This window comes from Nomascus leucogenys, chromosome 3 (genome assembly GCF_006542625.1).
Source record: "Nomascus leucogenys isolate Asia chromosome 3, Asia_NLE_v1, whole genome shotgun sequence".
NCBI classification, from domain to species: domain Eukaryota; kingdom Metazoa; phylum Chordata; class Mammalia; order Primates; family Hylobatidae; genus Nomascus; species Nomascus leucogenys.
The window spans coordinates 104,776,345-105,064,702 of NC_044383.1; the positions used below are offsets into that span (position 1 = coordinate 104,776,345).

The 288,358-nt window shown below is 38.7% G+C and overlaps 2 protein-coding genes, 1 long non-coding RNA gene and 2 pseudogenes across 4 annotated transcripts; 3 read left to right on the forward strand and 2 right to left on the reverse strand.

The window, feature by feature from the left end:
• Positions 1–12,034: 12,034 nt before the first annotated feature.
• On the reverse strand, positions 12,035–205,108 carry CEP85L (centrosomal protein 85 like). Of its 2 annotated transcripts, none has more exons than XM_030809616.1 (13): positions 203,923–205,108; positions 183,399–183,557; positions 116,087–116,874; positions 74,916–75,034; positions 62,392–62,509; positions 43,214–43,393; positions 34,982–35,134; positions 33,062–33,216; positions 31,693–31,810; positions 31,163–31,213; positions 21,815–21,922; positions 20,344–20,575; positions 12,035–16,860 (listed from the first exon to the last, which is right to left on the reverse strand). In XM_030809616.1, the coding sequence occupies exons 1-13, from the start codon at positions 204,002–204,004 to the stop codon at positions 16,697–16,699; spliced, it is 2,427 nt and encodes an 808-aa protein (XP_030665476.1). In that variant the 5' UTR covers positions 204,005–205,108; the 3' UTR covers positions 12,035–16,696. The 2 variants fall into 2 exon arrangements, with proteins under 2 accessions (XP_030665476.1, XP_003255672.2); XM_003255624.4 differs by having other exon boundaries at positions 202,445–205,108.
• On the forward strand, positions 52,386–54,091 carry LOC105739545 (annotated as a pseudogene).
• PLN (phospholamban) lies at positions 97,875–111,933 on the forward strand. Its single transcript, XM_003255627.3, has 2 exons — positions 97,875–98,706; positions 109,377–111,933. The coding sequence occupies exon 2, from the start codon at positions 109,474–109,476 to the stop codon at positions 109,630–109,632; it is 159 nt and encodes a 52-aa protein (XP_003255675.1). The 5' UTR covers positions 97,875–98,706; positions 109,377–109,473; the 3' UTR covers positions 109,633–111,933.
• Positions 139,581–140,151, forward strand: LOC100604493 (annotated as a pseudogene).
• On the reverse strand, positions 157,936–165,456 carry LOC115834453. The gene is made up of 3 exons (XR_004029342.1): positions 165,409–165,456; positions 161,465–161,469; positions 157,936–158,345 (listed from the first exon to the last, which is right to left on the reverse strand). It is a non-coding gene; the product is annotated as an uncharacterized LOC115834453 (long non-coding RNA).
• Positions 205,109–288,358: the final 83,250 nt, after the last annotated feature.

Genomic DNA, 288,358 nt, shown 5'->3' on the forward strand with positions numbered 1-288,358 from the left:
CAAATCAAAACCACAATGAGATACCATCTCACACCAGTTAGAATGGCCATCATTAAAAAGTCAGGAAACAACAGGTGCTGGAGAGGATGTGGAGAAATAGGAACACTTTTACACTGTTGGTGGGACTGTAAACTAGTTCAACCATTGTGGAAGTCAGTGTGGCGATTCCTCAGGGACCTAGAACTAGAACTACCATTTGACCCAGCCATCCCATTACTGGGTATATACCCAAAGGACTATAAATCATGCTGCTATAAAGACACATGCACATGTATGTTTATTGCGGCACTATTCACAATAGCAAAGACTTGGAACCAACCCAAACGTCCAACAACGATAGACTGGATTAAGAAAATGTGGCACATATACACCATGGAATACTATGCAGCCATAAAAAATGATGAGTTCATGTCCTTTGTAGGGACATGGATGAAACTGGAAATCATCATTCTCAGTAAACTATCGCAAGGACAAAAAACCAAACACCGCATGTTCTCACTCATAGGTGGGAATTGAACAATGAGAACACATGGACACAGGAAGGGGAACATCACACACCAGGGACTGTTGTGGGGTGGGAGGAGGGGGGAGGGATAGCATTAGGAGATATACCTAATGCTAAATGACGAGTTAAGGGGTGCAGCACTCCAACATGGCACATGGATACATATGTAACAAACCTGCACATTGTGCACATGTACCCTAAAACTTAAAGTATAATAATAATAAAATAAAATAAAATAAAAAAACATAGACTTCATTAAAATTAGAAACTTCTAAGAAAGACACTGTTAAGATAATGAAAACATAGGCCATAAACTTGGAGAAAATATTTGGAAAGTGTGTATCTGATAAAGTACTTTTATTTGGAATATATAAAGAACTCTAAAAACTCAACAATATGAAAATAAACAATCCAACTAAAAAATGCAGAAAAGATCCAAACAGATATCTCACCAAAGATATATAGAAGGCAAATATGCATACAAAAAGAAGTTCTACATCATATCTATAGAGAATTACAAATTCAAACAACAATAAAATATCACTACACACCTGTTAAAATGGGTAAAATCAACACCAAATGCTGACAAGCATGTGGAATGATAGTAGGCCTCACTCACTGCTTGTGGTGTAAAATGGTTCTGCAATTTGGAAGACAGGTTCACAGTTATCCAGAACCTCAAATTATGTCTATAAATATTTCATATGTAATATTCAACTCTCGATAAAAAATTTCCAGGTATATGAAGAAACAAAAGGTTATAAACAAAAGTTTATTAAAATGAAGAGAAACAACAGGCAGTAGAAAGAGACAAGTTGGGAGTACAGATGATGGGTTTTTAAATATTCATGCTTAATATGCTCAAGAAATAAATGAAAAAATTGCAAATGTTAGTAGAAAACTGAAAATTTTAAGGAAGAAACAAATGGAAATTCTAGAACTGAAAAATACAATTGATATTAAGAAGTCAGTGGATATGTTTTACAGATATACTTAAATAAAGAAATAGTGAACTGTAAGATACATCAGAAGAGAATATTCAGAATGAAGAAGAGCAATAAATAGCAAAAAACATAAGAGACATAGAGATAAAAATAGAAGGTAAAAGTAATTGGAGTCTGATGTGCTTGGCTCTGTGTCCCCACCCAAATCCCATGTCGAATTGTAATTCCCATGTGATGGAAGAGCCTAGTGGGAGGTAACTGAATCATGGGGGCAGACTTCCTCCTTGCTGTTCTCATGATGCAGCTTTCATGAGATCTGGTTGTTTAAAAGTGCACATCACTTCCCCCTTTACTCTCTCTCTCCTGCTCTACCATGTGAAGAAGGTGCTTGCTTACCCTTTGCCCTTCTGCCATGATTGTATGCTTCCTGAGGCCTCTCCAACCATACTTCCTCTACAGTCTGCAAAACTTTGAGTCAATTACATGTCTTTTCTTCATAAATTGCCCCGTCTCAGGTAGTTCTTTACATCAGTGTGAGAATGGACTAATACAGAGTCATAGAAGAAGAGGAGAGGGAGAAAAAAACAAGAAGAGGAGAGTGAGAAAAAACCAATAAAGAAATAATTTCTTGAACCTGGGAGGCAGAGGTTGGAGTGAGCCGAGATCAGGCCACTGCACTCCAGCCTGGGCGAAAAAGCGAGACTCCGTCTCCAAAATAAAAAATAAAATAAAAAACGATGGCTGGGAATTTTCCAAAATAGTGAAAGACATTAACCCACAGAATCAAAGGGCTGTATTCAATCTAAGAAGGAATAAAATACAAACAATAACACTTCTAAGTGCATTTTTTTTTTGCTAAAAAAATAAAAAAACAAAAAACAGAAAATATTTTTTTAAAAAAAGTCGGAAGGGACCTCAACAAAATACTAGCAAACCAACATCAGCAGCTAATGAAAACGATTATACACTATGACTAAGTGGGATTTGTTCCTGGATGGTGTTCAAAATACAAAAGTCAAACAATGTAATATACCGTATTAATAGAATGAAGATAAAAATCTCACATGTTCATCTTAACTGATGGAAATTAAGCACTCAACAAAATTAAATACCCCTTACTGATGTAAATTACTTGACATAATAAAGGCTACACAGTAGATATTACTTATATTGGTTCATGTTTTATACAGTCAGTGTTTATTTGTATACCAATTTCATTTTTCACTGTTCCTCTTGCTTCTCAAACTTCCTTTCTGGATTTAATTTTTTCTTCCTGAAATTCATCCTTGAGAATTCCTTTAGTAAGGCCTATTGATGTTAAACTCTTTCCAAGTTTTGTTTTTATGAAAAATATATTTTGCTCTCATTTGTGAATAACTTACATGATTCTATGTTAAATTATTTTTTCTCAGCATTTAGAAGATATCATTCTACTGTCTTCCATCTTTCGTTATTGCTATTGAGAATTCTGCTGGTCTAATTGCTTCTTTGAAGTTACTCTCTTTGACTGTCTACCTCCTTTAAGTACCTTTTAAACTTTCAGATTCTGAATTTTACTAAATGTATCCAGATGGCATTTAAAAATTTTTTTCTGCCTTGGGTTTCATTGCATTTCATGAGTCTCCAAATTCATGACCTTCTCTCTCCTGAAAAATTTACCAATCCTGAACTATTGCTCAAATAAATATAATCTCTAAATATTTCCTATTTCCCATTTTAACAATTTTCTCCTTTTGAAAACTCAAATTAATTTTTTTATTAAACCTTCTCATTACATCTGCCATGTTTCTAAAACTCCTTTCCTAGAGAATTTCTTCTTGACTATATTCTAGTTCACTACTTCTGTCTTCGTTTGTACCTAATATGCTATTTAACTCTTACATTGATTTTTTTTCTGACCATCATTTTTAATTTAGGAAGTCAGGTTGAACATAAAGGAAGCCTATACACTGGAATAAATATGAAGCTGCTGCATATAATCCCTATTCCAAAATAAGGCCTAATCAGCATTAGGCTGAGGTCTTCATTGGTGGCATAAGAAGTTCAACCACTTGAGTGGACATAAATCTCCAAGGCGGAATGGACCTGGTAATGGACGATGACATGCTGGACTTTAGGAATATCCACAAATCTGCATGAGGTCTCTCCTGCTACAGGCTGTTGGTGTGGAAGAGAAGATTTTTCTAATTGAGGTTGATTATGGAATGAAATTAAAGGGTGGGAAGAAAAGGTTTTCACATAAGATCAGAGAACAGAGATATCACTGTGTGGTCACCAACAAACTTTGTCCCCTCCTTCCTCTCCCTCTCCTACTTTTTTCTCTTCTTCCTCCTCGTTTGGAGAAGCAGTTCAAAGCAGATTCACCACTTCTTGGGGCAGACACGAGCATAGGCATCTTACCAAATTGAGTTGGATACTTGCAGTTCAGGTCATATTTAAATAATGGTTGGGAAAACAAATAGTGTGGCTCCTTCTAGTAGGAACTTCACCTGCTTTTGTCTTCGACACTCTTTTTCTTGATCAGGTTTTCCTCCTTTATATATCTCTTTTTACAATTTGTTCAATCTCTGTTCAATTTCCATAGACACCACACCCTCAATCCAAGAACTGTGCAGACATGCCTGGAAGTTCGAATACTCAGCTTTCTTTGTAAAGCAAAATGGATTTGCTCCTTGACCACATTCATGCACTTTATTTCTAGAGGGCTTTGTAAATCTTATTAAAGTTGATCTTGTCCTCAAGCCTAATTAGCATTAGGCTGAGGTCTTCATTGGTGGCATAAGCAGTTCAATCACTTGAAAGGACATAAATCTCCAAGGTGCAATGGACCTGGTAATGGATGGCATGCTGCACTTTAGAAGTATCCAGATCCTAAGCTGCCACATCTGTTCCCAGGAGAACAGTCTTCCATACAGGCAAACCACTCCGGGTATCTGACCCTCTGCTTGTGGTGCATGCCAGTATGTAGGGTCAGCAGCATTTAGGACTTTGAGGAGGCTAGAAAGGTGTGTGATGTAAGAGATGTTGTTGGCAAACACTAAGGTGAGGCCTGGATACTGCATCAGGAAGTAGTACAGGTAGAAGTCTTTCTCATCACTCTCATAATGGATCTTGGTATCTGTCAGCAACTCCATTGTGACTTCATTGCTTGTGGGGGTCAATGACCTTGGACCTGCCCCTCATGCCAATCTTCTGCAATAGAAGGTCGAGTTTGGCAGTTTTGTCGATTTTCTTGGTGTGCTTCTTATAAAGGATTCATGCAGCAGCTTGATGTACCAGCATCACTGTGGCACAAAAATCCAAGTGTCTGTCTCTTTGGGTTGTGTTGGGAGTCATGAACATCTCTGGCAACTGTGAGAGTTCAGCAAAGTAGCCTTTCTCAATCATCCAGTCAGCCCCATCTACCACCAGGCACCTGAACTGCTGAAGGTTGCTCAAATGAAGGAGATTTTCTTTAACCAGCTCCCACAGCCAGCTTGAACTGCTGATCACAATATCAGGCTGACACCTGAGCATCCTCTGCTATTTGTGCATGAATATTCGACCAAACAAAATAGCAGTTTTAATTCCCATAAACTTGGCTGCAGCATCAAAAGGTTATTAGACCTGGATGGCCAGCTCTTAAGTGGGAATCAGAACCAGTCCAAGCAGGTGATGTTTTAGATGTCCTTTACAGGTAGCAACTTTGCCATTCAACTCTTGTTTTGACATTCCAGTTTGCTCTTTATCAAGCCTTTCCTCTTTGTCCTCATGCCTTGATAAGGGAAGAAAGTTCTTTACCAGCATCATCATCATAGAAGAACAGCACCTGGTTTGAGGGGGAAGCTCTGGTCTTTGCTCTGGCCTTGGGTGGTACTCTAGCCTTAGCTCAGCTTCACAGGGGAGTATTTCACTCTCGATTCAGTCTCATCAGGCAACATTCCAGACTCAGTTCCAGCCTTGCTTAGTGATTCCAGTCTCAGCTCTGGACTCAGTTCTGGGCTCTCCAGGTGGTATTTAGTGTTACTTGGAGTTAGGGCAAGCTTACTCCTCCAGCACTGCCGATACTGCCTGAATCACTGGAATGACAAAGACAAGAGTTTTCCCACATCCTGTCTCAGCATCCCCAAGGATGTCTAGTTTGTCACAAATGACAGGTGTCAAAGTCAGGGCTTCTTAGACTGGTGTAGGTGCAGAGAAACCTAGAAAACCTGCTGCTTAAAGAATGGCTTGGACATAAAAGGTCCTTCAAGCTGATACATTCATCTTCTAGTCAGGCATCAATGTCTTTGCTTTTTGGGGCATCTTTGGGACAGTACCATGGGGAGGCTTAATTTTTTCCCTTTTTCTTCTCTTTTGGAACAATCTGGGCCAGGCTTTCTGATGCCATCTCCTCTCTTCTGCGTCAGGACAAATCGTACCATCTCCAATTTGGCTCTGGTTCAGCATCTTTGACTTCAAACTCTTTCTGCACACTAATTCCTTCAGTTTCCACATCTTTACTTTTCTTCAACTTGATCATTTTCTTTGAAGAGCTACACTTTACTTCCTCCTCTTCTCAAACAGCTGGTGCCTTTTTCTTCTTGGATGCCTCCTTTGAGAAGAGACTGGAGGGATTCTTGGCAGAGGAGACCAACCAGTAATCTCAGTTCCTCAAAGCATACCACATCAGCCATCTGTCCACTTACAAACATATTTGTGTCTACCTTCACTTGCTTCCATTTCCCCACAACCTTGATTCCCTTCATCTGAAACTTCCAATAGTTTGATGGTTTTGACCTTGATTTTGTCTCCTTCAACTTCATGGTTGCATTTGGAGATGGTTATCACAGCTCTTTGAGATGCTGGCTGCCTCCTCCACTGAGTTTTAATTACCATATTTTTCACTTCTAAAAATTTCGATTCCTTTTCAAATTTATTTTTAGTGCAAACTTTTCATTAAATTATGATACATAGATAGGCCACGCACGGTGGCCCATCCATATAATCCTAGCACTTTGGGAGGCTGAAATGGGTGGATTGTCTGAGCTCAGGGGTGTGAGACCAGCCCAGGCAACATGGCGAAACCCCATCTCTACTAAAAATACAAAAAATTAGCCAGTCGTGGTGGCACAGGCATGTAGTCTCAGCTATTCTGGAGGCTGAGGTATGAGAATCACTTGAACCCCAGAGGCAGAGGTTGCAGTGAGCCGAGATCACATCACTGTACTCCAGCCTGGGGAACAGAGCAAAACTCTGACTCAAAAAAAAAAATTATGACATATAGAGAAGTACACACACTATGAATATAGCTTGATGAATTTTCACAAAGTGAACACATCTATGTAAACCTCACACAGATCAAGAAATGGAACATTCTCAGAAATCCAGAAGTTGCCTTGTGCTCTTTCTACTCTTCTATCTCATCGTAAGTTTTACATGGTTCAGAACTTTATATACATCTAATCATACAGTAATTCCTATTTTATAATCTACATCTGATAATTCCATTATTTGAAATACTTAGCATCTAACTTAAGTCATTTGTTCATTCTATTGACTTTTTTAAAAATTTTGGATTTTGAGCTCATGTATAGAGGGAGTTCTGTGAGGAATCATTCCAGGGAAGATCAGTCTTGTTTCATCCAAGATTCCCAGGAAGTTACCAACTCAGAATTCTTTAAGTCAACTTCTGGCCTCAGGATTTCTAGGGCCCAAACACAACAAGTTCAAACTCCACTCTACATGAATGTAAGATTATGGTTGCAAATTCTCAAGGGGACATTTTTCATGTTGAGCTGAGTCCTTGAAAACCAAATAACCTTTTAATTTCCTTTGACTAAGAGGTAGATTTTCTATCTCTTCCTTTCATTGAAAATGTGATCATTTGAGAATCTTGGTTTTATGTAAATGTCTTAGTTCCAACTCCCTACCCTACATGAACCAAAGCCTTGTCACTTGTCCTCTATTTAACTTAAAATTAAAGGTGTTTCCGCTTAACCACAAGATACAATTTAGCAGCACCAGTGATAATATAAACTGTTATCATGAGCTTCCTAATATGATGAATGAGAAATATACATTACTAATGTAGCATTGTTGCTACAAATGTTTAACCTGATTCTAATAATGAGAAAACAGACAAATCCAGATTACGGCACATCCTCTAAGACATTGACAAATGGCAATGTTAAAAAAGTTCAGAAATCTTCGCAAAGACTTAATGTTGTTTTTCTTCTTAAAGTTCAGATTTGAGAAATAATTTGTTTAGGATGTGGTGTGGAAGGATAGAACAATGGCCTCCCCAAAGATGTTCACATCCTAATCCCTGAAACCTGTGAGTACATTAAATTACATGGCAAGGAGGCATTGAGATTGCAGATGGAATTAAAGTTATTAATTAGCTGACCTTGAAATATGGAGATTATCCTGGATTATCTGAGTGGGCCCAAGGTCATCACAAGGGTTCCTAAAAGGGAAAGAGAAGCAGAAGAGACCCAAAGAAATGATATTGTGAGGGGAACCCAGCCTGATATTGCTGGTTTAGAAGACCAAAGAATGGAGTCATGAACCAAGCAATGTGATCGCCTCAAAAGCTGGGAAAAAAACAAAAAACAGATTCTCTCCTAAAGACTCCTGGCCAACACCTTGATTTTAGCTCAGTGTGACTTATTTTGGACTTCTGACCTCCAGACCTGTAAGATAATATATTGTTTTAAGCTAATACATTTTTGATAATTTGTTACAGAAGCAATACTAAAATTACTAAAAATTAGATGTGAGGGAGAAGAAATCACCAAAAGGATTCTTGGAATGGAGGTGCAACTCACAGAAATGGTGAAGCCCTGTGATGAAGTCTTCCCAATGAGGTTTGGGAAGGAGGAAATGAATTTAATTTTGAGCACAAACCTGGGACAAGAGGCAGTCTCATGAGGGGCACAAAGCAGCCTCTTTCTTATTACAGCTCTGCCTCTTTCAAGCTGTTCCAACTTGGACAAGATATATAAACCCCCTCTGTCTCAATCTCTTTGCCTGAAGTGGGGATAATAATAGCACCTTGATAATAATAATGCCCTACTTCATAGGGTATTATATAGAGGATAAATGGGATAATTTATGCAAGGTCTTTTTACTTGGCATGTGCTCAAATGTTGGTTAATAATGATGATGATGATGATATAGAAAACACACTTCCTGTGCAGTGTTTTAGTCACCATAGGCCACTAAACAACCATTTGTTTCATGACTATATGGTCAGTATAGGAATGAAGAATGTAAATTACCTTGCTTCCTTGTTTATGAGGGTTGTCAACTGTACTATTTAAAATATTCTAGACTTGTGGGTATATATGCAGATGCAACTGCATTCATTTTGAAAAGCAATTCTGCCTTTATTTTGATTAGTTTCTTTGGGTGTAACTTGTTACTTGCTTTCTGTGCCCCACCCCCCACCCACCTTTTGTTTTTGTTTTTTGAGATGGGGTCTTGTGATGTTGCCAGGCTAATCTTGAACTCCCTGGCCCAAGTGACCCTTCCACCTTCCACCTCAGCCTCCCAAGTAGCTGAGATTACAGGTATGTGCCACCATGCCCAGCTGCATTCATTTTAATTTTAATTTAATTTAATTTAATTTATTTATTTAGAGACAGCGTCTCACTCTGTCACCCAGGCTGGAGTGCAGTGGCGTGATCTCGGCTCATTGCAACCTCCACCTCCTGGCTCAAGTGATTCTCCTGCCTCAGCCTCCCAAGTAGCTGAGATTACAGGCATGTGCCACCATGCCCAGCTGCATTCATTTTTATTTTATTTATTTAGAGATGGTGTGTCACTCTGTCACCCAGGCTGGAGTGCAGTGGCGCAATCTTGGCTCACTGCAACCTCCACCTCCTGGTTCAAGCAATTCTCCTGCCTCAGCCTCCCAAGTAGCTGGGATTACAGGCACCAGCCACCATGCCTGGCTAATTTTTTCTATTTTTGGTAGAGACAGGGTTTCACCATGTTGGCCAGGCTGGTCTCAAACTCTTGACCTCAGGTGATCCACCCGCCTTGCCCTCCCAAAGTGCTGGGATTACAGGCGTGAGCCACCATGCCCAGCCATGCATTGATTTTTAGAATTGATATTTTGTCCGTCTTTTAAGCCAGACTTTGGATTTGCTTTTACAAAATCTATGCAGCTGGCCTAAAGCCCAGTGAGAATGTTATCCTCTGGGAGCACTGGAGCTGGGAAATAACTGTGTCCAATCCTGTGGCCTGGACCTACAGAAGGGTAGAAAGTGTACAGCTGCAGGAGATACTAAAATGCAACTTGCTTAAGTAGGACTTATTATCACTATCCCCTCTTTCCATTAAAAGCTCCATGTCCTTCTAGGGCTGTGCTTAAAAGACTACGTTTTCTCCTTGAAAATAGAGCTCCTCTATCCTGGGGTAAAGGGCAGATATGTACACATTTCTGGAAGTGAGTTTATCCTAGTTGCTAATTAAACACAAAGTTTGGCAAGGTGCTTGTCCTAAAAGAGCTCAAAGTCTGGTGGAAGACTGGCACTCAAACAATTAACAAACAATGATATAAAAGTTTGTTTCAAGAAGAATGAGACCAAGTGCTTCACTTTAACTGGGGAGACCCATGGAACAAGGGTGGCAGCATGACAAAGGGCAATCCTCCAGAGGGAAGTGTAAACCAAAGTCCTCTGGTAAATGGGAGGTCTGTTTTCCAATTCCTATCCACTACTTAGTTATGTATTAAACTTACTCCATTTTCCAAAAAGTATATAGAATAAAGTGACTCTCAATCAGTTAGAACCCAAGGTTGTAAAAGAATGCTATTTTTCAACTCTGGGTGGAAAGATTTTACTGACGAACCTCTGGGCTGTTTCCAGTTTGGGGTTATTTTGAATAACCTGCCATGAACATTCATCTACAAGTGCCTTTGTGAACATGTTTTTATTCATCTCAAATAAACATTTAAGAGTAGAATTTCCTGGTCAAGGGCACGTGTACGTTTAGTTTAAAACTTTTATTAGGAGGTACTCAATAGAGATGGAGACTGTTTAAAAACATGTTGGCTAAAATGAAGATTTTTTTTCTTTTTGTGATCACATCAGGTACCTGCCAAAGATAGCAATTTTACTTAAATTTTTAAAAAAAAACTTTTACCATAATTTCCAAAACTGGGATCTCCTCTAAATCAAGGAGAATGTCTTAACTGACATGTGAGAGCGTATTCATTTGTAAACTGTTGCTCTACTGGATCCACTCTGCCATGTTGTGCCATTACTAACATCCTATTTCATACCTCTTTTTAACTGAGTCCTCTGCTCTTCGACATAGAATGATTCTGTTTGGTTGGGGAAGCTTGTCATAAAAGAACTTCAAATTATTGGCAAAATCCTGGGATGTATCCTATCAAAAGCTTTTTGTTGACCACCTCCCTCCCCCATCAAAAACTTTTTTCCGGATCAAAAATAATCCTTTCATTCTGAAGGAGAAACTTCTTTACCGGTCACCTTAGTAATATTCTAGGATTTTAACCGTCCTGCTCTTATTTCTAAGATATTTGCTTGCAACCTAAGTAGCCTGTGATGCAGGATCTCCAAAGTGTTTCTTTCCCTGTTAACTTTAATGAGTTAACTCATTAAAGACTCTGACAGAACAATGCCAAATTATCTAAACTGGTAACAGATACCGCTAATCCAAACATTAACCAACTACCTGTAGAAATTGAGGCTATAGACTGGGCGTGGTGGCACATGACTGTAATCCCAGCACTTTGGGAGGCTGAGGCAGGTGGATCACGAGGTCCACGAGTTTGAGACCAGCCTGGCCAACATAGTGAAACCCCATCTCTACTAAAAATACAAAAATTAGCCAGGCATGGTGGCATACACCTGTGGTCCCAGCTACTCAGGGGGCTGAGGCAGGGGAATCACTTGAACCTGGGAGGCAGAGGTTGTGGTGAGCTGATATCGCGCCACTGCACTCCAGCCTGGGCGACAGAGCAAGACTTTGTCACAAAAAAAAAAAAAGAATAAAAAAAAAATTGAGGTTATAACCCCTATATGTTAGAACAAGGACTTAGGATGCCATCCGCAGGGCACTTCTGAGACTAGACTGGCAAACCACCAAAGCTGAGATGTCAAGGCCCCTCTAGGCTTTATTTGCACGTCTTAGTACGTTTTTAACCTTTGATTAGAGGGTGGAAAATAAAAGATTTAACTTGCCAACCCAAACTTTCAGCAATGTAGAATACTGAAGTCAGATTCTGTCTGTTGGAAAACTAGAAAGAAGACTCCTGGTTTAAATAGGGATTTTCGAAAGTCAGAAAGGAGACACTGTGCTATTAACTGAAATGGACACAGGCATGATTTCCTGTGTTACGGTACCTGCCATCAGAAAATCTCAGTACCCTTTATGAGAAGGCCCTGAGAAAAAGCTTTTTTGTAACTGGAAAGAAATTATAAGATAGAAGGCAGAAGTCTCTATGTTTTAGTCAAAGATTCTCCTGTGCATTTATACAAAGCTTTCACCTAAAAGTCAAGACAGCATATTCTTGTCATTGAGAATTCAGAATAGAGAGTCTGAAAGTACAAATACATTCTTATATTAACATTAGGCTCTAAGAAGACATAAATCTTTTTATAAAAAATTTATTTCTGTGTAAATACAAATTCCAACATCAACAAACAATAGTCCAGTGGAAAAATACGAGCCATTAACATTGAAAACTTTTTCTTAATAAATAGAACTTTGGCATTCAAAATTCTAGCTGTAAACCCTATTAAAAAACAGAACAACAACAACAACAACAACAAAACCCCTTTACAAAAAAAGAGGCAAGAATGATAGATCAGAAGGCATAAGCCAACCAGTGGCTTCACATTCTTTTTTTTTTTTTTTTTAACAATAACTGTATTTCAATTAAGTCATGAACACTGTATTTACACATGAGGTATTCTGGGTGGCTCAAAAACTGAACCCAGTTTACAAAACCACCAGTCATAGTGACTGATTATACACTGTGCTGTGCTTTTTAATGTAACCACCTAGCACCTTACTACTTCTTGTCATCACAACAATGCGATGTTAAGTTTTATGTTTACGTATTTAACTATTTATACATATATGTACATATACATATACACCAATGAATACAATCTAAAGGAGTTTCCAGCTCACTACAGAGGGAAGGCTGGGCTCCAAAGACATCTATCTGATAATTCCTCTCATGTTTACTAAGGTATCTACCTAGTAATAAAAAACAGCTCCTTGCTTTAAAAAAAAAAAATCCTTAATCAAGTTTATATACAGAAGAACAAGGTGCAATAATCATCAACATTCTTAGAACTCATGTAAAATAGAAATAAATGCTTACTGCAGGCAAAAAGGCACAAAAGGTTCTCTCTGTGTACAGCTGCAATAGTGTTATTAGACTTGTTGATTTAAAACTATATTCTTATATATTTTAAATAAGAAAAAAAATCCAAAATCTTTCCCCTACATGATTAAATGTATGATATAATCATATGGCAATATGCCACCCATGGCATTTTGGGGCAAAGTTGTAAATTTTGCTCTTTATACCAAATAGGAAATTGTTTCTGTTGTTTTGTCAACAGTGAATTGTCAAAAATGGAAACAAAATGAATTAACTTTGGCTTGGAGAATTACAGCCACTGGCAGTTTCAAATGATATAGTCTGAGTGAGCATGGTTATGAAAATTGCTTATTACCATAATTACATATCTACAATGATATAATTCCTACGTAAGAGAATGCCAATAATCCAAACTAAAGGTGTGCCTAAGCTGAACTATGCTGTAAAAATATAGTCCATGTTCTCAGCTACTATGTTACTTAATGAACTAGTACTGATATTTAAAGAACATTTTCCCAATTAAGTAGCTCCTTTAAAAATATCCTCTAAGAAATTAATAATTCTTGCACTATGAAAGAATTACTTTATAAGCTCCTTAGTATATCAGAAATGTATGATATTCATTTTAGCAACGCTTTCCAGCCCTTGAGATTGTCTCTACCACAAGCTATTGAAAGAACTCTAATTAGGTTTAATAAACTGTCACCACCAAAATAAATTTCACTAAAATATAATACTGTTAGCATTAAATATTGAATCCTAGGTACCACACTTCTTTTAAAATAACCTCAGGAATATCTTACCTAGCCAATATTTGTGGTTTTTTGTTTTTGTTTAATTAGAGGCCACTGAAAATTAAGAGTTCAAATTAAGTCATCTTACTTTTCTGAGCTCAAGTGAAAAGATAGCTATTGTGCCTTTGATTCAGTGAATTTTATCTGTACAGGCAATTTGGGTCTTTCACTGAGTCAACTGTTACTTTATCCTTGCTGTAACGTGACTGAGGCCGAATAAGCTCAACTTTAAAACCCAAAAGAACAAAATATTAATACTGGATAAGATACTTTCTAAAGAAACAAGTGATGGATTCACAAAAAGCACAATTAAAAGGAAGTTTCATTAAGGAAATTTTCAAATAGATTCACTTTAAAATGTAGGTTAATTTTCATTTCGGGAATATATTGGTGTCATAACTTCCATGAACATCCTAGTTCAAACTGGGTGAGATGCTCTAGTGTTGCTATTTGCCCATCTTATTTGGTCTAACAGTAAAATCTGTTTTTAATGTGATACAGAAGAGGATATTCTAATACAAGAGGGTGTCCCGGGAAAGGAAAATTTTCTGAAAAATAAAAATCAAAAAGTAAATACTGACAAACTAGATAGAATACTATTAGTTTCAATTCCCCCACAAAATCCCTCCAAGTCTATCTACTGTTTATGTAGGCCCCTTTACAAATTCCAGATTTTAAGAGGATCAATCTGTAATTCAGCTAACTACTTAAACTAGCACATCTTTAACTCCCTTTTTTATGGGGGGGTACAGATTTTGGAAACTGAAACGCATCAGCAGTAGTTTGTAAACTTCCTACTAAGTCAGAAATTTTATAACTTTAGAATTTTATTTTTAAGATATGTGAATTAAATTACTTTCTGTAAGTTTTAGAAAGCTAACTTACAAAAACAAATAAATTATTTTATCCCCAACTAAGCCAAAAAACAAAAATGTATCTATAGTAGATTAAAACAAACTGTAACGTCTGCTTAAAAAAAATAAATAAATAAAAACATAAAATCCCAAAACATACACTAAAAATCAAGGACAGATATTTAAGTAAGAACCTACTGATCCAATTAGTGACTGTTTGCCAATTTGTTCTATTATTTTAGGAAGCCTTTATTTCCAAAATCATGGGGGAGGGTGGTTGGGATTCTATTCAAAGAGAATGTAAAAATGTTTGCTGCACTTGGGGCTGATCTATTTTAGACGTTATTATCTGCTTTACCATAAAGGACCAAGGCAGAATTCTTTGCATCACATTTTTGGTGGAAATTTACTATACCCTGATTATCTTCAAGCTACTAAAGTTAAAAAACCAAGTGAATATAACTAGAAAGCCAAGTTCTTACCAGTTACTAAGACCCTCCTTAGGTTAAGGACTCTGGGATGCAGAAGCACTACAATGTACTTACTGATTTCTTAGTGCCCAGATTCTCAGAAGTAAGAAGAGCAGAAAGGACTCAGACACCGAACAGAAGGAAAATCTGATTTCTTTACAGTGTATTATAACTGATTATTCAAGTATAACCATAAAATAATCTATTGAGAGCTACATAGCCAACATTTTAAACTGTGTATCTTCCTGGGTAGTCTCCTTGAAGGCCTTGTCTCACATTTTCACTGTTAGACATTTAAGAAAAATCTTTCCTAGGACAGCCTTTATTCTAGTATATAAGAAAACAGGCATGTGCTACGCCCTTTATCTGGCAAGAAAACAGGCATGTGATATGCTCTTTATCAAATCAATATTATCCTGCTTGAGTCACACCCTCTACCCCTCCATCTCTTATTTAGTCTTGACCTAAATGAGACTTGGTTGCAATCACAAGATCAAATCAACTTACAAAGGACAAGGCTTTCGCCAAAACTAAGTATATTCAAAAGAACATAATCAATGCTGAGGGCAATAAAATGTATAATCCTTCCAAAACACCAACAGAAACATGGACAACACTCATTTGGAAGTTTAAATGACTGTATGTCTACTGCAAAGTCAACTGCATTTCATAGTAATAACCTGTAATTCAGATTAAGAGCTAACCTCGCCAAGTTCATATCCTGTGAAAAACTGTTGTTAATGTACTTTATCTAATAAAAGGAATTAAAATACCATCTCAATTAAAAAATGTTTATGCTACTGTTGATTCAGATATAAATAGTATTGGCTTTCTCTTACAGTAGTTTCAACTTTGAAACATACAAAACTGTTAAAATGTAAATATTGAGATTTGGATAAGTAAGCTATTGTTCCAGGGTAACTTTGTTAATCTTTCTTTTATAATAATGATCCAATGCCTTTATTAATTATATATGGCTTTGTTTACATTTATATATGTATATATATAAAATATATAAATAAAAAATTGTAAATAGTAAGGACCATGTTAAAATTAGTTCAAATTATGTTAACCTTTCTTGTAACACATACATTACAATACTAAGGAAAAAGAGCATCACGTCAAAATTTCACACCTCTTGGGAAATCCACAATCACTCTGGAAAAACAGCTGACCTATCTACAGTAACATCAGCTCAACCACAAAACATTCTATGAGTGCAGTAAGTGTTCAAAATATAAATGGTTTTGCCTGCTGTACTACCATTACAACACTTGCCTGCTGTTGAACTCTTGTTCAGCCAGCCACTGAAAATCCCAAAGTACAACACAAGCTTCTATAGGAAAGAAATATAAGAATAAACAACGTGTGCCTTTCTCAGAAGCTCTGCTCTGACCCTAGAAACCCTTAAATTTGTGAATAAAGCGCGTGCACACACACACAACACACATACATGCACACACAAACACACAAAGCTATAGGATTAAAAGGAATCCTACTCCTTCATGTGAAGGGTATTCTTCACAGCTTGGTCCTACAATCAGTAGTTTGAGAATATAGACATTTTTTTTCTTGTAGATTTTATCATATTTTCCAAAGGTAATTTGATTTTTTTTCTTTTTGCCTGATTAGATAAGCCCCTTCAAAATCTCTTCACTTCCCTTCTCCCCTTCAACAAAACAAATTCAGAGAAAAAAAATCCCTATGTGCAAGTCATGTCACTTGCAACCTTCCATTATGGCTCCATAACACAGCAGCATTTAAACAACGGGTCATTATTGCTGTGGGACTACCACTTGATCACTGAGTAATGCAGTTGTCTCCCATGTCCTGAGCATAGCGGTCTGATATTATAGTCCTTAATTCATCAATGTCTCTTCGTAACTGGCACACATCTGACAGCTTTTTAGTGAGTGTTTCTGTGCTGTGGTCATTCTCAGTCTCTTCAGCTGAACAGTTCATTGCTGTAAATAAAACATAGAGAGAATATCTCACATTTTTTTGAACAAAGACATTTTAGAATTTTTCACCTTAATCATCATGGAAATATAATGCTACACACTGAATACCAGTGAGGCTCAGGGTCAAGTTATGTTTAAATCATGCATCATTCAATATTAAACAGATCTTATCCACTTGGTCCTTTATAAATTTCACAAATTAAAATGAATTAAATGCACACAGTGATACACACAAATTCAGCATATTCAATGGGTAACAATATTCCAAAAGTGAAAAAGAGCATACTCTAATGTCTCTCTTCAAGCTCAACTAGAGCACTCAGTTTTTCCCATTTGGCAAAATCTGAAGACCATTTGTGTAGTAAGAGGTGGTATCTTACATATTTATGGCTGCAAAGTGGGTTTACTGCCATGAAAATATTAATTTTCAAATACATAGTAAGTGTCACACACACACACACACACACACACACACAGAGGGAGAGCAGGGAGGGAAAATGAGAGAGACAGAGAGGGAGAGGGAGAGGAAGAGTGAAAGCTGGGACCCTATGATCCCAAACAATTGAATCAGGCTGATAGCCGGTTGCCTAATGGCTGAATAACAGAGGGCCTTGAGTCAGCCAGCTTTTATTTACTTCAGTTCTTCTCTTTGTAAGCATATCTCAACATAAAATCAGGCAGAGCCAGTGATTACAAAAGAAACCTCTCCTTATACCTTCATAGTAGTTTATTGTAAGCATAAGAGTCAGTGAGTGACTGTTATTTTAACAAACGTTAACTGAACATCTGCCATGATATAGGAACTATGTTAGATGTTGAAGTCAGAAAAGGAACAGACACAGTGGCTTGTTCTCGATGCTTTACATACAATTTCATAAACAAATGAACACAGTGAGGTACTGTAGGTAACCTACCACTATATACAAGTTGCAGTGGCATAAAAAAACAAACAACTAGTCCTAACTGGAGAGGCAACAGTTGCTTGTTCACTGGGTGGGCCAAACTGCAAAATGAACAAAAGTGGAGTCAGAAAGCAAAACAGTACAGCAGAATTTGAGAAACCTCAAAAAATCAGTATCTAGCTCTAAAATGGTAGAGTAAAAACTGTGACAAAGGAGAGTACCAAGAAATAAGGCTATAGAGGTAGCTTGTAGCTACCTATCTTGACCACAGAGCAGTGTAAGCATTAGGAAACCAGGTTCATAGTTTAGACAGATGTGTCTGGCAACAATGTAAAATGGATTAGGGGGAGGGGGTGAGAAAGATGGTTGTCAGAGAGACCAGTATAGGTGACGGGTTATGAAAACTTAAATTAAGGCAATAGTGCAATGGAGATAGAAGGGCAGGAACGTTAGATGTAGTAAGCAGATGACAGAACTGATAGCACTCAATCATCATCAACTTGAGTGATGGGCAAGGATTGGGCACAGGTGCCAGATGAAGGAAAAAGCAAAGTGGAGAATAAAATCTGGGTTCAAGTGACAGGTGAATGGTGGTGTTACTCACTGAGAAGAGGAACAGGTTCAGGGAGGGAAGGAAAGTGTGTTCTGGTTTTGAATGTGTACAGTCTGTGATGCATTCAAAACAGCCAATTCTAATATACATGGGAATATAATCTGGAGCCCAGAGGAGATAAATGTCTAGGTGAAAGGTATGGCAGTAACAGAAAAAACAGGGGTGGATAAGAACACTCAGATGAAGTACTGAATAAGAAGAAACAAACACAAAACCAGTAACGTAAGGCTTCTGGGGATACTAATAATTAAGTGGCAGAGAAGTCCACAGAAGACAGAGACTGAGCAGTCATAAAGGCAGAAGCAGAACCTAGAGAATGATGTCATGGAAACCAAGGTAGCGCACAGTTTCCAGAAGGACAGGGTGAGTAAATGGAGCCATGAAGCGACTGGTTTTTCACAAATCAACTGGCTGGTAAAACTTTCACAATGCCAAATATAAGGTAAGGATTCTGGGGTCAAACTTCAAAGACTAGAAGGAGTATTGGGAGGTGGGGGTGGTAAGATTCACATTAGGATAGCTCTACTACTCTATTACTGAAAAACTTAACAAATGCTACCTTATGACAGTGAAAATGTAGGCGACTCTAAAGTAATTAAAAGGGTGACCAACTCTAAAATCGTGGAGAAAGTGAGTTCCCTTTGTGTGTGAGCTTTGCTTCTTGCTCCCAAGAGATATTAAAGCACTCCATGTGCACCTGGCAAACTTCTCCTCTTCCTCCTCTAAGAGCGACACTGAACACCAACTACTCTGTGGAGTTTCCGCAGCCCTTCCCACGTAGATTTAGTTGTTTCTTTCCTCTTGTGCTCCCGCTGTCCTTTGTCCACATCTCAACCATAGCACCTATCAGAATGCTCTAATAATTTGGTTAATGTGTGGACAAGGACTGTGTTCAGGTTATCTGTATTACCAGCACCTACTTAGTGTCTGGACCACAGAAGGCATCTGATAAATGTTTACTCCATGAGTGAATATACTTAAACATTATGTGTTTTTTCCATATCCACATTTGTGTATGTGTACAAATATCTATGAAATGAAAGGGACATAGTTGAGCACAGATAATGTTTCATTTAACAAGTGATATACTTTGGTCAAGAGCATTATTTGATTTGCCAGAATAACTATTATGATGCAAAATGCTGGAATCTTTTTGATGAAACTAGAAACAAAACCAGTCTGAAACAAAACCAGTATTATTAACCATAATATTAGGCAGCTACTAAATATACATGTTGGCTCATAAACCTTATTATATGGTCTTACTCCATTCCTATTTCCTTCCAAGTTCATTTCTTCTCTATTAAAAAGAGACTAACATCCTGATTTGGAACCACGTACAGAGATGAGCGTTTCTGCAAAAGTAGCACAGAAAGGAAGGGACACTAGGATTATTACTGTGGCAGCTCTCACAATTATGTGTGGAGGAAGATAGAATTGAGGCCAAGAGTGGATGGGTGTCACATTAAGCCAGCAAAGTACGCATGACAAAGGCAACAGATCTGTAGGCTGTGAAAACTGGCTCATGTGAAATCATTGGCACTCACGTGAAGCAGCTGCCATAGAACATACACTGCACTGGAAAGCAAAATATTTCTCAAATATTTTACCAGTGGACAATATGGCTGGGTCACTTAATCTATGCAACTAACACATGAAAGCAAATAGAAGGAATCATTATTTTTGGAAGAGTAAATGGGAAGTCACACCTAACTATCACTCTGTTCACATATTTACAGATTCAACATAGGAAACATCACCAGGCATTCTACCAAGTGGCAGTTAATGTCAGCTATTACCCCACTCACTTCTTGCAATGAAGTAATAACAGGTATACATAAACCCACAGACTGATTCTAAGCAGGAAAAGAGATTACAAAAATAAACAGAGAAAAGGCAGTCAGAAGTTCCTCACTCGTGAAGACAGGTTTCTAATTGCCACAAAATAAGGACAAGTCATCAGACACTTACATCTTATTCCCAGTAATAATGAAAGATTAGGCTCCTTGCCCTGAGCACGCTGATTAAGAATACTACACAATGCTTTCAAGTCAAACAAACAACAGGACATTTCCTTGAACAGCTGATCAATCACAGTCAAATCAAATAGTGGCCGTTTGGAAAGAACTGTCTGCTGCCTAGATTGGTCAGCTTCCTGGCCCTGATCCAATAAAGAGCATGTCTCATCTGTTTGTCTTTGGTTCTGCAAGGATAAAGAAAACAAACATCAGATTGTTAGAACAGAGGAAAGGTACTCAAAGCCATACAGGTTAACATTTTCCCCCAAGTCTATAAACAAAATGATAGAGTCATATTATATGCACATTAACCAAATTCAACTACATATATGCAGTGGAAAAAAAAACACATAGAAAAATAACAATTTAAATAGTGGAAATTGTTTCTCTGTGCCATCTGATGCTTTAGCGTATATCCAAGGGAAGAAACATAAATCCAGTCTCAGTTTCTAGGAGTCTCTCACGTAATAAGCCTGTTGGTTGTGTATGTATTTTTCTTTTTTGGGCCTCAATCTGTCACCCAGGCTGGAGTACAGCGGCACAGTCATGACTCACTACTGTAGCCTTGACCTCCTCGGGCTCTGGTGATCCTCCCACCTCAGCCTCCTGAATATCTGGGACCACAGGTAAACACCATCATGCCTGGCTAATTTTTGCATTTTTTCTAGAAAGAGCGTTTTGTCACGTTGCCTAAGCTGGTCTCAAACTCCTGGGGTGAAGTGATCTCCCCACCTCAGGTTCCCAAAACAAAGTATTAGGATTACAGGTGTGAGCCACCACACCCAGCCTGTATTTTTCTATAATGAGATTTATTCCAAGGATAAAAAGAACTAAAAAGTAACTTTGAACCTCACTCTGTGGTTTTTATTGTTAGTAGCAATAGTGGTTTAATTACTTTGAAACTACTTTTTGCATATTGGTGGGGGGAAAGCATCTATGTTAATGTTGATAGGAACCACAAACTTCAGTGTGAGAGACAAAGAAATACAAGCATAAAATCAAAGAAGAAAAAAAGAAAAAACCAACAACTCTGAATTGCTGATCCCCAAAACTGCTACCTTCTTATCCTGAAAACTGCTAATTAAAGGTAACTTTAATTAGCTTTCCAATTGGAACTGTATTTCAGAATAACTCAATAGCCTGGGGTGATGGGAAAAAAACTTTTTTATAGATGAATGCCAGCTGATAAATATAATAAATATATACTGTACTATAATTATGTGAAATTGTATTCTAAAACACAAGATTAAATAAAGGTTTGTCTTTTTATAATAATTTTGGTAAAAAACAATGGAATTAATTAACAGGCATATCAAAATTATGTCTTTAATCTGAAAATGCTCTATTAATATCTATAAAATAAGCATTTGCTTAAACAGGTAGTGAATCATCCTTTCAAAGCAAATTGAATTTCTTCTACTCACTTCAAGCAATGCTTTTGTTAATCTCTGTACATTTCTTTCTTTCTTTTCCAGCTCTTCCATCATCTTTTCAGTGGTCAGTTTCTCTTTAGAAAGCTTTCCTTGCATAGACTAGAATTTTTAAAAAATTTGGAAAGCAAAACAGGTTAACATGTAAAGAAAAATCTCAAACAGAAAGAAGTAGGAATGTTGGCTCTGAATACTTTAAATCTTCTTTCCTCCCCATCCCCTTGGAAGATGAAGCCTTCACTTTTAAACTAATCCCTATCAGTTAGAGAGTGGCTGAATCCAAATAAAAAAGAAAAAGAAATGCTGGTTTCCCAGAGTACATTTGGATTTTTTAAAATTATAGTTTTTACCAAGGAAGTTTTTAATTTGTATAAAACATGTCAAATCTGAAGTTCCTACTTAATGTGGTATTACAAACAGTTCTTATTTCATTATTTTTATATGTAGAGAGTGTGTTAGCAACAAATCTATATTTTTGTTTTACATTTTGCTTACGGTTAATGAGATGCAAGATAATAAGATCATGATATCATCCCGATTTTCTATCATTTGAAACATAGCTCCCGTCTTTCAGTATATAGTAATCCAAGCAGTGAATATACTGTGAACTCTGGTCAAAGGTCTATTATGGGAATTTGATAAGCTAATCTCCTTCTTACTCCTTATAAAATTGCAAATTATCTAGACATGACACTATTGTGAGTACGCCAAGGCAGCATAAAGGACATCTGGAGTCTTTGGTTAGTCTTATTTTTCACCAATATAATAAAAGAAAAAATTGCCATACACCCTGTGGTTATTAGTGAATTCTAAGTGTTTCTATCAACTATTTTCTTTTTATTAGACCATAAAATCAATAAACATATGACCAGAAGAGAGGTATCATTTTATTTCAGGTCTGTATTTAGTCTCAATTCTGACAATACTTCAGTTTGCTGACCACCTAAACAGCACACAATCTACTGTAAAGATATTTTCCTCACATTATCTTTGGATGGATTAAAAAAAGATAGCTATCACCATGGGTTGAAATAAGACTCCATAAATATAAAGCAGTTTTATCAGTAACAGATATTCAAAACTTGTTGCTTTTAAATTTCATTTGTCTGCTAAACTCTGAAAAAAATACTACATTTAGTAACTAAGAAGTTGGACAGAAATGAATCAAACTCTGTAACAAGTGTTTCTCCTTCTAGGGAAAAGTTGTTTTATATTCCACAAAAATGAAAAAAAAAAGAGCACCAAGTCAATATGGGGCTCCCCGAATATGTGTATTATTGAAAACTGGAATTTCCTTTGTGACTTCATTAGATTGAATCAAATCTTATTTGATTAAATGAACATGGAGATTTATTTACCCAGCTGAAGATCTAAGCTTTCTGGCCTAACAAGATTATCTGGCTGGAACCCAGAATTCAACCTAAATTTTCTCAAGATTTGTGACTGTTTATTAGAATTACAGAAGAAAGGCATCATAGACACACTACTGAAACTCACATTCTAACAAAAAAAAAAAAAACTAAACCCAAGAGGGGTGTTTTCACGACATAATTATTATATATAACAGAATAATTATAATAATGATACATTATAACCGAATATAGTTCTTTAAAAGATAAGAGTTTTGTATTTTTACCAATTCAGAGTCATGTCGAATGTGGCTAATAATTAGCCAATAAATCCAACTAATATGTCCCTATGTAAGACTGATTTTAATCAGTGCAGAAACAGGCAATCTTCTCCATCAGAAAAACTGAAAATGTCTGGCAGTAGTGCCATTTATCACAAAAAGGAAAATCAGATTTCTCATATGTTGCTTGAGTTCAAGGGTAGTTATCAAGAAGCACTTTAACAGGTAAAAGAAATGGCAGATAGGCTTATCCTGAAAGGATCAAGTGCTGTACAATGTCTAGGATAATACTAGGTATGAGTGCTATAGTTGTCTGACAGTAACATTTCACCTAAAACATTAATTGCTTCTCTATCCTAAATTGTATTAAGATATGTTTAAAAGATAAGAAAACAAGAAAAATTCTATCAAGAATAGTGTGCGTTATTTTACAAATACTTTTTGCAGAGCATTTTTTTGAAATCTCTTAAGCTCTTAAAATATACTTGCTCAAACTGGTAGTACTTTACAATGCATAAATGAAATATCTCATATTTTCTGAAATGAGTGTTTAGCCTTGTGAATTTCACAATAACTATTTATTATTCACTAGACATGTAGGGGATTAATAAAATTAAAAATTAATTTGCAAACACCTACAACAGCTCTCAAATTCTCAGTTTAATCATGACATTTTAAAATTCTGCCAAGGTACTAACCTACAAGGTCTTTATAATGATCATGTTTGAAATTGAACAGTGGTATTAAGCACATTTGTTGTTTTGACTTAAGTATCCAGAAATGCCCCATTTACAAATAGCTTGAATGAGGGAAAACCAGGTGTGCCTTAGTTAAGATTCTATATAATCCCCAAACCCAATTTAAAAGGAACTATTTTGAAAGAGAATTTATGTTAACATTTTTACTGCATATATACACATAAACATGCATACCATACAAGAAATTCACAGGGACATTCCTTCATGCAAAAATCATTGCCAAACACTGTTCTGTTCATTGAGTTATACATCAGTGAACAAAACAGTCAAAACTCTTGGCCCTTGTGGAACTTTACTAGGAGAAAAAAGACCAAAAGAAATAAATATGCAAGTTACACAGTATCATATATTAGAATTTGACTAGTGCTGTGGAGAACAAACAGAGCACAGTAAGGGTCAGGAGGTTGAAATCTCAGGTAAGCAAGGGCTTGAAGGAAGTGAGAGATTGTGTCCCAGAGATATCCAGAGTTTATGTCAGTACAAAGGTTCTGGGACAGATGGTGTCTTCTGTGTTTGAGAAAAAGCAAGAGAGCCAGGATGGCTGAGAATAGTAGGAGAAAGAGTCAGAGAAGGAAGACAGCATGCAGAACAGATTGTATAGGGCCTCAGAAATCAGTATAAGAACTTTGATTTTTATTCTGGAAAAAAAAAAAGGATCCACTGAAGAGTTCTGAGCAGAGACATGATGTAATCTGATTTTTATTCAAAAGGATCACTTAACCTAATGAGAGTATACTGTGCACAGGCAAGGGTAGAAGCATCAAGAAATAACCCAGATGAGAAAGGAAGACAGCTTGGAACAGGGTGGCAATGGAGGAGGCAAGGAGAAGAGGTCAGATTCTAGACATACTTTCAAGGTAGTAGAATTTGCTGACAAATATAAGTGAGGAGAGTCAAGGATAAGTCTAGGATACCTGGAATGAACAAAATGGAAGGGCAGAGATGCCATTAATAGGAAGTCTGAAATGTATAGCAGGGTGTTTATTTTGGTGGTGGGGAGATAAGAAATAGAAAAAAGAGCCTTTTTTTAATGTTTCTAAGAACCTAAGACAATGTACACCTCAAATTCCTTTCTTAAGTTAGTTATCATCTTGTAACTTGATAAAACTTTAAAAACAATCTGCCTGGAGTTTTGCTTCTAGCATGACAGTGTGAGGAGCTCCACAGACCCACCACTCAATGAAATTGGTGAATATTATAATTTAAAATTTCTGGAAATGGTCCTAAGAGCATATAGCAAATGAAGAAACATTACTCAAGGATATCTACTAAAACTCAGTAAGAAGAGTAAGAGACTGGTATTTGAAATAAAACTCTGCTTCACGAAAGGATTCTAGGAGGAAAAAAATGAAACAAAACTCCGTCTCTGACTTCTCACATCTCATTGGGATGGAAATTCTACTCCAGACTGACAGAGCCAATAACACAGGGCTCCCTCTCCTCCCAGACCCTCGTTAGAGAGTTCTCTTTCCAGAAAAGATAGGGCATCAACATTTGTCATCCTAGCAAAGGCTGTTTTAGGCAAGTGCAACCAAGAGGTGGGGGGCTCCCTTCTTCTACCTCGATCCCCTTATGGGATGGAAGCTTACATTATTGAGTGCAGAAACCTTGACCCTTGCCCCAGCTTGTGGGGCACTGGTTCTATGATGGGAGAGGCAAGTCAAAAAGATGTAGGGCTGCTGCCAGAACTCCCTCCAGTGAGCGTTCAGCTACTAGAGTGGGCGTACCATTCAGAAGTTTGTCATTGTCCCCACACCAATTAACCTGGCTTAAGAGATTTTGCCTGAGGAAAAGTAGGCCATAGAACTAGAAGCTCCAAATGTCTCTCTATAGGAATTCACTTCATTTGCAACAGTGTGACGACCAAGTGTTAGAGCACTCAAAAACATTGGAGATTGTGGTGAAAGGTAGTTGGCAGGATACTATTAGACCCATTGGCCCTATAGGCTAAATCCATAGACTACTTTCCCAGGGAAAAACAGTGAGATAGCTGGGAAGAATACTCCTGAGGTCAGAACAAATATCAAACACTTAAGCTAATGAACTGTCCCTTCAAAAGAGCTAGAATGGATCAGTTTGTGAAGCAATTTATGCCACAGGGCATTGTTGAAAACAACAGAATGATTGGCCACAATTAGTGGAGCCTAACAGCTGGATATGGTCAAGAGTCACAAAAGACCATATATACATTTGTATGAAATGTTTAAAATAGGTATATTTATAGAGATAGGACGTAAATCAGTGGTTGCTTATGGCTGTGGAAGTGGATGAGGGCTTAGGGAAGTGACAAAAATGAGGCTTCTATTCAAGATGATAAAGATGTTCTAAAATTGACTATGGTCTTGGTTCCACTTATCTGTGAATATATAAAAAAGTATTGAATTGCACACTTCAAAAAAGGTGGGTGAATTGTAGGTGACGTATCTTTTTATCTTTGTCTTTTTTTTTTTTTTTTTTTTTTTTTGAGACGAATCTTGCTCTGTCCCCCAGGCTGGAGGGCAGTGGTGCGATCTCAGCTCACTGCAAGCTCCACCTCCAGGGTTCACACCATTCTCCTGCCTCAGCCTCCCGAGTAGCTGGGACTATAGGCGCCCGCCACCATGCCTGGCTAATTTTTTGTATTTTTAGTAGAGATGGGGTTTCACCGTGTTAGCCAGGATGGTCTCGATCTCCTGACCTCATGATCTGCCTGCCTCGGCCTCCCAAAGTGCTGGGATAACAGGTGTGAGCCACCACGCCCGGTGACTTATATCTTAATAAAACTGTTAATGCTTGAGTTCTTTGTCTTCTAACTTCTGGAAAAAAACGTATTTTCTGGTTTATAAGTGTATCTACCAAAATATGTTAAATGTGTTTGATGACACCTAAGTATCTTAGAAACTAAACTTGTTTTTTAAATTTAAACCTCAGTCTTTCTCTCCAGTTCCCACTCTTTGGTCCACTGAGCATGCTGAGGATTGTAATGCTTCCTAAATGCTCTAGTTCTACTGCCAGACTATATGGCAGAGTTAGGGACTGCCTGAGGAACTTAATAATACATAATTTGAACTTCATCCCAGAGACATTGATTCATTAGGTTCACAATAGGGCCCAGAAATATATATCTTAAAAAGTATTACAAATAATGTGAATATCCATATAGATTTGGTGACTACTCACAGCGCAAACAGGCCCAAGAACATTCTTTCATGATTCAAGTGAGCTGTCTTCACTCGTAACACTCCCCCCGCAACATAACTGATTTTTCAACAGTTAAATCCACCTTTTACACATTTTTTGACATATCTTAATTATGCAACTATAACATGCATACAACAGATCTACATGAACAGTAAAGACTGTTCTCTTTACAAGTACCAAGACCACAGTGAGTGCTTTTTTTTTTTTAAAGCTACTTTTCATAGAAGGCATTATTTGGCTGGTACATTTTTCAAAATTTAGTATTAACTTCTGATAAGAATACTTTTAGTTTTTCACTCATCATAGGCAATTTTACAGAAGTAAATGTTTTCAAAATTAAACTTGAGAAAAATAACTTTAAGACATAACACAATTCAGATAACAAAAAAATAGGAGATAAACATCACACAATAATAATGGGAAAACATTGAGGCAATTGATATTTAAAAGAGTTATGTTCTATCTATAAGATATTCCATTGACTTATGATCCATTTTCCCACTATTTCTACTGAGAAAAACTGCTAGATGAAGGATTTCTGAGATTTGCTAAAAATTGGAATAGAATTTTCTTAGGCTGTGGGAACATCTCGATGTGTTATAAATAGAACAGACTGTGTCACAGTTTTGAGATTGGTGGTTCCAACCATGGCCGAGTAAACAGTCTTAATGTCCTCTAACGTATTACTCTGTCTTTTGTGATATTATGATTATCTATTGATAGCTGTCAATTCAGAAAGGCCATTTAAATGCCTAAGTTCTTGCAATTAGTAAACATTTTAATGTCAGAGAAAACAAGCAAACATTACAAAACTCTACGTCCTCTGCCAAAAGATTACAATGATAACAGCTCACTGAAAAAGGCTTATGGATTTGAAATGCGCTTTTGAGAAATAAGTAAGAAGGAAAGTAATGCCCAATGAAGAACTCAATCACATTCTGACTGCAGCCATATGTTCATGGAATTGACACAGAACATTCTACTGCAAAATGTCTTTATATACTGTATACTGACAGAAGAAAAAACCTATAGGAGAAGCAGCCAGGCTAGCTATACTAGTTTTATGGGTATAAATAAGGGAAACATTTCTAAAAGGTCAATGAGTAAACAAGGTATTCATGCCAATTAACAATATGACCTTGACAGTTGAACAAAACAGTAGATAAATCTGTATTTTTACAGCACTCAATTTCCAAATTAGCATATACTTTTACATGAAGTATTACTTTTTCTATATTCAACAATAGTATAACTAGTAGAGGACTGATTTCTCTCCAACTTCGAAAGCTGTGAATAAATAAACGTGCCAGTGACCTATAACAGATTATTTATTTGACTTTTGTGGCAAAAAAATAAACTATAGCTGTATTTTAAACACAGCATCTAAGTATGAAACAATGCCCTATTTTTATCTCCTATAAATTGGACATAAAATGTACATAGCCTGGGATTTTATTTTTCCCTTTTGGGAGTAAATTTAAACTGTATGAATAACTTGCTTGTTCCCAAGGAAATGCAGTGCACCAAATCAAGACAAGTGAACTTCAAACAAATTTGGTGTTCTCAACAGTTTGCAAGGACATAAAGAGGCAGTAACACATGAAATTCTAATAGTACCAAGTTATCTCTGTCTACTGAATACTCTAGAATGGAAAAACATCCAAGCACTGTGGAGGAAGAAAGAATATCCCAACTACAGCGACAGTGAGATTTTACATAAAATTAATACTATAGTGATAGTCAAAATGCATAATTCATATTAAAAATAATTGGGAGGCTCTCTGCTATCCTTAATTATATAGTATTTTGTGTTACTTTGGATAGGCAAAGATATTTGAAGAATTCAAAAACAGAGATATAGCAAATGGAAAGGACATCATAATCTACATAGGTACAAGCTGACCATTCTTTATGTAAGCTGATGAGGAAAAATCAGGCAGCTTTAAGGAAGTAGAAAGTGAAGGGAATTGCTCTATTAGGTATATCAGCTTGATAATAACACCCATTAATTATGTCCATTAACCACAATAGAAAGCAACAAGAATATTTTTTCAACCCAAAGTGTTCTTTTCAGTGTATCCAATGCTAGGGAAATAATTAGTGCTCCTCTTTTAAGAACAAGCAATATTTTCAGATTTTTATAGAGATATGCCTTTTAGAAAAAGGTCACCAAAAATGACCAAATACAAACAAAATTTGTCTTTTTAAATGACGAGGGGCCAAAAAATAACATGAGTTTAAAACTAGTAAATAATTTTCTCATTATGTGAGTCATATTCATCTCCAGCTTTGCTATTCAAATACCATCTTCACAAATATAGCTATTTTGACCAGCTATCAACATTTATTGTCTGTCTCTGTGACCTATATCTATAGATCTCTGTGTCTCTAGATCTGAAAACCTCGATGGTCAGAATGGGCAAATGAGATGCTAAGAACAAAAAAGAAAACCAAAAAAGATAGCCATTGTTTCAAAAGATAAGACAACAGAATTAATAATTATAGTGTCTAGGCCCAAATATTTGGAAATAAATGCATCTCATTAATTTTATTTCAATTCTCTACATAGTTTAAAGAAATAAAAGATTTGTGTTTGCTGAAACAATTTAGTAACAAAGAACAGTATGGCCCATAATTGCATATTCTTCTACATATTCATTTATGTATGGTCATGACATATTTACATGTGACTACAGACTTGGTTAACATGTAAGAGTAAATTGCAGTAAGATGCCTCCACAAATGGGGGAAAATGCACATTTCAATGAATGATAATATACACTGAACACCTATAATGTGACAGTATGTGACAAATGAAATCTTACAAGTCATTAAAGTTTCAATGCCAAAGTTCATGTGTTGATTATTCTTAATTTAGATTGAGATAACTTGTATTAGATTTACTTCTTGGAAAACGTGCCCAAGTGAAATGGAAATTCCTTGAATTATGGTCCAGAATAAGTCACATAACAATAGCCGAGGAAATCTAACAATCTAGAGGTTCTAATGGCTTATGGAACAACTGAAGTTATGTCTGTAGGAATACAAAATAAAGTTTGTAACCTCTGTCAATCAATCCATCAGGCTCATACATTTATTGATAAATAATACAACCAAAAGACAAAGAAGACTGTATATGGCAAATCATTTACCACTTTTACTTTGATTTTAAGAAGTAACAGTAAAATTAGGGGTATAAAGCTAAACATTTTTCAGCAAAAGATGACCAATGGCTTCCCATCACACTACCTCACATTTCCTGCACTCCAGGCTAACAGACTTTGTGCTGTTCTTAGAGCATACCAGGTACATAAAGGGCACTTGTTGTTCCCTTTGCTTGGAATGCTCTTCCCCTGGATGTCTTCATTCAGATCCCTGTTCAAATATCACCTCTTCAGGAAAAACATCATGACCACTCTATTAAATGTAGCACTTTCTAGCCTACTTAATTTTTTAAAATAACATTTTTAACAGCAATTTTTTTTCATAGCACCTGATATTCATTATACTGGTTTTGTATTCTCTCCAACTCACACCACTAGAGTGGCCAGGGATGTGACTTGTTCACTGATGAATCTTTACAATTTTTTAGGATTAATTTATCAAACAGCAAAAACTGGAAGATTAATATTAAAGGATTTGCAACTTTACCTCAGTGCTATAAATATTATCTTTCCATATGATATATGCATGCTTTAATATTTTCAGGTTAAATAAGCATTAAGAGTATATCAGAATATAGCTAAATTAAAATAAGCACAAAATATTCCTTACCTGAATTTCTAAAATCATTCTGTCAATCTCATCTTGTTGGCTGTCTATTATCTAAAACAAAGAAAATAAATACATCTGATTCAAATAATTTTTACATCGCTTCTTAAAAGTACCAACAGTTCAAGAAAACATAGCACAGAAATTTATAAATTCATTTTTAAAAAGGGTCTTTTTAAAAAATGGAAAGTATCCGTATGATTTGGATCACACATGTATAAAACTACAAAAGTCTTCCTCTAGTTCTTGATAAAAGTTTTCTCAAATTTATAAAATTTTTAAGAATAACTTTGAGACAGACTGAATAATTAAGGAACGAAAAAGATATCCTTTTATTTTGGCTTTTATTTCAATTATTTAATTTTGTTTCAATTGCTATGGTCCTTTCAAATAAAAACATTCAAACTAGAAATTAGATAAGTGATTAAATATTAAAAAAAATAAATCACATAAAATAGCTATAAATTATGTATCTATACACACATATTCACATAGTATAGGTTTCACGTTTATGATCAAAGGTATCTACTGACCTTACTAGCAGTCTCGTTTTGTTGTCTGAGATTATCATTTTCATTCTGAAGCTGTTTTGCATCTAACATGGGAAGGCGGATTCCATCTTCAAGGCATCTTTCTACCTTTTGTTGCAAACTATTTCAAAAGACAATTATATGAAGAAAATAAGCTCTATTTGCTGATTTTGGTAATGATTTCAACATAAATGATGTCCTTTTTAGGGTCTATATTTTTTAATAAAGCAACAATCAAGACCCACAGACAGTATATGAAAAACTGTTATCTATATTTCATACAAGTAAGACGGGTCCATAGTTAGCTAGAGGCTGATCATCTTTTCAGAAATGGCAAATTTGAGACCAGAGTCCAGAGTTGCTCAGTATGTGACATCCTTAGGCCCGATGACGTCCTTCATTACCCAAATCTGAGCTCTGAAGCCTAACTCATGTTCTTTCCTTTTCCTCTAAAAGCAGGGTTCCTTGATTAAGATGATCGTTGTAGGGAATCTAAGAATATGGATCCACATCTTTTGTCCTTTATTCTAAGCTCAGCAAAAGTTTGCTTGTAAGAATAGCTGTTGCCTAAATCAGCAGAATTGCATTTCTCTTTCATTTCTTTTCTTTTTTTTTTCACTTTTATTTTAGATTTGGGGGTACATGTACTTACAACTGTATTAATTGAGTCCCATGAGGCAAGATATGTAAGTAAATCTGGAAGATATATGGCAAAACTGCTGCATCTTTTACTTGCAGTAAAGTGAAATAGGAGCCAATCACTTCAATTTGATATATTCCATTAAGGAGTGCAGTTTGAGTATTTTGCTGGCCCCTTTTTTGTTATTTAGAATTTTTACTTTTTTTTTTATAAAGCCATTAGGTAAAGGGTTTGTATTAATATTTTCAGTCTTCATTTGTATGAGTTTTTATTTTTACTATTTTCAACAGAAACTTTTGGCAAGATATCAATATATTGCTTCAAAATGTTAAATCATAACTGAGATAACCTGTTTCAATGAAATTATGCTTCTAGTTCTTAATACAGGTTGAACATCCCTAATCCAAAAACCTGAAATCTGAAATGTGTCAAAATCCAAAACTTTTTGAGCATGGACATGATGCTCAAAGGAGATGCTCACTGGAGCATTTCAGATTTTGGATTGTCAGAATTAAGAGATGCTCAGTGGGTAAATACTTGGCAAATATTCCAAAATCCGAAGAAAATCTTAAATCTAAAACCTCCTGGGTCACAGGCAGTTTGGATAAGGGATGAGCACCCTGTAGTACATCTTTAAATTAAGGAAAATAAAATAAAAATTATAAATTAAGTAAAATATTTTATGAAAAATATGAATAAAATAACGTAAAAGGATTCAGAAAATTTTCTTACCTCTGAAAAGTAGTCACTAACTCCTTTTCTTTCTTTTTCTGGCATATTAACTGTGTCTCTTTATCTTGACACTGCTTTTTGATCTCTTCAAGTTTTTTTTCTGTATCTATCAAAGCCTCTTGTAAATTCTTATTTTTTTCTTCCAGAATCTGCAGCTAAGGAGAAATGTTTTACAGTTCATTACACATGAAATATTAAATACACTTCTATTAGATACTGTTACTGTGTTGGCAAGGATTAACAGACTTGTAGGTAAAAAAAAAAAAAAAATCACACTGTATTTTATCTAGAGTATTTAATTCTCCATCTCCTCCTCTGTGTGAAAGGCACCTAGAAGAATGGAATTACAAGGAAGAGAATGGGGTTAGAAATTTGTAGAAGACCAGGAAAGGTTAATATTCTCATTTTAAGTTTATTTTACTTTTAATTGTAATAAATATATAACTCTATACTGTCTTAACAATTTTCAAGTGTATGACAGGTTGAGGTTAAGTACATTCACATTGTTGTGCAACTAATCTCCAGAACTCTTCATCTTGCATAATTGAAACTCTATTATCAATTAAACAACTCCCCATCTATCCCTCCCCACATTCCCTGGTAACCAACTTTCCACTTTCTATCTCTGTGATTGAATTCTTAAGGTATCTCATTAAGTGGAATCATACAGTATTTTTTTGTGACCAGCTTATTTCACTTCACAAAATGTCCTCCAGGTTAATCCATATGATAGCATGTGTCAGAATTTCTCTCCTTGTTACGGTGAACAGGATTCCACTGTATGTATATACCACCTTTAGTTTATCCATTTATCTGGTCATGGACACCTGGGCTACTTCCACCTTTTGGCTGTTGTGAATAATCATGTTATAAACATGGGTGTACAAACATCTGTTCAAGACCTTTAATTGCCACCCCAATGGATGTTAGGTATTTTCTTACATATTTTCTAATACCCATTGCCCTCTGTTCCTGCTCATGCAACCTCCTGCAGTCCTTAATTTCCTTCCTGACTTTAATCTTAGTTTTTACAACTTATAAATTAATGTAAAATAAACAGAGAATGCAACATAGGTCTTAAAGTATGCAGAGTGACACTTCATAGATTAGACTAATGATTCTTGAGAGGGGGTAATTTTACCCCCAGAGGACATCTGGAAATATCTGTTTACATTTTGGGTTTGGGATAAATGAGAAGGAACACTGCTATTGGCACTTAGTGGGTAGAGGGCAGATATGTGGATGCAGAAGTACACCCTTCAATGATCAAGGCAGACGCCTGTAACAAAAAATTATCTGCCTCCAAATGTCAATAGTGCCGAGGTTGAGAATCACTGGCTTAGAACAACTTTGGGAAGAGACTGAAGAGTAGATCTAGTGGATTTATAAATAAGGTTTCAAGAGAGTGGCCCTCACCTGAGTCAGGAGAAAGACTCTGAGGTATTGTTAAGGAAAAAAAAAAAAAGGAAAAGTCAGAGGAATGAATCGAGGTCATAGGTCAAGGTATAAGAAAAATATATATATATAAAGGTTAAGAAGAATGAAGAAAATATCTAGAAAGGTAGTCAACGAAAGGTCTTGTCGAGCCTTGGTGAATCCTAGAGACTGTGTTGGAAAGCGCCAGAACTGGGGGTGTGTGCATGCATGTGTATGGGGTAGGGGTTGGCAGACTGGTTTAGAAACTAACTTCTACAATAGTTAAGAGAGTTACAATACAGGATCATTGGGAAGGTAATCACTTATTAACTGACAAGAAAGATCTACTTATGCATGCTTAGATAAACAAAGTTTCTTATTAGAATTAAGTCCCCAAAACAGCAATTAAACACATAGATTTAACTTATAGTAAGCCAAATTTCTAAAGAGTCAAGTTAACATGTTTTCATGTCATTTAAAGATAAGCATTTTATTTCATGCTACCTGTAGACTCTGACTCTGTACATCATCTAGAGTTGGAAGATCAGCCAGATACTTTTCCAAGGTCTCAATTCTTCTCTGCTTTTCTTTGTTTTGTTCGGATTCCTTCTGGCATTTCTTTTTCAGACTACTGATGTATCGATCTCTAGTTTTAAGCTAAAGAAAACAATTATGAATCTTCAGTAGTTTTCAGTCATTAAAAGATATAACACTTTAATAACTCTTTAATATTAGACTTTAATATTAGACACCGTTGAATTCACCAACAGTTTCAGGTTATAGTGAAGGCCACTAGCAACTCAATTAAGATTTACCTTATTTCATTCTAAGATTTACACTCGCCGGGTGTGGTGGCTCACACCTGTAATCCCAGCACTTTGGGAGACTGAGGTGGGCTGATCATCTGAGGTCAGGAGCTTGAGACCAGCCTGGCCAACATGGCAAAACCCTGTCTCTACTAAAAAAATACCAAAAAAATTAGCTGGGCGTGGTGGCACGTGCCTGTAGTTCCAGCTACTTGAAAGGCTGAGGTATAAGAATCGCTTGAACTGGGGTGGCTGAGGTTGCAGTGAGCCGAGATTGTGCCACTGCACTCCCGCCTGGGTGACAGAGCGAGACTTTGTCTCAATTTAAACAAACAAACAAAATAAGATTTACACTTAAAAAAATTTATGTCACTGAAATCAAGAGTTTAGGGAGTATTTGCTTTTACCATGGACGGCATCCTATAAATTGCCATCAACCAGGGGGCAGTAATAACATAGTTTTTATTGCCTGCACATGTGCAAATTTTGTCAAGGCTGTTCATATCTTTGTCATTTCAATATTGTTATATACATGTAGAAACTATGTGTTGAGTTTAAATGATGTCTAAAATGCCTAAACAATGTTACATTACAATTTAGTATGGAACAGTGTTATTGGGTGCCCAGACAGGCACAGAAAAAAAGCCTTTGAAATCAGTGAAGTATTCATCTCTGAAGGAATGACTCCGATTTCTTAGTTTTTCCATAGCTATACCCAAACGCTTTACGGGAACTAAGAGAGGAAGATGCTGCTACAAGTAACTGAAACTGTTTTGTTACTAACAGACTTGCAAAGAAATTGCTTATAGTGTACTAAACAATGCAACTAAAGCTAGAAGAATATACCAAATACTTAGGGGCAGATAATGGACTAGTGAAACCAATTCATACCTCAAGCAAACACTACTGTTTAAGGCACTGTGTCATAATTGAATTTGCAGCATATTTTCTTTCTAAAAACCATAAAATAAAAGTGTCTTACTATTGATGTCATTTTGGGATTGATAAAGTATGGTAACTGAACACATGTCACACATGATAACGATTCTAGTAAATCCCAATTTATATAGGCTGAAAGTCAGATTTTCATGTACCTTTTACCCCCACTACATGAAATATACCATCTTTAAATTTCATATCTCATAGTCAAAGCTCTTTCATATTTACTCCTATTTACCTTAAATTACCAATCTTCCAACCATTTAATCCTCTTTTCAAACTTACAGGGTTCTAAAATATTTTTACAATGTTTTCCCATATTCACTGGGAAAATAACTGGCAATAATTAGCAGTAAGATGGATTATTCTTTCAAATTTTATTAAAGCTAACACTTGTTCACAGTCTAGTTTCTTTCATGTATTTTCTAATTTCTTTCAGGTCTAATGTATAACAATTTTTAAAACTTCATGTGGAAAAATTATTCATTTCACCAGTGACATTAGGATCTACTTGTGACCTTTGGTAAGCAGCAACACTGGTAAGACCAACACATCCTATTATTTACTGGGGCTTTCTTAATCAAAGGTAAATGTGCTGGTGTGACAGTTTACCCTGCGATCTATCAGAATGGAAAACCTTACATACTGTTGGCACTGGTGGTGACCATATAATACAATTCCCTTTTTATAGATGAGGCCCAAAGATCTTTAGTGACTTAACAAGTCACAAAATCAGAAGTGGAATTTGAATCTAGATCATCTGACTGAAAATCAACTTTCTTTCAGTTCTTCCTTATGACTCATTATCAGGTTCTTATTTTAGTAACCAGCTGTGCTTGGATTCCCCATCAACCAAGCCTGCTCTTGCCTTAGCAAATGACCCTGTACATTGCAGAGGTAAACATGATAAACCAACCTACGTTTGCTTAATGCTCTCTAACTTGGACTCAACTGTCTAAATGTCTTAAATGTGACAAAATGATGCCTCAAAAAGCAATGACTGGAATAGGTCTGTCTGTGTGCAAAGATGTCCTATTTTTCTTCTTTTTCTTTTGGTTGGCCAACTCTCTTTGCTGTCATGTCAAGCTTGCTTCCCTTGATCACAAATTGCTGCCAACACTCTCCTACGGGACACTGTCTCTGTTATTTGTTGGTCACATGTTGATCATACATATTCATTGGGTCTTGGGTTTTTTTCAGCCTGCTCACAGATGACAAGCTCTTTGTTTTGTTTTTTGGTGTTTCATTTTTTCTAAACTGCCAAGTTTTGTGTTGTTCCATACAAATAGAGGTTACTGAAGTCTGAACTGCATTAATTACCTCCAGATAAATGAGGTGTCACTAATAAATCTTCTCTATTCTATTAATACAAGGCTAAGATTTTATTTTCAAAGAGGTATGACGCAATACTGATATCATTCCTAGAAGGTAATAGGAAGGACATGTTTTATAAGAGGTTCACAAACAGTTACTTTTCTTTATTGTCTGGCTCTTATAAGAAAGAACTCAAAAGGTAACATTATTATTACCACATTGTTTTTTCTGTCATAGAATCAGTTTTTGATAAGGATTACAGAGTAAATGCCAAAAGAAACAATATGATCCAATCTTGTGTGGACCCAAAGTGCTGTTTGTTTAGTTGATTTGTTATCAAGGAGCCTGCTCTTTCTAATCTATGCACTCCCTTCAAGAACTCAAGTCACCTGCATGTGCTCTGACACAAACTCTGCCCTCTACATTTATCCTCTCTCCTCAAATTTCTCTGGTGTATACATTTCCATTCTTAATTGCCTCACTCCCACAGAAGCTACTCCTCTTCTTTTCCAAGAGTAACTCTACCATATTTGCATCTCTTACCAACCCTTCCCTATGTCTCCTAGGAACTGGCTCCATTATGCACCCACTCTGACATCTTTGATCTCTCTCTCTCATTGTTTTTTCCCTAGTCTACCTTACTGTTTTCTCTCCCATCCTGGCAAAAATTACCTGAAAGAATTCATTCAATATGCCAGGCACCATGAATGGTGCTACATATGCCACAGAGACACATTCAAATACAACCCCCTGCCTTCAAGGAGCTTAGAGAGAAATATAAAAAATAATGATTATACAAATTGGGTTGAGCCCTGGAAAAAAAGAATAAAATGCTATAAGCATATGAAAGGAGGAGTAGAAGGGAAAAATATTAAGCTAGATTTGAACAAATAAATAGGTGACTTGAAAGTGGGAGAAAAAAATAGCCAAGTATTTACCATGCAAAAAGGCCGCTCTGTGTAAAGATCCTGATACCAGAAACAAAGCCTGAGCTGTCTGAGCAACTGTAACACCCAGTGTATCAATCCACAGTTTATCAGAGGAAGATTGGCAGAACCTACGGATATATAATTAGGCAATGTGTCTCAGGCCATGGGAAGAATTTGATTTATATTTTAAAGACCTGGGGAGTAGTGTCAGCAAGATGGCAGAAGAGCAAGTCTTGAACTCTCCTTCCCCAAACCAACATGTGGATTCAATTAAAAAAACAATAAAACCCCCAACATGGACAAATTCCCTTTTTAAGAAATCCAAAAATTAGTCAAGAAGCTATTGTACTCTGGGTGAATGCAAAATCAGCCACATGGAAGCAATCAAGGAAATGTAGGACACCTTCTGTAATCCTACCCCAATACAGCATATGATCAGAAGGAACCTGCTGGGAAAGAAAATAGTTGGATCACACATCCAACATCCCAACTTTTCTGGGTGCTGTTCAGGAGACTGGCTTCTGCCTTGCCTGTCTTGGAACACTAATAGGACCATGACACTCTTGCTGCCTGGGACCAGTGACATCAGACCAGTGAGATCAGAGATGATGGTTTAGGCTAGCAGTTTCCAGAGTCCACAGCCCCAGCTCATCACACAGCAATGAGTGAAGAAACTCCAGATTCAAGTTTCTCCCAGTACAGGGAAAGCAATGGACAGAACACCCAACAATCTGAGTTTTCAGAAGTCTGGCCAAGGGACTGGCTGAAATTCCACTTGTCTGAATACTGAAGGGACCTAGACTACTCCTGAAGCCTGAAGGATGCTAAGAACAAAAATAAAATGAGTTAAACTAGTACAAAGATATGAAAAGCCCCCCTCTCTGGCCAGACTAATTAGTGAGGGTCTTCTCCTGTATAAGGCTAGTCTGTGAGGAGTGGAAGTGATAGCTATTTTATATAATATACAAGTATCAACTTAAAGAGTGAGGAAAAATTAACACACAGGGAAGTATGTCCAAAACAAACAAAATAAATCTCCTGAAACCAAATCTAATAAAACCAAGATACATGATTTGCCTGAAAGAGAATTCAACATACCCAACATAAAGATGCTCAATGAGGTCAGGAAAACAATGCATGAACAAAGTAAAATTTCAACAGAGATAGGAAATACTTTACCAAACAAATCTTGGAACTAAAAAATATAATAACTGAAATAAAAATTCACTAGAGAGGGTCAAAAGCACTCTAGATCAAGCAGAAGAAATATGCAAACTCAAACACAGGTATTTGGAAATTATCAAGTCAGAGTAACAAAAGAACAAGGAATAAAAAAGTAAAGAAAGCTTGAGAAACTTAACACCATTAAGCAGACAAATATACACATTGTAGGAGTCCCAAAAAAGGAAGGGGGTGAAAGGGAAAGAAAGCTTATTCAAAGAAATAATGATTAAAAACTTCCCAAATATGTGTGTGTGGGAGGGAAAGGCAAGAGGCATGGGGAATGGACATCCAGATCCAGGGGACCCAATGGACCCCAAATAAGATGACCCCAAAGAAAATGTACAAAGACACATTTAAATCAAATTGTCAAAGGCAAAAAGAGAATTCTGGAAGCATCACAAGAAAAATGACCTGTCATATGCAAGAGAACTCCAATAAGACTGAGCAGATTTCTCAGAAGAAATTTTGCAGAGAAAGTGGGATGATAAACTCGCACTGCTTGGGCACTGGGGAATGGGGGTAATTTTCAACCCAGAATAATGTAAGAAGAAGTGTTCTTCAAAAATGAATGGGAGTGGCTGGGTGTAGTGGCTCACGCCTGTAATCCCAGCACTTTGGGGGGCCGAGGTGGGTGGATCACCTCAGGTCAGGAGTTTGAGACCAGCCTGGCCAACATGGTGAAATCTTGTCTCTACTAAAAATACAAAAATAGCTGGGCGTGGTGGCACGTGCCTGTAATCCCAGCTACTCGGGAGGCTGAGGCAAGAGAATCACCTGAACCCAGGAGGCAAAAGTTGCAGTGAGCCAAGATCACATCATTGCACTCCAGCCTGGGCAAAAAGTGCAAAACTCTGTCTCCAAAAAACAACAAAAAAAGGAGAGATAAAGATTTTCCCACACAAACAAAAGCTGTGATATTATAGTTGATTACCTACCCTTGTACTATGAAAAATGTCAAGAGGAATTCTTCAAGTTGAAATAAAGGGATGCTAAACAGTAATACAAAAGCATAAGAAAGTACAGTCGTCCCTTGGCATATGGAAGGGATTGGCTCCAGGACACTTCATGTATAACCAAATCCACACATGCTCAATTACTGCATAGAAGACATACAAATAGTGAACAGGTATATGAAAAGATGCTCAACATCACTAATCATCAGGAAAATGCAAATCAAAACCATCTCATGCCTGTTAGGCTGGCCGTCTTTTTTCTTGACAAAAGAAAGTAAATGATGGCAAGGATGTGGAGAAAGGGGAACCCTTGAACACTTGGTGGAAATGTAAAATGATACAGCTGCTATGGGAAACTGTATGGAGGTTCCTCAAATAATTAAAAATAAAACATGATCAAGCAATCCTACTTCTGGATATTTATCCAAAAGAATTGAAACCAGGATCTCTGAGCAACATTTGTACTCCCATGTTCCTAACAGTATTCATAATAACCCAAGATGTGGAAACAATCTAAATATCCAGCAATAGGTGAATGAGCGACATAAATGTTATATACACACACAGACACACACACACACACACACACACACACACGCACACACATACATACTTGTGTGTATATATACATACACACACACACACACACAAAATGGAATATTATTCAAACTTTGAAAAGAAAGAAATCCCACCATTTGTGACAAGATGGATGGCTCTGGGGGATATAATGCTAAATGAAACAAGCCAGTCACAAAAAGGCAAATACTATATAATTCCACTTATATGAGATAAGTGAAACAGAGAGTAGACTGGTAGTTGTCAGGGACTGGGGAGCAGGGAAGTGGGAGTTACTCTTCAATGCATATAAAGTTTCAATTACATAAATGAATAAGTGCTAGAGATCTGCTGTACAATATCATGCCTATAGTTCTGAATTAAACACTTAAAAATTTGTTAAAAGGGTACATCTTGTATTAAATGTTCTTTCTACAACGAAAAGAGAAAATACAATGGGATGGCATAAATTAGTTTTAACCAAAGAAGTAAAATGACTGGATCCTTTGTTGTTAAAAGTTAAGTCCTTTGAGCTATCAAGAATGGATTTGGGAGGATGTGGAGAAACTGGAATTCTCAACACTAGTAGTGGGGGTATTAAATGGTACAATCATTTGGGTAGTTTCTTGTAAGTTAAATATTGACTCTACAAACCCAATGAACCAGCAATTCAACTACCAGGTATTTATCCAAGATAAATGAAAACACACATACACAAAAAATCTTGTACAAGAACGTTCATAGCAGCCTTATTCATAATTTCTCCAAAATGCTAAAAATCCAAATATCAAGAGGAGAATAGATACACTGTGGTATATCTTTATAATGAAAAACACCACTCAGCAATAGATAGAAACTGATACATGTAGCTATAAAAATAAATCTCAAAGATACTGAATAAAAGAATATATACCATGTAATTTCATTAATATGAAGTCCATGAAAAGTCAAAATTATACTGATAATAATCAAAAAGCACACACACACAACACATTTTCTTTATCGATTCATTGGTCAATGGGCATTTAGGCTGGGTCCATATTTTTGCAATTGCAAATTGTGCTGCTATAAACATGCATGTGCAAGTGTTTTTGATGTAATGACATCCACTCCTCTGGACAGACACCTAGTAGTGGGATTGCTGGATCAAATGGTAGTTCTACTTTTAGTTGTTTAAGGAGTCTCCACACTGTTTTCCATAGTTGTTGTACTCATTTACATTCTCATCAGCAGTGTAACACACACACACGCGCACACACACACACACACATACACACATCTAGTGTTCCTGTCTGTGTATTTGGCTTTTAGCTTCTTATTCTGAATCAGGGGCTTCAGTTTAATAACTTAAGTTGCATCATTATTAAAGATAGGCCAGCTTCATTTACCAACACTTTATGCCACAAAAAAAATGAAATCATAGATTCAATAAGGAAAAGGAGAACAGTTATTTGGTGTAGGCAATTAATTTTTCAAAGATTTTACTTTTTGTTAGAAAGACATACAAGAGCATTTCTTTTTTTTTTTTTTTTTTTTTTTTTTTTGAGACAGAGTCTCGCTCTGTCGCCCAGGCTGGAGTGCAGTGGTGCAATCTCGGCTCACTGCAAGCTCTGCCTCCCGGGTTCACGCCATTCTCCTGCCTCAGCCTCTCCGAGTAGCTGGGACTACAGGCGCCCGCCACCACGCCCGGCTAATTTTTTATATTTTTAGTAGAGACGGGGTTTCACTGTGGTCTCGATCTCCTGACCTCGTGATTCGCCCGCCTTGGCCTCCCAAAGTGCTGGGATTACAAGCGTGAGCCACCGCGCCCGGCCACAAGAGCATTTCTATCCTCAAAGAAAATCCTTGGATTTCTGCAGATAGCAGAGGGCTTCTCAAAAGTTACTACAAAATTAATCACCTCCACATAAATGTATATATAACCTGGCATGACACCTGACAGGGTAAATGACAGACAAATAATTATATGCTGAGGAAATGTTGTTGACCTAATTCAACTTTATAACAAAAACCTACTTTTTCCTCTAGTTTCTTCTTCTCTTCAATAAATAGGCTTAGTCTTTGTTTGAGAAACTCATTAAGCTGTAAAACTTCTTTCTCAGTAGATGCAAGCTTTTGCTCAAATTCCCCTTGTTGGGAATGGGAAACTGATTCCTCTGAAAATGGTGTCTGGAGTGAAGTGTTCTCATATTGTGGCTGTTAGGAAAGAAAAAAAGGAGGTAAGACTTTAAAAGTTTGTCTTGAACAAATGTGAAGAAATTGGAAATGAAGTATAATATAACAGTACATATAGGCTACATGAACAGACACACCTTGATTTAAATTCCAGCTATCTTGCTTCCTAGTTATGTACCACAATGAAAGCAAATTACTTACCATCTCAAAACCCCGGTTTTCTCATCTCTAAAACAGAAACAATAAAATCTACTTTGCAGTGTTTTTTGAAGAAAGATAAAGTATGTAAAGTTTCCAGCATATAGGAGAAACTTCATGAAAGAGCTATTATTTGATTTTAAAAGTATACTTCAACATGTAAATAGTACAGTATATTCATTAATCATATAGAAGTGAAAGTTCTACGTAAATAAATAAAACTAAAGAAAAATTTCTTCACAGGTAATCATTTCCAGCTAATACTAAATTCAATATGTATTAATCGAATGCTTCTCTAACTAGAAAGTAAGATCTATGAATCAGGGATTCTTGTCCATCTCAAAGTGTCCATCTTATATTCCCTATTGCATAGAAAAAATGGCACAAAATAAGTACTCACAAAATAATTGTTGAATGAATAAATGTATTATTGCTTCTATGAGCAAGGCTTTGAAGGAAATTCTTTTCAAGGGGAAGATATTCCCTCTCCCCCATGTAGGATAAAAATCTGGAAGAGGAAGGCAGGAAATACAAATATTCCTTCAAACAAATCAGCATGTGGTTAAGTGCTGTAAAAAGATATCAACAAAGTACTGTAAAAGCAAAGAAAGAGGTTATTTTTCCATTTATTTAGAAGATATTTACAAAGCACATACGTTAGGCATTGTGCTAGGTGCTGGGGATTCTACAGTTAATAAAGTAAGATCCCACCAGTTTAATGTGTCATACACAAAAATACCAAAAAAAGACAATGAAACTAAGTGCTAAGATAGTTACACGTGCAGTAGCTAAGGGAGGGTGTTACAGAAGTAAATTTGAACTAGGCCTTGAAGAACTGATACTTTCCCAAAAGGTAAGCACGCAATTCAACCATTACATAAATAGCATTTATCATGTCCAGGCTATTTCAAAGATGGCAGACTCACCCTTTACAAACTCAAATTTTAATCAGAGGCATGAGAAGCCTTTAGATGATTGTAATATAGAACTGAATAAATATGGTAGCCAAATAAAGGCCATGTTAAGTACAAAGTATTGGGAGGAAGTAGGATACATGAAGACATTGAGCGAATGAGGAAAAAGGCTTTACTGGAGAGGTGGCTTTTGAGACAGATTTTGAAATACAGGGAGATTCTGGCAAGAATGGAAAAAGGAACAGGCATTCTAGAAAGAACATTTTTAAAAAGGTTAAAAAGTATATACAGAGAGTATCATGTCATGTTTATAGGTTACAAGTGGGCGGAATAAAAGGGAAAACTTACAAATCTAGGTTGCAACCTTCCTGTAGAATTCCAAGAATTGTGAACTTGGCTTTGTAAATCTCTATATTCCCCAGCATTGTCTAGTGTCTAGACTCTCAGCAAGTCTGATGAAAGGGAAGAGATGAGAGGAAAAAGACATGACAGTGCTAGAAGAAATAGGACAAAGCTAGATGCAGTGAACAAGATTCTCTGAGAATGAATATGGATGTTATCATTTAAAGAAATTATTCTAACTAATTTAGCTGAAAAGAAACAAGGAGCTGAAATAGAGCATGGAGAACAGAATGAAGAAACTGGAAGCAGGGTGAGAGGATTTAAAGAAAATGATTGTTTAAAGATGTAAATGGAAAATAAATGTTAAAGATAACCAAGGTTTAAGATTTTGTCTAAGTAACATGGAAGATTATCTTCTGGGCAAAAGTAAATATAAAGAAGAACAGTAGGTTATATAGAAAAATAGGTTATACTTAAGCAGATATACTTAATATAATTAGAGTCTATGATTATTATTTCATTTGAATATACAAGTAGAGATGGACATCAGGCAGAAAGGTAGATATGGAACTCAGGAAGATGGCTAGGCTATGAAACTACAAAAAGTTAATACAGACTTCCAGTTTCTAGCCCGGCATGTAAAGAGATCAGAAGTCACCACTCAGTCCTAAAAAAATAAAAATAAAAAGCTGAAAAAACTGAAATATCAACAAGTCTTCTAAAGTCTGTGAGAGAAATGAGGTCACAGGGCAAACTGCTGCCTCCAAAACTGGAAAAAAAGGATAGGTAGAAACGGAGGATCATAACCTAATAATGCAAAAACCCATTAGCAGAAGAGCCAGGGTGGGAAAATCTGTAACTAATGAATTGCTAGAGACTTGGAGTAGATAAATCTGAGAGTTAAAAATTCCATGGGGACCCAATCATACAGGAGGTTTCCATATGTCTGTGAGTTTTACCTCCAGTTCTACAAGATCATCAGTGAGTATCAGAGAAAAATCCCATCCTGTTTCTCGCAGGGGGAGGCGAAAAGGAACCATTTAAAATATGCCAGAGCATTCTGTTCTTAAAAATGCCTGCCGTCGGGGAAACTATTTTACCAGAGCCTAAACTGCTGGGGTTTTATCAGAGCTTAACCTAGTTGGGGTAAAGGAAATAACCCAACTCCAGCCAACTCCAGCCTTCCGCATAAAGGAGGGTTAATACACAAATCAAGCTCCTTTGGCCTTCCTTGTGGAAATACCAACTCCATCACCCTCCTGCCATCCTGTCCCGCCTAAGGGTGGGGAAAGAAAAAATCTTAGAATACTGAAGTTCACAATCCAGAGGAACAAATTCACCAAGACTGAGACCTAATCACAGGACTATAGAATACTTCCCCTTCCCTGCACACTTTACCACTGCATTACTAAAGCTCTATTTACCACACTTATTAAACCTTGGACATCATGTCTACTTTCAACAAAAATTACAAGACAGGCAAAAAGGCAAAAAACGCAGTTTGGAGAGACCAAAAAGCATCAGACACAGAGTCAGATATGGCAAGAATGTCAGAATTATCAGACCAGGGATTTTCGACAACTAGGATTAGTAAGATTATGATAGAAAATGTAGACAGTATATAAGAACATACAGATAATGTAAGTGTAGAGATAAAAATTCTAGAAAAGAATAAAAAAGAAATGCTAAAGATTGAGAACACTAAAAGAAATAAAGAATGTCCTTGAGGAACTCATTAGCAGAGTAGACCTGGCTGAGGAAACAATTCCTGAACTTGGGGATATGACGACAGAAACTTCCAATACTGAAAAAGAAAAAAAAAACCTTAAAAAACAATATGCCTTGTTTCACATGAGGCTTCTGACTTGGACTTTTGGGTTAATGCTGGAATGAGTTAAGGCTTTAGGAGACTGTTGGGAAGGCATGATTGTGTTTTAAAATGTGAGAACATGAGATTTGGGAGGTGCTGGGGCGGAATGACATGGTTTGGTTGTGTCTCCACCCAAATCTCAACTTGAATTGTAGTTCCAATAATCCCTATATGTTGAGGGACTCAGTGGGAGGTAATTGAATCATGGGGGCGATTACCCCCATGCTACCATTCTCGTGATAGTGGGTGAGTTCTCCTGAGATCTAATGGTCTTATAAAGGGCTTTTCCCTGTTTGCTCGGCACTTCTTCCTTCTATCATATGAAGAAGGATGTGTTTGCTTCCCCTTCCACCATGAATTTAAGTTTCCTGAGGCCTCCCCAGTCACACGGAACTGTAAGTCAATTAAACCTCTTTCCTTTATAAATATCCAGTCTCAGGCAGTTCTTTATAGTAGCATCAGAACAGACTAATACAAAGCCCTTTACTATTGGTGAAGAGGCGATCCTTCCTGCTGCCAAGCACATTTGTCATGAACTCTTAGGAGACGCTGCAGTTCAAAAGGTGACATGTGTTCATCTTTCAGCCATCATCACAACAAAACGAACTGATGAAACAGCAGAGGATATTGAGGCACAGTTGTTAAAGAGGATGAATGAGTCACTGTGGTATGCAATCCAGGTTGAAAAGTCTATCAATGTTGACAAGGCAACAAGGCTTGTTTTTGTGTGATATATTTTCAGGAGGATGTGTATGAGGATATGTCATATGCACTTTTATTGCCAACCAACACCACAGCTGCAGAATTATTCAAGTCTTTGAATGATTACATATCAGAAAAACGGAATTGGTCATTTTGTGTCAGTATATGCACAGAGAGGCTTCCATAACTGGGTGTCTTTCTGATTTCACAACTTGGGTCAGATGGTCGCTTCTGCATGTGACTCCACACATTGTATCACCCATAGAGAAATGCTGGCTAGCTGAAAAATGTCACCTGAACTTAGCAACACTTTGCAGGATATCCTTAAAACTATCAACCACATTAAGTACATGCCTTTAACCCACATCTGATGGTGCAGCTCTGTGAGGAGATCGACGCAGGGCACACACGTCATCTCTTATATATAGAAGTGATTGCTTTCTAAAGGTAGATTACTGGCCGGAGTTTCTGAGTTACAAGAGCCACTCCAGAGATTTCTTTTAGAAAAACAGTCACCACTGGCAACACATTTCAGTGACACAGAATGGCTCACAAAACTTGTTTACTTATGTGACACATTCAACCTGCTCAATGAACTCAATCTGTTGTCACTTCAAGGGAGAATGACAATGGTATTCAAGTCAACAGATAAAAGTGGCTGCATTCAAGGCCAAACTAGTATTATGGGGGCAATGCATAAACATTGGGATTTTTGACATGTTTCAAACATTAGCAGAGATCTTGAAAGAGACTGAGCCAGGGCCTTCTTTCTCCCAGCTGGTACATGGATCACCTATCTCAGCTTTCTAAAGAATCTGAGCATTAATTCCCAACCACAAAAAAACCCGAACTGGGAAGAAATGGATCGCGACCCACTTGTAAGTTGCCAGGTGCATCAACTCTGTCCACACTAGAAGAGAATCAACTGCTTGAGACTGCAAATGACAGTGGCCTTAAAAGTATGTTTGAGACAACTTCAAGTCTCCACACATTTTGGATTAAAGTCAAGGAAGAATATCCTGAGATTGCCACAAAAGCACTGAAAAGCCTGCTTCCATTTCCAACATGCTATCTTTGTGAAGCAGGGTTTTCTGCAATGATAGCAACCAAAATGAGATTACAGAGTAGACTGGACATAATCAACAGGCTTTGGGTGTCACTGACTCCCAACACTCCCAGAAGAGACGGTCTAGTTGTGGAAAACAAGCTCTGGCCTCCCACTGATTCTACATTATGGTGAGTTGTACAATTATTTCATTATATATTAAAATGTAATCATTATAGAAATGAGGTATACTATAAATGTTAGTGCTTGAATCATCCCAAAACCACACGCCCTCCCCAGGTCTGTGGAGAAATTGTCTTCCTCAAAACCAGACCCTGGTGCCAAAAAGGTTAGGGACTTCTGCTATACACTGTGAAGTTATCCTTCAAGAGCGAAAGAGAAAGACTTCCACAGATAAAAATTGAAGGATTTTCTGGCCAGTATATCTGCTTTGCAAGAAATGTTAAAAGCCTTCAGAGAGAAGGGAAATGACACAGGTCAGAAACTCACATCTAGACAAAGAAAGCAAGAGCATCAGAGAAGGAATAAGTGAAGGTAAAAATTTTTAAACCTTTATTATTCTTAATTGATCTAACAAGTGACATTTTAATTACAGCAAAAATGTAATCATTTATGTATGTTTCTGTGTATGTGTGCATGTATGTATACATACGCTTATGAATAAGTGAAATGACTGATAACAATGATACAAGGATGAGAAGGAAGATGGAGGAATTAGACGTATTTTGCTATTATATGGTACTTATTATAAGGTATGATTCATTACCTTCAGGTGGTGTAGGGTTACTTGACAGAAGACTTGGATTAGTTGTAAATGTAAATGAAAACTATAGGGCAACCACTAAAGAACGTAAAAAGAGAAGTGTAATAAAGTAGAAAGAGAAAAATTGATTAATATAAAATGCTCAATTAAAATGACTGGGAAATGGTTGGCTCATGCCTGTAATCCCAGTACTTTGAGAGGCTGAGGCAGGAGGGTCACTTAAGGTCAGGGGTTCGAGACCAGCCTAGGCAACATAGTGAGACCCCCATATCTACAAAAAATAAAAATAAATACAAATGATAAAAGACAGAAAGTGTGGAACACTACAAAAAAACCTACAGCTAAGCATCAAAATACATCAAACAAAAACTGATAGAACTGCAAGGAGAAACAGATTAACCTACTATCGCAGTTGGAGGTTTTAACAACTGTATCAGAAATGGACAAATCTAGCAGTTTAGGAGGCCAAGGCAGGTGGATGGCTTGAGCCCAGGAGTTTGAGACTACCCTAGGAAACACAGTGAGACCCAACCTGTAAAAAAAAAAAAAAAAAAAAAGAGAGAGAGAGAGAGAAAGGAGAGGAAAGAAAAAAGGCAGGAAAGGGAGGGAGGGAGGGAAGGAAGGAAGGAGGGAAAGAGAAAAGAAAAGAAACGGACAGTTCCAACAGGCAGAAAATCAGTAAGGGTGTAATTTATCTCAACAGCCCCATCAATCCATTAACTGTAACTGACATCTGTAGACTACTCATCCAGAAACAGCATTACACATTCACCTCAAGCTCACCTGGAACATTCACCAAAGCAGACAACATTTTGGGCCATAAGATACATCTTAAGAAATTAAAAAGATAAAAAATCATCCAATGTCTGCTGTCAGACCATAGTGGAATTAAACTAGAAATCAAAAACAGAAAGACAGCTGGGACATCCCAAAATACCTGGAGATTAAACAACACACTTCTACATAATATATAGGTTAAAAAGGAAATTTTAAAATGTCAACTAAATGAAAAGGAAAATACAACCTATCAAAATTTGTGGTATCCAGTGAAAGCAGTACTTAGAAATTTATAGCATTGAATGCATATATTAGATAAGAAAAAAAGGATCTAAAATAAATCATCTAAGCCTCCACCTAGGAAATCAGAAAAAGTAGAAAACATCAACTAGAAAAAGTAAATCTGAAATAAGCAAAATAAAAGAAACTAGAAGTTCAATATTTGAAAATCAATTAAGGTACTCTATCACCAACAGGCTAAAGAAGACAAAATATGATTATGTCAAATCCAGGAAATGCACTTGACAAAATCTAACACCCATTCACGATTCAAAACTCTTGGCCAGGCACGGTGGCTCATGCCTGTAATCCCAGCACTTTGGGAGGCTGAGGCGGGTGGATCACAAGGTCAGGAGTTTGAGACCAGCCTGGCCAACAGGGTGAAACCCCGTCTCTACTAAAAATACAAAAATTGGCCAGGCATGGTGGCAGGCGCCTGTAGTCCTAGCTACTCGGGAGGCTGAGGCAGGAGAATCACTTGAGCCCAGGAAACGGAGGTTTCAGTGAGCTGAGATCACACCACTGCACTCCAGCCCGGGGGACAGAGTGAGACTCTGTCTCAAAAAAAGCAAAAAACAAAACAAAACAACTCTCAGCAAACTAGTAATAGAGGGGAGCTTCTTCAATTTAATAAAGAACATATACAAAATACAAGTATAGCTAACGTTATACTTACAGTGGTGAGAAACTCGAAGCTTCCCCACCAAGATAAAAAAGCATGCAAGAATGTCCCCTCTCACTACTGCTTTTCAACATCATACTGGAAGTGCTAGCTAATGCAATAAGACAAAAAGAGTACATAAAAGGTATACTCATTGGAAAGGAAGGAAGAAATAAAACTGTTCACAGATAACATGATCATCTTTATAAAATGTCAAAAAGAATCCATACAAAAAAAGTCCTGGCTAGGTGCAGTGGCTCATGCCTGTTATCCCAGCACCTTGGGAGGCCAAGGTAGGAGGATCACTTGAGCCCAGGAGTTGAAGACCAGCCTGGGCAACATAGTGAGACCTTGCCTCTACTAAAATATTTTTTTTAAATTAGCCAGGCATGGTGGCACATACCTGTACTCCCAGCTACTCAGGAGGCTGAGGCAGAAGGACTGCTTGAGCCCAGGAGTTGGAGGCTGTAGTGAGCTACTGCTGGGAGCTGAAAATGCCAAAGGGATCGTGACCAACTCAGCATTCCACTGGTGGCTATACGATCAAACAGCAAACTATTTATCGTGAATGCAGGATATGGGCAAACTCACACTGCACCTGCTGCCAAAAGGTTTGCTGAGGACCACTCCCTGGCGCTGGGCTCCTTGAAGTTATCTACTGGGAAATCTAGCACCTATTGTTCGAAGGATGCAGTCTCGCAAGCCTGCTGTGAACCAAACAGGCCAACTGATAATTACCGGACAATCACCCCCGCTTTCTCGTTATCTCTTTTACCTAATAAATTCAGAAGGCTGAAAAAGCTTAGGGCACCTGTCCACTAGAGGCAAGGTGCCCCCCTGACCCCTTCTTCCACTCTTTTGTCTTTGTCTTTTATTCCTGCATTCGCCCCCTTTGTTCAGTCTCCCAAGGTCCATGCAGGCTACAAGTATTGCCCCAAACAGCAACAAAATCGGGTGCTCTACAAGCTACAATTGCACATATGATTGTGCAACTGCATGCCAGCCTAAGCAACAGAGCAATACCCTGTCTCAAACAAACAAACATCTTGAAGAGGCGTCTGTTCTACTTCTTGTTTGGATAAACAGCTTGTGAGAGGCTTCTCAGGAGGCAAGTCTAATCTCACAGGGGCATGACACTGGAAGTCTTTTTCTGCCTCATTCTCCACATGGCCTTGATCTTGCTTATTTTTATCCTCCTCAATTCTCTGTTTTCTCCCCCTTTTCTTCCCCTGGAACTGGCTTCTCTCCTTTTTTTCTCTTTTTCCACTTTCTGTCCTTGTGTTTGTCATGATTGTTTTTGTCTCTGAAGAGGCTGGAGCCGTGCCCCAAACTGCCCATGGAGAGCTCAGTAACTGCTTTCCCTCCTACTTTGAGGACCAGCTTCAAGGGCTTTTCCACATACTCTTTGTAGAGGTGCTTCTCTGACTTGTGCTCCTTGCCCATGTCTGACCAGGCCCTGGTGACCACCTCCCATGCCAGGCCCAGGCCTTGGAATGCCGCTTCTGGTCTAGGCCAGGCGAGCTGGAGGGTAGGAGCGGGGCCTACCAAACCCCGTGCGTCAATGCAGGGGGCTAGCATGTGCACCGGGTAGCACAAGGCCCCTCTTGAGAAGACAGCCCATGAGACCCAGCTGGAGCCTGAGAGCATGAATCAACTGATGAGACAACTGCAGAGAAAAGACCCAAGTGCTCTTTTCATTTTCTGTGATTTTATTGCTCCTGGCTACTCCATCATCATTAAACACCCAATGGATCTCAGCAACACCAAAGAAAAGATCAAGAACAATGAAGAACTAATGGATAACTTCAAACCAATATGGACTAATGCCATGATTTACAACAAACCAGAGACCACTTATTATAAAGCTGCAAAGAAGCTGTTACACTCAGAGATGAAAATTTTTAGCCAGGAAAAATTCAGAGCCTGAAGCAGAGCATAGACTTCATGGCTACCTTGCAAAAAACTTGAAAGCAGAAAAACAGAACAGACATCTCACAGAGTGGGGAGGATGGAGACTGCTGGCTGAGAGGGAGAGAGAGGACTCTGGAGATGCCGAAGCACAAGCCTTCAAGAGTCCCAGCAAAGAAAATAAAAAGAAAGACAAAGATATGCTTTTAAGTTTAAAAGCAGTAATTTGGAGAGACAGTAGGAGCAGCTTGACTGTATCGTGAATGAATCTGGAGGAAAGCTGACCACGTGGCTTGTTAACAGTCAGTGGGAATTTGAAAGAAGAAAACCAGACAGAACAAGAAGACTGGGACTTCTCCATCCTGTGGATCCCACTATAGGAGAGCCAGGATACTGCCCTGTGAGATTGGGAATGACAACTGGAAGACTTCAGTCTGTAGTGAATACTCTGCAGGGGTTCAAAGAGGATAAAAGGAACAAAGTAACTCCAGGGTTATATTTGAATTATGGACCCTAGAGTTCTTATGTACTGCATTATGACTCCACGTTTACAAATATCAGCAAGGATAATTCAGATTTAATCTATGCAACCTATGGGGGAAGACTGATCTTCCAAGCAATTTCAGCAACCATGAGTTTCTAGCCTTATGCCAAGATTATCCATATGTTATGACAGATAGTTTGCTGGATGTTTTAGCAAAAGGAGGGGATTCCAGGGCCCTATAAGAGTTGGAGATATTACCTGAAGATGAAGGCCATACTGGGACACTTCACACAGCAAAACAAATGGAGATTACAGAAGTAGAGCCAGCAGGACGTTTGGACTTTAATACTCAAGATAGGCTCGTGGCACTCAAAGCAGTAACAAACTTTGGTGCTCTGGTTGAAGTTTTTGACTCTTGAAGACGCTGAAGTATTCCAGAAGAAACTTGACGAGACCAACAAATTGCTCAGGGAGCTCCAGGAAGCCCACAATGAGCATTTGAACACCTGACCCCTTCCCAATATGATGTCTCTTGGATCCCTCATACAAAGAAATGCATCTTGCTGAACAGGTGACCAATAATCTTAAAAGAACTTGCACAACAAGTAACTCCAGGTGATATCGTAAGCACGTATGGAGTTCCAAAAGCAATGGGGATTTCCATTCCTTCCCCCGTCACGGAAAACAACTTTGTAGATTTAACATAAGATCTTGAAGAACCTAAAAAGACACTGGGTGGACCTAGTGGGAGTTGAGGCCACCTGGTATTTGATTATGTATTATGTACATACTTTTCCATTCTTAACTTAAAAATGCTTTCACAAGGTATCAAATATTTGTAAATTGTGTTTTTAATTAAACTTCGAAATAGTGAAAACAAACAAAAAACACCTTCCTGGAACTAATTATAGCAAGGTTACAGGATACAAGGTTAACACACAAAAGTCATCATTTTTCAGTATGTCAACAATGAACAAGTGGAATATAAAAATTAAAAATTCACTACCATCTATATTAGCAACCAAAAAATAAGATGGGTATAAATCTAACAGCATATGTTCAAGATCTATATGAAGACAACTATAAAATTCTTCTAAAAATGTTCTAAGAAGAACTAAATAAATGAATAGCTATTCCATGTTCATGGATAGAAAGACTCAATATTGTGAACATGTTGGTTCTTTCCAATTTGATCTACAGATTCAACACAACCCCAACCAAAATCCTAGCATATTACTTAGTAGATTCAATGAACTGATTCTAAGTTTATATGGAGAGGCAAAAGACCCAGAATATCCATCACAATATTAAAGGAAAAGAACAAAGTTGGAGTACTGACACTATCCAACTTCAAAACTTATAATAAGGCTACAGTAATCAAAACAATGTGGTATTAGTGATAAAATATAAAATTAATCAATGCAACAAAATAGAGAGTCCAGAAATAGGACATATAAATATAGTCAACTGATCTTTAACAAGGGAGCAGATGCAATACAGGGGAAAAAACAGCCCTTTGAACAAATGGTGCTGAACAACTGGACATCCACATGCAAAGAAAAAAAAAAGAATCTAGACACAGACCTTATATTTTTTACAAAAATTAATTCAAAATGGATCACAGACCTAAAACACAAAACTGTAAAACTCCCAAAAAAAAAAAAAAAAAAAGTAGAAAATCTAGATGAACTTGGCTATGGCAATGACTTTTTAGATATAACATCAATGCTGAATCCATGAAAGGATGAACTGATAAGCTGGACTTCATTAAAATTAAAAACTTTTTCCCTCCAAAAAACAATGGCAGGAGAATGAGAAAACAAGCCACAGACAAGGAGAAATATTTGTAAAAGACACATCTGATCTAAAAACAAACAAACAAACAAAAACCTGTTATCCAAAATGTACAAATAATAGGCTGGGCGCGGTAGCTCATGTTTCTAATCACAGCAGTTTGGGTGGCTGAGGCAGGCGGATCACTTGAGGCCAGTAGTTCGAGATCGGCCTGGCCAACCTAGTGAAACCCTGCCTCTCACTAAAAATGCAAAAATTAGCTGGGTGTGGTGGTTTATGCCTGTTGTCCCAGCTACTCAGGAGGCTGAGGCAGGAAAATCGCTTGAACCCAGGATGCAGAGGTTGCAGTGAGCCGAAACCGCATCACTGCACTCCAGCCTCGGCAACAGAGAGAGACTCTGTCTCAAAAAAAGAAAAAATAAATCATACCTACATAATGAAGCTTACATTTAAAAAAAATAATAATACTAGGTCTACAGAACTTCTATATAGCTGAATATGTGGAAATTCCCTCCTGAAGGGTGGCACCCCTGGAGATGGCATAGAATCTCTGCATTCCTTATCTCATACCTTCCCCTATGCATCTCTTCAATCTGGCTGTTCATCTGTATCTTTTCTAATACCCTTTATAATAAATGGGTTAAGTGTAAGTAAAATGCTTCTGAGTTCCAGCAAGTTAATCAAACCCAGGGAGGGGGTTATGTGAACTCTGATTTATAGCCAGTTGGTAAGAAGCATTTGGGACTTGAAATTGGCATCTGAAGTGGAGGGCAGTTTTGTGGTAGTGAGTCCTCAATCTTTGGGTTCTGACACTATCTCTACACATACAGTGTCAGGATTAAATTAGAAGACAGACACCCAGATGGTGTCTGCTGAAGAATATGCAGAACTGACTGCTTGGTGTGTAGGGAAACAAATTCCATACATGTGGTGTCAGAAGTACTGTGCTGAGTGGAGAGTAGAGTGGGAAAAATGCATCTTTGGTTTTTCCTATATCACTACAGCAGCTTTACTCTTAATTGCCAGAACTTGGAAATTATCAAGATGCCCTTCAGTAGGTGAAGGCTGTGCATGTGTGAAGATATGGAGAATATGGGAAATCTTGGTACTTCCCATTTAATTTTGTAGTGAGCCTAAAACTGCTCTAAAACATACAGTTCATAAATTTTTAAAAAGTTACCACAGGTGGGGCCAGGCGCGGTGGCTCACACCTGTAATCCCAGCACTTTGGCGGGACTAAGACAGGCGGATCATGAGGTCAGGAGTTTGAGACCAGCCTGGCCAACATGTTGAAACCCTATCTCTAATAAAAATACAAAAATTAGCTGTGTGTGGTGACACGCGCCTGTAATCCCAGCTACTCAGGAGGCTGAGGCAGGAGAATTGCTTGAACCCAGGAGGCAGAGGTTGCAGTGAGCCGAGATCACGTCACTGTACTCAAAAAAAAAAAAAAGTTAACACAGATGCTTCTACTATAATACAAATACATGCATTCCTGGAAAACCACTGGAAAATCATGCACTAAACTGTGATATATCCAGAAAGCGGAACATTATTCAGTAATAAAGAAAAATGAACTATCAAGCCATGAAAAGATAGAGGAAACTTAAATGCATACTACTAAGTGAAAGAAGCCAGTTTAAAAAGAAATGGTTTGAATAGTATGTACTATATGATTCCAATTACATAACATTCTGGGAAAGGCAAAACTATAGAGACCATAACAAGTTCAGTGGTTGCTAGGGGTCCAATGGGTTGAACAGGCAGAGCACAGAAAATTTCTAGGGCAGTGAAACTACTCTGCATGACACTCTAATGGTGTCATTACTAATTTGTCAAAACCCTTAGAATGCACAACACCACGAGTGATCCTAATATAAACTATGGGCTTTTGAGTGTTAATGGTGTGTCAATATAGGTTCACTAATTATAAATAATGTACCCTAAGGTACAAAACATTGATAGTGGGGGAGGTTGTGCACGTGTGAAGATATGGAGGATATGGGAAATCTTGGTACTTCCCATTCAATTTTGTAAATGTAAAACTGCTCTAAAAAGTAAAGTTAATAAATTTTTAAAAAGTTAACACAGGTGCTTCTACTATAATGCAATATAGACATTCCTGGAAAATCATGCACTAAAAATAATAGGGCATATGGAACGAATAGGATTAAAAACACTCAATTCAAACTGATGCAATTTTAACTAGTGCACTAACAAAAACAGTGACTCAGGAGATAACTTGGACAGTCTGAACAGGTGGTCACAGTGATATTGTAAAACCACATACACACACAGTCAAAATGCTGGCAGTACTTTAATTAGAGGTCTGGTGGGTGTTCAGATGATATAGGTAGACTCTGTGATATAGGGGTTGCTGTGCAGGTGGAGTAGGAGGGAACATAACCTGGCGTGAACTGAAAGTCTGTAAAGAAGGAAGTGCACCTCTCAAGGAAGAGCACCTGAAGGGCAGGTACTCTTTTACAATTTTCTTATTAGCAGAAGAAAAAGCTGCTAATGTAGTAGGTAACCCTAAGCCTTTTGCTTTCCTGGCCAAATATTTTAATTTTATTCACCATATTCTAACTCCCCTTGCCTGGGGAGTTGGTGGGGGAAAGCACTTATGAACCAATCTAGAAAACTAAGCAGACATCATTCTCCTATTTACCAATTGTGTATGAGCAAATTTGCACCACAGAAACATGTTTTGTGGCAAGACAAGCTGTAGTTGAAACTCTATGTGAACTTAATCATATAGAAAAAGAAAAATCTGAGGCCAGATGTTTTAATTTCTACATTTAGTAACATCTTTTCAGCCTTTATCTGCCTTCTCTGACTTTTATGCAACTGTTCCCTTTCTATGGAAAAACCCTTGCTTGCTTTCCTTTCTAGAACAACTCCCTCAGGCTCCTTCATAAGTTGTGCTCTTCTGCTACCTTCTAAAATGCTGCTGTTCCCTGTTTCTAGTTGTGGATCCCATTTTCCTCTCATTGCACAAACCCTCCCTTGGAATACCTGATCATGCCCAAGGCTTTAATAACCACCCACCTAGACTGACAACACCTAAATCTCTTATCTCTGGCTCAGACTTGCACCCACAAATAATTACCCTCATTCTTCACTCAACCCCAAATTTACAATGTGTAAGTTTAACTATTTTTCTCCTCTAAACAGATCCTTAACATAGTAATCTCTATAAACCAATCAATTGTTGCCATCTGAAACTAGGCAATCATTCTCTCACCACATTAAATATGTCATTAAATCTGGCCCATTTTACCATGGCTTGGTCATACAGATGTTTAATCAACAGTCTTCTCATTCTGACCACTACAGATAAAATTCTAATGTTCACATAACTTTTGGACTATTGAGACAGCTTCCTGACTGGTTTCCCTCCCTCCAATAACATCTACCTTAAATCCAATCTCTATTATGCCATCAGAGTAACCAAACTAGGATACTTTGGAGAGTGAAAGATGGCACTATTAATAAATTTATTAGCACAGCAGGCATAAACTGGGCCAGCCCTAAGCAAACCTTTACACCTCAGGTCATTGATATCACCTGGCCCTTGCTTACCTCTTCAGCCACATATCTACCACTACCTTTCTCTCATATTACATTTCATCCATACAGAATAATTTGTAGTTTTCCAAACGCATTATATTTCTCATCATTCCTTTAAGCTTCTCCACATGCCATACACTATGCCTCAAAACACTATTCCTTCACCCCCTTCACCTGGCTCAATTCATTTAGTTCATCAGGTTCTCAAACTAGATTATCACTTCCTACAGGAAGCCTGGCCAGGCCTTTGGAAGACTAGCTGCTATGTTCCTAGCTGGGGTTCCCACAGCACTTCATACATAACCCCTGTGCGAATCAACACACTGCAACTATCTGTTGACTGTGTTCTCCATTAGACTACACATTCATTGAGGGCAAAACCAGCTTCATTCACATTTCTATTGCTACAGCACAAATGGAACCTTATCCATAGTTAAGATAAACAATTTTTAAGGAAATGGATAAATATATTTTTTGATACACTCTCTCTGTAGGGTTTAAGTTCCATAAAGGCAGAAACCATTCTTTGCTTTTGTGTTCCCAGAATTTAACACATTATATGTTTAATGTTTTGTTGAAGAGGCTCACTTGTAAAGGTGGGACTCATTTTATTAAATGTTCATTAGCACAGACTTGGTGGTAGAAACAAACCAGTTGAAGAAAAAACAGAAAAAAAATGATATAAATGGAAAGAAAAAGAATAAAATGGAAAGAAAACAAATGATGCATCAATGAAACTTAATAATAGTAACTATTATTTGGTTGGTCTTTCCAAGGTACACATATATACAGAAAGAAGAGACCTCTTTCTTCTTCAATGTAAGTAAAGAAAAAGGGTTCTTTATATTTGGTTTATTCCACGAAGGCCTGTTAACCACAGATGGAAATTTAGGTATAAATGGAAATACAAACTACTCCTTGGTTCTACCAATCTACCATTAGAACTATCCAGAAAGTTTGGATTTTAGAATAAAGACATAGTTCTCATTCTCTACCTATGAGACTGAGTGATATCTACTTCTAAGGTCATCTTAATTGTAAGGTTAGTCAAATTTTTAATAAGCAAATAGAAGTTACTTATTAAGCATATGTTTTCCATCTATAAATTCATTTAAAAATGTTACTTTTATTTTACTGACTTATTAACTCTAGAATACACATTAATTTCAATAATTATTATTAAAAGCATAATTCTCTTTGTCTAGTGTCTACAGAATTAGGATGAATATGTTATGGATCAGAAAAATGTACCTATACAAAACGCTATGCATAAAAAATTAAATCATTCAAAGATCCAAGGTTAAAAAAACTCTTTGCTAAAGATATATTTTATTACTCTATCTGTTGTTTCTTCTAACCCTCACCATTTTACTGGCTCTCTGTATCTATCCACTGATAAAAGTTTATCTTATACATTTATCATACCCATTTAGTATTAAGATTTTCCTTGTATTCTCTTTTATGAATTGCTCTCATCTTTTAAAATCAGATTTCTCAATAGTATTTCAATTCTTCTCATATTTCAAAATCCTACTAATATTTTTAACAACCCCTTTTACATATCCTTCCAAATACTAATATTTTTGTTTGTCCTTGCACGCTGGCTTGGAGAGCCCTCTGCTGGCCTGATGCTGTGTCAAAAGAACATTTGCTTCATCCTTCAGATACCTATTTTTTACATGCTTTCGGTAATATGATAATTATATAATTAAAGCTTTTATTCCAAACGACAGAATGTTAAGGAGAAATTGAACGATTCTTCTAAAATGCTGTTACCAAAGCAAGATACACTACTTCCATAGTATAGAAATACCATTTTCAAATAACTGTACATTATTCTCAGTACTGCACTATAAAGCCTTGCTATCATGTGATAGAAGTCCAAGATGAGACCAAATTATAACATGATGTATTCATAACTAAAGTATAAAACGCAAGTTGGAGTCTCTATGTTAAATGCTTCTGGCCTCAAGAAAATCTGATAGTTATTTTCTCATCAATATTTCCTGATTTTAATATACCAATGTCTCTAGTATTTATAAACAACACATTTGAAGATATAATGAAGGAAACAATTCCACTTAACTTAAAATCTAGGAATAAAGGCCTTAATGAAGAGAACAACAACAACAGCCACAAATAGAAGTATATACCACCACAAAGTTATCAGGTCTCACTTTAGATCCCAATAAGTACACCAACAGTCTTGTTCTTTGGGAAATAAACCAATATAAAGTTTATATAAAAAAATGAAAACAAGTTTTAAAGAAAGCTCTTTTAAAAACTGAGTAATAATTAAGGAAAGTAGCCATTCCAGTCCTCATAGACTCTATATCTGTGTTCCAGTTAGACTATACTCTCCTTACGGGCAAAATGAACCTCATTTACATTTCTATTCATATGGCATAGACACTGTCTTAACTACAGTGAATGCAAATAAATTAAGAAGGAATAGACAAGCTTGTTTTCCTGTATGGTCTCTCCCTCTGTAAGTTTTGAGATCCATGAAAGCAGGAACTATTTTTCACTTTTGTGACATCAGAATTTAGCACAGTGGATTTTATGTCATTGTTTGGTTAAATAGGCTCATTTGTAAAGGTGAGATTCATTTATAAAATACTCATTAGAATCAGACTTCATGGTAGAAAAAAATACATAGAGGAAAAAGAAATAATAATAGAAAATATTATGACAAAATTGGAAAATTTATTTTTGAATTAAATTATAGACAAAAAGCTAATTTCCTTTATATATAAAGGGTTCCAAAAAACAATAAGCAAAAACCTAAAACCTAACATAAAAAATGATCAAAGGATATGAAAAGAAACGTGAATGGGTCCTTAAATTTATAAAAAGAAATATAACATCACTCTTAAGAGAAATACATATTAAAACCATATGACCATAAGGAGATAAAGCTCCCCTTTCTTTTATACAGACCTACTATAAGGGCAAAAATCCAAGTTTGATAACACACTCTGTTAGCATGGCTGGGAGTTGGGGAGTGGGACAGTGAGGGTTCTTATACACTGCTCTCCTAAAGAGCAATTTGACAGTATCAGTAAAAATCACAAACTCAACACCTAGAAATTTCACTTCTGGAAATGTAACTTACAAGAATATTTGCATATGAGCAAAACAGTATTTATAAAAAAAGGTTATTCTTTACAGCATCAGTTACAATAACTCTAAACTGAAAACAACTCAAATTTTGATGAGTAGGGGGCACGTAGAATAAATTATGCTATCTCCATAAAACGGAAAATCGTGTAACTGCAAAAGCAAGGGAAAGGGGTGTTATCTAGGTAATGATAGAGAAATAATCATTGTTTTATATAATTGTATATAACATTTTAAAAAAGCAAGGTGCCAGATAATGTACATATTCTTATATTTTTTTAAATGTAGAAGAAGGATAAAATACATTTGTATCTGCTTGTGATATGCATCAACTCTGGAAGGGATACACCAGAAACTGACAACAGTAGTTCCTGTATGTGTGTGGAGAGGCGTGTGCAATCTGGACAGATGGAAGGCTGTAGTTGGACACCTTTTACCACACATATAAATAAATATAAATCATGTGAATACATTATTAAGTTGATTTAAAATGTCCTTATATTACAAGGTAAGTATATTATTAACACAAGCTTTACTACTAAAACAACTACAAAATCCTTTGTAATCTTACCTGCAAACTAGCCACATAAGAATCCTCACAATTAACATAAGGTCCTAACATGGCATGTTGAGCCCGTAATTCATTATCCCTTATCCTCTCATGCAGGTGGGTAATTTGTTGCTTCTGCCTGCAAAACGTAAATTAAGGTCACATTATGAGTAATAATTTTCTAATAGTTAGAAGAACCTTAAGGAGCTTAATAATTTTACATAAGAATTTAAAAGTATTATCAATTTAAAAAATCATAATAGAAAATCTTTTTAAAACAAAATACCATGTGTGGAATTAGGTAAAAATTTATTTATACTGTAGAGTACTTCTACAATGTGGTCTTTTGTAGAATATTCCTCTTAGATTCTAACAGTCACACCTTGCTTTCTTCAACAACCCATAGCTTGCTTTAAGCAAGTTATTTAATTTCTGTAAACATATATGCTTAGAAATTTTAAAACTGTTTTGTGCCAGGCATGATGCTAAGAGCTTTGTATGCAGTATCTCTCATCTTCAAAAATTTAATAAGTCTCATAATGAAGTTTTGAAGGAGAGCTTTTAAAGAATAATAAAGATAGTATGAGTAAACAAATAGCTTGATGTTTTCCAAAATTACTTACAAGTAACTTTTGGAACAAGTAAGTTGCATGTTTCAGGTTGCATCAAAAGACCTTGTTGTACTCAGGATGATTTCTAAAATGTGCTAACCGTTAAGAAAATCCACATATAAAACATTAAATAGGAGATAAGTCAGGAGAGATTCGTCATATAATACTTTTCAAATAATTTAAAGCTTTACAAGAAAAAAAAAAACCTTCCTTTTCCAGCCAAGGTGGAGTAGCAGGCAGGGACTAGTTATGCCCTCATGCCTGAAACAATTTTTTAAAAAAGATAAAATATAGGAAGTGAAGACTCTCAAGGCATTGGGCCATCAGGCAATTAAGAACAGTAATCTCTTAGAGATAGGTAACTAATGAGGTGGACCCTATGACTGACCACACTTCCTGCTGAGAGAGTTTTCAAGCCCCAGCACAGGAATGGTGGTCTCCTTGAATTGAAGAGACAAAGCTGAGAATCTGGAGAAACCAAGGCAGCTGTAGTTAGTTCACGGTACTCAATGACCCTTGGGCACTCGGTTGAATACTAATTAATACAGGCATGAGGAAGCTACTGAAGGTGTGTGTAGAGTGGAAGGGCAACCAAAAATATATTACAGGGAACAGTGCTTCAGGGTGCCTTGGAATTACTGGCTATTCCCAACTACTAGAATAAAAAGCTTCATGATTCCCAGGGCATCAGCAATTCTCAACTGGGGACAGTTTTGAAACCAGTTAACATTTAGCAACATCCACATTTTCAATTTTCACAACTGGGGCAGAATGTTACTGGCATCTAGTGAGTAGAAGCCAGAGATGCTACTAAATGTCTACAATGAACAGGATAGCCGCCCTCAACAGTGAATTATCTGATCCAAAAAAAATCAACAGTGCTGAGGCTGAGAAACCCAGGGTTTGTAAGATGAGTCTTGTCTCAGTGGGGAAAAAATAACCCTCGATAAAACAGCTCTAATGCCACCTAACAAAACTTAAAAGCAAGTACAAAAACTGCTTCCCAGAATAAAGTTCAGGAATACAAAAATGTAACATCGAAAACAAGTTAAAATTCATAATGCCTGGCATCAAAAAATTATTGGGAGTACAAAAAAAGCAGTAAAAATGTAACTCATAATAATAAGAAAATCCAATCAACTGAAAGTGAGCTAGAACTGACAGAGATGTTAGAACAGACAAGGATAATAAATCAGTTATTATATTATTATAACTATTCATATGCTTAAGTTAGAAGAATGAACGAACATATTAAGTAGAGACATACAAGACAACACACTGAATGGTGATTAAAAGATGAGACATTACAGCACAAAAGTACAGTGAATTTAAAAACAGCAATAGAAACTAAAAAGAAACACATAGAGAAAAAAGGACAAAGAAATAAAACAAAAAAGCTCATAGTATCAGTGAGCTGCGAGATTATAAGAGGCCAAATATATGTACAACTGGAATCTCTAAAGAGCAGGTAAAGAAGGTGGCAGGGGGTGGGAGTAGGGGACAGAAAAAAATATTTGTGTAAAACAGGCCAAAATTTTACCAAATCTGATGAGAACTATACACCCACAGGTTCAGGAAGCCCAGTGAACCCCAAATAAAAGTAACATGAAGAAATCTAAGCCAAGGTACATCTAAATCAAATAGATTATGGTGATAAAATCTTAAAGGAGCCAGAGGGAAAAAAGATAAATCCATTCAAGGAGACAAAGATGAAGAGGATGGCAAATTTCTCAACTGAAATAATGCAATCAATACAATGAAGTACTTTAAGTACTAAAATTTAAAAGCTCTCAACCTAAAATTTTTGACTTAAGAAAAAATTTGAAAACACAAAAAGCATACAAAAAAAAACCTGTTAACCTATAATACTTCACCCACAGAAAATATTTTTTTAAAGGTTAAATAAAGATCTTTTTGGAAACTTAAAAGCTGAAAGAATTGATCACCCCAGACTTCAACTACAAAAAATGATAAAGGAACACCTTCAGGCAAAAGAACAATATACCAGATGAAAACCTGAATTTACACAAAAGAAAGAAGAATACCAGAAATGATAAACACATGGGCAAATAAGTACATAAGATATTTTTCTTATTATTTAAATCCATTAAAAGATCATAAATTGTTTAAGGCAAAAAAAATTTATATCCATGTTGTATAACCTTTGTAGATGTAGAATGTATGACAAAATAGCTCAAAGGCTAGAAGAGAAAAAAATGGAAGTACGCTTTATAAGATTCTTACATTATACATAAAATAGTATAGTATTACTTGAAGATAGACTGCTATACTTTAAAGTATATTATAAACTCTAAAGCAATCATTATAACAATAGAGATATAGCTAATATGCCAATAAAAGAGATAACAGGAATTGTAAAAAAATATTCAAATAATTCAAGAGAAGGCAAAGGGGAACAAAGATCAGATGGAACAATAAGAAAACAAATAGCAATGCCAGGCGCAGTGGCTCACATCTGTAATCCTAGCACTTTGGGAGGCTGAGGCAGGTGGATCGCTTGAGGTCTGGAGTTCGACACCAGCCTGGCCAGCATGGTGAAACCCCATCTCCACTAAAAATACAAAAATTAGCTGGTCATGGTGATGCATGCCTGTAGTCCCAGCTACCTGGGAGGCTGAGGCAGGAGAATGGCTTGAACCTGAGAGGCAGAGGCTGCAGTGAGCCGAGATCGTGCCATTGCACTTCAGCCTGGGAGACAGAGCAAGACACCGTCTCCAAAAAAAAAAAAAAAAAAAAAGAAAAAAGAAAAAGAAAACAAATACCAATATAGGAGATTTAAACTTGACCATATCAATAATCACAATATGTAAATAGTTTAGATGCTCCCAATCAAAAGGCAGACATTGGCAGAATGGATAAAAAGCAGGACCTAACTATATACTATCTACAAGAAAGAAAACCATTCTGAACATAAGGACACAAACAGGTTATAAAGTAAAAAGAGGAAAACCTGTGCTAAAAATAATCAAAAGAGAGCCAGAGTAACTATATTAATATTAGTAGAAGCAGATTTTTTTTTTTTCTATTTTAGAGACAGGGTGTCACCCTGTCACTCAGGATGGAAGGCAGTGGTGTGATTATAGCTCACTACAGCCTTGAACTCTTGGGCTCAAGCCATCTTCCTGTCTCAGCCTTCCAAATAGCTGGGACTATATATCGGATCCACTGTGCCCAGCTAAGTTTTTTTTTTGTTTTGTTTTGTTTTTTTTTTAATTTTGTAGAGGTGAAATCTCACTATGTTGCCCAGGCTGGTCTCAAACTCCTGGCTTCAAGTGATCTTCCCACCTCAACTTCTCAGTGTTGGAATTACAGATGTGCGCCAACTGGCCAGGCCAAAACAGATTGGTAGAGCAGAGAATATTGCCAGGGACAAAAATTATAACTTAATAATAATAAAAGGATCAATTCATTAAATCGTCATGACATTTGGGCCTAAGAGCACAGCGTCTAAATACATGAAGCAAAAAAACTGATAAAATAGAAGAGAAACAGATACATCCACAATTATAATTGGATATTTTAACACCTGGATCTCAATAATTGACATTAATAGCACAAGTAGACAGAAAATCAACAGAATATAAAAGACAAAAACACTATCAACTGATTTGTACTAGAAGGAATTTCTAGAATACTCCCCACAAAAGACAAAAGCAGCAGAATACACATCCTTTTCAAGAATACATGAAACACTTATTAAAATAGATGATCTTCTGAGCCATGAAACAAGCACCAACAAACTTAAAAGAATTCAATTCATATAGAATATATTCTCGGACCACAGTGAAATTAAATCAGAAAACAATTACAGACAGCATTCTAGAAAATCCTGAAATATTTGGAAACAATGTAACATAATTGTAAATAACTTTAGGGTCAAAGACGAAATCAGAAGATAACTAAGTATTTTGAGGTGAACAAAAATGAAAACCAAACAAATTAAAATTTGTAAGATATTGATAAAGAAGAACTTGGAAATTTATTTTTTATTTTATTATACTTTAAGCTCTGGGGTACATGTGCAGAACGTGCAGGCTTGTTACATAGGTATACACGTGTCATGGTGGTTTGCTGCACCCATCAACCCATCATCTACATTAGGTATTTCTCCGAATGCTATCCCTCCCTGAGACCCCCAACCCCCGACAGGCCCTGGTGTGTGATATTCCTCTCCCTGTGTCAATGTTTTCTCATTGTTCAACTCACACTTATGAGTGAGAACATGCGGTGTCTGGTTTTCTGTTCCTGTGTTAGTGTGCTGAGAATGATGGTTTCCAGCTTCATCCATGTCCCTGCAAATGACATGAACCCATCCGTTTTTATGGCTGGGCATAGTATTCCATGGTGTATATGTGCCACATTTTCTTCACCCAGTCGTATCACTGACGGGCATTTGGGTTGGTTCCAAGTCTTTGCTATTGTGAATAGTGCTGCGATAAACATACACGTGCATGTGTCTTTATAGTTGAATGATTTATAATCCTTTGGGTATATACCTAGTAATGGGATTGCTGGGTCAAATGGCATTTCTGGTTCTAGATTCTTGAGGAATCGCCACACTGTCTTCCACAATGGTTGAACTAATTTACACTCCCACCAACAGTGTAAAAGTGTTTCTATCTCTCCACATCCTCTCCAGCATCTGTTGTTTCCTGACTTTTTAATGATCACCATTCTAACTGGCATGAGATGGTATCTCACTGTGGTTTCGATCTGCATTTCTCTAATGACCAGTGAAGATAAGCTTTTTTTCATGTTTGTTGGCTGCATACATGTCTTCTTCTGAGAAGTGTCTGTTCATCTCCTTTGCCCACTTTTTGATGGGGTTGTTTTTTTCTTGTAAATTTAAGTTCTTGTAGATTCTTGATATTAGTGCTTTGCCAGATGGATAGATTGCAAAAATTTTCTCCCATTCTGTAGGCTGCCTGTTCACTCTGATGATAGTTTCTTTTGCTGTGCAGAAGCTCTTCAGTTTAATTAGATCCCATTTGTCAATTTTGGCTTCTGCTGCCACTGCTTTTGGTGTTTTAGACATGAAGTCTTTGCCCATGCCTATGTCCTGAATGGTACTGCCTAGGTTTTCTTCTAGGGTTTTTATGGTCTTAGGTCTTACGTTTAAGTTTTTAATCCATCTTAAGGTGTAAGGAAGGGGTTCAGTTTCAGTTTTCTGCATATGGCTAGCCAGTTTTCCCAACATCATTCATTAAATAGGGAATCCTTTCCCCCTTGCTTGTTTTCATCAGGTTTGTCAAAGGTCAGATGGTTGTAGGTGTATGACGTTATTTCTGAGGCCTCTGTTCTGTTCCATTCGTCTATCTGTTTTCATACAAGTAGCATGCTGTTTTGGTTACTGTAGCCTTTTAGCAGAGTTTGAAGTCAAGTAGTGTGATGCCTCCAGCTTTGTTCTTTTTGCTTAGGATTGTCTTGGCTATCTAGACTCTTTTTTGGTTCATAATTAGTAAATTATGAAATTTAAAGTAGTTTTTTCTAATTCTGTGAAGGAAGTCAATGGTAGCTTGATGGGGACAGTATTGAATCTATAAATTACTTTGGGAAGCATAACCATTTTCACAATATTGATTATCCCTATCCATGAGCATGGAATGTTTTTCCATTTATTTGTGTCCTCTCTTATTGCCTTGAGCAGTGGTTTGTAGTGCTCCTTGAAGGGGTCCTTCATATCCCTTTTAAGTTCTATTCCTACGTATTTTATTCTCTTTGTAGCAATTATGAATGAGAGTTCACTCATGATTTGCCTGTTTCTCTGTTATTGGTGTATAGGAATGTGATTTTTGCACATTGATTTTGTATCCTGAGACTTTGCTAAAGTTGCTTATCAGCTCAAGGAGATTTGGGGCTGAGACGATGCAGGTTTCTAAATATACAATCATGTCATCTGCAAACAGAGACAATTTGATTTCCTCTCTTCCTATCTGAATACTTTTATTTCTTTCTCTTGCCTGATTGCCCTGGCCAGAACTTCCAATGCTATGTTGAAGAGGAGTGTGAGAGAGGGCATCCTTTTCTTGTGCCAGTTTTCAAAGGGAAAGCCTCCAGATTTTGCCCATTCATTATGATATTGGCTGTGGGTTTGTCATAAATAGCTCTTATTATTTTGAGATACACTGCATCAATACCTAGTTTATTGAGAGTTTTTAGCATGAAGGGGTGTTGAATTTTATCGAAGGCCTTTTCTGCATCTATTAAGATAATCGTGTAGTTTTTGTCATTGGTTTTATGTGATGGATTATATTTATTGATTTGCGTATGTTGAACCAGCCTTGCATCCCAGGGATGATGCCGACTTGTTCGTGGTAGATAAGCTTTTTGATGTGCTACTGGATTTGGTTTTCCAGTATTTTATTGAGGATTTTTGCATCTATGTTCATCAGGGATATTGGCCTGAAATTTTCTTTTTTTGTTGTGTCTCTGCCAGGTTTTGTTTTCAGGATCATGCTGGCATCATAAAATGAGTTAGGGAGGATTCCCTCTTTTTCTACTGCTTGAAGTAGTTTCAGAAGGAATGATACCAGCTCCTCTTTGTACCTCTGGTAGAATTTGGCTGTGAATCTGTCTGGTCTTGGACTTTTTTTGGCTGGTGGGCTATTAATTACTGCCTCAAATTCAGAACTTGTTATTGGTCCATTCAGGGATTTGACTTCTTCCTGGTTTAGACCTGGGAGAGTGTACGTGTCCAGGAATTTATCCATTTCTTCTAGATTTTCTAGTTTATTTGCGTAGAGGTGTTTATAATATTTCCTGATAGTAGTTTGTATTTCTGTGGGATCAGTGGTGATATCCCCTTTATCATTTTTTATCACATCTATTTGATTCTTCTCTCTTTTATTCTTTATTAGTTTGGATAGCAGTCCATCTATTTTGTTGATCTTTTCAAAAAACCAGCTCCTGGTTTCATTAATATTTTGAAGAGTTTTTCATGTCTCTATCTCCTTCAGGTCTGCTCTGATCTTAGTTATTTCTTGTCTTCTGCTAGCTTTTGAATTTGTTTGCTCTTGCTTCTCTAGTTCTTTTAGTTGTGATGTTAGATTGTCAATTTTAGATCTTTCCTGCTTTCTCTTATGGGTATTTAGTGCCAGAAATTTCCCTCTAAACACTGCTTTAAATGTGTCTCAGAGATTCCAGTACATTGTGTCTTTGTTCTCATTGGTTTCAAAGAACATCTTTATTTCTGCCTTAATTTCATTATTTACCCAGTAGTCATTCAGGAGCAGGTTGCTCAGTTTCCATGCAGTCGTGCAGTTTTGAGTGAGTTTCTTAATCCTGAGTTCTAATTTGATTGCACTGTGGTCCGAGACACTAAATGCCTATACCAGAAAAGAAGAAACCTCTCAAATTATCTCAGCCTCCACTTTAAGAAGTTAGAAAAAAAAAGGGCCAGGTGTGGTGGCTCATGCCTGTAATCCCAGCACTTTGGGAGCCCGAGGCAGGCAGATCATGAGGTCAGAAGTTCGAGACCAGCCTGGTCAACATGGTGAAACCCCGTCTCTACTAAAACTACAGAAATTAGCTGGGTGTGGTCGCCGGCGCCTGTAATCCCAGCTACTCGGGAAGCTGAGGCAGGAGAACTGCTTGAACCCGGGAGGAAGAGATTGCAGTGAGCCGAGACGGCGCCACTGCACTCCAGTCTGGGTGACAGAGCAAGACTCCATCTGTGTGTGTGTGGCGGCGGGGAGTGCGGGGGACTGTGAAACTCTGTCTCAAAAAAAGAAGTTAGAAAAAGAAGAACAAATGAAACTCAAAGTAGAGTTTCCAAAGTATTTAAATAGCCCTACGTATATTACAGAAATTGGGTTTTTAGTTGACTTTTCAATAAAGAAAGGTCAGGAGGAATTCTGCTGAAAATTTAGGAAATAAAAAATACTAGTTGTACACAATGTATCCCAAAAACCAGTGAATAATTCCCAACTCTATGAGGCCAGCGTGACCAAAAACTAAACCAGATAAACACATTACAAGAAAAGAAAAATACAGACCAATATCTCTTCTAAATATAAATGTAAAAATTCTTAACAAATGGAATCCAAAGACAGATAAAAAGGAAAATACATCATAACCAAGGGGGTATATCCCAGGAATAACATGGTAGGTTTTACATCTGAAAATTCATCAGCTACTTGGAATAGAAGGAATTTCCACAAACTAAAAAAGGCAACTATGAAAAACAGCTAACATCACACTTAATGGTGAAAGGCTGAAGACTTTCACACCTAAAACAAATTAGGGACAAGACAAGGAAAAGGATGTTTACTCTCACTGCTTCTATTCATCACTGTATTGAAGGCTCTATTTACTTTTAGAAGGCAAGAAAAGGAAATAAAAAGACTCTATACTGAAAAAGTAAATCCACCTTTAATCACAGACAACATGATTGTTTATGTAAACAATCCTATTGAATCTATAAAAAAATACCTACTTGAACTAATTAGTGAGATTAGATTGCAGAATACAAAACCAATTTTATTTCTATATATTTAAAAATGTTTTGAAAATATGTATTTTTTAATCAACATAATTGTCATATTTGTGGGGTATAATGTGATATTTAGATACATGTATACAATGTATAGTGATTAAATTAGGGCAATTAGCATATCCATCATCTCAATCCTTTATCATTTCTTTGTGCTGTTCACATTGAAATTACTCTCTTCTAGCTATTTGAAAAAAATATAATTATTGTTTATTATAGTTACCCTACAGTGCAACAGAACACTAGAACTTCTATCTAGCTGCAACTTTCTATTCATTAACCAACCTCTCTGTATTCGCTACTTCCCCCAGCCTTCCCGCCTCCAGGAACCACTATTCCAATCTCTACTTTTACGAGATAAACTTTAAAAAAACTTCATTTTTGCTTAAGTGGTGAAACTCCTTCACCCAGTCAGTTAAAGAGATCCAAGTGCAAAAGGTCAAGCACTACTCAATCACCTAAATGGTTATAGTGGCAAATGTTTTTCTGAATTGTTCCTGAAGTTAATCTATACACTGTTTCTCAAGAGATGGGGAGCATTTAGGAATGGTTTCTATAGCAGTTATTTTTCCCATTTTCTCTGCTTTAACCTAATAATCCAGTCTCTTCCTATGAAAGTTATATGCAGTGTGAAAAAAAACACATTTTTTCTCATGTAATTTTGGATAATATATTTTCAGAAGTAATATACAACATATAATTTTTAGTTAAGTGATTTGAAAGGTATCGCTGACCACACCATACCCCAAAGTAAAAAGTTCGGCAGGTTTACTCTCAATTCCATCCAACTGGACACCAAATCCCATGAAGTCTGGCTCTGAAACAGCCTCTACATGTGACATCAACATTTTAAAGGCCATTACTCTAATCTGCTTCTTCAAAAACAGAAATGTTATATACTTGATTCCAATTTAAGTACTATATATGTTATAGAAATTTGTAGATACAAACATTTTTACTTTTAAATGATAGTTATGCTGCTTTAGAAACAAAAGCTGCTTAGTTTCTCTTCTGTTTTATACAATATCAAATGCACTGATTATCAAAAACTTTATAATAAACTCATATATAAACCAAAGACTATTTAAGATACTGGGTAGATTATTTACTAAAATGCTTCAATTATTACCCTCCCTATATTACTAATGCCTCCTGTCAACGTGATTTTGCTGTTTCCACTGTCTGGAAGTGAAGTCTACTACTGGTCTAGTGACTAACAGAATATAATGGAAGTGAAGTTGGGCCAGTCCTGAGTCTAAGCTTCAAGAGACTTCGTATGCTTCATTCTTTCTTAGAATCCCACCCAGCCACCACTCGAACAAACCCAGGCTAGCCTCCTGGAGGATGACAGAACACGTGGAGTAAGACAAGCCATCCTGCCGTTGCCCATCCTATGCCACTCAGCCCCCACCTGCTACCACAGATGCATAAATAAGCCTAGCTGAAGAATTAGCCAAATGAGCAACTTGAGTTATTTTGAATTATTCCTTAGTCTGCTTCTACAATATATAAAATTGAGAAATATATTTTTTATTATGTCAATAATTTTCTGCATTTTCTATTAACTTATATCCAATGGAATGGTATTCAAAAAAAAATAACGCCAACTGATTTCCATTGTTTGAGGGAGGGCAAATCCATATAAGTAAAACTGAATTTTAGTCCGTTTTTTAAAAGTATGAATTTCAGGCGGGGCACGGTGGCTCACACCTGTAATCCCAGCACTTGGGAAGGCCGAGATGGGCGGGTCACCTGAGGTCAGGAGTTCGAGACCAGCCTGACCAACGTAGAGAAACCCCGTCTCTACTGAAAATACAAAATTAGCCAGGTGTGATGGAGCATGGCTGTAATCCCAGCTACTCGGGAGGCTGAGGCAGGAGAATCGGTTGAACCCAGAAGGTGGAGGTTGTGGTGAGCTGAGATCATGCCATTGCACTCCAGCCTGGGCAATAAGAGCGAATATTAATTTCAAGTATATAAAATTGTACCTATATTAAATTATAGGTATTAAAAATACACATCCAACTGGGCCTGTACTTATTCGTATATAACATTCACTTGTACTGGAAACAACTAATATTTTTAAGTAGCTTTTTCCTAAAATCAATTAAAACTATCTTCCACAATCCTTCATTTATCAAGTATGGAAGTATCAAGTTTCAAGGCATATACTAATGCCAGGCTCTTTTCAAAATGTTGGGAATAGGCTGGGCATGGTGACTCATGTTTGTAATCCCAGCACTTTGAGAGACCGAGGCAGGTGGATCACTTGAGGCCAGGAGTTCAAGACAAGCCTGGCCAACATGGCAAAACCCTGTCCCTACTAAAAAATACAAAATTTAGCCAGGTATGGTGGTGCACAGCTGTAATCCCAGCTACTCAGGAGGCTAAGGCACAAGAATCGCTTGAGCCTGGGAGGTGAAGATTACAGTGAGCTGAGATGGCACCACCGCACTCCAGCCTGGGTGACAGACTGAGACTCTCAAAAAAAAAAAAAAGAAAGAAAGAAAAAATTGGGGGAATATAGTGGAGAACAAGAAAATGCAGATGTCTGTGGTCTAGTTTATATTCCAGTAGATCTTCGTTAACAATGCTAAATTTCTAAGCAAAATCTTGTGAAATTTCAACTATTAAATGCGTTTAAAGGTTAAAATTAGAATTTTAAGGCTAAAACACCTACTGCGTTATCCTATGCAAGCATATGAAAATAAGTAATTACGAGCACTGGTTAAGAAAAAAAGCCTCCTGGAATTACTTCCCAATTATCATGATATACAACATATTTAATTATCCCAAAAGCATACATAAATGATGTAGAATATACGTTAAAGAAAATACAATGATGTAACGTGAAGGTTTACTGCTCACAATACTCAGGAGACTGTCTATTAAGTATAAATAATTTTTTTTCAGAGCTTAGGTACTCAAACCCTTAAACATTTTAGAATGTCCCCCAAAACTGCCATAATTCTTAACTATAAGTCATTTCATTTTAAACATTCGTCATTTTTATAGTTTCTGTGACTTCAGACCTAGCATACATTAAAGGAAATGACTGCTTTAAATTAGCTTTCCAACTGGATAGTTCTCAATGGTAAAATGAAGACATTATCTTGTAGCTCTAATAGCTCATTAGCATTGCAGCTAACCTGCTACACATACAGAAAAGACAGAATGGAGCTTCCAAATAATGAAATAATTCACTAACATGAACGGGAGGGATGACAGAAATCAGACAGATAAACCATCAGTTCTAATAGTAGTTCTTTAAAGGATTGGGATTGAGGAGGGGCAGAGATGTGGCATCAATGAATCTGTAAGGTTCTAGATCTTAAATTCTATGTAGTGGACATAAAGCTAATTGTTTCATTAATCTAAATTTCTGTAGGCCTGAAATATTTAATAATTTAAAATAGACTCACCGATCGATTACAATTTCTTTCTGCCTTAGAAGTCCTTCTTTTATTTTCAACATTGATTCCCACTTACTGAAATCCTGATAGCCAGGTGAATAACTTTGACGACATGTTCCAGTCAAAACCTGCACAAACATGTTTACACAATTAGTATACTAAAAGTACTTAAAGAAAATATTTATATACTATCATATTTTCCCAAAGATTTACATTAAAAAAAAAGAACTCCCTCTTTGATTTTTTAATACTCTCAGAAATCACATCATGAATACAACATAACTTGGACAATGTCAAGGAAGTTCTAAAGGAAATGTATACGTCTAATGAAGAATTAATGACAACAGAACGTTTATCCTGACAAATTATAAAACTGTATAAGATCTTGGCCAGGCGCGGTGGCTCACGCCTGTAATCCCAGCACTTTGGGAGGGCGAGCTCAGGAGATCACGACCATCCTGGTTAATATGGTGAAACCCCGTCTCTACTAAAAATACAAAAAATTAGCCAGGCGTGGTGGCGGGCGCCTGTAGTCCCAGCTACTCAGGAGGCTGAGGCAGAAGAATGGCGTGAACCCAGGAGGTGGAGCTTGCAGTGAGCCAAGGTGGCACCAGTGCACTCTACCCTGGGTGACAGAGCAAGACTCCGTCTAAACAAACAAACAAACAAAACCATATAAGATCTTATTCCCATTACCTTGTAGAAGTGGAAGTGGAAGTTTTCTGGAAATGAGATTAATCATTAAGGGAGTAATACAATGTAGGAATGTGCCATGGCTTAACTAGACAGACATTAGCAGGAGATTTTCCACAAGAAAATAAAAGCAGTATCTGTAGTATTCAGACTTCAAGTTGACAAGCATCACATCATCATTTACTTACATTAAAATTTCAAAATCACAAATATTTTCACAAAGTAGTGAGACAACCAAATGCCTAGGCAGATAAAAAGGGGTCCTTGGAGAATCTCTGACCCACCCCACAAGTGTCCGAAAGCCAAAGACCAAAAGCTAGGAGAGAGGCATGGGACAAATTCTGCTTCACAGTCATCCAAAGGAATCAACTCTGCCAACACCCTGATTTCTAACTTTCAACTTCCAGAACTGTGAGACAATTTCTGGTGTTCAAGCTAGCTCATTTGTGATACTCTGTTATGTCATCTCTAGGAACCTAGTATAACTGGTAAATCAAATAGGAACACAGTTCTTTGGCAAGCCAAAAGATGTTGTATAAACACCACAAAGCAACTTCAAGAGAATTCAAATGTGTAGTGATATTTTTATCCTTTACTTTCCAAAAATGCTATTAATAAGACCTTCAAAATAAACCACTAATTGCATGACATCAACCAGTCACAGATTAACTCTTTGAGATGACTGTCAAGTAATTAGGATGGGATGTTTCATGCAGGAGACAGGTTAGGATGAACAGACTAAGGATAGAGATCAGTTGAAAAGAAGGCACATACTTTGTCAGATGGGAAGACATTTCCAAAGTGACACATAGTGTTACAGGGGCAGGTTAGACATCTGCCTCTGAATTTCATTCTCTCCCTTGCCTAATATACAATAAGGGCTGATATTCAGCCAGTATGCATCAGTACAGATAATGTTAGCTGTTAGAATACTGAAGTAGTTTCACTGTGGTTGGTAATTAACTGCTGTTTACACCACTGTGTGGACTGTCTCTTTCACTATCCAGGCCACTCTCCAGAATGCCCCATGATCCAACAAATAAAATAGTTACTTCCCAGCACAACAAGGGACCTTCAGAACCCTGCTCCATCCATAAATAGGCATCCTTTCTGACTAGCTAGTTCTTGTACAAGTCAGTCCCGCAAAATCTTCCCAATTAAACACTACCTACAATCTTATTTATACTTAGCTGGCAGAGCTAAGATTCAAACCCAGGTAGCCCAACAAAGGAGCACCTGATCTTAAGGACCACATTGTTCCACTGCTTCTACTATTGAGATAGATAGGTTTGCAGAAGAACTGGTTTCACAAGATACAGGTCACAAAGACCCAGCTTATAAAATAGGATGGGGTAAAAAAGCTGGCCAAAACTTGCCAAAACCAAGATGGCCATGAAAGCAACCTCTGGTCATCTTTACTTCTCATTACATGCTAATCATAATACATTAGAATACTAAACTCCCACCAGTGCCATAACATAGTTTACAAAGGCCATGGCAAAATCCTTAAGTCACCCTATATGGTCTGAAAGGTGAAGGAGAATTCTGGGAATTCCTTGCCACTTTCCTGGAAAATTCATGAATAATCCACATCTTGTTTAGCATATGATCAAGAAACAGCCATAAAAATAGCCAACCAGCAACCCTCGGGGCTGCTCTGCCTATGGCGCAGCCACTGTTTCATTACTTTCTTTTTTTTTTTAATTGAGATGCAGTCTCACTCTTGTTGCCCAGGCTGGAGTGCAATGGCGCGATAGCTCACCGCAACCTCTGCCTCCCGGGTTCAAGCGATTTTCCTGCCTCAGCCTCCTGAGTAGCTGGCTGTAGTATCATGCCCAGCTAATTTCGTATTTTTAGTAGAGACGGGGGTTTCTCCATGTTGGTCACGCTGGTCTTAAACTCCTGACTTCAGGTGATCTGCCCGATTCGGCCTCCCAAAGTGCTAGGATTACAGGCATGAGCCACCGCGCCCAGCTCTACTTTCTTAATAAACTTGCTTTCCCTGTACCGTCGGCTCGCTGTTGAATTCCTTCCTGCACAAAGCCAAGAACCCATGTGGCCTCCCAGGCTGAACCCCAGTTTTGGGGTTTTTCCTGTGGCACTATGGCCTAATTAGGTGTTCCAAATTTCATCGTAAGGACTAGAAAACTGTTTTGAAAGTAATTGTTCTCAGACTGTGAGAAAAAATTTAACACTATAAACAATATTATTAACAGAAACTCTCTACTTAATGAAACTCCGCATTACCTACTGATAATCAATTTAATGGGTAAGTCATTTGATAAAATCTCTTTTGTCAAACTGTGGCTCAAACAGGAAATTTATTAAAGCTAGTAAAAGCTAAACAAAACAGCATTATCACTAATTCCAAAACTCAGAGTAGGATTTGGAAATGCTTAAAATGATGTGGTGAATTATTAAATGTGCTATAATTTATAATACTAATATTTCATTTCCTTGGAGATTAAAAATAAATATCTATTTTTATTTACCTACTGAGTTATACATTATTTAAATCCTAATAACAGTTCACATGTACTTTAGGTATTGGTTTTTGTATATTATATTATTTTGTATATTATTAGCATGCCTAACAAAAATCTTCTAGGCTAGATTAAGGATTTATGGTCTCCTCTTTCAAAGATCTAAAATAGGTAGATTCTCTATTTCCGATGACCACACACCAGCAGTGATCTACACCATATTATCTGAAGCTATGTTTCACCTTATACATCTTGTGCCTATTTCAGTAAGACAAGTACCTAGGCAACAGATGATGATCTTCTCAAGAAGACATTAACAGTACTTTACTCTTCACAAGACATCTGCTAAAAAAAAATTTCCCATGGCTGACAATTACCTTAAGAAGGTGGCTTTTCTTTTCTTTTTCTTTTTTTTTTTTTAATGTTTCTTGGCATCAAGGAAAAGATTAAACAGAAAGAACAACTAGGCATAAAGAGAAACGGCAACTGACAACACTATTTGCTTTTATAGCACCTTGAACCATTGGCAGGATGGATTGCTAAAGTACTTGCCAAATACTTCCATAAATATACACAAAACAAAATATAAGAATGTATTATTCTGTGTTGTAACACCCTTGATCTAAACCCTTTAGAAATAAACAAAAATTGAGCTCTGAAACTGGGAAAACGGGAATAAAGAAAAAGGATTCCTGTCCCTGCAATTAAGATACAATATATTTAAAAATTGCCAAACCAGCAGCAGTCTTCCTTATGATAGTCTTCCTTACTAAACTTAAACGCTGATTCATAAAATAGTTAAAAGAGAGAACAAAACCTGACACCCTACCAAATGCTGTAGGTTGACTTAAAAGTAATTTTTTAAATCCATGTGTATCTACCTACCTCTAAACATGACAGTTACGGAGACATTTTACCTTCTAAGGGGAATGGCTTTTATAATGAAGCCAGCATCTATACTACATTAAATGAAATTATAGAATGGAATTTGAAGTACCTAGCAAAATTCAAGAACAAAAAAATCATATTGTGAAGTCTCAAACAGCAAAGCAACTATACCTTTATGATTTTACATTCTCTATAAACAACTGATACACTACTAAAGGCATACAGAAAAGGAACAATTAATGAAAATGTATTTTCATCATAATTGACAGTCTAGGTTCCAGCCTTGACAGAGCTAAAAGAAAATCTGATAGAAATAACACAATCATTTTGCACTAAATGTGGAAATAAATCAGGTATCTACCCTGGAACCATTTATCTTTTGAAAGTCCTAAACAAAGGTGGAATAGCGATAAGGGAATTAGATGTGTTCAAATTGGTTCTTCCTCACATTCCACATTACAATCTTACAGAGAAGTTATTCAAAAACTGTCAATTTAATGTGTCTGCACATGTTAAAGGTTTTCTGCCTTTATTTATAAGACAAAATTATCTTCTCTTACACATTTGATGAGCGTTTTTATATGTATCACATAGCCTAACAACTTATAAAATCTTACTAGTATCAGCCAGGTACAGTGGCTCACGCCTGTAATCCCAGCACTTTGGGAGGCCGAGGTGAGTGGATCACAAGGGTCAGGAGATCGAGACCATCCTGGCTAACACTGTGAAACCCCATCTCTACTAAAAATACAAAAAAATTAGCTGTGCATGGTGGTGGGCAACTGTAGTCCCAGCTACTCGGGAGGCTAAGGCAGGAGAATGGCATGAACCCGGGAGGCGGAGCTTGCAGTGAGCCGAGATCGCACCACTGCACTCCAGCCTGGGCGACAGAGCGAGACTCTGTCTCAAAAAAAAAAAAAAAAAAAAAAAAAATTCTTACTAGTATCAATTATCTATTAAGTTTCAAGTATTATGCCCAAAAGCAGTGAGGAGAAAAAGCCCTTTCCCTCTGACTATGATGCCATAATAACTTTGAGTATACATAAATATCTACTTTTAAAGTTCTAGATAGCACTGTCTTAGCTTTAGTACATTAATATAGGATTGTGGAAAAGGAGAAAAGCCAAGCGCAATTGCCTTAAAACCTTCAGACTAAAAGTTATTGAAAATGAAGCACAATATAAATGCTAATGTTTTCTTTTGTTTTATCATAGATCAGGAGCTACTGTGGCTTGCAAACTATGTTCTTGCACAATACTGGCTAACATGAAAAAATAGACGCAGAGTGACAGTATCACTCTTGGATGTAATAAAATCCAGGCCAAAAAAATCATTAAATAACAATAAAGTTTTATAAAACTTTATAAGGTAAGAGATAAAAGTCACCATGAAGATAAAATAATCACAATGTTTACACATTTAATAATATATCTCATATGAGAAAAAACTATTAAGAATAAATGGAGACATAAACAAACCTACAATCATATTGCCAACTTTAGTACACCTCTAAGAAAGAGACCATGTAGAGCAGGGATCCAGTTCACTCTGTTTTTTTCACAGCCTGCAAACTAAAACTGGAATTAGTATTTTCAAACGGTTGAAAAAAATCAAAATCAAAATATTTTGTGCAACAAACTAGGCATTGAAGGAACATACTTAAAAATAATAAGAGCCATGTATTAAAAAAAAAAAAAACACGGCCAAGATCATACTGAATGGGCAAAAGCTGGAAGCATTCCCCTTGAAATCCAGAGTAAGACAAGGATGCTCTCTCACACCACTCCTATTCAACATATTACTGGAAGTCCTAGCCAGAGTAATCAGGCAAGAGAAAGAAATATAAGGCATAAGAGAGAAGTCAAACTATTTCTATTTGCAGACTATATTATTCTATACCTAGAAAACCCCATAGTTTCTCTCCAAAAGTTCTTTGATAAACTTCAGCAAAGTCTCAGGATACAAAATCAATGAACAAAAATCAGTAGCATTCGTATATGCCAACAACATCCAATTCAAGAACACAACCCCATTGACAATAGCCACAAAAAAGAATAAAATATCTAAGAATACAACTAACTAGGGAGGTGAAAGATCTCTACAACAAGAATTACAAAACACTGCTGAAAGAAATGAGATGATTCCAAAAAAAAAAAAAAAAAAAAAAAGGAAAAACAACCCATGCTCTGGATAAGAAAAATCAATATTGTTAAAATGTTCATACTGCCAAAAGCAATTTACAGATTCAATGTTATTCCTATCAAACTACCAATGACATTCCTTACAGAATTAGAAAAAAACTTTTAAAATTCATATGGATCCAAAAAAACAGCCTGAATAGCCTAGGCAATTCTAAGCAAAAAGAACAAAGTTGGAGGTATAACGTTACCCAACTTCATACTATACAACAAAGCTACAATAACCAAAGCAGCATGGTACCGGTACAGAAACAGACACACAGACCAATGAAACAAAATAGAGAGCTCAGAAATAATACCATTCACCTACAACCATCTGATTTTCATTAACGTCAACAAAAACAAGCAAAAGAGAAAGGAAAGGACTCCCTGTTCAATAAACAATGCTGGAATAACTGGCTAGCCATACACAGAAGGCTGAAATTGCACCCCTTCCTTATACCATATACAAAAAATCAACTCGAGATGAATTAAAGACTTAAATATGAAACCTAAAACTATAAAAACCCTGGAGAATAACCTAGGAAATATCATTGTGGACACAGGCCTTGGCAAAGATTTCATGATGAAGACTCCAAAAGCAATCGCAACAAAACCAAAAGTTGACAAATGGGACCTAATTAAACAAAAGAGCTTCTGCACAGCAAAAGAAACTGTCAACAGAATAAACAAACACACTACAGAATGGGAGAAGATATTTGCAAATTATGCATCCAGTAAAGGTCTAATATCCACAATCTATAAGGAACTTGAACAAATTTACAAGCAAAAAACAACCCCATTAAAAAGAAGGAAAAAAGACATGAACAGACACATCTCAAAAGCAACATACATGCGGCCAGCAAGCATATGAAAAAACACTCAATATCACTAATCATTAGAGAAATGCAAATCAAAACCATGAGATACCATCTCATACCAGTCAGAATGGCTATTACTAAAAAGAAAAACAAATCAGATGTTGGCGAGGTTGCAGAGAAAAGGGAACACTTAGACAGTGTTGGCAGGATAAACTAGTTCAGCTACTGTGAAAAGCAGTTTGATGATTTCCCAAAAACTCAAAGCAGAATTACCATTTGACCTGGCAATCCCATTATTGGGTATATACCCAAAGGAATATAAATCATTCTACTGGAGACACATGCACAAAATGTTCATCGCAGCACTATTCACAATAGCAAAGACATGGAATCAACCTAAATGCCCATCAACAGTAGACTGGATAAAGAAAATGTGGTACATATATACTATGGAATACTACATAGCCATAAAAGAATAATATCATGTCCTTTGAAGCAACATGGATGGAGTAGGCCATTATCCTAAGAGAACTAACATAGGAACAGAAGACAAAACACCACGTTTTCACTTATAAGTGGGAGCTAAACATCGAATACACATGGATACAAAGAAAGGAACAACAGATACCAGGGCCTACTTGATGAGGGGGGCGGGTGGAAGGATGGCGAGGGTAAAAAAAAACTACCTATTAGGTGCTATGCTTGCTACCTGGATGACAAATCATTTGTACACTAAACCCCAGTGACATGCAATTTAACCATGTAACAAACCTGGTTATGCACCCCTGAAGCCCAAATAAAGGTTGGAATAAAAAAGTTTGAGAGCAAAAAGTAAATAAAACTGTAATGTGTTTTATACCATAACAATAAATCTAAAGATTTAGAAGAAATGGATCACTTTCTAAGAAAATATCAATTACCAAAATTAACTCTTGAGATAGAGTTATCTGAATCATCATAGGACGGATTGGGGAAAAAATAAGTCTACTCCTAAAATGAAGTACTGATTTTTTGGATAGTTTCTACCTAAATCTAAAGAAAATATAAAACAGTAGAAGAAGAAAAATTTTGAGAAAAGTAATAAGGCTAGGCTTGAAAAATAATGAAGCATGTTATAAATTGACAGTATTTAAAATAATAATACATCTTAAAGCAAATACAGAATTCAAATTAATACAATACTATCATTTTGGGGGATCACTGAGATTAAACAACACACTTCTAAATAATACACAGGTTTAACTGACTGAAAATGAAGGTATCAAAATTTTTAAGAAGCAGGTAAAGCAGTACTGAGAGGGAAATTTACAGCACTAAGTAGTTATATTAGAAAAAGGGAAAAAGCTCTCAATCTAAGCTTCCATCTTTAGAAACTAGAAAATAAGCCCAAAGCAAACAGATGGAAGACAAGAAGCCTGAGAACAAAAATCAAGAGTTTAAAACAGAAAAATACAGAAAAATCTATGTGAAAGATAAGCTAGTTCATTGAGACAATTAATAAAATTTATAAACCATTACCTAGACTGAGAAAGAAAAAAAGAAGAGGCAAGTTATTAGGGAGTGAAATAGAGATCACTACAGACCATCAGATATTAAAAAGATAAGGCAATTACTAGGAACAACTCTACACACACAAATTCAATAACTTGAATTAGACCAACTTCTTAAAAAACACAAACTTACCCAAACTCATTCAATATGAAATAATTTGAATGTCCTGTAAACTATTACAGTAATTGAATTTATATATTTTTTAAAACTCCCAAAAAAGAAATCTGTAGGTCCAAATTGTTACACTGTAGGATTCTACCAAATGTTTAAAGAATTAACACCAATCCTCCACAAACTCAGAGGGGAAAAACAAATGAATTATTTCCCAACTCATTTTATGAGGTCAACAATGCTCTGATAACAAAACCAGACAAGACAGTAGGAAAAAACAAAATGACCAACCAACATCCATCATGAACATAGATACAAAAAACTTTAACAAAATCAAACCAAATCCAATCCAGACATAGAGATATAGATAGATAATACGTTTGGCATAAGGTTTTCCCAGGAATGCAAGTTCAGTTTAGTATTTAAAAATCAATGCTAGCTGGGCGCAGTGGCTCACACCTGTAATCCCAGCACTTTCGGAGGCCAAGGCAGGCAGATCTCTTGAGGCCAAGAGTTCAAGACTAACCTGGCCAGCATGATGAAACCCCGTCTCTACTAAAAATTCAAAAATTAGCCAGGCGTAGTGGCTCCTGCCTATAATCCCAGCTACTTGAGAAGCTGAGGCAGGAGAATGGCTTGAACCCAGGAGGTGGAGGTTATGGTGAGCTGAGATCTGAGATCACGCCGTTGCACTCCCACCTGGACAACAGAGTGAGACTCTGTCTCAAAACAAACAAACAAAAAAAAAAATCAATGCAATTTACCACATTAATAGACCAATTAAAAACCTACTAGAACCAATAAGTGACTTTAACAAGATTATACAATTCAGGGTCAATTTTTTTTAAAAACCAATTATATTTCTGTATGTTAACAACAAAAGGGCAATTAAAAATGTAATATCATTTACATTAAAAACATTAAAAGCTTAGAAATAAAAATGTAATAATGTGTAAGATCTGTACACTGAAAACTATAAAATATCACTAAAAAATTGGCCAGGCATGGTGGCTCACACCTGTAATCCCAGCACTTTGGGAGGCCAAAGTGGGTGGATCACCTGAGGTCAGGAGTTCGAGACCAGCCTGTCAAATACGGTGAAACCCTGTCTCTACTAAAAATACAGAAATTAGCTGGGCGTGGTGGCACATGCCTGTAATCCCAGCTACTCAGGAGGCTGAGGCAGGAGAATCGCTTGAACCCAGGTGGCAGAGGTTGTATTATTGACATAAAGATAGACAAACCAATGAAACAGAATAAAGATCCACAAATCTAATGATGCATATAGTAAATTGATTTTCAATAAAGGGGAAAGGTAATTAAATGGGAAATTGAATTCAGTATTTATAAATACCAAATAAAGGCTGGTTGCAGTCAGTCATGCCTGTAATCCCAGCATTTTGAAAGGCCTAGGCAAGTGGATCACTTGAGGCCAGGAGTTTGAGACCAGCCTAGCCAACATGGTGAAACCCCACCTCTACTAAAAATATAAAAATTAGCCAGGTGTGGTGGTGCGCATCTGTAATCCCAGCTACTTGGGAGGCTGAGGCACAAGAATGGCTTGAACCTGGGAGGCAGAAGTTGCAGTGAGCAACTGCAGTTACAGTTGAGCCACTGCACTCCAGCCTGGGTGACAGTGCAAGACTCTTTTCTCTAAATAAATAAATAATAAAAATAAATACTCAAATAAAAATAAAAACATGTCCACATAGAACCATAGGCAAATGTTTACTCATAATCATCCAAAACTAAAAACAACCCATGGGTCTGTAAGATAAATGGATAAAAACTGTGCTACATCCATAAAACGCAGTACTATTCAGCACACACAGGCACACACACACATTTATAACATGTAACAACATGGATGAATCTCAACAGCAGCATGAAAAGTGAAAGAAGCCACACTCAAAGGCTATCAACTATCTGATTCTATACATAGGACTTCTGCAAAAGGCAAAACAATAAGAATCAGATCAGTGGTTGCCAAGCGGGGTAGAGGACTAACTACAGAGGGGCAAAAGGTAGCTTTTCTGGAGTGATAGAAATGTTGTACACTTCTCTTGTAGTAAAATGATCCCCATATAATTGCAGTTTCACTTTCTCTGGTTTCAGTTACCCACAGTCAACTGTTGCCTGAAAATATTAATAATGGAAAATTCTAGAAATAAAGAAAATTCACAAATTATAAATTGTACTCCATTCTAAGTAGTGTGATGAAATCCCATACCATTTTGTTTCCTCTCACCCAGGAGGTGAATTATCCATTTCTCCAGCTCATCCACACTGTATATGCTATCCACCCACTGGCATGTAGTGCCATCTTGGTTATCGGACCAACTCTCAGTATCGCAGTATTTGTGTTCCAGTAATCCTTATTTTACTTAATAATAGCCCCAAAGTGCAAGAGTAGTGATGCTCTCATATTGTTATAATTATTCTATTTTATTATTAGCTGTTGTTAATTTCTTACTATGCCTAAATTATAAATTAAATCTTATAGATTTAATTTATTAAAGGACTACTGTATACATTCTTCAAAACTCAAATTATAGCATTTTATGTAAATTTAATCTTTAAAAATCTTAGAAGTTGCATGTAAATTATACTTCAATTATCATATTAAAATTTGATTTTTCTAAAATTGTAGGTAAATGTTTGCATATATCCCACTCAACAACACTAGAAGCAAAAAGAACTTATTGTAATAAAATTGAAACAACCCAAATATCTGTTAACAAAGGAACAGATAATTAATGGTGGTAGAAGTATACACTAGAATTCTATATAGCAATAAAACAGAACTACTACTATACTAAACAACATAGATAAAATTCAGAGACATTATGCTAAACAAAAGAATGCTAGCACAGACCATACGTAATCAATGATGGTAAGTCAGAACAGTAGAGATGAGTAGGATATAAGGTGTCACCATACAGACTGAGAAGAGTCACAAGCTAAACCTACTGGGTATTAGAAATTTTGTATCTTGACCTGAGTAGTGATTATAAGGGGGGATGTATGTGGGTGTGTATTGGAATGGAGCTATTATTAAAGATTAATATTCCCATGTACTTTACTGTATGTTAGACATCAACAAAAAAATATAATAATCACAGGAAATACTTATACTGTATTTCACTCTCTACCTTAGAAGAAGTACTGAAGGGAAATAAAGGCCTCATCTGCTAGAAGAGAATCCTTAAGTCCCAAAGATGCACTATAGATGACAGAATGCACTGTCGTGGCTGTAAGTTCCTATCTCATCATCACTTTGGTGCAACTCCACATCTGCAACTAGCCATGAGACAAGAGAAAAGGCCAGATGACATATATACCCTACACCAAGAATGCACGAATGAAGAATGAAGTTGATAACAACCTACAAGCTGGTTCTTAGGCGCTGTCAGAACTCTAGGAGAACAAAGAAGCCTTCTATTAAGGCAGAGGACAATCCTGCTTCCTAACATAGAAAAGAGGAAAGGATTTTATATTCAAATAACTTCTCCCCTATATCCCTTTAGTAACACATTTTTTCCCAAGTAGTTAGAAAACAAGAATTTTTATTCAATAAAGTCATAACTGGCTTTGAGAAGCATACCATTGCATGGCAGTTATATATTACTAGTAAAATATACATCTTGACCATATCCCAGAAAACCGAGGTATTTGTTTTGATAGAAAAACATGTATCAAAATTCACATATTGATAAATCAGAAAATTACTGTTGTTATGCTGTTCTACTTAGAATTTCAAAGTAATCTATGTTTCTACATCACTGTAACCAATATAAGTAATCAAGAACATGTTAATTTAAGTATATAATTTATAACTTATTAATATTAATAACAAAACTTTGACATGAACATGCAATGTAAAAGGTAGTTATAAACCTTGTAACTATGTGAGTTAATTTGAAGAAACAAAAAGTATGCCATCAAAGTAACATTTCAAAATGTGTAAAGGTGAAACAGAGACACTTTTACAGGTAAACACTTTTTATATATATTTAGTAGCTGCCAAACTCAGGGAGCAATGGGAAGGCCTCATTTAGATGTTTTACCTAAAAATGCATATGACACACTGTTCTCTACCCTACTGTAGGCATGTGGACCCTAACCATATAGATTTATAGACCCAGAAAACATACATAGGTACCTCTTATTAGAAATGGCAGATTCCACTCTCAAAATTGAGTAAGGATAGCAGGCATCTACAACAATCCCAAACACATGCTACTCAGATGAGATCCAGATACTATGAAAAGTTGCCAAAATATGTCACTTAATGGCCAAACATGCTCCTAATAAAAGTTTACTGTAGTGCAGCTAAAAATAGTTCAAAATTCTTTGGCCTGGACAAATACTGTTAAATTTAGATAATCCAGTGCTACCACACTTGACTGGAATACAACCTCTGCAATTCTTCAAGTTTGTTATCTCTCCTTCACTTGCCTTTGTCTCTGAGCTTATTCATCACTCACAACATGTCACGTAACACAGCAAATCTTCCTCTGTTTCCTGGAATAGTCTATCTGAAGAGATACTCTACAAGTGCTTTCTGGTAAAAGAGTCATACCTTAGCTAAAAAGTAAATAAATTCACAAAGCTCAGTAATGAAGATGAAAATAATACAAATAACATAAAATTTAAAGAATCTTTATTCACCAAGAGAAGGAAAATATGAATTATGTTATTACTAAAAGAACTGTGTACTTAATATAAAATCTACATCTTAACTAAGCCCATGTAATTATTTATGGAGTGCATTATTACGTATTTCTCTAACAACAACAAAAAAACCATTCTATCAGTCACCCCTGCCTATTATACTGAAGTCTGCATCTTGATCCTCAAAGTTTATATTATAGAAGAAACTTTTTAATAATCTCATTATTTCTTCGATGTGTTTTTATTACTAACTCTGTAAGCTTTTTGACATCCTAATATGATTTACTGAAATAATAAAAATTGAGTTACTTGAAAGGTAAAAGACCCTGAAAAAATGACAAAAAACTGATAAGATATAAATATATATATAAAAAACATCTTAAAAATGCATACGCATGAAGATAAAGGGAACTCAAAGTGTTTCTGATTTCCAACATGCTAAACAACTAAATTACTATTATCTTTCTTCTTTTGGAGGGAGAAACATTTTTCCTCTTAAAAATCAATCCAGTTTATATCTTATCTGTTAGTATTATCATGTCTTTAAAAAATTTCAACAAAGAAATGAGCCATGCATGCAACATGATCTCATTACAATCATAGTACAAAAGTGAAGTCAGAAATGGTTCATCCAAGACAGACAGTAACTTACTTTCTTTAAGCAAATCAATTAGAAGACTAGGTAAAACAAATGAAGCTTAAGTATTCAAATTAAGGTTAATCATGGACTTTACTTATAAAACAAACAGAATATAGTGTTTTCCAAGCATTTTGTTGCTATAACTCACTTTTTAAAATTTTAGATGAAATATAAACAGAATTTAATGAATCAATCCCTTGTAATTAACAAACCAGACAACAAAAATGGAAAAAAAAATTAATGATATAATTGACAATTTATGAAACAGGTATCTATGAAACTGAAATAAAAGAAGTTTATCAAAATGAAGTACTTAATACAATGTGGCTCTATTTTGGATCTTGCCCAAGGTTATGAACAGCAAATGTACTACACCATATAACCAGCTTCTACTAAAACAAAGCTATAGCACAGGTGCTAACATTTTAATTTATTTCAAAAATCAGACTAACAACATATAATTAATCAAGTCTTCTATCATATTTTACTCTCAAGGGATAAAAACATTTGATAGTCATGCACTGCATAATAATGTTTCTGTAAATGCTGCACCCTTAAGATTATACCACATTCTTACTGTATCTTTTCTATACTTAGATATATTTGGTACACAGTAACACTGTGTTACAAATTGTTTACAGTATTTAGTACAATAACATTCTGTACAGGTTTGTAGCTTAGGGGCAAATACCATACAGCCTAGGTGTGTAGTCGTTAGTCGGCTATACCATCTAGGTTTGTGTAAGTACACTCTACGATGTTTACACAATAAAGAAATTGCCTAATTTCTCAGAATGTACTCCTGTCATTAAGTGACAAATATGTTAAGGGACCAAAGCACTGCCTACATTATCTTGAAATGTAGCAATGAATTTTTCTAAAAGCATATAAAAGAAACTATTTTTTACTTTTTGTTAAATTTTATTTTAAGTTCCGGGATACATGTGCAGGACATACAGGTTTGTTACATAGGTAAACCTGTGCCATGGTGGTTTGCTGCACCTATCAACCCATCACCTAGGTATTAAGCCCCGCATGCATTAGGTATTTATCATGATGCTCTCCCTCCCCCCACCAAAAAAGAAACTATTAAAGGGAGCTATCTCGAGGGGAGAGAGAGCATGCTTTTCCTTTCTATCAATTGGGATTTATCTGACTTTTCCTACCATTTACATATTATTTTTTTCTTTTCTATCTGTGTAGTTATGGGTCACTAATGTTTTCTTCTTTTATATGTTAAAAATACCATTTTTAAAATGGTCTCAGGAGTCAACAATAATCTCATGGTGAAACTGCTGAGTGGAGTTCAGACAGCTCCCTGTATATGTATAGGTCATAAAACAGGAACAAGTTGATTGCTGATGCCGATGTCTTTTTTTTTTTTTTTTTATCTCCAGAGTCTAGTTCATCACTGGCCTATAGTACACAATTAACAAAAAGAGGATGAGTAGCTAGAACACTCTAGGGATATTTATCAGCCTTTAAAAAAATCCAAAAGTATTTCCAACAGCAAAAACAGGCACTGTAATTAGCATACTGTAATAGTAATTATGGCAGTGGTTCCTTTCCTGTATCATGATAAGTTGGGTCTTATTCATTTGTGCCCTGATACTCAGCACAGCACCTGACAATGTTTATTAACCACTGACTGATAGGAAAATTAGGAGATTTCTACAGACGGTTACCATTTTGTTAGCAATGATATGTGTAATAGTAAGAAATAGCTACACTTAAAAGATTATAGCTCAAAGATCAGTATTTGATTAAAAATCATGCTGGCCGGGCACAGTGGCTCACACTGGCTGGGCACACTGGCCGGGCACAGTGGCTCACACCTGTAATCTCAGCACTCTGGGAGGCCGGGCACAGTGGCTCACACCTGTAATCCCAGCACTTTGGGAGGTCAAGAGATTGAGACCATCCTGGCCAACATGGTGAAACTCCGTCTCTATACTAAAAATACAAAAATTAGCTGGGCATGGTGGCGCTCGCCTGTAGTCCCAGCTATTAGGGAGGCTGAGGCAGGAGAATCGCTTGAACCCAGGAGGCAAAGCTTTCAGTGAACCAAGATCACGCCACTGCACTCCAGCCTGGCAACAGAGCGAGACTCCATCTTAAATAAATAAATAAATCATGCTTTCTGACCCTTGAGGTCTAGCCTCATTTCAGTCAGCCCTAGGGAAACTTCGACTAATCTGCACAACTAATTTTAGTTTGCTATAATATAGAGATAAATTTGAAAGACAGTCTTCAATGGCCATACTTTGTTCTATTTTGGAAGTGTGAAGTTTCAAGAGCATGTTTTCATTGTCTAACATTCATTATAGGGACTCACACTTATCCAAATATTGAATTTTGGGTCATTTTATTTTTTCAAGTTAGCTAAGGGAAAAAAAAAATCAATGTATTAATACTGGAGTCAACAATCAACTTTTCAGATATCCATAGTACCCTCAATTAAGCAATAAGCCCACTGAGAAAAGAATACATTAACAGGGCAGCCTTACAAATGACTTTGCCAAAGGCATCCTCTTGATCCTAATGGTGGTCCTGAAGCCCACTCATCACCTTTGACCAACTGAAGGGCAAATTAAATCAGCAGATGATGAGATGTTCATGCCCTTTTGCTATGCTATGCAAGCTTTTAATTTGGAGATGAGTTAAGGATGAAGTATGGCTTTCCTGAAATATAGCAAAACCATGTATAACTCTCAGTAGCGTAATTAAGTTGCTAGTAAAAAGTTACAATGCTTACATATTAGGAAGTTGGGTTTATTTCCACTGGAACATTTTTACATCTTTTGCTTTATAAAGTAAATATGAATTCCACATATCAAAATCTATTTTCATAACCTTCTCAAGAATGTATCTATGCTGAAAAATCAAGGGTCAGTTCTAATTTTACTCTACAAACTTAAAGAGAGCTAACTGTGTAACTGAAGCATAGAAGCCATTATGTTTTAGAGGTTCTCACCTGAAGCAATCAAGAACCTATCTTAAATGTTGATATTATCAAAGTCTTTAAATAAAAGCTCAGATCTACATTAAGGTAGGATTACCTCCCTCATCCTCAGAGCAGGAGCACTGTTCAAAAAGCCACTTGATCTTAACTAAAAGTGCAATTTCTTTAGTTGCTTAGTTGGTACAGTGATGTCACTCAGGATGTTTACTAATTCAGAGTTTAATTCTCACCCCAAAAATGTATAATTTTAGCTCATTTTCTCAAAGAAGTTTCTCTAATTATAAGGAAATGTAACTGACCAAATCTTGAAAATTATTACATTTCAAAAACAAATCAAATTCATTTATGAGCCTGATCACCCTTACATGAACTAATTTTTAGGAATAACAGGTTTATAGAACCAAGAGAAGAAGAAAGAGAATCTATCAGATTTATTTACATAGATGGTAATCCTAGTGTTGTTTTTTAAGGTTATAATGGCAAAAATTATATCCCCTGATATTCAATAAGATAATTCACAAATTATGGTGTATTTATATGCCAAACTCACATTTACATAGTAAAAATAAGTCATTAAAATTTGTAACATATATTTTTAATAAACAGCACACAAAAATGCCCAAACATATTTAAAATTATTCTTCAATGAACAGGTAATGTTTTAGGGTTTTTTATAGAGTTTTTAAAAGCTTAACATGCCTGAAGACAAGGACTTTTTTTTTTAAGTGCATTCCTTACCTAATAATAGAGTGCCTGACAACCAGTAAACCAGTAGTTTAAAGAAATGAATTAAAAATTGACTTTTTGTGAAATTTACATGTTTAATTATTTTAACAAAATTAGCTAAAATTAATAGCTACTTTAAAAATAACCACATTTTTCAAGATAGTTTAGTATGATCATAACATTTGGGCTTCAAAGAGACTTTAGAAATTAATTCGATCTGCCTTCCATTTATTTATGAGAAAACTACAGTACAGAAAGATTCATTTTCTGAAAATCATAGAGTAAGGTAGTGAGAGAGGACAAAAAAATGAGAATGACAGTTCCAATTCAACTCCTCATTAATATTCCTTGACCAACCTTCAACCACTCCAAAAATCTCTTAAATTATGGTTAAACAAAACTATGGAAAGCCATTGTTTTGGACTGAGCCTTAATAGCCCACGCCAAACCACAATGGAGTCACTCTGGTTTGTTTTGGACTGAGTCTTAACAGACCAGACCAAACGAGAAAGGAGCCACTCCTGCTAGGAGCCATATAACCAAACTGAACTTCAACATCACCAAGTTTTCGAAAAAAACAAAAAAAAAAACAAACACAAAAAACAACAACAGGATATTCACAGCAACCAGTCAGAAAGGGCCCAGTTTACCTGAATTAGCATGATAAAGAAGTCTGTTTTAACCTTATGAGGAAAGTAACTTATAATAACCAATTCACTTTTTGTTCCTTCTTTCTTTAGCCTCTTTCTGCCTAGAAAGCCCACCTCCTCCACTTAGCTCATCTGATGGCCTATTTTTATAGATACTGCCCAATTCATGAATCATTAATCAAAGCCAATTAATTAAACTCAATTTGTTGAAATTTTGTTTTTCTGATGTTACACACATGTCAAAGTGTGAACAAGTTAAAGAATTAAGTGCAAGACAAATCTCAACTTTTCAGAGGCAATCATTAGGGACAAAGAAAATTAGTTTATCTAAGTTTCTGAGGGCCTTTATTCTCTCTTCTTTCAACTTATCCTTTTTAAGAGTTCACTTGTAATGGAAAAGTAATATTCTAAATATCTGTTAAGTATAAAAATATCTTATTGAGCCTTCTAAGGGATAAACAGTGTGTAGAGCTTAGAAAAAATAAATCAGTCTCTATTCATGAAGTTTATGGCAAAGAAAATAAATATACCAATATAAAAAGTCCCCCACCAACTTCAGATTTATCTGACTTTTCTGAATTATAAGAGATATTCACTTATTACTTATATAATTAGAAATTAAGAACAAGCAAAACAGGGCTTCTCCCCACCTATTTCTGAATAATGAAGGAGTTCTCTAAGAACAAGACAGTAAGGAAAATAATTCGGATAGAAGAAATAACATATAACGGCAGAGTTGACAAATCGTTATGGTAGGCATACATGGCAATAGACACATCAGGAAAGATGGTTTATGTAATTCTGTGCAGAGTGGGTTTTTCATCTTGAAAGAGAAATCAATGAAAAGTTCTTAGGATGTGAATGACAATCAAATGTGCACTTGGATATCGGAGTAAAAACTGAGTAGGAAAGAGTCATGACGAAGGGTAGAAAAACTAGTTAATAAACGTCTATGGAAGTTTAGAGGAGAGTTGGTCAGGCTATGAGAAAAAAGACTTATATTTCACAATCTGCATTTGGTTTCTAAGTGAATGGGGAGTCTGGCAGACGACAGAAAAGGTATGAGCCTCCAATTTCAATCTTGTATCAAAATCAGTGATAGTGCCACCACACCACAAAGTTTGCGAATGCGAGGAGCTCAAAGGGCTGAGATATCAACCACAAAGATAAGAAATTTAATATGTCTGGAGAAATACTACAATCATTAAATTGAAATAGAACCTTCTTAACAATATAACAGCATCATGATCAGGACTCTATAGAATTTTGAAGCAAGTATTTGGAGACCTAAGGGTTGGTTTTTGTTGTTAAATTTGTTTTGTGATGTATGTGTTTCCCTTTGTTATTTTTGGCTTTGGTTCTGTCCGTTTCCTTTGTACAAAACATGCACTTCTCTTAGGAGTCATACTGCTTATTACACGTGCTCATTTGACTCTCAATTGGGAATTTATTTTTCTCCTGGTGTTATCTTGCACTAGTGGTTACCTTCTAAATGTTAAATTTTCATTTCCATATTACTTGTATACTGATAAACCACAATTTCCTTGAAGCCACGTAGCATGCTATAGCATTTCTATCACTTAGAATGTTTAATAACTTTCCAAAAATTAAGTAGACCTATATGAGTCCTTTTCTTAATCCATCTGGCCTCTCTTGACGTCAATGCTCTTCTCCACCCCTCATCAAGATGAGGAAAGAGAATTTGCCCAGAATTCAGATATTTATGAAAAAATAAAATGTTTGGGTCTCCAGATTATCTGGCAAATCAAGTGAAAAGTGAATCTATCTCCCCAAAATGACCCCTAAGCTTTATAGGTTACTTTATCACTGGGTTATATTAACAGACCCCCAACCCCAGTTGATGAGTAAATCTTATTTTCTCTTCCCTATTGCCCTAGGGAGAGAATTTCCATCCTCTCAATCTCAGACCACTATTCTCAATCGCAGTTTTGCTTAGATGTTTTTTGAACCAGTCCTTCCCTACGTAGCTTTAAATTTAAGGCAGTAATTATCAAACCCTCAAGTACCCTCAAGAGCTAGGTAAAATCTTCCTCCTGGGTGTCTAGGAGATCTAATCTAAAAAAAAGCTCCTTATTTTTGATGTATTGTGAACATTACAAAAATTAATTCAAAGCTTGCATTTTACTGTATATCTGCCTAAATATTAAAATGCTTTAATTTAGTCATCACTTAAATTAACTTCTGGTCAAAAATTTCCAAAAACCGATTCTATCTTGAAGCTTCTTTGCCCTCCGGATACACCACTACAGACTGGAGTTTAAATACTCAATGTAAAAGATTACTACATACATCACGGTGTCCTTCACACAAAGTTAGTAATACAGCTGGGTGCGGTAGCTCACACCTGTAATCCCAGCACTTTGGGAGGCCGAGGTGGGCAGATCATGAGGTCAGCAGTTTGAGACCAGCCTGGGCAACATGGTGAAACCCTGTCTCTACTAAAAATACAAAAATTAGCTGGGCGTGGTGGCACACGCCTGTAGTCTCAGCTACTTGGGAGGCTGAGGCAGGAGAATGGCTTGAACCCGAGAGGCAGAGGTTGCAGTAAGCTGAGATCACACCATTCACTCGGGGCTGAGTAACAGAGTGAGACTCCGCCCCCTGCCCCACAAAAAAAATTAGTAATACTTTTGAGGAATACATTTAAAATGCTACAAAACTATATAAAAACAAAAGTGAAGACATGAAACCATGATTCAGTTAAAACTGAAGAAATACTAAATTTCATTTAGAGCTTAGTAAAAATAAATTTGTAATTATTTTCCCATCCAAGTTCAAAGACACTTTACCCTTAAGAATCCACCTTCTAAAGGAAAAAAGAAAATAAGTACTAACACTAAATGAACACTGTTGCAGGATCTCTGATAATCACTATGTACACTTCGTGTCATTAAACCGTCACAAATACTATTCCACAGATTAGGGTGCTTAGGAAAATTATTTGTATAAAGTCATGTGACCAAAAATACATTCAAACTATAGTGTGACTCCAAATGAAGACTGTGACAAAGCACCTCAAAAAACTTTTCCAGCCTCTAGCTGAGGAATCATTGAGGAACACTACTGATAACACTATAACTCATTAATACTCCTATTAAACAACTTTGGGCAATTAAAAACAATGTTTAGTTAAAACTAAAATATAATACTTCCTAGAGTTCCACGTGGGATCATCACCATCATCGTCATCTTCACTAGCTAACCCAAAAGAACAAGGTAAACACAAAAACTCCCCATTCTTGTACCAATCTAAAAAGTAAATTTTTGAATCCATTTTCCAACTGTGTCACACACAGTTGTTAGTATCCTTCTAAGATGTGTATATGCCTATGTATACTTCTTAAGTTAACTTGTAAACATGTGGTAACTAGGGCATATTTTATTCAGTCTACTGCAGCTTCTTGGTTTATCCAACTAAGTATTACTAATTCTATTTTCTTAGAATGAGAAGTTCTCAGAACAATGATCTATCACCTAAATTTCAAATGAATGTGTAACTGGTAGACAAACTCAAAGCAGACTTTCTAAAACTATTAACAGTGCTCAAGAATGCATCTATTTACATCTTAAAAATCTCTTAGTTACTATATGCTACTCTAATGAAAGCTATATTCAAATTATAATTTTTTCCCACAACATGCCAATAGATTAGGAATTATAAACAGACAGATCTGGATTTGAATCCTGTCTGTTCTTCAGCAGCTGGTTATCTCTGACAAAATACTGTAAACCTCGTTAGGCTTCTAGGTTTTGTATTATCAATCATTATTGGTAACTGATAGTACTGAGAGATCCTCCTTCTGTAAGGATTGAAGGAAAAATGGTTGTAGCACTGAGAAAAGTATCAAACATTATTCTGCAATTTCCTTAACTTGGGTTTTACTTTTAAGTTGTAAATTTTCCCTGGGCAATGTGCACAGAATATCTTTGCTAAAATATTATTTTTCAGTTAGTTTTAAGCTGACTCTTTAAATATCAAATGATCTGCTCTAGAGATGGATTTTCTTTCTTTGGAAGAAGCCAAGATCATATCCATTTAAGGGCACATAAGCAGCTGCTGCTACACGTTTTAGTTACCCATAAGAAAGTGAAGTGGGCTAAGTTCACTCTGTCATAAGCATTTAAAAAATTAAAAAATTACAAGTACCTCCTCTAAAATTAAAGAGGAGATTTAAGAATTAATATTTTCAAGTGTGGTGACTTAAGTAAATCTAACATGTAAGACAACAAATTAGGTAAACAGAGAAGAGGAGAATGATGCCCGGCTTTACAAAAAAATTATTTCCCCACTACTGTAAGATAAACTGTTCTAGGAAGTTCAAAATATCATCTTACTTACTAGCATCTCATTTGTATAGTAATTTTCAGGAAAGCAACTGCTAGATTAAATGCGGCACATCCTTTTAAAAACATTACAACACTTAAATTTCAACACATCAAACCTATAAAGCCTCATTAACTGAGATGTAACTGATTTGGAATCAGTAATTATTTCTTTTTTGCTATAAAGTTGCCCTTAATACTGCATCAGTTTATAAAAAATTTGGTAAGACTGTGTAATAATTTAATCCAATTGTTTTAAAAAAAAATCTTAAATACTTAAAGTAGCATATTGCTATTTTGGGGGGGTTATATGTATCAGTTTAAATATAAGAATTACTATTCACAAATATATTGTTGAACTGCTAATTGAAGAAAACACAAATGAATTAAATACATTAATTAGTTCTTTAACTGTAAGATAAAAATAATTTTTTAAAACGAAAAGCAATTAGCCTGATTTTCTCATACTCCTTCTCCCATACACACAAGAACAAGAACAAAATAAGAAAACAGGTATAAAATTTGATTGTGTAAAAATATTTCACTTTTGCTAAAAGCTAACGTTATGAAGACACGTATTAAAGCAACAGCAGGAAGAATTCAATGAAAGTTGTTTTGCTTATACCTGTTTATTTTTCTCATAATTAAAATTCCTGCAGTAACTATTTTAGCTCTTCAACATCTTCACCATTAATATTCAATTATCTCTAAGCCTGAAGATGCATGAATCTTTAACAAAAGCTTTCCACCACCTCAAATTTACTTATTTTTTTCATTTATCTGCCATATACTGTTTTAAATTAAAAACAAAAGATGAAGCACAAAGTGTTAATGACTTTTCCATACCTAAAGTAAGAAGTTCTAAAGTTTGGTTGTGATAAGACTGAGACTGTGGCCAACCAATCGAAACTTCAGAATTCCTATGTGACATCATAAGACCTCCCTAGAACACTTTTTCTCCTCCACCTACTGCAACTGTTCCCATAAACCGGGTGACAGAGTCAGAAAACTCCCCAGCTAAACACCCATAAGACTTCATACAACACAATACTCTATATTGTGATGATCGCAGCAGCCAAGGTAAGAAACAGATTTCACTGACTTTGGTAATTCTTACTTTCTATAATTCTTAATTCCTATAATTTCTATAATCTGAACTTTTAAGATGAGTTAATTTTATGAATATTAGTTCAAACTTAGGCAATAAAATGACATGACAAAGTGCTTAAATTTATAAATGCTTATCCATTTAGTGACAGTAAAAATGAGACAACTTTGAAATGAAAAAGGTCATATTCATCTTTGATCCTGGTTACTGGTTTGTCATTTAAATTTAACTTTCACTTTTATTTTGCTTTTCAAATGTGCATTTCTGCCAATTAAAAAATCTTCCAATTATGTTACCATATTTGGTAGTAGTGGTTAATTTCTCCACGCAAAAACAATGACTTAATTTTGTTATTTATTGCTCTGCTGAGAAACAGTGCAGAACTGAGCTATTTACATCTGAACTAATATGAATAGTCATTTGACTACAACATGCACATTATCAGCATGCCCATTCCAATATTATCATAATTTCATACAGTGAATAATAATGAAATGGAGTTTAAGAATATGTAATACAAGCTACTTTTAAAGTGCCCTTGAGGATGTTTCCCCTCTGAAGTCCAGTCAACTTTTAACAAACATTTCCAAAAATTCCATGCTGTTAATAAATTGAGTTACTGATATTAAATTCAATATTGTGTCATAAAGAAGTTTAGAAATTTTAAAACAATTTTCACAAACACGTAAAAATCTAATGTTAGAGAATAATTTGACACTTTAAAAAGTTATTTTGACACACGAATATTCTTAAGTATCTTATTTTCACACAAATTTGAGTAAATGGATTTCTGCCTATTAATGCCTATAGTTTTGTCAAGTTGTTATCCTCCAGTGGTACTCCATTTCCTCTCTCGGATTTAGAAAGAAAGGAGAAAATAAAATAAATGCCAGGAATGGAGACAATCAATTTTATGACTTCTGTTTGAATTCTACCCTATTCTTTATGTTACAATCCTCAATTTAGTAAATGAAACATTTCCTCAGTCTTAGATCTCTGTCAGGGCATACAGAAAATTACACATATTTTATTTATTTTGATTTTCATATTTCATATATATGTTAAAATAAAATTTATCTCTAAAATTCTCAATTCCTATGACAAATGTTAATTCTATTGCTCACTACAAATAAGAACTTTGTAATTCCATAAGCAGCTTTCCTTAAGACATACAAAAACATAATTTTTGTCCACCACTGAGGTATCCTAATTGTGTCTCCATATCTCTATACTCATATTTTTCCTTTGATATTACATAAAAGTCATTCAGTGTAGGTGTCTTATATGCTTATTTGTGCACTTTTATTCAAATATCTATCAAATTACATTCTCACACTTCAAATTGGGTGTTCATGAGTTATTGTATCAGGATTTTGCTATATCACATATTGCTCTAAAAAGTACACATACTTCTGGATAGAGCAGAAATTATATCAAAGTTACCCTTAGCTCACTAGTATGTCTCAGTTAATAGAAATTACAGTTACAGAGACTGTTAAAATTTCAAATATAATGTGGTAGTACCATACATTATGTCCCAACTAGTTCATCTATACCTTAAGGTGCAAGTTAAGTATTGTCTTTGTTTATGAAGACATGTGGTTTAAAAGTAAGTGCTAAAAAGTGTTAGATGAAATCAAATGGAAAAAATATGAAAGACGTTTAAATTAAGAAGCATTAAGTTTTAAAAACACATGAAAGAGCCAGAGTACTTGCTTTACTAAAAGGCGTGACAGCACTATCATTTCCTAAAACTCAAATATCAAATCTATTTTATTTGTATTTTAGTAGGCATAAAGGAAAATAATCACGTTTGGGTATATAATCGTATTTTTAATTAGTGAGATTAAGAAACAATAAGAAAATATTGCATAAATACAATAGTTTCAGAAAATTTTAATGTATTTTAATGTTTTAATGTACTCATTACACGTGTAGCATTAAATTATGTAATATATTAAATTTTTAATTAAAAAAACTTAAATTTAAAGTCTAGTTACCTCTCTAAATTAGACAATATATTACCAATCCCAGAAATGAGGAGGGCCAATGAACACTTCTTTTTTATTCTTAAAGAACAATTTCCTAATATACTCGTGTACACAAATATTTCATTTGGTCCTCTTAATTATATATTTGATACTGCATCCCTATTCTACAATTTAGGAAAGATGCAAAAAGGTGAACTGCTCAAGATCACAGAACTAAGAAAACAGGGAAACCTTGGCAGAAGTTTAGGTTTTGTCACTAAGCCACACGCACATCCTCTATATACTGATCAGCATGGCTTAAAGTAAATCATGACACTGACAAACCAAATTTGAAAGCCCCCAAATACTGTAAATGATACTCTAAAAGGCAAAAGGCAAATTCAGAGAATATAAACTTCTCTTTTAATGTAAAACCATTCCATTTCATTTAAATTCAATTTATGCATAGGCATTACATTCTTAATAGTCTAAATTATATTCTACTGATCATTTTCAAAACCAGAAATATACGAAAATTACAGATGTCCTTAGTTATTAAGCAATACCTCCTGGAAGGCAAAATTCAAACTAACTGCACAGACTTTAAAAAAAAAAAAAATCACACACCCCAATCAAAGTTTCCTTTTATTTGTTTCATTGCTAAAATACTCATGCCTTCAATTCATCTGATACCTAAAATCCAAGTTAACATCTCCTCAAAACTTTCACAAAAATCACATTTCGATACTTTATTCTAGGTTCCCTATTAAATCCTCAGTCCTCAGCATTCCTCAATTTTATTTCTGAATCCCCCCCCCATACTACCATTTTAAATATCCAACATTATTTGTTTTGATGTGTTTGATCAGAGGAATCTTGCCTTATTTGCTACAAAAATCCCTAACTTTCATCAAAACTGTGAATTAACAAAGAAATGATCATACTAGCAAAGTAAACCTAAAGGCAGAAAATCAAGAAAATAATCCTTCTAAATTACAGTGGCATAAATTAGATAAGATGTAGTCTCTTTGTGTATTTTCAGAAATAGCACATCATAGTTCTTACCCAGAATAATTCTGAAACATGTGTTACCAAATAAACACATGAAAACGAAGCCTGGATGTACAGCACACTCACAGTCAACTGAGGACCTCTAGTGCCTTTGAAAAGGTACTCCATCTTTAGTTTTCACCCCTGTCCCCCGCCCAAAAAAAAAAGGTTGACCAATTCACTCACATTAATAGGGGGTATATTTATTAAGTGGCATTCATTTTTCCTTAAGACTTTCTCAATACTACCTCCCCATATTCTCTTCCCCCAGAAAATATTCTAAAGTTCCAACTCCTACAGGGTTAAGAAGAATATTTTACTTGTAAATAAACTTGTAAAGCATTGTTTCAATATTTAAAAAACAATAATGAAGGCAAATCTACAGAAATATAGCAACAGCAATAAGCTAAATTGTCAATTTCAGAGAGAAAAATCTATCAGTGCTGTTGTTTAATGAATTCTCAAGACACAGCTTTAATATGAGGAGCACTTCATTATGGGTCAATTTAGGAGTGAGAATATATTGATTTTTATGCATATACAATTCTATTCATAACCAGACAGAAGCAGCTTGAAGATTCTTTCAAACAGCCCGTCTGGACCAACAAAGCTCTGGAATGTTGTTACCACAAAGTAACTTCGAATAGAATGTCCAAGTTTAGTATTAGGCAATCTCAAAAGGAAAATGACTCCACTGGAGTGAACTTTTGTAAGCCAACAGATTCATCATAAATCTAATGATGAACTGTCCTAATTTATTACCACAAGTCCAAAAAAGGGTGTATACACATTCACTCATGGCTTATCTGTGGAAATGTCAGAAAGTAGTAGAAAAATAAAATAAAATTCCAAATAATCCAAATATAGACAAGTCCTGTTTATTCAAATTCAATCTATAGAAAATTCTAATCTTCTAAACCAACTAGATGGAAAAAACATCCTAGAGTATATCAGACTATAGCCTTAGATATTACTTGAATTCAATTTAATAAAGTATTGCTTCGTACTCCCATGTTTACTAAAAGAATAAACAAAAATAAAAGGAGAAAAGCAAAGTTCTAAATTCTACAAACATAAAGAATCCCAGGAATTTATTATTTCAGCAAAAGGAATACCACCCAAAATACTGAAGTTTAAGAAGTTCTGCAAGAGGTGAACATGCTTAAAGTATAGATGGAGATTAATGCTCAGCATATACAACATCATTAAAGTATCAATTGTCTAGCAAGTCATAAAGCAGGCCACCAAAAGTTTTCAGAAGACTATTGAGGTTCCTTCCGCACAAGAATGCATCTGATATTACATTGCTAAAACAGGACTCACTGCAGACAAAGTAAGGACTCCTGAAGGAGTTGATATCTAGTAGCTTCCACCAGACATGCTGCCTAACATGGTATATGACATTAGTCAAAAGATTAGAGTTGCCTAATGGCTTTTCTATTTCCTTCTTCCACCTCAAAAAAAAACCAGAATACTATCTTGAACTTGATTTTTTTTTTTTTAATTTCCAGTGTTACTTTTCTTGAGGAAAAGACGACAACCAAAGGATTTATAAATCCCACAAAGAATAGTAAAGAATTCTTTATTTTTATTCTTCTCATTCCCCTAAAAAGTAGAGTAATCATGGATCCACAGACACAAGATACTCTGTGGATACTTTTCTGCCTCTGACATGCAACTCAAGAAACAGGAGTCTGGCATTTCTACACCCAAACTCCTAACAAGCACCTTTCATGTTTTCAATACTCTTGATTCTAGGGCCTAGAAGATAATTTGATTTTAAAATTCATCTATAAATGAATACCACTCTTCTGTCAAAACAACCAATTTATATATATTGTCATTCTTTTAATAAGAGGGTGGTGAGTAACTTCAGTTTCCATGGTTGTTTAGGCCAGATAGAAGTTCAGAAAATCCCAAAACTATTTATGATTAGACTAACAGAATGCTCTAAAAAGATCAGATAACATGAAAATAAAACTAAACTATTTTTGTATGCTTTCCCTCGAAAAATTACTCTATTAAACAGCTTGGCTGTTAAGAAATTTTTTTTTTTTTTAAAGGAAACTCATACAGTGGTTGTCAGTGCAGAGAAGAGAATGATAAATATCTGACAACCATGCCATAAATTATAATGTAGTAAAGGTCACAGACAACTCCAAAAATAGGGTTCTGCTGTTCCCACACAAAGGTTTTCAATTCTCATCGTATGACAGGAAGCCCCATCTTCTATGGATAAAATCTGGCCTAATTATCATCATACAAATGCTGGTATTCAGTAGAACTAGGATTCCACACATTTCAGATTATAACTGTAAAAAATTGAGCCCAATAAATTAAATGTATATCATTAACATTTTAGCACGTAAAGCAGATTTGTTTTCAGTTTAGGCATAAAATTATAAAGTTAGTTACAAATAACTAGGATTACGGCATATTTCTAAATCTGACAAGAAACAGGATACTATTTTTGGTCATCTCCTTTATACCCAATTTGTTTCCAGAAACAAACTCTTCTTTTTCAATAACAGTTAGCTGTTGTAGGATTATAAGATCATCTTTAAAGTATGTTAATTATGATTTAAACAGTAAAGAGTTCATCTCTTTAGGGTATATCTCTGTATTTCACAAATACTAAAAACCCATTTATACAAAGTCTAGTTCAGGTTAATACTGTGTTAATCAGCTGACCATTAATTTAGGTGAATCCTCTAAGCCTCATTTTTCTCATCTGTGATAGAAATAGACTTGAGGAAAATATTAGAGCTTACCTGTTCAACCAACAAATTGTTATTAGAACTAGTTAATCTGTCAATCACAGCATTATTTTTAAAATTTTTTAACTTATTATTAAAAATGAGGGCCAGGCATGGTGATTCACACTTGTAATCCCAGGAATTACTTGAGCTCAGGAGTTTGAGACCAGCCTGTGCAGCACAGTGAAATCCTGTCCCTACCAAAAATACAAAAATTAGCCAGGCATGGTGGCGCATACCTGTGGTCCCAGCTACTCAGGAAGCTGAGGCAGGGAGATTGCTAGAGCCTGGAAAGTTGAGGTGCAGTGAGCCATGATTGCACAACTGCGCTCCAGCCTGGGTGACAGAGCAAGACCCTGTCAGTCATTCATTCATCCATTCATAAAAACAATTACTTAATTAAAAATGAGATGGGGTCTCATTACGTTGCCCAAGCTGGTCTCCAACTCCTGGGCTCAAACGTTCCTCCCACCTAGGCCTCCCAAAGTGTTGGAATTATAGATGTGAGCCACCATGCCCTGCCCACAGCATTATTTTTGATTAACAATTTTCTAATAGTTTTAGTCATTTTAACCTTAGTGATTTATTGAAGCATACCAATTATTCACTAAGTACTAGGATACTAAATGAACACATGGTTTCTTTACTTCAGAAACTATCAGTCTAGTTGGGGATACAAACATGTAAATTTAAATTGTGCTATAATCTGACAGATATCCTCATATAGATAACACTAAAGCCCTATTAAAAACCAGTAGAGGTGACAACTAATTCCGCCTTAATAACTAATGAAAGGTTTCACTAGGAAGTGATATTTAAACTGAACCTTATCAACTGAAGCTTGCATGGCAGACAATCAAAAGGTGGAGGACGCATTCCAGGCAGAGATAGAACAACATGTGCAAAGAACAAAATCACAAAAGGGAATGGAGTATTTATGGAAAGGTGACATGTTTCATGTGACTGAAGTACAACTTATCAGTGTCAACGTAGGGGATGACTCCTGTATATGCTTCATGATAAACTCCTGGCCAACTCCCTTCTTTCCCATGTTTTGTCTCAAAGTAATTTTTTAAATTTCTGACCTTTTAAGACCATTTAAGCCCAAAAACCTCACAAAACCATATGTTCAACTAGGAATTACCAAGTCTAATTATTATTCCTTTCTTAACTGTATTCTGCTACACATCTTCATAAAAGGTGACTACTCAGCCAGGCGCAGTGGCTCACGCCTGCAATCCCAGCACTTTGGGAGGCCGAGGTGGGTGGATCACGAGGTCAGGAGATCGAGACCATCCTGGCTAACACGGTGAAACCCCGTCTCTACTAAAAACACAAAAAAATCAGTCAGGCGTGGTGGCGGGCACCTGTAGTCCCAGCTACTCAGGAGGCTAAGGCGTGAACCCGGGAGTGGAGCTTGCAGTGAGCCAAGATCGCACCACTGCACTCTAGCCTGGGCAACACAGCAAGACTCTGTCTCAAAAAAAAAAAAGTGACTATTCAGATATAAATAAAATATTCCCATAATTTTCCAATCCACTAGATCTACAATAAGCAAATATCAACAGAAGCAACTTAAAGGATGAACCTCAATAAAGAACAAAAGAAAATCTCTCTATTTATATTTTACCTGAAGAATTCAAACAAAAGTCATTAAATATATGTCAAGTTTAAGCTGCTATGTTCCTTATTTTTAACTTTTAAGTTTGGGGGTACGTGTGAAGGTTTGTTACATAGGTAAACACGTGTCATGGGGAGCTTGTTGTATGTATTACTTCATCACCCCGATATTAAGCCCAGTACCCAACAGTTTTCTGCTCCTCTCCCTCCTCCCATTCTCCCCGTTCAAGTAGACCCCAGCATCTGTTGTTTCCTTCTTTGTGTTCGTAAGTTCTTATCATCTTGCTCCCACTTCTAAGTGAGAACATGTGGTATTTGGTTTTCTTTTCCTATGTTAGTTTGCAAGGGATAATGACCTCTAGCTCCATCCATGTTCCCGCAAAAGACATGATTTCATTCTTTTTTATGGCTGCATAGTATTGCATGGTGTATATGTACCATGGTTTCTTTATCCAGTCTGTCACTGATGGGCACTTAGGCCGGTTCATGTCTTTGCTATTGTGAATAGTGCTGCAATGAACATTCATGCCTGTATTTTTTTATGGCAGAAAGATTTATACTCCTCTGGATATATACCCAGTAATGGGACTGTTGGGTCGAATGGTAGTTCTGCTTTTATAAGCTGCTATTTTCTAAGTAGAAGTGTTATAGACAACCTAAATAACAGCCTTTAGCCACCTGTTTAGACAATGAAGAATATATGCTAGAAAAATACAGGTTGTTAATAACTCTTTAAGGAAAGAAAATTTGATAGAAGTTGGGTGTTTGGAACTCCTTGCTACAGACCAATATCATGAAGGGGGACAGAGTCTCAAGCCAAAAATGCCCAGTCTACTATATAATTCAGAATATAATAGACCCAAGTTGAACTACTGAACACTACAGAATCTAAACACCATAAACCATATGGTTTCTTTGTAAAAGTAAATGCCAGGTTCTAACTAGTCATGCCTGATACTTACCTTCCCCCTTTGCCATTCTTTCAGTACTTCATTCTGTTCCCTTCAGCACTTTCCTCTCTCAGGAATGGGCTAACAGGTTGAGATGGGCTTTTATGGGATGCATAAAAAGACTTACGAGAAAATAAAATCTGACACCTGGGGTAAGGTAGTAATACGTTGATTAACAATAATATATCAACAAATGTTAACAGTCACTATGTCTGGCAGTTAATTATTGACTTTTTTACCCTGTTTTTAATTTTTCTTATTTCAAAATTGACACAGAAGTATCCTGATTGAAAACAAAATGTCCCCAAGTGTTAATAACGATTATCTCTGGACAGTTAATACAGTTAATTTTCAGTCTATATATAATTTTTCTGTAATGACATATAAATTCTTATTTTATTAATCATCAAAGTATAGACCCCAGAGGCAGCACTAGCTTGTAGGATCTCTGAAAGAAGGCATGATGGAAACTACTACTATTAAGTAGAAGTCTGTAAATAGGATATGTCTGTGGTAGTGAGATAATAATAATTACTATGCGTTCCAAGCTTGATAGTCTTCAGTACTTAACATCAAATCTTATTAAAATGTTACTTAAGATAACATTCTATAAAATCATAAAAAGGAATGACAATTTGAATCTGTATTTTTGGTAAAACACTTCCCATTTAACACTATTTTATTTTAGATTAAAATTAAGATCCAGGGAACAATTTGTTGTACACATTTCCTTTTTATGAGATTGGCTCTGGAGCTATTAATACAGTGACTGATCAAACCAATTACATCTACAGAGTAACAGATTTAAAGAAACTATATGTTAGAACTTTTACCCAAAAGAATAACCCAAAACAAGCTGTACCTTAAACCAAATACAGCAGGTCCTCAAATAACATCATTTCTTTCTATGTCATTTTGTTACAACATTTAAGTATGTGTGGAGCTTGCATGTTCTCCCCACATCTGTGGGACTCTGGTTTCCTCCCACATCCCAAAACAGTGCACATTAGGTTCACTGGCATGTTTAAGTTGTCCTGGGTTGAGTGTGAGTGTGTACATGAGTGTATCCTGTGATGGAGTGGCCTCCTATCCAAGGTGGGTTCCTCCCTCCTTGAGCTGCTGGGATTGGCTCCAGCCACCAGCACCCCAAACCAGAATAAGAGCGTTGAAAAATCAATGAATGGATAAATACAAATTATTATCGAATAAAAATTGGTAAAGTCTAGGGTGATCATACAAATGCATGACAATAAATGCTACGGCACAAAAGCACTCAGAGATCCCACCGTATTTGAATTGTTTTTGATCTGCATAGAGTCGGATGTGCTCCTGACAATCTTCATTTCTCAAACATCGATTCCATGTTTTTAATTGACCACCACAACCACTGTTACTCACTGATTCACCAAATACTGGGTAATTATCTTTGTTGGCTTTTTTTTTTTTTCCCCTGAGACAGAGTTTTGCTCTGTCACCCAGGCTGGAGCACAGTGTCATGATCTGGGCTCACTGCAACCCCTGCCTCCTGGGCTCCAGTGATCCTCCCAAGTAGCTAGGATTACAGGCACATGCCACCAGCCTAGCTAATTTTTATATTTTTAGTAGAGACAGGGTTTCACCATGTTGGCCAGGCTGGTCTCAAACTCCTGACCTCAGGAGATCTGCCCGCCTTGGCCTCCCAAAGTGCTGGGATTACAGGCGTGAGCCATTGCACCTGTCCTATCTGATTTTTATTAATCTTTCTTAGATGTATACATAGGTCATATTTCTCTCATCGTTTAATATTAGAAGTGTTTGGGGTCTTTATTGAGAAGTTTGGTGATGTTTTTGTGACCAGAAATATGCTATAGGAACTCTTGTTTACATCAATCAGCCTAGGGTAAAAATGGTTTTGTTATTATGTTGTTTTGCATAAAGTCATGGTTTCCAGGAACTAATGGATGACACTGAGGATTACTGCAATACTTGTAGTAAATTTGGGAGAAAAAGGCAAAGACTAAAGTTACTACTCCTAATACAAATGAGACTGTCATGGTGTGCCCCATCAAAAAAGGAGAGAAAGAGAGACAGACACATAGAAACACATGCACATACACACACACACACAAACACACACACACACACACACACACACACACACACAGAGAGAGAGAGAGAGAGAGAGAGAGACTACAGAAACACGATGTTATAAATAACAATAGTGCTAAGGAAGATGAATTAATGCAAAATTGTATTTTTTGTTCTGAGAATAGGTTACATATATGATTCTAATCCATTTATTATTTTTACATTCCAGGCTACCTAAAAGAAGACAGTTATCTCATATTTGGCTGCCAGCTTTTTATCTTTCTCTTGACCACTTAAAACTTCAGACTTCCTCTCCTGCTGGTATCATGGAGAAAGTCCAACACCTCACTCGCTCAGCTATAAGAAGAGCCTCAACCATTGAAATGCCTCAACAAGCACGTCAAAATCTACAGAATCTATTTATCAATTTCTGTCTCATCTTAATATGTCTCTTGCTGATCTGTATCATCGTGATGCTTCTCTGAAGTTCTGCTACAACCTCTAGATCTGCAACTTGCCACATCAGCTGAAAATCCGTCATCCCATGCAGATGGGAAAACAATACTGTATAACAGACCACTTCCTGAGTAGAAGAGTTTCTTTGTGAAAAGGTCAAGATTAAGACTAAAACTTATTGTTAGCATATGCATTCATCTGCTGGATCTTGTAAACATGAAAAGGGCTTTATTTTCAAAAATCAACTTTAAAATAAGTGTATAAAATGCAACTGTTGATTTCCTCAACATGGCTCACAAATTTCTATCCCAAATCTTTCCTGAAGATGAAGAGTTTAGTTTTGAAACTGCACTGCCAACAAGTTCACTTCATATATAAAGCATTATTTTTACTCTTTTGAGGTGAATATAATTTATATTACACTGTAAAAGCTTCTTTAATACTAAGTATTTTTCAGGTCTTCACCAAGTATCAAAGTAATAACACAAGTGAAGTGTCATTATTCAAAATAGTCCACTGACTCCTCACATCTGTTATCTTATTATAAAGAACTATTTGTAGTAACTATCAGAATCTACATTCTAAAACAGAAATTGTATTTTTTCTATGCCACATTAACATCTTTTAAAGTTGATGAGAATCAAGTATCGAAAAGTAAGGCCATACTCTTACATAATAAAATTCCTCTTAAGTAATTTTTTCAAAGAATCACAGAATTCTAGTACATGTAGGTAAATCATAAATCTGTTCTAAGACATATGATCAACAGATGAGAATTGGTGGTTAATATGCGACAGTGAGATTAGTCATATCACTAATATACTAACAGAATAGAATCTACTCTTCATTTAAGGCACTGTAGTGAATTATCTGAGCTAGAGTTACCTAGCTTACCATACTATATCTTTGGAATCATGAAACCTTAAGACTTCAGAATGATTTTACAGGTTGTCTTCCATTCCAACCTAACATCCAATGCAGGCAAGGAAAACAAGATTTCCAGTGACAGAAAAATATATTATCTCAAGTATTTTTTAAAAATATATGAATTCTCTCTCCAGATATTAACTAATTCTTAGATTATATTTTGAAATGAACTTGTTGGCCCATCTATTACATCTACAGCTGACCCTTGAACATGGGGGTTAGGGGAGCTGACAATGCGTGTGTCTGCAAAATCTTAACTACCTAATAGCCTACCATAAACCTTAATGATAACATAAACAGTAAATTAACACATATTTTGCATGTTATATGTATTATACACTATATTCCTACAATAAAATAAGCTAGAGAAAAGAAAATGTTATTTAGAAAATCCTAAGAAAGAGAAAATATATTTACTATTCATTAAATGGAAGTGGGTCAACATAAAAGTCTTCATTCTCATTGTCTTCACATTGAGTAGGCAGAGGAGGAAGAGGAGGAGAAAGACAGGGAGGAAGAGAAGGGGTTGGTCTTGCAGTCTTGTCTTAGGGGTGTGGGGAGTGGGGGAAAAGAATATTCATGTATAAGTGGACCCTCGCAATTCAAGCCCTTGTTGCTCAAGGGTCAACTGTAATAGGATATAGCTATTTTTCTTCATCTATCAACCAAATGGTAAGCATCTATTTTGTAGTCCACTCTACTGAGCTAAATTATAGATCCAGCTATGCTATTTATAATTATTTTCTTGATGAATAAATTTTCAATTTCTCCTCTGATCATTTCAGAACATCTTCCAATAACTCATAAAACAACTGAAGTAAAATTTAGTGCTGGAAAATATATTCACCAAACTTTGGTAATTTAAGTTGACTAAAGTTTAAAATTAAGTCTAAAATAGTTTACACCTATACTGCATAATCCAACAATTTTAATTTCAGTTGAAGGCGTGTTACTAATATAACTATTATTAAAAGAGTAGAGGATGTGTAATTAACCATATCTTCTAAAACATGGTTACTAAAAGAATATGTAACATCAATATTGACCTTGGTTTCTTACACAAGTGTTGCTAACTCAATAGTGAAAGAGACATTATTAAATTTTCTGAACCCATGAGAGATACTAGAGACGGGGAGTGGAAAGTGTTTGGTTCAGGGATATCTGAAGAACAGAAGGGCAGAGATTTCTTAAGTGATGCCTCATCTACAAGCTGGAAATCCCTAAAAACAAGTAGAAAGCTTATAAACAACAGGTGATACACTCACCTCACTGGTTTTAGTAAATTACCAATACAAAAAGTATCCCTAGTCTTAAAAACAAGTGGAAAATTTGAACTGATTAGTCATATTCCTTTGATTACACTGTTTGTTACAATATTTTTCTCAGTAAACAGAAATAACTAATTTTTTTGTTCTTCATTCTTTGATAGAAATTAAAATCTTAGTCTGTGAGGATTACAGAATACTATACTATAACTCAAATTATAAAGTAGAATAAACTCTCTCTTTAAATAATTATTCTTCATCATAAAGTGTAAAGAATAAGATATAAGAAAACCATTTTTAAAATTTAATATACTAAATGCTCAAATATGTTCTACTATAGAATAAGTTCTTAATTTACAGGGTACTAAAAATTTTTTAATGCTTAATGTTGCCTTTTATATTTTAATTGGATAAGAATATGTATGTTTAATGCAAATCAGAACCACCATATTAAAATGAATGTTCTTGAAAACTCAGTGGAGCTGCTCTATAATACACTTACAATTGATACTAATGATAAAACATTCTAATTATAGTTTTGATTTTACAGGGGTTTTTTTGGTGACTTTCCCCAAATAAAACAAAATCAAGATGCACAAATACAGACACACAAGAGGGCAGACGTATATAAGATAACAAATTGCTACTACATAGAGATTATTTATCTTTTGATTATTTTTGAGTCTTCTGGCAAAGTAGGACTATAATAAATTTTCAGAAAAGATCTGCTCTTCTGCTAAGTAACAGCACACTTCAAAATGTCCAGAAATTTTATGCTAATATTACATAGAAAACTTGACAGATGAAAAAAGTCAAACACATTACTAATTTTATTCATTAAAACATGTATATAAAAGTCCTTTTTAACTACCTAATGAATGTGTCATATCCTAATATAGGGAGTGTCATAGTGTCCACATCTTTGAATATATAAATTATCTCAGTTAAAAAATTAAAGACAGAACAGGGTACAAAAATAAGAATAAAAATAAGAAAACTTTCTTTTCACAAGACGTTAACAGAATACATTAAACACTCAAGTTATAGATAAAACTTTTTCATTATTATTTCATGTTAGACAAAAAACAAGTCATTTTACTTTAACTCATTTTGTCAATTTTTTTTTTTTAAATCAAGAGACAGGGTGTGACTCTGTCATGCAAGCTGGAATGCAGTCACATGATCATTGCACACTGCAGCCTTGAACTCTTAGGGTGCAAAGGATTCTCCAACCTTGATTCCCAAGTAGCTGGCACTACAGGGGCACATCACCATATATGGCTAATTCTTTTTATTTTTTGTAGAGATGGGGTCTCATTGCCCAGGCTGGTCCCAAACTCCTATCCTCAAGCTATCCGCCCTCCATCAGCCTCCCAAAGTGCTGGGATTACAGGGGTGAGCTACCATGCTTGGTCCAAATTTTCTGTTTATACAAGGGAAAATCTCCAGTAAAATACGTATAGGTGCCAATACTATAACTGTTCAAACACCCTTATGACTAAATAGGCACAAAATTTCATCTTTTTAATGACTGCCACCTGAAGTTCAGAAACATCCTAGGGAAAAAAGAATAAACAACTTCATCAATAAAGAGGCTACTATCATTTCACTACTGTCTGGGAGACCCATCATGGGCTTACAGGAATCCAAATGGATACTGCCATTACATGTAGCAGTGTTTATCCTCCATCCCTTCCACCCTACCTTCCCCAAGAAAAGGAACTCAAGTGGGCCATGGAAAGGGAAGGATTCTTCCCAAAAAGAAGACCAGACTGTTTTCCTCCTCTGTCATAGTCCTTATAAACTCAGGCAGCTTAGGGGTTGCAGGGGGTGGGTAGCGTAAGTGTGATGTACTACAGAGGAAAGAGTCAAAGACTAGCAGTGGGCATTACACATGGAGCCTTCTATCATAAACCATCTGAGGGCATAACGGCTTCTTTTCATTCACAAAGGAAAATGCTTCAGAGTACTACACTCCTGCACTCTTGATGATTTAGCAGAAAACCATGGAAATCAAGGAACAACACACACAAAAGAATCTGTGGCTGGCTCAATAATTATTCTGGACTAAGTCCTAGGAAGAGCAAACCTTCAATGTTACAAATTAACCTGGGGAGTGGGGAGCTGTGAGGATGAAATGAGATAAAATACTGTGAAAGCTACAGAATTCTATAACATATAAATCTATGGTTTTATCAGATCATAACTTTCAGCCAAATTCCTTTTCTTAGTTGTAAAAATATTGTTTCTTCATGGTGAGTGTTTAGGAGTTGTGCTTGCAAATCACAATTTATCAGATGGCCTGGTCCTTATTAAGGTTCTTCTCTTTATGTAAAAATTAGACTAAAAAAAAAATCAGTGTTTCTATGATTTTTATCTTTTTTCCTTTTTAGAGACGGGGTCTGGCCATGTTGCCCAGGCTAGTCTCAAACTCCTGGACTCAGGCAATTCTCCTGCCTTGGCCTCCCAAATTGCTGGGATTACAGGCGTGAGCTACAGCGCCTGGCCAGAAGTCAATGTTTCAAAGAGGCTCTTAAGAAACAACTATGATGAAAGCTTTTAAAATAAAGAGAATACTACTTGGAGGCTCCAAGAAGGTATTAAACAACTTTTTTCTGTAGTTTTCTAAGAAGGAAATTAGAAGGGAAGCAGTCATTTAATGATTACAACTTAGTTTGTCTAGTTTTCTTTACCTGAATTCATCTTTCTACTCCAAAACTTAAAAGCACTATAAAGAGATCATCCCAAATAAAGTTAATCAAGAAGTAGGGCTTTCCAGGGTATATACAAATTTTGCTCTTTAGTTGCCTTCTCTCTCTACTATGCACTAGAAAGAAGATTTAAAAGCAAATTTTTCTCAACAGTGTGTCCCCAACCTCCCTACCCTCATATGCATTGCTTTGAGGCTAAGAAAAACACCTTGTTTAAACCAGAGGTTTGTCCAAGCAGAATAAAAAGCATGAATCAGTATTTACTCCTTGAAATTTCCCCAATTATCTCTATCACACCTACTCTAGCTTGGAATAGTATACTCAGCCCCACTGGACAGCTCCAATTATGTGTAAAGACACCAGCTGGAGAAACAACTGCCTGATCTCTGTTTTCCTATAATGACAAACATTTGAAAACTAAAACGTGATAGTATTTGAAAAATTAGGTTTCCTATTTTTAATCACTGGAATGGATAAATCATAAATTTCTAATTCAATTATAATGATTCTTCTGTTTTGATTGTGTTGTTTAAATACATAATCAAAATTATAAGAACTGTATCTAAAATAAGAATAAAGAAGGCACATGCGACATGTTAAGGGTTCTCCTATGAATGTAGCATGTTAGGGTTCTATGTTTTCAGATCATACTCATATTTGTGAGGTTCCTGGGCAAGTGATTTCTTTATCCTTTCATAGCCTATGTTCATTTATTCTATTTGTTTTTATTAGTAGTAGTAATGAATAGGAATTTTACATTTTTACTCTAGGGAAAATTTGCAATTTTTTATAGAATTAATTTGTTTCAGAAAATTCTGATGATAAAAAATAAATGACAGGACTTATATCAGAAAATTAGTTTCCTTGTTAAAACAAGCTACAGAAAATTGTCTTGGAATAGAAACATTCCCAGATTAAGAAATTTACACATTTACATGCTATTCCCTAGATCAGTTGGGGGCTGTATAGTATTTTTCTTTATATATGATATCATCGTAAAGTGCTTTCTATAAACTGATTAATGAATGTCTTGACACATAATTTTTTTTTTAAAAAAAAAGTACATCTGATTTATAAACCTAAATACATCATGAATCACCAAAAATTACAAATGACTGTAGTTCCACCTTCTCATTATACAGATGAAGAAACTGAGGCCCGGAGAAATTAAGTGAAAAAATCGTCCAGGTTCTAATCTAACAGAACCAGACACAAAATCAAAGACCTTGTATGGCCAAGTAGATGCTCTTTCTATTATACCTATGCTTTTTTTGTTTCTGTTTCCAAGTTTCTTTAGATTGAGTATGTTTTGCTTTATTTTTATGCCCATTTAACAAATGAAAAGGAAAGAACAAGCTAGGTACAAGGTTTTCAGATTTTCATGTTAATTAGTCTCAAATGCTTTGTAAGTTTTGTTTATCAACAACACTTTTCGGGTTTGCAACATTTCTGCCTATTAACTTGCAGGGAAAAGGAAAAGCAAAACAATCTGTGGACACTTGTTATACGCTTACTGCAAGTGTGCTACTGTACTCATAACATCCACTGGAGGGAAGCAAACACTAGATTTTGAGCCTTACCTGCATTGGTGTTTCACTTCCTTGTTGAAAGTCTTCAATTTGCTGCTGTTGCCAAGGAGCTAAACTGTAAGAATCCTCTGTATTTCTGCCTTCCAAAGGATTTGTCCGCAGCTGCTCTGTAAGCCACATCTGAGTCCTTACTGAAGGCTGAATGGGAACTCCACCTACTGCCTGTTGACCAAGCATTAAATATTTTGGAGGTTCAAAAGCCTCTGAGCTTGTCATAATGGGCTTGCTTTCAGGTAAGGCACTATATGTCATGTCTACAGTCTGTCTCCTAAGAGTAGAGGAAGAGGCTCTAAAGTCCTCCTTGCTACAGCTCTCAAATTTATACTTGCAGTCCAGAGTTGATGACCGTTTTTTATTTATTTCCTTGTCCTCTAACTTAAGCATCTCCATACTATCATGTAAACAGGTAGGCCCAATTGTCCTCGGTTGTGATGTTAAAGCCTTAGCCCTCCCTATCTTCTCCAAACCATTCCTTGACTCTTCTCTGCATACAGTGCCACCCTGACCACAGTTATCCGGGGCAGTGAGTTTGGATAAAGATGACCATTTCCTAAGTGGCCGGAAGTCCTTCATGTCTAGTGAAGAGTCCTGCTCCCCCCTACTGTGGTTTCCCAATATTTGCATGAGGCTTGTACTCCATTTTGAGCCATCTGGTGTCAACGATTCCCTAAGTTTGGAAATTGAAGCACTGGAATTAGACGGCATCACATGGGCAGTAGGAAGAGTAATCAATGATTGACTAGGCTTAAAAGATAATGTGCCACTTGAAGTTGAATGATCTGGAAAGAAAAAAGATGGTCAAATTAGTTACAATTAACAGACAAAAGAGAATGAGGTAAAATGCAAAATGCCAAAAGAAAAATCTGATCATGGTTTCATAGCACAAGCTTTTTTTTTTTTTTTTTTTTTTTTTGAGATGGAGTTTTAGCTGGTCGCCTAGGCTGGAGTGCAGTGGCAAGATCTCGGCTCACTGCAACCTCTGCCTCCTGGGTTGAAGTGACTCTCCTGACTCAGCCTCCCGAGTAGCAGGGATTCCAGGCGCCCGCCAGCACGCCCGGCTAACTTTTTGTATTTTTAGTAGAGACGGGGCTTTGCCATGTTGGGCAGGCTGGTCTCGAACTCCTGACTTAAGGTGATCTGCCTGCCTCAGCCTCCCAGGCATGAACCACTGAGCCCAGCCCAGCACAAGCTTTTCAAAAAGACTTCCTCAACATGAATAAATTATTATTATCCTTTTATCTGAAACAAGTCAACATACTTTCAGATTGGATATTCTAAATATGGATACGTAATAGAGCATATGGCCTTTTACCATCTACTGTACTTACAGGTGAAAAGTGATTTAAAATAGGTTTATATTTACCCTAATTAAAGTATTGTACCTTTAAAAGGAAAAATCCAACTCCTTACTGAGCGGTCTTATTCATAATCCAGCAATGAAGTCTCAGACACAACTTTGTCAGAAAAAATGGTATTTTTCAGTGTCTTTCCTGAACTGTGAAAATCTATGCCAGATCTGAACATTTTAGAACCTCCCCAAACTCTAATTCAAATGAGAAATACGAGTAAAGGTGCTCCTGCAATAATGAAAAATAGTCCCAAAGGGTTCACTTCCAGTCTCATTTAATGGCATATATATATGTGTGTGTACATATATGTATGAATGTATATGTGTGTGTGTGTGTATATATATATATTCATATTCACCCCGAGCTAGAACCTTGGAGTCTACTTTTATTCCTTTCTCTCTATATTTATTAAATCCCCAAGTTATACATTTTTATCTCCAAAATAGTTGAGTTTCTATTACCTTAGGTCAGGCCCTCACATCATACTCTTCTATACAAATGAATAGTTTTAGTAGACTAAATGAAAGGGTGAAAGATAAGTAAGGGCTTAAATACTCAATAAATTTACCATCAAGTGCCATGTTATCATCATATATATCAAATTAAAACCAAAGGCTATAATTTTCAATCAAGGGATATCTAGAAAGGGGGTATCAATTTAAATTGGTGTGTGGGGAGGAAGTGAGCGATGGAGACCTTTGCAATTCATTCTGTATCTCCCCACACTGTTTGACTCTTATACCAGAAGATACGTATTACTTGTACTCTCTTATGGAAAAAGTTATGTTGATAAAGTTGTAAGAAAATTCAGATTAAAACAAGCCAGGTAGACTAATTCAAAAAATAAAATTCCAGTGGGTCTTTGCACAGAACTTGTTAACTTGGACATGAAAAGGGAAAAACATTACAAATGAAGGAATATGAGCAAAAGTATTGTAGTGGATAGTTATCATATTCAAGACTGCTTATCAGCTTCTGAAGAAACTTCCTGCATTTAGGAAAATTCTCACATTAGTGACTCCAACCCTCCCAAAATATATTTCAGACCTCAAAATCCCAGTACACCCTGCAACTATGATGCAGACATTCAGAGGCAGCAGCACAAGATTGCAGTTTTGGAAGTAAGTCACATGATAAAATGGACTTGGTGTGGAGCTACCATTTTGGGGTGATACAGGCAAAGGCAGAGGCATACTCTTCAACAACAGCAGTGACAGACGTGGCCCCGTAGTGGCTGCAGAATCAAAATTCCTATCCCAGAACTGGCAGCAGCTAGACAGCTTAGTGGCGGAAGACTGACAGTTCTCATATATGATTTGAGGCATATTACTTGGAAGTTTATCCTTAAGCCTGGCTCTCCAGCCTTCCTAAAAATTCTGTGAAGCACCAAATATCCTTAAGTAAATTTCCTATGTGCTCAACCAGCCAGTAAACAACTTCTGCTGATTGAAAACACTGAATTATCCAATCACGAAGCCAAAAGAATGTGGCTGTATAAGAAGAAAAATAAATCCGTGTATCTACAGTATGGAGTTAAAGTGCCAAGAAAAGTTGTCAAGGTAACTCTTGATAGGTAAAGATGAAGCAGAATTATACACATCTTCAAACGCTCTGCTAAGTAAAGAGCCTGGCCTTCATTCAGCATGAAACGTGATATCGAGCTTCCAAACAAAGTAGTGAATGATAGGATCAAAATTGTACTTAAGATGATTGATTATTCTGACAGCAGAGTTGCCAATGGATTAAAGCAAAACAACTGGCAAACACAGTGATTAACAGACTATTCTGGTAATCAGGAGAACAAGAAAATAAAGGGGAATATGCTACTGAGGGTTGGTTCTAAATAGAAACAGGAAAGACGTCCCCAAAAGTTTATGGAATATTTGTATTCACATATTATAGCATTATATATATTTTACATATACTTGTATTAATATTACTAAAGGAGTACCTATACTAAAATCATCATAGCCTCTAAATGATATCTTTAAATTAAAAAAATAAAAAATTAGTCTTGTATCAAGTTGCAGATAAAAATATAGACCAAAAGTTAAGTATAACAGTTTTAATTTCAAAACTATTATATAGAGTAAAATATAGGGCTGGGGGCAGTGGCTCACACCTGTAATTCCAGCAATTTGGGAGGCCAAGGCAGGCGGATTACTTGAGGTCAGGAGTTCAAGACCACCTTCACCAACAATAATGAAACCCCATCTCTACTAAAAACACAAAACTTAGCCAGGTGTGGTGGCAGGCACCTGTAATCCCAGCTACACAAGAGGCTGTGGCAGGAGAATGGCTTGAACCTGGGAGGCGGAGGTTGCAGTAAGCAGAGATCGTGCCACTGCACTCCAGCCTGGGTGACAAAGCTAGTCTCTGTCTAAAAAACAAAAAAAAAAAGGAGTAAAATATAGAGCCTTTTCATGGCACATGTATACATATGTAACAAACCTGCACGTTGTGCATATGTACCCTAGAACTTATATAAAAACACATATTTTAAGTATAATAAAAATATATATTCAAAAAAATAAATAAATAAAAATAAAAAATAAAAAATAAAAAATATACAGCCTTTTTAGATTCAAATTCTGGCTCTATCACTCAGTAGTTATGCATGCTCAAACGTGTTATTTAATAGTTAGTAACCTCCTCCATAGAATGGAGATGACAACAGTGAGAATTAAACCAAAACACATAAAATACACAGAAGAATTCCTGGCAGAAAGCAAAATGTTAGTTATTATTAAGTCATTAAAAAGCTACAAGTGAATATTAATTTCAATGTAACAGACAAAGGCTAAATACCCATACATATAAAGAGCTTCAACAAATCAACAAAAAAAACCTAGCAACTCAATTTTAAAATAGGCCAAAAAAAATCAATAAGCAAATAATCAAACAAGAAACACAACTAGAGAATATACATTTTTAAAAAATCCTCAAACTCACTAATAGTAAAGGTACATTCTCTATCATATTCAGAAAACTATTAAAGGCTGCAAATATACTACAGTGATGGGAACATAAACTGTTATAGTCTTTGAAAGAAGAGAGGCAATTTGTACATATCACTGTTTAAAATACGAATACATATATGTGAACATACATATCTAGATACGTAGGTATGTGCATATCTGTATATAAATACATATACATTCATTAGCAGAGAAAAGATCCGAAAGAATACACACAAAACTTAATAAACTAAGGTAACCTCTACATAGTGGAAAGGGGGCAAAAGGAGAAAAATACCTCCACATTTTACTTTATACAATGTCTTATTTTTAATTGCTTTCCAAGGAATATAACTTGACCATATGGTCAAAATACCTTCTGCAAAGGTATTTTGTTGTTCTGTGACCTCAAAGAGTTTAAAATACTTCTAAAGTATGAATAATAAATAGGTAATTGTCTCACTTTCCATGTCACAGTGGAATCCTCGAAGACTCAGTTTGGCTGCTTCTTGTATCCAGTAATGTGCTACTTTCCAATCTACCTTTACTAACTCAGTACTTTCCAAATGCAAAGAAAAATCAGCAATGAGTGAAAAATCAATTTCACATCAGACTAGTGTTTATTCCCTAAATCTGAAAGCAGTTGATATATGCTGTCCATAGACTATTATACTGAATATAGAATTTATTCCTAAAATTCCCTTATTACAAATTCTCAAATCTTAGCATAAAAAAAGTTGCCTGAGAGCTGGTGCCCTACTCCAAGAGATTATGATCCAGTAAGAGTAGAGAAGAGTCTAGGAAATACCACTTCTAAATAAGTGATTTTGCTGCTTCATCTACTATAACATCATTCCATATGGGTCTGATTCCAGTTCTGAAGCCTTTAAGCTTAAATATCCCAAGTTCAACCACAACCAGTATCTGAGTTCTAGTGTAAAATCTGATTAACTGTGACATTCAGAGTTCATTACTGTCAAAACTAAGGATCAAAGCTTAGTCTACTGATATACATATGCGCGCACGCACACACACACACACAACACATAAATGAAAAAAGAATATTTGAAAGAATTAAATATTTAGTATTTATAAGAGAATTAAATATAAGAATTAAAATTTTTAAATTAAATATTTAAGAATATATGAACAAAGAATTAAATATTTTCCCCCAGTATGAATATCTAGGTGGGAAAAGGGTCATTATTATACCTTAGACAGAAATGAGTAGAAAATGTTAACTTTAACAATTTCAACACTTAAAAATGTTATTTTGCCTTGAGGAAACACAGTTAATTAGAGGTAGATATAATGCAATTCCTAATGTGCTTGATTAGGCTACCTAATCGTAGCCACAAATCCCAAATGCAAGTTATTACTATCTATCCCACATCTAAGTCACAACAGTGATATCTGAAACCGACAGAGGGTAGTCCTTTTAAAAACAAGAATGTGGTTTATAGCACTGACAGTAGACATAGATAAGCTAATGGTTCCAGACAGATTTAAGTTTTAAAGGCCAGAATATAAGAAAGGGACACTGCTATAACCTGATAATGCAAGTGAGTTATATTTAAGACAACATATTTCTCAATTCCAAACAAAATCCCAATCTTCTGTTTCGCTATCATGTTATTCTCATCTGGTATTAAATGAAAACATTGATTCTATCTTCTCTTATATATATACAGGGATGGTCTCTCTCTCTCTCTGCTCTATCCTTCTGATAGTAATAAGGAATTAAATGCAAAAAAAGACCACCCACTCCCACCCTCCAGATCTATATTATAACAATAAATCATGAGTCTTCACAGTTTAAAAAATAATCAGTAAACTATATAACCCTGTATCAAAACACTGATTTAAAATAACATTTTCATATACTTATCAGTCAACATAAAATATTATAATATTTTATTTTTTAAATAAAATTGTTAACCCTAACCACAAAGGCAATAATTTTGTTTTGTTTTGTTTTGTTTGAGACAGTTTTGCTCTTGTTGCCGAGGCTGGAGTGCAAGGGAACGATCTCAGCTCACCACAACCTCTGCCTCCCAGGTTCAAGCGATTCTCCTGCCTCAGCCTCCTGAGTAGCTGGGATTACAGGCATGTACCACCACGCCTGGCTAACTTTATATTTTTAGTAGAGATGGGGTTTCTCCATGTTGGTCAGGCTGGTCTCGAACTCCCAACCTCATGTTATCTGCCTGTCTTGGCCTCCCAAAGTGCTGGGATTACAGGCGGGAGCCACCACTCCTGGCCCAGGCAATAATTTTTATACAACACAATGAGTTTTTTTTCCCTTCCTGCTAATGCCATGATCACATCACGTTACATAGGAAAAAAAAAAAATTTTATGCCACATGTAACCCATTCTTTAAAAAAAAAAAAAAAAGTGTATTCCTAGCACTTTGGGAAGCCAAAGTTGCCAGGTCACGAGGTCAAGAGATCAAGACCATTATGGCCAACATCGTGAAACCCTGTCTCTACTTAAAACAAACAAACAAAAAAATTAGCAGGGTGTCGTGGCAGGTGCCTGTAGTCCCAGTTACTTGGGAGGCTGAGGCAGGAGATTCACTTGAACCCAGGAGGCGGAGGTTGCAGTGAGCCAAGATTGTGCCATTGCACTCCAGTCTGGAGACGGAGCGAGACTCCGTCTCAAATAAATAAATAAATAAACAAATAAATATTTAAAAGTATTCTCTATATTTTTAGGTAAATATATTTTAATATTCTAAACCACACACTGCTACGAGTGGGGCTATATAAAGTAATTCATCTAAAGAGTCTCCTAAGAATGTATTATGTACAAGACATTATGCTAGGTAGAAAAGACAATACAAATATATTAATCTCAATAAAAATATGAGGCCGGGCACGGTGGCTCACGCCTGTAATCCCAGCACTTTGGGAGGCCAAGGCGGGCGGATCACCTGAGGTCAGGAGTTAGAGACCAGCCTCGCTAACATAGTAAAACCCATTTCTACTACAAATACAAAAAATTAGCTGGGCGCAGTGGTGCATGCCTGTAATCCCAGCTACTCGGGAGGCTGAGGCAGGAGAATCACTTGAACCCAGGAGGCAGAGGTTGCAGTTAGCTAAGACTGTGCCATTGCACTCCAGCTTGGGTAACAAGAGTGATACTCCGTCTCCAAAAAAAATAATAATAATAATAATATGAATCAGGCTTTCCCCTAAGGGCTTACAATTTCACAGCTGCAGAGCAGGACTAAAGCTTATGAAGAAACTGCAAAACATCAGACAATGAGAAGTGGTGAGCCACGGAGAAAGGGCAAACTATTAATAAAACAACTATCAATGATAGCCAACTTCTCAACAGCAATAATGGAATCCAGAACACAATGGACTAATATCTTCAAAGGGTTGAGTAAATAACTGACATCTAAAAATTGTTTTTGCAGGGAAACTAAACTGTCTTTCCAGATAAAAAAATATATTTTCAGCTAAGCAAAAACAGAATTTGCAGAATCACTGAAAGAACTGCTAAAGTTCCTTGAGTTTATTTCAGAATAATGAACAATGAATTCTAGGTTGAAAAAGGAAGAGCAAAGAGACAAATGGTAAACTTGTGATTAAATCTAAAAAACAGTAACAATGCATACAACAATAAAAACAATATCTAACATGTGGTTAAAAGTAAAAATATATATACTTAGCAACCATGACATATAACTCACAACAGGGGTGGCTGGTATTCCAACATTTTATAGTCCTCATATTTACCAGTAGAGAATAAAGATTCTGATTACCATTATAGATAGATGGGTATACATTATACCATTATAGATGGGCATATATTATAATTTCTACATTAAAAACCAGAAGATACGTAGAGATGGTGTGACTGGATAGTCACAGGCAAAAGAATAAAGTTAGACCCCTATTTCATAGCACCCATGAATATTAATTCAAATGAATCAATAGGCCTAAATGTAACAGCTAAAACTATAAAACTCTTAGAAGAAACTAAATAAAATTCATAAAAGAAATCTTCATGACCTTGTACACTGTCTCTTAGCAACCATTAATAACAAACTAAGAAATTTATTCTTATATGCTTATATAAAGCAAGATGAAAAGCTGGTGTTAAGGACAATAAGTTCTTCAAAGCTCCCTTGGTCTCTTGCTCTGTACACAGCCCTTCCTGCTCAATCTGTAATGAGCACGTGTTCCTCAGCTTAATCTGTAACTAACAAACCTCTTACTCTGTAAACAACTCTTTGTCGGCCCAGACATGTCCAGACATGCCTTGAACTTGTTCTGTAGGCAACTCTTCCCACCTTAGCAACAGTCTCTTCCTTCCCTCCTCTCTTAGCAAACTGCATGTCCACCATAGTTAGAAAAGTTTAAGTCTTAGCCAATCAGGTTAGTTTAGATTGTTTGGTCCGACCCCAGCCAATGGGGAAAGAACACAGAAACAGGAACTGCGTTAGGGATAAAAACCCTTCTCTCCTTTGCTCGATGTGCTCTTGCAATCATTACTGATGCAGGCACCACCCATCTGCAGAAGTAAATTGCCTTGCTGAGAAAACGTTTTGCCTGAGTGCTGGTTCTTCTCTGCAGCACTGAGCAAAGAATTATCCGTCCGTGCCTGAGTGCTGGTTCTTCTTTGCAGCACTGAGCAAAGAATTATCCGTCCAGGATACCATTCTCCTCCGGGGAAGGGTCTCCAATCACCTCTCATAAGGAGACGTGTCCTGCTGCCTCACTGCGGTGGCCTCAGGGGTAAGGAATCGGAACCCACCCAGTGTGAAGAATAAACTTGGACTCTAGGCAACACAGTACAGATTACCGTACAGATACCATGGCGACAAGGTAACTCTGTGCACAGACCAAGGTAAGAAAAGCCAGGGGGTGGCAGGAGTACTTCCTTGGTGGTCAGGACATCCTGGAGGTTGAAAGTGTGTGAATGAGACACACAATTAAGTGCAAAGCGAATGTAGAGTCCAGATCCATGGTTCCGTGGTCACCTGATATGGCTTAGGGTGGCTTTCCTGTCAAGGGTTCATACCAACCTAAATTCCTACGAGGGAAGTGGCCAGAGAAGGATGAAGTGAAAGCAAAGGAGTGCAAGAAACCTCCAGTTGGCAGGGGGTGGGGGTGGGGGTGGGGGTGAGCCTCTAGGGACAAGGTGCAAGAAATCCCTAGTAAAGAGAGGTTGAGCCCCATACACACTCAGGAAACTCGAGTTGAGCCATAGAGAAAGGGTACAAGAAATTTCTATTAGGAGAGGTTGAGCTCCACTGACTCAGGAAAACTCAGGAAGCACCTAAAACTTCCAGGATGGGAAATACCCCAGACAAGGCAGGGAATAAAAAGGAAAAGACAGACAATTCCCTCTGATAGCTCTCTAGGTCTCATGTTAAAATATTGGAGAGATAATGAAAACACCAAACATAAAAAGAAGCAACAAATAATAAAATATTGTTGCTTTATTTAAGCCAAAGAACCTACTCTCAAACATTCAGTTTTCTGGCCAGGTTTGAGTCCAGTAAGGACTGGATTTGTCAACTTTTAATAGAATATGTCAATGACAAAAGTCCTGTTTCCCAGGAGGAAGTAAACTATGCCCTGTGTTGGTGGCAAGTGCCTGTCATCCTATAACCCCTAAGAACTACAGGAGACAAGCCAGAAACTACTTACCCTTTAGATCACCTTCCCCCGCCAAACACCTCTAACTTCCCTCCCCACTTTAAGCAAATGCAGAAAAAATTAGGAGCTGAAGAAAACCCAGAAGGAAAGTGGGTATTACCAGATGGAAGGGAAATGTTGTCTAAACCTCTTGAGAGAAATATTGTCTCAGCTTCATCAAGGAACTCATTGGAGTCCTCAAGCTATATGTGATGCAGTCCTCAGAGTCTATGGGTACATAGGAATACACACCCTTGCTAGGCAAGTAGCGGACAGTTGCATAGTGTGCAGAAAAACTAATGAGCAAACTCTAAAAAAAAACCTCCTGGGGGAAGAAATCCAGGGTTAAGGCCATGCCAAAGCATCCAAGTTGACTATACTGAAATGCCCCCAACAGGCCACCTCAAGTATTTACTAGTAATAGTAGACAACCTTACCCACTGGGTAGAAGCTCTCCCCTTCCCAAGGACAACAGCCAGTAATGTAGTCAGAGCCCTGTTAGAACATATCATACCCAGGCACTAGAAATAAAATGGGAATATCATACTCCCTGGCATCTGTCCTCGTCAGGGAAAAAAGAAAAAAAAAATGAATCAAAATCTAGAAAATCACCTAACCAAATTAATTCTGGAAACCTGGTTACCATGGACAAGATGCCTTCCTATTGCCTTACCAAGAATCCAAACTGCCCCCCTCGAAAAGACCTTGGCTTGTCTGTCTCTTTCCTCCCTCAGGACTCAAGGCCTCCTAGCGAGATTACATCCTTGTCAAAGGTTGGAAAGAGAGAAAGCTCAAACCCACCTGGGAAGGACCTTACCTGGTACTCCTAACAACTGAAATAGCAGTCCAGAAAGCCGAAAAAGGGTGAACCCACCACACTCGAGTGAAGAAGGCCCCACCTCTGGCAAAGTCATGGACCATCACTCCAGGATTAACAGCCTCAAAACTAACATTCAAACAGGTTTGTCTTTTTCTTCTCCCCTTAGCTACTCAAGGATATCTTATTGTTAATGTAACTATGCTTGTCTAGTCTTACCTTGTGGAGATCTCCAAAGTCAAAGACAGTTAGCTTGTGCAGAAAAGTACTTCTGCCCCTCTGTGGAAAGAGTTAATACTCCTGTGTCTTGCATATGGTGGGAATCCTCAGAGGAAGAGTTAGGCAATTGGGGGTTATGGTCTCAGTGGGCAGTTTTAGGGCACCGCCCTAAAACCATACCTACACTTCACCAAAGGGGCCACCCCCCCCCCGCCCCCGATTGTCAATCTAATCATTGCAACCCAGTACTTATCCATTGTAAAAATTAAAGATCTAAAGCAAACCATAGCCATTGAAACACGGTACCAAGATGCAAATGCCTGGCTGGAATGGATTAAATATTCCATCTGCATGATAAACAAAAGCGATTGTTACACTTGTGTGACAGGTAGGCCAGAAACCCAAACTGTCCCCTTTCCACTTGATTGATCCTCTGACCAGCCGGGCATGAACTGTATGGTTGCCCTCTTCCAAAATCCCACAGCCTGGGGCAATAAGGCATGTCAAACCCTCTTGCTGCTATTCCCAGAAGTGAAAAGCCCTGCAGGTCAGCCCCTGAGAGCTATCCAACCCCCTATTACAAGTATCAATTTCACCTCGTGTCTCTCACGGCAAGGGGAAAATTTGGCATTCCTTGGGAGTCTAATGGGATGCAGTGAATCTAAGCCTTTTCAACAGCTAACTAATCAGTCTGCCCTTGTTCATCCCCAAGCGGATGTATGGTGGCATTGCAGTGGACCACTACTGGATACTCTGCCAAAGTAACTGGAGCGGCACTTGCGCTCTAATCCAATTGGCAATCCCTTTCACTCTGGCATTTCATCAACCAAGCAAAAAGGACAATCGTGAAAAAAGAAGTACCCCCCACGGGTCCTTTGACCCTCACATTTATATAGATGCCATCAGAGTTCCACAAGGGGTGCCAAATGAATTTAAAGCCCAAAATCAAATAGCTGCAGGATTTGAATCTATATTGTTCTCGTGGGTAACTATAAAGAAAAATGTAAACTGGATAAATTACATTTACCATAATCAACAGCAGTTTGTCAATTATACTAGGGATGCCATTAAAGGAACAGCTGAACAATTAGGCTCTACCAGCCAGATGGCCTGGGAAAACAGAATAGCCCTGAACATAATATTAGCTGAAAAACGTGGGGTCTGTGTCATAATTGGGGCCCAATGCTTACAGAGCCTTAACACCCTAGCAAATGAATTAGCCAAAAATTCTAAAATAGAATTCTAGAATTCTTCTCTAGTCTCATGGAAAAATGGTTTAGAAAATGAAGGGACTCATAACCTTTACTCCCCTTGCAATTATTATAGGTGTACTCATTCTTGTAGGTTGCTGCATCATACCTTGTATTCGTGGATTAGTGCAAAGGGTTACAGAAAAAGCCCTCACCAAAACCCCTCATGATTCTCCCCTGCCCTACTCAGATAAGTTCCTACTCCTAAATGACCAAGAGGAACAACAAATCTAAAATATGTTAAAGAAATTTGAAGGGGAAGAACTATAAAATCAAGAGGGGGAAATTGTTAAGGACAGTAAGTTCCTTTTCAAAGTTCCCTTGGTCTCTTGGTCTGTACACAGCCCTTCCTGCTTAATCTGTAACGAGCACTTGCTCCTCAGCTTAATCTGTAACCAGCAAACCTCTTACTCTGTAAACATCTCTGTCACACCCAGACATGTCCAAACACCCCTTGAACTTGTTCTGTAGGCAACTCTTCCCACCTTAGCAACAGTCTCTCCCTCCCCTCCTCTCTTAGCAAACTGTGTGTTCACCATATTTAGAAAGGTTTAAGTCTTAGCCAATGGGGTTAATTTAGATTGTTTGGTCCAACCCTAGCCAATGGGGAAAGGACACAGAAACAGGAATTGTGTTAGGAATAAAAACCCTTTGGCCGGGAGTGGTGGCTCACGCCTGTAATCCCAGCACTTTGGGAGGCTGAGGCAGGCGGATCATGAGGTCAGGAGATCGAGACCATCCCAGCCAACATGGTGAAACCTGTCTCTACTAAAAATACAAAAATTAGCTGGGTGTGGTGGTGGGCACCTATAATCCCAGCTACTCGGGAGGCTGAGGCAGGAGAATGACTTGAACCCGGGAGGCAGACATTGCAGTGAGCTGAGACCGCGCCACTGCACTCCAGCCTGGTGACAGGGCAAGACTCCATCTCAAAATAAATAAATAAATAAAAATCCTTCTCTCTTTTGTTCAGTGTGCTCTTGCGAGCGTGACTGATGCAGGCAGCATCCTTCTGTAGAAGTAAATTGCCTTGCTGAGAAAACTGTTTGCCTGAGTGCTAGTTCTTCTTTGCAGCACCGAGCACTTGTTTCTAACACTGGTTTTTTGTTTGAGTTTTTTTGAGACAAAGTCTCGCTCTGTCACCCAGGCTGGTGTGCAATGGTGCAATCTTGGCTCACTGTAGCCTCAACCTCCCAAGCTCAAGAAATACTCCCATCTCAGCCCCCCAAGTAGCTGGGACTACAGGCACGTGCCACAACACCCGGATATTATTTGTATTTATTGTAGAGACATGGTTTCACCATGATACCAAGGCTGGTCTTGAACTCTTAGGCTCAAGCAATCTGCCTGCCTTGGCTTCCCATAGTGTTGGGATTACAGGTGTGAGCCACCACGCCTGGCTGAAAAGCTGTTTTTAAAAAAACAAAACAAAACAAAACAAACAAACAAAAAAAAAACAGGCATTCTGATCTCTAGCCAGATTACTGCCAATTTAAAGGACAATTTGATGTATGGCTCAAAGAGGTCAACAATTCAAAGTAAAATATTTTCCAATTTGGTCAAGGGGTGAGGACGGGCAGGAAGCTGGTCAGAAAAAAAAAACAGCTCCTTTTTACATTTACCAAAAAAAATTAGAATTTTTTTCTTGCCTGCCTTTTAAAATTTCATTCAACTCTACTATTTTCTGGACATCTCACACTAGTTTCAATTTAAGTCTCATCAGGCAGTTGACCTATAGAGAGCTGTAAGTGTTACTTCTCTCCTACAAAAATTTTTACAAATCAAACTATCATGGGATGTCAGTTTTGAAAACACAAAGTTTCTTAGAAATAAAACTATTACTTTATGATAGGACAGATAATAAATGATAATCTGGTCCTTAATCTACCTGCACTGTTTGGAGAGATATGGAATCAATAATCTCCCTATGTTATAGGAGTTATTAAGGAATTATTTTAGGCAGAGAGAGAAGACAAGGCGTCCTTGGCAAGCTTTTTTTTCTTTTAAGGCAGCTCCAGATACATTTCTTGCATAGCAGAAAAATGGCTTGAAGGGCGGGCCAGCAAGCTTTGATATGCAAGTGCCAGCCATTAGAAACTGGGTCCACTCAATATGGCGAATCCCACCTTCTTCTTGTCACTGCAAGTGCCTAGCATCGTGGCCACCCCCACATATCCCCACGTTTGTAGAACATCATGGTGCCCTGCATTTGCATATTAAAAGGCTAGGGTGGGAGGACCAGATTTCTGTGGGCTACATGAATGACATACCTGGTCAACCCAATCCCCTGGACCCTATGCAAATCAGACACCAGCTCCTCCAGCCTCCTAATATAACTGGCTGTTTTCTGCTGCACTCAGAGTTCCCTCTCTCAGTTTGGAGCCCCTCTTCCTCTGTCTCCGTATGGGGGGGCCCCTTCCTTCTTTCTTGCCGATTTATTAAACTCTCTCCGCTCCTTAGAACCACTCCACGTATATCCATGTCATTGTATTTAAACCGGCACAAGAAAAGGACCCTGGTATTCCCCTCCAGTCGTCAGAGTTGTATCATTTTGGTGCACTGGCTGGGAATCGGAGGTACAACATTCACTGAAGTGGTGATTATACAAGCGAGCTTAAAATCTGTTCTATCATTCTGAGGTGCTCTTGGCCTCTATTTTAAAATCAAATCAAATCAATCAAAAGGCATCTGTCTACTGGTTAGATACACTTATCGTTGGCTGCTGTTCTAAAGACTCAGATGTGAGGCTTGCTGGTGAGAACATGGAGAACCCCCCAATACCCACAGGTCATTGGGAATGTTGGCCATATTTCGAATCAGTTTCCTTTCATGGGGAGACCTCGCCATTGCACAAGGCTGGGAAAAGTTCCGAGGCAACTGAGCATATCTGGGCAGGGCACACCCTGGTGTGACTCAAAGGCCTCTGGACCAGACCCAGCCTCCAACAGCCCATTTCAGGTGCTGGCAGAGAATCCTCAGCTATCCGGTCATGAAACTTTCCTTCCTTTTCTATCTGCAGTCTCTTACTCTGTGTGTGTGTGTCAACTGTGTGGGTATTTAGTAACCGGGAGTTTAACTCAGGAATGCCATTGCAATCTTCTGAACAGAGGGTTCCTCCAGGACAGTGAGCATCTGTCTCTCAGCCCCTTGGTCTGGAGAGCACATGGCTTTTCCAGGTCTCTCTACTAGCACATTGTATTTCTAAGCCAACAGTGCCACCTAGAGGAAACAGAAATCCTCTACATGAGGCACTTTTTTTTAATGCTAACACCGCAGCTTCCTTTTGCACTGCTAGAAATCAGGCTCTAAGCCTCTTCCAGGAATGGGAAAATTCTGCTTTCAACAGTTAGGAATTAAATGTCTTCCATAGCCAAATTTTAGTCTCAATATTGTCCCATCAGCAGGAAAACAGCCATTTGGTTCCTACATTCCTTTAAGTCACCTATTCTGTCTCCAACTGAGATAGTACTTAATTAGTTAAGGGGATTTTAAGTCCGGAAGTTAACTGAAACCATTTTTCTAAGGGTAAATGCTTTAGCATGGGCCATAATAGCAGGATATAGAGTTCAATCTAGCATAACCCCTCCATTAAAGGGGCCTTGCCCAATTACACAGTTTTCCCTGAGATCCTTTTTTTTTAGGGAGGCACACAGGTCACACAAGTCTAGTAGGTCAACGGGAAATAATAAGCAGAGGACTGGGACTACTTGGGTAAGTGTGACTAGGCCTCAAAAGTCTCGTTTCTCTGGTGCCATGGCTTGGAGGGTCACACCTACAGCCATAGGCAGCACATTTAACTGGGTGCAGGGACCCAGGAACCAGGGAGGGAAAATAGGGGAATGCCCCCTCTGTTTTCTTCTCCACCCTGAGTCATACACCAAAAGGAAGGAGACTAAAAGGGCACTTTTATTCTCACTTCTCTTTCTAGATGGGCAACAGATCGTCTTCAGCATGCACTCCTCTGGAATGTATTTTAAAGCACTGGGACTCCTTCAACCCTGAGACTTTGAAAAAAAAGTGACTCATATTCTATTGCACAAGAGCATGGCCTTCTTACTATCTTGGGGACAGACAAACCTGGCCTGCCGCGGGGAGCCTTGATTTTAATATTATCCAACAGTTAGATCTTTTCTCCAAACAGAAGGGCAAATGGACTGAGATCCCCTATGTATAGACTTTCTTTGCCCTGTGAAACAGCCCAGACTTTTGCAAGTTCTATACAATCGACCCAGTTCTTTTAGTGGCCACAGGGAATAGTTCCCCAGAGCTAAAGCAGGTTCCAGAGGTGCAATCTGAGACAGCTATTGAATGTCCCAATCCTTCCAGTCCCCCTCTAATCATACTATCAGCTCCTCCAGCTCCACTCTCTCCAGTATATCCTACTCCCCCCGCTTCATTCTTACCTCTGCAGGAAATGCCTGATAGGAATGGTGCCATGAGGGTTCAAGTTCCCTTCTCATTACAGGACCTTAAGCAAATAAATAGAAACTTGGTCCAATTTTCTGATGACCCCGTTAAGTATATGGAAATTTTCCAAAATTTAACTCAGGTGTTTGATCTCACATAGAGGGATGTTATGTTGCTGCTAAGTCAGACCCTCACTGGGCTGAAAAGCCGGCAGGTCCACAGGCAGCAGAAAAATACGGATATGAGCAACATGCCTCCTATAGCAGACCAAGGAGAAAAAGAGGAGACAAGGAAGGTAAGGAAGAAGTGGAAACTCCATTCCCACTAGGAAGGGAAGCAGTTCCAGCAGACAACCCTGATTGGAACCCCAATAACTCAGGAAATGAATGGAAAAGGAAGCACTTCTTAAGGTCTATGTTAGAGGGCCTATGGAAGACCAGGGCCAAACCTCTCGATTACTCTAAACTATCTATGATAGTCCAGATGAGAATCCCACAGCCTTTATGGAAAGGCTAAGAGAGGCACTAATAAAACACACCTCTTTATCCTGATTCAGTCGAGGGACAGCTAATCCTGAAGGACAAGTTTATTACACAGTCAGCTCCCAATATTGGAAAGAAACTACAGAAACAAGCTATAGGACCAGATAGCACCCCAGAGAACCTCCTGAGAATAGCCACTTCAGTCATTTACAATACAGATCAGGAGGAGGCCCAAGAAAAGGAGAGGAAATACAAGTGAAGAACAGAGGCTCTAGCAGCAGCGTTGCAAGCGTGTAAAGTCCAGGATCCCTGAGGTGCATCCGCTAGCTGTTATCAATGTGGCAAGTCAGGGCATTTTAAGAAGGAATGACCAGGCAGCAAGACAAAGCCACCTTGACCCTGTCCAGCCTGTGGCGGAGACCACTGGAGATGGATCTGCCCCCAGAGGCAGAGGTCACTGGGTTCAGAACCAGTCTCACAGATGGTCCAGCAGGACTGACGGGTCCCAGGGCTTAAACCCCTGGCTCCAGCGACTCAGACTGCCATTACAGCACAGGAGCCCTGAGTGATTCTGGAAATTGAAGGAAGGAAGGTAGATCTCCTTCTGGATACTGGAGCCAGTCTCTTTCTCCTCCTCTCTAATTCAGGCCTCCCCTCTTCCCAGAGCACGACCATAAGGGGTGTATCACGAAAAACGAACTCAATCTTTTTCTCAACCCCTTTTGCAGATGGGGAGACTTACTATTTAAACACGCCTTTTTAATCATGCCTGAAAGTCCTACTCCTTTATTAGGTAGATATATTCTAGCTTGCATGGGGGCCTGCAGCATCTTTACAGCCCCAGGACAAACTCTGTCTCCCCCGATGGAAGCTAACATTAATCTGGAAGTGTGGGCAACTTAAGGAAGAATAGGTTGAGCTATAACCACTAGGCCAGTACAGATCTATCTTAAGGATCCCACTTCTTTTCCTAACCAGAGATATCCCTAAGGCCAGAGGCTAGGAAAGGGCTAGAAGTCATTATTAATAACCTAAAGAGGCAGGGCCTCCTCAAACCCTGTAATAGCCCCTGCAACACCCCAATATTAGGAGCGCAGAAACCCAATGGGGAATGAAGCCTAGTTCAGGACCTTCGCCTCATTAATGAAGCTGTAGTTCCAATCCATCCAGTGGTCCCTAATCCCTATACCCTGTTAACTCAAATACCTGAGGGAACTAAATGGTTTACAGTCCTAGATTTAAAGGATGCCTTTTTCTGTACACCGTTACATCCTGACTCTCAATACCTGTTTGCCTTCGAATATCCCTCCAGCCAGACTGCCCAGTTAACATGGACAGTGCTGCCTCAGGGATTTTGAAATAGTCCTCATCTGTTTGGGCAGGCACTGTTACAAGACCTCTCTGAGTTCTCTCATCCTTAAGTTAAGGTCTTGCAGTACGTTGATGATATTCTGCTATGTGCCCCAACTGAGGATGCTTTTCAGGAAGGCACCGAAGCTCCTCTCAACATGTTAGCTAACAGAAATACAAGGTTTCAAAACTCAAGGCCCAGCTCTGCGAAAACCTCAGTGAAGTACACCTAGGCTTAGTGCTGTCTGAGGGGACCAGAGCATTAGGGAAGGCGAGGGTTGAGACTATTTCTTCCTTTCCCCTCCCCAAAACCCTCAAGCAACTCAGAGGATTTTGGGGCATTACAGGATTTTGTAGACTATGGATACCCGGGTATGGTGAAATAGCCTGTCCATTATATAACCTCATAAAATAAACTCAAGGAACTAAAACTCATCTTTTAACCTGGGAACCTGAAGCTCAAAAGGCCTTTGACCAGCTAAAGCAAGCCTTGCTTAAGACACCAACTTTCACCCTTCCTATAGGGAAGGCCTTCAATCTGTATGTATCAGAAAAGAAGGGAATGGCCCTGGGAGTATTAATGCGGGCCCAAAGACCAGGTCAACAGCCAGTGGGTTGCCTAAGTAAGGAACTTGAGTTGGTGGCTAAAGGATGGCCAGCATGCCTCCCAGCCATTGCCTCAGTGGCTCTGTTGGTCCCAGAAGCCTCCAAATTAACTCTGGAAAATGATTTAACTATCTATGCCCCACCTAACGTGGCAGGACTACTGCACTCTAGGGGGAGCCTTTGGCTAACAGATAGCTGACTTCTTAAGTATCAGGCCCTGCTGTTAAAGGGTTCCAACATCCAATTAAAGTCTTGTTCTCACCTAAATCCAGCTGCCTTCCACCAGGAGGAAACTGGGGAATCTGAGCATGACTATGAACAAATCATAGTACAGACCTATGCAGCCAGGGAAGATCTCAAGGAAACTCCCCTAGAGAACCCAGACTGGACCCTCTTGACAGATGGGAGCTCTTTTGTAGAACAAGGAATGTGTAAGGCAGGATACACAGTAGTCACTCTACATGACATCACTGAAAGTGCGTCACTCCCTCCAGGCACAAGCACTCAATTAGCTGAGCTAATCGCTCTTACAGGAGCAATTGAATTAAGCAAAGGAAAGGTAGCTAACATTTACACTGACTCCAAATATGCTTTCCTGGTTCTCCATGCTCATGCTGCCTTTTGGAACGAAAGGTATTTTCTTACCACCAATGGATCTCCTATAAATATCTCCAGGAAATTAACAGGTTATTATCCTCAGTTTTTCTTCCATGAGAAATAGCAGTGATGCATTGTAGGAGACATCAAAAGGAACAGATGAGGTAGCCAAAGGAAACAGATCAGCTGATCAGGCAGCTAAGTCAGCAGCAAGGAAGGCTCAAGACAACCCTCTAATCTGGGAAGGCTCCATAAGAGAAATTAAACCTCAGTACTCCCCGACAGAAATAGGATGGGCCTCTTCTCGAGGGTATACATTTCAGCCCTCAGGATGGCTACAGTCACAAGACGGCAAATTCCACTTGCCAGCCTCCAGCCAATGGAAAGTCCTTAAAGTGCTTCACCAAGCTTTTCACTTGGGAGAGGATAAAATTTATCAATGTGCCCAGAGATTGTTTTCAGGAGAGAACTTAATAAAAACAGTCAGGCAAGTTGTTCATGCTTGTGAAGTCTGTCTTAAAAATAATCCCCTGAACAGGCGACTCCTTTCTCCTCAAACCCAAAGAACAGAAAGATACCCAAGGGAGGAGTGGCAGATAAACTTCACCCACATGCCAAAGACAAAGGGCATTCAATACCTGCTGTATGGGTAGATACCTTCACTAACTGGGTAGAAGCATTTCCATGTTGTACAGAAAAAGCCTCTGAGGTAATAAAAGTGTTAATGAAATAACTCCCTGCTTTCATCTAAGTACCTTCAAAGTGACAATGGGCCCTCATTTAAGGCAGCTGTCACACAAGGGGTCTCAAAAGCACTAGGCATAGAATATCATCTCCATTGGGCTTGGAGACCCTAATCCTCAGGAAACGTAGAGAAAACTAATGATATTACCAAGAGACACCTCAGAAAATTGTCCCAAGAAACTCACCTTCCTTGGGTCACTCTTCCTCCCATGGCCTTACTACAAATAAGATATACCCCTTGAAAATTAGGTCTTAGCCTTTTTGAAATGCTGTATGGACAGACACCCTTTCCTTACCAATGATTTTTCTATTAGATCGGGAAACCTCTGAGCTAGTTAAGCATGTAAACTCTCTGGCTCACTTCCAACAGGAATTAGCACAATTAGCAAAAACCCAATCCCAGGAAATTGGACCACCTCTGTTTAACCCAGGAGATTTGGTACTGGTAAAGGATCTTCCTTCTCTCTCTCTCCCTTCCTAAGCCCAACCTAGGAAGGGCCTTACACTGTTCTTCTTCCAACTCCCCCAACAATAAAAGGTACAGGAATCGACCAACTCCTGGATACATCACACTCAAGTCAAAGCCTGGAGAGCTGAGGGAGCAACCCCCAACAGCCCAGAGGAACATCCTGAATAGCAATGCGAAGAAATGGAAGATCTTAAGCTGAAAATCACAAAAGATAAGTAACTGTATGAGAACTAATCATCTTATTCAGTCTCACCCCTACCTCGACAAATACTTTTTGTCATTTCTACCTCTCCTTTTGAGCCAAATATCAGAACTTCTTTTTGGTGGAAATTATTTACTACTCCACCCTTGCAGGAATTGCTATACTCACTCTGCTATTTGCAGTAGAACTATATACTGTAGCACCCTCAGGGTGGAATGTCAGAGAATCTCAATTACTATAGTATTTTGCTTAATTATTAACCTCATAGCAGGAATAACAGTTATAGGAAGTAAACATGAGCGTTTTACTATCACTAAATCTGTTAGGACTTTTTATCGGACTTAGCAATACGTCGCACCATCTAGCTCCTACAATATCTGCCATGGCCCATTTGTACAACAAGACTAATCATTGGGTTTGTCCTAAGTGGTTTGCTCAGTTCAGCGACACTAAGGAACCTTATAGTTACCCGGAACTCACCATCTTAGGATTCCCTTTGTTGGTTTTACCTTTAACCCTTAAAGACTTATCAGGCATAAATGGGACATGGTATGGGAACACTTTCAATTGGGTGACTAACTCTTCCCAGTAGAACACTCCGCCCCAGTGCCAAAGAACTTTCTCCCAAAGATAAGCTTCACACCCCCAGGCTTGGAAAAGTTGACTGAGTAATAGCAAATGCCTCCCTCTGCTTTAAAAGTAGTGGGGAAGGGCCATACTTGAGAGTAACATCACACTTGTAATTGCTGATAGTTCAAAGATTTGAGGAGAAGAGTGCAACAAGGGTGATCTACAAGGATAGAAGCCCTAGTGGGGGGCTTTCAGAATCTAGCCTCTCCTTCTGGTTGGAAGTACTGATGGGAGTGGCATACACTAAGTAACCACCTTGACTATAATGTAAAAAATAACACATGGGTCTTTCCAAACATCCCCCCCACCCATGGAATTCCAGACCCTTGTATAATGTTTGCTAATAGTGGCGGCTTACAGATCTGAGGGCGAACTGAAGACATCTGGACTGACAGCCCTTGCCATAAGAATCATCTGAGATATTGGCCAGGGCATATTACGTCTCTAATTTTTCAAAACTCCATTTGTCAGGTGGACCCTTTTCACTTGGCATGTCAAATTCCAAATGACATCATAAATGACTATCCTAAATAAGGTTATCTTTATCCCAAGGATGCCTGTATTATATGTAAAGAAAGGAAACTTCTAAGATATGAGAAAAATCTTCCAGTGTCTCTCACAAGCCACAACTTAGAACCATCCCTTCAAGGAGCAGGGCTATATTTTCTTTGTGGCTCCTGGATACACTTCATCCTCCCAACGCATCAGAAGGGAACTTGTACTAATAGCTGCAGTAGTTCCCATTTTTAAATTCTACCAAGATGGCAGCATCATCTGGGGACATCCCTAACTTAGCCTCTTTTCTAGAAACTGCACTATTTTGAATACATTGGACAAAGATATCTATCATTTCTATGCCCTCATATGGAGATTTAACTGAAAGGGCAGCCTGGGGAGGGCATGCACGTGACAATCTCATCATAGAAAAACCATGGATGGGAAATTCTATAGCCAGAGGTATATTCTGGTTTATGGGCATCCCCTCTCCTTCAAAGATCAATACTTAATATCTCTATTATAATGCAATGAGGATGGAAGGCAACTGTACGGGCCATAGAGGCACAACCACAATCTATAGACTCTTCAGCCTCAGTAGTAGCACAAAATCGACAGGCCTTAGATGTCCTTACAGCTGAAGTGGGAGGTACCTGTGCACTTTTGAATGAAACATGCTGCTTCTGGATTAACTCGCTAGTAGATTAAGGAAAATCTACAGGTACTTAAAGATCAAATCAAAATTATTGACAGGCTAAGAGAAAATGCAGGCTTCAGACCCAGGTGACTACAATCCCTCTTTAATGAATTCCAGTCTTCTTTATGGAATTGGTTGGCTCCTTTATTAAGCTCCCTCTTGCTTACATGTCTTGTATTAACTCAATACCATAACTCAATACTATATAACTTGTATAACTCAATACCATAACTAGAATTGTTTCCTATCGCCTAGAAGCAATCAAATTTAAGAGGTGTTGCAAACTGAACCACACATGGACACGCCATTCTTCCAAGGATCCTTGGATCTACCCTAGGAGGAGCCCTAGCTGCTGTTCCCCATTCAACGCTCCTTTTCAGCAGGAAGTAGCCGGAAAGAGTCATCGCCCAAAACCCCCTAACAGCAGTTAGGGTGACATCTCCTCAGGGGAGAATGTTATAGGAGTTATTAAAAAATTATTTGGCCACTGCCCTCACTGCCGTTGCTGCTGCCGACCTCGCGAGGGCTGCTTCGTCTCCAAGGTCAGACTGCTCCCAATGCCATGAATGGAGACAGCACCTTTGCAAAGAGACCCAAGGATGATGCTCAGATTATCAGAGAAGAGACACAAGGCCTTCACTGATATTGCCAGATACTTATCTAATAAAGAGTGGGAAAAGCTGAGAAACTCAGAGAAAATCATCTATGTGTATATGAAGAGAAACTATGAGACCATGACTAAACTAGGTCTCCAGGCCACCCTCCCAACTTTTATGTACAATAAATGGGCTGCAGAACTCCAGGGGAATGATTCTGATATAGACTAAAACTGTGGGAATCAGGATGAATATCCTCAGATGGCTTTTGGCATGCTACAAGGAAACTTTCCAAAGATGATGCCCAAGAAGCCAGCAAAGGAAGGAAATGATCGAAGGGAGTGCCAGAAGCACCTGGCTCACAGAACGATGGGAAACAGCTGTGTCCCCCGGGAAAAGAAATTACCTCTGAGAAGACTAACAAGACATCTGGACCCAAGAAAAGGGGGAACATGTCTGGACTCACAGACTGCAAGAGAGAGAAAGTATCTAGTGATTTAGGAAGAGATCAGCGACCCTGAGGAAGATGACAAATAACTCCCCTCAGGGATAGGACGCATGCCCATGATGAGAAGCAGAACCTGGTGACCTTCTACAAACATGGGCATGGCTGCGAACCCCTCATCATCAGGTGTACAGCAAGTGAAAGCAGGAGTTCCCAACAGTGAAAAGTTGAGCGTCATTTTTCTTACACTGTACCAAGAGTTAGATATCAGCATTTTCATTGTATTTTCTTACGGTGTGCCATCCTGTTAGATATTTGCATTTTCATTGATGAACAAGACATAGTTAATGCATATTTCTGTTTGTGTACCCATGCACCTACCTCAGAAAACAAGTATTATCAGGTATTCTCTGCATAGAACAGTACTACCCTCCTCTCTCCCCAGATGTGACTACTGAGGCCAGTTCTGGGTGTTTCAGATTTTTTTCACTGCATATACACACACATACACACACACACACGTGGAATACCACTATAAATACCTCCATCTGCTTTTCCCCATCGCTAATGTGTCCTGGTCAAGCCCCCCTCACTCTGTTTCCTGTTCAACATGCACTCCCTGCTGCAAACTCCCCTCATCCGATTCCCCTGTGTTGGTCACTGCCAGTTAAGAAACATTTACAAACTTAAAAAAACAGATAGGACAAAGGGTCCTTGGCAAGGTTTTTTTCTTTTAAAACAGCTCCAGAAACTTTATTGCCTAGCAGAAAAACAGCTTGAAGGGATGAGCCGGCAAGCTTTGATATGCAAATACCAGCCATTAGAAACTGGGTCCACTCAATATGGCGATTCCTGCCTCGACTTCTTCTTGTCACCACAAGTGCCTAGCATCATGGACACCACCACATATCCCCATCCATGTGTACAGAACATCATAGCCCCCTGCATTTGCATACCAAAAGGCTAGGGTGGGAGGCCACTTTTGGCCAGTTAAGTGAATGACATACTGGTCAAACCAATCCCCTGGGCCTCAAATCAGACACTGCCTCCTCCAGCCTCCTAATTTAACTGGCTGTTTTCCACACTTGGAATTCCCCCTCTCAGCTTGGAGCTCCCCTCCATCTCTGTACAGGAGAGCCTCTTCCTTCTTTCTTATTATTATTTGTGTATCCATGCACCTACCTCAGAAAACAAGTATTGTCAGGTATTCTCTGCATATCACAGCACTACCCTTCTCTCTCCCCAGATGTGACTACTGAGGCCAGTTCTGGGTTTCTTGGTATTAAACTCTCTCTGCTCCTTAAAAGCACTCCACATGTGTCCATGTCGTTTTATTTAAACCGGCGCGAGACAAAGGACCCTGGTGTTCCTCGGGTCATCAGAGCCATATCACCTACATTCACAATTGTGTGACAAGAGCCTTTCCAGGTCCATGGGTTCTTCACACATCTCTAAAATCAGTTCAGTTCACTTCAGCTGAGTAAGGGTCTGGCAATCATACTCTCTCTACCAGGCTGAGAAGCAAAATGATGGCAAAAATGAATGAATGAATGATATATACTGAAGGTAAAACTGAGGTCCATAAAGATACAAAAATATACCTCCAACAATTTTAATTTCTGCATACTAGAGCTGAGGCAGGAGAACAGGATCTGGAGGCAGGGAACCTAAGGCCAACTCATGCTGACTTCCTAGAACTAAATTAAAATGAAAACCCCAACTTTTCACACCCAAGTAACAAAAGTACCAGAGGCTACTACTCCCTTTGCAAAGGCCCCCTCCCGCCCTGCCTTTTCTGTGTGGCAGATGAAAAACTGAAAGTACCTCTGATTGGTCCCCTCCTACAACCAATCAGGCTGGTCATGGGCCAAGTCTTCATTTGCATAGAAGTGTAATTTTGTAACTTCACTTCAGCCTCTGACAGGTCACTTTCCACAACCAATCAGACGTCTGCATAGGGTGTAACTTTGCAACTTCGCTTCAGCCTCTGACAGGTCACTTTCCACAACCAATCAGACGTCTGCATAGGGTGTAACTTTGTAACTTCACTTCAGCCTCTGATTGGTCACTTTCTGCAACCAGTCAGACTGATCATGGGACACTACTTCATTTACATAGGGTGTACACCAAGTAACAAAATGGGAAACATCTAGAGGGTATTTAAACCCCAGAAAATTCTGTAACCAGGTTCTTGAGCTGCTTGCTTGAGCCCACTCCCACCCTGTTGAATGTGCTTTCATTTTCAATAAATCTATGCTTTTGTTGCTTCATTCTTTCCTTGCTTTGTGTATTTTGTCCAATTCTTTGTTCAAAGCACCAAGAACCTGGACACCCTCCACCGGTAACAGAGCTATAATGACATTATACATCATGTTTAAGAGTTTATGATTCAAATATTTAATTTTCAGCAATAACATAAATTAACAAGAGAATTTAGAGATAAGGAACAAAGTTACTTGATTTACAAAAGAATGTAAATCAAATTGTTTTGAATACTGCCTTGAAATTATGATTTCACAAGCAAAAAAGTTCTTTGTATAACCTCTGACCTACTACCATCTATAAATAAAGAACTAAAGTACAAAGAGGTTAAATTACTTGACCAAGAACAGAGCTCAAAATAAAATCCTAGTATCCTGTTTCTCAATCTAGTGTTACCTACATTATCCTACACTACATCTCTCAGGGCTTTTCTCCCTTTGGATTCTGCCTTCCAAATACAGACATCTAGCACCAATGGTTAAAGAACAGGGCTTGGGGCTAAACAAACAGACTAAGAGAATCTCGTCTCCACCACTTGAAAAGCTATATAACCCTGAATACATTAACATCCTGTAAGTCTTTTTTTTTTCCACCAGTAAAAAGGAGATAATTGTAAAAGGACTCCATAATAAAAGAATTTTAAAATCAGTTACATATAATGTGTAAGATATTGCAAAATTTTATGAGAGATATTTTCTGTTAATTTTAAGGCTAATTGACCAAATAACTCACTGTCATATCTGGAAGTCATGTTATTTGAATATCCATTATCAGAGTCCTGAAAGTTTCAAAGTTGCAAAAACATAGTATTATTCACCAATGAATTGACTGTTAATAAAAAGCAGAACAGGCTAGAAAATGGTTGAAATATCACCTACCTTATATATAAAATGGGTTTATAATTGTACCACATATAATTTTTTAATTAAATGAAAAATTTATGCAAACCTCTTATGATCATGATGCCCTGTAAATAAATAGTAAATGCTCAATAAATGTTAGTATCATTATTACCAAAAGGTTAAAAAAGAGTTCTCTATTCGCTTAAAAATAGTACCAAGGGTATACGTGGATGAGCAGAACTAATGGCTGAAATAAGATTGTCATGTATTATAATTGTATAAATTTGGTGTGTACAAATATAGGTTACCACTTTTGCCTTCTTTCCACTTTGGTCTATGTTTGAAATTTTATGGAAAAAAAAAGAAAAAGATGGTGAGAACAAGAAGATATTTTACGTTAAGATGAGTTATTTTAAAGAAACCATTCAGCAAAGTAAACTAATGAACAAAGGAAACCTAATCATTGTAATAAAATACATAAGCAAGGAAAAGAGAGAGAGCCCCTAGGAAATTTTCATATTGTCGTTCAAAATTAGTAGTTGCCTACTGCTGGGAAAATAGAGGGTTTGAAGGATAATGGCTAAAGGGAATGTAATTTCTTTCTGGTGTAATAAAAATGTTCTAAAATTGACAGTGGTGATAGATGTATGACTGTGAATATACTAAAAGTCATTGAATTGTACACTTCAAACGGATGTATGGTATAAGTCCATTACTGCACTGCTATAAATACCTGAAAAAGAATTAAAAAAAAAAAAAAAAAGAAAAGAAAAGAAATACTCGAGCCTGGGTTTTTTATAAAAGAAAGAGGTTTGATTGGAAGGCAAAGCAGGAGTAGGTGTCTTACATGGCAGGAGGAAGAGAGAGAGGCGAGAGGTGCTACACACTTTTAAACAACCTGATCTTGTGAGAAGTCTATCACGAGAACTGCACTAGGGGGATGATGCTAAACCATTCATGAGAAACTGCCCCCATGATGAAATCACCTCCCACCAGGCCCCACCAACATTGGGGAACACAATTTGACATGAGATTGCTGGAGGGAGGGGCAGCACATCACAATAACACTGTTAAAAAAAAAAAAATGTATGGTCTTGATTTCCTAAGTATCTCTGAAATCATCTAGTTTTCTTTCTCCCATGTCTCTTTTTATGAACAAGTCACCACCAGCTTCTACTTCAACAGCAAGTGGTCTCCTAGCTTCCAGTTTTGTTTTCTGGGATGTGATCCATCCTCAACACATCATCCACAATGTTCTTTTACTTCCCAGCCTTTGACCAAGCTACTCTCTCAGCCTAGACTACTCTCCTCCCAAACCCCTTTTGCCTTGCTGGTTCCTACTCACCTTTTTGGGCCTCAACCTAAACACCACTTCTGCCAGGAGTCTTTTCCCTAATCCCCTGGACTTCTGTATGTCCCTCTGTTGTCCATCCCCACCACCCTGTGTACTTCGCCTATCATAACGCTCATAACTATTTACTGTCTTCTCCTCTAGACTTCATATATACAATGATTAGGGGAAATGTCTAATTCCTACCCCCACACAGTGCTTAACATGCAACAGACATTCAATTAATATTGGCTAAACAAATAAATAATCCAACAAGTCCTTATCTTTATAAGGCTTTTGTTTTTTCACAAAATGAAGATAGTGTACCAAATGATAACTTATTTCTTCCTTTCTGATATATATCCACAGGATGACCTCAAAATTTATAGTATTCAACAGCCCTACTATTTCTCAGTAAAAACAACCAACTAATGAAGATATGATTAAACTGAAGTTCATTTTTATCAGCCCCTATTTAAAATAAAATAGGTTAATTAGATAAGAAAATTATCTCTAATACAAATTAGCTGTTGGAAATTATCAAAAGAAAAAACACTATCTGTACCTTTTTAAAATAAAATACGTAAGTACGCTTAAAAATCAGCCCAAACAGACATTAAAAACTATATTTAAGAACTTGCCGGGTGCGGTGGCTCACGCCTGTAATCCCAGCACTTTGGGAGGCCAAGGCTGGCGGATCATGAGGTCAGGAGATCGAGACCATGGTGAAACCCCGTATCTACTAAAAATACAAAAAATTAGCCGGGCGTGGTGGCGGGCAGCTGTAGTCCCAGCTACTCGGGAGGCTGAGGCAGGAGAATGGCGTGAACCCAGGAGGCGGAGCTTGCAGTGAGCCAAGATCACGCCACTACACTCCAGTCAGGGCGACGGAGTGAGACTGTCTCAAAAAAAAAAAAAAAAAAAAAAAACCTCAAATTTTTGAAAAAGATAAATGAATTGCCTGAGAGCCTGCCTATCAGGAGCCACGTGATACAGGAGAGAAAGACTGTCCTGAGGAAGGTTACCAGCCAAGCCTAAGCAAAAAGTAAGTTTCCTTTTTTTGCCTCAAGGTCCTATACTCCCAGTTTCCTCTTACAATCCCTCTGTCACTCAACTCTGGTCCCACAGCAAAATTATGCTATGTACAACAAGAGCTGCATACTTCAAAAACAACTTCCTCAAACTAATATCTGTGGCAACAGTGGCTATTTAATGGCCTCCAGGTCTCAGCAAAGAAATCCTAGGAAAACACTGGGGATCAGCTATGTACCTTATGTTACAATTTGGTAGCCTGGTAGACACATCTATCCTCATTGTCATAGATCTATTTCTTTCCAACCTGGAATTTGAAACTCCATGAACAAATTACAACAGCTAAAAAGTGGTGCTGCTAATGTTAGTGTCTCAATTTAGCATTATTTGAAATCTCAAAATACCCTGGCTAAACGAAAATTCCTCAATGGTAAGTCTAGAACAATTTTCTGTACTAGAATCCCTTCGCTGCTGAGATTCTGATGTAATCCTCTCCTCCATGTTTATCTCCTTGCAATTCTGCCATTCTTGGAACACAGTAAGTATTCAATAAATATATATAAGTGAATAAATGAATGAACCTTCTAAAAGCTCCAGGTTAAAAAGGAAGAGGCAACCACCACCTCAAATATCTCCTGAAAGGAACTAACAGTGTCGTACCTATAATGCATGAAGTATAATAAGTGTGTAAATTATAAGGTGTATTTGTCAACTCCCATGTAGCATGTAAATCGTGTCATTATTTAATATGTACACTGAGGTTTTCACAATAATCAGTCTTTTAAGAATTTAAGTGCATTCACATATTTCACCTAAAAATTATCACAACAAACCAAATTAATGCAGCACTTCATGCCAGTCTCACCAATCAAGAAGAAATGCTTACTCTAAGCCAAATAGTAATAGTAATAAAGTTGAAGGCAGCTAACTAAAATATGCTGTAGATACAATCTAAAAGTAAAATTATATTTGATAATACACAAATTTCATGTACATTATTTAGAAATTAATATAATTATGTGACATGGTAATTCTCAGCTGGGTGTTGTAATAAAAGGAGATAAACACATTTGAGGTTATTCTGAAATGTTTGGAATTTAGCTAGCATAGATTTGTTTAATTTTATAAATGAGAAAAAAATGAACATCTTATAGACCTGTGGTTAATGGATGACCCCAAAAAATTATATAATCAAAGACCAAAGGATAAAAAACATATCCACTTGACAAGGATATGACATAATCTGATATATATAACATGTTTTAAAGTTGCTATTATGTTATAAATATCAACCTATTCCTTATGTTCTGATGCAGGTTATTCTCAATATTCAGTGATCTTCCACAGTGGTTATTTTCCTGAGTGCTTTACAATAAACAGATAAGCCATGAGGCAAACCCAACAATGAAAAACAACGTTTATATACTACAAGACTCAGGACTTGGTAAGCACACTTACCAAAGAACAGACAAGGTAAGGAACAAATAGCTCCCATAAAGTAAAAATCGTGAAAACTTCAGAAAGACACGAATTAAGGAAGGAAAGCATACACTAATTGGAACCAAGCGTTACATCAACACATATAGCAAGCTTTCCTTCTAAATAGTCTTTATTATGCCTGCTAAAACTACTTATATTCAGGTAATATCTTAATACAACTGATTTTCTTTTAAAAAAACAAGAGTACCTTTCCAGACAATCAATAATAAATGCAACCAGTATCATTCATTACCAGCACCAATCACTCAAACCACAATTCTAATTCATTTTCTACAGAAGTCTCGATTTCCTGTTATTTATTTTAAGTATTCCAGGAGTCTTACTATTCCATCTTATTTTTATCCACCATTCCTTATGCCTCTTTCCTAGAACTATTTGCCCTTTGATATGGTTTGGCTGTGTCCCCACCCAAATCTCATCTTGAATTGTACTTCCCATAACCCCCCACGTGTCGTGGGAGGGACCCAGTGGGAGGTAATTTAATCACGGGGGCGGCTGCCCTATGCTGTTCTCATGATAGCGAGTGAGTTCTCATGAGATCTGACAGTTTCATAAGGAAATTTTTTCCCCCTTTGCTCCAAACTTCTCTCTCCTGACACCCTGTGAAGAGGTGCTTTCCCCCATGATTCTAAGTTTCCTAAGGCCTCCCCAGCCATGTGGAACTGAGTCCATTTAACCTCTTTTCTTTATAAATTACCCAGTCCCAGGCATTTCTTCATAGCAGCATGAGAACAGAGTAATACACCCTTGATCTTGAAACTCTGACACTGCTTTATCTATGTAGAATAGCTTCTAAATAACAGTATCTACTAATCATGCCTTAAACTCAGGATTCTTTTCCATTAGAATATTCTGTATTCTGACTATATAACATACCAGTGCAATCACTGCTTCATGCATTAATAAAAAATTGTTGGGGAAAAAGAGTCAAAGTTCAGCTTGGAGGTAATCGCAAGAACTAATGAAAGTAACAAAAATTTTAACATATTCACATCAAAATCATACTCTCCTATCTCTAAAAGATTATAGAAACTTATGTTTAACACTTGATGAATTATTCAGTGAGAAAAACAGGGATATTTGCTACTGCTAACTAAATTAGTTTTAAATTAATTCAAAGAATAAAAAGAAAAGGCAGTTTTCCACATAGCAATAGAAAAGGTGAGTATTTATAAAACAATGCACAATAGAATCAAAGGGTTTCTGGAGACTTATGAAAAAGATAACGATTACAGTCATCTATTCAGTGGTATTTTTCAGTTCTTCAGCTAGCCATTGTCATGAAAAAGGCAGCATGCCAGTCTGGATACCGTGTGGGGTCTAGTCTGAGAATAGGAGAGAGTTATTTTTTAAGCTCTCCTTAGCCAAACTGAGGAAGGCTAGTTCCTGACTGGACCCAGGTTAATACCATAATACTCTATTGAGGTTGAAGTCAGTGACTATAAAAAGATTATTGAGTTTTGAAGCCAAAGCTTCAAAAATTAAAGAGTTTGTCTGTGAATCTCAAGTAAATTTTTGAGACATCATGACACAGGAACACAGTTTTAAAAAGAGTATGATTTGCTTACAGCAGCTTTACAATAACACTAAGAAAATCTCAAGAGCATCTGTTCTTCAACTTCTCAATCCTCATTCCCCACATCATTCTTCCCTCAAAAAGTTAATTTTAATGTTTATTAATGAGACCAAACAGCTAGAACACATTTTTAAAAAGACCTCCACACAGTTCTGATTTACTCTCAACTCAACGTTGTTCAATTACTGTCCAGCACTTTTTAAATGATTTTCTGTTTAACCATATAGTGTGTATAGAGGGTGTTGTGGGTCGAATTATGTCCTCCATAAAAATACATTAAAATTTTAACCCCTAGAACCTGTGAATGTGACCTTATTTGGAAATAGGGTCTTTGCAGATGTAATCCGAGGTAAAATGAGGTCATGCTGGTTCAGGGTGAGCCCTAAGTCCACTCACTGGTATCCCTATATGGAGAGAGAAAGATATGAAGACAGAAAGCTCAGGGAAGAAGGACATGTGAAGGAGACAAAGACTGGAGTTACGGTGCCACAAGCCAATGAATAATATACTAAGGACTGCCAGTAAGCACCCGAAGCTAGAAAAGGCAAGGAAGAATTCTTCCCTAGACCCTTCAGAGGGAGCATGGCCCTGCCAACACCTTCATTTTGAACCTTATAGTCTCCAAAACTGTGAGAAAAAATATTTTTGTTGTTTAAGTCCTCTAGTTTGTGGTAATTTGTTACAGCAGCCCTAGGACACTAATACAGGGGAGTAGAGGTTAACGGTTCTGAACCTGCTTTATACACATATACTGGGGACTGAGCAAACAAGTAAATGGATGGTAGATGGTGGGAGGCTTCTAACTGTTGGAGAGGGAAGTTATAGATAAGCAAGGGAGAAGGGCTAAAATAAATACTGCTGTCTGGATTAGAGTCAAAGACATCAGAAGGAACTCATGTTTGGCTCAATACTAATACTGACGAATAAACAGAGGAATAATTCTAGATATATGTGTATTATAGGCTAATATACATACCTGCATAACCTAGCCCTGTCCTCTGAAAGGGCCTAAAAGCAATGACATCCCAATAATAACAAGTATGTCCAGCACCCAGATCTTGGTTTCTGAATATCACTCTCCAATAAAAAGAACCAGAGCTCATTGGTGGAATGATTGATTCAAGGGCTAAGGTAGGACTAAGATGAACATGGAGCATTTTGTGGTACGCAAAAGTAAGGAAGTGCTCAAAAAACAAAAGGATGGCAGGGTGGTTTCCATGTCAAAGTGTCACCGGAACAACCCTGAAAGAGTTCTCAATGGCAAAATTTGAACAACAAAATATTATTACTAAGTCATAATCAAAAATATAAAACAAATTCACATAGTCTATACTGGCATAAATAAATGATTGAATAAATAAATAAATGAGAGAGAAGAATTCTTCTTACAGAAGAATTCCAAATCATATATATAAATATTTAGTCCTCCAGGATGTAGAACTTAGTGCCTCTAACTCCCATTTTCAGTGTGGGCAGGACTTAGTGACTTGCTTCCAAAAAATAGAGTATGATTTTAAAAAATAATAGAAATGGTAAAATACTGTTTTATAGTAGAGAAACCTGGCAAACATATCTTAACCAAGCGATGAAGGTAAATATCACTAATGATGTCAAATTATTATGTACCCCTGATATGATATGATGAAAAGAATATTTTCATCTCTGTAGTATTCTTGCCAAAAACTTACAGCCACAGTCTAATCATGAGAAAAACATAGGACAAACCTAATTTGAAAGACATCTATAAAATATCTGACTAGTTCTCCTCAAAACTGTTAAGGTTATGAAAAATAGGAAGAGAATGAGAAACCGTCACAGACCAGAGGAGATTAAGAAAATATTATAATTAAATGTAATGTGGTGTCCTGGATAGGAACCAGGAACAGAAAAGGACATTCATAGAAAAATGGGTAAAATTCTAATAAAGTCTATGGTTAAAAAATAAATGTGTACATATAGGAGTCCACATTGATATAAATAAACAATTAAATAAATGGAAGAGAAGTGGCAAATATGTCTTAAAAGAATTCCAAATAATAAATTCACATATTCTCCCTTACAGGAGACGGAGTTAAACCCTCCCTTTTTGACTTGCCTCCAAAGAACAGAATATAGAAAGAAGAAAATTTGTTACTATACAATGCAGAGAACTTGCAAACCTAGTACTGCCTGTCCCTGAGCCTTCTGGGTGTGTGTGTGTGTGTGTGTGTGTGTGTTGAGATGGAGTCTCGCCCTGTCACCCAGGCTGGAACGCCATGGAGCAATCTCAGCTCACTGCAACCTCCACCTTCCAGGAGAGGGAGAGAGGGAGAGAGGGAGAGGGAGAGAGGGGGGGAGGGGGGAGGGGGGGAGGGGGAGAGGGAGTGTGTGTGTAGATGGAGTCTCGCTCTGTCACCCAGGCTGGAATGCCATGGAGCAATCTCAGCTCACTGCAACCTCCGCCTTCCAGGTTCAAGCAATTCTCCTGTCTCCCCGCCTGCTGTAGGTGAGACTCAGGCGCCTGCCACCACGCCCAGCTAATTTTTGTATTTTCAGTAGAGACGGGGTTTCACCATATTGGTCAGGCTGGTCTCCAACTCCTGACCTCAGATGATCCACCCACCTTGGCCTCCCAAAGTGCTGGGATTACACACATGAGCCACCACACCCAGCCTTGGGGTTTTTTTAATGATATAAATTACCAGTCAAGCTACCAACCTGGTCCTTAATTTCTCTGGTGCTGGTTGAAAATTCAGCCCCTTGGGGTCTGCTAACAAACTTTCTTACATATTGATCTGACACCATTTCTAGAATGTTGTCATTTTCTCTTTTATTGTCATTTTCTCCCTGTCTTCAGAGGGTTGTCTTCTTTTTTAAAAAAAAAAAAAATTGAGTTTTAGTGGGATGTCATAAAGGAATAAAATTAGAGGCGTGTGTTCAATTTGCCATCTTACCCTAGAAATTTGCTTGAATTTCTTTCTAGGTTGGTAAATATATAGCTATCTAATTAGTTTAACTGGATATACCGTGGAATAACTATTTCTCCATTGGTAAGCATATAAAGTTGTTTCCTATTTTTCACTAAACAATGTTGCAGTGAATATTCTTATACATATTATCTTTGTTCACCTGTGTGCCTGTGCTGAGTTAAGAACATATACACTTTATGTAAGTTATTCATGATTAACTTATTTAGCCTCTTAGTCTCATTTTCCTCATTTGTGAAATGCAGAGAATAGTGCCTACCTCATATGGTTATCGTGAAGATCAAATGAGTTAACATGTGTAAAGTACCTAAAACATAGTAACAGCTATATAGGTTGTTAGTTATTGTCAAATTACCCTCTGTAAAGGCTATCAGTTATTAGAGAGCCACGTTTCCCACCTTTGCCCAAACCCCGGTTATTACAGTCTACTTTTTGAGAAGGAAAGGCAATTTTATTGGTAAAGACAGCATCAGCACCTCATTGTCTAAATTGCCGTTTCACTGTGACTGAGTTTGATAATCTTCTTTCCAATGTTTATCGATCGTTTGCCCTTTTCCCCATGCTTATGTATATCTTTTACTTATAAATTATGAAATATTTGAAATGATATAGATGAGTATCTGTTTTGGGGTATCATCCTTATTTATAGGAGCTTTTTTTTTCCCAAAGTGAAAGCAAGTTTATTAAGAAAGTAAAGGAATAAAACAATGGCTACTCCATAGACAGAGCAGTCCTGTGGGCTGCTGGTTGCCCATTTTTATGGTTATTTTTTGATGATATGCTAAACAGGGGGTGGATTATTCATGCCTCCCCTTTTTAGACCATACAGGGTAACTTCCTGACATTGCCATAGCATTTGTAAACTGTCATGATGCTGGTGGGAGTGCCGCAGTGAGGATAACCAGAGGTAACGCTCATCGCCATTTTGCTTTTGGTAGGTTTTGGCCAGCTCCTTTACTGCAACATGTTTTATCAGCAAGGTCTTTATGACCTGTAGTTTGTACTGACCTCCTGTCTCATCCTGTGATGTAGAGTGCCTTAACCGTCTGGGAATGCAGCCCAGTAGGTTTCAGCCTCATTTTACCCAGCTCCTGTTTAAGATGGAGTTGCTCTGGTTCACACGCCTCTGACATTTCCCCCCTGCCTTTTATAAGAGAACCCTTAATCCTAAGGGTTGCAGAGGGATGAAGATACATCTTCTTCTGTAACTTCTTCAGGCTGAATAGGGGCAATGATATTCCTACCTAACTATGAGAGTCTCTTGCACTCAGGGTAGAGAGGAGCTCAGTCAGAAAGCACCAGTATGGTAAGGTCCATTCATAACTCTTAAGTTTCAACAAAAGGTAAATGTTTAATTTATGAAAACATTCAGTAAGCTTCTCCTATATTCCTACATGAAGAGTGTAACAGCAATATATTCCACAGGAGTACAGCAAAATAAGTAAAGTTATTCCAAGTAAACTAAACTAGAAGGTTTTCCATGAACTGGGCAACTGTTGAAACCAAGCTGATATGGGGTTGCTAGCTGATTGCAATGTGCCCAGAATTAGAATACTGATTCAGATTTTTACATTACCCATCCCACTTGTTCCGAGCAACAGTCAGAGATCACCTGATTGGTTCACAGGAATAAGCAGGGTTAGCCTACATTGCAGAAACAAACTTAAAAACAATTAATGAGACTAGAATTTAATAACAAATGTACCATAGTTTTTGAAACATAGTATTTCCCTCTCCAGTTTCTCATTTTTACTAAAGACAAATTATGGTAAGACCGATATGCTTTATAAAACTTGGCCTGATTATTTGCATAAAGTGCAGCAAGAATAATTATTTTTGACATAAGCTCTTTTTAAATTGGCTTTGATGGAACTCTGTTCCATAGATGGAATTTCAGATAAGACTTTTTTTTTTTTTTTTTTTGAGATATAGTCTCGCACAGTCACCCAGGCTGGAGTGCAATGGCACAATCTCAGCTCACTGCAACCTCTACCTCCCATGTTCAAACGATTCTCCTACCTCAACCTTCTGAGTAGCTGAGATTACAGGCACCAACCACCACATCCAACTAATTTTTTGTATTTTTAGTAGAGATGGGGTTTCACCATGTTGGCCAGGCTGCTCTCAAACTCCTGACCTCATGGTCCGCCCACCTTGGCCTCCCAAAGTGCTGGGATTACAGGTGTGAGCCACCACGCCCGGCCCCAGATAAGGCTTTTTTAAAGACAAGCCCAGCCTTGGGTTTCTACTCTCAAATAGCTATGAATTGGGTAAATTCCTCTCCTCTTGGGGTCCCCCAAGATAACTTGGGGCCCCTGGACCTGATAGAAAGTGACACTCTTTACTTACCATAGGTCAGAAATCCTGTTTACAGGGACTGTGTAGGCAAGGAATGAGGCCAGTTCCTCAAGGGGCTTTAATTGGCTCTATAAGTCAAGTTTAATTTCTTTTTTTTTTTTTTTTTTTTTTTTTGAGGCGGAGTCTCGCTCTGCCGCCCAGGCTGGAGTGCAGTGGCGCAATCTCGGCTCACTGCAAGCTCCGCCTCCCAGGTTCACGCCATTCTCCTGCCTCAGCCTCTCCGAGTAGCTGGGACTACAGGCGCCCGCCACCACGCCCGGCTAATTTTTTTGTATTTTTAGTAGAGACGGGGTTTCACCATGGTCTCGATCTCCTGGCCTCGTGATCTGCCCGCCTCGGCCTCCCAAAGTGCTGGGATTACAAGCGTGAGCCACCGCGCCTGGCTAAGTTTAATTTCTTAAAGGAAAACACACCATTCCAGTCAAAGCCTTGGTAAAATAACCAATTTACCCAATTGTGTCCTGTTACAAAAGAAAACAGATTCTTACTGCAAATAACCATATTGCCATAAGTTAAGAATACTTCGCAACTAGCTTCCAAATTCCGGAGAAATCAGGTAGAGAGAAATAAATATGCTACAAAGTTTGTTCATAGGAGTACACTCAACTGTTAAAAGCTGTAAAAAGCTCAGAAGAAGTTTTCTTGACTCTGAAAAACAAAACAAAGGATCAGCAACATTTTAAGCAAAGTTAAAAAGACTAGGCTTCTTCAGTTTAGTCCAGGTCGTTATCTTCTGTTAGATAGTTATGAACATTTTAGCTCTGAGAGATCTGAAAGTTTTTTCCTTTATTCTGATGTCATAATCTCCAAAGTTATCAGAAAACTTGCACTTAAGAATACCTGCTAGAGTTCTATAGTTGATTATAAATCGCCTTCTAAAGAGGACTAAAACAAGACAACAATTGTCTGTGGATAGTAAAAAGTTTTAGGCCAGCCCCTATTGAAGCCACAATATATAAGGAAATTTGGTTGATTTTGTGGTACACAGAATTTTACATAACAATTATAAATAACATACATTAAGTCGTATTAGAATTATAGGAGTTTCTCATAACTTCGGAACATATTCCAATAACACATTTATGCAAATATAGTCCAATGCAAGCAAAACACCATTCTACATTTGATAATGCTTCCTGTATGACTTTTACATCAAATAAGCCAAATTTCACCTTTATATTAATGTTCTATTAATGTTAAACCCAATTCTTAATAAAATTTTATAAATATGTCTATCCAATCTTAATCAGTTTGATCATAAGGTAAGATTCTTATAACCCTTTACATTTTTTTGTGAAAGAGCAGATTAGTGCTCTAAGAAAAACCTGTTGTGCTTTTATTCCAATGTTTAATTTACGGAAAAACTGAGTAATACCCCTTTAACTTTAGTCAGTATGTTCACACACAGAATCTCTCTCAATTTTTTTCACACCATCCACAACTGTTCAAACCTTTAGCTTTATTCTAACTTAAAATAATTATTTAACTCTTTAGGCAAAAAAATCCACATTCCCGTGCCTTCTTATAATCTTTTACCAAAAGTACATTTTACTTTCCTTACACACCTTGCATATAGAACTGTTTCTTCAATAGTCTCAATTACATGTTAGGATGTTAACTTTCAACGTTTGGTGAAAACCCTGGTTAGTAAGCAATTTTAATTGTGTTACTAGGACACACCAGACAGAACTGCAGTTAAGAACTGACTCTCCAGCAGAGCTAGGGGGCATGGCTAACTCCACATGTCCCCAGGCCTTATCTGGAATCTAATGGCTTTACGGTAGGTAAACTGAACAGTTTCCAAAGTCAAACAGTTTGACCTCAAAGCATTTAGCAAATCTGATATCTGACCTTAATTTAGACCAAATGTCTACATTTTCAAGACATTTTATTTTACCAATAATTTTTAAAACTGCCTTTATTTCCAAAAGATTACTAAAGTCCCGTGAACAAAAAGGCATTAAAGTTTCCATTTTTCTGAAAAAATATTAAGTGCTTATTTTTCTAGGCCAATTAGAGCTCTTTTATACATAAACATATAACACATATTAATACACAGAAAGAAGATTCCACACGTGTAAGATTTTTCATTGCCAGTTTCTTAAGTGGATTACTGGCTTCAGGGTGGAGCCCTCGGAGGAAAAGGGCCACGAAAGCATGCATTTCTGGGGCCAAATAAGCAGCTGAAGGCAGAGACAGATCCCCAAAATTAAGGGTGTCATTTTATGCTGGTTCCTGGATCCCCAAAAGGAGGGAAATACTACAGAAGACAGTACAGTGCTTCTACTCTGCATTTAATTGCAAGGCAGCCCAAAGCCAATCAGCCCATTTCGTCATCAGCCCATCCCTCATAGGAGTCTCATCTCCCAGTGAGGGGGTGGGGATGTTTCCTTATCTTCCAGGTGGCCAAGAGCATGCTTCTCTGATCTAAGTGTGCAAAGGATCAAGTACCCCTCCTTAACTACTATTAGCCATCCCTTAAAGTATATTTCCTACCTAGTTATTACACACCAAAGCTCTCTCATAATGCAAAGTAATTTCTGTTACCCGCAAAACTCAAAACTGTCAGATAACACAATGCAAAACAGAACAGAGCCTTTGATTTTGAGAGGGATCCATCTGCTTTTAATTCCTGGGGTTTCATGAGGAAAACAGAAGGTTTTTCCCCTAAACAGGGTCTGTGGCACTTCCTCTGTTTTTCCCAAGGGGTCTTATAGGCTACCAGAAGTTATCTTAGGGCCTCTCACGTGTGCATTAAGAGTGGAAAGACAGCCAGGCGCCGTGGCTCAGGCCTGTAATCCCAGCACTTTGAGAGGCCGAGGAGGGCAGATCACGAGGTCAGGAGATCGAGGCCATCCTGGCTAACACAGTGAAATCCTGTCTCTACTAAAAATACAAAAAAAATTAGCTGGGCATGGTGGCACACGCCTGTAGTCCCAGTTACTTGGGAGGCTGAGGCAGGAGAATCGCTTTAACCCGGGAGGCAGAGGTTGCGGTGAGCCAAGATCGCGCCACTGCACTCCAGCCTGGGCAACAGAGCAAGACTCTGTCTCAAAAAAAAAAAAAAAGTGGAAAGCCAAAAAACAAATGGAGAAAAATAATTTAGTCGACTGAGAAGAAAAAACCTTTTTCCATAAAAACAAGTTCCAAGAAGAGAAAAACATAAAGGCCTGTTAAATATATCTATAGCTTGTCTATCCATTTTTACTTAAGCTGACTTTTAACCATAGTGCTCTTTAAAAATCAAATCCTTTCAGATCTCTTATTACCTGACTTTAGCCTTCCCAAATGACCAATATTTCTAGCTTCTAAACTTTATCAAAGGTGCTTAGAGAAAGGAAAATTTAAGACAGTCCCCGGAGGAGAAGAGAATAGACAAGATCACAGATATTAAACCACAGAAATGACTTACTTCCTAGTGGAGAACTGAACCAGGACTGCCACTGTGAAAGTGCAAAATGTTAGCTACTGAGCTACATACAGTAAGCGGTGGTCCCCATTTCCTTTCCCAGAACGAGTCTACAGTAGTTAATTTTGAGCTTGCAGAGGCTTTTAACTATTTAATATGATTTTTAGAGCTAACTATGACATGAACCCTAAAATTCCTGTTCCCTGGAAAGGGGAGACCCAAAGTACTGCCACGTGGTTACAAGGTCAAGCTCCCAAGGATATAAAACAAGGTGGAGACTTCATCCAGTATTTTTGTTTGTTTCAGAGACCTGCAGCCAAATTTGTTACTGACCAGCTTGCTGGGTATTCTTGAAAAGCGGGCTTACAGGTGTCTTAAGCCTGTGTTTTATGCTGAAGTACCCCTCAACACAGAAAAACAAATTCATAGCACCAAATACACCAGCTTAAGACTAGCCTTAGAATTCTTTTTTGCATTAATCAAAACTTCACAGACGAGATAAACACTGATTTGTTTTTTAAACCATTCAGTCAACCATTTGGACAGAGAGAGAGAAGCCTGAAATCTGACTGGTAAGAAATTCTTACTCTTTTGCCGGCATGCCAGGCTTCTGGGTTCCCTTTCCCTGAGTGGCCCTAGTGATCTCGCTTGTGGCACCACAGCCATGGGGGCCAAGCTGCATCATAAAGGAAAATTTTTTTTTCGTTCTGGCCAGAGCAAAATCCATGTGATAAAACATAGATGTTAGCCACTCTGCTTAGCACCCAATGTCAAACTGGCAAGGCTTAAATTTGCCCCCAGATGGGCCCCAACATCTTTAATCCAAACTCCGACTTGGAGTTTCAACACGTGGTATCTGGGCAAGATGGTCACCCTGAGTAATAGAAAAGATAGGAAAGGAAAAGTAGAGAAGGAAAGTATTGCCTGTGGCAGGGTGGGGAAGGTGAAGAGCTTCGGGAGGCCAGAGAAAGACCCACCCATTGCAGCAACACTGAAAAGTTCAGGTGGCTGCTTCTCAGTACCAGAGATCTTTTCCAGCCAGTCTCATCAGCTCTCATTTCCCCTTTTAGGGAGGAAAAACCTCCCCATGTCCTACGATCCTGTACATGCCTAATCCTGCCACCCACAGCCATAGCAAAGAGTGCAAGGCAGATTAATCCAAAGAGAATAGCAGTTAACATCCAATAGTGACGAGAGGGGCCTCTAATCCTCCTAAGTTGGGCCTCTAACCCAAGGTCGGTCAAGTATCCTTGCTTTTTATTAAGAGGGGCCTCTAACCCACTGTGTCTTAGGAGAGACTCTTAACTCCCCTAAGTTGGGCCTCTAACCCAATCCCATCCTTTACCCAGGTACCCCACTACTTACCCAAAGTTGTCCAATCAGTGCTGCATCTATTTCCTTTGGGTCGGGGGTCTCAATATTGTCCCTTTTGTGGTTCATGAGAAAGATGTTACTAGACCCCACCACTTACCCAAAGTTAGCCTTTGGGTCAGGGGTTTCCACAGTATACTCCCTTCTATGGTCACCAGAAATATGTTACAGGAAAGGGGTCCTGATCCAGACCCCAAGAGAGGGTTCTTGGATCTCGTGCAAGAAAGAAGTCGGGGCAAGTCCACAATGCAAAATGAAAGCAAGTTTATTAAGAAAGTAAAGGAATAAAAGGATGGCTGCTCCACAGACAGAACAGCCTACAGGAGCTCTTTAGGCACTAGAGATACTATTTCCTGGTCAATTATATTATAAATATTTGCTTCCAGTATACGTCTTTTTTATTTTGTATCTTTTGTCAATGTTCAATTTCTTTAAATTTTTATTAAATGTTTTGTGACTTAAGAACATTTCTGCTGGGCACGGTGGCTCACACCTGTAATCCCAGCACTTTAGGAGGTCGAGGCAGGCAGATCACAAGGTCAGGAGATCGAGACCATCCTGGCTAACACGGTGAAACCCTGTCTCTACTAAAAATACAAAAAATTAGCCAGGCGTGGTGGCATGCGCCTATAGTCCCAGCTACTCGGGAGGCTGAGGCAGGAGAATGGCGTGAACCTGGAAGGCAGAGGTTGCAGTGAGCAGAGATCGCACCACTGCACTCCAGCCTGGGCGACAGAGCAAGACTCCGTCTCAAAAAAAAAAAAAGAACATTTCTGACCTAAGAATATAAAATTAATCTCTTATCTCCTAGATTTTTACGATTTTTAAAAGAAATCAAAAGCTCTTTATTCCATCTCAAATTTGAGGTAGGGATCTACTACCATATTTTTCAGGCCTAATATTTCCCTGCTGCTTTAAAATGCTGTCTTTATATCATGTATTAAATTTCCATATATGCATGTGTTTTAAAAAAGTACTTAAGTTAATATGCTTGCTACAGAAATGTGTTATACATATAAACATATACATGAGTATACACGGGTATTTTTGCCAAATGGTGGAACAGAAATTCTAGGTTTTTGTTTTATTCTCGGATTTGTTTGGCTCATATACCATAAATTGGCAGGACTTTTATTAATTATGTGTGTTCTTTCCAACACAGAAAAAAGGCCCCCATAGAAGCCTTTACTCTTAAATGCCCATGGAGATCAAACCTAATCCTAGGCTTATCTTAGTGGCTAAATCTCCTTGGAGAATAAACCAATTCTAGGAGCTTCAGGTGGTGTGAATTAGATTATGTGAATCATTTCAAAATAAAAATTATTTTTTAAAGAAATCCAATATATAGATGTTGTTAGAAAAGGAAAGCAAATCATAAAACATGTATGGGATGATCAGTTTATTTAAAAGCCTGTGTGTATGTGAATAAATGAACAGCAAAAGGTCTGGAAGAACATAGAACATATTAATAACACTGGTGACCTCTTGAAAAGCAAGAATTAAAGAAGGAAACGAAATAAAGGGAGACTTCTTTTTTTTGCTCCATATAATTTTTCAAAATAATTCTACGTGGAGTCAAATTTTTCAAATCCATGAATAATACCTGAAATATGAATTTGCTTTTAAAACAATGTTCATCTTTATGCGCTTGTAAATGTGTATTTATTACCTTTATAAATCAGAAAAAATAATATATAATAGTAGTTGACATTAAGGACAAATTTGACAATCTCTTTTTAAGTTCTTTTTCTCTTCATTTTCTTTTTCGCTTACACCTACATGACAGGACTTCTGGTCCAAGATCACTGCCTGAGTATACAGACATATATTCCCTCCCTTCTAAGACCCAGTGAAATGACAAAAAGTAAAGCACAGAAACCCACACCAATGAACAATATGGGACCATCAAGCAAAAGAGATCAGAACAAAATTCCTGACAATAGAAAACAAAGGGCGTTAAATATTGAAGCAGAACAGTAGAATGTACACTACCTCAGAAATACCAGGTACAAAAAACCAGGATTGAAAAAAAAGTAGGTGGAAACAGAAACCTTAACTGACAGTCTACATATCCATTGTTTCATTCAACAAAATTGAACACCCAGGACATACCAGTTCCTGTCCTATGATACAAACAATAGGCAAACCCAAAATAAAGCAGGGGGCACAAAATTGTGAGGGTGGCAGTAGAAATATCACTTCAGATAAGTCAGGAAACATTTCTAGGGAAAAAATTGAGAAGAGAGACGCAAAAAAACATAAGAGAGCAAGGAAGGGGAACAAGAATCACTTCTTAAGCAATGATAATGATGCAAACTGTGCTAAGATATTTAAAAGTAATCGTATTAAATCATCACCACACATAGAGTTACCTCTGATTTAGAGGTTTTTTTTAAAAGTGAGGCTCAAAGAAGTCAGAGATTATTCAAGGTGGTACAGACAACTGTAATAAGTAATACCAGGTTTTAAATGCAGCTCAAGCTCTTCATCAAATTAATAATAATTTTATCTTTTGGGAACCTACACCCATGCTAACAAAAGCCAAGTGGGGTACCTAGACTTCTAAACTTGCCAGGCTGTAATAAAGCACCCTAAAAGTGCCACCATAGTAGTATCCAAGAAGCCCAAGTAGTGAGATAGGGCCTTTACTCCTGTCCAGCAATATGGTGACGCCTCTTCCCCTCTACCCTTAGGTGGTATCAGAGGAGGCCTGGTAGAGACTGACGACTTTCACTATCACTGAGTAGTAGTAAGGCAACCCACACTGTAGTGTCAGTGGTGATAACCTGGGAATCCTGGACTTCCACCCCTACCCAGCAGTAACAAGGTGCTCTTCCTTATCCCTCAGGTAACAGCAAAGGCAACGCGGGAAATTGGGACTTCTATCTCCACCTGGCAATAAGGAGACACTGCCCCATAACTTTCAACTACAAGATCCAAAGAAATCCACCGAAAGGCACATGATAATTGAATTTCTGAAAACTGAAGAAAAAAATATTGAAATCAGCCAGAAAAAAAATGACAACTTATCAACAGGGGAGGGAGGGCACAAAACAATTCAAATGACAGCAGATTTGTCATCAGAAATCATGGCAGCCAGAAAGAAGACGAATAATATTTTCACGTGGTAAAAGAAAAGAAGCTTCAGACTAGAAATGTCTACCCAGTGATATTGCCCTCAAAGAATCAAGGGGAAGTCAAGACATTCTCAGATAAAAGAAAACTAAGATAATGTGTCATTGGAGATCTAAAAGAATGAAGAATGACTAATGGAGGTTCTCTAAACAGAAAGGAAGTGATAAAAAAAGAAACCTTGGAACATACAAAGGAAGAAAAAACACAAGAAACAAAATTATGAATAAATAAAATAGGCTTTCCTTCTTCTCCTGAGTTTCTTAAATTATGTTTGACAGTTGTTTGATGTGGTTTTAAATGCATGTAGAGGAAATATGTGAAACTATTTTATTATAAATGAGGGATGGTAAAGGGATATAAAAACAGCTAAGATTTCTCTACTCCACTCAAAGTGGTAAAATAACATCAGTAAACTGTGATACATATGTATATATAATGTACCAAGAGCAATGTATATAAAAATACCTAAAGCAACTACTAGAAGAACTATACAAAGAGAGACACTGAAAAACACAGATGAATCCAAACGGAATTCTAAAAATGTTCAAGTAACCCACAGGAAGGCAGATAATGAAAACAGAAATGGAGAACAAATACAAACATTTAAGTATTAACATATAAATAATTACATTAAATGTAAATGGTCTAAATATACCAATTAAAAGATAGAAATTGGCACAGCAGATTGATGAGAAACCATGACCCAACTATACGCCGTTACAAGTCATTCACCTCAAATAATAATATAGATAGGTTGTATGTAAAAGGATATAAAACATATGCCATGTGAACATTAATCAAAAAAAGCATGTTGGCTATATTAGTATCAGATAAAGTAAGCTTTGGAGAAAATAAAATTACCAAAGACACAGAGGGACATTATATAATGATAAAAGGGCCAATCGACCAAGAATAGCAATTCTAAATGTCTACACACCAAACAATGTGGCTGCAATATATAAAGCAAAAACACAGAAATAAAAAAATAGACAAATCTATAATTATATTTGTGGACTTTTAAACACTCCTCTTTCAACAACTGATAGAAAAACTAGACAGAAAATCACCAAGTATACAGAACTCAACATAAACAAGATCTAATCAACATTTATAGGACACTCCCCCACTACAACAGCAGAACACACATTCTTTCCAAGTACCCACAGAACATACATCAAATATACCATATGGTGGGCCCAAAACAAATGTCAACAAATTTAAAGGACTGAAATCACATGAAGCGGTTCTGACTACAATGGAAAAAACTAGAAATTAATAACAGAAAGACAGCAGGAAAATCTCCAAACACTTTGAAACTAAACAACACACTTACAGTCTTGAGAAGCAAAGAGGAAGTCATAAGGCAAATAAAAAAAAAAACCACACTGAACTAAAATGAAAATATAAAATATCAAAATTTGTGCGACACAGCTAAAGCAGTTCCAAGAGGAAAATTTATAATAGCATCTTTTAAAAGTAGCAAACGGCCAGGCGTGGTGGCTCATGCCTGCAATCCCAGCACTTTGGGAGGCTGAGGCGGGCAGATCACGAGGTCAGGAGATCCAGATCCTGGCTAACACGGTGAAACCCTGTCTCTACTAAAAACAAAAATGAAAATAAAAAAATTAGCCAGGCATGGTGGTGGGAGCCTGTAGTCCCAGCTACTGGGGAGGCTGAGGCAGGAGAATGGCGTGAACCAGGAGGCGGAGCTGGCAGTGAGCCAAGATTGCGCCACTGCACTCTAGCCTGAGCGACACAGCGAGACTCTGTCTCAGAAAAAAAAAAAAAAAAAAAGTGGAAAACTCTCAAATCAGTAATCTAATCTGCTAACAAGAACCTAGAAAAAAAAGAAGAGTTCAACAGACCCAAAAGCAGAAAAAAAGGAAGTAACAAAGAGCAGATATTGCTGAAATTGAAAACAGAAAACAAATGACAAAATTAACGTGATCAGGAGATGGTTCTTTGCAGAGATTAGTAAAATCAACAAACTGCTACCAAAAGTGAAAAACAAGGCAGGAAGACACAAATTAACAATAACTGAAATGAGGCCAGGTGCAGTGGCTCACACCTGTAATCCCAGCACTTTGGGAAGTCGAGGCGGGCGGATCGCCTGAAGTCAGGAGTTTGAGACCAGCCTGACCAACATGGAGAAATCCCCTCTCTACTAAAAATACAAAAATTAGCCAGGTGTGGTGGGCCTGTAATCCCAGCTACTCAGGAGGCTGAGGCAAGAGAATCGCTTAACCTGGGAGGCGGAGGTTGCGGTGAGCCGAGATTGCGCCACTGTACTCCAGCCTGGGCAACAAGAGCAAAACTCCATCTCAAAAAAAAGAAAGAAAAACAATAACCGAAATGAAACAGGCGACACCACCACGTAGCCTGCAGACGTCTAACAAATAATAAGAGAATGTTATAAACAATTCTACACACATAAACTTTGTAATTTAGGTGAAATCAACCACTTCCTCTAAAAAACAAATGCAACTCATCCAATTTGAAACAGATAATTTGAATTACTTTGTAACTATTAAGGAAATTGAATTCATAATTTTAAAATTTCAAAAATTAAAAATCTATGGGCCCACTGGCCAGGTGCAGTGGCTCATGCCTGTAATCCTAGTACTTTGTGGGGCCGAGGCGGGTGGATCACCTGAGGTCAGGGTTTCAAGACCAGCCTGGCCAACATGGCAAAATCCTATCTCTACTAAAACTACAAAAATTAACCAGGCATGGTGGCACACGCCTATAATCCCAGCTACTCGGGAGGCTGAGGAAGGAGAATCGCTTGAACCCAGGAGTCGGAGGTTGTGGTGACCCAAGATCACACCACTGCACTCCAGCCTGGGCAACAAGAGCAAATCTGTGTCGCAAAAAAAAAAAAAAAAAAAAAAATCTGGGCCCAGAGTGTTTCACTGAAAATTCTACCAAATGTATAAAAAAGAATCAGCACCATTCTATACAATCTCTTCCAAAACATAAGAGAGAACATTTCCCCATTCATTTATAAAGGTATTATAGTATTAACCCTGATATCAAGAGAGTACCTGAGAAAAAAACTACAGGACAATATTCCTTATCAATACCCAAAAAAAATCCTTAACAAAATTCAGCAATATATAAAAAGAATTATATAACATGACCAAGTGGCGCTTATTCCAGGGACAAAAAGTTGGTTAAACATTTTTTAAATCAAGTAATAAAATGCACCACCATATCAACAAACTAAAGAGGAAAATCATAAATGAATTCATTGAGAAAAAAATTGACAACATCTAATACCCATTCATGATAAAAACCCTCTGCAAACTAGGAATAAGAAGCGCCCTCAAATTGATAAATGGTTATCTACAAAAACCTACAGCTAACAGCTCTACTACTGCTACTTAACAGTGAAAGACTGAATGCTATATCTGTGTAATCAGAAACAAGGCAAGGATACCCACTTCTATTACTCATAAACATTGTGCTGGATTCTTCTAGTCACTGCAGTAAGTCAAGAGAAGAAAACAAAAGGCACACAAATCAGAAAGAAAAAACATCCTTATTTATAGACAATGTGATTGTCTACATTCAAAATTCCAAGGTATCTACCAAAACAAACTCTTAGAACTAATGCATGAGTTCAGAAAGGTAACAAATACAAGATAAATATACAAAAAGCAAATGTGGCCAGGCACAGTGGCTCACACCTATAATCTCAGCACTTTGGGAGGCTGAGGCAGGTGGATCACCTGAGGTCAGGAGTTTGAGGACAGCCTGACCAACATGCAGAAACCCCATCTCTACTGAAAATAAAAAAATTAGCTGGTGGTGGCGCATGTCTGTAATCCCAGCTACTCGGGAGGCTGAGGCAGGAGAATTGCTTGAACCCCGGAGGTGGAGGTTGCAGTGAGCCAAGATTGTGTCATTGCACTCCAGCCTGGGCAACAAGAACAAAACTCCATCATCCATTCATTCATTCATTCATAGATAGAAAGATAGATAGATAGATTGATTGATTGATTGATTTTTTAAAAGCAAATGTATTTCTATATTATAAATGTATTTCTAAATTTATTTCTGTGTTCTATGTCTTAAAACTTGAAAACATAATATGATTTACAATCACTCCAAAAACATAAAGTATAAATCTAACAACATGTGTATAGAAAATGTTAAAAACTATACAACACTGGTGAGCAAACTAAAAAATCTAAATAAATGAAGAACATACCATGTTCATAGACTGGAAAACTCACCAAGAAAAGATGTTATTTCTCCCCAATCTGATAGCTAAACAATAAAATTCCTATCAAATTCCCAGGAAGACTTTTTTTGTATTCTTTTTTGTGCAAACATAATTTTTATGAGTTTTACTTCCAGTAGCTTGATTATTCTAAGCTTATTTTTCTCTTTTTTCCTTTTTTTTAACCAAATACCCAGACTTCAATATTCTAAGCTTATACAGAAAGGAAAAGAAACTAGAAGTGCTAAAACAATTTGAAAAACAAAACAGTACACATAATAACTCTACCCAAAAAGTAAATAAGAAAAAAAAACCTCAGTCTGTGTCTCACACTGTGTAATAAGGATTAATTAACTCAGCAAAAGTCTGGGTTTCCCACACTGTGCAAATTCTGAGAAAGATTTGGCCCTTGCCTAGCTCCTAGGAAGTAACCTCTAAGCCCTTGGAATGTCCAGCCTAGTAAGAAAGTCTTTCTTTACCTGGGGGTTTTAGGCCACTCCATATAGTCTATGCTAATAATGTGATTAATGGTGGGGGCCTTGGACCAAATGGTATCAGCTTGAGGGCTGCAGACAGAGGTCATCCATGAGGGCAGTCAACCACACCTACATACCCACCTACCAAAAAACCCTGGACACCAGGGCTCAGCTGAGCTTACTCAGTTTTCAATATTCCACATGTTCTCATATATCACTGCTAGAAGAAACAAACTGTGCACATGACTTCACAGTGATAGAACAACTATAAATTTGGGCCTGGTGTCTCCTGGACCCTGTCCTTTGCTTCTTTTTCCATCACTGATTTAAATCTGTATCCTTTAGCTGTAACAAACCATAGCCATAAGTATAACAACTTTAAGTTCTGTGATTCTTTATGAAAATCATTGAGTCTAGGAGAAGCCTTGGGAACTCCTAAACACATATATATAAAAAATTAACTCAAAATGGATCACAAATATAATAATAAAATATTTAAGAAAAAAATGAGAAAATATCTTCAAGATGTAGAACCAGGCAAAGAGTTCTTAAACTTGACATAAAAAGCACAAACCACAAAGGGAAAAAACCAGTACAGTGAATTTCAAATTTTATAACTTGTGCTCTATGAGGCCAGATGTGGTGGGTCATGCCTGTAATCCCAACACTTAGAGAGGCAGAGGCCGGAGGATCACTTGAGCCCAGGAGTTCGAGACCAACCTGGACAACATAATAGGACCCTGTCCCTACAAAAAAAAAAAAAAAAAAAAAAAAAGCCAGGAATAGTGGCACAAGCCTGTAACCAAAGCTACTTGGGAGGCTGAAGCAGAAGTATCACTTGAGACCAGGAAGTCAAGGCTGCAGTGAGCCATGATAGCACAACTGCACACCAGCCTGGGTGACAGAGTGAGACTATCTTCAAAAAAATGAAAAAAAAAAAAAAAAAAAAAAAAAAAAAAGGGAGTACGGAAGGGAACTTTTGCTCTGTGGCCAGGTATGATGGTATGCACCACTACACTACAGCCTGGGCAACACTGCAGGACCCTGTCTTTAAAAAAAAAAAAAAAAAAAGTCCCGGTGCAGTGGCTCACGCCTGTAATCCCAGCACTTTGGGAGGCTGAGGCAGGTGGATCACAAGGTCAGGAGTTCGAGACCAGCCTGGCCAACATGGTGAAACCCTGTCTCTACTAAAAATACAAAAATTAGCCAGGCGTGGTGGCGTGCACCTGTAATCCCAGCTACTCAGGAGGCTGAGACAGGAGAATCACTTGAACCCGGGAGGCGGAGCTTGCAGTAAGCCATGACAGTGCCACTGCACTCCAGCCTGGGCAAGAAGAGAGCGAGACTCTGTGTCAAAAAAAAAAAAAAAAAAAAAAAAGGCTGAGGTAGGAGGGGATCACTTGAGCCCAGGAGTTCAAGACCAGCCTGGGCAATGTAGCAAGCTCTCTAAAAAAAAAATAAAAAATTTTTAAAATAGTAAAACCTTGCGCTTTGTAGGAGATACAATTAAAAGTGAGAGGTGATGACAGCTGGGCTTCCTGGGTCGAGCAGGGGCTTGGAAAGCTGTAAAACTCACTCATTTCCTGCATCAAGAATTACTTCAGTTCTGGATAAATAATATTGAGGTATAATATATGCTTAAAATATTCCTAACACCAGGATTTACTTATGTGTTTTCTTCCCCAAGAAAGCTATAAACAGCAAGAATTTTAGCTGTAAGTTTTCCTGTGTGCCCTCCCCCAAAACCAGAGTTAAAGAAAAGATTAACTGCCCATTTTTCTGTGGTCGGCGGGCCTTATCTATCCTCCCAATTCCTTGTAAACATAGTTTGTAAGTTCTATAAGATCCTGCTTTTTTGCTGTGCAGCTGCAAGGCCATAAATCAGGTAAGCGTAAGTCGCAATTTCAGTTTTTCTCAAAATCTAAAGCATGTCACAAAATAATTTACTGCCTTTGTTTCTCGCTCCTGTACTGTAACATACTTCCCGCCTCACGTATCTCCCGCCTTAAAGAGTTTAAAAGGCAATCACCCAAGCTAGCAGTGGCAACCCATTCGGGACCCCTTCCATGCTGTGGAAGCTTTATACTTTCGCTCTGCTCAGTAAAACCTACAGCTCATTCTCTCTCTCGGTCCAAGTCTCTGTCACTCGCCATGGTCAGCCGCCACACCAATTCTTTGGCGTGGCTAGGCAAAGAACCTTGGGTGTTACATCTTAGCGAGCCAGCCAGGAGACTCCAGGAAGAGCATCCCAACTGCCACGTAGTGAGTACTCTTGGACCTCTTTTGCTTGCTATTCTGTCCCGTCCTTCCTTAGAATTTGGAGGCTAAACACTGGGCACCTGTCGGCCAGCTAAAGGTGATTAGCAAGACCACTCGACTAAAAACACGGGTGTCAGCCTGGGAAAGGGCTCTCTGACAATCCCTGACCCTTTGGGGTTGGGAGCATTGGTTTGCCTGGAACCAGTTTTAAGTCTTTCACTTTCCATAGTGGTCCCGAAGTACGCCCGGGAGTGCTCAGCAAATGTCACGGTCTCCCAGATATCCTGGTTGAGACCACGGCCCCACCAGAGGCTCCCACAGCATGGGTTACTAAGCGTGAGACAGCCACATCTTCTGACCCCTGCGTCCTGGGTTCAAATAACTGCCGGTTAGACTTCTTTCCTCACCTGGTAAGCAAGATTATTCCCACTAGACAGGACCAAGAATCCCTACCTAGAGACTTAAGTTTTTAAGGTGGTGTTCAGAGGTTCCCTGTTGATGGTGCCCTCTGGAATTTAGGCAGGTGTTGCCATCTGATGGCCACTTTGAAAGGCCAGTTCCCCACCATCATGTATGGTCTCCCACGACAATTTGAAGACAGATCTGTAATTTTCATGTGGATGGTAGAGGCCCTAGGACATTTTCTTCATTGTTCCCCAGATGAACTTCCTTTTTTTTGGTGCCTCTCAAGTATAATCTGTGGTGTATGGGTACGGTCCTTAGAGCAGTTGAATTGCTTTTTCAACCATTCAACCATGGGTATTGGAAGAAAGAAAATATAGTCAATTGAGACACGGGATACTGGTACCACCTTAAGATGGGGACTTACTCCTTTGATGGAAAGTGGGGACAAACAGCTAGAGTGCAGCAGTTGTTCTCTTGGCCTTGGCCTAGAGGACATCAACCACCCCCTTTGAGCTTACTAAGCCTCCTTTCACTAATTCAGAGATTCCTCCTTGAAGGGCAGTTTTATGGCCAGGCCCACGTAAATTGGGCCTTGACATGCAAGCATCAGTGGTGCCCCCGACCCAGGCCTTGCCACCCTGGAACAGATAGGACACGTTGGCAAAGGGACCACAATAAATCCAACAGTCCTCATGCCCCATCTAGTGGTCAATGAGTGCACGGCAGGGGGCAAGGACGATTTCCATTCTGCCGGTAAGCGTGGTTACATCTGGTAAATGGAAGGCTCAAGGACGATCATGCGCTCCGAGCACAATTTGGACTGGACCCTTGGGGGATGCCCTAAGGGGAAGATAAGTCCCTAACACTAACCAGGGGTGTGGGCATACCTGTGTTTAAAATGCCAGTTGGGCACCACACCTTCAAAACCGGGCACTCCCTTAAGATGTATCCTGAATAACTGGGACAAGTTCGACCCTGAGACCTTAAAAAAAGAAGCAGCTGATTGTCTTCTGTACCAATGCCTGGCCACAGTACTCCTTACAAAATGGAGAAACTTGGCCCCCTGAGGGAAGTACTAATTATAACACCATTCTACAACTAGATCTTTTCTATAAATGGGAAGGTAAATGGAGTGAAGTCCCTTATGTACAGGCTTTCTTTGCCCTGCGTGACAATACTGCTCTATGCCAAGCCTGCAGGATTTGCCCAAATGACAAAAACCCACAATTGCCTCCATACTCAGGGCCTCCTTCCTTAGCCCCACTCTCTTCCCTCACTGACTCTCCTCCATCCAGCCCCACCAAAGTGTTAGAGGCACACCGAAAAGAAAACGTAAACTCCGCAAACCAGGCACCCAAACTAAGTCCCTTACAAGCAGGAGGAGGAGAATTTACGCCCACCCGTGTGCATGTCTCTTTCTCACTCTCAGATTTAAAACAAATAAAGACAGATACAGGGAAATTCTCAGATGATCCCAATAACTACATAGATGTCTTACCAGGGTTAGGGCAGTCCTTTGATCTAGCACGGAGGGACATCATGTTGCTCCTTGATCAGACTTTAAGTCCTACTGAAAAGGAGGCAGCTTTGGCGGCAGCCCAGCAATTTAGGGATTTATGGTATCTCAGCCAGGTAAACAGACCGAATGGCCCCAGAGGAGAAGGAAAAATTCCCCCACAGGGCAACAGGAGGTCTCCACTGTAGACCCTCATTGGGATACCGACTCAGATCATGGAGATTAGAGCTGCAGGCATTTGCTAACTTGTATCTTGGAAGGGTTAAGAATAAGTAGGAAGAAGCCTATGAACTACTCAATGCTATCCACAATTATACAGGGAAAAGAAGAAAACCCCTCAGCTTTTCTAGAAAGGGTATGGGAGGCTCTAAGAAAGTATACCTCCCTAACTCCGGATTCCCTGGAAGGCCAACTTATTCTAAAGGATAAATTTATCACCCAATCAGCGGCTGATATTAGGAGAAAACTCCAAAATTCTGCCTTAGGACCAGAACAAAGTTTGGAGGCATTATTAAACCTGGTGACCTTGATGTTCTATAAAATGGACCGAGAGGAATAGGCCAAAAGGGAAAAGCGAGATAAGAGAAAGACAGCAGCCTTGGTCATGGCCCTCAGACAAGCAAACATTGGAGGTTCAGAAAGGACAAAAAATGCAACAGGACAGTCACCTGGTAGGGCTTGTTATCACTGTGGTTTGCAAAGACACTTTAAAAAAGATTGTCCAACAAAAAACAAACCGCTCCCTCGCCCATGTCCAATATGCCAAGGAAATCACTGGAAGGCATGCTGCCCCAGATGATGAAGGCTCTTGGGGCCAGAAGCCCCCAGCCAGATGATTCGGCAAGAGGACTGAGGGTGCCTGGGGCAAGCGCCAGTTCATATCACCCTCACAGAGCCCCGGGTAAGCTCAACCATTAAGGACCAGGAAATCGATTTCCTCCTGGACACCAGCACGGCCTTCTCAGTGTTAATCTCCTGCCCTGGACGGTTATCCTCAAGATCCACTACCATCCGAGGAATCCTAGGACAGCCTGTAACCAGGTATTTCTCCTACCTCCTCAGCTGCAACTGGGAGACCTTGCTCTTTTCACGTCTTTCTTATCATGCCCGAAAGTCCCACACCCTTATTAAGGAGGGACATATTATCCAAAGCTGGAGCTACTATCTATGTGAATACGGGGGACAAATTACCCATTTGTTGTCCCTTACTTGAGGAGGGAATCAACCCTGAAGTCTGGGCAATGAAAGGACAATTTGGTAGGGCAAAAAATGCCCATCAAGTTCAAATTAGGCTAAAAGACCCCACCACTTTTCCTTATCAAAGGCAATATCCCCTATGGCCTGAAGCTCATAAAGGACCAGAGGATGTTATCAGGCATTTAAAAGCTCAAGGCTTAGTGAGAAAATGCAACAGTCCCTGCAACACCCCAATCCTATGAGTACAAAAACCAAATGGTCAGTGGAGACCAGTGCAAGACCTCAGAATCATCAATGAGGCAGTAATTCCTTTATATGCTGCTGTACCCAACCCCTATACCCTGCTCTCTCAGATACCAGAGGAAGCAGGACGGTTCACTGTTCTGGACCTCAAGGATGCTTTCTCCTGCATTCCCCAGCACACTGACTCCCAGTTCCTCTTTGCCTTTGAGGATCCTACAGACCACACGTCCCGACTTTCATGGACGGTCCTGCCCCAAGGGTTTAGGGATAGCTTTCATCTGTTTGGTCAGGCACTGGCCCAAGACCTAGGCCAATTCTCAAGTCCAGGCACTCTAGTCCTCCAATATGCAGATGACTTACTTTTGGCTACCAGTTTGGAAGCCTCACGTCATCAGACTACTCTAGATCTCTTGAATTTTCTAGCTAATCGAGGGTACAAGGTATTTAAGTCAGAGGCCCAGCTCTGCCTACAACAAGTTAAATATCTAGGCCTAATCCTAGCCAAAAGAACTAGGGCCCTCAGCAAAGAACAAATTGAGCCTATACTGGCTTATCCTCGCCCTAAGACATTGAAACAGTTGCGGGGATTCCTTGGAATCGCCGGCTTTTGCCGACTGTGAATCCCTGGATACGGTGAGATGGCCAAGCCACTCTATATTCTGATAAAGGAGACCCAGAGGGCAAATACTCATCTAGTAGAATGGGAATCAGAGGCGGAAACAGCCTTCAAAACTTTAAAACAGACCCTAGTACAAGCTCCAGCCCTAAGCCTTCCCACGGGACAAAATTTATCTTTATATGTCACAGAGAGAGCAGGAATAGCTCTTGGAGTTCTTACTCAGACCCGTGGGATAGCCCTACAGCCAGGGGCATACCTAAGTAAGGAAACTAATGTAGTAGCAAAAGGCTGGCCTCACTGTTTATGGGTGGTTGCAGCAGTGGCCATCTTAGTATCAGAGACTATCAAAATAATACAAGGAAAGGATCTCACTGTCTGGACTACTCATGATGTAAGTGGTATATTAAATGCTAAAGGAAGTTTGTGGCTCTCAGATAACCACCTACTCAAACACCAGGCACTAATCCTTGAAGGACCAGTGTTTCAAATATGCACATGTGCAGCCCTCAACTCTGCCACTTTTCTCCCAGAGGATGGGGAGCCAATTGAGCATAACCGCCACCAAATTATTGCCCAGACTTATGCCGCCCGGGAGGATCTCTTAGAAGTCCCCTTAACTAACCCTGACCTTAACCTGTACACTGATAGAAGTTCATTTAGGTACAAAGGGCAGGCTATGCCATAGTTAGCAATGCAACAGTACTTGAGAGTAAGCCTCTTCCCCCAGGGACCAGCACCCAGTTAGCAGAACTAGTGGCACTTAGTTAGTGGAACTAGTGGCCTTAGAACTGGGAGAAGGAAAAAGAATAAATGTGTATACAGATAGCAGCTACGCTTATCTAGTTCTATATGCCCATGCTGCAATATGGAAAGAGAGGGAGTTTATAACCTCTCGGGGGACACCCATTAAGTACCACAAGGAAATCATGAAATTCCTGCATGCAGTACAGAAACCCAAGGAGGCGGCAGTCTTACACTGCCGGGGTCATCAAAAAGATGAAGGAGAAGCAGCAGAAGGAAACCGCCAAGCAGATGCTGAGGCCAAAACTGCTGCTAAGCAGGACTTCCCTTTAGAAATGCCCATGGAAGGACCCTTAGTATGGAGCAACCCCCTCCAGGAGGTTAAGCCCCAGTATTCCACAACCGAAACAGAATGGGGACTCTTATGGGGGCATAGTTTTCTCCCCTCGGGGTGGTTACCAACAGAAGAGGGAAAGGTGCTCATACCTGAAGCCAGCCAGTGGAAAATACTTAAGACCCTCCACCAAACCTTTCATACAGGTATTGAAAGTACCCGTAAGATGGCCAAATCCCTATTTACAGGGCCAAACCTTCTTAAAACCATCCGGCAGGTAGTCAAAGCCTGCGAGATGTGCCAAAAAAAAATCCCTTGGTCCATCATAAGGCCCCTCTGGGGGAACGAAGAATAGGGCACTATCCTGGAGAGGACTGGCAGTTAAACTTCACCCACATGCCTAAGTCAAGGGGATTTCAATACTTGTTGGTCTATGTTGATACCTTTACAAATTGGGTGGAAGCCTTCCCCTGCACAACAGAGAAGGCCCAAGTAGTAGTTAAAATCTTACTTCACGAAATAATTCCTAGATTCGGACTTCGCCCAAAGCTTACAGAGCAACAATGGTCCAGCTTTTAAAGCTACAATAACTCAAGGAATTTCCAAGGCACTAGGAATACAATATCACCTTCACTGTGCCTAGAGGCCACAATCCTCGGGGAAAGTCGAAAAGGCAAATGAAACACTAAAGAGGCATATGAGAAAGTATCTCCCATGGCCACTCTCTTGCCCATGGCCTTGTTAAGAATCCGAAATTCCCCTGGAAATTTGATCCGAAATCAAATGGGGCTCAGTCCATATGAAATGCTTTATGGATGGCCTTTTCTCACAAATGACTTCCTACTTAATCAGGAAACGGCCAATTTGGTCAAAGATATAACTTCTCTAGCAAAGTATCAACAAAACCTTAAAACTTAACCCAAAGGGTGTGACAGGAAAAAAGGAATAGAGCTGTTCCAACCAGAAGATCTAGTATTGGTCAAGTCCCTCCCCTCTACCTTCCCATCTATGGATCCCTTGTGGGAGGGACCATACTCAGTAATCCTCTCTATCCCCACTGCAGTTAAGGTGGCAGGAGTGGAATCCTGGATTCACCACACCCGAGTTAAACCTTGGACACTCCCTGAGGAACTTACAGGACTATCAGCTCAGGAGTCTCAAGATCAGCCAGACCAGGCTCGACACACCGGTGAGCCACTTGAGGCCCTGCTTCTCCTATTTTGGAAGGAAGCATCCCAGGCTAAAAAGACTCCTACAGTTAATCCTAAAGAAGAAAAACTTATCTCTACCTAAAAGAGGATAAGCGGAAAACCTATATGATCTTTGACATCTCTCCTTGCTCTCTTTAATGGAATCCTTATACTGTTTCATCATATTAAACAGTATACTAACCATACTAACCATACTCTTTGCAGTAGGATTATATACTGTAGCTCCTGCCGGGACAAAAATCCTGATCACATCAACCTTTTTTCTATCGTCCTTCCTTTTAACAATTTACTCCTTCTTCCCTCCTCCTTTCCACTACCACTCCACCTACAGAGCACCATGACTCCCTTTATAAGGATCTCCTAAGCTTCTTTTAACTCTCCTAAGTATTCTTTCTGCCACCTCTTCATCCCTCCCCAACTGCACTTGCTTCTCTAGTGCATACTCTCCTCCCCTTCCCAGAAACACTGATGTAGTCTACTTCGAAAGGATGTTGTTTAAAACTAAATCAGGCTTTACTACCCACACCTATATGAGAAAGGAATGTTATAGTGCTGCTTCTCTCTGCTCCCACAATGGCCATACATATCACCAAGGACAAATGACCCAGTCCAACTGTCCTGATGCCATAAGGACTACCCAATGTTGGACATATTACACCCATGTGGGTATAACTGATGAGGGAGGTGTCCAGGATAAAGCCAAAAAACAACATGTCTAGCAAGTAATTAAAAACTTGATCCAATCATCTAACACTCCAAGTCCACATAAGAAACTAGACATTTCCAGGTTACAAAAGACTTGACTCTCATGGAGTCTATTTAACACCACACTCACAGGAATGCAGGAGGCCTCTCCTAACAATCCAACTAACTACTGGATGTGTGTTCCCTTGCGTTTCCAACCACTTGTCCCAGTAGTCCCTGTCCCAGGACATTGGAACCTATCCACCTCAGCCCTAAACACCACCGGGATAATTGGCTCCCCAGTCACCAATCTGCCAGCCACACAGGCCTCAAATCTCACATGTATAAATTTTAGCATGACTCCCAATAGAAACATCTCCCAGTGTCAATCCTGGATACCAGTGACCTCAGGTTTCACCTGTCTAACTCCAGACATCTTTTTCATCCGTGCTAACACAGCTTATCGATGTCTAAATGGCACCCCAAAAGAGTTATGCTTTCTCTCATTTCTAGCACCCCCATGTCCATTTATACCGAACAAGAGTTGGAAAGTCTCCTTATACCCCAGTCCCGCCACGCACGAGCTCCTATTCTCCCTTTTATGGTAGGAGCCAGAATACTGGGTGGGCTTGGGACAGGAATTGGAGATATAACCTCATTCACCCAATTCTATTACAAAATATCACAAGAATTAAATGATGATATGGAATGGGTTGCCAACTCCCAGATGACCCTACAAAGCCAGCTTAATTCTCTGACTGGGGTGGCCCTCCAAAAACGAAGGGCCCTAGACTTACTAACAGCTAAAAGAGGAAGAACCTGCCTCTTCTTAGGATAAGGATGTTGCTACTTCGTCAACCAGCCAGGAATTATTGCCAAAAAGGTCCAGGAGCTAAGGGAATGAATAGAACGTGGAAAGAAAGAGCTCCAACTCTCAGGACCCTGGAGTATATTTAACCAACGAGTACCTTGGCTTCTCCCCTTTCTAGGCCCTGTAACAGCCATCTTGCTATTACTCGCCTTCGGTCCCTGTATTTTTAACCTCCTTGTCAAATTTATTTCCTCCAGGATCAAGGCCGTCAAGCTACAAATGGCCTTACAAATGGAACCTCAAATGAATTTAACTCACAGCTTCTACCGAGGACCCCAGGATCAACCCACTGGTCTCTTGACTGGCCTAGAAAGTTCCCCCCTGGAGGACAATACAACAGCAGGGCCCCATCTTTGCCCCTAACCAGCAGGAAGTAGCTAGAGCAGTCATCGCCCAGTTCCCAACAGTAGTTGGGGTGTCCTGTTTAGAGGGAGGACTGAGAGGTGATGCCAGCTGGGCTTCCTGGGTCGAGTAGGGACTTAGAAAGCTGTAAAACTCACTCATTTCCTGCATCAGGACTTACTTCAGTTCTGGATAAATAATATTGAGAATATATGCTTAAAATATTCCTAACACCAGGATTTGCTTATGTGTTTTCTTCCCAAGAAAGCTATAAACAGCAAGAATTTCAGCTGTAAGTTTTCCTGTATACCCCACCCACCCCCGCCAAAACCAGAGTTAAAGAAAAGATTAACTGCCCATTTTTCTGTGATGAGCAGACCTTATCTATCCTCCCAATTCCTTATAAACACAGTTCATAAGTTCTATAAGATCCTCTTTTTCTTGCTGTACAGCTCCACGGCCATAAAACGGGTAAGCATAAGTCACAATTTCAGATTTTCTCAAAATCTAAGGCATGTCACAAAATAATCTACTGCCTTTGTTTCTCGCTCCTGTAACATGCTTCCCGCCTCCGGTATCTCCCACCTTAAAGAGTTTAAAAGGCAATCACCCAAGCTAGCAATGGCAACCCATTCGGGACCCCCTCCACACTGTGGAAGCTTTGTACTTTCACTCTGCTCAATAAAACCTACAGCTCACTCTCTCTCTCAGTCCAAGTCTCTGTCACTCGCTGCAGTCAGCCGCCACACCAATTCTTTGGCGTGGCTAGGCAAAGAACCTTGGGTGTTACAAAAGGATAAAAAGACAAGATACAGAGTGGAAGAAAATATTTGCAAACAACATATCAAACAAAGGAGTAGTATCTAAAATATATAAAGAATTATCAAACTCAACAGTAAAGAAGAAAACTTCTGGGCACAGTGGCTCATGCCTGTAATCCCAGCATTTTGAGAGGCCAAGGTGGGTGGATCACTTGAGGCCAGGAGTTCAAGAACAACCTGGCCAAAAGGTGAAACCCCATCTCTACTAAAAATACAAAAATTAGCCAGGCATGGTGGCAGGTGCCTGTAATCCCAGCTACTCAGGAGGCTGAGGCAGAAGAATCGCTTGAACCTGGGAGGCAGAGGTTACTGTGAGTCAAAATCCCGCCACCGCACTCCTGCCTGGACAACACAGCAAGACTCCATCTCAAAAAAAAAAGGAAACGATACAATTAGAACACAGGTAAAAGGCATGAAGAGACATTTCATTGAAGAAAAAAGAAAACAGACAAGTGGGAAAATAAGCATATGAAAAATTGGTCAACATTACAGTGATTAAGACCTGGTTTTCAGGCCAGCATGTGAGAAGCTTGAAAGTCATCATCTAACAAGTAAAAAGCTGAACAAAGTGAAAAAGCAACAACTCTTCTTAGATCCCAAAGAGAACTGAGGTCACATTGCAAACAGCTGCTCCCAAAACAGAAGACAGCAACATGGCAAATGCATAGAATACACTTATTAGAGCTTGAAACTTGTGTGGGACACAGGACCCAGGTGGGAAAACTTGAATTGTATTAATTGCTGGAGGCTGAGTATGAAGAAGTCTGAGAGTTAAAAATTCCAAAACGACCCTGTCATAGGGAGACTACCAGACTTTTACGAGTTTTACTTCCAGGAGTTTGACCTGGTTCTCACAGTAAGTATCAGAGAAAAATCCCCTCATGACTCCGGAAAAGGGAAGATAAAAGGGGCCATTTTGAAATACACCAGAACATTCTATTCTTAATACGGTCTGCCCTCAGGAGAAACTATTTAACCAGAGTCTAACCTCTTTGTAGTTTTAACAGAGCCTAACTTACCTTGGGGAAGAGGAATAACGAACTCCAGTCAATTCTAGTCTTCCGGGTGGTTAAAGGGAAATACCCAACTAAAGCTCCCTGTAGCCATCCTGTCCCACTCAAGTTAGTAAAAACAGAAAAAAACTGAGAAGCATCTGTGAAGTTACAACCCAGGGGCACCGGCTCACTAAAAGACTGAGGCCAAATCATAGGACACTTCCCCTTCCCACATACCTTACCACCACATTACTAAAGGTCTGCTCACCAGTTTCTTTTACCCAGTATATCACGATCAGCTTTCAAAAAATAAAAATAAAAAGTACAAGGCATACTGTAAGGCAAAAAAAAAATAGTTTGAAGAAATAGAGCAAGCTTCAGGACTAGACTCAAACACGGCAGGGATATTGGAATTACTAGACCAGGAATTTAAAACAACTATGATAAATAGGGTAAAGGCTCTAATTGAAAAAGTAGACATCTTCCAAGAACAGATGGATAATGTAAGCCGAGGGATAAAAATTTCAAGAATCAAAAAGAAATGCTATAGATCAAAAATACTCTAATAGAAATGAAGAATGCCTTTGATGGGCTCATTAGTAGACTGGACTTGGCACAGAAATCTCTTGAGTTTGAAGATATGTCAACAGAAACTCTTAAAACTGAAAATAAAGAGATAAAAGGCTGGTAAAAATGGAACATAATTATTTAAAAAAAAAAAAAAAAAAGAAGAAGAAGAAGAAGAAGGCAGAGGCTGCAGTCAGCCAAGATCACACCATTACACTCTAGCCTGGGCGACAGAGCAAGACTCCATCAAAAAAAAAAAAAAAAGCATTATATCCAAGAATTGTGAGACAACTACAAAAGGTATGCCTTACATCCTTCACAAAATTTAACTCAAAGTAGATCACAAACCTAAATGTAAAACACAAAACTATAAAACTCCCAGAAAATAACATAATAGAAAACCTAGATGACAATGGTTATAGCAATGATTTTTTAGATAAAACGGCACAATCTGTGAAAGAAACAACTGATAAGCTTAACTTCATTAAAATAGAAAGCATCTGCTCTGCAAAAGACAATGCCAAGAGAATAAGACAAGCCACAGAATGAGAAAATACAGTAGGCCCTCCATATCTGCAGGTTCCACATCTGCAGACTCAACCAACCATGGATCAAAAATATTAACAATAAAAATAATCAAACTTTAAAAACAATATAGTATAGCAACTATTTACACAGCACTTACATTGTATTAGGTATTGTAAGGAACCTAGAGATGATTTAAAGTATACAGAAGTAAGTGTGTAGATTATATGTAAATACTACACTATTGTATATAAAGGACTTGAGCATCCTCAGATTTTGGTATCGGGGTCCTGGAACCAAGCTTACACACTACCAAAGGATGTCTTTATTTGCAAAAGACATGTTCGATAAAGGCCTGTCATCCAAATATACAAAGAACTCTAAACTCAACAATAAGAAAACTAACAATCCAATTAAGAAATGGGCTTTATAAAGACCTTTACAGAGACCTCATCAAAGATGATAAACAGGCAGCAAACAAGCATATGAAAAGGTGTTCCACCTCATACATCATCAGGAAAATGCAAATTAAAACAACAAAATACTACACACTTATTAGAAAGGCAAAATCCAGAACACTGACAACACCAAATGCTAAGTAGGATGTGGAGCAACAGAACCCTCATGTATTGCTGGAATGCAAAATGGTACAGCCTCTTTGGAAGACAGTTTGGTGGTTTTTTTACAAAACTAAATATGCAAAATTAAATATATAGAAAACTAAATATACTCTTACCACATGATCCAGCAATTGAGCTTCTAAGTATTTAGGCAAGAGAGTTGGAGACCAAAATAAAAGTCCTAACCCTTCCAACAGACTACTGGACCCTCCTTTAGTTAAAAGACCCCAAAATTTTAAGTTAGCAGCCACGGCAAGACAGTAAGCTGTTCATGATCCATTTGCTTCCAACCCTCTTCCCCTTTCTAATCACTGGATTTTCTCAAAAGCCAGTGTGAGAAAACAAAACTCCAAAACACCCCTTCATTCAAGTCATCTAAACACACCCCCTCCTGTTTTTACAGTTTCAACATGACAACTATTTTAGGCCACAAAGATTTTCTTCTTGATAAGTGGCTTTTGGAAAGGACTGGTTCTGGCCAGTCACCTGAGGATGCACAGTTTATGGACTTCTTCCTTACATTTCACCTTTTACATATAGAACCTAATTACAATGCATTTAAATATTAAATCTCCACCCCAAAGTGATTATGGGAGGTATGTTACATACGAGTAAACCTAAAACGCATGTGTGTGGGTCTCCTTCATGAATATTCATGGCTCCTTCTGTAACCTGTTAAATATAGCTGTATGCCTAGCCAATCATCAGCATAAGTTCTTACCTTAAACCCTCACCTCACCCGACCCCACCCTGCCTGGAAATGCCTATCTCTCAATTTCTGCTGAGACTATGCCTCCCAGCCTGTCAGAATGGCCTATACAAGCTGCAAACCTTTGTGAGAAATGAAGCTCTCCTTTCCAAATCTATAAACCTCATCATTCTTCAGCTGACAGAGTTGAAAGCTGACATTCACACAAAAACCTACACAAGGCTGTTTACAGCAACTTTCCTCATAATTGCCAAAACCTGGAAACAACCAAGATGTCCTTCAGTAGGTGAATGTTGATAAACTGTGGTACATCCAGACAATGGGATATTACTCAGCACTAAAAACAAATGAGCCATCAAGCCACGAAAAGACATGGAGAAACTTAAACGCATATTACTAAGTGAATAAAGCCAAACCCACAGAATATACAACACCAAGAGTGAACCCTAATGCAGGGGTCCCCAAACCCCAGGCCACAAACCAGCACCGGTCAGTGGCCTGTTGAGAGCCCGGCTGCACGGCAGGAGGTGAGCGGCTTGCAGGTGAGTGAGGGGAGCTGGGCACCACCTCCTGTCAGATCAAAGGCGGCATTAAATTCTCATAGAAGCACGAACACACAGCACATGCGAGGCATGTAGGTTGTGCGCTCCTTTTGAGAATCTAATGATAAATATAATGCAATGCACTTGAATCATCCCAAAACCATCCACCCCAACCCACCCTGGTCTGTGGAAAAACTACCTTCCACCAAACCAGTTCCTGGTGCCAAAAAGGTTGGGGACTGCTACCCTAATGCATGAACACTGGGTGATAACAGTGTGTCCATGTAGATTCATCAATTGTAATAAATATACTACACTAGTAGGAGATAATGACATTGGAGGAGGCTGTGCATGTGTGGGGACAAGAGATATATGGGAAATCTCTGTAACTCCCAATGAATTTTCCTGCTGCTCTAAAAAAACTGCTCTAAAAAATAAAGTCTAGTTTTTAAAATGAGACATCACTACCACAAGGAAATACCACTATACTATCAAAATGGCTAAATTTTTTTTACACCAAGTGGTAGCAAGGATAAAAAGAAAACTAGATCACTTATACATACATTGCTGATGGAAATGGTACAGTCACTCTAGAAAACTGTGTGACAGTTTCTTTAAAATCTAAATATGCTACTACACAATCCAGCTACTGCACTCCTAGGCATCTTACTCACCGAAAGAAATGAAGACATATGTTCACAGAAAAACCTATACCCCCGTGTTTATAGCAACTTTACTTATAATAGTCAAAAACTGAAAACATCCCAAATGCTTTTCAATAGGTAAATGGTTAAAGTGTATTCTCTCCAATACCACCATTACTGAATGCTACTCATCAATAAAAAGGAATGGACTGTTGATACATGTAACAACTGGACGAAAATCCAGAGAAAAAAGCCAATTTCAAAAGGTTACATACTGTTATGATTCCATTTATAAAGTATTCTTGAAAAACAAAACTATAGAAATGGAGAGTAAATGGCTTCCAAGAGTTAAGAGATAAAGGAGAGGGGACAGAGAGAAGTGGATGTGGGAAACATGAGGTATCTGGAAATGTTCTGAATCTCAGCTCTATCAATGTCAATACCCTGGTTACAACACTATTACTTCTTAAAACTGCATATAAATCTATAATTATCTCAAAATAAGAAGTTTAGTTAAAAAGACGAAGGAAAAACTCTTATGACTAGAGGGACAATTTTTTTTTTTTTTTTGAGACAGAGTCTCGCTCTGTCCCCAAGGGAGTGCAGTGGCACGATCTCGGCTCACTGCAAGCTCCGCCTCCTGGGTTCACGCCATTCTCCTGCCTCAGCCTCTCAAGTAGCTGGGACTACAGGCGCCCGCTACCACACCCAGCTAATTTTTTGTATTTTTAGTAGAGACAGGGTTTCATCGTATTAGACAAGATGGTCTCAATCTCCTGACCTCGTGATCCGCCCACCTCAGCCTCCCAAAGTGCTGGGATTACAGGCGTGACCCACCGCGCCCGGTCGACTAGAGAGACAATTTTATTTGATATACAGCAACTCTGAACATTATTAAATATTCAAACACTATAATTTTCAGTATGAAACAATAAAACATATCCCCTGAATATTCTTGTACCACAACTACTCTTCAAAGACTCATATATAAACAATAAGAATTTTAGCTCACCTTCCACGCTATCAGAACAGGAAGTTCCAATGCCAGTGTCTCCACTGTCAGAAGCTATACTGTGTCTCCTGATATGGTTATTTCGATGGTTAGATAGAACAGTTGTGGCCTGCCACAATGATTCATTAGCAGGTAGCCATGCTGATGAATAATCTGGGCCTAAAAAGGGAAATATGTAACAGTTAACACATACATCTGAGTAGGCAGATGATTTATTTTTTACCTTGTGGAAAATACACATAGGGTATAAAAGGTTCTTTTCTGCCCAAAATAATTTAAAATGATCAAAAAAAATTAACCAAATAAATGTATATATCACACATGTATCAATTAAGTGTGATTACATAGCTTCCTCTAGCTGAAGAACTCTGTTTTCTGCTTCTGGGCATTAAACTTTTAAAGACGTACTGCTGTGTTATTAAAAATGTTGAAACTATCCACTTATCTTCAAATGTCAGTACTCTGCTCTAGAATAATTGATAGGTAGGCATCTGTGATTATACATACATGTGTCAGCTGAAAATCAGGGCTCAGGAAAAATTCAATAATAATGCATGATAATATAAATAGGATATCCACATGGAATATGAAAACAATCCATTTTTTTCTGCTATATATCTACTAAATTTTTTCTACAATCATCACTTAAAATTTTTAAATTTTACATTATTTTATTTGAATTATTTCCCTATTATTTAATAACAGTTTAATAGCACAGCATTTTCCTACTCCTAGCTTGATTTGTCTTTGTTTTTGTTTTTTTGTTTTTTTGTTTTTTGAGATGAGTCTCACTCTGTCACCCAGGCTGGATAGAGTGCAGTGGCACGATCTCTGCTCACTGTAAACTCCGCCTCCTGGGTTCACACCATTCTCCTGCCTCAGCCTCAGGAGTAGCTGGGACTACAGGTACCCGCCACCACGCCCGGCTAATTTTTTGTATTTTTAGTAGAGACGGAGTTTCACTGTCTTAACCAGGATGGTCTCCATCTCCTGACCTCGTGATCCGCCCGCCTCAGCCTCCCAAAGTGCCGGGATTACAGGTGTGAGCCACCGCGCCCAGCCCGATTTGTCCTTTTAATTTAAATACTTTTTAGCTAATTTAAGGTTTTTCAATGTTCTCTCAATGTTTATTTTCACTTACTCATTTTTATTTAACTTTTATTTGACTTTTTCTGTTTTATCCATCACTTATTTTATTTAGTACAGTGCTCCTCAAAGGATAGCAATGGACCAGTGCCAATCTGTACTATTTGTTACAAGTTAGACGAAGAAATAAATAAATAAGCATCTAGAAATGTTATTGTAGTATAATTAGAAAGAGAAATTTTAAATTCGTTCAACTTTATATAAAACCTGTAGAAGCACAAATCTTTACTAATGCCTAATACAGTGAGTGAGTCTCAATTCAGGGCTTACAGAATTATTCATAAAAGTTAAGAAGTTCCCCTACATGAATTTTAGGCTCTCATTTCAATGACAGTTCTTAAAAAATTAATAAGCACATTACAGATTATCTGGACAGCCAACCTAAAACATTATTTCCACATAATTTCAATGCTCCTATATCTGTATAGCAGCCTTAAAAAGATTTATCACATAATTCAACGTTCCCATATGTGTTTTACAGTTGAAATAGCAGTTGCTTCTAAGTAAAGAGCAAATGACATCACTGGGTATTTACCATTATTTGACACAAGATAGCTTTACAGAATTATTCATTGATACCCTATTGAAACCGGCATGCAAGGAATGCCTTCTGGCAGTTTAAACATAACGGTAACAAAACAACAAACGTGCATAAAATTAATTATACCAGTCTTTTTTAACCACACTTTTAGGAATAGTCGTTCTCTATGTTAATATTAAAATCAAAACATATAAACAAATTAATAAAACCAGACCTAAAGCTACTCCTATCATACTAAGCTCAACATTAATGATTCACTTTTAATAAAACATTGTCACATTATTTTATTTAATGCACATTTATTTATTTAAATGCAATTTATCAATTAAATTTAGGCTTTATAGATGTATAAAGTATATAAGCAGCCTTAAAAGCCTTATACATTTAAATTAACAAATCAAATTTGAAAAATAGTGGCCAAAGAGACACTTTTACCAGCTTTGAGGTCCAGAACAACCACTTAAAGCTTTGTAGATTCTAGACTTCTCTCAGAATGAGACTTTTCAATTCAAGTGATTCAACATTCACATTAAAGCACCAGAAGAAGGGGTTCTGTCACCACATCTATTCTAATTCTGATCTGTGGTCTATAATCTATACCAAAATGTTTTTTTCAATCAGGTAACATCCCCTCTAAATGAGCTCAAAGTCCTGCCTAAACTATTATCAAAAATGGCAACCAGCCTAGTCTCACAAGTGCAAACCTATTAGCTGGATAATTTTTTTTTTTTTTAAGAATACCCAGCAAATAGCATAAATAGGCTGGGACTATATGTAAATGAAAAATAAATATAAGAAAAGATGCCAAATCTCACTAATAGTGGGAGAAGTGAAAAAGACAATAAATTTTCTGGATTTTTAAAACTATCAAGTTGACAAAAGAAAGACTAGTGTCAACCAAGTGAGGGGAATGTTCATATATTTTTGTGGCCTTGCAAATTGGTACAACCTTTCTAAAGGGCAAATTGGAAAGTGGTATCTAAATTTCAACATAGACATGACCTTCTACTGAGAATTTATCCTAAGGAAATATCAGGCAATTACAAATAAATATGAGTCTAAGGACATTCCTGACAGCACTGCTTAAAGTAAATGCCTATGAACAAAATATAAACTGTTAATCAGTTGATAATGTTTAAGTGCTAAAAATGATTTTATCAACCTATTTTTTAACATGGAAGAACATCCAGAATATATTTAGTGTGTATGGAAGAGAAGCATTTTACGTAGCTGTATACATAATATGATTCCACAGCTAGAGAAGAGTTTGTACATTTACATACATGGAAGAAGCTTTCAGGGAGCTCTATATCTAAATGCTAACACTGACTATGTTTTACTAAAGGAAGAAATACATTACAGGAACATTTACTCCATCATTGGTTATTATTATTATTCATTCTACCAGTTTATGTGGGGAAATGCTGAAAATCACGTATACTGATTTGCAGATTACATCAACATTTGATTCTGAGATTAGAAACCGGCTATAGATCAAGGTATATAAATTCAGATTCCTAGTAACAATTTTTACAAAAGCTGCATAAAATGGCTAAAATTAAAACCCTTGCTTTTAGGCAATATAACTATTTTGAGCAGTATAAAGTCATGCTCCATTAAAGCCTACAACACACCTCCACCCTATTTATTGTTGACAAGTCTTGGCCAATAAACCATTTGTGGATTAAAAGGAAATAATCATTCTCTCTCTCACTCTCTCTCTCCACTCACTCACTCTCTCACTGCAGTAATGGGGAGGAAAGCCCACTGTATATATTAATGCTATGGTGTTATTATCACAAGCTAGGACAACCTTCAATCATTAGTCCTGTATAATTAACTATTGCCAGAAAAACAGTTCAATAAAACCTTTTTCTGGCAAGAGCCAGATTGCAAATATTTTCAGTTCTGTGGGTCACTCAATCTCCGTCTCAACTAGCCAATTCTGCCACTGTAGTCTAAATCAGCTGTAGACAATAAAATGGATGTGGCTATGTTGTAATAAAACTTTATTTACAAAAACAGGTGACAAGTCAGATGTAACCTGGGGGCCAGTTTGCAGGCTCCTGAGATGGGGTAAAAAATCATTCTAACTGAAAAGAGTCCCTAAAATTCAACTGATTCATAAGTAACTCCAGCCAGCATGTTAATTCATTCCTTTATTTGGAAGAAAAGTGAGCTCATCCTAGAGTACATATCAGCAAGCCAGGCTGCCCAGAATCTGACAATTCATGAAAGCACTACTGAGGTTTTTCAAGGATTACAAAGACAAATAAATGTCAACAAGTGTTTTAGGTTTCTTTTTCCAGAATAAATGATCTCAGTTTATCCATATGGTATGGAACTCCTGGACAACGTCAAATATGTGTGATGGTTAATTTTACATGACAATTTGACTGGACCATAGGGTGCCCAGATACGCAGTCAAACATTACTTCCGTGAAGGTGTTTGGATGAGCTCAACATTCAAATTGGTCGACTGGATAAGGCAGACTGCCCTCCATAATGTGGGTGGGCTTCACTGAATCAGCTGAAGGCCTGAACATAACAAAAAAGCTAACCATCCCCTAAGCAAAAGAGAATTATTCTTGCCTGATCCCCTTTGACTAAATACACTAGTACACTGGCTTTTTCCTACCTCCAAGCTTGAACTGATCTCTTCCTGGGGCTTGAGCCTGCCAACCTTCAGACTGGAACTATGCTATCAACAATCCCAGGTCTCCAGCTTGCCAAATCACCTCACAGATGTTGGGACTAGTCAGCCACCATAATCTCATGAGCCAATTCTTAATTAATTAATTAAATGCTATTGGCTCTGTTTCTCTGGAGAACTTGAATACAATATTGGGAAAACTAGAAAAATTCTAATTTTGCCTACAGATATGAAAAAGTGGGGACAGCCTTCTATTTAAAAAAGAACAATAGTTGTAATCCTCAATTTCCACCACAGTATTTCAATATCATCTACTCAATATGATACCTATTCCACAGATTTCCAAAGCACATCAGTACAATCTCAATTATCTGTTATCTAACTCTTATACAAAAAAAGCTATAAGAAATGACAGAGAAAATGGTCTAAGACATGCTATCATTCCGCCCCTCTAGAAACTCTAAATTCTATCTTTGAATCACAGAGCAGTACATACTTAGAGCCTTTCTATTTAGCAACTCAGGGAAATGATCTTCCTAAAATTTCTTTCAGTGTACTGCCACTTTATAAACTTGAACCTCTGACTTTTACAGAAAGACACAAAAAGTAAGCAACCACATAAATCATCAAATTGTTGTCTAGGCCGGGCAAGGTGGCTCACACCTGTAATCCCAGCACTTTGGGAGGCCAACGCTGGCAGACAGCTTGAGTTCAAGAGTTTAAGACCAGCCTGGGAAACATGGCAAAAGCCCACCTCTACAAAAGAAAATAAAAAAAATTCAAAAAAATGTTTGCCTCTGTGCATGGTGGCACATGCCTGTACTCTCAGCTACCTGGGAAGCTAAGCTACTTGAACCCAGGAGGTGGAGGCTGCAGTAAGCCGAGATCATGCCACTACACTCCAGCCTGGGTAATAAAGCAAGACTCTGTCTCAAAAAAAAAAAAAAAAAAGTTGTCTATATATTTAAGAAGTTAAAGGCAAACACTAAAAATATTTGCAGATACGGTATTAATGCATAATTACAAAGAGATCATAAGCAAACTAAAAATAAATAAATAAATACTAAATGGTTTAGTCTAAATGGACAAAGGACAAACCCAAAGGGAAAAACACAAATAAAAAATTCTGAAAAATAGTCCAAGCCCACTGGTAAGCAAGTGGTATCAAATTCAGAAGACATGCTATTTTTCAGCTATCAATCTAGCAAAAATGTTAAAAGAACAAAACAACAGTGTTCCTAGATACTCCCATACACTGATAATGGTAATGTTAATTTATTCATTACAAAAACACAACCTTTTGATAACGCTATTAGGCAATATACATCATGTGTGGCACATGCCTGTAATACCAGCTACTCAGGAAGCTCAGGTAAGATTGCTTAAGCCCAGGAGTTCGAGACCAGCCTAGGCAACATAGTGAGACCATCTCAAAAAAAAAAAAAAAAAAAAAAAAGAATTAACTATATAAATTGATCTCCTCCCACCTGAACTAATTTGCCTTAACCTTTAAACATAACTATGTCTTTAAAAAGAAGATCTGGTATTGTATGTACCTCAAACACCGAAGATGATTAACAAATGTCATGAAAATAACACTCTAATCTTTTAATTTAAACTGAAAAAATTCACAGTCTGAGAAGAATGACATGACTTGTCTTTAGACAAGTCAATCCAGAAGCACAATACGGGAAGAAGTACATGTGAAATATGCTGACCAGGTGATTTAATAAGGAAAATTTTCTCACAGAATAGTTACAAGACTATGTTACTGAAATGGGAATATTGATATCTAGTATGCAATATGCACTTAAAAACTTTAAGGCTGAATAACCTCTGGCAACAATGTCCTACCTAAAGACAGAAGCAGTGCTATAAGAACAGCAAAGATCCCAAGAAACTCTACATTGGAACTCCTCTTTGGAAGACAATATGTTACATTTTTCAATACTAATTTTTTAATACTAATTTTAATTATTTTAAATAGAATACTGAGTGCCTGGGGATAACATTAAAAATTCTGAATATTTCTCAGACAGGAAGATTAGCATTAAATAAAAAAGCAACCTATTTTACTTCTGAAGCTCTTTTATTGGAAGCAAAAACGCATACAGTATCAAGTATTCCACAGTATTTGAATATACATGTAACTGCACTGAGAACAAGAACTAATCTCATTGAATATTTTAATGACAGCTCTAAATTGAAGAAAATAAAAATAACACTACTGACAAAGCAGATTTATACTTTTAAATAAGCTGAATACATAATACAAATCAAGAATACAAATTGCAATGTTTTTCACAATGCAGATTATCTGTCACCCATTAGTATGTTTTAAAATCAACTTGGAAACCAACACTTTCAAATAAAATAGTAGATAAAGCATGTTTACCCTTATATTACATAAGTAGCATGTGGTTCACATTTTAACATCTCTGAAATATTAACAAGTACTTTTGCACAAAGAACCTATTCTGCTGCTGGAATAACTCCACTCAAGCCAGCCTCTACTCTACTATCAGAATTATCTTCTAGAATCAAGCATGTTTATGTTATTCTTCTACTTACATAGATCTGTGAGCCCCTTACGGCATATTAAATAAAATTCAAATTCCTTAAGTTAGGCAAAGTTCTTCATCAATTGTCAGCTTCACTTTGCAACTTCTACCTACAAAAACTATCTAGCCACACTTACCTAATCACTTCTCCAAACAGATGAGACTCTTTCATGACTCCAAGCTGTTTCACTTCTGTACCTTAAGAGTCCTAGTTCAGAACTAACTTGTTCTGTCTTCCCTGATTCCTCTACGTGGCATTAAATACTTTGTTCACTCCCAATATATTATTCAAAATTCCAACATTTATTAAATTATATTAACCCATATGTATATGACTTTCTTCTCCCTCACCAAACTGTGAAAAATGAAAGGCAACTTTTTTTAGTGTCCAGTACCTAGCATAGAGCTGCACACTTATACAGGGTCTCAATAAATGTAGTCATTATAACCACTGGATACCTAACAAATGTTCGCAGAATAAAATTAGAATTTTGGAAGCCTTACAATTACACTACAAAACTATCTTTCTGTTTAGAAAAAAGGATTAAAACAAGGGTTTTGTTTGGTGGTTGTTGTCTGCTTATTTTAAAATCCAGGATATTTTAAACTATCCCATGAGCCAGTATGCATTTAAGTATCTATTTAGAGATCAGTAAATATTTATCAACGCAGCTTTTTTTAAAGTAATTTTAAATAATTTAGAGAGCTGATGGCTAACATTCCTAACATGGGAAAACAGTCTCCAATAGGTAAAAAGACACAAAAGTCACACAAAAAATTAGAACATTAAATGGTAAGAAAAAAATGTTCATATTAACAGTAGCCAAAAAGAAAAAAACCAACAAATCTGGAACTACACTGCAGAATATCTAGCTAAGATGACAGAAACATCACATAGTGTTATTTTCTCCATCCCAATCCTCCACTCCATTTCAGTACTATTTATCTCTAGGGTAAGTGACTCCAATAGTCTTAGTTTGTTTCTTTTATCATAGAATTACCAGCATAGCTCAGTGTAAAAGATGTGCACTGTGAAACCAGGCTACCTGGGTTCAAGTTCATTCTACCTCTTATTAGCAGTAAGTCCTCATAAATCACTTAACCTCTCTGTGCCTCAATTTCTTCATATGTAAGAGAAGAAAAAATATATAGAATAGTACCTATATTATAGGGTTGTTGTGATCAATGAACATGTAAAGTTTTTGGTTGTTGTTATTGTTTTTGAGACAGAGGCTCTCTCGGTTGCCCAGGCTGGAGTGCAGTGGTGCAATCTCGGCTCACTGCAACCTTCATCCCCCAGGTTCAAGAGATTCTCCTGCCTCAACCTCCCAAGTTGTTCGGATTACAGGCGCACACCACCATGCCTGGCTAATTTTGGGGGGTTTAGTAGAGATGGGGTTTCGCCACGTTGGCCAGGCTGGTCTCAAACTCCTGACCTCAGGTGATCTGCCTGCTCAGCCTCCCAAAGTACTGGGATTACAGCCGTGACCACTGCACTTGGCCTGTAAAGATATTTTTGAAAGTGCCAGACATATAATTAGGATCTCAATAAATGTTATTATTTTTATTATTGCCCATGCATAGAAATTTTCCAGAAGGATAACTAAAAACTATTAAAAATGGAGTGGAGGACTGACATGAAAGGAAGATGAAAAAGCTTACTTCACTTTAAGCTTTTCTGTACTGAGTCAACATTTTACTAAGCATGTGTAACTTTAATAATGAGAAGAAAAAAATCATCTGACAAATACCACGTAACAATAATTCTTCTGCTCTTCATGAGGTACAGTACCCCACTCTCTTCCAAGTTTTTAACCTTGCTCTTTTCCCTCCCTATTTAATCAAGGACATCTACACTGTCACCAGCTTCTCTCTTAGTATCTTACTAGCATGTTTACAACTACTTATCTCCTTCAAAACACAAACCCAATGTCCATCTCTCTGGTAACCACCACTTTTTTAACATCATTCCAAGAGATTAAGCATAAGCTTTCTATCTCTACGATCTGCAAAGTGAATACATGCATGCCAGGGAGTACATGAGCCAATCCACTGGCAAGCTGCTGGAAGAAAAAAACTTCTGTTTATATCGAAAATTATCTTTAGGAAAAAGTAATGCATTAAATTTTGCTATAATATTTAACATACAGGTTAACACTAGTGCCCTTACTTGGATTATCAGAGCATTATGTTACATATATATAACATAAACAGAGGTGTTCTATACAGAGGGCTTGACAGTGACATTCTCCTTCATTCATTTGATTTTTTCGTATGGTTATGCATTGCAGTTCATGGCTGGTTAAGCAGATTTGCATATCGATAACATTATGTAGTTTTACTTAAACTAGCCCTCACAAAATGGATTTGTGGCTCTATACTACTGCAAAGAAACCTGAAGTTGAAAAACCTGAAGATAATACTAAAAATATAAGTATAAACAAACAAGAGAATAGTCAAGCTGATGCCTCCCATGCACACTCTTCAACATTCCTTTTGCAAGAGAAAAAAAAAAATTACAAAATCAGATCTGACAGTAATATGTCACCTAGCATTTCTGTTTGAAAAAATAACCAGGCCGGGCGCGGTGGCTCACGCTTGTAATCCCAGCACTTTGGGAGGCCAAGGCGGGCGGATCACGAGGTCAGGAGATCGAGACCACGGTGAAACCCTGTCTCTACTAAAAAATACAAAAAATTAGCCGGGCGTGGTGGCGGGCGCCTGTAGTCCCAGGTACTCGGAGAGGCTGAGGCAGGAGAATGGCGTGAACCCGGGAGGCGGAGCTTGCAGTGAGCCGTGATTGTGCCACTGCACTCCAGCCTGGGCGACAGAGTGAGACTCTGTCTCAAAAAAAAAAAAAAAAAAAAAAAAAAAAGAAAAAATAACCATTGATCCCCATAAGAGTAAAGATGATGCTTTCAAATGAAACGTTCAACATGGAGAGGGCATACTGGAAATTAACATGACTCTTGTATCTGCATATGCGAGTTGGAAAAAATCATTTTTAAAATGTATCAACTGTATGTACCACTAAAAAAAAGGATGCCAATTAAATGACACCCTGAATTACATGATGCATCCATATATCAGAAATGCTAAAACATTTTTAAAGTACATTTTAAAATTGATAAAGTATAATAAATATTGCATACATAAAACAGGAGCATTTGGGTGAAATTTTTGCTGTTAGGCATGTCTAAAAAATAAGGAGTCCATTGGTTCTCTATGGTCTCAAAACATTTGCTATACACCTACTCTACCCTTTTTATGAAAGGTTTGTAACAATGTGTCAAAAAAATAAAAATAAACAACAGGTAGCAAAACGGGGAGGGGAACTGAGAAACTGTGCTGCTCCAATCCCAAAAGAGATCCAAAGATCTGCTCAGACATGAAAAGTTAGGTTCTAGCCAGAGGTAAAATTCTAGGCCAGAAGAAAGTACGAATCAAGAATAAAGTAAGATCAGATTCCAAGATTGAGAATTAAATTTAGCAGTCACTGAAGATGCTTTCACTCAGCTAAAATAAGGTTAGCAGCATCAAGTATGCTTTCTCACATAAACACACTAGTCAAAAAATACCTACATTAAAATCTAGCTCAATCTAAGCTAATAGTCTTTCTTGGGCTGGGCACGGTGGCTCACATCTGTAATACCAGCACTTTGGGAGGCTGAGCAGGGTGGATCACCTGAGGTCAGGAGTTCGAGACCAGCCTGGCCAACACAGTGAAACCCTGTCTCTACTAAAAAAAAATATATAAAACAAATTAGTCCAGTGTGATGGTGCATACCTGTAATCCCAGCTACTTGGGAGGCGGAAGTTGTAGTGAGCCGAGATCACACCACTGCACAACAGCCTGGGTGACAGAGAGACTCTGTCTCAAAAACAAAAAAAGTTGTGTTCAAAAAAGCATTTTGGCAACTATTCGGAATAATAGCCATGTATTTAGTTTTTGTTAAGTCCTTGTTCCTGTTTAAAAACTGGGAAAATAAGGTACAGTTAACAATTAATGAGGCTGTTCATAAAATCACTACAAATATATACAACTTGGTGTTTCAGACGGGCTTATCTTTGTCCTAGAACATAAGAACCATACACAATACATTTAAATGGCTAAAGAAAAATAAAAAGTCTTAAAATATTTCAAAATAATTGAGAAAATGTATAAATATATGGAAGTTTTCTGCTCCTAAAATTAAAGCACTTAACTTCTAGTCCAACTTTTCAGTACATTATTCCTAAAATGAGACAGAATGCTCAGTATTAATGAGAATGCTTTAGAAAAGCTTCAGACATGTCATAGCAAGGCCATATATATGAAATTTCTTATGGTCAGGAGGCAATCTCTGCCTCTACAAAAGCAACATAATCAATTGGTAGAAAATGTTAAACTACATGAAACATAGTCCAAATCTTTCATCCCAAAATCTTTCAGAGAAATATATAACTAAGAACTATAGTTATTTCAGAACTCTAAACTTTAATACTAAAAACTATTTTCAAAACGAGTATCAATAAAGCAAATAAGTTTCATTCACTAGACATTAACAGTGTAGAAAGGCATACAACAGTTTCTGATCTTACATTAACTCTCTTTAAAGGAACTTAAAATCCTGTCAACAACTTTAATTAATTTAGCACTACTTAATGAAGTCTTTAAACAATTTACAGCAGGAGAAAAAAAACAAAAGTAGGGCTAGAGTTACTTTTCTGAGGTAGATTCTCAGATCAGACAGAGGTTAAGAAAAGCATGAAATAAAACTAGATACAGTACTAAAGTCTGGTTCCCTGATTGAGAGAATCTTCTATTCTGAGGGGCAAGAACACTGTTAACACCAGTTCAGATGCCCTGAGCAGACAGAGTACTCTGGTCAAGACTTGGCCACTGTTCAGTGTAAGGAATCCCAGGAAACCCTTCAGTCCTAGGCAACCTATGACACACATCCTCTAGTTTTAAAACTGAAACTTCAGGCAAACCCAGACAACTGGTCACCCTAGCTTAATAAGTGGTTAAGAGCAATTCAAACATTTATTAAGCACTTATGTATCAATCCTTATGCAATAAAGTCAGCTCCACTGGATTAGATAATCTCTAATTTCAGCTAGGTTTAAATTTTTAAGTATCTCACTGAAACTGGCCAAATGCATTGATGCATTTTCTTCTGACTCATCTTACATGGCTGCCTGGAAGCATGAGACTGGTGATCACTACTGCCTTCAGACTCCTCTCTACCAGAACACTTTATTGTCCTGCTTTTACTCCTACCACCCTGGCTGCTCTTTCTCAGTGTCTTTGGACGGCACATCTTCCTCTGCCTGAAGAGAAAATGTTAGTGTCCCAGGGCTTAGTCCTCTGCTGTCTTCTCTATTCTCTCGGTGTGATCCATGACCTTTAAACACCATTTTACCCAAGTAATTCTCAAATTCCTATCTCTCACCCAGCAACCTCCCTACTGAGCTCCAGCATTTATACCCAACTTCATACTCAACATCTCACCTGAATTTCTCAAAAGGATCTCAAATTCCACATGGCCAAAAAAGAACTCTTGATTCCATTTATCTTCCTTACACTCTCTCCCCACCGCCCTCTGCCCATCTCAGGAAATGGCATCACTATCGATTATAATCACAGAAGCCAAAATTAAGATGTCATCTTTGACTCCTCTTTCCCCTAACTGACAACTCCAAACCATCAGTAAATCCTTAAGATTTCTCATGTATATCCCAAATCCATTTTCTTCTCTCCAAATCCAATCTAACCATTCTAACTCAAGCCATCATCTCTCCCCTAATAACTGCAATGGCCTATTAGCTGTCTTCCCTACTGCTGTTCTTGCCCCACTCCTCTACAATTTCTTCTTCCACAGAATAGCCAAGACTGATTGTAAACACCTAGGACAAGGAATATCTGTTCCATGTCCCCAATACATGGGAACAGTATCTGCCTCATAGTAGGCACTCAATGTGCTCAGGAGTAAAAGAATGAAGTCACTCCTCGCCATCTTCTGACATGCAGAATAGAATCCAGACTCCCTACAACCCCTAACATTATTATCAGGCCTTCCTCACCTCACAGTCCTGCTCACTAAGTTCCAGACTCACTAGAGTTCTTCAAACTTCTCGAACTCATTTCCGCCTTGGAGATTTTTTGTTCCCTCCACCTGAACACTTCTCCTTTCATATCTGGCTTCTTCTCCTTCAGGTAACAATGTTACCTCCTCAGAGGCCTCCCTGACTAGCTACTCAAGGAGCTCTGCCCATCCTCTGCCACCTCACCAATCTTCTTTTCCTCTTAGTACTTAACACTAGCTGCATCATCTCATTATCTGTTTACTTACTGATCCTCCCCTCTAAAATGCAAGCCACTACCAGGCAACATGGTGGCTCATGCCTGTCATCCCAATAATTGGAAGGCCCAGGCAGGAGATCACTTGAGCCTAAAAGTTCAAGACCAGCCTGGGTAACAGTGAGACCTCATCTCTACAGAAAATACAAAAATTAGCCAGCAGTCATGGCACATGCCTGTATTCCCAGCTGAGCCTGAGAGGCTGAAGCGAGAGGACTGCTTGATCCTGGCAGGTCAAGGCTGCAGAGACCTATGATTGCATGACCGCACTCCAGCCTGACTGACAGAGTGAGACACTGTCTCAAAAACAAAACAAAACAAACAAACAAAAAAATCAAAAAAATGTTTTTGAAAGTAAAATACAAGCCTCCATAGAGCAAGAACCTTACCTTTCTTGTTCAATGATGTATCCCCAAAGGCTAATACAATGTTTAGCACACTATATTTATTGAGAATAATTCACAAACATTTCTAATGCCAAGGTAACAAGCACTATGCTAGGTAACCATTTTTTTTTTAATTAAAGAAAAACAGAAATCAAAATATTGGTATGAAAAGTAACTTGGGGCTGGGCGTGGTGGCTCACGCCTGTTATCCCAGCACTTTGGGAGGCCGAGGCTGGCAGATCACGAGGTCAGGAGTTCAACACCAGCCTGGCCAATACTGTGAAATCCTGTCTCTACTAAAAACACGAAAATTAGCCAGGCATGGTGGCACACACCTGTAGTCCCAGCTACCTGGGAGGCTGAGGCAGAAGAATCACTTGAACCCATGAGGCGGAGGTTGCAGTGAGCTGAGATTGCACCACTGCACTCCAGCCTGGGCAACAGAACAAGATTCTGTCTAAAAAAAAAAAGAAAAGAAAAGTAATTTGATGTTATTTTTATGTTGATCATGCCCATCCTTAAATGACCCTACACAATAAATTGCTCTTCTTAGAATATTATTTTGCCAGTGTAAAATATGAAAATCCTGATAGTAATAATAATAATGAATAACATATCATTGCTTAAAAATTGGCTGGGTGCGGTGGCTCATGCCCGTAATCCCAGCACTCTCGGAGGCCAAGGCAGGCGGATCACTTGAGGTCAGGAGTTCAAGACCAACCTGGTCAACATGGTGAAACCCCGTCTCTACAAAAATACAAAACATTAGCCAGGTATGGTGGTTTACGCCTCTAATCCCAGATACTCGGGAGGCCGAGGCAGGAGAATCGCTTGAACCCCGGAGACGGAGGTTGCTGTGAGCCAAGATTGCACTCCAGCCTGGGTGACAGAATGAGACTCTGTCTCGAAAAAACAACAAAAAAAATGATATTGCTTAAAAAGTGTCTGATGATCACGTTCTTCACTTTCTTAATGCAAAATTTATGTAATTAGGCTATAACTCAGGAAAATACTATCCAGAAGACTTTATATCTTCATCATCTTTTCAGAGTATAAAAATACACATTTCATCCAGTCAGAAAAATCATGACTTTCTCAACCCTTTCTGTTCACACACATAAATATTACAACATGACAATAAAGGTTACCACTTCACCATTTATTGCTTGGCCTCAGATTAATTTACCAGCTTCGTTCAAGCCAGGAAGTGATCAAATTCCAATTATTAATCAAGTTCATTTCACAAAAGTCATCACTAAAGTTAAGATTCACCCCTTACCCCCCAATACCTATTATGAAAGAACATGTTCAGTTGGGTTTAGGCCAGAGTTATGTTTCATTGTTACCATAGTACTCTTAGAAGTCCATCTAATTAAGAACCACAGCAGAAAACAATATTATCTGTTGTAACCATACCAGTTATTACCACTATCATTATGACATCACTAAACACCTCATGGCAATGCATCAACTAAGAGGTAAATGTAAAGCTCAAAGCAATGAACAAATGACTTTTTTTCAGCTCAAGTGTTTCCTGTAACATTTCATTTTCGCACACTATAAAAGTATAATACTCTACCTCAAAATGTTTTAAGAGTTGAATATATAAGTTTTTGCTTTTGTTTTTTGAGACAGAGCCTCACTCTGTTGCCCAGGCTGGAGTGCAGTGACATGATCTCAGCTCACTGCAACCTCAGCCTCCCAGGTTCAGGTGATTCTCCTGCCTTCAGCCTCCTGAGTAGCTGGGATTACAGGCGCATGCCACCACACCCGGCTAATTTTTGTAAGACTGGGTTTCACCGTGTTGGCCAGGCTGGTTTGGAACTCTTGACCTCAAGTGATACACCCACCTCAGCCTCCCACAGTGCTGGGATTATAGGCATGAGCCACTGCGCCTGGCTTATGTTAGTATTTTTAAAATATTATTTATGAAAAGGAACATATTTAGCACAACTAGGTATTAGTAAGTACTCAAAGTATCACTTTATCGTGCTTGATTTCAAAAGCCTCCTGGAAATATGTCTATCCTTCATCCAACTTGAAACCAGTATACATTCTGAACAATAGGGTAATCTCAAATGCAATCAACCAAATGCATAAAAAATATACCAATTGTTCTATTTTAAATTAGCCTTCTAACCACACTTGCCAATACAAAAAAGAGAGGCTTTTATTTGACCTTTGTAAGGAAACTTAAGAAAACACACATTTTAGCTGGGCGCGGTTACTCATGCCTGTAATCCCAGCACTTTGGAAGGCTGAGGCGGGTGGATCACTTGAGGCCAGGAGTTCGAGACCAGCATGGCCAACATGGTGAGACCTTGTTTCTACTAAAAATACAAAAATTAGCTGGGCGTGGTGGCACATGACGGTAATCCCAGCCATTTGGGAGGCTAAGGCACGAGAACCGCTTGCGGGAGGTGGAAGTTGCAGTGATCCAAGATCGCACCACTGCACTCCAGGCTGGGCAACAGAGGGAAACTCTGTCTCAATAAATAAATAAATAAATACTCATTTTATTTTTGGTTTATAACAGTTACTCCACAAAGCTGAAAAATGGGAAAAGCCAAATCAAACTGAATCTTAAAGAGAAGGCTAAAAGTTCAGTATTTTTCAAACTACACTTATTATTTCTATTTTTTACTGCCATTTCTTTAAAAAAATAATTTCTTCTGATTTTTAGAAAGTGGTTCTATAGGCCGGGTGCGGTGGCTCACGCCTGTTATCCCAGCACTTCTGGAGGCTAAGGCAGGAAGATCATGAGGTCAGGAGATCCAGGCCATCCTGGGTAAAACGGTGAAACCCCGTCTCTACTAAAAATACAAAAAAATAACCCGGGTGTGGTGGCGGGCGCCTGTAGTCCCAGCTACTCGGGAGGCTGAGGCAGGAGAATGGCGTGAACCCGGGAGGCGGAGCTTGCAGTGAGCTGAGAATGCGCCACTGCACGCCAGCCTGGGCGACAGAGTGAGACTGTCTCAAAAAAAAACGAAAGTGGTTCTATAGTACCTTTGGCTTTTCCTTTAGTCTAGTTATATATTTGTATAAACAAATAAACCAGTTTCAGGGCACCTTGAATTAATCCACATATTAAGATACTCATTTTAATACCAGAAATTATTTACTTATCCCTGCCTTCACACTTTGTTTTCAGACAAGTCCAATTTTAGGGCTGGAATAATTGCTCAAATTATTCAAAAGATATACTGAACAATATTTCAAAAATAAAAATTTCCTTCCAATTATCAGGAAAAAAGATCCCTATATGAATCAACTCAGAGGTCATTATCTTGACCTTCACCATCTGCTCATTTGCACAAGAAGCAACACAAGTTTTTCATCTAAGGTAGAACTTTTTAAAAATTAAAATTACCTAAGATAATTTTAAATATGTATGTTTGCTCAAAAAGGGAAGAAACACAATAAATAATTACATTACTATTTCAGCATGTAACTGAAAAAAAACTTTTACAAAGGCATGTCCTGACTTGCCAATGGTTTATTACTGACAAATTGAGATAAAATACATACTTTGGTACAGCTATACTGTCCAAATTTCTTCAATTTGGGTAGTATTTACAAAGTATCTTCTTCCACTATTATTCTATGCCATAGCAAATGTCTCTCTAGAGGCTGCAACATAACAAAGTCCTTTGTTACTTAACTTTAAATACTAAAACGTTCTCTTCTTCATAGAAAACAATGAAAAACAGACACCATGCCTCAGTGATACACCTCCAAACAAGCTGCTATTATCACGAATAAATTTTAATAGGTCAGATTACAAAGACTTACAGATGGCTTTTGACATTTTCGGATAAATTGAAACCACTCCCTCCAGCCCCTAGGGATAATGAAGTAGCTTCTCAATCACTGAAGTTACTTAGATGACAGGATTTGTGAATAATCTGTAAACTGGGGAAACCTCTGAACTACTGTCTCCTTAGGACAAATAGCATACAATTTAGAAAAAAAAAAAATCCCCTACTGCTTTTTACTAAATTCATGCCTACATCAAATTTCAGGACCAAACTTAAGTGAATGATTCAAATCATTCATTAACATACATTAAGTGTTTCAGGACCAAACTTAAGTGAATGATTCAAATCTAACTCTGGCTTTTTAAAATGTATACATGTCTTTTTAAAAACCACATCACAAATATCTAAACTATCAAAGAATTGCATTATTCGAAATTTAAATAGCCTGATATTAGTGACTCGGTTAGTGCCTGATTTTTTTTAAATAGCAGAAAATATTACCATCAAAAGACCCCTTTCCAAATGCTGCTTCTGCTTTTTTGTTTTGTAAATAACAGCTTTGGAAATGTATGCAAAAATATCTCTAAGTTACACAAGTCGAGCTCAAATACTTTGTGGAGCAAGGTTACTTAACAGGAGTCCCAGAAACAGCTAAAATTGTAGGGAAAATTTTGCGTATGTATATATGGCATTGTTTTTTCTGCACAGAATGTCCATATAACTCAGTTTCTCAAAAGGCCTCAAAACTCAAGATTAAAAGTGCCTGGAAAGACCATCATCTTTAGAGAACATATCACAGGCAACCCAAGACATTTTGTATCCCAAGTTAGGGGAGGTTTTATCCTAATTTTGTGGCTCCTACACAACTTCTGAGCGACGCAAGCATGAAATGGCTGTCCGATACAAACAGCCCCCTTCAGACACGGAATGCAGCAAACCCCTAATTTTCCTTGAAGGGGCAACGGAAAGCCAAACGGATTCGTAACCCGGTTGCTCAATGGTCCATTGGCTACTGCAAGACGCGCCCTCCCCTTACGCCGGAGGGGCTGCGGGGCGGCGACCAGGTTCCTCCGAGGGGCTGAAGTTCCCTTGGAGGTGGCTGAGAGCGGCCGCATCTCTGGCTGCATCCTCCCTCCCCAAAACGCGCCCTTAAAGTAGCGGCTGCGGGCGTGGGCACAGCCAACCCCAGCCTGCGCCTACCAGAAGTCGGGAGGGCGCGGAACTGCGACCCCTCCGAGACGCGCCCGGGCCGCCGCCGCAGCACTGTCGCAGCGACCTTCCCGCCCGGGTCCCCGCGAGCAACGGGCAAGCCCCGTTATCACGCCGGTCACACACCCCACGAGTGAAAGGAAAAAACCGGGCAGACAATAAAGCCCAACCCGCGGGGACCCAAACGAGCTGGAAGTTGGGGGCGCTGGGGCTGCAGCCCAAGGAGGAGCGGCGGGGACGACGGGATGCGGGGCTGATGCGCCTGGGACGCGGCAAGCCAGATGTCAGCCCAGGTGCTGGCAGCGGGGAGGACACTGGACACGCGGCGGCGTCGGGGAGGCGGCCGGGGTAAGACAGGCCTGAGGCGGGAGGGGAGCGGCGGCGAGGTCCCGAGGCGCCGCGGTCGGCCGTGACCCCCACCCCAGCCAGGGCGCTGTCCCGTTCCTTACCGGCAGGGAAGCTGCGGGCTCCGCCGGGGCTATCCCGGCCGCTGGCCTCCGGAGCCAGGAAGCGCCCCCACATCGCGGGCGAGAGGGCCGGGTGAGCCAGAGACGCCCGACTCCTCACGTCCGTTCTCCTGCTTCTTCGGCGGCGGAAACTTGCGCAGAGCGTGGGCCTCGGCGACACGGGCAGGAGGAAAAGCGGGATGGCTGGTTAACGGCTGCTCAGCTACGGGCGGGGAACGCAGGGGCCAGATTCGGCGGCTGCCATGGCCAAGCGGGCTGGGCTGAGGCCCGCGCCGGGGAAGCGGCGACTCGGCGGTGACGGCTGCTAGATCCCCGGCTGAGCCCAGGCTCAAAGGCTCCAGGCGAAGTTGCAGCTGCGGGTTCTCTCCGCCCCCTCCGCCGGCGGAGCCAGAGCCGGGGCTGGGGCCGCGAGGGGGCGGGGCCTCGGGCAATGACTTCAGGCGTGCGCGGCGCCGCGCGGGGCGGGGACTGCGGGGGGCGGGTGGGCTACCCCGATTCCGCTTCGCCTGCTTGGCGGCGACTGGCTGTCCCGCCCTCCGGCCGCATCCCTCCGTCTCCATCCTCCCGCCGTGCGAGTTGCGTATAGGGCAGCGACTTGGCCTATTTTGCGATACTTGCCACTCCCTTGGGTAATCCCTGACGCCCTCCCTCCGGGCACCTCTGTGAAGACACGTGGAAGACCTGCCCCCGGCGTCACCACCACTCGAGATGAAAAGGCCAAGCCAGGGCGCGGCTGAGGGAGCTTCCAGCCTCCCTTGGAATTAGGATTGGGATTTAAATCCTCATCTGTATTCCTTCGTTTATAGATCACTTTAGGGGCAGAAAAGGGGTGGTTTTCCTTTACTAATTTAATGGGGGCGTGGGGGCAACACAGGCACCAGAATATAACACAGGGATGTGCACTGGTAAAGGCCCGGGGGTAATTAGTACCCGAGGGGGAAAGGGGCCGTCATTGTAATCGCACAACGTTTCAGATTAGCAAACAGAAAGTAAAAATGGCACCAAAGTCTGTAAAGGGAGTCCTTTCCTCCTTGCCCCCTACTCTTTCACGTTCTTCCTCTTCTTGGCCAGTTTCCACCCTTCACCTGAACCCTTAGTGCAGGAGGAGACGTCCTAAGGAAGGGCGAAAAGGGACAGCATCGTTTTATTTTTAAATCTTACTTCTCACTGGCAATATGGTGATGCTTCCAACATTTAGTTACGAACTAGTTCATATAAAAAATTCTGGGCCAGCACTGTGGTGGGAGGCGGGCTCTGCAGTAGTAGGTCCATCACTCAGAGGTAAGCCGGAACGCAGGTCGCTTAACTAGAGAGGGTTTGAGTTCCGCTTTTCCTGTTCTGGAATCTTGCTAACAAAGGCCCCATATTTGCATTTTTCCCTTAAAGACACTTTAATTGGGAAATACTACTTAAAATTCTTGGAAGTTAAATTACATTTAGGTGTGTGTTCTATCACTTACCACATCCGTGTTGTAATTTATCTGATTGGAGTTTTACATTTAGTCTCCCTGTGGTAGACTTCCAATTATTTCTCCAAATCATGTAATGTTGGCCAAGGGTCAGCTGTTTCTGATGATAAAAAGATACAGAAACATGAAAGACGAATGCGATTGGTTCCTTTTTCTGATTTAAATGTGCATTCACTTGTTTTATCTAACACTTGAAAAGGATAGATTTTTTTAAGTCTCAAAAAGAAAATTAGCAGAAGCTATAGCACTATGTAAAGTATACATTTTTTTTCATGCTTTGTAGTTACCACAGTCTCAGGAACAGAATTTTTGAAGTTCATTTGTGATGCAGTTCTAAGAAGTGTATAAAATATTACAGAAATATCTTGGCCTTTGCGAGTTTAAAATACACTTATTATTTCAAAACTGCCAATTTCCTAATTCTAAACAGTGTTTAAAGAAAATCGTTTACTCGGGTTTTCCACATCTTTTTATCAATATAAAGGGCATGCTACTACACACACAAAAAAAGTACATGCAAAGGTGAAAGTATCTAAAATATTTCAATATCTATTACAGAGTAAAAGCAAACAGTAAAAACATGTTGCTCTTTTGGCACTTGGCACCAAATATAAAATTTTTGTGTCCCTACTAATTAAACTTGGGAGGATAGAGGGCTAATGCAATTAAAATTAATTGAAATACTAAGTGAGAATATTATGTAGATAAAGTATCCATTTCTTTTAATCATATGAATTCTGAGTATATACTGAACTAATGCTTCCCCCCACATCCATGATACGTGGATGATATGTACATGATATGATACAGCCATGGTTTTCAGAATGATTAAAATTTATCATAACACAAGTTGGAGAACCTAAGGACTACCTAACCATTACTAAACCCCATGTGGTAAACTGCCATATTTTTGTTTTGTTGTGACAGTGTGTTAGGACTACAAGGAGAATTTTAAAAGCAAAGACAGTTATTGTTGCACCTCAATAAACCTCAATCTTGGCAGTTGTTCTACTGCGCAGATATAAGTAATGAAAATAGTGACTCTGTGTGTCTGTGTGTGTGTGTGTGTGTGTGTGTGTATATAAGTATTGCTCAGATGAAATTAGGATATTTAATGTTTTGGGAGGGGACTTTTTAAGAATATAAACTAGATCACAAAAGAAGAAAATACTACTAAAAATGCCACATTTAATACCAAACTGTATTAAACTATTTGTTTAAAATGTCTCATTTCAAAAAAAAGACATTATTTAAAAGTGAAAAATAAATGTTGCATTTATAATTCTTAAATTTGTATATAAATCTTTGAACTGATTAAGTTGAGCTATCTTACATGTGTTTTTCTGATTCAAATTTATCAGATTGTGCAAACATCAACTACAGAACTGAAGAAGGATATGACAATGGATAAAAGTGATATTTTTAAATTAGAAGAACCAGGTGCAGTCACTCATGCCTGTAATCCAGTGCTTTGGGAGACCAAGGCAGGAGAATCGCTTAAGCCCAGGAGTTGGAGGCTGTAGTGAGCTATAATGATTGTGCCACCGCACTCAAGCCTGGGCGACAGAGCAAAACCTTGTCTCTAAAAAATAAATAAAATGAGAAGGAAACCCCATGCATAATATGAGGAAAGCTCGAGAGCTTTATATTTACAAAAATATAAAATATATAAAATAGCAAAAGAACCAAACAATATGTAGGAAAAGTAAACCAACCAATAACAATTGAAATAGTTCCTAAAGAACTATTGCTACTACATAGAAAGAGATTTATGAATTAATTCTAAAAGATTCCAAGGACTAGACAATTCTTGTATATCAAGTGTGTATCAAGGACCATGCTATACAACCTCTTCCAGATCACAAAGGTGACAAGTTATCCAATTTTTTATGGATTGTTGTAATCCCAAGAATCATTCATAATTTAAAAAAAACCACTCTTTCTTTTGAAGATGGATTTGAATATCTTAATTGGATCCCCGGCAGGTAGAATTCAAATAGGTGAATGGAAAACAAATAGTTAGAACAGTGTATGTGTACATCCTATATTGGTAATTAATACAGACAAACATACAATTTAGAAATGTAACTGTGTTATAGCTCACCAAGAAAAAATAACATTCATTGGTATAGGCCAGGTCAGTTGTAGATTATAATTTATATACATGTATCAGAATAAAGTAGTGACTGAGATCTTTTCCTGACCCTCTGGGGTTACTAATTAGTCCAGGAATGATGGTGAAATAGTACACTCCTAACAAATATTTACCAAATTTTTGGGAGCCAAGTTCATAGAAACCTTCATTCTAGGCTGTGATTTCCTACCCAGTGCTATCAAAATAAAGGAAGGAAAATTAGGGAGAGGTAGCTAGGTGGTATGGCGAGGCCAAGAGGACAAGGACACCTCATCTCAAGTCCCTGATTCCTGGGAGGTACAGAAAATGAATCTCACCTGTACCTTTGACTCCAGAGTTGGGTTGCAATAACCAATAAGAAAGAAGGTATGATATGGACCACTGAAGCGGTCCTTGGGATATCAAGTGGGTATGGGAGGGATAGAATTCCGCCAACAGATAAAGTCTTGCAAAGGACTATCAATGTTTTCAGGAACTGCTTAGGACTGACACCTTTGTCAATGGAACTTATTATGGTAACCACCTGGTCATCCTGAGCCTATGAAAAGAAACAAGATCATTTACAGTGAAATGGGACAGCAACCTGGACAGTGCATAAGGAGACAAATTCTTCCCTGCCTGCCTGCTTTTTCAGACACTGGAATAGTAACTAGAAGGATGGAAGTGTGGATACAAGAAATCAGATCATGCCTTCACACACAAACCCACATACAGCCTCCTATCTGACCTGCTCTGGTGGAGAAGAGGACTGTTGAAAGCTGAAAATGTCCAAAATGTTGAGGAATTGGATTGAGATGTACTCAGAGGAAAAGGGGATTTTCAACAGTGTACAGCTGGCAGTGTTATTAGGGGAGAAAAAACTTTGACTATATACTTCCAGTGATTTGAGACTTCTCACTAACCCAGTTACTTATTTTATGTTGAGTAGTTAGTAATACCTCCATTTTACAGATGGGGAAAAAAGACCAAAGAGAAGTTAGGGAAGGTCACACAGGAAGTAAAGAGCTAGAATTCAAATTTGATCCATGTGACTCCAAAGCCCATGCCTTTTCCACCCTGCTCTTCAACATGCTGTGAAATAAAAATTAGAAGATTTCTTTTCAGATGCCATATGAGAAGGAATTACCTAACTATAGGATTTCTGTATAGTGTTAGGGTACAGCTAAGACTGGAAACCATGTGACATTAATCGGCAGTGGTATATGGTTTTCTTTAGCTGTAGCCAGCAGTTTGAGTGTAGGAAGAAAGAAGGCAGATAGATAAACAGGGTTTTGCAGGGTGGGCACTCAAACAGGAAAAAGGGGCAAAGAAAGTAAGGATATTGGCAGAAGAATAGATGAAGTGATGGGAAACTGGGTGTAGCCTATCTGGAAAAAGCAGTTAAATCAAGGCAAAGCTGAAATGTGGAGAGAAGGTCATGGGAATAAAGGAGTGGAACTTTTACAATTGAAAAGCAAATATAATGAGAGTAAGGGAGTAAAAGTTGGAAAGACACGATGTTAGGGTGGGAGAGGAGGATGCTGAAGTTTAAGACTGCAGAGATGAGACAGTGGAGTGTGTCTCTCTGATCTCCCTTCAAGAAAGACCTTGATATTCAGCCATGAGGAATGTAGTTGGCTGACAGCCTCCAACTTTTAGTGCCTGTAGGACCTGCCTCAGCCTTTTTATTTAATTTTATTTTTTATTGATACATAATAGATGTACATATTTTGGGCATATATGTGATAATTTAATACATTCATATAATTTGTAAAGATCAAATCAGTGTTATTGGGATGTCCATCATCTTAAAAATTTTCTTTATGCTAGAAACATTCAAATTATTTTCTTCTAGCTATTTTAAAATATAACAATAGATTGTTGTAAACCACAGTTGCCCTACTCCATGCTTTTCCTAGATATCCCCAGCTAGTGACAAAGCTCAGCCGAGATACTGGGGCCTGGCCATTCTTTCCAATGCAGAGTCCTTCCAATCATCAGTCCTTGTTCTCTAGCTTGCTGTTGGGTTGACTGGGAACTTGTCAGATGTGCATTGTGATCTGAGCCTTTCCTTTCCAGTCCTGCTTCCTGTGCCTTTCATGTTTCACAGGTGTTGCCTTCCAATAAGCCTCATACACCCCTAGTTCCATTTTAGCATCTGCTTTCCAGAAAAGCCAACTGACACATTATGTGAGGAAGATGAAGATTGGGGGTTTTGTTTTAAAAAGGAAAACAGGAGGTCTACAGAGCATGATGAAAATGTTTCCCAGAGAGGACAGTATACTGAGGATGAGTTACCAGGAAGGCAGCATGTAGCAGCATAGACTGAGACTATACAAGAAAATAGATGAGTAAATGTCATGTTTTGAACAGCAGAGAAAGGCAGAATTGAGAGAACTGGGCCTGGCACAGTGGCTCACGCCTGTAATCTCAGCACTTTGGGAGGCTGAGGCTGGCAGAACACTTGAAGTTAGGAGTTCCAGATCAGCATGGCCAACATGGTGAAACCCCCTCTTTACTAAAAAAAAAATACCAAAATTAGCTGGGCATGGTGGCACATGCCTGTAGCCTCTGCTACTCTGGAGGCTGAGGCATGAGAATTGCTTGAACCCAGGAGGCAGAGGTTGCAGCCGAAATCGTACCACTGCACTCCAGCCTGAGCGACAGAGTGAGACTCTGTCTCCAAAACAGAAAGAAAGACAGACATGACAGGTTCAAGTGGACTTAGAATGCCAAAACAGAAAGAAAGACAGACATGACAGGTTCAAGTGGACTTAGAATACCACTTGGGCACATGGAACTCTGGAGGAGAAGGTTCTCAATGCTTCTGACTAGACTGGGCCAGGGAGCTACTGCCCCCCATTTAAAAAAGTTTGCCACTATTCAGGGTACTTCCGGGAGCAAATTACAAACTTGTGAAACTTACTGAGTTAATTGATGTCAATAGGATTTTAATTCATTAATTAAGAATAATTAATTAGTTACAAGTTCACTACTCAAATAATTTTAAATCATTAAGACAGTTTTCATAGTAGCTTCCTTACTTCTGGGTAGTAGAAGAGAATTCAATTCAATATACTCTGTTCCCGTTGGTAAGGTTTTTTTATTCCAAAGAATTTTCAGCGTATTGCTTACCCAGTGGAAGAATGTAGGGATCTCTGGAACTGTAAATAGAGTTAACATCACTTAAACAATCCCTAGAGGAATCTGAGCTAATTTAAGGAGTGGACCATTTTGCAAAGATTTCAGTGGAGCTCTGGAATTTTAACAAGTTATTATAATAAATTCAGAAAAACAGACAAGTCTAACTACAATTTTCAGGTTTATGGGAGAACTAATTTCTTTATGGCTTTTTTTTTCTGTCATAAAAATAATACATATAAAAAACGAAAAGATGATTTAGAAATATTATTATTCTTCTGGCAATTATTTGTTGAGTACCAAAGTAGGGGAGAAAAATTAAAACCAGACACAAGTGTGAAGGATCGGTTACTTCACTATAACATTTCAAGCTTTTTAATTTTCTATTGTGTAACCAGTATAAAATAGCTATATGGTAAGGCTTCTTTGTTCCTTTGTTTTTAACACAATGGAGTTACTTTGTACTGCCGTCCTTACAATCTCTCATGTATGGGTCATTCTTAATTATTTTATTTTGTTCAACAGTGTACTGATTGCAGAAGTCTCTTAGCCCGACATAAATTCAAGTTGTAAAATCTAGAACCTGTATTTTTAAAAATAAATAAACTTTTAAAAGACCACTTTAAAGTGGAATACAATAATTATGAAATTATGATTGTAAATATATGTTAAATATAAAAGTGGAAAAAGCAACATATTTAAATCAGTATATTCAATAAGTGTTATAAGTAAGTTAATAAATATTTTAAGTTGACATTTAACTATTTTGCTTATATCTCAAAAGTTTAACATATCAGGTTGTCCCAAACATACTTTTGAAAATGTGCTTTAGAAAAACGGGGAAATCATATTATATTTGGACATATCTAGACCAAATTAAAATTGGTCTTTTTTCCTCTACTTTGCGGCATAAACAAGGTATTTCTTAAACAGCCCTAATATTTTGTAGTGTTATTTTAGGGGAATCTATTTTTAACATACTACCTAAAACTGAACTCAGAAAAAAAATCTTACAGACTTTTTTTTACAAGCAAGACTTAAAAGTTTTTAAAACCCTAGTAGAATAACCAATCTCTACTTTCATTATAGTAATTAACACTAGTTTTTTAATGTTCTGTGCACCTTGAATCACCAATTACTAAAATGAAAACACAAAGAGCCACCTGAATATCAAATGCATGCACTATTACAAGTGCTCACACAGAATGTGAGATGAATTACTGATGAACAAAGCATCTAAAATTAACTTATGCTCCTCATGCATATGCTGTGGATGATGACAAAAGAAATTATGAAAAGATATATGTGATATACATGAATCTATATTCTCTAATTGAGACATTATACAAATCTTTATAATAGACTTTATATTAATTAATTAGGTACTTTTTTTCCATTACAGTAATCTCCTAATGAAGTTATGGAGCAAACTTCAGCCTTAGCAAAGTTGGGCAAGTTATTTATACTGCGAAAGATAGCTGAAGGATAACTATTTTCAACTGAGACCAAAAGACATAGTAGTTAGCATTTATTTTCATAATCTTAAACAGGCATACAATTTCGGTAGGAGGCAGTAGTTATAGTGACACTAAGGGAGGTGGTAGATTGGGAGCATTGGATCAGCATTCGGGGAGAATAGAGAGAAAAGGCAATATCAGGAGAATTCATCACCACAGTTGTCTGGATGCTGTTGCCTTCTTTGCTCACCCTTGAAGGTCAGTCTGGTTCTGGCCCAGGCCCAAGATCTAAGTTTCAGATCACGGCAGGCTTAGGAGAACAGTGCAGACTGGAACATCTAATCCCACCCCAGCTTGCCCTAAGATGGCCCCTGAATTTGTTCAGCTCCTGGGCCTGCTGCCGTCCTAACTTGCCTGAAACTGTTTTCCAGAAAATTAGAGCATAGATGAGCAATGCCACGTTAGCTTCAGTTTTGATTTTGGGTGTTACCACATAATTTTTTTAAAAAGAATTTTTGTCTTCCCACATACCAACTTTTAGAACAGATGGCTTAAAATGTCTTAGAGGAAATTAGTTGTAATCAGCAGATGAGAGTGTGTCTCCCTGTTTTCGTGGCAGAGGTAGCTATCACCTCTTAAGTACCTACCTTCTACATGTGAACTGGCACCAGGCATTGTAGTTTTTCTGTTGCATTTTCATCCAAAGGGTTATGATGGGCTTCATTAAAATGATTTGGTACACATGTGGGCATTTGCCTGCAAGTATAATCTCTGTGAAGAGGTAAACTGTATAGGCTTCAAGGTGGCTTTCTGCTGAGGTGGCTGCCAGCCTCCCTGGAGAAGGTGTCAGCTGAAGATCTCAAGTAAGAGCCACAGTGAAGCTCATATGCCTTGATCTCTTTTCAGATCCTGGCAAAAGGCCAGCTATGGAGTACTGCTGCAGTCAGGAGCTGGGGGAGTTGGCAGATAGCCAGATAAGGGGCCATATTGTCATTTATAAGGCAATGGCTTTTATAGATCTCTAGTAACCCATACTCCTACTTACTTGAACCCTATGATTTCTGGGAGAAAAAAGAGCCAGATAACTTTCCCATTGGAATAAAACCAAAACAAACACTGTATTTAGGTTCACAGGATTTCAAAGTACTTCATACTTATTTCAGTCAATATCCTTTGCCTGATCATGTGTCCATAACACACATGCCTCCTGAGTCTTAAGATGTTCCTTGCTCCTCTAGCCGCCTTTAAGGATACCCTCATTCCACCATGCCTGGGGCTGTGAAATGTCTGTAATTGCCTCATTAACTCCCACCTTGAGTTCTCTGAATCTGGTTTTCTCAAATATGATAAGGAGACTGTCACTTAATGTGAAAGGTGTCAGAATTTTCTCTTCTTTTTTTTTTTTTTTTTGAGACGGAGTCTCGCACTGTCGCCGGACTGGAGTACAATGGCGTGATCTCAGCTCACTGCAATCTCGGCCTCCTGGGTTCAAGCAGTTCTCCTGCCTCAGCCTCCCCAGTAGCTGGGATTACAGGTGCCCGCCACCATGCCCAGGTAATTTTTTGTATTTTTAGTAGAGATAGGGTTTCACTGTGTTGGCCAGGCTGGTCTCAAACTCCTGACCTCATTATCTGCCCGCCTCAGCCTAAAGTGCCTCAGCCTAAAGTGCTGTAATCCCAAAGTGCTGGGATTACAGGTGTGAGCCACCACGCCCGGCCTAGGTGTCAGAATTTTCAAAGGAAAAATAGAATATTGATAAACTGAGTAAAATGTGATTACCATATAATGTCATCTTAAGATGTTCTTATAGTTTCAAACTTGTATAAACAAAATTGGTATTTATACATGTGTCCTATTAATGCACACGAGAGTAGATTAGAACCTATATCAAGAGTATTTTTTCTTGTGCCTTGAAAAACCAACTTAAAAATACGGCATTTTGAAATTTGGTTTCTAAGTACGTTTCAATAAGGTTTGTTATTATTATTTTTCTTTTAAAATTACATTTTTATAAATAATAAAATTTTAATTGTGCTCCAGTTAACCATTAATAAATATTCAGAATCCTTAAGGGTTTATTTTAGTTAAAATGTTTAGGACTAATGCATTAGTAAATTGAAATTTGGATACAGGAATTGCCTAAGGTCTTTACTTTGTTTTACAAAAAAATCAGAAAAAAGTAATACCAACCCTATAAAATCCTAAATCTCTAATAATGTAAATATATTATTAGTGGTAATGTTATTTGTTGAGTTTAAGAGTATATTTAGTTTTATAGAACAATAAAATATTTTTATATAGAATATTCTGGAAAAAAATAGAGAAGGAAGACAATTATAAGTCGGAGAGAAACTGGGATCTGTCTATAATGACTGTGTTAAAGAATAGCACTAAAGCCACCTCATAAACCAATGACGTTATACACGAAATGACTTTAAAGTTGACGGAGCTGCAGCAAATAAGTTCAAAGCAAGAGGTGCCAGCACCAGAGACTTGGGTTTCGATATAGCTCTGCTCCCTACTGGCTTATTATTGGGATCAAATAGGATCCTTGCAGTACTATCTCATAAAGCCATTGTGAGGAATAAATAGGATCACGTTGGAAAAGTGCTTCACAAGTTTTAGGTAATCTAATCTTGCTAAGAAAAGGGGCAAATAATTCACAAGAAAAACCAGAGTAATGATAAAAGGTATTATTGCATGCTATGTGAGCACTGTGCCAAGAATTTCACATGCAACTTCCCATTTCATCTTCATAACAACATGATAAAGAATAGTATGAATTGGCCAGGTGCAGTGGCTCACTCCTGTAATCCCAACACCTTGGGAGGCCGAGGTGGGCAGACCACTTGAGGTCAGGAGTTCCAGACCAACCTGGCCAACATGGTGAAACCCCACCTCTACTAAAAATACAAAAATTATCTGGGCATGGTGGCACATGCCTGTAATCCCAGCTACTCGGGAGGCTGAGGCAGGAGGATTGCTTGAGCCCAGGAGGCGGAGGTTGTAGTGAGCCGAGAGTGCACCACTGCATTCCAGGCTGGGCAACACGAGGGCAACTGCATCTCAAAAGAAAAAAAAAAGAATAGTATGAGTTATTATTATCTCCATTTCATAGATGAGGCAACTGAGTCATAGAGAGGCACCAGGAGACATGGTTAATTAGTGGCAGAGCAGGAATTCAAAGACAGTTCCACCTGACTCTAGAATCTGAGCACTTTAATATTAGCTATAGTATATTAAAAAGTTCAACTTCATTAGTAAGTAAAGATTTAACAATTAAAACATATGGACATGGGAGTGCAAAGGAATGATAAACATCAAATGCCAGTTGTATCTGTAGAGGGAGGGAGGAAGGCATTGGAATGGATTTGGGAAAGTGCTGCACGACGACTTCAGTTATATATGTAGTATTTTATTTTTATAAAGACTAATGAAAATGTGGAAATTTGTTAAGACTTGACAAACCAGGACCAGGGGTTATATATTTTTTCTGCATACTTTTTTGAATGCTTAAAATAATTCATGGTAAAAAAAAAATAAAAGCAGTGAACTGAAGTCATCCTATTTCATTTATATAAAGATTAAAGAATTAAGAAAATAATTTTGGTGAAGGTTTGGAGAAACCGATATACACTTCTAATAATATAAATTGGACCAATTCTTTTGGAAAGCAACTTGGCAATATGTGCCATAAAAACAATCTTGCTCTTTGGTTCAGTAAGTTTCCTTTTGGGACATTATCCTAAGGGAAAAAAATCAAAATATACATGTGCATACAGAAACATACACACTGGAAAAACTGTATGCATGAAAATGTCAACTGCAGTGTTGTTTATAACGGTGGAACATGATAAACAATCTAAAATTTTAACAATAGAAAAGTAGTCAATATTTTGCAGCCTTTAAAGAAATATTTATGATGGCTATGTAGCAATTTGAGTAATGATTGTGATGTAATGTTAATTGAAAAAAGGATATGAAATTGCATATCCACCAGGATTAAATCAGTGAAAAAATAATCATAGAAAAAGGTTTAGGAAGAAACAGCCTAAAATAATGAGTATAGAATTTATGTCAAAATGATGAGATGCATTCTTTCCTTTTTCTCTTCCAGATTTTTGATATAGATTTGACATATTGTTTTTGAAATGGAAAACTACAGTCGTCCATTGGTACCCAAGAGGGATTGGTTCCAGGATCCCCAAAGATACCAAAATTTGAGGATGCTCAAGTCTCTTATATAGAAGGGCATAGTATTTGCATATAACCTGTGCACATCCTCCAGTATATTTAAATCATGTCCAGGTTACTTACAATACCTAACACAATGTAAGTGCTATGTAAATAGCTATTATGTTGTTTTTTGTTGTTGTTGTACTATTATTTTTTATTCTTGGGAAGTTTTTCCTTTTTCTTTTTTCTTTTTTTTTTTTTTTTGAGACGGAATCTTGCTTTGTCACCCAGGCTGGAGTGTTGACCTCCTGGGCTCAAGTGATCCTCCTGCCTCAGCCTCCCGAATAGCTGAGATTACAGGAACGCACCACTATGCCTGCCTAATTTTTGCATTTTTTGTAGAGATTAGGTCTTGCCATGTTGCCCAGGCTGGTCTCAAACTCCTGAGCTCAAGCAGTCCTCCCAACTCAGCCTCCCAAAGTCCTGAGATCACGGTGTAAGCCACTGCACCTGGCCTTTTTCCAAATAGTTATAATCAGCCACTGGTTGAATTCACATTTGGTTGAATTCATGGTTGGTTGAATCTGCAGATGTGAAACCAATGGATACGAATAGCCAACTATTTTACATAGTACAAACCTAGCTTTGAAAATAGTGCAATAGATATGAAAATAAACTAGAATTCACAGGAGAAAATGAGGGGTTCTAAGAAAGGTGTAGACAATACATTACCAATACAGGAGGTCAGAGGAAGGGGAGATCTGCCAGGCTGGGGTCTTCAGGAATGCTTCACGAAGGAGGGACTATCAGTGAACCTCAGTAATTCGTAGAGCTGGGTAAGAGCTGGGGATGAAAGGGGGGCTAAGCAGGAGGCATGCAAGTTGCAAAGTGGAGTGATGGGAGATGTTCTCAGGAAACAGCACTGCGTGTCATGGAATATTTTACTTTCAGTTTTTCTGGCTTTTCAGAAAATGTGGTAACTTTAAAGTTTTCACAGTCAAATTAATTCCACAGAACAACTGGTTGTAGAATCATAGCAACATAATTATGGGTTGTGCTTCTGGCTCCAAATCTTTCACTAAAAATAATCGCAGTGACCACATCTTGGGAAAACAAAGCCATTACCTATTCTTGTGCTCCAGCTATCTCGGTAGTCACTTACTGGAAAATGGATTACAGGTAAAATAACTGCATGTTTTTAGGACACTGCTGGTCTCTCTTACCTTCAGTGAGTTGATTAATGAAATAATTTAAAAACTTATATTCTCCAGGCATTCTCTAAGGCATGAACATGACTTTGAAGAAATCCTTTACCATCACACATCACGCAAGCCTGCCTGTGCTCCTCCGGAGACATAGCCCTAGTACTCCTCGAAGCCCATTTTGTTCCTTCAGGGAGTATGCTTTCTTTGTGCAGACAGGAGAAAAATGCTGGAGATAGAGATGTGGGGAGTAAGAGGAGGGACGGTAGGTAAGTCTCAGCCACAGGTAAGATGAGTGGGAACCTGTATGCTCCACTGCCCCCATGTGTACCAGCTGTTCTTTGCCCAGCTTCCTTGGGCTAGAAACATATTAAGTGAATAATACATGAATCAACAAGATGATAGGTGTGTCATTTATCAAATGATTACTTGTGCTAGAAGTTTACATCCATTCACTATTTTATTTTATTTTATTTATTTCGAGATAGGGTCTTGCTGGATGCACAGGCTGGATTGCAGTGGCTCAATCTCAGCTCACTGCAGCCTCAACTTCCCAGGCTCAGATGATTCTCCTACCTCAGCCTCCCAAGTAGCTGGGACTACAGGTGTGTGCCACCACGCCTGGCTAATTTTTGTGTTTTTTATATAGATGGGGTTTTGCCACGTTGCCCAGGCTGGTCTCAAACGCCTGGCCTCCTAGGCCTCCCAAAGTGCTGGAATTACAGGTGTGAGCCATTGCACCGGGCCACATCCATTAACTTTAATGATCATAAGAATCCTGCCCAGCCTATACAAATGCCAGGGTACTCAGGTTCTTCAACAAACTCTAGCTTTCTTATCCTCTAAATTAGTGTAAAATAAAAGTGCCTGATTGCCATCTCACACACTGGTGAGAAATCCTCTGTTCCTCTCCACATCTCCAGGTTTCTCTTCCTTGCCTCACATTCTGTTTTCCTACATAGGCCAAATTCTCCATGTCTCCTTTATATCCCCCTGGTGTTTGTGTTCCCTTTTGCTATATGGCCTTGCCCAATACTTGGCACATCACCCCAATTTCTTCACTCCCCAAAGTTATCACCCACATGTGATTGCTTGGGTAACAAACATCTATTTAACTTTTGGTAAAAGGTAAGGAATGGTCCACTCTGGTGCCAAGTAACAACTTAATATTGGATATTAAAACTGTCTCCCCAAATACAGCCCCAGATTCGTGGCTACTTTGCTGGACTTCTTTCTTTCCTAGGGTTGGTGCTTTCATCTCAAACTCCAGGATGCTCAAAATTATTGTTTTATTATGCAAAGCATTTTAGTTCTCTGCCTGGGGCTTCCTCCTTCATATCCAAAGCGGACCTATACAGGTGTTTTCCTAAACTTAAGAGTCCTAGAAATCAGAAAGCTATAGTCTGCTATAATTTTAAATAGCATTTACACAAGATGAAAAAACAAGTTTAGTGAAATTAAATGACTGCCCCAAAAAAAGGGTCAGAGCCTGAATTAAAAGCCTGGCTTGACGAACTCAATACTTATGCTCTTTCCACTATACCAGGATGAATACATGAGAGTCAATACCTATTGAATGTTTACAACATGTCTGGCTCTGTTCTAAGAGCTTCAGGGGCATTAGCTCATTCAATCCTCACATTAGTTAATACTCCACTTTATAGAAACAGAGATAACTACCCATAGTGGCAGCTAACACATGGAAAGGTCAGGATTAGAGCCCAGGTAGTCAGTGTCTGTGCTTCTCATCATTAACTGCTATTCTCTACCAGCCTCAAGATCTAGCTCCCTGACATTCTTTCAGTGGCTGAAAATAAGGGCAGCTTATTATCACATTTGGGATTAAGTTAAAAAAAAAAAAAAAAAGGAAACAGGGGCAGCTACCGTGTGACAGTTCAGTCTGCTCCCTGAAAATGACCCCAGCATGGTTTGGAAACTCAAAATTTCTAAAAACCCTGAGAGTACATGAGCATTGTTGGGGTCTGAAGGTATAGACTAGATTTGCTCAGTGACAAACTTAATTATAAACTTTATAATGGCTGCTTTCAAAACCAATTAGGTAATTCAGTCTTTTCTTGCTTAATTCGTTGCCACAAATTCACTCAATCCATTTAGTCAGTCAGTCATTCAAGACTTATTGAGTGTCCTCCATATGTCAGGTACTGTTAGGCACCAAGTGAACAAAGAGGGATCCTTCAGGTCCAGACTCAGTCCTGGAGTGGCTCCAAATGTTAGAATTATGATTAGTTTTTCTTCCTATACTGGTCTATGGGGGATGGTGCTGAGATTCTAGATTTCGTGGCCCAGTTCTTTAGAGAAAAAAATTACTAACATGAAGAAGGGCATTAAATTGGGTCACCATTGCTTGAGGGAACTATTCCTTAAGAATATAGAACTTGCTTTGATTTTTTTTACACTCTAAGTGCTGCTCTAAGGTTTGATTTCCTGAGTGGACAAGACCATCAAGGCAAGAAGTCCCATGTAGATGACAACTAGCAATATTTGGGCAGAAACATATCTCACTTTAATAAATGGGCATCTTAATGTAAAGCTGGATCTTAGACATGAACTAAATCAGTGGTTTTCAAACTGTGCTCCTAGGGCCTCATTTGCAATAAATGAACATTTTAAATTGCATGTAAAAACTGCATTTTTTGGGTATCTGATTTATATATTGGAGTTTTGCAATTTAATTTCATTTAGGAAGAAGAAAAAAGAGCCCTTTTGCAAAATGTGAACACCTCTGAGATTTTCATTCATTTCTCTATTCACAAGGGACTAAGGCCTAGACAGATGAAATGACTCACTGAAATGGCAGAGATAAATCGTAAACCTAGGTCATTACTCCCAGCCCAGTCCAATGCACAGATCTCCCCCTTCCTATCTACTACCCACTGTGTGTCTGGAGAGCATGGCACCCAGGCCAGTGTAAGTCTGGGTGAACTGTATCTTTGTAGCACTGCAAAAGCTGAGAATTCAGTTCCAAATGGTTCTGCAAAAATACTGACTGAGGACTATTTACTTACTGTATATATGATTAAGTGCTACATAATCTACTATGTTCCTCATAATAATCCATGAGTTGGGCTGAGCAAGTATCTCCCCAGCCCCCTCCTTAATTTTGCAAAAAGCAAAACAGTCTCAAAGCTGTTGACTTCTTTAAAGAAATATATTAGTAGATAACAACAACAAAACAATCCAAAATTCCAATCTTCTGACTTTTAGGAAGACAGAGCTCTAACCATTATATTATATACTGTTCAAGCCAACTGGTAAGAATATGCAGTGCTTGTGCAGATAGGAGAGCAATGATGTAATTAAATAGGACAGTTCCCAAAGTTGACAGGCATAAATGATGGAAGGCAAAGTTTAGATATCAACCTATGAGCCATGGACACCTGCAGAGTTTTAAAATTATTACAAAGGGACCTGAAGTCCCATAAGGTATGCTTACCTGAATAAGGTGGGTTGCACTGATATATACACCCAGACTTCAAATGGATAGAGATGCTCTTTTGTTTAATAAAGTATGCCTTCAATTAAAAGCATTACTGAAGCCAGATGTGGTACTGTGTGCCTACAGTCCCCACTACTTGCTACTTGGGAGGCTGAGGTGGGGGGATCACTTGAGCCCAAAGGTTCAAGTCCAGCCTGGGCAAAAAGCATTACTGAATTCCTAGCAATGTGTTTATCCTTATGTATTTTCAGTCAACTTCTACTAAAAGTACAAACACTATTATGTGCGACTCACGAAATTTTGTTAAAAATGAAATCATAGTTGAAAATGTGGGGACTGTCTGTTCAAGGCTAAAATAAAGGGAACAGAACAAAATTAAGATGGGAAATAATTATTTTAAAACATATTTTGTATGTTTTCCTGTGTTTCTATTTTAAAGCTATATATCTAAATTATTGCTCTTTGTTTTCATGTTGAATGGCTGCTTCTTATCTGGCTTTGTTTATTAAGTGTGCTCAGATCATTTATTCTCAGAAAAACTACGCTGTAGCCTGGCCCTACATTCCTCCAAGATAATATCATCTGCAGGAGTCAAGTTTCTTGCCAGAAGAGCTGATTTGCAGAAGTAAACAAACTGGGAGTAAAACCAAGAAATGTTAAAGAAACTTTCTAACTTAGGACATCGATAACAAAAACTATGTTAGCAATAAGTGTCTCTAAAAACATATATAATATCCAGTCAAGCTGACCTACAGAATTGGAACAGTAAACAGAACACAAAAAGGGCTGTAAGCAATACCATCTAGGAACACGGAGGTAACAGATAGGGCTCCATGTCTGCCAGGGACTCCAGGAGAAACAGCTGTTCCCTTCTCTCAAAACAAACTGTCCTCTGATGCGTTTCAGTTGCTTACCAACTCAGATCTGCTTTTGAGGAGTAAGCCAAACACACAGCCTCTGGTGATTTACCTTAGAGAGGGCATTAGGGAAACTTAAAAAACAAACGTCAACTTGAAAAGGCCACATTTTATATCTTTCCTCCATCTCTGGCAGTCTTCCGTTGTTGTTCCACCTACCCACCCCCTTGCCCTTCCTTACATTTGATTCTTTGTTAGATGAAGCATGGAGACAATGGAAAGCAACTGGGAAACAAACTAAACATTTCCTTCTGGAAATATTACCTACTTTAAAATAACCACTAGGGTCTATAAATATTTTCGTTAGAAATTTGCCCTCCCTCGGCCGGGCGTGGTGGCTCACGCTTGTAATCCCAGCACTTTGGGCGGCCGAGGCGGGCGGATCACGAGGTCAGGAGATCCAGACCACGGTGAAAACCCGTCTCTACTAAAAATACAAAAAATTAGCCAGGCGTGGTGGCGGGCGCCTGTAGTCCCAGCTACTTGGGAGGCTGAGGCAGGAGAATCGCTTGAACCCGGGAGGCGGAGCTTGCAGTGAGCCGAGATTGCACCACTGCACTCCAGCCTGGGCGACAGAGCGAGACTCCTTCTCAAAAAAAAAAAAAAAAAGAAATTTGCCCTCCCTCCACACACACCAGTCACTTTGTGAAAAACCAGTTTCTCCAAGTCAGAACCTAGAATTTATGGTCTCCTCTCATTGCACTACTAAAACCTTTCATATCCACAGTGAATCTAGGCTATTACCTCTGGAGACTGGAGTTCAGGGCCTTACTCGTATATTTATCTCATGAACTAAACCCCTATAATTCCCTGTGGAGTTGGGGTTTGGAGGCAGATGATAGAGAGGAAAGTTAGAGTTACAACCATTTGGTTCAATGTGGTAGAGTGCTGAATTGACTGTGTGATCTTAGGCAAGTCTCATAAGCTCTCTGGGCCCCAGATAACTCATGTGTAAAAGGAAAGGATCATACTAGATGACCTCCAACTTTGTGTCTTCGAGGTACTGAATGGGAACCGAAGAGTAAAGGGAAGTGGCAAATAGAATTATGGATGTGGTAATTCAATTATTCCCCATTCTTCCCTCTCTCTCCCTGCGATAGAATTACAAAGCATTTGTCAAGTGGCTTGGCAGTACCTTCTACCAGAATGGGCAGGATATATGTAGCATTTCCCCACCTACTTCATATCGGGCTTGCCCGTGTGACTTGCTTTGACTGAGGTTAGTAGATGTGATGCAAGCAGAGGCTTTTTTTTTTTAACTTTTATTTTAGGTTCAGGGGTACAAGTGCAGGTTTGTTATACAGATAAACTGCATGTCATGGGGGTTTGGAGTAAGGATTATTTTGTCATCCAGGTAGTAGGCATAGTACCCAATAGATACTTTTTCGATCCTCACCCTTCTTCCACCCTCCACCCTCAAGTAGGCCCTGGTGTCTGTTTTCTCTTCTTTGTGTTTCCTTTTGTTGTTGTTGTTGTTGTTCCCTTCTTTGTGGCCATATGTACTCCATGTTTAGCTCCCACTTATAAGTGAGAACATGTGGTATTTGGTTTTCTGTTGCTGTATTAGTTTGCTTCATTGTCGCACTAAGCAGAGGCTTTAAAAGTGGCTTTATTTCTTTTGCTTCTGTAATCTCCTGGCTAGCCACTGGTTCAAGAATGAGGAAAGGGGATGTTAAATTGACCAAAACCTTGAACAAGAAAAATAAACAGTTTTGTTTTAAGCCTCTAAAATTTGTGTTTGGTTATGTGGCACTATTGCAGCAGAAACACAAAAATCTCTGCTGAACTTTTTTCATATATTCTATCCAATAATATGCCTACTGACCTTAAAATTTTATTGATGCTGTTGAACTGAACTGAAATCATCTAGGCATCTTAGCTTGACCATGGAAATGTTCTCCTGATTAGCACCATCAGCAGGACGACTTTTGGTGCTGAAGATACTGCAAAACTAGAAATTAGAGTACTGAACTTTTCTATGTAAAAAAAAAAAACACTGTTTTTAGCTGTATTGAGAAATGATTCCTATGAAATTGTACTGTGTTGGCTGTAAGGATGGTGGTCACTGTAACTTACAGTGTAGTCTTTGTGGCAAACTTTTGGAGAAATTGCTCTCTGGTTTCAGCAACTGGGGAAACTATGTTATCCTAAGCAATTAGTTTGTTTGAACCTTATGGACACTGGGTCTCTACCTGGTTGTGAGCCCTCTTGAATTGCCTGGAAAATTCAGAGCCAAATATGTGGGCCTACATAAGCAAGTGGATGTAAGTGACTTTGCAGCATATGTTTTGTTTAGCAACTTCCCCTCCTTGTATTATTTTCTTTTTTCTACACTTATTTTCTCTTTTTCTGCTTTCCTTGTAAATTTTTATTGTTATTATGTTAAGTATTAAGTATTATTTTATCATATACATTTATGTCAGCCACCTTAAATCCTTTTGGGAGCAGAATAGAGAACACATAAAGCACTACTGTTAATTTAAAAAAAAACATTAATTTCCATTAGTAAAATGAAGAGAGGAATACAATTTTATCAGTGACCCCTCAACCCTTTTGTTGTTGAAACTTACTAAGGATCTGGCGTTTCTCTATTCTGAAATATCTCCAGGTCAGTGTTGTGAATAAAGCACTGATATACATTGGTACCATTTCGAATTCATCATCAAAATAAATGTAAAGACAAGCTGGGCATGGTGGTTCATGTTTATAATCCCAGCACTTTGGGAGGCTGAGGAGGGTGGATCACTTGAGGTCAGGAGTTCGACACCAGCCTGGCCAACATGGCGAAACCCCGTCTCTACTAAAAATACAAAAATCAGTTAGGCATGGTGGCCCGTGCTTGTGATCCCAGTTGCTTGGGAGGCTGAAGCACGATAATTGCTTGAACCCAGAGGTGGATGTTGCAGTGAGCTGAGATGGTGCCACTGAACTCCAGCCTGGGCAAAAGAGCAAGACTCTATCCCCCAAAAATAAATAAAAGGACAAAAATTGTCTTTCTTCAAGCTGTTTGAAATAGGGAGGAAGGTTTTTCTTTACAAATAATTTGATGTATTATTCTCTTTTTTTGTTTTGTTTTTATTTTGAGACAGGGTTTCACCTGTTGCCCAGGCTGTAGTGCAGTGGCGCGATCTCAGCTCACTGCAACCTCTCCTTCCTGGGCTCAAGCGATTCTCCTGCCTCAGCCTCCTGAATAGCTGTGATTACAGGTGCATGCCACCAGGCCTAGCTACTTTTCATATTTTTTTAGTAGAGATGGGGTTTTGCCACATTGGCCAGGCAAGTCTCGAACTCCTGGCCTCAAGTGATCTGCCCGCCTCGGCCTCCCAAAGTGCTGGGATTGCAGGCGTGAGCCACTGCGCCAGGCCTGATATATTATTCTTTTAATTATTAAACTTAATTCTTTCTTTAATATTTGTTGAATATCGAATATGTGCTCAGATGGTGCTAGTTGTTACGGACAATATAAAGATATTAATAAATAAGATACTTGAATCTTTAAGACGCCCCACGGCCAGACATTGTGGCTCACGTCTGTAATCCCAGCACTCTGGGAGGCTGAGACAGGTGGATCACTGAGCCCAGCAGTTCGAGACCAGCCTAGGCAACATGGTGAGAGCTCATTTCTACAAAAAATACAAAACTTAGCTGCCATGGTGGCACACACCTGTAATCTCAGCTACTTGGGAAGCTGAGGCAGGAGAATCACTTGAGCCTGGGAAGCAGAGGTTGCAGTGAGCTGAGATCGTGTCTCTGCACTCCAACCTGGGCAACAAAGTGAGATCCTGTCTCAGAAGAAGAAAGAAGAAGGAGGAGGAGGAGGAAGAGGAGGAGGAAGAAGAAGAAAAGAGAAGACGATGACAACGAAGAAGAAGAGAAAGAAGGAGGAGGAGGGAGGAGGAGGAGGAGCTCCCGCGTGTCTACATTACAAAGACAACTTGGTTTCCTTGGGTGTAATTGAGGTTCACTTCAAGAATGATGAAGAAAGCTGAGGGAGGCAATGTGGAAGGACTAGCAACCTGCAACAGAAGCATGATCTGGCCTCCTGGTTCTAGTGCAGTGCTCTAATACATCAAGAAATTAGTTGCCAAGGTTGGGGGCAGGACAAGTATAGGAAACACCAGCATAAACACAAAATAAGAGTTAAAGATGAGGAAAATAGAAACTTGAACTAGTCAGGGTCACTGGATAGAAGCAAAGAATAATCAATAGGAACAGAACCAAATCAGAAGCTGAAAGAACGGTTCTGATTCAAGATACTCATCTGAGTTTACATGTTTTAACTACCATTGAATATCCAAAGGGATATGAAAATATGAATTGGCACTTGCTGTGAAATTTAGATTTCCAGTAAAGTGTTCTATGTTTAGAGGCAAATGTGCCATACAGGGAAGTCAGAGAGGGGCAAATACCAGTCCCACCAGCAACTGTAGAAAGTCCAGTAAAGATAGAGTCTACACAAAGCAATATCTCATGGCATCCCAGCTTGCCCTTCATATAGACAGCATACTGAGTAGTATCTCAGAAACCAAGGAGAAATTCTTTGGCACAGTGGTGAAGTCTATGGGCCCTACCACCTCTGCCCTACTCCCACAGACACTTGGAATGCCGATTTATTAAAGTAACTCTGGTAAATCTTGAAATTTCCTTTCTCCCATTGACTGTACCTAATATTTCAACAGGACCCCCAAACAATTCTGAAATTAACTGTGAACTCCACCCATGGACATAAACACAATCATCAGAATAAACAAACCAATGAACCATCTTCTAGATTAAAAGACTTAGTTGTAATGTAAAAAAGGATATTAACCAGAGGAATAAACTTAAATGACCCCACTTGTGAAAGAGTTAATAATAAAACCAAAACAAAATAAAACAAAAATCTTTAGAAAAATCTCTAAATCTTAAAAAATCTAGAAAGATGCTGAGTTACCAACAAGATTCAAAAGAACATCACACCATATGCACGCCATATGCAAAATTTAACACTAAGTTGATCATAGACCTAATTGTAAGAGCTAAAACTATAAAATTCTTACTGGAGAACGGGGCATAAATATTTTTGACCTTTTACAAGGCAGTGGTTTCTTAGATATGATGCCAAAAACACAGATAACAATAGAAACAAAACGGATTGTACTTAAGTAAATTGTACTTCATAAAAATTATAAATATTTGTGCTTCAAAGAAAACCTCAAGAAAGTGAAAAGAAAACCAGTGGGCTGGGCGTGGTGGCTCACGCCTGTAATCCCAGCACTTTGGGAGGCCAAGGTGGGTGGATCACGAGATCAGGAGTTCGAGACCAGCCTGGCCAACATGGTGAAACCCTGTCTCTACTAAAAATAAAAAAATTAGCTGGGCATGGTGGCAGGTGCCTGTAATCCCAGCTACTTGGGAGGCTGAAGAAGGAAAATTGCTTGAACCCGGGAGGTGGACATTGTAGTGAGTCAAGATTGTGCCACTGTACTCCAGCCTGGGCGACAGGGTAAGACTCCATCTCAAAAAAAACAAAAAAAGAGAAAACCAACAGAATGAGAGAAAATATTTACAAATCAAATAACTGGCAAGGGATTTGTATCCAGGACTTTTACAACTCAACAACAAAAAGACAATCTGATTTTAAAGCGATCTGAATAGACATTGCTCCAAAGAAGATATATGCATGACCATAAAGCAAGTGAAATGATGCTCAACATTATTAGTCATTAGAGAAATGCAAATCATAACCATAATGAGACACCATGTCACATCCTGTAGAAAGGCTATCATTTTTAAAAAAGACATAAAAAGTATTGACGAGGATGCAGAGAAACTGGAATCCTCCTACACTGCTGGTGGAAATGTAAAATGATGCAGCTACTTTGGAAAAACAATTTGGCAGTTCCTCAGAAAGTTAAACACAGACTTACCATATGACTTAGCAATTCTACTCCCAGGTATTTACCCAAGAGAAATAAAAACATGTTTACACAATAACCTATATACAAACGTTCATACCAACATTATTCATAATAGCCCCAAAATAGAAATAACTCAAATGTCTGTCAACTCATAAATGGATGAACAAAGTGTTATATACACACCCACACTTGCGCTTACATACAAGGACATATTATTCTGCAATAAAAATGGAGTGCTGTTACATGCTACAACATGGATGAACTTTGAAAACATTATACTAAGTGAAAGAATCCCGACACAAAAACCACATATTTTATGATTCCATATAAAATATATATACTTTATATTATATATATTGTCTATATGTATAGGCAAATTCATAGAAACAGTAGATTAGTGATTGCCAGGGGCTGAGGGAGGGGGCAATAGGGAGTGATTGCTAATGAGTATGGGGTTTCCTTTGTGGATGATGAAAATGTTCTGAAATTAGATAATGTTGATGATTGCACAACTCTGAAAATGTACAACCATTAAAAACCACTAGACTGTGCACTTTAAAAGTGTAAATTTTATGGTATCTTAAAAAACTATCAATCGTTTAAAAATTATATTTTAAAATAGGAACAATTTAAGATTAGAAAAGATTCCTTTAGAAATAAAAATAAGATTGCTAGAATTAAAAAAAAAAAATGACATGGAAGCTGGGCACAGTGGCTAACCCTTGTAAACCCAGTGCTTTGGGAGGCTGAAGCGGTAGGACTGCTTGAGACCAGAATTCAAAATCGGCCTGGACAACATAACGAAACCCCCAGGCAACTCGGTAAGACCCTGTCTCTAAAAGAAAAAAATGAAATGGAAGCAGTAAAGAGCAAAATTGGAAAGCGACAAAAATCAAATCAGTGAATTTGAAGAATTCAGAGAAAAGTGATAAAGGAGTGAATAAAATGAGAGAAAAGATGATGTATTAATGGAAGACGATGATGGATCTATAATATCTGATAAAAGATTTCAAAGAGAATGAACAATAATCAAAGAGATAATTTTTTTAAATTTCCCGAAGAAGACCAAGCCAAGTTAACATCCCATCAGGTGAAGAGTTGTTTTTTGATTGTATTGTATTGTATTACTATTGTTATTGTCGTTATTACTATTTTTTTTACTATTATTAGTCAGCTTGAAATGTCTATTTTTAACTGACAAATAATAATTGTATATATTTATGGGCATATTATGATGTTTTGATCTATGTATACATGGTGGAATGATTAAATCAAAGTAATTAGTAAAGCCATCACCTCAACTACTTAACATTCTTCTATGGTGAGAACATTTAAAATCTACTTAGATTACTGAAATTTATTCCTCCTAACTGAAACTATGTACCCTTTGACCAACATCTCTTCTTTTCCCAACCCTACCCTCATCCCCTCCCTAGCCATTGGTAAGCACCGTTCCACCTTCTGCTTCCATTAGTTTAACTTTTTTTAGATTCCACATTATCATTGAGTTCATGCAATATTTGTCTTTCTGTGCCTGGCTTATTTTACTTAGCATAATGTCCTCATATAAACCTGCATATTGTTGCAATGACAGAATTTCCTTCTTTCTTAAGGCTGCATGGTATTCCATCATGCTTATATACCATATTTTCATTATTCATTCACCCACTGACACTTCAGTTGCTTCCGTATCTTTACTATCGTGAATAGTGCTACAATGAACATTGAAGTGCAGATATCTCTTTGACATACAGATTTCAAGTCTTTTGGATATATACCCAAAAGTCGGATGGCTGGACTACATGATGATTCTGTTTTTAGTTTTTTGATGAGCCTCCATATTATTTTCCATAATGGTAATGCTAATTTACTTTCTCATCAACAGTGTACCAGGGTTTCCTTTTCTCTACGCCCTTGTCAACCCTTGTTATCTTTTGTTTTTTTTAATAATAGCCATTCTAACAGGTGTAAGATGATATCTCATTGTGGTTTTAATTTGCATTTTCCTAATGATTAGAGATATTGAGCATTTTTTTTCATTTCTCTGTTGACCATATGTATGTCTTCTGTTGACAAATGCCTGTTAGCTTGAACTTGTTGCCTAGAAAATTATGGAGTCTACTTCATGTTGTATTACAGTAGAACATTAAGGTATGATCCTGGAAATCTGGGTCCCAGCTCTGTTACTTACCAGTAATGTAGCTTTGGGCAAATCATTTCACCTCTTTGGGCCTCAAGTTCCTCATCTGCTTAAAAAAAAATGAAAGGAAAAGCTTGAACTAGATGACTTTAACACAATTCCTTAAGCAAAAGATATGAGCCAGGAGACAGAAAGTAAGGCAAGAAAGCTAGACAGCAGAAGATAATAAGGAAGTCCTTATCTACTAGAACTAAAATTTTGAGGGTGACATGAGAAGGGGGCGGGGTGTACAAGCAGTCCTGACACTGTCCGTAGTGCTGAAGTGTCATTATTTTGTCTGGCTGCCAGTTGGAGGAGTTGGGAATTGCTTAGGTAAACAGTATGGAGATCTGACAATTTTAGCACAGAACAGTGAAACTGAGCTCATTCACATCTGTGTATTTAACTACTACAGATTCTGATGATTCCCAACCCTGTATCTCTAGCATTGACCTTCATCCTGATCTCCCAATACATGTTTTTCACCATCTACCAAGTATTACCTGCATTTTTACTGTATTGAATTTACTTCAAACTCAACAGGTACAAAAGTGAACTTATCATATTCATTAATGATCCTTCTTCTTCTCCTGTATTTTCTATCTTGATTAGTGATACCAAGATGGATCCCTTTCCCCAAGCCACAGAACTAGGAGACTTACATGATTTTACCATGCCCACCACCTATAGTCAACCACCAAGTGTGTCCTGCTAATATTGCCCATAAATACATCTTACATTCATCTCTTTCTCTCTACCCGACTGTGGATGGATTTATTTAGGTTATAAATGTTTCCTGGTTGGACTACCGTAACATCTTCTTCAATAATCTTGTCTTCAATTGTGCACCCTTCTAATTTACATTTATGATCAAGCTATTTCCCTGCTAAAAGCCTTCCCTGGCTTTAGTTGTTCATAGCACAAACTCCAGGTTACTCAGAATGGCATTCAAGGACACTTCATAATTTGTACAGGGAAGAAAATTCTGAAACAGGATATTTATTAGGCAGTTCCCAATGGATCAACATCTGTAGAAGAATGGAGAAGGAAACAGAATTAGGTAAAAGGAGAAGTTGAGCTATGATCCAGCCCCAATAAAGGTTGCTCAGCCCACCCCTTGGGTAGCTCTGGAACTGGACTGGCTGCTCGGAATTGTTCCAAGTTGGATCAAGTGGGAGCCAGGGCTTTATAAAACACACTGGTCAAGCATTGGATGCAAGACGTCTTTAGAAGGAGGAAAGACCTTGGGTAATGCTACAATTTGAGGGTTGTCTTCTGGCATCATTGTCAGAAACTGGGAGAATAAGTCCTTCGTTCCCAAAGGCAGATCTCAGCAGCACATCAGAAAATCCACCAGCCACCGTATACTTGTCTACCTCTACACATACTCCTCTGTACTTCCTTGACTCTCTGCATTTACTTTATCATACCATTTACTGAACTCTATTTTATTGCCTCTTTACTTTTCTGTATTCTTCACTAGACTGTGAACTCTGTGCAACAAATGCTGCTACTATCTAAGTCATTGCTTTATCCTCAATGCTTGCAGCATTAAACAATTTATAAAATAAAACATTAAGCACTTTGAGATGTTGAGGCTGGCGGATCATGAGGTCAAGAGATCGAGACCATCCTGGCCAACATGGCAAAACCCTGTCTCTACTAAAAATACAAAAATTCTCTGGGCATGGTGGCGGGTGCCTGTAGTCCCAGCTACTTGGGAGGCTGAGCCAGGAGAATCTCTTGAACCCGGGAGGTGGAGGTTGCAGTGAGCCCAGATCGTGCTACTGCACTCCAGCCTAGCAACAGAGTGAGACTGTCTAAGAAAATATTAAATGAATGAATGCATATTTCCTTTCTCCCCACTCTTTACTCCCTGTTGCTCTAGTAAAACCAAACAACTTGAGATTTCCTGAATTTTCCAAGCCTTTCTTTGAGCCCATGCTTTGGGTGTGCTAGAATGCCTTTGACTTAGTCATCAGCTGAATATCTACTTCTCTTTCAAAAGTCAGTTCAATTGTTACCTTTGGAAAACTTTCCCCAGGCACAGTCACAATCTTCATTCTCTGTGTTTCCTGAGAACTTGTTTTGTACCAACTATTAACACTCCTATTATTTTTAATTTACATGTCTGATTATTTTCAGGGGATATGAGACCTTGAGCCTTATCTATTTTGTGTTGTTAGCACCTAAAGACCTGGCACACAGTGAAGAAAAAAAGAATGAACAATAAATATGTGATTAAAGTTAGGCTCTAGGATTACTAACCAGGAAGTAATGTGCAGAATGAACTAAAAGGGAAAGGAGTTATATGGGAGAAAATTGTTCGGTTATACAAGAGGCATGTGACTGTGGACACTGGATTTGCTATAATTCCTTATTCCTGAAGTTAGTTTTCTCCACACGCAAATTGAAGAGCAGAATGATGATATTAGCACAGTTGTAACTTTGCCTAACATGTCTTAGTCATGTAGTGTCCCAGTCTACTTATGCGATGCTAGTGTAAAGATGTCAAAATCAAATGCCTTCAGGGGCCAGGAAGAGTACCTAAATGTCTAAATGTTCGGTGGGCCTATGAGGAAACAAAGGGCCCACTTGAGGGGCATTCAATTTCAGTTTTTAAATAATGTGGTCACCAAACAGAACAAGTGTTTGGGCCTGACATGGCCTGCAAACCACCAGTTTGCCTCGTCCTCTTTTACACATTTTGAAATCACTTTTTTTTTAACTACAATGGAACTGAGTGGGAGGAGATATGAATGACATTTTCATCCTTGTAGAAAAAGAGGGTATTTCTATATTTCTAATAAAAAAGTAGAATTATTTTTGAAGTGGTTTCCTTCTCTGCCAGGAAGCCAGGAAATCAGATTAGAAATTTCATTGGCATAAAAAAAAAAGATGGCCAGGTACAGTGTCTCATGCCTGTAATCCCAGCATTTTTGGAGGCCAACGCGGGAGAATCACTTGAGGCCAGGAATTTGAGACCAGCCTGGGCAACACAGTGATACCCCCACCCCAGCTCCAAAAAAAATTTTTAAAGTATTCTGGGCATGGTGGCATGAGCCTGTAGTCCCAGCTACTTGGGAGGCTGAGGTGAGAGGATCACTTGAGCCCAGGAGGACAAAGTTGCAGTGAGCCCTGGTCACACCACTACACTCCAGCCCGGGGGAAAAAAAAAGAATCTTTCTTTGGTGTTGCCTTTTTTTTTTTTTTTTTTTTTGACAAAGTTTATTTTCTTCTTATTAAAAAAAATCTGTTAAAATATTTCAAAAATATAGAAAAGTTCAAAAGTAATCCCTCAAAATTCCACCACCAGTGAACAACCTTGACTATCATTTTAGTTTATGCATCAGATATTAGGTGGGATTGTAGGACTGACACGTGTACTCAGAACTAGGTGGCAGGTAAGCAAGAAAGCAATTTATTTCTAACCAGCTGGGTTTCTGTAACTAATGATCTAACACAGCTAATAAAGACATTCTGGGCCGGGCACAGTGGCTCACGCCTATATAATCCCAGCATTTTGGAAGGCCAAGGCAGGCTGATCGCTTGAGCCCAGGAGTTGGAGACCGGCCTGGGCAACATGGCAAAACCCTGCCTCTACAAAAATACAAAAATTAACTGGTCTGGTGGCACACACCTGTGGTCTCCGCTACTCCGGAGGCTGAGATGGGGGATCACTTGAGCCCAGGAGGTCAAGGCTGCAGCAAGCCAAGATCATGCCTCTGCACTCCAGCCTGGGCGACACAGTGAGACCTTGTGTCAAAAAAAAAAAAAGACACTCTGAGATGACTCTAAAGTGCCTGACTAAAACCAGATAGCCACAGGGCCTGACAACGAGGAGGAGTTTACTGCTGCGCTACTATTGCTGAAACGGAACTTGGTTTTGAATCCACAACAGAACTATTGTGCATGTGATATTTGCTTTGAGAAATGAATACTGGGTTGACAGTACACAAGAGCTTTTCATTCTAGTCCATAAAGAACTTTCACTTGATTGCCAGCTTCTTACCAGTAATTCAACATAGAAAAGTACAGTTTTTGACCTTAAAACATTGAATACAATTCCTAAAATTAAAAGATGTGGATTTATATAAGTCAAATGAGACGACATTAAAATAAACAGAGCCACAGGTTTTGTCTGTTTGTTTTTTACAAGAAATTGTGTTGTGTTTATATTTAGAGCATTCTGTGCTGAGGTATTCTCTGGCTCATATATATAGAATCATAAGGGAGAGAGGAGTTGAGAAGTAGTTCTCTAGAAGAACTAGAGAGAGAGAGATGTAATTATCCCTGATACTAATTAGCAGAGATCTGGAATGAAAAAAAACCTCAATAACCTCATATTCAGACGATTTTTTCAACATGTTTATTATTAATAGTAAGCAGACCTCATGTTAATTTTGAAGAAGACTTAACAGATTTCAAAATATCTGAAGTTCCTCTATTTTTTTCCTAATGAATTTTAAATTTTTTGTAATTTTTAAAAATAGTATTTTGGACTTCCCTCAAAATTTTCCTGCAATGTCACTGGTATATTTGGGGATAGAGTTTTAAGAATATCCCCAGTGAGGGTTTAGAAAAATTTAATTCATTACAAATAGATCTATTTTACCTCAATTATTATTCTATTATAATTATTTCTTTCTTTTTTTTTTTTTTTTTTTTTTTTGAGACAGAGTCTCACTCTGTTGCCCAGGCTGGAGTGCAGTGGCGTGATCTGCAACCTCCACCTCCTGGGTTCAAGTGATTCTCCTGCCTCAGCCTCCCAAGTAGCTGGAATTACGGGCATGCCACCATGCTTGGCTAATTTTTTTTGTATTTTTAGTAGAGACAGGGTTTCGCCATGTTGCCAGGCTGGTCTCAAACTCCTGACCTCAGGCGATCCACCTGCCGTGGCCTCCCACCGTACTGGGATTACAGGCGTAAGCCACCGCACCGGGCCTGTTATAATCACTTCTAATCATAATATTTCTTACTTACAGGCCACCTCATGTTCAGACCATTTTTTCCATATGTAATTAGAAATATAACGCCTGTATTGCACTTAAATATCATTATACTGTTTTAACAGATTTTCATCTACATTAAAATTCACTTTAAAATTATTACTCTTAGAAAAACAATCAAAGAAAAATAAAGTATGGTGTCTCTAAGGTTTTGGATATTCTAAAAGGAAGCAGCTGTTCTTTCAAGCTAAATATCATAAACTGATTTTGTTAAATAAGGTCTTACATTTTGTAGTGGCAGCGGTTTATAAATACAGGCTTACTAATTCATTGCTTTCTTTTATTCATTAGTTATGTTTTGGTACTTTATTTAAGTACCCGAGTGGATTATACTAGATGCTGCGATTCAGAAACACAGGCTGTCTACAGGTGAGACACAAGTTTAACCTCCAGGGGTACACAGTTTAATTGCAGCAAAATGTTTTAAAGAAGGAATGCTTCACTGTGGATTAAGGAAACACGTGGCTTGTTACCCAAAGAGCACAAGGAACCCCTCCACTGCTGAGTTGTTCACATTTTCTTGGTTTATGCTTCAGGTAGAGGTAAGTGAAGCTTCAAATAATATTATGCCCTAAAGCAATATGGAAATGTGTCTAGAGCTTGGATCTAGAAGTTTATGTCTTTCTTGAAGTTCCTGGGTCATAATAACCACAGTGAGGACAAAGGCACCACAACAATGCCAAACCAGGAGATATGGCCTGAATTAGAAGGAAGACAAGTTTTTATCAGGCATAACAATGAAAGAAGTTGAAACCATGGAGTTATTATTAAAAGAAGTTGTGGAGCAGTTATTCCTGGTAGCCTGTAAGTAGCAGTTAGTCCTAAATCACAAAGGTGTGTATTTTTCTAGAGATTCCAGACAAGATAATTTTGAGGGCTCTTATACTATGATTATAAAAACCTAATAACTATGTTTTAATGTAGTGCATTGTGTTTTTACCACTTAAGATGGCAGTGATTTCATCAGACAGCTTTCTTTTGGGGAGACTTCCAAACCAATCTTTGGGGGAGAATCTAATCTCTTTTTTGCCAAGCTGGTGAGGTTTTCTTTCTCCACATTGAATGTTTATATGGAAAGATATGAACCATAAACATTTTTATATAAAAACTTATTCTTTTTGCTTTTTATTGGCTGCATTGTAAGGAGTCATTCGGCCTAGGGGGAAAGGAGGGTAACTTTCCCCATGGCAAACTACAGTGAATCTTCCTTCTCCTTTCCCAACTCCAGCAGTAACGATGGAAAATCAGTGCAGCATCCCGGTGCATTTGCGGTGTGGTTTGACAAAGACCATAATGTTCTTGTCAACATAGGTAACAGATCAATGTCCATCTGTAGATTCCAGTACTTTTTCTTACTAAGAAGTGATTGACAGCTGGATGTAATATGTCTACTACAGCTACCTAGTTTGGTAAAGCATATAGTTAATTAAAGGGCAGGATTCAAAAACATGATCAACCCTGTAAAAGCCCCGAGATTACTCAGCTGTTTCTTGCAAACTTCAGCCTGTGCGGTAAAGAGACATTTGTTGGGTCATGGCATGCTTGCCTCCGGAGAAGATTGTTTCAAAGACTGGGCCTTTTTTTCAGGTAGCCTAGATGCAGGACACAGAGTTGCTCATTTTGCCAGAGTCCCTTTTTGCCTTGCCAAACTGACTTTCCTTTCAAAAAACTATGTGGAAAATTAATGTGTAATTTTTCAATGACAATATTTTCTCTTTGTTTGGTTTTCCCCAATGATTTCATATCTATACTAAACATCCATCCCAAATAACTTACACAGGAAGCGGAGACCAAAGCTAAAACAAACTCACACCCATTTCTCTGGCAGCCTATTTAAAAAATAGCGATTAAAAATCAAAACATTAAACATAACATTTTCTGGCAAGATAACTCTCCCCTAGGTTACATTAGAAAACTCCCCCCTACGTTTACATGGCATCTTTGCTGTTTATGATCTTAGTTTTCATTGTTGTGGCCTAACAAAAATGTATAAAGCTTAAAGACCAACCTGAGCAACATAGCAAGACCCGAGCTCTACAAAAAATTTAAAACATTGGCTGGGCATGGTGGTGCATGCCTGTTAATTACTAGGGAAGCTGAACTGGGAGGATGGCTTGAGCAATACTCCTATAACCAGGAGTTCAAGGTTACAATGAGCTATGATCACATCACTTCACTTAGGCCTAGGCAACACAGCCCGACCTGTCTCTAAAAAAGAAAGAAAGAAAGAAAAAAAGTTTACAGATATTTTGACACTGCAAAGAAATCTCATAAATATCTCATACATTATTAGTGACCTGCAGGAAATGAAAGCTCAGCGTTGCTTCTTTTCTCACTGCTCCTGATGGGGCTGAACAGTTTCTTTACACCCTTGAATGCAGTCTGTCATGGCATGTGGGTGTACATCCTTCTCTCTTAAGACAAGATGTAATAGTAACCCATAATCTTGTAATCTCACAAAACAAGGCATTTTGATCTGCAGTCCTGGTTGTTTTCTTTAAGCTAAATTTTATTTTTATTATTTTTTTTTTTAGAGACAAGATCTCACTATGTTGCCCAGGCTGGTCCTGAACTGCTGGGCTAAAGTGATCCTCCCACCTCAGCCTCCCAAAGTGCTGGGATTACAGGTGTGAAGCACCGTGCCTGGCCCCTTTAAGCTGAATTTTAAAGGAATTTAGAATCTCATTCTCTTACATTTTTGTAACCAAGAAATGAACCCTGACAGTAGAGGCTATTAATATACTAATTATTCCCAGCATTATACACTTCATGTGAAAGGCAGATGAAGAAAATGAAGAACCTGTCTTCTGTTCTACTAAAAGGGAAATTTAGTTTTACTTAGTTGTATCTGTAATTGTCCTTTTGTTTTTAAGAATATAAGAATATAAAGAATATAAAGAATTGCAATAAAACAACATAAGAGGTTGACCAATGGAACAAGTATAGTATAGCACTTAATAAGATGTAAAGATACTATTTTAAGTACCTTGTTTTAAAGTTAAGTAATGACAGCCTCCAGTTAATAAACCAAAAATAAACTCTAACCATTTCTTGGATTTCAGACATTTTTTTCTTTACAGAAATAATGTGATGTATAGTGTTCCTTTTACTGGGTCAGCCAACAAAAGTATTTACATTGATATAAATAAAATACTTTTTGTAATCAAATATTCTAGCTCACAATGAAAAATAATTTGAAAATGTGATTATTTAGTACAAGTAAACAAACTTTAAAAATACAACAACAAGATTTTTATTTTTCATGAAATAAACAACAGTGAGTAGAAGGACATTTTGAGGATGTTCTTGAGAAGAACTTTTTAACACTTTAGAAATTGATAGAGCAAAGCACAACTTAGACTTTCCTTTCACTTGATACTAATATGTCCCCAATCCTGTTCTCCCATCATTATAGTTATTTTTAGGGGTCACAAATGGAACAAACATAAAGAAAGAATGAGGGATGACAGTGGAAAAAATAGAGGTAGAAAAGAGGAAGAAAGGAGAAAAAGGAGGAAAAAGGTAGTAAAAAATCTTCTTGAAACAGTTGGCAATAGTTAGAAAAGTGAGACAAAAAAGTGCATGGGTTAAAGATGATAAAAACATTGCTTAAGGAAGAACCAAGCAACCTGAGAGTTCTGAAAATAGGGGAAATGGGGAATGCTTGGAATGTGTATGATCTCCCCAGAGGAAACAAGGTTGAGAAAGAAAGAAAGGAACTCGATTCATTCCCAAAGTGGGCCACTGCGTGACCATGAAAGGCCAGTGCAGCCTGGTGCTCTGTTCACCAAGGGAAATGTGGGTTGGAGGAGTAACTTCAGGTAAAACCAAGGTCTGTGGAGATAGAGGGTCCATGTGCTCAGAAGATACATGTTCTAAATGTAGCAACGCATGTTTTTTTTTTTAGAAACAACTTTATCGATGTATCATTTAAATACCTTTAAATTCACCTGTTGTAAGTGTACAGTTCAATGATTTTTAGATGTACCGTTGTGCAACCGTCACCACAAACCAGTTTTAGAACATTTCTCTCACTCCAGTAAAATCTCTCCTGCTTCATTACACTTACTCTTTGTTCTCACTCCCAGTCCCAGGCAATCACTAATCTGCTTTCTCCATATATAGATTTTCTTTTTCTAGATATTTTATATAAATAGAATCATGCAATGTGTGGTCTTCTGTGTCTATATTCTTTCTCTTAGCATGTTTTTGATGCTATCCATGTTGTAGCATGTGTCAATATTTATTTTTATTATTAAATGGCTTTCTATTCTGCTTGAAGATAAACACATTTTGTTTTTCCATTCACCAGCTGATGGTCATTTGAGTTATTTCCACCTTTTGGCTATTATAAGTAATTCTGCCAAGAACACTTGTGTTGAGGTCTTTGTGTGGACACCTACATGCATTTCAAGCAAAACGTAACTAAGAGATCCACCTGTTCATGGAAAAGACAAATATTTAGGCCTGTTGTGTTCTACAATTCTAGGATCCAAAACTTCACATACACACTCTCCACATGGCAACCAGAATGGACTTTTTAAAACAGAAAATCAGATCACATCTCACCTGATTAAAATTTCCCAGAGGTTTCCCATCACACTGAGAATGAAGCCTACATGCCTTTCCATAGCCACAGGACTCTACTTCATCTGACCTCAGCCGACATGTTTCACTTTATCTCATAACCACTTCTCTCACTCTCAACTTCACTCGTATTGATCTTGTTGCGCCTCAAATATAAAAGCTTATTCTGACCTCAGAGCTCATACATAGTCTGTTCCCTTTGCCTGGAATACTTTCCCTAATATTCATTTGACTCAATCCTTCTCATCCAGGTCTCCCCTCAAATGTCATTCATGTAGAGAAACTTTTGATGGCTGCCCTATCTAAAACAGCAGCCATATCTCTCACAATACTACCTTACTTTGTTTTTCTTGAGATGGAGTTTCACTCTTGTCACCCAGGCTGGAGTGCAATGGCGAGATCTCGGCTCACTGCAACCTCCGCCTCCCAGGTTCAAGTGATTCTCCTGCCTCAGCCTCCCAAGTAGCTGGAATTACAGGCACCTGCCACTGAGAGACAGGACTAGCTGGATTTCCTAGGCCAACTAAGAATCCCTAAGCCTAGCTGGGAAGGTGACTGCTTCCACCTTTAAACATGGGGCTTGCAACTTAGCTCACACATGACCAATCAGATAGTAAGGAGAGCTCACTAAAATGCTAATTAGGCAACAACGGGAGGTAAAGAAATAGCCAATCATCTGTTGCCTGAGAGCATAGTGGGAGGGACAATGATCGGGATATAAACCCAGGCATTCGAGCCAGCAACGGAAACCCCCTTTGGGTCCCCTCCCTTTGTATGGGAGCTCTGTTTTCACTCTATTAAATCTTGCAACTGCACTCTTCTGGTCCATCTTTGTTATGGCTCAAGCTGAGCTTTTGCTCGCCGTCCACCACTGCTGTTTGCTGCTGTCGCAGACCCACCATTGACTTCCATCCCTCCAGATCTGGCAGAGTGTCCACTGTGCTCCTGATCCAGCAAGGCTCCCATTGCCATTCCCGATCGGGCTGAAGGTTTGCCATTGTTCCTGCACAGCTAAGTGCCAGTGTTCATCCTAATCAAGCTGAACACTAGTCACTGGGTTCCACGGTTCTCTTCCATGACCTATGGCTTCTAATAGAGCTATAACACTCACCACATGGCCCAAGATTCCATTCCTTGGAATCTGTGAGGCCAAGAACCCCAGGTCAGAGAACACAAGGCTTGCCACCATCTTGGAAGCGGCCTGCTGCCATCTTGGAAGCGGCCTGCCACCATCTTGGAAGCAGCTTGCCACCATCTTGGGAGCTCTGTGAGCAAGGACCCCCCCAGTAACACCACCACACCCAGCTAATTTTTGTATTTTTAGTAGAGACAGGTTTCACCATGTTGGCCAGGCTGGTCTCGAACTCCTGACCTCAGGTGATCCACCTGCCTCAGTCTCCCAAAGTGCTGGGATTACAAGCGTGAGCCACAGTGCCCAGTCCTCTGTTTTATTTTTAACTGAAAAGTCTGAAACTTATTGCTTGCTGACTAGCTCCCAAACAGAATGCAAGCTCAATGGGGCAGGTACTTTATCTTTTTCATTGGTGTATCTCCAGCACCTAGCATATGGTAAATGTTCATTAAATTTGTTAAATTAATGCAGAAATGAAAAGCAGAAATTGGACCTCTTCTTAACAGTTCTATACTTTATCCCTAGAATCTGAGAAGTCAGTTTGATCATGCAATGTATTGAGTTTGTAAATTTATATTTTTATTTATCTATTTATTTTCCAATAAACCTTTTGCACTCATCAGTTTGTGAATTCCTAAGCCAACTGACCACAAGTCTAATACTGACAAATCATAGGCCAGATTTGGTCCTCACATCTATTCGTTTGATGTAGCAGGTATGTTGGAGCCTCCTTTCCATTTCTTTGGCCCACTCCTGTTTCAGCTGCAGCTGCAGTGAGAGTTCCCTAGGAGCTCAGGCTCACCTCATTGACAGGATCACACCTCAGGCAGCTAAAGAATTATTCTGTTTTTCTGCCTTGGGCCTCTCTTATGCCCTAGAGCCATTGGGCATGTGTGTGGACCATTTCAGGACCATGTTTATGTGCATGTATCAGCCATCAACCAACATGGGAACCACCTTCATCCACACTTCCTTCAAATGGAAAGCTCTGGAAGACATTTACACTTCCCAGTAGTACCAGCAGAACTGATGCACTCTTCCCTTCAGCAGAGACTTGACTAACACCTTGTACTGACTTCTCCTGTGTCATACTCCTTGTTCCTTTACTTCTGTTCTCTGGGATTACCTCCCCACTACACACAATCTGCAGCCAACTCTTTGTCTCAACCTCTGCTTTCAGGGGAAGCCAAATTAGGCCTATGAGTTACATCATTAAAAAAATCTGTAAAATAATTGTTCAAATTTAAGCTTGAAATATTTCAAGTTACATTCTGAGTTCTTAACTTCCTACTTTAAGGTGCTGCATGTAACTTCACATACAATAATTTTTATGGTTCTTATTTGGTAAGGAAAATTATTGTCCATTAGCTTGTTTTCAAACCTTCAACCTTTCAGGTGTTCATAGTTCATTTCAAGTGTTTTGTGAGGAAAATGGTCTCAAAACCTCTAGTCCGTTAGGAATGAGAAGAGATGGGGAATTCTTTTTACTATAGAATGTAGCAAGAAAAAAATTTAAAGAGTTTTTTGCTTCATTAGATTTGCTGTGGGATGAGAAATCAATAAAGTAATGACTATAGTGCTAAAATATATAATTGATCAGTGCTTGTGAATATGATCTCCTCTTCATTACTAAACCAACTCAGCCTTATCGTTTCCAAGCTAAGGTAATTGTAACCTGCAACCAGCAGAAGAACCAACCATTTTGTTTTGGTTTTGAAGCCTCATGAGTACAACTCATTCACTCAAGCATTTAGTAATATTAATAAAAAGAGATGAATTGCAATAGTGATACATTCTTATCTCTTCATATTTTGTTTATAAGAGTATATTATCTTCCCCCCTTCAGTGGAGTCAGTTATTTGCAGTTCTTGTCCCAGGTATAGTTTTACATGCTAATCCCTCTCTGCTTTTTTTTTTTTTTTTTAATAGGGCTAGGGTCCCACTATGTTGCCCAGGCTGGTCTGGAACTTCTGGCCTCAAGCAATCCTCCTGCCTTGGTGTGCCAAAATGCTGGATTACAAGCATGAGCCACCATGCCTGTCTCCGATTCCTTCCTTCTGATTAGCTCAGTTTATTTAAAAGCAACCCTTTATCCCTGAAGCAGTCTTGGCATTTGATCTTATTTAGGATGCAGATTCCCCTAATACTTTGGAGACCATTTTCTACACTTCTGGTGATTGATAGATACAATGCCTCAGTTTGCTTATGACTGAAACAATCTTGTCATTTATGATTCCTCATTCTTCTGTGTCTGACTTGTAGACCATATCAAATTTGTCATGTCTAACTATAACTCTAATACTCTCCTGCTCTTTTATACCCAAATCTTCAGAATGAATATTGGGAATACCATATTATACATGGATCTCTAACTTTTTGAATGACCTGAAGATTTTCCTTTAAGGAAATACCTCTCTGCTTCCTGGCCGGACTCTCAATCCCATGGCATTATGATCCCTTCCACAGGATTGAATCCATCATCCAGACTGCTCAATCACTGCACTCCACCATCAGTTCCAGGATTGGTTCAGGGAGCCATACTGGCCCAACCAGTTATGTAACTTTGCTGAAACCATTAGAAGAGAGGTTACATCTTTCTCTTTTCATTGGGATTGCTATAGTTAAACATAAATCCAAAGCTGCTGGTGGCCATTTTTGCCAAAATATGGGGAATTTTTCTTTAAAATTGACTCAATAGAAAGAAAAGAAAGGGCTTGGCATAGTGGCTCATGTCTCTAATCCCAGGGATTAGGGAGGCAGAGGCAAGAGGATTGCTTGAGCCAGGAGTTGGAGACCGGCCTGGGCAACATATTCAGGCCTCATATCCAAAAATAATACAAAAAATTAGCTAGACATAGTGGTGCCTCTCTGTGGTCCCAGCTACTTGGGAGGCTGAGGTGGGAGGATCGCTTGAGCCTGGGAGGTAGAGGCTAGAGTGATTGTTATCACACCACTGCATTCCCACCTGGGTGACAGAGTGACACCCTGTCTCAGGAAAAAAAAGAAAGAAAGAAAGAAGGAAAGAAAGAAAGAGAAAGATAAAAAGAAAGAGGGAGAGACAGTTTAAAAGAAAGAGACTGAAAAAGAGAAAAAGACAAGGAGTAAAAGTCTCTGTCAAATGACAAAGGAGGCCGGGCATGGTGGCTCATGCCTATAATCCCGACACTTTGAGATGCCAAGGCAGGTGGATCACCTGAGATCAGGAGTTCAAGACCAGCCTGGCCAACATTGTGAAACCCTGTCTCTAGGCCAGGCACGGTAGCTCACGCCTGTAATCCCAGCACTTTGGGAGGCCCAGACGGGAGGATCACCTGAGGTTGGGAGTTCAAGACCAGCCTGACCAACACGGAGAAACCCCATCTCTACTAAAAATACAAAATTAGCCAGATGTGGTGGCACATTCCTGTAATCCCAGCTACTCGGGAGGCTGAGGCAGGAGAATCGCTTTAACCCAGGAGGCGGAGGTTGCAGTGAGCCGAGATCGCACCATTGCATTCCAGCCTGGGCAACAAGAGCAAAACTCCATCTCAAAAAAAAAAAAAAAAAAGAAGGAAACCCCGTCTCTAATAAAAAATACAAAAAATTAGCCAGGCATGGTGGCAGGTGCCCGTCATCCCAGCTACTTGGGAGGGTGAGGCAGGAGAATCGCTTGAACCCCGGAGGCAGAGGTTTCAGTGAGCCAAGATCGCAACACTGCACTCTAGCCTGGGCAACAAGAGCAAAACTCCATCTCAAAAAAAAAAAAAAATGACAAAAGGCAGGCATCATTTAAACGTCTGTGCTCAGCCACACCTGAAGCAAACAAGATCTGTCTTTTCCATTTTCTTAGACAAAGAATTTTTCTTTGCAAAATTACGTGACTTATTTTTCTTAAGCAACTTTGAGATAAATTTTTGTTACCTGCACTTGGAAGATGCCTAATACTTGCTATGTCGACTTGGAGTAGGATTGCTTGGGTTAGGCTATGTCCCTAGAGATGTCTTTTCTTCCTCCATGAAGCTTGTCGTTATTACCAGGATCAATTATCTGGAGAGGAGGGAGGCCCTCAGGTAGCAACTCAGGGCAAGGGGACAAGGCTGAGGTGTATGGAAGCTCCCATCCCTTTCTGGGTCTTAATGATGACAAGGCCAAATATTTGAGAATATGTACTTGCAGAAACAGACCTCAAGAAAGAAAGGAAAGAGCCCTGCAATGGGTTAAAAACTGAAGACGATTAAGCTATGCAATATATGTTAGAGTATTTTGTTTCATGGTCCTACTCGTAGTACTTGTTGCCATTTTGTTACATTCTAACCTTCAGTAAAGCTTAATTGGGCATCAATTCTGCCTCAGTTGAACTAAATGGTATGCAAGGAAGAACTATATGTCCATATATGGGACAAAGCACTGAAAGCAGGGCATTAGTTTTTGCCTTTTGAGGTCAGCAGGTGATACAGTCAAAATAATCCCTGAGGAGAGTGTTTCAAGCTAGGAGTTGGGACTGTAAGGTCAACCTCCCCTATCAAGAAGAGATGCTCTCTCATTAACTACTTTGAAACATCTGGGTTTTATTTAATTAAGGAAGGCATAAATGTATCACTCCAATCATATGAAAGCATAAAATTAGACATCTAAAGTAAAGAAAAAGATTAACATCCCAAATAAGAAAAGCAACAGTGCTCAATTTCTTTTAATCTAAAAATCTATTAAGACTTCCCACCACACTTTCAGACTTGGGAAGAGACGGCAGTGAGCTAGTTAAGGGCAGAAGAAACAAGACATAGATACATTGATAGAAATATAGATACACTGATAGAAGGGGGCTTCAGGGATTTTTGCTGGCAGGCAGGAAATCATTAGGAAGTTCCACTAAAGCTTGAACTTTGTGTCTTTAGGATGATGCGTCACCCTTGTTACTTAGAAGCATGCCCAGCACATAGTTGGCCAAAATGTGAGGTTAGGGCTATTTATATTCTTACCTCAGATTAGGATTGGGCCTAAGAAAGATGCATAGACAGATTCTGAAGGTGGTACTCATGTGATCCACCTGCTGAGATGAGGCAGAAGGAAAGCAGAGACCTCTAACCCAACTTGTTGAAAAACAGCTGAAATTACTACATTCAGTTTATAAACAATAATAGTCCAATGATAAATTTTAAAAATCCCTGTGAGACTAAGAATGCTGCCCATTTGCTCCTCTGGAACAGTAGCAAGTACAGTGAAGGGCTAGCACCACACCTTTATGGAAGGAATATTGCCTTTATTTTCCATTTCCAAACCTCATATTTTGTTTTCATTGAGTCAATTATTAATACATTTCTTTAAAAGTTCCATGCTTTTAAAGAGAGCTATTTTCCTCCTTAATTTTTTATACCAGCTGGAGATTGACCTCATATAATACTGCTGGTAGGTGGATGAACATTTGTCTCTCTTAACTTTTAATATTATCAAAAAGTAAAACTTGCAAAGAAACATTTTATTCTGAAACCAATGTTAGTGTTGCAAAAATAATTTTTTGGAACAATATCTTATGATACAGAAGATCTGTGTCATCCAGGGAGCCTCAATGCAGACAATACAAAGGGACTCTGCCTGATTTGGGCAGAAAAAGGATTTATTGAAAGGCTATTGGTTAGCCTGCACTGTCCAGGACAGCAAACGGGCTCAGAGGTTGTGCACCCAGAGATACAACCAAAATCATATCACAAAGCTGGTCCTATGTGGACATTGCTGCTGCTGCCACTTAGCATCAGATATCACAGCTGGCCCAATTGACACTGTTGGCATTATGTGTTGGATACTACTGTAGATGTGGCTGGCCATGCTATCTTTAGAAACCAGACATCGCTGCTACAGTCACAAGCAGAAATGTTCCCTTCTCTCTTCTTGTTTGCAAAATTAGCCCCCAATTTCAAAGTCCATAGGTTTGAATCTAGAGTATATACCCATGTTGCATGGACGACTGGAAAGTAAGTATCTAGCATTTTGGGCTTCTGGGGTGAATGGTGAGGTTTGACTTCCAGCAAGACTCAAAAGGAGGTGAGGAATTTCCCAAACAGAAGGAGGGGAAAAAAAACCATAAAAACAGTGACCACTACAGTCCACACTTTTGACTGCCTAACTACATATATTCTCTTCTTTATTTATCTTTACTTATGTGTCTACCTAATATGATGCAGATATATCCAAAACAGCAAGAAACACACTCAACTGCTCTTCCAAGAGAAACCAAAATGTAATCAGTTACTGCATCCAGCTTCAAGTCCAGAATTTTTGGGTAATGATGTTCATTCATTTCCCAGTTCAATCATAATCCCATCTTGATATAAACTACGGATTACATTGTTCAAATTCATTACCACCACTTAATATAAAATAATGGAGAGAAAGAAAAAATGAAAGGAAAATTAGTTAAAATATAAATATGTATCATATTTTACCAATTTAAAATACATTTTTCCAATAATTTACCATGTCTGAAATCAACCAATGGCATCTTATAATTGCTATCAACTGGGTGGTAATTGTGATGTAATTCTCATTGCCTTAGTAGTACCTTAACTGATTTTTTAGAAAAATTTTAGTGTATGCAGAAGAGTGACATGTGATGGAAATTTGTGTCTAAAACCCCTACAATCTCTCTCTCGAGGTATAAAGTAAAAATTCTAAGTGAAAGCAAGCAGCATCACACCATAGTTCGGTGGGAAGTGTTTTTCTTTCACAGAAATAGAGGTACATAAATATGCCTTGGAGAGTCAATGAAATACAGTACATGATACAGAAAAAAAAAGTGGGGGCAGATACTACAATATACGTTTCTGCAATTGATTACAAATTGGCAGTTGCCCTATAGCAACAAATTCCTTATTTCACCAGCCATCCCATGTTCCCTTTCCCTCCAGTCCACATCTCCGATTGTCAGTATTCTTTCCCTGGTAGAGTGACCTAGACTTTTATTACTAAGGGATCAGAGCCAAAAGGTGGTCCTGTTTATGTAAGGTTGTTGCAATCTTTCATTAAATTTTTATTGTAGACATGGCAGTGTGGAAGGTACCCCAGAGACCCTCTTTGTTCCACCCATACTCTTTCCTTCTAATCATTAGAAGCAACCCCATTTACTCTCTATAGACATGATCAATCATTTAATCCAATAGTGTAAACCATTTTTTCCTGCTTACCAAGTTATTAGAAGATATAAGCATGGTCAAATGGCAATCTCAGCTTCTTATTCAATGGAATACTGTTTCTCCCCTGGTGGATGCATCTTCTTTTTGAGGTACTAAAACCTCTAAACCAGCAAGGTTCAGAATTACAGAAATGAGAAGCAAATAATTTGCAAATGGATCATTAGAAGTAACAATGAGTGACCAACTCCTACTTCCACAGCTTGGTTTTTAGGGTGTATTGTGGCTATGAGGGAAAAAGAGCAACATTTTTTGTTGATATTTCAGAGCAGTGGCTCTCAAACTTTAACATGCACCAATACTTTTTAGAGGATCTGTTTAAACACCAGTTGCTGTGCCCACTCCAAGACTTCCTGATTCAGTAGTTCTAGGATGAAACTAGATTATTTGCATTTCTCAAAAGCACCCAAGTGATGCTGATGTTGCTGGTCTTGGGATCACCTTTTGAGAACTACTGGTTCAGAGAATATAACACATTCTACAGGACAGTGCCACAATTTTGCATTTCGTCTTATAGCTGTTTGTCTATTTCTAGTTAATAAACATATGGTAAGCCATAAGCATAAGCTCTACTGCTTATTTAATTAAAAATGGGTGTCCAGATCAAAAGTAATGTGTACAAGATACCATGATGGTATGTAAGTAAGATGCCTTTATAATTTGTCATCTGAACTGGAGTGCTTTTGAGGGTGATGAGGGCTACTAATTACACCAGGACAACAGCAACAAATTGGAACTGACTTGGGTGAACCAGATATGATCCCCCTTTGTAAGAGGTATTTAGTATATACAGGATGGTTGTACTAGCAAGTGTTAGACACAAATGTTAGGAGGCTGGGTGCGGTGGTTCACGCCTGTAATCCCAGCATTTTGGGAGGCCGAGGCAGGCGGATCACCTGAGGTCATGAGTTCGAGACCAGCCTAGCCAACATGGTGAAAACCTGTCTCTACTAAAAATACAAAAATTAGCCTGATGTGGTGGCACATGCCTGTAATTCCAGCTACTCGGGAGGCTGAGGCAGGAGAATTGCTTAAACCCAGGAGGTTGCAGTGAGCTGAGATCACACCACTGCACTCCAGCCTGGGTGACAGAGCGAGACTCTGTCTCAAAAAAAAGAAACAGAAAAAGAAAAAGAAATGTTAGAGAGGAAAATAAAATCCAAATCCAGAATAAGTAACCAGTACAGTAAGGATGAATTTCTATCTCTTCTGTGATGATAGACAGCCAATAAATTAACCTGCCTCCCTGTGGCTGAATGGCCTCCTGGGATATGATATCATGTCAGAGGTTCAAGATTTATTTCTGCTGCTAGCAAGTTGGGCAATCAGCAGTGACAGCCAGCACTGGTGATGGAAGGTCCATATTGTTGAGCTTGTGCATACTCTGCATCCAAGTTGCTGTAGACACTTTGTCTGTGAGCCCATTGAGTGAGCCCCAGGATCAATGGGGAAGGAGAATGACTAACATTTGCAGAGTGGATTATTTTGTCCACTGGCTTACTAAACCTCCACAGGGTTTGTTGTTGTTGTTGTTAGCAGTTAAGATATTTTTGACTTCAAAAAAATAAAAACCTTGGACAGTTGATATAAACAATTAAGAATTTATTACTTCACATGTTAAAAAGTCCTAAGATAGGGTGGCTCAAGAGGTAGTTCATTAGATAGCTCAACAATTTTATTAAGGATCCAGGTCCTTCCCATCTTTTTGCTTTGCCATCCTGAGTATATTACCTTAGCTTCTTTCATAGTCATAAGAAGACTAAGGTACTTCAGGAAAGACATCTTCACACTAACATCTAAAGGCAGAAAAGGGGACTATTTATTGTTTGCATTTTAATAGATAAAGAAACTCCCATTGAACTAACCCCACGGCAGACTCCCTTCAATTTCTCATTGGCTAAAATGGGGTTGTATGGCCCTTTTTGAGGCTCGTGAGGGAAACAGAATCACCATGGTCACTTAGATTCACTGATTCACCTGCAAGGGTAGAGGTGTGGTCAGCCTTCTCTGGAGCATAAGGTCACATGGAGGAGCTTGGACACCTGTACGAATCTGAAGTTTTGTTCACAAAGAAGGGGTATTGCTATTGGATTGACAACCAATGTTGTCACACTTATATGAATCCCAAATGTCTTCATATGATAGTCCCATTTTGAGACCCATCCAGATACTTGTCACCAGTCCTCTGGTCTTTTTCTTTCCACTTCCATGAAAATCTGACCAAACCATTTGTTACTGTCCATCAGCATTTCTCTCTTTGCTGGAAAAATCAAGGGCGATATACCACTCAAGCTCTGCATACTAGGATAATTTTCCTTCTCCACCTTCACTTTGGTGGGACTGAGTGGAACTGAGTAGCACTTCAGTAATCTATTTTGTACGTTTACTTTTAGTGATGCCAGCTTACTCTCAGAGCTATATGTAAACTATGCTAGTTTTCTTCAGTTAACTGGTAATGGAGAACTATTCATGAAGTCGTGATGGTTGGAGGAGAGGTGGCAGTGTGGCATGAGGATGAATGCCAGGAAGAAGAGCCATCAGTATTTGAAACTTGAGCTCTCAGGACATGCTCAGATGCACTCACGTATATACTATTTCCACTTGAATATGTCTGACTTTATAGCTGGGTAGATCAGATAACATTCAGTTCATGATAGGCAGCTTGTGTTTCATTGTCACCTGGTTTCTATCAGGGCCCAGTATTAAGCCAAGTGCTATTCCTTCAAAGAAGAATGAATGGCTACTCACTGAAGAAGTTATAGCTTTGCTCTAAAACCCTGACGTTCCTGCTGCAAACTTCATATTCACTCTTTCTGAAGACTCATTTGATTTTTGAGTACCACTGGTCCCACTGGGTCCTAAGGGCCATATAAAAAAAAGCTGCAGCCTGGACCAGCCGGAGCCTTCCTCTGGTCCCTACTCAAAGCTGTTAGCCTTTCAGATCACTCAAGAAAAGGAGCTGAAGAGCATACAAAATGTGATATATGTTGCTTCTAAAATCCAGAGACCACCATCCATCATAGTACTTTCTTCTAGAGGTGGGAAATAAATTGTCCTTGACACTGAAAGGATAAACTCACATGTCATGCAACACTGGATCCCAAGAAACATCACTGAATTATCATGAGATTTATTTCTACTTTCTGGCATGCATGGTATTAATCTAAAATACTAGCCACTTTCTGTTCTCCAGAGTCATCAGAATATTATCTTCAACATAGCCCTGGATGATGAGATGACCAAGTTCCTTTAGAGCAACTTATGGCACAGAGAATAGAGAAGTAACATAACTCTGAGTTGAAAATATAGTTCTGCTCTTTTAGGTAAAGTCAAACTACTCCTGACGTTCTTTCTCTGTTTGTTGAAGCAGAAAAAAAAAAAAAAAAAAAAGAAAAGGATTGTCCAGGTGAAAGCTGCAATCAATATCCCACAGTGTGTCTTGATTCACTGTGATAAGGATACTACATTTGAAAGATCATATGTACTTGAAAGACAAGCTACCACTTGACTTAGCCTACAGTTATCCCCTGGAATTATCTAAGACTGATCCATCTTTTGCACTGGCCAACAGTTGAAGAATTAAGTGGGGATGTGATAGGAAGCACAGTGACCTTCAGCTCTATGATTTCCCCAGGAATGTAGTGCAAAAAAATTACAGTAATTTATTCAATGAAGTATAACAGAATACTTTTTGACTGACTATTTTGACAGTGAAGGTAAGCCCTGAGCTTTCACAAAGTCATTCTTAACCATGATAACTGTGTTAGCCTCCATTCTATAGGTCAGAGGGTCAGTGCCAGAATTCTGCCATTTGCTGAGGTGATTTTTACTAATAATACGCCCAGAAACTGAAAATAATCCTAGCAAGTGTTCAGGGGCTTATTAGAATGCATTTGTGTTCAGCGCAGTGGACCACTCTAAGTATTTTAAATACAAAGAGTCTTAAGACAGAGAATTAAGTGCTTACAAAATCATTGGAAAGACTGGAGAGGCAAGTATCAGAAGGGCACCATGGGCCAGGTGCAGTGGCTCCTGCCTATAATCCCAGCACTTTGGGAGGCTGGAGTAGGAGGATCACTTTAACCCAGGAGTTTGAGATCAGCCTGCGCAACACAGCAAGACACCCATCTGTACAAAAAAATTAAGTAATTAGCCAAGCATGGTGGCACATGCCTGAAGTTCCAGCTACTCAGGAGTCTGAGGTGGGAGGATCACTTGAGCCCAGGAGGTCAAGGCTGTAGTGGGCCGTGATCACACCACTGCATGTCAGCCTGGACGACAGAGCAAGACCTTGTCTCAAAAGAAAAAAAAAAAAAAAGACACTACCAGAACGACTGAGTTCAAGAACACAACAGCAAAGCTACAGCCACTAATCTTGGAGTATTTTCCATTATTCAACTGAATTAGACCCCTGGTGGGCTGCTCATCTGTTTTTATCTTTGTAACTCCATTATATGTAAAAGATTTCTGGAGATATTTGAAGGATGTATCATTTTGAGTGCCATGCCAGCTCTATTATTATTATTACTACTACTACTATTATTATTATTATTTTTGAGACAGAGTCTCGCTCTGTCATGCAGGCTGGAGGAGTGCAATGGCATGATCTCGGCCCACTGCAACCTCCGCCTCCTGGGTTCAAGCGATTCTTCTGCCTCAGCCTCCCAAGTAGCTGGGACTAAAGGCACGCACCACCACGCCCAGCTAATTTTTGCATTTTTAGTAGAGACGGGGGTTTCGCCATGTTGGCCACGCTGGTCTTGAACTCTTGACCTCAAGTGATCTGCCTGCCTCAGCCTCCCAAAGTGCTGGGATTACAGGCGTGAGCCACCGTACCCAGCCTCTACTGCTGTTATTATAAGGAGCATGCCCACCTTAACTTTGCCAGTTAGGTGCCACTACTCGCCCTTTTCCATCTTAGTGTCACTATTGAATTCAGGAGCCCCTTTCAACCACAGAGTATTCTCTTTTTACCCCAGCACATGAAAACCACCAAAGTGCCTTTTAAGATGCCTATGCAATTCTTGAGCCCCTGGTACAAAAAAGGTTTTCTGCGCATTTCTTCCTCCTTCTAGAGGAAGGAGACTGTTAGGGAATAAGCGTGTAGTTCACATGTGATAATCTACCCCAATATTCTCATCTCCATAACCTGTTGGCTTTCTTCCCCTATATTCTTACAAAAATGGCTAGCATTTCCTGTTCATTTAGAATGAACTACTACTGAGCACAGCTCAAGAGAGCAAATCATTTACACAACTTGCAGCTGCTTAAGCCAGCACCTTAAATCCAGAATCTCCGATAACTGTATCCCTATTGCTGAATTCTGTGTGATCTATAGTTATGCTCTTCCTTTCTTGGTCTAGTACTCTCAATCCATTTCCATACATATTCTCCATATTATGCCAGCATACCTTAGCACTCTTTCAATTCCTTTGGTGAGAACTTCTTCTGCTCCTGAATTTGGCTTTGCAGTTGAACTCCTGAGGCATATGGGATCTGAATCTACACGCAGTTCTGGTGATCTTGAGAGACAGTGGAAGTGGGATGTGAGAAGAAGTGACTTGCCTTGTGAAACCGTTTCCTAGACTTTCTCAGGTGAGAGTATTGAGAACCCCTGACAGTAACAGCATCATCAGACAGGAAGGTTCATTGGGCTAAAAATGGTAAAACCTGTGTGAGATTGGCCTCAGGAGTCCGCATGTTTATTATGTAACATACTAAGGATTCTGAGGCAAGGTGGGCTTCAGCAGTGCTACATGCAGGTTCTGGCCCTGCTTTTCTTCAGTTATCTTGTTCTGCTCTCTGGGAATTAGCTTTGTCCTCAGGTGGGAATCCCTCTTGGTTGTTAGGGTGGCCACCAGAGCATAATGCTTCCTATGTACATTCTGTAGGAGAGACATAATCCCAAAGCCACAGAATATGAGTCCTCCCATTCAGAGTGATTTGCCATTTCTACATTGTTAAGAGCCACAATGGAAATGGCATTCATTGGACAGCTTTCAGGGGTGGGTTCCTGTGCTTATACACTGTTGCTTGGAAGGTAAATTAGTTCAGCCACTGTGGAAAGCAGTTTGGAGATTTCTCAAAGAACTTAGAGCTACTATTCGACCTAGCAATCCCATTACAGGGTATATATCCGAAATAAATCATTCTGCCAAAAAAACGCATGCACTCATATGTTCACCACAGCACTATTCACAATAGCAAAGACATGAAATCAACCTAGATGTCCATTAACAGTGGACTGGATAAAGAAAATGTGGTACATATACACTACGGAGTACTACACAGCCATAAAAAAGAACAAGTTTGTGTCCTTTGCAGCAACACGGATGCAGTTTATGGTCATTATCCTAAGCAAATTAATGTAGGAACAGAAAACCAAATACCACATATTATCACTTACAAGTGGAAGTGAAACACTGAGTATTCATGGACGTAAAGATGGCAACGATAGAAACTGAGGACTATTAGAAGGGAGAGGGAGAGAGAAAGGCAAGGGTTGAAAAACTGTTGGGTGCTATGTTCAGTACCTGGGTAATGGGATCAGTTATACCCCAAACCTCAGCATCATGCAATATACCCAGATAAAAAACCTGCACACATACCCCCAAATCTAAAATAAAACTTGGAAAACAAACAAAAAAGATTGGGTTCCTGAACCAATCACCAGCAAGTGAGAAGAAATTCACATGATGGTTCATTCTAATAACATTTACTCCTATACATAAGGATAGGTCAAATACCTGAATAAAATTGGGGTTTCTATTAGGAAGGAGGAAGAGAAAAGGTCCATATGATGGAACATCTATTGAAGCTAAAAATGTTCTCTCTCACCCAGTAGGCAGAGAAGAATAACAGTAATATAGCATTTTAGGGCTAATGCTCAATCTTGGAAATAAATGCATTAATATTTTGCTTTATATTTACTCTTCATAGACAGCTCTGCTTTGGAATAATAGGGCTTTTACTTTCTGGTGGAAATTCTATTATTTTTTTTTAATCATTCACTATGACTAATTGGATATATATCTACAAAACGACTACCACTTATTTACCTAAATTTTAAAAATTTTGGCTGGATACAGTGGCTCACGCCTGTAATCCCAGCACTTTGGGAGGCTGAGGTGGGAGGATTGGTTGAGCCCAGGAGTTCAAGACTAGCCTTGGCAACATAGGGAGATCCCATCTCTACAAAGTATATTTTAAATTAGCCAGGCGTGGTGATACGCACCTGTGGTCCCAGCTACTCAGAAAATTGAGGTGAGAGGATCACTTGAGCCCGGGAGGTCAAGGATGCAGTGAGCTGTGATTGCACCACTGCACTCCAGCTTGGGTAACAGAGGGAAACCCCCATCTCAAAAAGAAAAACAATTAATTGCAATTTCAGTTACAAACTAGCTGAAATGAAATAAGTGAGAGAAAAAAGTAGTGTGTGCATTTCTTTATATAGACCTTTTGATAAAACCTACACTTTCTAAAACAAGTTAACGTTTTCCAAGTGTGGTGAATTTAAAATGGTTACAAAATTGTTTACAACTTTTTTCATCAAGAGCTGGAGTTGACCAGGCATGGTGGCTCATGCCTGTAATCCCAGCACTTTGGGAGTCTGAGGCAGGCGGATCACGAAGTCAGGAGATTTAGACCATCCTGGCTAACACGGTGAAACCCCGTCTCTACTGAAAATACAAAAAATTAGCCGGGCGTGGTGGCGAGCACCTGTAGTCCCAGCTACTTGGGAGGCTGAGGCAGGAGAATGGCGTGAACCTGGGAGGCGGAGCTTGCAGTGAGCCGAGATGGCGCCCACTCAGCCTGGGTGACAGAGCGAGACTCTGTCTCAAAAAAAAAAAAGCTGGAGTTCATTTTACCACCCCTTAAATTCAAGCTGTCCTTATAACTTGCTTTGACCAATAGAATGCTGCAGAAGTGATGATTTGTGACTTCTGAATAAGACCTCAAGAGAACCTAGCAAAACAAATAAATCAGTATTTTTGGGGGGTGGGGGAGTTAATTTGTTATTTCTGTAGTTCTTTATTTTATTTATTTGTTTGTTTGCTTATTTTTTCTTTCTTTTTGTCTTTTTTGAACAAATAAATTGTTATTTTAAGCCACTAAGTTTTGAGGTAGTCTTTATGCAGTAATAAATAACTGATATACCAACCCTTTCTTTTTTTTTTTTTTTTTTTGAGATGGAGTTTTGCTCTTGTTGCCCAGGCTGGAGTGCAATGGCATGATCTTGGCTCACCGCAACCTCCACCTCCCGGGTTCAAGCAATTCTCCTGCCTCAGCCCCCCGAGAAGCTGGGATTACAGGCACGCACCACCATGCCCGGCTAATTTTTGTATTTTTTTAGTAGAGATGAGGTTTCTCCATGTTAGTCAGGCTGGTCTCGAACTCCCAACCTCAGGTGATCCGCCCACCTCGGCCTCCTAAAGTGCTGGGATTCCAGGCGTGAGCCACTGCGCCCAGCCTCCAACCCTTTCATAAGGATTCATGTTCTATCATTTTACTGGGATTTGAAGTGTGTTGTTATTCAACCATACTTAATTAGAAATCAAACATTATAGATAAAAGTTTTTTGAACTTCTAGCCTCAAGTGAGCCTCCCACCCAGCCTCCCAAAGTGCTGGAACTACAGGCATAAGCCACTGTGCCCCACCAGATAACTTTTTCAAAGAGGAATAACTTAAAAACTCAGTCCTATTTTATACGCAGAAAAACAAAAATAGCATATAATCTCTATGGGAGTGAAATATAAGTATGTAACTCCATGCATCCCTGTAAAATATAATGCAATGTCTCAGAGCAGGGACTGGGAAAATGCTATTCCGCTCCTGTTTACTGCAAATGCTTTATGAGCCCCTGCCACATGCTCTTTGTATTATAACATCTGGTAGGTAGTTTTGGGTGAGGGTTGTGTGGGAAAATGAAAGTGAAGATGGGGAGGTGAAAGCTCCATTAATAAAATAAAATCCTTAACCAATTAAAATTTTAAAAATACATTTAATGTTATCTGTATCTCATTATTAATATGTACATCATATTCTAATGACTCATGTATTATTAGATAATACATGTATATAATTCATGAATAAAAATGTATCTCTGTTGAGCAAATGCTCAAAAAATTTTTATACGCATATGTGAATGATCAAAAAATATAGAGGATGGGCTAGGAAACATGGTGGCCCTTTTAAGAGACAAATATAGAAGCAAACTATACCTGTCATGTAATATAAATAAACACACACATGCCTACCAGATACCATGTAACTGGCATGACAAAGTCACTGGGAAAAGGCATATCCATCTGTAATTATTGACCTACTCTGGGCTATGACATTATACGAAACTCTTTGGAGGAATCAAAGATGAAATTAGAAGTTTTCTTGACTAACATCCAATTCTTTTGGAATTTCCCTTTGGGGGCATGTCATTTTAGGGTCATTGTAAGGGTTCACGCCTATAATAAACTGTTATAAAAATATCCCTGGAGCTACCCTGCCTCCTGGCTCATTTTCTGAGTGGACTCAACAGACTGGTGGCCTGGGGTTTGTTCTGGGCCCCTTGCCTCAGGTGCACCCTGGTGTGACCTCACACACCACAAAACATCCTAGTGTTTTGTTTTGTTTTGCTTTTTTGTTTTGAGACCAAGTCTTGCACTGTCACCCAGGTTGGAGTGCAGTGGCTTGATCTCTGCTCACTGCAACCTCCACCTCCTGGGTTTTCAAGTGATTCTCCTGCCTCAGCCTCCCGAGTAGCTGGGATTGCAGGCACCCGCCACCACGCCCGGCTAATTTTTGTATTTTTAGTAGAGACAGGGTTTCACCACATTGGCCAGGCTGGTCTCAAACTCCTGACTTCAAGTGATCCTCCGGCCTCGGCCTCCCACAGTGCTGGGATTACAGGCTTGAGCCACCACGCCTGGCCAAAAGAGCCTAGATTTAAGCTGAGAGTTCGTGGCGCTGGGGCATTTTATTCCTCCATTTGCCTAGCAGCTTCCACTGCAGATGTTTTCTCACCCTTCTGGCTATTTTCACCTTTCTTTCAGTGGCTTTTTTTTCCTTTTTTTTTTTTTTTGAGACGGAGTCTTGCTCTGTCGCCCAGGCTGGAGTGCAGTGGCATGATATCTGCTCACTGCAAGCTTGGCCTCCCGGGTTCACGCCATTCTCCTGCCTCAGCCTCCCAAGTAGCTGGGACTACAGGCACCCGCCACTACGCCCGGCTAATTTTTTGTATTTTTAGTAGAGACGGGGTTTCACCGCGTTAGCCAAGATGGTCTTGATCTCCCGACCTTGTGATCCACCCGCCTCGGCCTCCCAAAGTGCTGGGATTACAGGCGTGAGCCACCGCGCCCGGCCCTTTTTTTTCCATTTTTAAAAATTCACAGGCTTCCTATTTCTAAGTATTTACCACATTTCTGTTCATGCTTTTTCCCTGACTTTTATTTTTCACCCCTTCTTAGCCCTCTGTCCCAACCACATCTGTTTTACTCCCTTTCATTTTTTCCCCATTCCTTTATTCCCTGCTGTCCTGTTTTTCTTTGTCCAATTCAGAACATCAGCCGGAAGCTTCCCCGTTGCTAAGTAACCACATCACCCACACACACCCTTTTCCATTTTCAACTTATTTCTTCTGTTTTAATAAACTCATGGGGCCAAATGATCTCTAAAAGAAAACGAGAGGTGCTGCTGTCTTCTCTTCATGCAGCAGAGATGCATACCCTCTCATATCCTGCCTTTTCTTATTAGATTTTGGCTTCTTGTTTTATTGATAATTTGCCCCAGACTGTGAGATAACACTAAATAAGCACAAAATATCCTTTTGGGCTTAGACAATTTGCAGAAGGGAGGAAGAGGTAATTTCTGCAGAAGAAACAATGAAAATGTTTAAAATATAGTTACAAGGCATGGATGGCATGGGCTCATTGAAGGGTGTTTGCCTTGACCCCAGAATCAAATCCAGCCCTCCCTAGTAAAAGGTTTCCATTAGGGATCAAGTTAGCTAGCAAGTCCCTCTTAACATTGTTGAGTTGTGAGGAAGCTACTAATGGCATGGTAAGTGTGATTTGCACAAAATGAAGGATAAAACAATACAAGAAATCATTATGTGGTTTTCCAAATCTCAATCCTTTTCCAGACATCAATCTGACATGGCACTTGTGCCAAAGGCATAATTGGAGGTGTGTGAGCCCTTCTCACAACATGTTCTTGAGGGATTCCAAGTCTTCTGGCACATTTTAATAATTTAATGGGAATGGTAACTCCATATGTCCAAACACTAGGGCAGAGTAACAGAGATACCAGGAGATTTGAAAAAAAATCTTTTCACCCTTGCAATACCATAAATAATTTCCTTGCCTGGTGTGAATTCTTTCTCTGTCCTCTTGCATTTATGCAATGCCTGGGAGGCCTTTCCTGCTAAGCCCGCCCCCACATTGTTGCGCTCAGCTTTTTGCCCACAGTGAGCACTGTGCTAATTGGGTAGCTTTGGGAGCTGCTGCTTAAGAAGTATCACAGCCTTCTATGTAGGTGTGTGTCCCAGCTCCTCAGGTAGTGCTCTGTGCTCTCTGTCAGGGAAGGGCTCATATCCAGCATGTAATGAATACTCAATAAGTTGCCTTAAATTTAACCACAGAATACAGACACTCTGACAAGGGGATTATTTTTAGTTTCATTTTCTAGATAGAAGAACAGTGGTTTTCTTTATATTAAAGTCTAAGTTCATCGATCAAAGTGCCAGAAATGAAGCTTATGCATTTCCATCACTATCCCGAAATGCAGATGGAGCATTTCAGTAGAGGGAAATTTCAAAAGCTTTATTTGTCAAGACCCGTTGATATTCTGAAAGCAGAAACCCTATAAGACTAAAACCTACTCTAAGGTATTCTAAGAATGCCTAGCCAGAACTGGAATTGGCAAGCTTTTTCTTTCTAGAATCTAGCCCCTTTGAGATGTTAGGTCTTCTGAGAGTTTCAGAAAGTTTTAATATAATTTCAACTTTTAGGGTAACCTCAACTGATGAAACATACAGTTGAACCTCCTGGAATTTTTATTTTATGTACCACTTACTTTAAATTATACAAAACCTTCACTGTCTTCCAGTATTCACTTCTCTTTTAACTTTCTTCTCTCAACTTGAGATATCAGGCAACACCACCATGTCATATTTTCTTTTCTTACATTTCCTTTTTTCCTTTCCATCCTCCTCATCAATGTGGTCTAGTCTTACAGGGAATTTTTCTCTCCAATCACAATCCCCTCCTCTTCCACTTCTCGCTTAGCTACTCTTCCCACACCCCAAAAAGACTCTCGCTTCGTGATTCCAGTCCTGGAATTCTTTCCCTGTTAGTGTCCCCTTCACTTCACTGCTTTCCTACCCCATGGAGCTCTCATGAGCCATCCCTTTAACCATTCTCTTCAGTATCTCAGTTCCCTTGTCCCTCATTGGCCTGGCAAATCCCCAAACTTGAATGAGTTCATCTTCATGTCTCCCTGTCTGAGCCCAGGCTATCTCTCCTGGAGAGAGATCACAACTCTGCCATGGATGCCATTCCAACTCTGTGACCCCAAGTACTGGTCCCTCCAGGCTGGTCCCAGCAGTCCTCCTGTGTTTCCTTCTCATATTCCTCCTCATCTGCTTTTTTTTTCTTCTTTTTTGAGACAGGCTCTTACTCTGTCACCCAGACTGGCACAATCTCAGCTCATTGCAGCCTCAACTTCCCAGGCTCAGATGATCCTCTCACCACCTCAGCCTCCCCAGTAGCTGGGACTACAGGTGTGCGCCACCATGCCCGGCTAATTTTTGTATTTTTTGTAGAGATAAAATTTTGCCATGTTGCCCAGGATGGAATCAAACCCCTGGGCTCAAGCGATCCTCCCGCCTCGGCCTCCCAAAGTGCTGGGATTATAGCCATGAGCCACTGCACCTGGCCTTACCTCATTCTTTTTAGCTCCTCATTCTATTCTACAATAAGGAAGAACCATAACTTACTAAACTACTTTCTTTTTATCAAACTTCATTTTTCGTTATTACAAAGAATGTGCTAATGAGATGCTTGTGCATTCGTATTTGTTTATATATCTAAGTATTTCTGTAGAATACATAGAAATTTTTAGGTAAAGTGGCTTGAAATTTTTAGGTATAGGAGTTTTATACTTTTTGCTTGTAAATATATTTAAACATATGCAAACTTTTATGTATTAAAATAGGCAAAATATGTAAAACCTTAATTCACAGAACAGCAAATCTGAACCAATGAACATAATATAAAGATACTCAAGCTCACTTATAGCCAGGAAAATAAAAATTAAACATTGCAATATCACTTTATAGCTACTAAACTGGGAAAAATCTAAAAGACCAATACAACCTATTACTGGTGGAAATATGGGAGAAAGAGTTGCTTTTTTTTTGGTGGTGGGGGGGAACAATCTGGCAGCATCTACTAAAATTTAAAAAACATATATAGACTTCAACCGACAAACCTACTAACTCTTAGAGTTCAATCCTATAAAATAGAAGGCCAAAAGGTCGGAATACATAGACAAAGATATCTTTGGCAATATTCATTTCTTCCTGCAAATATTTATTAAGTTCTGATTATATTGCCATCACTTCACAGATGAACAAGGCACAGGCCCTGCCCTTAAGTTACTCACAGCCTGTCTGGAGACAGATGAGTACACAAGCAACTGGAGTTCATGAGCGAGGTGTCTAGAAGCAATCTGGGCCTGGGATGGAAGGCTGCAAAGACTTCACTGAAAAGCAAACTTGCAAGACTGTAAAATACAACATGCTTCCAAGGCCTTGGATTAAATTGTGTGGTCCAGGATAGCTGAACAGAGTAAAGATACCTGGATATAGGGAAAAGATAACCCATAAGCTTTTCACGAAACAAAAATTGTGTTAATAAAAGTCACAGGTACTCTAGTTACTCTAGTGGCAGTGGAGACAGAATATGAGATACACAATGAAAAAAGAACTTACTTTTTGGGAAGAGAATTAAAAGAGTCTATTATTAAATGGTAGCCAAAATGCTGTTTTTCTCATATACCTGGCGCAGAACATACTCTTGAAAGCTATGTGTTGAATCAATAAAGTATTACATGGGAACAGCATATGAAAAGGTTTAGCTCAGATAAACCTGAATTCAGTCAATAATCTCACTTATTTAAGATTTTTCCTTGAATAGACTTTTTTCCTTCCTTCCTTCCTCCCTCCCTTTTCCCTACCATTTTTCTGGCAAAAGAAAGACTGGTCAAATAGGAGTTCTAAATCCTGTTAACCTCACTTTAACCCTGTTATTTCACCATTTAATGACAAGGCAAAACCATCAGCTCTTAAATCATGAACTTTAAATGCCAAAAACAGTGTTGAGCAATTTTTAAAATATGAATGTTATATAGAAAAAGAATGACTAACACTAAAAGCAAACAAACAAAACTGACAGTTCATTAGAAACCAGTAATATAGAATAGCCCCGATTTTGTACCTAACAGAGCTCAGAAAGGGACTGACAGCCCACGGAGAAACAAGAGCAGTACATCAAGACGAAGGCACATTTTCTTCCCAACTGCTGTCATTTAAGGAAAAACCATGAGCGTGAGTTCTGTTATGGGAGGGTAGCGACCTCCATGAAATCATGAGAACATTCCCGAAGTCTAAGTGCTGCCTGGCTTTGCTCCCACATCAACAGCAAAACAACTGCATAGCAACCTACGTTTGCCCATTTCCTCACTCATTAATGTTTGTCCAGAGGAAACACCCCTGCCAGTCCCTGTCTGCTTTGTAAAGTATGTCAAACAGGAGTTGAGTGTGTATGCCAGATTGGGGAGCGACACATGCTGGCATTTCTCAGCGCATGCGGCTCCCCACTCGGCTTTCTGGAGCACTGCCTTTTGGCGACAGAGCAGCTAGAGCTCCTCTCCCCTCCCCCATTTCCTCTCATAAAGATAACGGGTAACAACAATTGGTGTGTATGTGTGTGTGTGTGTGTGTGTGTGAGAGAGAGACAGAGAGAGAGAGAGTGCGCTCCCAGTTGGCTAAGTATCCTTTACATCCAGTGACCTGTTTTATGAATAATAGGAAAGAGTTTCCAGCTTATTTTCTGCATTCTCAGGAGTACGCACAGTTCACAGTAAATATAGAGTGACAGTCACTTCTAAAACAAAGATAAAACACTCTAAATGCTGCTCTGCAAAGACCATTTGCCATCTGTTCCTTTCCCCCTGACAGGGCTGCTTATCAGGACTCCAGCAAGGACACCATCATAGCAATCTAGATCCGAGTACTTTTCCTCTGTTGCAGGGGGTGTTTCCTTGAACTTTCCCATCTGCTTCTAAGCAAGAGATATAAAATATTATCTATAAAATAAGACTAGCAAATGACTCACAGTGAATAAAAATAAATCAGTGTGTAGTTTGTCATCATCTTTAAGAGAAAAAAAAAAGGAAAATGCTCCACAATTGGAGAAACAACTCACTTTTTCAAACCTCCTCAAGGAACGTCTTCAAATGATAGGCAGGAAATGGGTATGTGGGGGTTAAGTTAAGCTCAAGTAAACTCAAGTGGCAAGAGCATGATCCAACCCCATCATGCATATTCATAAGAGGCAACCTGAGCTTCCGTGTAAAACCACAGTGTGACTGTATTTCCTGCACACACTTTGCATTCCACACAGCCCAGACACATTGCAGCACTGGAGAGGCCCAATGCCTTGCTTTATAACATGGCTCAGAAGAACCATAATTGTTCATTGACAACTTAACATACACGTTGACTGGATGTTCTCCATAGGCCTTATGATAGCTCAAGAAGTATCTGTCAGGATGCAGTTTGAAAGACATCACTGTGCAAGTGTGAATCTCAAGGCTTTGGCTACTAAGAAGTAAAAATGGAATATGGTTATTTGTTTTCAGTAAAGCATTGGGCATTTATTACTAATACTCTAATGGAGAAATAGGTCAGTCTAACCAACATGGGAAGATGATAACACTCTATATACTGCTTCTCTTTTCAACAGACTTTCTACAACAAAATACCCATAGTTTCAGCTGCCAGAATATATAAACCAAAGGCCTTGTTTCAGTGGGATTTGGGGTGGCATCGATAGTCTAGTGGTGAATGTAACTGCTTTTCAGCAGAATTTGGGAAGGCATGTACTGGGTTTTTCATTCATTCACTCAACAAATATTTATTAAGTGCCACTATGTGCCAAATACTGCCCTGGGCACTTGGAAAAACCACAATGAACAAAACACAAAAGTCCCTGTATCATGAAGCCTATGATCGCTGAGTGTTTCAGACTGCCATGCTCCTCCAGAGAGAAAGAACACCTTATCATGTGCCTGTCACTAAAGGACCTGGACCTTTTTCTTCAATTTCTTTCAAATGCCCTCGATGACTCTGTCAATAAAGTTTGTATGTGTGCCCATATGTGTTATTTGAAAGACAGAAGAGAGAGGGAAAGAAAGCAACACTGAAACACGATTCAAAAAATGATAGAAAGATTTACCTTTATGTTTAGGGAAGCCACAAAGACATAAGTACTGGGAAACACAAAAGAACACTAGTGCAGATGGAAAAATCTATTTGTTTTATTAGGAAGATGCAAAATATTATCAAGATGTCAACTCTTGGCCAGGCACAGTGGTTCACATTTGTAATCCTGGCACTTTGGGAGCCCAAGGCAGATGTATCATCTGAGGTCAGGAGTTCGAGACCAGCCTGACCAACATGGTGAAACCCTGTCTCTACTAAAAAAAAAAAATACAAAAAAATTAGCCAGGCGTGGTGGCACATGCCTGTAATCACAGCTACTTGGGAGGCTTAGGCAGGAGAATAATTTGAACCTGGGAGGCAGTGGTTGCAGTGAGCTGAGATCGCACCATTGCATTCCAGCCTGGGCAACGAGGGCAAAACTCTGTTTCAAAAATAAAGAGTCAACTCTCATGATTTAAGCTATAAATTTGATATATGACAAAAAAATTCATAATGGTCTTGTGAACTAAGTTGATTCAAAGCACAAAGAAAAATCTGAGGGGAAAAGTCTAATGAGGGAGGAACTAGCTCTACCAGATGCTGAAATATAAAGCTTTGATAACTAAAAGTGTATACTAACTCATAAATAGACAAAACAGTAGAACTGAATGAAACACCGGGAAATAATTCCAAATCCATTTGGGAATTAAATATCTGATCAACATGGCACATTGCCCATAGGTCTGTTGACCTCAGCAGCATTGTCAGTCATGCAGTGTGGTCCTTCACCTCCTTCTCATTAGGAGGCTTGGAGCTAACCAGAGGTTGTGGGTTCAGGAGTAAGAAAGAACACCGGGCTTAGATGGCTAGACACCGAAGCACCAATCTTGCTCTACCACCTGTAGCTTGGTGACCTTGTGTTGAGCTTTGGTTTCATTGTCTATAATATGAGAATAATGAAATCTATTGCAAAGCATTATTGTGTGGATAAGTTTATATATGAATCTACCTAGCAAATATCAAGTATTTAACAAAATAAACATATTCTAATTGAATAGCTTAATGGACATCTTAGCTCAAGGTTGACAGTTTCACAATTTGTCTGTCTGCAGACAGAAATTGCTTTTTAAAAATCTCAAATCCTTTTTTTTTTTTGCCATTCAACATGTAAATAAGATTTAGAAAAAAGAATTATTTTAAAGCTCAGATTTAGAGTCAATGATTTCCTTACAGAGGAAAGTCTTTATAAATAAGATCAAGTTGTTGAGTGGGTGGATGAAATCCAGCAAGAGAAGTTTCAGTTACATAGCACAGGAAAGGATCTTCTTTTTTTTTTGAGATGGAGTCTCACTCTGTTGCCCAGGCTGGAGTGCAGTGGCACGGTCTCAGCTCACTGCAAGCTCCACCTCCCGGGTTCACGCCATTCTCCTGCCTCAGCCTCCTGGGTAGCTGGGACTACAGGCGCCTGCCACCACGCCCGGCTAATTTTTTTGTGTTTTTAGTAGAGATGGGGTTTCACCGTGTTAGCCAGGATGGTCTCGATCTCCTGATCTCATGATCCGCCCACCTCGACCTCCCAAACTGCCGGGATTACAGGTGTGAGCCACCGCGCCCAGCCCAGGAAAGGATCTTCTAACTTCTGTGTTTTAAAGGAAGATGTGGAGCTTTTTAAAGATGATGCTGGACTAAGCATGAGCTGATGGAAACCTGACCTGTGTGTAGAGACCACCAAAGGTTCGGGTGTGGTGCCAAAATGGCACAAAAGAAGCTTGAACAATTTATGGTGAGGGTAGAAGTACAAATAAAATTGCATGTAAATTTTTAATTTCCACCTTTGGTTATATTGTACAATTCAGTGCCTAAGGGGTCAAAGGATTTTGAAGAGAGTTTTGGGAAATCACATATACTGTTGGAAAACTTCATGACAAAGGGCAATATTGGGCAGTGTTGGAAAGGGACGAAGTGGATCACTTGGTGGAAAGTGGCAGGCAGAAGAGTGTGTGGATGCCTCAGAAGTGGATGTGGTTAAAGGATGGAACAACGAAGGGTTTGATGGCTGCAATAAGGCGTACAAGACAATGAGATGAGTAATAAGCTGACAGAATGCTTGCTGAATAATCCTGATTTAAATTTGTCAGGCAAGTGATGAAAAGAATGTTTGCTGCTGGCCAGGATGGTCTGACCAAGAAAGCTAGACGCAAGAGACCAATAAGGCTATTTCCATTGTCTAAATAACAATGCTTCGGTCCAAGCTGGTCTGAACCTGTGAGAACAGAGACAGTGCACAGCTTTGAAAATCCTGTAGGACAAGGAATCATGGAATTGGTGATTTTTCTGGACAAAATGATAGAGGAAAAGGTTTAACAAGGTTAGCATCATAGAAAGCTGACAGAGGGATGGAGCCATTGTCAACAAAGAGAACTTCAGACCTGCTAAGCGTTTGTAAGGAGGACAAGGAGAGAAAATATACCCAATTTTGGCTGCATTTGGCTGTGGATGACAACAAACATAACAACACAATCTCCATCAGAAACAGAATCAAGACTTTAAATATAATGAATTCAGAATTCTTAGCAAAAAGAATATTGTGCTGTTCCTTTTGTTATGGGGCTAAAATTTTTCCCATTTATAATAGGCACAAAATATACTTATGAAAGTCATGCTTATCACTGACCTACATCTTCTGTAAGGAAAATGTATGTTACAGACACCAAGAAGAAGATCTCACCTCCCACCTTCTCTGTGATAGAGAAAATAGCAGAGGAGCACATTTTTTACAATCTTGCTAACAAGGGGAAACATTTCATGCAGTATCATCAGCTCCACCATCTGTCTTACTCCCAAGTCCACCAGCTGCTAAAATAATGAATTTTCTTTAGGTCATCATTTTGGTCTTTTCTTGGATTCTGGTCATTGAAAAGGTGAGATGTTACTAGGTCATTGTGTGGGCTCCCAGATGGATGTCAGAGACGGGGCCATAGCTGATTGTGATATGAATATAGGATTTACATAATCAGTGCCTATGTCACAATGTCCCATGAGAAAATCAACATCATTATCTTATCATTCACATCTCATTTTTTGTAAATGGATTAATTATTCACCTAATTCACCAGGTTTGGCTTTGAACAATCCTCAGGTTTCCCTTTCCCCCAGGACATGTCCTTAAATAAATTGAAGAATTTTTGTAACAATATATTATAGTTTTAAACATATTTAGCAGTAGAACTTTTATTTTTCTAACGAGAACCTCAAGTTATTAAACAGTCAATATTCATTAAGGTCTTTCTCACCTTATTTGAGTTTTTAGGGATTGATGGAAGTTATGTCATTCTTTGGGAACTTCTGAAAAGCCTATGGAAATGAAGGCAAGTCCAAAAGAGATCCCAGCGTCTTCTGAGCACCCACAGAAGAGTAGAGCTGCCCAATGTGACTACATATAAGAGCCAACATTATATGCTGTTTGATATGCTTTTAAAAACATTAACCACACCTTGTATTACATAAAAGCAAAGGCTTTAGAGTCGGACAGGCCTGGGTCTGAATCCTGCTGTACGATCTTCAGCAGGTTACTTAGCCTCTCCAAGACTCAGTTGAAACTTCTGTGAAATGGATATAATAATACAGATCTTAAAATGTTGTTACGAGGGGAAAACGATGTGATATGTGTAAAGAACTAGCACAATGTCTAACGTATAGTAAGTGCTCAAAAATGGTAGGTAATAATTATACTATTGGAAATAATAATAATTGCCTTACCTTATAGGGTGTAATCACCAGAGTGTGTAAGATGGAACTGCAGAGTTAGTAATGACTAACTGCTAGTTTAGTTAATAAGCTAACAGCCAGTTCATACTTGGCTAGCGTGCCCCGAAATGGAATTTCTAACTCTTCTATCATAAATAGCATCAGCAAGTAAGACACTGAGGAGTCAAAATGCCACCTGGGTATGTATTAGTCCATTCTCACACTACTATAAAGAACTGCCAGAGACTGGATAATCTATAAAGGAAAGAGGTTTAATTGACTCACAGTTCCGCCTGGCTTGGGAGGCCTCAGGAAACTTACAATCATGGCAGAAGGTGAAGGGGAAGCAAAGACTTTCTTCACATGGTGGCAGGAAAGAGAACTAGCAAGAGCAAGGAAAACTGCCTTATAAAACCATCAAATCTCATGAAAACTCACTCACTATCATGAGAACAGCATGGGGGAACTGCCCGCGCCCCCGACCCCACCCCATGATTCAATTACCTCCCACCAGGACCCTCCCTCGTGACGTGGGGATTATAGGGATTACAATTCAAAATGACATTTGGGTGGGGACACAGCCAAACCATATGAGGATATAAGGCTCTTCAACGAATACTTTTAGCAGAGTATCTATGATTTTAGTGAGTAGACCTTGACAGCTAAATAAAGCTATCTTCCTTCTGTCAGGATCCTGGGATCTTCTTCTATAGATACTCATTGTCTTATTTTAAGAACCTCCAGAGAAACAGATTCCACAACTTCCCTTAATAACCTATTTCTGTGCTTAGTAATTGTTCCTCTTAGTAAATCTTCTGAGCTAATCTGAATCCTTTGTGCTCTAATTTAAGGCCAGTCATCTCACATTTAATTCAGATCTTATTGATACCTGTATCACTATTGAACCAAATTACAACTAGAAATATTGACAAATGTGTTATCACGGAGCTTTCAGCATAAGCATATGCTTTTGACAATCAACTGTGATGAGTTAACATGCCAGAGAGTGGCATTGTTCATGTAATCAGAGACACATTAGCAGTGTTCTCTTAAAGGCACAGCCCCAGTTCATCTTTGACAATTGTCACACACTGACTTGTGTGACATGAATCAGATATAAGCAGCATTTTAAAAGCCAGCAAAATGAAAGGAACAACATCTAAGTTGTTTTCGGCAGAGTTTTCTGCTGCTCTGGCCAAGATGCATCCCAGAGATTTGGTTTTCAGGGTGTTGGCTCATTTTATTTTATTTTATTTATTATTTTATTTTATCTTATCTTATCTTATCATTTTATTTTATTTTATTTTATTTTATTTTGGAGCAGAGTCTCACTCTGTCACCCAGGCTGGAGTGCAGTGGTGTGAGCTCGGCTCACTGCAACCTCTGCCTCCCAGGTTCAATTGATTCTCCTGCCTTAGCCTCCCGAGTAGCTGGGATTACAGGTGCCTGCCACTACGCCCGGCTAATTTTTGTGTTTTTAGTAGAGATGGGGTTTCACCATATTGGCCAGGCTGGTCTCCAACTCCCGACCTCAGGTGATCCTCCCACTTTGGCCTCCCGAAGTGCTGGGATTGCAGGTGTGAGCCACCACACCCAGCCAAGCTCATCCTCTTTAAAAGGTACCACTTTCTGGTCTGGTTTTTGGGATGGTTCGGCTTTTTAAGTCATGTCCAGAATTAATCAACAGCAAAAAAACCCAGCCGGGAGCGGTGGCTCATGCCTGTAATCCCAGCACTTTGGGAGGCCAAGGTGGATGGATCACAAGGTCAGGAGATTGAGTCCATCCTGGCTAACACGGTGAAACCCCATCTCTACGAAAAATACAAAAAATTAGCTGGGTGTGGTGGCACATGCTTGTAGTCCCAGCTACTCGGGAGGCTGAGGCAGGAAAATAGCTTGAACCTGGGAGGCAGAGATTGCCATGAGCCGAGATCGTGCCACTGCACTCCAGCCTGGGCAACAGAGCTGACTTGAAGAAAAACAGAAAATAACAACAATAACAAAAAACAATAAATCAGCCGGTCGCAGTGGCTCACCCCTGTAATCCCATCACTCTGGGAGGCCGAGGCAGGCGGATCATGAGGTCAGGAGATTGAGACCATCCTGGCCAACATGGTGAAACCTCGTCTCTACTAAAAATACAAAAATTAGCTGTGTGTGATGGCGTGCGGCTGTAATTCCAGCTACTCGGGAGGCAGAGGCAGGAGAATTGCTTGAACCCGGGAGGCAGACATTGCAGTGAGCCGAGATCGTTCCACTGCACTCCAGCCTGCTGACAGAATGAGACTCTGTATAAAAAAAAAAAAGAACCAATAAATCCCTTGAAGCCAACATCCAGGTGAAGGTGAGGTTTCTTTCTTTATCATCATGTGTCAGAGAAGTACCAGTCCAAATGCCACTGCGTTGTTCAGGAGATTTGAAAAGCAGTGCTAAAAAGGGACTCAAGTGGAGCCATCGCATGTGCCCAGCCATCTGCCCAGCAAAGCTAGGCGTGCCGCCAAAGACCCTGCAGCCTTTCTGTGTAGACTAGGTCGGAGTTCCGGAAGAGGTTTTTGGAACATGATCCCTTGGGTACTGTCCCCCATCAAAAAGAAAAAGTGATTACAACAAAATGTTCAGAGACCGGGCCCGGTGGCTCACGCCTGTAATCTCAGCACTTTGGAAGGCTGAGGCGGGCGGATCACGAGGTCAGGAGATGGAGACCTTCCTGGCTAACACGGTGAAACCCCGTCTCTACTAAATAAAATACAAAAAATTAGCCGGGCATGGTGGTGGGTGCCTGTAGTCCCAGCTACTCGGGAGGTCGAGGCAGGAGAATGGCGTGAACCTGGGAGGCGGAGCTTGCAGTGAGCTGAGATCGCGCCACTGCACTCCAGCCTGGGAGACAGAGCGAGACTCCGCCTCAAAAAAAAGTTCAGAAGACATAGTGTACAGGGGTGGACTGACCATAAACTGAGGAGTTATAAGATTTATTCATATAGGTCACATTCAAAGACTTACACCTAAGGTATATTCATGATTTGTGTTCTCAGAATCCCATGTTCCCGGACCGCTCTGAAACCCACTTTCCTCTTCTGTAGAACGGCACTGAATATACCTTGCCTGCACCTTATGTTCCTTATCTTAAAAGGGCCACCAATCCCAGCACTTTGGGAGGCAGAGGTGGGAGGATCATTTGAGCCCAGGAATTTAAGACCAGCCTGGGCAACATGGCAAGACCTCATCTCATTTTTTTAAAAAAGGGAGAGGGCACCAAAATCAGCTTCAGGACCCCCAAATCTGGATCCCACGCCTGATTTTGGGAGTTTGTTTATTAATCTCATTATGTCCTAAAGTAAAGACTTCTGCCTAATTTCTTGTAACCTAATGTTTCCTCTTGAGTGGTAGTAGGATAGCACTCTCTCTTTCCTAGTGAGCAGCCTGTCACACAGGAGGAAGATGACAGGTGAGAGAGGTCACAGTAGCCCTCATATCACCCAGCTTCTCCCAGCCCCCACATGTCCGCATGCCTTTCCCCCAGCCCCTGCCTCTCTAGATCTTCTCTTCTTAAGGACATTTCATCTGGCAGGTGAGCAGGACTCAAAGTTCCCGCTTCAGTTCCCCAGACATCCTTTGGAAGTGGGTGTCCTTTCCAGAGCTTTTATGTCACCTCCTTGTCACTCTCAGTTAGAATCTGCTGGGCATTGCCTGAGCTCCCAGGCAGAACTGGGTCCTTTAGGACATAAAGAGAAATGGAAAAGGAAACTAGGAAGAAGAGCAGAGGCAGGTAAGCGACATTGTATTTATGCCAAGGGAACACAAAATGGGTGTGAGTATAACACAGAACCAGGTGTTCATAAATTTTTGTATGGGAGTGAACTGGCATTTTTTTTCTTAGCATTCAAGTTTTAGGAGAAGAAAGGAGACCCTAAGCTTCTTGTGAAGAAAGCATTGCCTTCTACCCACCAGGCCTGTTCTGGATTCCTGAAAGAGAAGAAAGGTTGCAGGGTTGGGCCTGGTATGGGAGAGAGAAGAAAGGCTTGTTCTTGGGCTTCTCACCTCCCACCAAATGTATCGTACATACCCCACCTCTACAGAGTGACCGTCCGAACCTTAGAGTAGTGACTTGGTGAGAGGTGGGGGCATAGAAGCCTGTGGCATAAATGGCAAGTACGGTCTCTCCGTGTGATCAGCATGGGTCAGTCTCCTCCAAACATATGCTTTGGAAGTCCTTGTTGTGGTGAAAAGAGCCCTGCATGGAGTTCAGAGGGCATCTGGAGTCACAGCCCTGTCACTTACTGATCCAAAATATGTGATGGCTGTGCCATGATATTTTCTATTCCACATACTTTTATTTCTTTTTTTTCTTACTGATCCTGGCCATTTCCTGGACTCCTCTGAGACCCAGTTTCTCCCTGTTCATAACAGGATTGTGACACCTGTTCATTCACTGTGCTCAGTTGTTGTTGCAGCTGAGTTCATGATGAGTTGAGAGTCTGGGTCAAGGACATGGGGTGTTCAGCAGGCATTAAACATGAACCTCCCAGGGGGGCTGTGCATTGTCAGTCCACCTCCCCGCCCATCGCTCAGACCAGGTCTTGTCACATTTGCTTCCTTCAGCTCTGATTTCACAGCTCAGGGTAGCTGGAGGTCACATAGCCCCTAGGCACCCGCAAGCCTCTGATGTCCAGCGTGGTTCACGTGTGCTTTTGCCACAAGTGCCTGCAGCGGCACAAGGCAGCTGGAGGTTTGGCTCAGTGGATGCAAGAAGGAACATGAAAGCAGGGTTGTTTTGGTTTGGGGTTTACATTTTCTGCCCTTTGTTCTTTCACTCAAGAAAGCATTTGAGTCTGGGCCTGTTTCCTGGCTGATTTCTTCTCATACTATTTTTGTTCTTGTCTCACATGACTAATGTTCTTAATTTCATTTCACTTTAATTTTTTCCTTTTGAACTCTCATCTCTTCCTCTTCTGATCTGATCTCCTTGCTCCATATTCCCTTCCTTTCCTCCTTTTCAGTCCCCTCAAGTCCTTCGAAAGCTTCCACACAGATAAGCAGATACAGATTAGGGGCAGCTCCTCTGAGGGGGGAACCCCTCCATGCAAACATCTGCAGTTGCCCTGTGGGCCCCCCTAGCTTAGACTGTCTCACTGTAAAAATACATCTTACACCATAAGCCAATGCACACACGTGTAGGTAGAACTGCAACAATATTTAGCCTCAAAACATGTGATGGCTGCGCCATAATATTTTCTATTCTATATACTTTGATTTCTTTTTTCTTTATTCTTTTCCTCCCTCTCTCCCTTCCTTCCCTCCTTCCTTCCTTCCTTCCTTTTTCCCTCCTCTTCTTCTTTTTCCTCCTCTTCCTTTCTTCTTCTTCCTCTCTCTCTCTCTTTCTCTCTCCCTCACCCACTAAACTCATCTCAGGACTCCATTAGTGGATTGTGACTTATACTTTGAAAACCACTAACTTAGGAGCATTGTCTACCTGCCCTGGGGAAAAGGCCCTTTGCTTTGTTTTCTGAAACACACATTATCTGTATCTAATGAGAATCCACTCCCCACCAAACAGATGAAATTTAAATACTCCTGGGGTGAACTGAGAGATAAGGACAAAATGACAACAGGTCTCTAAATTGTGGAGTCATCCTCAGGTTCAGGAAGTTGGGATGATTGTTTTGATGCTTTGAGTTTCCCTGGTTCCTCTTATTATGATGCCCCAGTATTTTCTAACTACCTCTCTCTTCTCCCCGAATCCCTGCAAACAAAGTTCTAAGGAAGGAACCTGTGGTAAGCAGAATAATGGCCCCCAAAGATGTCCGTGCCATAGTCCCCAAAACCTGTGAATATGTTTGAGATGTTAATGGCAAGAAGAAATTAAGGCCGAAGATAGAATTAGCATTGCTAATCAGCTGATCATGTAATGGCAAGAATATCCTGGTTTATCTAGTTAGGACTAATGTAATCACAAGGGTCCTTATAAGTGAAGGAGGGAGGCAGAAGAGTCAAGGTCAGAGTGATGTGATATGAAACTCCAGCAGCCATTGCTGGTTTTGAAGATGGAAGGGGCCACAAACCAAGGAATGTGGGCAGCCTTTAGAACCTGGAAAAAGTGAGAAAATGAATTTTCCCCTACAGCCTCCAGAATGGACAGCAAGACTGCCATTACCTTGACTTTGGCCCAGTAAGACTCATGTCAGACTCCTGACCTCCATAAATGCAATACGTTTGTGTTTTTTGTTTTGTTTTGCTTTGTTTTTGAGGGAGTCTTGCCCTGTCACCCAGGCTGGAATGCAGTGGTGCAATCTCAGCTCACTGCAACCTCTGCTCCCGGGTTCAAGTGATTCTTGTGCCTCAGCCTCCTGAGGAGCTGGGACTGACTACAGGTGTATGCCACCACGCCTGGCTAATTTTTGTATTTTTAGTAGAGATGGGGTTTCATCATGTTGGCCAGGCTGGTCTTGAGCTACTGACTTCAAGTGATCTGCCCCCCTCAGCCTCCCAAAGTACTGGGATTACTGGCATGAGCCACCGCACCTGACATTTGTGTTGTTTTAAGCCATCAAGTTTGTGGCAGTATGTTTCAGCAACAATAGGAAACTAACATAGATGGGTTATTGGTCAATTACAACGCACTATGAATTAGAGCATTTCTGAGTCCAGGGGCATTTTTCTTTAAAATACCTGATTTTATCTTCCAAGGCTGGTTCGTGGTATTATCCTCAGTCTGGGAAAGGAAGAGAGGTCAGAATTCTGGCCTCCTGAACAGTTATGCAGCCTGCCAACCTGCTGAACTACCAAGACTCAGGCAGCTGACCAAACGCTAGAGAACAGGCTGGGTAGCTGATGCTGAGGAAAGTAGGATTCCCTGTAGGGTGGTTTTGCTTCCTACTTCTCAGCAAACATCACAAAACTGTCCACCTGTATATTGTAATTTTACCTGATTTTTCTTTTTTTTTTTTTTTTTTTTGAGATGGAGTCTCACTCTGTCGCCCAGGCTGGAGTGCAGTGGCACAATCTCGACTCACTGCAAGCTCCACCTCCCAGGTTCATGTCATTCTCCTGCTTCAGCCTCCCAAGTAGCTGGGACTATAGGCACCCGCCACCACACCTGGCTAATTTCTTTGTATTTTTAGTAGAGACAGGGTTTCACTGTGTTAACCAGGATGGTCTCGATCTCCTGACCTCATGATCTGCCCACCTCGGCCTCCCAAAGTGCTGGTATAACAGGTGTGAGCCACTACCAGGCCCTGATTTTTATTAAAGGACAAAGGCAGTCACTGTACCTCAAGGGCTAGGCTGGCTTGTCTAAAGGACCCCACAACTGCATTCTGGAGCAGAGGTTTCCTAGAGCTGACAGTTGTGAGGAGGGCTTCATGGGACATAATGATGGGTGCTGTGGTGAGCCCCACCCAGATGGACCTGAGTTGGTTCATTCTCCTTTAACCTGATCACGGTCAGATCCTATTCAATGGCCATCAGGACTGCCATTGCCTGGAAAATTGGTCTTGAGAAAAGAACTTCAGCTCCCTGGACTTCGTTTCCTCCTCAATAAAATGCCACCACTATCCAGTTCAGAGGCTCTGACAACAGCATCCACAGCAGATACTTCCCCAAAGCTCCTGAAGGAGAAGCTCTTTCTTTGTAGGTGTTTTAGATTCTCTCTCTCTCTGTGGTGAAGCCCAAGGTTTTGTGCACCCTCCTCTCTGGACTCGAAGTGGATGCCATATAAAATTACATCATATTTCATAAACACAGCACTGTTTTGATTTTGGGTCTCCTCACTAGGGTCAATGGCTTCTCTCTACTCAGGCTCTTTCTCTCTGGGAGGCCAAGTAGAAGCACACAGCGTTTGTTGATTACACCAAAGAAATATTAGAGATGGGTGTTTTGCCAAGATTTTTCCTTCCAGACCAGAGCACGAAGTGCTTCCACCTCAAAATAGCCTTTGTGCTGTGGGTTTATAAATTCTAACATGCATTGTGGTCTTTAGGGTGCTAGATTCTTTACTACTAACAGTCTTGTTATATTTGAGAAGCTGCTTGTAATACAAACAATCCTGAAGTTCAGTGTCTCTATTTTATTGTGAGTCATGGTTAACTAGTTGATGAGCCCATGGTCCTCACCGCCCTAAGCCATGCCCTATGCAACCTTGAGCCAATCCTGACTTTATGCAGGAGGGGTGTAAACTTTAGCCCCACATTCTAGAAGTCAGGCTCAGTCAGCCTAGCCAGACTACCTCTGTGAAACGATCTAATAACCAGCATTCTGAGTGCTAAGAATGTTGCTTTTGAACCTGCCAAATTTCCCATTCACTTGAGGCTCAGGGCCTTGCCTTGCTCTTGCTGATCTCCCCTCTGGGGATGACCATCCTAACCATAAACTGCAAACAACCTTCCCCAATAACTTCTGCCGGCCTAAGTCCTTGTTGGATCACAGAATACCGACACCCACCAGAATTCCATGTTGGAACACCCTGCAACCTTGCAATGAACCACACAGTGCTCCATGCTGACTTGTGGGTTAGCCCTGCCCTGCTACCTGTTCTGAGGATTGCATATTTTCTTGGAATTTATTCCCTGATGCCCATTTCCCCAGCTCTTCCAAGGCTGCCTGTCCCACTGTAGTTATGCCTGGCCATCTCCCAAGATATGTCAACAACTGATAGATCAACACTTTAGGAGCCAGAACATCTTATTAGAGTGAAATGTTAATTAGGATAGGAACTCTTGGAATGTAGCAGCAAGCAGAGCCATCAAGTTTTGGGCAGTGGAGACTGTGTAAGCATCACGTTAGGGAACTATTCTCTGAGCAAAACACAAAATGAGATGCCTCAAACCTAAGAGAAAAGAAATGGTTGCTGATTTTACGAAGACTGGAAATTTTTAAATTTATTTCTGCTGTTGTTTTTGTCTTTATATATTTTTAAATTATTTTTATTGTGACAAAATAAACATAAAATTTACCATCTTAACCATTTTTAAGGGTACAGTTCAGTGGTGCCAAGTCAGTATATTCACAGTGTTGTGCAATGTCACCACTATCCATCTCTAGAACTCTTTTTATCTTGGAAAACTGAAACTCTGTATCTATTAAAGAATAAATCCTTATTTCTCCTCTTCCCCCAGCCCCTGGAAACCACAGTTCTACTTTCTGTCTCTCTGAATCTGACTACTCTAGGTACCTCATGTAAGTGGAATCATATAGTATTCGTCCTTTTGTGATTGGTTTATTTCACTTAATGTCTTTAAGGTTTATCCACATTGTAGCATGTCAGCATTTTCTTCCTTTTTAAGGCTGAATAAATTTTTATATTTATACATCTTTATATAGAGATATCTAGACAAAAATTATTCAGCCATATATATGTATATGTGTGTGTATATATATCTCTCAAATTTTGTTTATCCATTCCTCTGTATATGAACACTTGAGTTGCTTCTACCTTCTGGATATTGTGACTAATGCTGCTATGTCTGCACATATGCAAATATCTGTTCTAATCCTTACTTTCAGTTCTTTTGAGTATATACCAGAAGTGGGATTGCTAAGTAATATGGTAGTTCTATGTGTAGCTTTTTGAGGAGCTGCCATGCCATTTTCCATAGCAGTGGCACCAATGGTGCACAAGGTTCCAATTTCTCCACATCCTCTTCAACACTTGTTATTTTCTGGGTTTAATTTTTTAATAGTAGCCTTCCTAATGGGTGTGAGGTGGTATCTTTTTGGTTTTTTCATAAGTCTTCTGTAAGTTTCCATCCTCTGAAAATATCTGGCAAGGAAGATCTTGTCATCCCCCCTTCCCATAGATGAGTATTATTCAAGTTAAAGGATATCACATCTTTGTCCTCACTAATTTGTAGCTTGATAATATTTTTAACAATAATATTTTCCATCTATCTATATCTAGAGTTTAGTAAAGGCCTTATCAATAGCTAAAGTTAACTAAAGGTTTTAATATGAGTATTTGATGTTATTTATTTTCATGGTTTTATTTATATGAAAGTAGAAACAAATTTATCTTGTTGTGCCTTCCTTCAGAATCCCAGAAAATTTATTTTCAAATGTGATGACATATTCCATAGGGATTCAAAAAACAAACAAACATTTTAAGGTTTCTGAGGGCTTTTGAGGAAATAACTAAGTCCTTAGAAATGTGACAGAGATCATAATTATTAACAATAATCATTACTTACATCATTATTCCACTAGCAAAGCATTTTAACAAATAAAGACATATTAAAAAATTACTAGTGAAACATATCTAAATGATTGTAAGAACATAGTGATTAAAAATATTTCATGTAATTTATTTCAACTATTAATTTAAAACGTCGATATTAATTCCATGTTATGCAAACAATTTATTTTTTAAAACCATGCGATTGTGGTTTTTTAAAAAGTTCCTAAATTACATAGGAGTAAAATAAATTATTTTTATTTTATATATATATTTTTTTAAGAGATTTGGTCTTGCTCTGTCACCCAGGCTGGAGTGCAGTGGCACAGTCATGGCCACTAGAACTTCTGGGCTCAAGGGATCCTCCCACTTCAGCCTCCCAAGTAGCTGGAACTACAGGCAAGCACCATCATGCCCAGCTACTTAAAAAAAACTTTTTATAGAGACAGGGTCTCATTCTGTTGAACAGGTTGGTCTCAAACTCCTGGCCTCAAGTGATTTTCCCACCCCCCAGCAAATATATTATATTCATGAAGTGATTTTACCATTCTTTTATTTCTGATGCCTTTCTGGTTTCACGTGAAACAAATTCTATTCCTTATGCTTAGAATATTTTTCCTTCTAAAATTATTTAAATTCTACTCATCTTTCAAGGCCTTGCTCAGGCCTTCCTCCACTAGAAGGTAATCTTCAGGAGGGCAGGGATTCTTTTTAGTTTTGTTTAAGGTTCTACGATCACTACTTAGAAGAGTACCCAGCACTAGGAGGTGCTTTATATATATACATTGAATACAAGAATACATGAATGAGTGAATAAATGAATGACTATCCCAGATCTTATGGCTTACTCCCTCCTCTAAACTTCTACAGTATGTGGACTATCTGTATAGTTCTTTTGACTCTTAACATGTACATTTTGTGGCAGGCATTTTTGTTGTCCCAGCATATGGTAGAATCACACTTTCCCACTCATTTGACGTTAGGTGTGGTTATGCACTTGCTTCAGATAATGACAACTGAGCAGAAGCAACAAGTGTAACATCTAGAAAGAAGCTGTAAGAACAATCGGGTGACTCATGACCTTCCTTTTTTCCTCCTTTGATGACTGTAGAAGCTAGTGTCAGTAGGGCGCCCCCACTAGCTCGGCTTCCGGAGTGACTACAATGACTAAAACCCCCGCGCCAACCTGAGATGGTCATGTAGTAAGAGTGCAAAAAAACCTTTCTGTTACAATCCTCTGAAATGTAGTGATTATTTATTTCTGGAGCATAATCTGGCTGTTCCTGACTAGTACACACTTTTAACCTGTATTTATCTGTTAATTTGTGTCTCCAACTGGATCCCAAGTCCTTTTGAAAAAGTAACTATATCTTATAGTCTTTTGGTTTTCCTTTTTCCAGTCCAATGCCTTAAACCTTACAGATTCTTTATAAATGTTTACTGACCATCGCCACCACCAATGGTAGTGATGATGATGATGACGAAGATGACAATAACATGAGGTCATTATCAGGTGTACCTAGATTTGAAGCAACCACTTTGGCCTCTGTGTTCTTTTTTTTTTTTTTGAGACGGAGTCTCGCTCTGTCGCCCAGGCTGGAGTGCAGTGGCGCGATCTCGGCTCACTGTAAGCTCCGCCTCCCGGGTTCACGCCATTCTCCTGCCTCAGCCTCCGAGTAGCTGGGACTACAGGCGCCCGCCACCACGCCCGGCTAATTTTTTTTTGTATTTTTAGTAGAGACGGGGTTTCACCGTGGTCTCGATCTCCTGACCTCATGATCCGCCCGCCTCGGCCTCCCAAAGTGCTGGGATTACAAGCGTGAGCCACTGCGCCCCGCGGCCTCTGTGTTCTTTATTTTATTTATTTATTTATTTTGAGATGGAGTCTCACTCTGTCACCCAGGCTGGAGTGCAGTGGCGCGATCTCCACCCACTGCAGCCTCCACCTCCCATTTTCAAGCGATTCTCCTGCCTCAGCGTCCCGAGTAGCTGAGATTACAGGCACCAGCCACCACACTCAGCTAATTGTTTTGTATTTTTAGTAGAGACGGGGTTTTACCATGTTTACCAGGCTGGTTTCGAACTCCTGACCTCAAGTGATCCACCCGCCTCAGCTTCCCAAAGTGCTAGGACTACGGGTGTGAGCCACCGTGCCCAGACTGATTAAAAAAAAAAAAAAAAATGCTCAGTTAGAAACAGAAACAGACTCTAATGAGCCATGGTTTGGGGACTCATAAAATATGTACGTTTTGATCATACTTCCTTTGTACCCTCAGAATTTCAAACAGAAACTTGTATGTAAATAATACTGAGATTCTAGTCATCTTAATTTTTATGTTAAATTTGATCATTAGATACAAATCATCATTTGAGAGCACGATTAAGAAGGCACCTCTTGCTTAAACATGCTTTTAATCTGTCACTCCCCTGCTTTAAAACATATTTCCTTCTTTATCTTGCTTTACAATGCCCAGCATAGTCTGGGATATTTTGCGACCTTTAGGGTAACTTTGTCAAGACTGTCTCTGTTCCATTTTCAGAGAAGGAAACATCCTTTTAGCAAATAAAAAACAAAAGCCATCCCTCAAGTTTGGATTTGAGTGACTCTATATAGCTTACAACTGACATGGATGGTGGTTCCCTGGAAATGAAGTAGGAATTTTTTTTTTTTTTTTGAGACAGAGGCTTGCTCTGTTGCCCAGGCTGGAGGGCAGTGGCGTGATCTTGGCTCACTGCAACTTCTGCCTCCCGGGTTCAAGCAATTCTCTGCCTCAGTCTCCCGAGTAGCTGGGATTACAGGCACTCGCCACCACACCCGGCTAATTTTTTGTATTTTTAATAGAGACAGGGTTTCACCATCTTGGCCAGGCTGGCCTTGAACTCCTGACCTCCTGATCCACCCGCCTCAGCCTCCCAAAGTGCTGAGATTATAGGCATGAACCACCACGCCCAGCCAGGATTTTCTATATCAAGTCATTTCTATGTCTTTGGAAAAAGATTTTAATAATATTTGCCATATTTTTCTATAAGAACAACTGGGCTAAATCTAATTTACAACTGAAAGCATGACAATTTTACTAGGCTACTTCCTCAAGATTACTTTTTTTTTTTTTTTTTTTGAGACGGAGTCTCGCTCTGTCACCCACACTGGAGTGCAGTGGCGCGATCTCGGCTCACTGCAAGCTCCGCCCTCTGGGTTCACGCCATTCTCCTGCCTCAGCCTCCAGAGTAGATGGGACTACAGGCGCCCGCCACCACGCCCGGCTAATTTTTTGTATTTTTAGTAGAGACGGGGTTTCACCATGTTAGCCAGGATGGTCTCGATCTCCTGACCTCGTGATCCGCCCGCCTCGGCCTCCCAAAGTGCTGGGATTACAGGCGTGAGCCACTGCGCCCGGCCTAAGATTACTTCATCCTAGCAACGTACAGGCCACCTAAAGACGGCACCACTTAAGAGTGAAGGAGAAGCAAGGTCAATCCTTGTGTTTGCTCTTCCCCGGCGTGAGCTGTCACCACCCCTCCGGGCCTCTGGTTCACTTCACAGTCATTGATACTTTTCACTCTCTGCTCTTTCTGTACAACTGCTCTATTTTCACTCTTTCTCACAGTCCCAGGCCTGATATTTCTCCTTCCTTCTGACCTTGAGGAACCTCTCCTCCTTTCTCGAATTACAATGCATATCTCAACATTGATTCCATATCCCTGTTCTCACTTTCCCTTTCCCTGAGGGCTTTTGAGAGAAGATAATTGAGGTAAGCCACTCAGAGATCACTATCTTCTGCTGACACTGAACATCTCTTCAAAAGGATCAATGGACAAAGTAATTGTTCAGAATAAAGACCAGAAGACGTGGCAAAGATCACATAGAGGAGAGACTGAAGGCTGAGTTCATTCTGTAGAATCTGATTGGTGAAGGCTGAGATGAAATTAATTACCATCATGCAAAGAGGTGGTCTTACGAAGCTCATGAGTGAAGAAAGTACAAGTCCCACTTCCTACCCAACCTCCAGATCTCTGCATGTGATTTTCTAATTCCTATGCTAATCCCCTTTCCTTTTATATTCATCACCCTTAATTCTCTCTTTCTCTTGTTCACAATGTATGAGCACATCCAAACATCTCTACTTTAGAAATACACTTTAGAAAAATACATTTTTCAGCACCTCCACCATTCCCACCCTAGTCCAAGCAGCCATAATATCTGACCTGAACTATGTGATAACCTCCAAACTAGTCTCTTTGCTTCTCTACATTTGTCTCCTTGTTCTGTTCTCAACACAACAGCCAGAAGAGTCTTTTAAAAACAGAAGTCACATGTCACTCCTTTGCTCAAACAGTGCGTTCACAGCTCCCAAGAACGAAATCTCAAGCCCTAATGGAGGTTCCAAGGCTTTCCATTCTCTGTCCTCTGATGCTTTTCTGATCTCATCTCCTACTACGCCATTCCAGCCTCACTGACCTCCTTGCTGCTCCTTGAGCATTTCATGTAAGCTCCTATTTTAAGCCTTCGCGGGCACTATTTCCTCTGCTTAGAAAAGTGCTTCGCTAGATACCCACACAAATTGTTGTCCAAATTAGCTAAGCAACTGTAACAAAATACAGTGATTTAATTCAAGACCAGAATTTTATTTCTCTCTCATGTAATGGTGGAGTTGGCAGGTCAGCTCTGCCATCCTCAGTATGTGGTAGCCTAGATTGATCCAGTTATTACCATATCCCAGTTAGCAGGAAAAAGACATGTGCCTTTAAGGAGATGACCTAAAAGTTGCACACATCACTTTTGCTCACATTCAAATTGGTTCAAACTTAGTCTGCAGCACATGTAGCTTCAAGGAGAGCTGAGAAATGTAGTCAGGAGCTGTCATTCATTTGCTTAGAAAAAACTCTGAAGGCTCTATCAATAAAAACAATAAGAGAAAAAAGGATGCTGGAGGGTAGTGGCAGTCTCTGCCGTAGCCCTTCCCTAATTCAGGATGCTGTTCAGATAATATTCTTATGAGAAAAACCTCCCATTTTCGCCTTTCTGAAAATATCCTTTCACTGTAACTCTCTATCCCTTTACTCTGGTTTTTATTTGTTCCTGGTAATTGATAAAGCATAGCTTTTTTTGTGTATTCACTGCTTCCCCTCACAAGAATGTAGACACCAGACACCGTGAAGGCAGGGATTTCACTTCATTCACTGCTGTATCCCCAAGTGTCTGCAGCAGTGCTTGATACAGTAGGCATTTAAAAATATTTGTTGAATGCGCCGGGCATGGTGGCTCACGCCTGTAGTCCCAGCACATTGGGAAGCCAAGGCGGGCAGATCATTTGAGGTCAGGAGTTCAAGACCAGCCTGGCCAACATGGTGAAACCCTGTTTCTACTAAAAATACCAAAAAAAAAAAAAAAAATTAACTGGGCGTAGTGGCAGGCACCTGTAGTCCCAGCTACTCAGTAGGCTGAGGCAGGAGAATCGCTTGAACCTGGGAGACAGAAGTTGCAGTGAGCCAAGATCGTGCCATTGCACTCCAGCCTGAGCAACACAATGAGACTCTGTCTTAAAAATAAATAAATAAAAACAAATAAAATAAAAATATTTGTTGAATGAATAAGTAAATATGTGTTGGATCACATTTGGGGTTCAATAAGTATGAAATGGAATACAGGGGAGACAGGATTTTAATTTACTCCCAAAAACTGGAGGAATACCAGTTAAAGGTTTCTGTCTCTAATACATTTCCTGTCATTGGAAATAATTAATGGGCCTTTTATTTCTTACAAATATGGAGCAAAAATGCACACATTGTTTTGGGAAAAATACAAAATCATCATTGAACTAAGGCTATTGCAACCTGACTTATTAAAAGTTCTGCACAGTAATAAAAACTAAGCATACATTTCATGAGACTTTGCTCTCATCAAGTTAAAGAGGGGTGTTAAGAAATGTTGGGCTTAAATTGGACTGTCTTTGAAGATTCCTGTTTTTTTCCTGAAGTTATTTGCATGTCCTGGGTTCCAAATATGTCCCACAGGAGGTATGTGACCTGGGCCACGGCAGGAGGGAGCAGTGCCTGCCATGCCGTCACCCTAAGCTTCACCTAAAGCTGAGGAAGGCCATGCGGGGTGGTCCAGGCCTGGACCAGCGCTCTCCAGATTTCACAACAGTGTCCCCCACAAGGTGATATTTAAGTCTGGGAAACATATAACCAACCATTTGAGTGCCTTGTCTGGGCCATGAAGGAAGCCTATCCAAGCACGCGGGTTAAGCCTACTCAAGAGAAATGTCAGCCTACCTAGGGTGAGAACTCCTCGTCCTGAGACTGGACTCCAAGGGAGGTAGATACCTGGCCATGGTTTTTGGTGGGGGTTGACCTGGCCTCGCCATGTGGAAGCCTGATGGAAGTTTCCTTTCAAATCCCTTTGCGCTGAGACTGGATCTGGGTTCATGACCCCAGGAGCTCCCTTCCGGCAGCAGTGCCTGCTGCTCCTTATGCTGGAGGTCTGTTTGTCCCACCACAGCCTGGTCTTGGCTGAGTTGTGAGGACTAAAGGGAGTAACCAGAGTTCCTGCTCAGAGTGACAGGTACAGGGGTACAGGCAGCCTGACAAGCCAGATGCAGGATGGACTGGAGGATTTGTGGAGCTCCAGAAAGCCGGGGTTCTATAGATATACCTTCCTCCAGGATGCCAAGAAACCACCTGAGAGGTGAGACCGGTAGGAAAATTGGCTTTCTGTGGCCTATGAAAGGAAGCTTTATCGTAACTTAAATACTAAAAGGAGAATGTTGTTGTTTTTAAGTCACAAGCTGGTGAGATCTAAGGATCTGTCAATCACATCTAATTGGGAATATTGAGACAAGGAGTTGTAGCTCTTGTTTATGACATCCCAACATTTTCCTAATTATGTTAAGCAGCATCACAGCTTTCTTAAACGTTTCTCAGAAAAAAAAAGATTCTAAAAGCTAACGTCATACTGTAACTATTAGGAGAAAGGAGACCGATAAACAAACTAGAGCATACAGCTTGCTCCATCAGAAACAAATTAGTCTTCCTTGGATACGACTTTCATTGTTTCACCTTTCTGTGCCAAAACAGTCAATGGCCCCCTGCTCCCTCTAATATCTGGCTGATATTCCACTGTTTGATTTTTCCTTTGCAAAGAAACCTTTCCTAAACACTGAACTTACTTCTACTTTCTCCCATTATAAGTTGTCCACCCAAGGGTCTGCCAGGCTCCCCATTCATCCTGGCCCCTGCTTTTGCTCATTCATTCACTTGACTTAGAACTGCATGCTGAACAATTTATCCCCAATTTAGCCACTGTCTTGAATTGTGTGCTGTTTTACATCTGCAGTCATGTGCCACAAAACATCTCAGTCAATGACAAAGCATATGTATGATAATGGTCCCATAACATTATAATGCCATATTTTTACTGTACATTTTCTATATTCAGATATATAAATACTTAGCATTGTGTTACAGTTGCCTACAGTATTTAGTAGAGTAACATCATGTGTAGGTTTGTAGCCTAGGCGCGATGGGCTATACTATATAGCTTACATGTGTAGTAGGCTATACCACCTAGGTTCGTCTAAGTATGTACTCTATGATCTTAGTATAATCACAAAATTGCCCAATGATGCATTTCCCAGAATGCACCCCCATCATTAAGTGATGCGTGACTGTTTTGTTTTGATTCTTCAACTAGATGACAAGCCCCTCTAGGAGATAATTTCTTTTATGTTTCTCACTGCACCTAGCACCATTCCAGGCACCTCATGGGACTCAATTAACACATTTTTATTAAACGCTTGAAGAAAAGGCTGGGAATCACTGACCTATAGATAATTCTTATAATCAAGTGTCCTTCTTTCCAATTACACGAAGAGTCTGTGTTAGTCTCCTAATGCCACTGTAACAAATTCTCACAAACTTGGCGGCTTAAAAGCAACAGAAATGTATTCTCTTATAGTTCTAGAGGCAGAAATCTGAAATCAGTTTCACAGGGCTGAAATAAAGGTGTCAAGAGCCTCACTCCCTCCAGAGGCTCTAGAGGAGAATTCACTCCTTGCCTCTCCCAGTTTCTGGCTGCTGTCGGCATCCCCTGGCTTGGGGCTGCATCTCACTGATCTCTGCTTTGGTGGTCCTGTTGTCTTCTCCTTGTCAGTGTGTCAAGTCTCCCTCTACCTCTATATTGTAAGGACGCTTGTGATTAAATTTAAGGCCCTCCTGGATAATCCAAGATAATCTCCCCATCTCAAAATCCTTTATTTAATCACATCTGCCAAGACATTTTTGCCTCCAGGTATGGCAACATTTACAGGTTCCAGAGATTAGAACCTGATATCTTATTCAGTCTACTACAAGTTATAATTTAAATAACATCCTTAATATTTGTTCAAATAAACATAATACCAATAGAAAAGGACAATGTTGAACTAGAAATGAAGAAATGCAGTTCTTGGCTGGGCACGGTGGCTCATGCCTATAATCCTAGCACTTTGGGAGGCCAAGGCGGGTGGATCACTTGAGGTCAGGAGTTCAAAACCAGCCTGGCCAACATGGTGAAACCCCATATCTACTAAAAATACAACAAATTTGCCGGGCGTGGTGGTGCAGGCTTGTAATCCCAGCTACTCAGGAGGCTGAGGCAGGAGAATCGCTTGAACCTGGGAGATGGAGGTTGAAGTGAGCCAAGATCGCACCACTGCACTCCAGCCTGGGAGACAGAGTGAGATTCTGTCTCAGAAAGAAAAAAGAAATGCAGTTCTCAATGAAGTGATGACCAGTCTACACACACACACATACACACACACACACACACACACCCCAACATATATACACCTGTATGTCCATGCACACGCAAATTTTTTGTATCAGCAAAAGTAGTTCCTATTGCATAGACCTATTGCATAGTTTTACTATGGACCAAGGTCTTATTTGTAAAAAAAAAAAAAAAAAAAAAGCAAAACAGAATTAAAAGGCATATCTCTGGGCATTCAATTGAGACTACCAAAATGACAAAAAGAAAGGCTAGATTCTATAGAAAGGGAGATTTGTTTATGACCAAAGTATTTCAAAAGTTTACCAAATAAAAATAGTAACTTTTAAGGTTAATATGGGTTAGAGAATTATTGGGACAAGTAGCCTGAGTGATAAGATATAATTTAATTTGCAAATGTTTCTATCAAATTATAATCTCACTCCACTACTTTCTTCTAAATCACAGGAGGAATTAAGAAACAATGTGAGATCTAATTACAATGCCCAATATTTGTATAACAATTTATGGTTTACAAAGCTTTTTTTTTTTTTTTTTTTTTTTTTTGAGATGGCGTCTCACTCTATCACCCAGGGTGGAGTTCGGTGGTGTGATCTCGGCTCACTTCCACCTCTGTCGCCCAGGTTCAAGCAATTCTCCTGCCTCAGCCTCCCAAGTAGCTGGGATTACAGGCACCTGGCACTGCGCCCAGCTGATTTTTGTATTTCTAGTAGAGACGGGGTTTCACCATCTTGGCCAGGCTGATCTTGAACTCCTGACCTCGTGATCCACCCGCCTTGTCCTCCCAAAGTGCTGGGATTACAAGCATGAGCCGCCGTGCCCGGCGATTTATAAAGCTCTTAACATACCTGTTCTCATTTGATTCTCACCACAATTTGGTGAAATAGGCAGAGTGTGTATTCTTACTCCCAGTTTGCAGATGAACAAATTGATTTAGAGAGAGTCAGTGGCTTTCTCAAGAAAACCTAGCTAATAATTGTCAGGTGTTAACAACAACTCAGGCTTCCTACTTCTCAATTCAGTACACTCTCAAGATAAGAATAACTGTAATGCATTTAATTGTTAATTGAGAAATTAGTAAATTGACATTTAAGAGAGACAGTTCTGGCTTATGAGCTGCTTGTCCTGCTGGAGCCCTGGCAGCCACTGACTCTACCAGTCTGGCTCCTCCATGTTTGTCTGGTCTACCTCTGTACTGGCACTAAACTTAATCCAGATCTGAGGATATTCCTGACATATAAAAATACTGGCAGCAAGGTCAACAATCTGGTTCTTATTTTGGTTCTGTAGCTTGGTTTAATGAGCAAATCTTGGAACATAACCTTCAGTTAATCGAACAGTATTATTGATCCCAACATATGTGTAAGACATTGTGTCAGAAAAGCATTCATCATCCACTCACCCATCTACCTGTCCATCCATCCACCCATCCATTTATCCTGCTATTATTAACTGATTATCTACTACAGCCAGGCACTCGAATCAAAGATGAACAAAATGCAGTTGCTATTACTAAGTTTCTCACAGTTCAATGAGGGGGAGACACATATTAGATCAGTAAAAATAAGATAAATCCAACACTGGAGTTATATTCAGAGTATTACTGAGGTTGGGAAAACATTCCTGGAAGTATATCTAAAATGCACCCTTTAAGAACAAATGAAGTTAGCAGGGGGAGGAAGAGTAAGTGGTGGGGAGGAGGGTGGAGCAGAAGACACAGAAACAAAGGCTCAGAGCCAAGAGACAGCATGGTGCGCATTAGCTGTGCATCTGGATCAAGATACCTAAAACCTAGAAGCCTATCTTTCATCCTACTTCCACTGCAGGCTCCCCAGTGAGTGCCACAGTCTCAGGAGGTACACTGGGCAAGGCCATTTTATTAGTGGCAGGGTCTACTACAGTAGTGCTTTAGGCTGATGAGCTGTGCGGAACCATGCATGCGAGTTTGCAGCTCTGCTTTAAGTGGAGGGAAGGAAAGGGAGAATCTGGTTTCTCATATTCCGGGGTGGAATGTGAGCCCAGGTTGGAATATGAGCCTCAGGGTGAGTGAGTGATTCAACAGCATCAACAAAAACCCAAAGGAAGAATCCATGGCTAAGGGGAAGATCCAGAAAAATCCTTCAGGAGGGCACAAGAATTTTTAATGTGCAACCTTTCACCCTCTAACTCAGCACTCTAGTTGCTTGTCCTGGACCCTTCTCAGCGTTCCTTTCCTCTCCCTGGTAGGATGAGGCTGTGGATGGAGGAGAGTATGACCCCTAGTGGCTGGAGTGCAACTCTGATTGATATGGGGGGGTCTGGGCTTTGGGGGACAGGACCTGACTGTATTTACAGAGCCTAGAATGGGAAGCAGGGTGTGGTAAGCAGTGAGCCTGGAGCAGGAGGGAGTGGTGAGATAGGGGCCTTCGATACCATTTTAAGTAGTCTAGAGCAGTGCTTCCCCAAAGAAATAGAACGCAAGCCACACATGTGCTTTACAATTGTGCAATAGAGATATTTAAAAAACAGCAAATTACCAAAAAGGTAAAATAAATTTTAATAATGTATTTTAATAAAGCATATATATCCCAAAGTTTACCTGTTTGACACATAATATATATTAAAAATAATTGGTGATAGATTTTACAAATCTTTATTATACTAAGTGTTCAAAATCTGAGTATTTTACCCTTATGGCACATCTCAGTTCTGACTGGCCACATTTCAAGTACTCAATAGTCACATGCAGCTAGTGGCTACCCTATTGGACAGCATAGATCTAGAACTTTTCCTGAATGTACACGGGGTTGTGGAAGGGTTTTAGGCATGGCCGTGGAAGACCAGATGTGTATTCCACA

Excerpts from the sequence above, each read along its gene's own strand:
- PLN (XM_003255627.3), top strand. The coding sequence starts at position 109,474 with ATGGAGAAAGTCCAACACCTCACTCGCTCAGCTATAAGAAGAGCCTCA.
- CEP85L (XM_030809616.1), bottom strand. The coding sequence starts at position 204,004 with ATGATTTGGAGAAATAATTGGAAGTCTACCACAGGGAGACTAAATGTA. Across the intron at positions 75,035-116,086 it reads GAAGTGAAACACCAATGCAG|GTTTTGACTGGAACATGTCG; the intron begins GTAAGGCTCAAA and ends ATGTTTGTGCAG. Across the intron at positions 31,214-31,692 it reads AAAACGAGACTGCTAGTAAG|ATAATAGACAGCCAACAAGA; the intron begins GTCAGTAGATAC and ends TCTTTGTTTTAG.